At 42.5% G+C, this 288,358-nt stretch overlaps 4 protein-coding genes and 1 long non-coding RNA gene across 27 annotated transcripts in view; 1 reads left to right on the plus strand and 4 right to left on the minus strand.

Annotated features, from left to right (window-relative positions):
• Nucleotides 1-14,876: 14,876 nt before the first annotated feature.
• On the minus strand, nt 14,877-139,490 carry RAPGEF6 (Rap guanine nucleotide exchange factor 6). Of its 12 annotated transcripts, XM_059860362.1 has the most exons (32): nt 139,348-139,490; nt 138,141-138,282; nt 111,627-111,697; nt 110,969-111,025; nt 109,992-110,075; nt 98,132-98,201; nt 92,486-92,629; nt 62,223-62,354; nt 55,959-56,142; nt 54,995-55,131; nt 54,339-54,497; nt 53,972-54,124; nt 53,287-53,451; nt 52,323-52,430; nt 51,795-51,998; nt 51,000-51,108; nt 49,031-49,274; nt 48,280-48,437; nt 47,136-47,150; nt 44,248-44,488; nt 42,882-43,265; nt 40,487-40,698; nt 39,503-39,626; nt 37,139-37,162; nt 34,251-34,471; nt 32,042-32,233; nt 30,638-30,772; nt 29,194-29,307; nt 26,986-27,211; nt 24,691-25,199; nt 21,478-21,774; nt 14,877-19,730 (listed from the first exon to the last, which is right to left on the minus strand). In XM_059860362.1, exons 1-32 carry the CDS (start codon nt 139,473-139,475, stop codon nt 19,705-19,707), a joined length of 5,169 nt encoding a protein of 1,722 aa, XP_059716345.1. In that variant the 5' UTR covers nt 139,476-139,490; the 3' UTR covers nt 14,877-19,704. The 12 variants fall into 12 exon arrangements, with proteins under 12 accessions (XP_059716345.1, XP_059716346.1, XP_059716348.1 ...); XM_059860363.1 differs by lacking the exon at nt 47,136-47,150; XM_059860365.1 differs by lacking the exon at nt 37,139-37,162.
• LOC132334378 (uncharacterized) lies at nt 135,595-136,831 on the plus strand. Its single transcript, XR_009488380.1, has 2 exons — nt 135,595-136,180; nt 136,578-136,831. It is a non-coding gene; the product is annotated as an uncharacterized LOC132334378 (long non-coding RNA).
• Nucleotides 139,491-152,442: 12,952 nt separating the features above from the next.
• Nucleotides 152,443-217,159, minus strand: FNIP1 (folliculin interacting protein 1). 4 transcript variants are annotated; one of them, XM_059860375.1, is made up of 18 exons: nt 216,945-217,159; nt 189,687-189,813; nt 181,109-181,252; nt 176,789-176,889; nt 176,463-176,537; nt 175,861-175,952; nt 173,349-173,432; nt 172,298-172,369; nt 171,321-171,456; nt 170,593-170,794; nt 170,129-170,214; nt 163,931-164,077; nt 161,834-162,003; nt 159,113-160,535; nt 158,586-158,754; nt 156,912-157,109; nt 156,458-156,573; nt 152,443-155,669 (listed from the first exon to the last, which is right to left on the minus strand). In XM_059860375.1, the coding sequence occupies exons 1-18, from the start codon at nt 217,031-217,033 to the stop codon at nt 155,591-155,593; spliced, it is 3,510 nt and encodes a 1,169-aa protein (XP_059716358.1). In that variant the 5' UTR covers nt 217,034-217,159; the 3' UTR covers nt 152,443-155,590. The 4 variants fall into 4 exon arrangements, with proteins under 4 accessions (XP_059716358.1, XP_059716359.1, XP_059716361.1 ...); XM_059860376.1 differs by lacking the exon at nt 216,945-217,159 and adding an exon at nt 196,408-196,952; XM_059860378.1 differs by lacking the exon at nt 156,912-157,109.
• Nucleotides 217,160-217,864: 705 nt separating this feature from the next.
• MEIKIN (meiotic kinetochore factor) lies at nt 217,865-231,364 on the minus strand. Of its 6 annotated transcripts, XM_059860379.1 has the most exons (15): nt 231,126-231,364; nt 230,888-230,923; nt 229,569-229,656; nt 229,276-229,351; nt 228,230-228,290; nt 227,476-227,622; nt 226,918-227,037; nt 226,623-226,662; nt 225,359-225,420; nt 224,477-224,571; nt 223,957-224,130; nt 223,537-223,617; nt 222,880-223,035; nt 222,469-222,592; nt 217,865-221,138 (listed from the first exon to the last, which is right to left on the minus strand). In XM_059860379.1, exons 1-15 carry the CDS (start codon nt 231,298-231,300, stop codon nt 221,092-221,094), a joined length of 1,482 nt encoding a protein of 493 aa, XP_059716362.1. In that variant the 5' UTR covers nt 231,301-231,364; the 3' UTR covers nt 217,865-221,091. The 6 variants fall into 6 exon arrangements, with proteins under 6 accessions (XP_059716362.1, XP_059716363.1, XP_059716364.1 ...); XM_059860380.1 differs by lacking the exon at nt 230,888-230,923; XM_059860381.1 differs by lacking the exon at nt 223,537-223,617.
• Nucleotides 231,365-231,838: 474 nt separating this feature from the next.
• Nucleotides 231,839-288,358, minus strand: part of ACSL6 (acyl-CoA synthetase long chain family member 6) — a 62,794-nt gene continuing 6,274 nt past the window's right edge. Inside the window, exons 1-21 of one of the 4 annotated variants that reach the window (XM_059859906.1) lie at nt 275,885-276,060; nt 262,470-262,690; nt 260,786-260,900; nt 259,940-260,004; nt 259,433-259,534; nt 259,212-259,311; nt 258,379-258,557; nt 257,503-257,535; nt 256,488-256,539; nt 251,521-251,594; nt 248,569-248,646; nt 245,863-245,997; nt 244,634-244,768; nt 242,801-242,896; nt 241,928-242,000; nt 241,437-241,525; nt 240,764-240,880; nt 240,382-240,525; nt 239,564-239,665; nt 238,507-238,578; nt 231,839-236,475 (exon numbers count right to left, since the gene is read on the minus strand). In XM_059859906.1, coding sequence (XP_059715889.1) covers nt 236,335-236,475; nt 238,507-238,578; nt 239,564-239,665; nt 240,382-240,525; nt 240,764-240,880; nt 241,437-241,525; nt 241,928-242,000; nt 242,801-242,896; nt 244,634-244,768; nt 245,863-245,997; nt 248,569-248,646; nt 251,521-251,594; nt 256,488-256,539; nt 257,503-257,535; nt 258,379-258,557; nt 259,212-259,311; nt 259,433-259,534; nt 259,940-260,004; nt 260,786-260,900; nt 262,470-262,664 — 2,097 coding nt within the window. In that variant the 5' untranslated portion in view covers nt 262,665-262,690; nt 275,885-276,060 and the 3' untranslated portion in view covers nt 231,839-236,334. Of the gene's footprint in view, nt 236,476-238,506; nt 238,579-239,563; nt 239,666-240,381; nt 240,526-240,763; nt 240,881-241,436; nt 241,526-241,927; nt 242,001-242,800; nt 242,897-244,633; nt 244,769-245,862; nt 245,998-248,433; nt 248,647-251,520; nt 251,595-256,487; nt 256,540-257,502; nt 257,536-258,378; nt 258,558-259,211; nt 259,312-259,432; nt 259,535-259,939; nt 260,005-260,785; nt 260,901-262,469; nt 262,691-275,884; nt 276,061-288,358 lie in introns of those variants that run through there. The other 3 variants (XM_059859905.1, XM_059859907.1, XM_059859908.1) reach the window with 3 other exon arrangements.

The raw sequence follows: 288,358 nt of genomic DNA on the forward strand, positions 1-288,358 counted from the left end.
TAGCTTAGACAGAATCTCATGTGTGTATCTGGGAGAATAAAATTAGATGCACTTTACATACTTTCTAAATTATCAAGGAGATCTTCCTCCGTAAATAAATATGAGCCAAAACCTGATCTTATGCTCAATACAAGGCAGTATTTAGGGGTTTTTTCATGAAACACCACAAGTAACAAAAATCTGTACCTGTTTTTGTACATCCACAGACATTTACAACAGAGTACTTTCTGTCAATCTTTGTAAAATCCCATTATCACACAGTGATGTGTCCCTAGTACCCTTTATGGATTATTTTTCTGCTTTCCCAATTCTGTTAAATAATTAGTGGTAATTGCCCTAAGCAAATGGTTACCCAGCAATCCAATATTGTCAGTAAGCAATTTGTGCTTTTGAGATGTCCTTGTCTTCACATGTTTGTGTCAGTGGTGCCCAGAAGAGGACACCCAAGATGAATATAAGGGCTCCTGAGATCGGGCTTGGAGCCACCTGGGCTAGGGGAGGGTGTCCCTGACCATGGCAGGGGCTGGAATGAGAGTCTCTTTAAGGTTCCTTCCACACCAAACCATTCTATGATTCCATGATTCTATAAAACTGTTGTTTTCAAGCCTGTGCCTTGGAGAAAAAACAAAAAAGTAATGTTTAGGGCTATCAAGTCTTTTTGCCATTCTGAAAAAAAAAAAAAAAAAAAAAAAAAATTGCAGGCTTACCTGTAACAGCTCTTGTCTGGGATTATTATTTTTATTATGGACAGGGATCTTCAAGATCAGTCTCAGGAGTCAGAAGGTGCGACTGGCAAGTACAGCCTGTTTCAGTCCAGACAAAAAGCAATTTGCATCTTTTACACAGTGGTTTGCAGAATAATGATCCTGTTTGCAACATTCAGTACCTTTCATAGGAAGTTCTTTGCAGGGAAAAAGAAAAAAAAAGGAACAACATTTTAAGTGCTTTGCAAATAATAACTATTAAAATGTGTGGGACATTTTACCTTCCGGGGGTAAAAAGCTGGTTTGACTCCTTCAGACAAAACTGCAAAAAGTGGTGATGCCTCTGCTTTTATGACAAGTTTTGAGGCCATATTGTGACTCATGCTCCCAGGTTGATTTTTAAAAGAATTTATATGCTGTTATTTATTAATTAATATTTATTAATTCTTCCATACTATCAGTTACTTTGTGATCTCTTTTTCCAGGGCTACAGACTCTCCACTCCACATGACACTGTTTAAGGGTTTACTAAAACATAATTATTAGTACTTTTATAACCTAGATGTTCAGCACTGCCATGTGCTACTCTGATTTATGTTTTGACCCTTCGGGTATTCAGAGATGAAAATCAAAACCTTCCAAATCACCTGCATAAATTACTCTCTTTGTAATAAAAATGTGACTAATAAATTTCTAGTCAATTCTGAATTTTCTGAAGAATTGCTCGAGGTACCGCTTCTGGATAAAAATAAATATTCAAACAATTTCATACTTGAGCATAGGGATATCTCTGTGATGCATCATTCTGGTTCCACATAATGGTGAAGTAAAACTAAATTGTATTTTAAAAGACCTTTTTCTTATTTCTCATGTATGTAAAAGTCTCATCACTCATGCATGCACAATCCCTAATTGCAGAATTGGCATTGTAGCATTGCTGCTTTGACAGGAGATTCTAAGCAACTTTTCATGCTTTGATTTTTTTTGGGGGGTGGAGGGGGTTGCATGGGGAGGCTAAAAACTTAGTAACACATTTTACATTGCTTCCAACAACATTCAAAGTACTCAGAAACAAGAAAAGGGCAGAGCTCTCTCAGCACTGCTGTTTCATTCACCAAAGTGGAGCTGCCAAGGTGGGAATAAGCTGGGCTAAGGACAACCAGCTCTGCAGCCCAACAGACATGCTCAGACCTCTGAGCAAAGCCACTGCAATGCTGATCAGGACAAGAAAAAATCAGCCTCCCCTTTCAGCCCCCAGAATAAGGAAGTAGCAAGGCCCTGAACAGCTGCCCTTGCACCAACTCCAGCATCCTCACAACCCCAGGGCCAGCATAGAAGAGAATCAGGATTTGGGTATGGTGCCACTTGGATACAGTGATCCCTCTAGCCAAGCCACCCATCTGGATTGGAATTACCAGCAGCAGCCCATCAGGCACAGAGAGTGGGCATTACTTCTTGGTGACAAGTATTTTACAGCTGTTTGTCCAATCTCTCTGCTGGATTTCTGTAATATCTTATCAAAACAAATAAGAAATGTCTGTGCAGGATCATATAAACACTCCCCACTCTGTCTTTGTCTTCCTGAGAAGCTGGCAGGCTTTATTTGCCTCTCAGTTACCTAGATAAACAGATTGCTAACATAACCAATGGATATGATAATATTCCAAAAGCAATGTTTAACAAAAGGGTGAAATTATTTGACCCAAACAATCCCCAATGTGATACTGCTGATAGAAATATCTTCTGCCTCTTGCCATAGCATAAATGAAAAAACAACTGCAACAAAAGCCCTTAAAAATACATTTTAAAATAAAATATCTCCAGAAATTACTTTCTCACTAGCATGAGCAATTTTGACCTCAGCATATGTTTGAGAAGTTCTGCTTCTCATTTTAGGAACTGCTCAGATCTAGGAGCTCCTGTTTTAGCTGAAGTTTGATGTGCCAGATCAGTCCCCAGCTCACGCAGCATTAAGCGGGAGATTTGCAGAAGTATTTAGGTGCCTAAAAATGAAGACAGGCACCTCATGGGATTTGAAATGAATGCAAATGAGGCTATTTTTGTCAACCTCTGTAAGAATTCATTTGGGCTTTGTAACAGCCACTGGCACAAGTGACATCTCTGTCACATTCCAGCCCCTACCCTTGGCTGTGTGCTTGTGTCTGTGTGTCCAGATGGTCCTCTGACCACATGGCTTGGGGACAAAGAGGGAAAACATGAGTATGGCCCATGTCCAGCAGAGTCATCCAGCTATACCATCTCTACAGGAGGTGACCAGAGAGGCCACTACCCCTGTAAAATAGAAACACTTGTAGATGCACATTGCACACACAGATCATCACCTACACAAGGTACTTCACTCACAGAATCACAGAATCATTTTAGTTGGAAGGGGCCTTAAGACCACCTCAATCCAACCCTCCTTCCATGGGCACTCCACTTCCCCCTAGACCAGGTTGCTCAGGTGCTCTGTGGTTTAATGACACATTAATCTCTTGGCCAAATACTGGGATTCCTTTCACTTCATCCACAGCCATGCAGACAGTTCTTAGGCAGTCCAGATGGAGCAGAACATTGGCTTCCTTTTCCATCATCCTTGACCCGCTACTTCACACTCCTGCCAGCCAGCAGAGACTCCACTCGAACTGAGCCATACAGAAGGTGACTCCAGTGGGGCACAAGGCCTGAAAATTCCACTGCAGCTTCATGTGTGAGTCAGCTCTAAGGAAAGCCTGTCCCAGTCTTCAGCAAAAATTACATCCTTGTGTGGCAAACAACAACTATCACTACTTACTCCCAGTCCCTTTATCAGTTGTGTAGCAACAAACCATAAACCCTCCACTGCCTTTCCACTCCAGCACATCAGCAGGCATTGTCAATCAGAATCAGCTAAAATGAATGAGATTTCACATGTATTAATGAGGTGTATTTCACATGTATTCATCTCATTTATTTCACACCAGATTTGTTCCCTGCCCTCTGTGCCCAGCCTCACAATACCTGGTTTGTGCTTAGGAAATGTCTGTGTCTGCAGCTCAAAGCCCTTCTCCCTTTTCTAATTGCTGACAGTGGGTCTGTGCCCAGCCCAGATCTGTGCCAAACAGCTCTGAGTTTGCATTGCAATCAGCTGGTCAAGGGATCTTTATTTCTGTTTTATCCTCCTCACAATGTGTGCCACAGTCTAGAGACAGAAGATGGGCAAAAGAAGCTCTGCATCCCAATCAGGGCTGACACACAGAGCCTGTGTGCAGGGAATCCTGAGCATGGGCAGCAGGAAATGCTAAGTGTCATTAACCTTCCCTTTCCCTGCCCCACAGCTTCCACAGAGGCAGCTTTGTACATTCTTAATTTTAATTAATAAAATCAATATGCATGCACTCACACATGTACCAGTGCAAATTAGCTTTCAAGGAAAAAAAAAAAGGAAAAGAAAAATCTGTGACACTCTTCCCCACAAATGGACTCTTGGAAAATATTTTCACTGGCTCGTGTTTCTCTGAACTTAAGACACCTCCCAAGATACTTGGCAGAAATGTTCAGCATGGACAGTTCAGTTCCAGATTTATGTTTAGTAAATGTTCTAATGTTTTAAAAGCTCAAACCGAGAGATCTCAGGATTATATTTCAGGGCAGCATTTAAGTGAAAACACAGTTTTTCTTAGATTTTTTTTCCTTTTTTTTCCTTTTTTTTTTTTTTTTTTTTTTTGCCATTGCTGTGAGCATTCTGCGGGAAGGCTTTTTGTCCTTGGCATAATAATATTTAATAAACCATAATGTCACGAATTTGCTTAGGCTTTTAATGAGGCTGGTCTGAAAAGCTCTATTCCTTTATTCCTGCATTTTCTTAATGAAATGAACTTTGTTCTCATCCCTTTGTCTTTGCTGGGGTTTGCTGTTCTGCTATTCTTGAGCTTTTCAGCCTATTTGATAAGCTGCAATATAGACACTGCCAGATGAAATGTATGCTGCATTATCACCTCCAATTAAGCAGCTGGGCTAAGTGACCTCACCAGGGAACAGGAGTCTCTTCTGATCACTCAACCTGGTGTTACTACTCCCTTCAGCTTTAAATTTACATTTCTTGGGCTGTATCAGGCAGTTATAGGGACATTATATGAGACAAAAATGCTGCCATTGGTTATCCCAGCCACGCTGAGGAAAGCCATGCCATGTCACAGCTGCTTCTCCAGGGAATGCAGGCAACCAGAACACCCCAGTGCCCCCCAGACACTCAGAGGACCCTGCTCCATGACACCATGTCGTGTGCTTTCCCTGGGAAGAGGAAGGGCAGCCAAAGTGCAGCATCAATGACAAGTAACACACCATGACCAAGTGTCCAAATCCTGTGCTGACCCTAATTAATTCATCCAGCTGGGTAGCCAGAGGTGAGGTGCTCTGGGACCCGAGCCCAGCTGTGGTGCACACTCCTGCCTTTTGCTGAAAGGAGGGAACCTTTTATTATGATCTGAGGATTGGGAGCCTTCACCTGCAGCAAGACCTAGAGTGTATCTTAGCTCGTACCTGAATTGATTTAAGCTAAGGACTCTCAGGGCTGTCCTGGGTATGCTCCCATCTCGGGGAGCCCTGAATGCACCCTGAGCTTTGCTCTCTTGTCCTCAGGGATGGCAGCACTGCCATCTGATCCCACGTCTGATCCCTCTCCCACAGCCTGAAGCTTCCATTCTTTAATATCAACAGGGAGCTTAAATATTCCAGAGATCTTTTTACTTTTGTAAAATTTATAAAATGCCTGTTGAAGGACCATTCATGTTGAAAAGCCTCTCTCTATCAAGACCTCTTGGACTAAACACAACAGTAAAACAAACATTGGCCCAAAAAAGTTCTCCCCTGTGTTATCGTTCATCAGGATGAGGTGTTATTAGTTTATAGATATATATTTTTTAGCTGAAGATTTTTTTGGCAGCAATTTGGCCTTCAAAATAATGGACTTTGCTGTATGAAAAGCCTCAGAAAAATAGTGGTTTTGAGAGAGGTTCAACAGTGAATGAATCTGATTTAGAGAGGAATTTCCTTTGCAATGAAATAGAAAAATAGTGCCATCTTTTGGTCTGAGCAGCATTGCCAGCATCATGGCTGAGGGTCAAGAGCCCAGAACCACTGGCCACATCAACAGCTGGATTTAGCTCTGGCTATTACTGTCTCTGAAATTCTTATTTTTTCTTAAAACCACAATAAATTCTGGATTTAGTACATATGCAAAGGAAAGAATGTTTACCCTGGAGGTCAGGGCTCCTATTTGTTGTCCCTGCTATGCCCAGCTGCATCCATACTTACACCTTAGGCTCACAGTTTTGCCCTGGGGTCTCACTCACCTGAGATTCCAGCTGTAAACCAAAAGGACAGATGCCATCAGCACTCCTGCTCCTCCTTCCTCCATGCAAGGAAACAGCTTTGGGGGACTTAAAACTGCTGATTTCCAGCCCTGGTTTGACAAATTGCCAATATTTAATTCTAGTGCAGGGCTCTGAAAATCAAGGGAGAGAATTTGAGCCTCAGCTAGTTTTACATTCAATTGTAGACTGATTAAGGATAGTATTAGCTCAATAATCAGCTACATAAAAGGGTTACACTCCCCCACAGAACATGCCACACCAGCATATTTTGCATTCCTCTCAAAAGGATGAATGTAGCTTTTAATCAGTATTTTTGTCTACACATCACCTTTTCCTTTCTGATCTCACAAATGGGAATTCTCTAATGCTTTTCCTTTTATTCTACAAAACTGACTTACTGGAACAATTTGGTAAATGTTTTATTGTGCTGCAAAAATGACCCACCTTGCAGCTCTTTCTCCAGAAAAAAATGAACATTACTCTATAAGACTGGCTCTCAAAATGTTATTTTTCTTTCCTAGGGCCATAGAGAAAACAATACTCTAGTTTTGTTCCAAATATCTGAAGTTATTTGACACAGAAAATATCATCCATGAGCCAGGACCCAGACATGTCCTGCAATTAAGATCTCGAGTTATTGACTTTCCCTTGACATCAGGAAGTCTATTAAATGCTGCTGTGGGCAATCTGTATTTGACATTGTCCAGGTACACAACACACTGGCAAAGCATCCAAAGGAATGACAAAAACCCACAGAGCTGCACAAACCCCCTCAGGCTACCAGAGCAGGACAAAGCTACATCTTGATTAGTCAGCAAAGGCTGCTGATGGTAGGGATGGGGAAAACCTTTGTTCACAGGCAAATGACATCTATTGAAATGCTGCAACGTGTCAAATAAATACATATGTATTGAATTATAGAGGCATACATTTAGATAGAGCTTGAAGACAAAACAACAAGGACACAAGTCAACATGTAGAGTAAAGTCAACAACAGAGTAATTTCAACTGCTGAGCTGGCTAGAGATGCTCACATTCCATGGGGAAAACAGACATTCCATCACTATTTCACTACCCAAACTTCCCTTTTTATGCAGGCTTTTATTATGCTGTTTCTTCAGGCATCAGGGTTAGTTTGGGTTTTTGGTTGAGTGTTTTCTATTTCCTTTTACACGGATAAGCCCATACAGGGAGTTTCCTCTGACCTTGGAGACATTACGAGTCGCTTAGCAATCATCTTGGATTTTATTCAGGCTTTAAAAGTGAGCAGAAGTGTTTGCACAGACTTCACTGGGATTCAGAGTCAGCTTCTGAAATGTTTTTCCTATAAAGACTCTAATGACGTTGTGCTGGTTTTACTACTGCTACACTAAACCTTCTCACAAGTGACACCAGACTTTTCTGTCTGTAATGACTGTCATCTGCCAGCTCTACTCAATGCCTGCCTATCTTGCTTAACTTTCACTTCCCAGCAATTAGCAAAAGCAATATTAAAATTCCTCCCTAGGCATCTGCTTCCCATAGCTGAAAATCTGATGCTTTAAAACCCCTGGTAGTTTTTAGTAGAACACAAACAGAGTAACTAAAATGCAAAAGGAGGGAGAGGAACCCTAGGTTGGAACAATAATTTAACCATTCCAGGTACAGCAATTTTATTTGTTTTTTGAAGAGAATATGTTCCAAATTTACACTTCTTTAAATATCTTTCAGATGAGGCAGCACTTAAGAACCAGCTATACTGGATTAAATGCAAGACCTGGAATAAAATCATTAAGAACACCCCTGTAGGCTCTACGTCAGCTTTGTGCCACAGGATCTTTGTGCTTGACTTACTACACATATGGATTTCAGGAACATGAACAAAAAAGGTGTTTCTTCTGGGGGAGGAAAAAAATCCCAGCTAGAGATTAAACAGTATTCTGTTGCATAGCAAATATCATCAGCCTAAGTGGAAAAGGAGTTTCCTGTGGATCCTGGCCACAAGGGAAGCAAATTGCTCGCTGCTCACAACAGATTCTGCAATGGACAAGGATTGCGTCCTCTGCCCAGGGCTTCTTCCTCTGGGAGTTTAGGAACCTCAATTCCTATTGGACTGAAAGTGTCCCTGCCCATGGGAGGCTGTTGGAACTTGGTGTAAGGTCCCTTCCAACCCAAACATTCTATAATCCTGTCCTTCCTCCAGCTGTTGGCGGGGCAAAGTGACCAGATATGGCACTTTGGTGGAAATTGGTCCTAGCTCCCATGTCCATTCCCCAGCAGCTGGCAAGTCCAAATGTTAACATTTCCTTTTCACCTTTCAAAGAGGCCACACATTCTTCCACAGCACTTTATATTCACACTTACAGCCCTGACACAGTGATGGAGCTCTGCAATTCAGGCCCTGGTGTTCTTCGATCCCTTGCAATACACAAAACAGCAGTGTCGGGCTTAATGCTATTTCCAAGAGCTCAAGCTGCCTGTCACTGGGTTATTGATCTGAAGAATTCAAGCTGGCCACACATCATTTGCCCAGTGAAAAGCCTGGCTGGCTATTGACACTCCCCACACGCAGTCGCAGCAGCCAGCAGTGACAGAGTGGGAACCCCTGCCCAGCACACAGCTGCTCACAGGGCAGAACCAACCCAAAACCAAAATCAGTGCCAGCACCACAGGCAGATCTGGGTTAACAGGCACCGTGGGGTGTCCCCTGCAGTCACTTTGCTTGTTTGACAGGATTAGATGGAACATATAATGACACCTCCAAGTCATTCGTGTGTGCATTACTTGTGCAAACACCTGGTGCCAAACCACTGGCACACAAACCACAGCACTGAACTTCTTCACCTGCCAGTTCAGCCATCTGTGAAATAATAATTTAGATTAAAAACAATTAACCCAGCACATTTCCAGTCCTCCCCACCTTTGCTGGTCAGCAGTGGGTTATCCAGCAGCATCACTGCCCCTTGTGGATCGGCATGGTGCCACACAGCATTCCCTTCCCATAGAGTAATAAATCCTGCAAATAAAACACACCCTGCAGGGATTGACACACACAGACTCTGCTTATGTCAGCAGAGCAAAGCCAGGTCATTACACCAGTTTACCAGTATTTATAGGTCACTATGTTTGTACAAAAATTTTCCACTCAGATCCATTTGTCCTAGTCCCCTTTAGAAACACAATCTTCTTGATAATCCCTTTTACACTAGCAATGTCCTTGTTAAACTCTTTCCCCAGCAATGTCCTTGTTATCTCTTCTCTCATCAGAGCAGTCAGCTTCACCAGACATGATGTCTTCCCTTCTGCTCTTGCCTTGAGTTTATCTCTCCCTCAGTTTTCACTGCACCAGGGCCAAAATGTTGGCAGCACTGCCCAGCTCAGTGTCTGCAGCTGTCTGATCTCCCACAGCTCCAGGGCTGTTTAACACCCCGTGAGGGCCCAGCTCACACCTTCCAAGGTGACACTCACACATTCAAACAACGCAAGGCACCCAAGAGCAGGTGCCAATGCTGCCATCCCTCTTCCCAGGGCTCCCATCAGCACAGGACAACTCCCTCTGGCCACAGGTGACATTTCCATGTGGCAGGAAAGGGCATATATAACAGAAGCATCAGCTACCGAATCTCTTGGTTCATATTTTCCCTAGGCTGGAGGAGAAGAGCCATGACAAAATTGAGTCTTTTTAATTGGTAATTTTCATCTGACCACGTTTCTGCACTTCTGAAAACCCCACCAAAGGCCTGGTTTTTAAACTGTATAATTTCCTGACAATTAAGTTATTTTTAATAACTGCTTTAGTCAGGAAGGTCTCTACAGCATAGCAAAGGTTTTACAGCAAAGTCAGGAGATGAAGCACCATCCTCCTGTGATGAGATCTGCAATGGAACAGCCTCCTCCAGAGACAAGGCAGCAGGAATCCAACAGCTTCCCTACCTTCTGCAGCTGCTTTCATTTTTAAAACCTTCCTTTGCTGATGAAATGAGGTGCTTGAACACTCCACAGATTTCTCCTACCCATTAGTAGCAGCATTGTTCAATTAAGCCAGGGCAGAGGTATGTCCCTGGTAATGGACACTGCCAAGGGAGCCCAGGTAAGGTCACAGGTTCATATCACACACCACATTTGCATGTCCTTGGTTACTTTTTTTTTTTTTTTTTGATATGAAACAGTGAAAATAACCATACAGCCTTGTTTAGAACTCACACCTCAATTACATTTAATTAATATTGCTGTAAAATGGATGGTGACTTCTACTAAATTTAATTACTTCCCCTGCAGACAGTGAAGGCCAATGACAAAGGTATTTGCCTGGCTGGTTGATAAGTCAGGGCAGCCACATGATGACACAGGTGAGGGAAAGGAGCCCATAGGAGATGACAACCTGTGCAGGGAGCACGAAGCCTGACCAGGCACCATAGCACAAATCTGCAGAGGCAAGAAGAGTTTTCAACATCCCACCATGAGACAGCTGGGAAGCCAACAGCAAATCCACCTGAACAGCACCCATGAGGAGCTGGGCGCGCTGCTGCTCCCCAAACCCTCTGAAACCTTTTTTGCCTGCAGGAGCAGCCTAGGAAACCCACACTGGATGGCATCTGCACAGCACCTCCCATAAAAGCTCATAAATTCATCTTACTCTACCCCTCACCATGGGCAGGGGCAGCTTCCACTATCCCAGGTTGTTCCAAGCCCTGTCCAGCCTGGCTTTGGACACTACCAGAGATGGGGCAGCCACAGCTTCTCTGGGCAGCCTGTGTCCCACCACCCTCGCAGGCAAGAATTTCTTCCTAATTCCAGGTCCTTCATCACTCCTTTGGTCCTCCAAGCAGAAGCCTACCCCAAGACCTTCCCCTCCATCAGCTTCACTTCCAGCACTGTAAATAAAATGAGAGAAAGGAGAGGCGCCATCACATTGCAGCCAAGCATTAGTGATGTATTTACCCAAAAATACAATAACCTGAGGTGAAGACAAGGTGTGCTCACAGTCCTGGGCAATCAGGTCGTGAAAGTCTCCATCAACCCCTGACATGCTGGAAGAGTTTTTCCTAAGTAAAACACTGTCACCTTCCTGCAAGGACCCTCTCCCTCTGGAGCCGTGAGTTTTGCCATGTAGTAGCACCCTGCTGAACAGCCCACTGGAGTTCTGCTCCAACCACACTGTCCCCAGGATCATCACTCTGTGGATCTTTTCAACCCAAGTTCATGTTTTCATAAATGAATTTGAATTTATATAAACTTGATGGTGCCTAACTGATAGATATAAAAATGAGCTAGTTATGTAGCACTCTGCTCTGATCCTAAAACAGATGTTTGAGGATATAAAATTATGTTGTGAGCTTTGAAATTGCACATACAATTACAACCTTCATCTTTATTGCTCCTCCTAAGTGTTAAATGCAGCTACATCTACATTGGAACTTCACTTATTGCCATACTTCTCCCTCTCTCCCAAACCAAGACTGACTTGCAGCACTGTGACACCAGTAATTATTCTCCTCCTCTGACAAATTTAGGGGAATGAACAGAAATCTTTGTAGAGCCCATTTAACATTCATCTTGTACAAACAACTTGGTTCTTCCTTCCTATCCGGGAGTGTTGGCTCTCTCAGACAAGTGAAAGTCTTCAGGGCAGTACCTTGGGGAAAGACATTGTGCTTTTCTGTTGATGGGCTGAGGGAATTCAGCATCAGGAGCCTGCAGCTCAGTGCTGATGAGAGCCAGGGACAGGTTAAATCAATATGGGTCTTCATTTCCTTCACTTTTCTTTTTTTTTAAAGAGTTCTTTTTATAGTTTGTGTTTTCAAGGCTTTTGTAGCAACGAGAGCTGCTCTACATACCCCCCCAACCCTAAAATGTCATCAGTTCATGGCATCACGTGCCTCCAGGACCTGGATCTTCAGGAAAGATAAAAATACTGCAAATTCTGGGTCAAGCCACAAGAGCTGATGCCACAGCCTGAAAGCACATGGCACAAACACCACAGACTTGAAGTGCTCCTCCTGAATTGAGGTTGGATGAGGAGAAATGCATTTACTCCATCCTCAAAAGTGCAGGAATTCAACCCAGAGGGAAGCAAGGTGCAGGGACAGGTTTTAGTCCTCATGATGCTCAAACATAGTCTGTCCAGAATATTCTACCCTCTTAATAAATGAGTGGCTGAAAGCACTGACTGACCCTGCCTGCAGAGCCCTCCTGGCAAGTCCCCAGGTGGTGGGGACACCTCAGGCTGTGACCCTGCTGCTGCCAGTGCAGTTCTTGCCTTCTTCCTTATGGCAAAAAGAAAGCATGATTCCAGCAGGCAGCACCTGCTGGTCAAGAAACCTTCTGTGGAGGGAGAGAGAATTCATCTCTCTTTTAATATTTACTTTGGAGGGACAGTTCCCAACCGCTCCATGAGCAAATAACACACAGCACTACTGCAGTCTAACAAGCAATTGTTAACTCTTAACAATAAAATCAGATTGATACTGACTCTCCAGCAGAAAATCAGAAAAAGCCTTGGCTGAGTGCTTCCAGGGAATACACTCAAGTTTAGGTTAGCAGTTATTTGATACACTGAGTTCAGCTTTAGAAGCCCTCAAAGCTCTGTCAAAGCAAAAAGCTTCCATCACTCCAGCAGTGCCAGGTCTAACCCAAATGTTTGGACATGGAATGTGAGGATGGGAAGTGATGCTGCACATCGTGTGCTGGGTTTCCACCACCTGGAAAGAGAAGGTGAAAAAGAAGCCCAAAATCCAAGTAACTCATCAAGTGGATTGCTCACTAATGGCACAGCTTCTTCTCCATTTAATTTTACACAAGGAGTTGCTGGCTGCAGTCAGGCCATCCTGGCACTGCACCTCCCAACACAATCTGAGAGCTACTTGCTGCCTTCCCATACTGTCCCACCAGCTGCTCATGCTTCTGCCACAGGAAGAAGTGCTTCACAGCCTCCCTCCAGCACAGTGGATGGAGAGCAGTGGAGAAAAGGGCACGGCTTCTCCAAGGCAGGATAACTACCATGGGTGAAAAGGGATCATCCAGGCACGTGGAGAATTCAGGACCAGGTACCAGACAGCTTTGGAAAGTCCTAAATGCAAAGACCTGCTAAGATCCACATCCTCCTGCACGCCACGGCTCCACATTGTCCCTGCAGACATTGCCACGGGACCCAGGGCAGCCCAGGCTAGAGAGCATCAAGTGGAGCCCAGAATGTCCCCGGTGCCACCTGTGCCACCTGCCAGGGTGCTGGGTACTGGCTGAGCATGACAGCGACAGCATGCCCAGCCCCGGCAAAGCCTGCACAAAACCAGAGGCAATGCTGGCCTCTTGTGGCAGCTCTGGTCCTTTTCCCTTCTTTAAAAATAACTGAGGTTTTCAGAAGTTTAAAAAAAAAAAAAAAAAAAAAAAAAAAAAAAAAAGAAAATTAAAAATCTTACCATCTCCTAGAAACTGCTGGAATTCAAAGATTCCCGGGAACAAAACCAGGCTGATTTTGAACAAGGTTCTGAGAACAAGGTGGGGCTGGGCAGGGCTGTGATCAGCCTGGCTGGTGGAAGGCATCCTCACACATGGCAGAGGGGTGGAACTGGGTGAGGATTAAGGTACCTTCTGACCCAAGTGATTCTATGATTCCATGATCCTGTGATTCTAAAACTGAAAATTCCCACTGGAGTGTGTAAAACAGTGAAGACAAAACTCAACTCTTTCCTGAGCAGCAGAGGGGCAGCCACATCCCCATGCACAGCACAGAGAAAGGGGCTGCACAGGGAGGGAGGGAGGGAGGACAATGCCCCGTGCACTGGGGGAGCAGAGGACAAGAAGCTGCAGACTCTGCTTGCCAGCAAAGAACCCATTACACAAAAGCCCTGCACAAAAGCTCTGCCCCGGAAAAAAAAAAGTCCTTTCCCATAAAGTTATGGGAATACAAAAGCAGCCCTAGCTTAGCCTTTTCATTATCAGTACAGCAATGGAAAATGCAGTCAGAAGTGGCCCTGCCAGCCAGGGCAGGGGGCCCAGCACAGCTCCTGCTCCCCTTGCCCATCCTACCCTCAGCACCACACTGGGTGCCTGGAGGCCACAGATCCCCTGCAAAAGTAAGGGCAGGGAAAAGAAGTGGTTTAGTATTTTCAAGGGAGTGGTTCCTCACTCAGTGCCAGCCCACAGCTCCATCTGAACACAGGGTGCTGCTCTGGGAGGCACCACAGGCCTGCCGGGGCCTCAGGCCCTCTCTGGTCCCTACCCTGAGGCAGCAGCCACAGGACCCAGGGAAAGGGAAAAGATCATAGAACTACAGAATGGTTTGGGTGAGAAGGGACCTTTCAAGGTCATCTAGTCCAGCCACTCCTGCCATGGGCAGGGACACCTTCCACTATCCCAGGTTGCTCCATGGCCCATCCAGCCTGGCCTTGAACACTTCCAGGGATGGGGCAGCCACAGCTTCTCTGGGCACCCTGTGCCAGGGCCTCACTACCCTCACAGTAACAATTACTTCCTGAAATCGAAACCAATCCTGCCCTCCTTCAGATTAAAGCCATTCCCCCTTGTCCAGAGTCCCCCTCCGGCTCTCTTGAAGTCCTTTCAAACACTGAAAGGGGCTCTAAGGTTTCCACAGATCCTTCTCTTCTTCCGTCTGAGTAACTCCACCTGCCTGAGCCCATTTTCACAGAAAAGCTGCTCTAGCCCTCTGAACATCACAGGTCTGTATTGTCCTCACTGTGAAGATACAACAAAATCACTCGGTGGTGGCTCCTCTTTGATCCCAGGGTAAGCATCACTCCCACCAGGCTCTTCCCAGCTCTGTACCACCTCAGCTCCATCCTCCACTGGCTGCCAGAAAACAGCTGCTGAAAACAATTAATACATGTTGATTGTTTATTGATTCCAACATATTAATAGATTGGATAATAAACAGTACTTTTAAACATTCTCTTAACCAAAAATATAACAAATATTTACAATCACTCAGTAAAAATACAAAAAGCATACAGAGGCACTGTCTTTCTAAAAGACATAAGTGTAAGAGGTATCAAAAAATAGGAGACAAACATTGCTTGTTACAGAATACTTTACAATCACTGACTTGTGCAGTACAATTGCTATTGGAATATCATTACATCTGTGCAGTTTTGCCAATATGCTCACGTATTTAGAATTTAATTAATACCAAGCTAAACTGCATTCCAGGTATATCAGAAATAAAGATAAAACAATAAAAAGCACAACAGAAGCAAAAGCTGGGTTGGGAATTCAAGATAGATTACCCTCTATACAAGCGTTCTAAAATATAATGTGTAAAGCTTTTCTAAAGAGAGAGTATCCCTTTTTTCTTTTCTTTTTGCAAAGGCAGTGGCAAGTTTATCCTTCAAAAATTCTGATGTTTTATAAAAACTTAAATGACAGGGTTGTATTTTCACTGTTGCCTGCAGTAAAATTATTCAGGACATGATGAAAGAAGTTTTGGAACACCCCTGATGCCCCACGGGCCCCTCTGCAAGTGGCATCACTGGTACATTCAGCCCCTGGGGACATCCTCTGCCTCTGAGAGGTGCAGACAGCCCCCAGCACAGCCCATCCCAAGCAATGGGCTCTGACCCCCTTCCAGTGAAGCATCACTCACCTGGCATCACAGGATCTGCTGAGCTGGAAGGGACCCATCAGGATTGTCAAGTCTGGCTCCTGGCACCACCCCCAACAATCCCACCCTGTGGCTGAGAGCCTTATCCAAATACTTCTTGAGCTCTGCCAGGCTGGTGCTGTGACCACTTCCCTGGGGAGCTGTTCTGGGTGAAATGCTTTTTCTAATACCCAACCTAAACCTCCCCTGACAGAGCTTCAGGCCATTCCCTCATGACCTGTCACTGCTCATGAGAGTGGAGAGATCAGTTCTGCCCCTCAGGAGGATGTTGTAGATTGCAATGAGATCTCTCTCCCCTCAGTCTCCTTTCCTCCAGGCTGAACAGACCAAGTGCCCCCAGCCACTGCTCATAAGGCCTCACCCCCTCCAGACCCTTCCCCATCCTCCTGGCCTCCTTTGGATGCTCTCTAATAGCTTCATGTCTTTCATATCATGGTGCCCAAAAATCACACACAGGACTCAAGGTGAGGCCAACCTACAAACTTATCTGAGTAAAGGCAAAAGGAAGGAGCCAGGAAAGTCCCACACTGCCCATTGCTGGCAAATACTCAAAATTTGTCCATATTGCAAAAACATGAACTGCAAACATTCACAGCCATTGTATTTCCATTCTTTTGGGCACTTGGGAGATGAACCTGATGCTCAGAGGCTCAGTGATCTCATTTTCCCCTTTCTGCAACTGGAGAGGCCAATTCAATTTTAGAAAACTACACTGCTTTCTCAGGAATTATTTGGAAGTTTAAGATTTATAACAAAACACTGTGTGCTTACATCACAGAAATCTGAAATGCATCTTTCACCAACAAGACAGAAGCAAAGAATGAGCAGGAAGTGAGCAAACCCAGGTATGGCAGTGGAAGAACATGACGTGAGGCACCTTAACTGTTCATCAGCATCAGAGCCCAAGCTAGAAGAACCCAGCAGAGGTACTGAGTCAGGAATCTGTGGTCCAGAAGACATCACTTCAACAAAGCAGTGTACAACAGGAACTAACCACCATATTGCTTCTGTCTGAATTAGCAAAAAAAGGGATAATGTCTCTTCAAACCCACACCAGACACTCCACTTGGCTATTGGCCCCAATCAACGTGATCGGCTGAGTTAAAAACAAACAAACAAACAGAAAGCCCAGCAAGAAGCAGCAGAGAAGCCACACTGTGTGAGGCAGGAGGAGCAGGAGTAGCTCATCTGTCCATCATTTATGCATGATTTATGTACACCAGCTGTGTTGGCTATTAGGAAAATATTATTAGTAAGACTTCCACTCATTCCAGAACTTTTAGTGTCTGCCGAGCCCCGTGGAACAGATGGATGCTGTTGGTGTGCAAACACCATCAAACACCATCTTTGGATGGGTGATTAATTCAGCTGCTCTTGCTGACTGCCAGGAGACCCCGACCCTGCTCCTCACAGGGGCTTCCCTGCGTCCTCCAAGGCAGCACTACTGGGTTTTGGGGTAAAAGGAAGCCACTTCAGTGACCCCCATCCCCTATATTTTGTTCAACAGGCTGGAATAAGCTGCAGCTCCCCCCCAGGGCCAAGGCTTCATTCACCTGGCACAACACAGATGATTTCTGATGGAACACAAAGCCTGTTACAACACAGATGATTTCTGATGGAACACAAAGCCTGTTGTTTCCATGCAGAAGTTAACAAGCAACTAACTACAGCTGACAATAGGATGGCAGGACCTGGATTTACATCCCACAGGAATATCAGTTCAAGAGTTCTATTACCAATATTGCATGAGCTGAAAACACTCACTCTGTCCTGCACTGCTTTGACACATTAATCTTTAGTCACTAAGGCCTGTGCAGGTTCATTATAAGCATTAAGGCCTTGAGAAAGCAAAATGCATGTATTATGCCATACCTCAAGTTGATTTTAATGTATTTTTTCAACCATTTCCTTCTCTGATACTTGTGCCAAAAATTTATACAGCCAACCAGTGAGTTATAAATTAGGCATCCTCTTCCTCAGCATCACTGTTCATTTACACCTTCCCAATTCCAATGGTGAGAGGTACATTCCAGGCAATGCTGAACCTGGAACTGCTCTGAAGGCAGACACAGGCTGGGTCTTTCTCATCCACCTGGCTGCATCAGCCCCTAGCTACTATGGAGAAAGCACATCAAAGGCTTTGGGTTGTTTTTGGTACTTGTGGAATTTTCCAAAAATGTTGCATTCACCTTGCACCTCTGCACACATATAGGTAAAAAAAAAAACCAAAAAAACAAAACCTTAAAGCTCTCCACAACTATGGATATAGAAATCAGTTTTGAGGCACTGTAAAAATGACAAACATCATCTTTCTAGCTTAGGCTGTAAACATCACAACAAAGATTTACAATTAAATGTTTAAATACATATTCACACATTCATGTCTGATTTTAACACTTGAATGGGGTGTCGAAGGAAGGAAGGAAGGAAGGAAGGGAGGGAGGAAGGGAGGAAGGGAGGAAGGGAGGAAGGGAGGAAGGGAGGAAGGAAGGGAGGAAGGAAGGGAGGAAGGAAGGGAGGAAGGAAGGGAGGAAGGAAGGGAGGAAGGAAGGGAGGAAGGAAGGGAGGAAGGAAGGGAGGAAGGAAGGGAGGAAGGAAGGGAGGAAGGAAGGGAGGAAGGAAGGGAGGAAGGAAGGGAGGGAAGAAGGAGAAAGAAAACCTGCAGGCATTTCCAGTTCTACCCCTCTGCACTCTGGCTGGCTAAAAGTAAAATCAAAGAAGCAATTCTTTTGACCATAATCAAACTAGAGGATCATGGGTTAATACTGCCTGGCTGTAAGTCAAAACTCTCATTGACATAAAAAACACCAGGATTTTTAATTAGGATTTTTAAAAAAAATAGTTTGAGATTATCTCTATTTTCCAGATAAAAGCAAGAGGGTTTTTAACCCATCATTAAATGCATTATGCTCTTCTATAAGCACTGTGTCATTTATTATTCAGTTTCACAAATTTTATTGTGAAATGTAGGTGATTTCTAATTTTTTTTTTTTTTCAAAGATAACCTTTGCACCTAAAACCCTGTGCAACTCTGGGAAAAGGCCAGGACATGTGAGATGATCTTAAAAACCACAACACACAGCTGGAGTTTTGAGTTTTAGAACATGCTTTGCATGTTGAACTCTGCAAGGCAAAACCTGGTTAAAACTCTTTTGGGAAAACTTCAGATCTCCCCAGATGCTCCCCCCTTAAGCTACAGCTTCACATTTCAAACATTCCTTAACAGGGGAGGAGAGCACCAACTGTTGCCTTAGTTGGCTGGCAGCTAAAACAATTTCTAAAATCCTTGGACAGGTTTCTGCTGTGTCCATGTGGGAGGGGAGCAGCAGGAGTGCTGCCTTGACAGACATTGCTCTGCAGGGCATTGGACTCTATTCATATTAAATCTAAACCCACTCTAAAATCTATAAATTTCTGCACCTGTTTCTACTTTTCTGTGTTTATTTTGAGAGCACAACAGTTGATGTGTAGCTAATTTACTGTCACATTGACTAAACATTTATATTAGCCAACCAGAGCACTCCCAACGCACGAAAAGGAAATTCCCATTTAAAAATATTAAATTAATAAATTATTTTCAGATATTTCAGCAACATCATTTGCTTTTGCTGACATTTTGATATAATTTTTGAAGTTCATAAAATAACACTCTCAGACTTCTAACTGTCATGTAGAAAATAACAACAATGGAAACTACCAAAGGATTATATGGTATCATACAGAAAAATGCTCCCAAGTTTCAAGTGGTGATGACAACTGGTCCTCCCCAATGCACGAAGCTAGGTCCATCTCTGGGTACCCAGGTTGGTACCCAGGCAGTCAGCACATTCCTTGAACAGGGTTTTCTATTTCATGTGTAGAAATAGCTTCTTAGGTGGTGGTGGCAGAGTGAAGGAAGGTGTGAAGAGGTGATCCAACCCGTTCCATTTTGTCTGGGACAAAGGCAAGGTCTGAGGTCAGTAGCAGCAAGTTGTCAGCAGTCCTAACAGAACCATGAGACCTTTTCCCACATCCTTTGTGTTGTGAGTGGTTCATATAAATAGCCCAAGGGTTAAACTGCTGATACTTGTTCATCTTCTGCAAAACAAGACAAAGAAATAAGCAGTTATTCCACCAGTCCCCACCTCGGGCACACAGGGCACAGACCAGCACCCAGAGAGGTGATAACAGTGAGACAGCTTCAGCCCTTCAGCAGCAGCATGTTTTCACTGTCTTTATCATTGATCACTACATACTCCATATCACCATTTATCAGATCCTCAGGCACTCACAGAATGGTTTGGGTTGGAAGAGACCTTATAAAGCATCTCATTCCAACTCCATGCCATAGGCAGGGACACCATCCAGGTTGCTCTAAGCCCCATCCAGCCTGGACTTGTGCACTTCCAGGGATGGGGCAGCCACAGCTTCTGCACTCTGAGGTATGATGGTCATACGATAAAGACATATTGCTAAACAGAAAATCCTAGATCCTCCAGAAACTATCAGCATGCAGCTCCCAGTATGCCAAAAGCTATGGATTTGGGAAAAAAGCCAGCAAATTTCCATGCAGTGAGCATTTTATCCCAAATAAAATTAACCAAGCACTTCAAAAATAGTAAAATAGGTGCCTCTAAAAGTGTACAGTTAAATTTAACTTAGAAAAATTTGATTAAAAATGTTTGAAGCAATGTCTTCCATATTTTTACATGAAAAGCACAAGAGAATTAATGCCAGGCAATTTCATGTTTACTGTAAGTTTGAACTGCAGTACTAATACATATGTTAACTATTGCTTACACATTTTAAAGGGCCAAGATATAATAATTTTGCATCAGAAATTGTTTTAATCTAAATACAGGCTCATTTTAAATCAGACTGGAATGGAAGGAAATGTTCACAACCTTCTAATAAAAAAAAGAGTTCACCAGCAAAGGTACAGAAGATCACATCAGTGCACAGAAATTAAAAGCAAATCAGCAGATAAACAATTAAGTAGAAATTCTCCTGACCTGAAGTTAGCTTTGACACAATATAAGAGCAGTCTTTACTGGAAAATCCTCTCACATTTTGGTCACCCTACAAATGCCATGCTTGGCAGCACTGGCGGTTGCTTCAAACAAGATCATGAAAGATGAACTGGAAGAGACACTGTCAGGCCAAGTTAGGCAGAGAATACAGGTTTCATCAAACGTACTCTCCAGAAGAACAGAAGTTCAATATTATTTTGTTCAATATTTTGAAACTCAATCTCTAAAAATATCTGCTGAGGCATAAGGCAGCTCGATGCCAGCACACCTGAATACAAATGAAATAAGTTCACTCCATCAAATCTAAATCACTGATTTTAGACCATCACCCTGGTGCTAGCCAAACCACTGGGACACCAGTTAATCTGCCCAGGGAGGCAGGAGTTTTTCCATATGTAGCCTGTCAGTGTCCCATCAGTGTTTAAGAGGGGACCAATTTTAAAGAAAAAAAAAAACCAAAAACAAACAAACAAACAAAAAATCTACATGCTCTTAAGTGTCTCAGCTGCACTTTAGGAGATCTTACATTCACATTTTTGTATATTAATTTATTTACATATACTTTGAGTTTGTTTGGTGCCAACATGCTTTTTCTAAGGGGAAGGCACTCTTCTTTGCTTTAACCATGTATGTACATGCACACAGCTATGCATGACACGCACAGCCACGCCATGTGCACACAGCCACACGAACACAACTGTGTATTCAGAGATTAATCCGCTTTTAATCTCCAGGAGTGAGGCAAGAGAAAGCCCAGACCACTGCTGTGAGGTGCACCCTGCAGAGCCCCGCTCCCCAGCCAGCTGTTCACCTACCATCCTCTTCACTATCTGCGTCAGGCAGCTCTGCTACCCTGGGGCTGGATGGCTGCCGGCCGTGCCACTGAGGCATCCTCGAGGAGACACAGGCCACCGCGTCGGGTGGCAGTCTAGAGAGGTCACTGTGCAGCATCTTTGACCTCTGCACTGCCACACTATAGTCTGGAGGTTTGAGGTGTGGGTGGTGGGGCGATCCTTCTTTAATGTCCGCTAAAGAAATCCCCATATATCCCGGAGGGGTGGGCGGTGGCTCCCTATACCTATCGTCCTTCTTAGGTGAGGTGACACAGTACACTGGGCACAAGAAATAAGCAATGGAAATGTTAAAGAAGAAAAAGAAAGGAAACAAAACGTTAAAAAATCATGAAATGTTACAATGACAAAACAGAAACTGATAACAAAATGCAACTGCAGAAACACTGGTTATAACGAGAGCAGCAGGTATTTATGCCTTCATTTCTATTTTCTATTTATTTTAAGAAGTCAGAGTAACAAGAGAATCCATGAACTCCTTAGGTGAGATGTCAATTGAGTGGAAAGAGGACTCTAAGCTAGTATGCATTCAGACTGCAATTAACACCTTTTATTACAGTCCCTGCTCCTGTGGCCCTGCTGCACTAGGGGATGCTCTGGAGCTCTCCAGCAGGATGGAGAGGCAGCACAGCCAAGTCTGCTGCTACTGTTACAGGCTGGGAAACTGAAACAGAAGGAATTAGGCAACCAGCCCAGAGGAACTTCATACAGCAGGCTGGTGTTTGACAGCAAGAACTGCTGGTTGACTTCCAACACCCATTTCATCGCCCCAAAGAGGTCAGTTGCTTAACACAAATTCATTATAACAAAACATCACCATTATCAACTGATGTGTATAAAGACATGAAACCATCCAGCTATGCAACAGGAAGAAAAAAAATAGCATCACTTAAAGTTGATCCTATGAGGCAGACTGTGTATTGAGCCTGCATTAATTATTTTATGTATTCACAGAGATAATAACAGCTTATCACATCCATACTTTTGATTTCTTACTTTTTTCCCTTGGTTTTTGCATTGTTTTCTTTTTTACCCTTATCTTAGACTATGTTCTCTGTTTACAAGTGAGAAAAAAACAGAAACAGTTTTTGGAACTGCCTTTGGAAGGGCTGCATTACACCTTGTGCAGCCATGAAAAGACTACAGTCAGCTTTATACATTTGCAATGTCCATGCCTCATAATTCATCTTCTCCCTTCCTGCCCTGGTCACCAGTAGTTCAAGTCACAGAGGCTCTCTCAACCCAAAATATAATTCTTTTAGGCAGCCTCCCCTCCCTCCCACCCCAGGTCTGGGGCTTATGTGCATGTTAAATTGGGCTTTTTTCCATGGACATGTTGCAACAGGAGAATTTCAAAGCCAGGGTAACTTTTTTAATCTCATACTTAAGTGAATTTGCATTCTTCCTGTGGATCCATTTTAAACAGTGCATGTTCATTAGTTTCATTTATTCCAGCAAATATAATAGTTTCTTATCTTAGAAGAATGTGAAGGGATGAAAAATAAGAGAGTATTTCTTATTGTGTTGTAGACTTGTGAGATTCCAGGTTTTGGTATCAGGAACACAAACTGGTTCATACTTGATGGCCTCAGCTCATGCCTGGGCTGACAGTAAAACAACCAAAATCAAATTCAGTGAATCTGGGGTTCAGCAGATACATGTGGGTACAGGCAGAGATTGATACTATTTCATTACAGGATTTATCTTCATTTAACTAGCACTGAATGAGGTCTCTGTGAAAAAGCAGGGGAAGTGAAGAGGATCTGCTCTTCCCTAGAGGGATGGGGAAGGGCTGGGCCCTCACCTCACCTTCAGTCTTGGTTGGATTTGCAGGAGGAATGACAAGGGTGGGTATGTTCTCCTTCAAAGGAGAAAGCTTCAGGCTCCCTGGAGCTAACCTTTAGTCTACTGAAGTAATGCAAAAATAACGTGCCCGTTTGTTACGTTCCAATTCACAGTATTTTACAAACAGTGAAATTAAGTGAAGATAACTGGCACACTTTGGGATGGTGAGCAGCTAATGGATTTGTGTTTGCAAACCTGTAATTACATCCACCCATATTAGACCTTTCCCTGAGCAGACATACTCATGTCCAGAGCTCTGTGAGTGCTCCTCACAGCTACACGGTGCAGAACAGAAAGAGAATTAAAAGGAAGGGCAAGTGCTATCAGCAAAGACAGCATGTACTGAACAGTGAACCTGCCACCTCCTCATACAGCCCAGACAGTCAAGAACAGCTCTGAAAGGCTGCAAGGGCAGAGCAGAGGCACAGCAATGAGCTGGGAGCAAATTTTCTGCAAGGGTCCACCATGATTTCTTTTTCAAAGCCAAGAAAGAGGAACACAATCCAAGACCTCTGCCCTACGCGCAATGTTTATTCAGGCAATTACCTTTGATAACAAACCCCTCCAGCAATCCACTCAGTAATTAAACTACATTTCAGCTGCACCCTTGCCTCACAGTCTTAGAAAGCTTTGCATTCCATGTTTTATCTTGCTACTAACCCAGTTCCTTTAATTTTGGCTGCTGAATTCACTAGGATGGGGGAAGAACTTCTTGCTTGACAGAACTATGCATATTTCAAAGAACCTTTAAAGTTTTTTTTCTCCTTTCATAAGAAGCCAACTGCAGCTGTATAACCAAATGAATGGCATCTTAAAATAGCAAAGACAGGAAAGGAATCTGCTTTGCCCTTGAGCTTTCAGAGCCCAAAGCCCTGTGGATGAAAGGTGCCTCAGCTCCAGAGAGGCAGGTGAGCTCTACACTGCTCTGCAGTCATGCTCTTCCCTCTGGGCTCCTGGGAAGTCTGTCTTATAAGGAGTATGGGATCATTGACTCTTGTCAGAAGAACATCTACAGTGATGAGTATACCTCCAAAATCATTTAAAAAAGCAAAATAGCATACTACAGAAAAGAACTGCCTGACATTTTCCTGAATAGAGTTTTCCTGCAGACCCATGAAGTGATGGGGAAGTGCACTTATTTATTATCTTGATACTCCTAATGCAAAAGAAGGTGGCTTGAAAACACACTATGTAGTGCTCTGATTACAGCCACGTGTGAAGCTGAATTCAACATGCCAGGCAGCCCCAGACCTGCTGACGTCATCTCTTAACAACTTAGTACAAAATGAAAAACAGATGTAGCAGCTTCCACGAGCTGTTGGCTTGGCTTACCTATCAGGCCTTTTTCTGTACTCGAAGTAACAGTTTTGTAAGTTGTATCAGTGCCTGCTTTAGAGTCCAAAGCCTCCATCTGCTCCGCCGAGTTCTCCAGCCCCCTCCGCTTAATTGTCCCATAGTTTGTCTCGTAAGTGTCTGACAGGGAGCTGGAGGATGCCCAGCTCTGCCGAGACTGATCCAGCTCCATGCTGGCTTTCGACTGCCTGTTGGCTTTGGAAAAGGCTTCGGAATACAAATAACCCTCCTCAGAGTAACAGTTTGTGGGATCCACTTCAGCTATAGGTCCGTCCAGCTGGGTGTGACGGTAAGAACTGAGGAGATCCCAGCTCTTCTGGTTTGGAATATTCTGGAAATTGTCATGAGAACTACTTGAGCATGAAGTCCAGCTGCCCCGGCCGCTGTCTGCTGCCTCTACCGTGATGTGCTCATGGGAGATCTCCTCGCTGCTCATGGAAGATGTGAATGCCATCCCTCTGATCAGAGCAGGCCTAGTGATGGACCAGCTACATTGAAAACAACAGAAATTGGGAAAAAAACACTTGTAAGCTTTTACAACAAGAGCAACGTACTCAGAGCCAACTCTGGGTTTGCACCAGGTGAGCAGCAAGCTCACGGCACAAGGGAGCACTGACAAGAGACACTGTTACTCCCAAATCATTATTGCACCCAGCAGCAAGGAACTTATTCCCAACGGAATAACAAGTTCACAACATGCATTTCCAGGCTGCACCCCAGATCCCTAAGTCTGGCCCACAGAAGTTCTTCTCACCAATTACAGAAACAGCACCTGACAGAAAGCAGAGGAGCAAGTTACCTCTTCCATTTAGTCGGCTACCACCTTTTTTTGTACATTCATAAACTAAAATAAAAATAAATATATAGAATAAAATCCAACCCCTTCACCGGCAGCAACATCAAGTTGTTCAGACAGAGTGGAAGCAGTTGTATTTCAAGAACATCTGGAAATACTGGGCATAAGTAACATTTGTGGGAACAATATGGAGGGACAGATTCTGAAAAGCAAAGTCCAACATTTCTTTTCTAAAGAAATGTCTGCTGAAAGCTCTAGCTGCTCTAAATGCACAATTAGGGGTGAAAATAAAGCCAGTTTTGTATGAATTTAGAATACATGAAGATAGGATTGCTAGACATTATTCAAGTCTCCCAACTATTTCTGGTTGTGTTAACAAATGCATGGGCAGCACAACATTAAAATTCAACACCCTCCCTCAGCAGTTTACTGACATGTTGTGAAATCAAGGAACATTTTATAGGTATGTGAAAGCAAGGGGTTTTATTTCCTTCCTTTTCTATTTAAGTCCTAGGATAAAATCCACTTTCTTCCCACACAACTTATTGAAACTAAGGAATAAAGGAACAACCACAAAACATGAACTCAGTGTATATTATGTCTTCTGGAAAGGGAATTACTTTCTTAGATGAAGCACATCTTTAAATTCCCAATTTAATCCTATGAAATAAACCGAATTACTCATTTCTTTCCATCCTTGGAAGTGTTCAAGGCCAGGCTGGATGGGGTTGGAAGCACCCTGATCCCTGCCCAGAGAAGGGGGGGGAGGATGAAGATGATCTTTAAGGTCCATTGCAACCCAAAGCATTCTATGACTCCATGTGCTGGAAAAATTAGAAATGTAAGGAGCATCTCTCACTTAGCTGAATCCATGACAGCTGAGGACAGACAATGCTATCCCAAAATATATTAGGAGATATTACATACTATGGATCAAGGTGCTACATCTAGCAAAAAAAATCCAAAACCTTCCAGTTCAAAGCATCATTTCAGCACAAATTCTCACTGCACTGAAGTAACAAGACCTCTTGTGTGGAAACTGTCAGAAAGACATTGGCAGAAAGCTGCCAGTCTGCCTAAGCAACAAATGGTAATTAGAAAAATCCTTACAAATCACATTAGAGCACATTAAGTGACTGTCACTTAATGACAGTCACTGCTGACTCAGAGAGAATTGATCATATCCTGCTGTTCTTTTGCTGTCTCTCACCACGGCATTAATTTGCTAAGCATCATCCTGGCTTTTAACAAGCTTCCAGTCTCCTGAGAGAAATATCCAGTTAAACCCCACCAATGGGAACAAGCTGTTGTCTCCCCAAGTAATACTGTAAGCTTCTTATGGCTCCCACACAGCAGCCAGTGCTCCAGCCTCCAGCAGAAGCTGGATAACCACAGCAGAGTGCACAACTGTGTCCTGGCCAAAGCCTCCTTATCCCTTCTGACAGCAGAACACCCCAGCAGAAGCAGCTGCACCTTACCCTGGGCAGGGCTGGCCGTAATCTGTCAGTGCCTGAGGATGCTCCCTCCTCTCTGCCCCGCCTGAATCCACCACGAGGAGGGACTGGGACAAAGCCCTCTCGTCCTGCAGCGCTGCTGACATGGAGTCCACAGAGCAGTTGCTCACGATGCTGGAGCGGGATGAAATCTCACTGTGACTGGAGTCTGAGAAGTTGTCGGATTTAGTGGAAGGTATGAGGGCATAGCCTAAGTACAGGAGAGGAGAGGAGAATGTCTCAACAAACATACAACAATGAAGAATTGACTCACACATTACAGCAAGGATATTTAGGAGAAAACCAACCAAACCCTGTCTGCATACAATCAGTCCACTGAGGATTTTAGGGTACTAAAGCTTTTAGCATCTATCATCATCTAGCACTGATTTACTAATGCAAGTCCAGGAACACCAATAACCCACCTGCAACTCCACTACTCTCCAGAACAGCAGCTTTAACCTACACAACCAGAATCAGCAGCCTACAGCATCTCTACTGGGCAGGCAAATCAGGTCTTTCCAATTCTGCAAGTGCTGACTCCTTCAGTAAAAATGCAGCATACTTCCCACTATCCCTCTGCCATACTGCCAGGCAAGAATCAAAAAAAGATTCTGGCAGTGGAGGAGGAGATGCTGACTAAGGTGAAAGACAGCTGTGAGCACTCAGGGATTAGCCACATGATCCATTTCAGTTTTATTATCTGCTCCAAAATAGGAAGTACAGCCTTGGCAAGAGCTGGACTAGACTCCAGTGTTGTTCCCACAGAAGGGGAGCAACTGAAGACCCACCAGACTCAGAGCAAAATGCAGAATGCTTTTTCGTCTCTGCTCAGCTTACCCTCAAGTAACTTCTTTCAGACAAAAATAAGGTATACACCCCTATAAATCTAACACCTCAGACAACCTCTTTTTTTTCTGCACTTGTGCCTTTTAGTGGGACTGACACAGATTTACACTGATTAGGTGAAGAAGTGAAATGACAAGGCAGTGTAAAAGCCAGTGATACACACAACCTAACACAGAAGATGGATGTCCTTAAATGCATAAACAATGCAGAGATGATACAGTATGGCATGTGGAGACACTGACATACAGCCACTAAGCATAATGTTCATAATCTGAGATTTCACAGCTTAACTTTGATTATTGCTGTAAGATTTTAAGAGCAAATATGAGCAGTAAATATCACTATTATCAGGTTATATAACTGAACCTTAAAATGTACATAAGAGCAGCGTTTTTAAGATTAAATTTCAGTTTCCTTTCATTTGGCAAACACTAATATTTCATATTCTTTACAATTTTTTGGGACTCTTTAAATTGACACAACTACATTGCAGTAAGAAATGTCCTCACAGTGTTCCAACTATCTGGAGAACAAAGGGGCTCCTCTTCATTTAAGAAATTAACACTATCTGAAAGCTGAGCCATAAAATAATAGCACATGCGTATAATAGACTAAATGTAAGTATTTGCTGGGCTGAAAAGGACAGCAGGAGATGTGAGCAATGGAATGCACACCAATACTGGCAGTGAGCATTCCACTGACACTGTATCAGGGACTGTTTAATCAACAAATGTTGCAGAACTTACTGTTTCACTGGCATTTCTAACACACTAAGTAACTGAACTGACACTGTACCTGTTCCTTGATTCGCTAAACTTCACATTATTGTCTTCACTGCACTGTAAGGGTGATTAGCTATAAAGAACTGACACAAACATCTGGAAGGGAAGCACATTAAACATCTTAAACATGTAAATGGATAACGCTGAAATAACTCAGATAAACTCAGGATATTGGACACAACATGGACATCAGTCTTCCTTCTAAAAATACATCATGAAGTCTTCCTCCTTCTTCTAGGCCTTGTGCATAGGCAGTAGGATATGTACACACTGCTGTTGGTACAGATACTTGCTGTACTCGGAGTATCAAAGTTCTTGTCCTTTTGGTTTCCACTTTCTAAGGCTTCAGTGGGCTTTGCTTCCCTTTTTGCAGTAACAGCTGTTCTTTCCCTGGAGAAGCTTCTTTCCCTAAGTCTTCTAAACAGGGATCCCTTTATTTTTGTGGGTTCATGCTCAGCTTCTGCCTTTCTACTCTCTTTCTCTCTGTCCACCTTTGCACTTCTCTCAGAACTCTCTCCAGCATGGCAAATCTTCTGAATTTGCTTTTGTAAATAAGTCCCACCTATTCCATAGCTGCGCTGTCCACTGTTCTTGTTGCTGGTTTCACTGGCCAGTGATGAGGAAGAGCCAGAGAGATTAATCTGACTGCAGTTATCCGACCTTTGGATGTTGCCAACTACAATGAAGTAGACACAGACAGATGTTGATAGATGATAACAACAAAAATAACATCCTAATTGAAAATCCTTTTTTCTTCAATCCTATTTGTGTATCACTTGGGTATAGCTCAAAAGAAAATGAAATCTAAGATCAAGTGGAATGTGTTCATGCCTAAAATTATGTCTTTCAGCTGTCTGTGAAGCACCTAATTTTAGATCAATGAGCTGTTAGCACAATACATACAACAAAGTACAGATCACCTCAATCAAATGAGATCAGTGCTGAAAGCAAGCTGAATTAATGAAACAATCCCCAAGAAACAAAACATTATTTTCAAAGAACCAGGTAAGACTTAACAAAAATAGCACACTTATAAGCAATGCTCAGTGGAGCAAGATTTGGCAACCCAAGTATTTAAGCTTTTTATACATATGCTGTGTTTAAGGAAAATAAGTGGCATTCTCCTAAAGGAAACAGGATCTTGTGAAGGCAGAAGTGGACAGACCAGGCTGATCTCCCACTGAGAGGGGTGAGAAGATGCAGCAGGTCACTGTGCCATGCCATGCCAGGGCGGTGGCTCTGGGCTGCCAGTGAGTCAAAGGAGCAGAAGGGAGGGAGAGAGGCCTTACGCCATCCAACACCAACCACCCGCGCTGGCTACTGAGTGCTGCTAAGAGATTTCAAATCAATTCCCATCCAAGGTTGACTAATGATGAAGTGATGCAGGTCTTTTAAGATGAAGACATCAAAAATAAAGGGATTCTCAGGGCATCATGAGAGACAGGGATGTATACAAAGCCCTATGCACAAGAACAAAAAATATGAACAGCGACTTGAGGATTTAGATGGATGCACTACTTCTGCAGCAACTAAACCACCTGTCCTGGAGAACTATGACACCATTCCACCTCCAGCTCTATCTAATCACCTGGTATTCCAACTACATTGGGCAAGACCAGAAGTTGTCTCAATAGGTGCAGTTTCTGTCCAACACTGTCATCTTCAAGAAATCCCCAGGTTTGCAAATCCCATTTATTTAAGTGGCCAAAAATCTGAACTGGCATGATGGCAGGTGTCAGCACTTCAGTTCTGTTGGGAACTCTGCCAAAAGCTCTTAGGCAGTATTTTAAGTATTTCCCCTTTTTTTAAATACTAAGTGACTTAAACATACAAAATATACAAATACATTGGAAAATCATATCTGTTCATAGAAAGATGTGATTCTATTCTTGACATGAATTTTCTAAATTACTATTTCTCTTACATGTCATTACCAATAAATATTCCTGCCACTACCACCCTGGTTTAGACTCCAGTTCCTGGGACTGAAGCTGCCACACACTTACCTTTGCGTGGGGAGCCCTGAGGAGAAGCAGGTGGGCTGGAGTGCAAAGAAGATGCCATGGACATAGTGTCATCTGTTTGTTTCTTACTACTTACTTCCTCAGACAAACTTAATGACTTCTGTGGAGAGCCTGTACCTACGAAAACAATGGGATCAGTCACTGCATATTCTTCTTCTTTTGAATTACTGATTTCTGTTTAAACTACAAATAAGCACCATGCTCAACAATCAGAATATTCAGCAAAGAAAGGAGCAGATGCTCGGAGAATTCTGCATGTAGAGGCAGTCTCCATTTAAATTTAGATCAGATCAGCTGTGGCCACTGCTACTGCTGGCTGCTCATCTAAACTGTGTTGAAACATCCATATCCCAACAGGAACCACTGCAATGGATACCTTCATTTGGCTTTGGCAGTGGACTATGTAAAAAAAAAGCAGTATAAACCTTGGAGGAAATCCTTGCCCATGACATTGTTGGGACTGTGTTAAAAACCATGTGTGTCAGAGCTACCAGGTCATTTCAAGATCTTCACAAGCAGGAGTTCTCAAATCAACACTCATGGCCACTATCCACAGCTTGGCCAGTTTAGCAAAACCAGTGTCCCACATACAGTTTGGTGTTTCTTACTCACTATTAGACCATCCTGCAGAGGACTCAGTGCTGAGGAGTTATTTCAAGTTCTGAATAACTTCTAGATCAGCATGGACCACCACACACAAAAGAAGAAAAACCTCTGAGAAAAATTTCTGGAACTTATCAAACTGCACAGGCTTTTCAGAGGAGAACTGAAGTAAGTTCTAACTGGAAACAGTATTTTATATGCCGAAATATATTGTTTTCTGAAGCGATTTTAAATTATGTTGATGCTCAATATAAAATAATTTCATATCAGTTATTGACTGCAGCTAACTTCATTTAATAATCCACAACTGCAGCTTTCACATGATACAAGTTATGTAAATAGGACAAAAGCTTTTTAATAAAGAATATACTGCTTTGCAACTAGCAAATTTAGAGACCAAAAAAATATGTTCACTAGGAGCAACTAATAATATATGTTGCTCCATCTGACCATAATGTTGCTAAAATTGTGTCCCAGAAGTTAAAATATTAAATGTCTGTGATTTGTTTCAATGATTTCACCCAAATATATTAGACCTCATAAAGCAAGAGCATATTTGGAGACAGCACCTCACCATTAACTGTTTTAAAGTTATAAAAGACTGTGCAAATGACTAAGCATGCTCTCTTAAAGAACAGCAATATGTATCAGCTGTTTTAAAATTAATTAATTTAATAAAGTTTACAACAGTATCTCACATAAACCACTCAGCTACAAAAGAGCTCCTCCCTCCTGTTTTTAAATCTTCAAACCTCCCCAGGCAGGTGAACTGAAGATACTCACTGAATGTGACATGATCCTTTGTCAGCCCCTTTTTCCTGCTGGGGTACAAATTCACAGTTGGCACCTGAAGAACTTGACTCATTCGGTTTTGTTGATGCTGATGGGTTTTTGTGCTTTGGCCAATGGATCTCATGGGCACCGGAGACATTTCAGAGGATTTCCCTCCTCTTCTCTCACTTAAATTTTTTGTCACTGTTAGGGAAAAACTGCACATAAATATCTAGCACTTTCAATTGCAGGATTATTGCAGTACAACCATTCAGACAAAGGAACCACTGTATAAAGAAGATAAATTGTGTTCTAAACCATTTCTAGCCCAAACAGGACGATCCCATCACACTGAAGATGATGTGTGAAGAGCTTTAAAAATAGTCCTAAATTCTTGAAAGTGCCATCGAGGTACTTTATCAAAAGATCAAAAGATGTTGTTTATTTCTACCACAAGCCTGTATTTAAAATGTTTGCATGCAAGGTGCAATTGCATAACAGCAACTCTTTCAAAATGAGATGGTTTTGCAACTGGCATCAAATGTTTCACTAGGTGGCACAAGTGATTTACAGCACAGGGCACTGCTTCAGCTTCTGCTTTAATCACACAGCAATTCACAGACTGCTACTCATCTGATTTCTCCTTAAATTCTCTTCAAAAACTCTGGATTGCAGTGTCACTGCTGCTCATTCCCACCACAAGCAAGGGCAGAAGCTTATTACTGAGGTAAGAAACAGGGGAGCTGAACCCCTGAGTGTGGGTAATCCAACCAAGCACGTAGAGACATCCCTGGATATGTCAGGGCTCTCACTGCACCAGATTTAAACCCACGAGGGGCTGGCAGCTCCCTCATGCCACACATCACTGCTCTACTCTTTCTCCCAGCTCTGTAACGAGGATAATCTCAACTGGATCTACTACCTGTGGGTTTTGGGGCTTAGGGCTTCTTCCCCAGTTTTTTAAAATGTTACTTTCAATAATCTGCCAATCTACTACATATTTATTTGTATATCCACTTAAACTTCATTTTCCCTTCCAATGTTTAAGAAAATATGGACTTGATTTGCCTAACTATATGAAGTAGAACAGTTGGTATATATTCCCTATTTTTACTTTCAAATATCTATGGCTAGCACACTGCATACAAGATTTTAATTTTATTTTTAAACAAATAATAAACAATCTAATAACATGTATGTTCTTCTCTTGGACCTGGTACCTATGATTGCACACAGATCATCTAGAAGGAGTTCAAACATGAAGGATTTAACGTTTTTTTAAAAGGGAATTAAATGTGGCCATTTCCAGGTTTCCTGCTTCAGTGCTACTTAGAAGTAAATGCTAGAAGAAAATTTGCATAAGACAGCATCTTAGGGAATAACAAGGATTTGCATTCTTAATACTGGGTAAGGCAAGGACTTAAAATTTTATCTTCAAGATGCCATCTCCTAGTCATGCTTTGAACTTACTTCATCAGAGATAAAACAGTATTTGAAGCCAAAAAAGCCTTAAAATGCTATATTTGGACAAAGGCAAGCAGGAAGCATAATTCTGTTTAGCATGGTTGTTCCTCATCTATTTTGAAACAAATCTGTCTTTCAAGAAAGTGAAAACTGTAGAATACATAAATAACACACAATCATAACTTCTCATTTCTAAATAAGAATTTACTGAACTGTGTAAGACAGCAGGTCAGACAACAGTTTGTTTGACAAGAGCTCAAAGTATGAGAGCTATCCTGCTGTAGTGCTTAATTTGTGACTGTCAAGCCATGTCAAACTCATCAGTCAATATTGACCTAACTTCTCCTTCTCAACAATCTTCATTTATTCTAAGGTGTAATCCATTGCAGTTTCTATATTGATTTTGTCTCTTTTCATTTCTTGCTGTTCACATGGTAAAGACTACTTTTATCTTTCCTAGTTCTGTGCAAGGACAGCAGGGTTGATGTGCTATTGGATTTCTTGCCAGACTGATGGAAAGACACACAGCTTTAAGAACTAAAGGTCAAAATAAAAAACATCACAGAAATTTTCTGAGCTCAACCAAAACACGAACACACATGCTGTCTTGCTGAAGCTCTGAGTACATGAACTGACATAACAACCCTTCCTACAGTATTTTCTCTTTGGAAGAAAAGTTTAAGAGTATTTTTAGGGAAGAACAACCTTTTTTATAAATGCTATCGATCACGCTGCTGTTCTAGCTCACTGTACTTACAAGTGCTGTATGCAGGCTCACACTGAAGTGACATTATCTGGATCTTTTCTTCATCTGTCTCCACACTGAGGTTGGACAGGTACTGCTTCACCTTCCTGGCCATCTGGGCATCCTCATAGAGCTTCTTGGCATTCAGGAGTGAGCTGCGGCGGGCGCGCTTCTTGTGAGCCCCTCCCTGCACGTCCAGCATGTTCGAGTTCATGCTGCCCTGGCTCAGAGACCTACGAGAGAAAAGATCAAAGCACTCAAGGTTCACTTCTCAACAGCAACAAAGACCTACAGCAGCATAGGCCAAAGCAGATTAATACCAATAATCTTCAGTTAGGGCTAGTGCATGCTGATGCAAATGAGTTAAAAAAGATGAACAGCATTAAAACAACACTTGTCTTAAAATATCTGGGTAAATTGAGAGCAGGGATTTGAGCCTAGAACAGGGCTGCCTATGGAAATGTGGAGCTGGTAAGAACAAGGGGCAGTGTTGTGTGTGGAACTCATTCAGCTCCACTAACGAGCCCCAGGCTTGTGCTGCAAGACCCGCAGCTGACAAGAAGAAATGGCCTCAAGTTGTGCCAGGAGAGTTTAAACTGGTCATTAGGAAAAACTTCTTCATGGAAAGGTTGTCAAAACCTGGAACAGCCTGCACAGGGCAGTGGTGGGGTCAGCATCCCTAGAAGTGTTCAAAAAATATATGTTTTAAGGTACTTGAGGACATGGTTTAATGGTCAACATGGTGGTGGTGTTGGGTTGATGGTTGGATTTCATGATCTCAGAGGTCTTTTCAACCTTAACAGCTCTATGAATTCAACTGTAGATTCTAAAGGTAGAAAACCTTGGTAACTTTGCTGGTTTGAGGAACTGGGTACCCACTGTGTGCACCAGGCTTACACAGAAACTTCCAACAATTAGATGAACACAGAGGTGAGTGACCACTGCAATCCTCTTAGAAAACTGAGCTTCTCATAATGGTTAAACAATGGGCAAATTATGTTAAATGTACAAAGTGCATTTGATTACACACTTAACTTCTATCTTCAATTAACTAAAAACATTCACAGAAGAGCAGCTCATTAAAAAATGAATCCCAAGAAAGGTGAGGAAGGCAGTGATGATAAACGTACACCCAGACTTGTACAGGCTTGCATCTATGAAGGAGGATGCTCCTCAATACTCCTAATTTTGAGCTCTCAAATCTATCAGTTAGTGAAGCAAAAACAAGTAATACTGTAACTGATAAAGAACATGAGTTACTCTCCCTGACAGTCACTCCTATTCACACTGGAAGAGTGACCAAACAACTGATCTGGGTATAGTTTAAACACAGTCACTTCTGTTTCAACTGCCAAAAGTCCTACAGCCACACCAGTTCTGATGCATTTTTAAATAAACAGAGATCACAGAATAAGTCACATGTAAATTCTAATGGAAAATGTCAATGTTGTTCAAAGCTGGGTTTGTGTGGGGAATTTTAAATGTTCAGATGAAAATTTTTAAAGCAACACGAAGACATTTATCAAGATCTTGTGTGTTTACAGAATCACAAGTGGCAGAATAAACAACATCAGGCACATCAGAAGAGCCATAATGGCCAAAGGAGTTGGAATGAAACATGTTGTTAGAGAAAATACAAGGAATCAAGTAAACTGAGCTTAGAAAATAAATGTTGGAAAACAGCTGACTGCAATATTTTCAGACATGTAAATAAATCATTCTGAGGGAAAACAGAAGCTTAAAAGCTCTCAGCAATTTACAGCTTAATTAAATAAAAAAGTAATGTTATTGGAGACAAGGAGCAGCAAAAGGCATGACAGAGTGTTCACAGCTATTCAAAGCAAGGGGACACTCCTGGCTCTTGATGGATAAGGACAAAGCTATTCTACAATGATCAGGAAATTATGTTTATTTTAAATTATAGAAACATTTTGTTGTTTATGTACACACTGATTTTTTTTTTTTTTTCAAAGTTTGGATTTGACTTTTCAAGGCAATTTAATTCCATTTCTTTTAACAATTATTCTTCCTTGTTCCCTTGTGTTCACAGTAATTCCAAGGGTTAGAAATTACAGTGGCTCCATGGGTCCTGGCTATTTCTCCCCATGAGCTGCCTTGTGAGCAGATGATTACTGAACACCAAATGCTGCCAGCCAAGGGCATCCACACCAGCATCAGGGAGCAGTCTCCAAAGCTGCTAAGCCCAGTATGAGCAGCCCAGGTCCTGGCACTGTCCCCATCACTGCTATGCAAAGGCACACAGGTAACACACAACACAAAATATGGCTACAATGGCAGTCTTAAAATCACTGCCCTGGGCCAGGCAGGAATTTCCCTGGCCAACATCAGAACTCTCATCTTTAGTCATTCCATGATCCAGACCTCACACAACCAACACTCCCAGGAGGATCAATGAGGATTTTGGTGCAGGAAATGTGAGATACATTTTAAACATATGCTAAAAATAAATACTTTGAAGGTTGTCTGAAGACAAACCTCAGGGAGGAAATTACTACATCATTACCACAATTCAAAGTGTCTTTATAGTTGAAAATTCAGAATGGCTTCAACTTTCCAGTAACATGTTAAAAGGCAAGTCACTTATTTCATTTACTTCCCACAATAGTTTGCCTTCCAATATAACTACACAGCAAGGTTTTTTTTTAATGCACAAAGCCAAAACTCAAACAACTTATCTACTACACAAAAGCAACTCAGAATTCTTATAGCTGCAGAAAAATGTTGGCTGTAACCCCTTACTCCTGTTTTCAAAAAAACATGTATTGCAGGGTTAATAAAATGCATGCTGTATTTCAGATGCATGCACTAGGAGGAGGATGCAGTATGTTAAGAGTTGCATAATCTTTATTTATCTTAGTTGCATTCAGCTCTACACTTACCCCAAACTTCTCCACCTCTTCTTCCTGTAAGCAAGAGCCATATACATTGAAGCATGTATTTGAACAGAAAAGCACAGGAAAAAAATAAAACAGTTGAGAGTCAGGAAGAAAGATGTAGACAGGAAAGAACAGAAAAGAAAAATCTCTATACAGCCAAATTCTTCTCAAACAATAACACAATGTTTTCATGAAATGCAGGGGCAAGACTTGACAAATACTTTGATATCTATCAGTTTTTTGTTTAACCTATGAATTCAAAAATTCAAACTTGCATTAATTTATTTTCTGTAAGTCAAATTAAAATTTGATGGAGTGCAACTCATTCATATTGCAGAAAATGGGATTAAATTAATTTATTCTTTGCCTGTTGAAAGTGTATGAGAAATCATCACTATCAATATTCAAGTTTATGATATTGTTTTCTCTTGACTGCTGGCTGGAAAACAAGCCAGTTGCCAAATACACCTTGAAAGCCTAGATGCTCTCAGTAATTGGTAATGAATTTGTGAGCAAGTCTCCTGTTACCACTAATACAGACTTTTCTTGTTGATTTTTCATCTTCAAAAGCATTTATTTGATGCTTCATAACACAAACTGAGAGATCAAACATGAGAGACAATGAAAATTAATATAAATTACATGAAAACATGGAATTATTTTCTTTTCATCTTTGGCACTATCTCCAATATTGGATGCCTGAGCAGTTTATGGCAGTGTGCGTGATTTAATTACAGTCATTAAAATGTGCTCTGTAATTCTGAAAAACATACTAAAGGTAACTATTTGCTATCAAATTTATTTAATGATTAGACTTCATGATGTCTTAGGAAGCGCATGGGCCATCAGGGAAATTTATTTATAGACTAATTTCAGCTGTGAATGCCGAAGTGTCTGAAAAAGCAATCACAACTTCTCAGTAACTGACTTTATAATTTTATACTAAAAATGAAATCTTGCTAATTTCTAGCCAACTGTATAAAAGTGAATCTCCACTGGGAAACAAAGTAACATTAACAAGGGCTGTTTTTAGAGTCACAGAATCCCAGAACAGTTTGTGTTAGAAGGGACCCCAAAGTTCATCCCCTTACACCCCCCTATACACCTTCCACTAGACCAGGCTGCTCAGAGCCCAATCCAGGCTGCCTTTAAATGCCTGTACTCGAAAAAAAGAAAAATATCTTTCCTGATATTGCAAACAAAAACCAGATAGAACTGATGATCCTCTGTGAATCCTGACCACTGGAATACCACAGGGAGCCACCAAATCTCTATGGCCCTATAAAGGCTCCCTACCCTTGCATGCCCTGTTTCCTTCCACTGCACAGATGTAACTGAATTCACACATCAGAGAGAATCACAGCTGCACAGGAGACTGGAATTTTGGGTGGATGAAGCACACTTCACCCAAAAACTGTCCCTACTTGTGTCTCCAACTTGCACTGCTCCCTGCAGGGTGCTCACAGAACTCCTCTGCTGGGGTGCACACAGCTATGGGCAGCTCAGGAGAGAATTTTGCCATTTTCTGAAGTCAGAGCCATGTGGCTACTCAGCCATGGCCCAACTCCTTGAGGGGTCTTGTCTGGCCCATCAGTTTGGGGCAGACAGTGCAAGGAGTGAGGCCACCACCCATCCCACAGACACCTGCAGGGTCAGGACCTGACACAACAGAGCCACTGATGCTTTCAGTTCAGCCAGTGGGGAGAAAACAGATGCAGGAAATAATTCATTTCCACTAAATAAAATCTGGAGCTAATCAGCAGCAGATTAGGAGTTATGTTGCTTTTATTCTGCACTTTGTTAACACCAAGCCTAGTGATATTCAGCATCACGATAAAAAGAAAAAAATAAGAAAAATAAGCCAAGAAAACACCCTCCACCTGCTGAAGCCTGAACATATCAAACATTATGTGGGTGGAACAAGCTGTGCTTAGAACAAATAAAAAATATTTAGTTTGAATTTAATATGTTATCACGGGGATTTTGTTTTGAAACAGCATTTCAGATCTATACATCAGTGATTTAGGTGTTTTTTATCCCTCTCTCATATCTAAATACTGTACCCTGTAATATTATACCTCTCTCAAAACTCTACTGACACTAACATTTTATTTGGCAGAAATATGTATCATTAACATTAGAACTTATTCTTCTGTGCTTTTTAAAGGCAATAAATTGGTTTATTAGATATTCAAAGCAGGTCTGGGAAGCATCAACTGTTTTGCCATAATTTGATAAAGGCTGTGGTTTGATGGTAGATGTCAATGACGAGGTACACAATGAAATACCAACGTGCTGATGCACACAGAGAACCAGATCCCCCCACAGTGAGACCCCTTCAGTGCTGCTGCCCCTCCCATTGCACACCTTTGTCTGAACATCACAGCTGGATCCATGTTTGCAGAGGTCATTCGGACAACTTGGCGGATTTCCTTGGCAATCATCCGGAGCTTCTCAAAATTTACCAGGCCATCCACTTTAGAATCATTGCCTGCATCAATGAAACACACACGTAAGGGAAAAAAAAAAAGGAGTAATAAATATTTCTGAACAACCACCGTGCTTCTAGTTCTTGCCTTGTTACCCTTCTCCAATTTTTTTAATCAAAGTAGCAAGAAAACAGGATGTTCTCTCAAAACACTGATGGAATCAAACCCACTTGGACTACCCTGTATTCTTTTGTTAACTGATTTCTAAAGTAACAAGTATTAGCAGGAGTAAAAGGAATAAGTGAACTATGCCCAAATTCACTTGCATAATTTTAAAATATAAATACAGAATTGACATAAACAACATTCACAATAGGAAAGAAGTTAAAGTAGTTCTGAACCATCACAACCAAGAATTAAGCATATTTGGAAATGGTTCACTTCAACCAGTTGTAAACAGGATTTTGTATAAAGGGAATAAGATGGAAACATTTAAACAAAATCCCTTGAAAATGTTGAAAGCAAGAGTAGGAGGTGTAGCACTGTGTGCATGCCACAACATGGAATGAAAGCCTGGAAACATTACAGCAACAAGTTTTTTCTAAGAGAAAATATTTGAAGTAGTGTAGCTACCAGACAGCACACTCACCTATGCTTCCACCCTAAACCTCAGGACAGCTGAGGAGGATTACAGCATTGCTTTCAAAATATGAAAAATATGCATTTTATTTTTGATTTTTGTCTAGGACCAGTCTCTTCCATTAGGCATTCCCAGTTCTGTTTTATTTTACTCCTACAAAGGATCCCTCAAAAGCATCCAACTGGTGGCAGCTTCATTAGACACACGAGGACACACAGAGCACTGAAGAAAGGGCTGAAGTACATTCAATGCTTCATTTATTTTCTCCCTGTTTGACATTACCTTCATGCAGAAAAGTGATATCTTTCTTGACAACAGGGAAAAGTGGGATAATTGGAGGCTGCATGCTCTGGCTGCTGAGGATGTTGCGATATTTTGCCATGTTTCGAGATGGATCAAAAAGATCTTGAAGGTCTCTGAGGTGCTTTTCATATTTGCTGGGTAACTTTTCCCAAGTGCCTCTGAGACGAGCTACTGGTGCAAGATTTAACCCACTGCAAGGCAGAAATGTTTCATTATTAGCTGTGAGTGGAATTGTTACCTTTCAGAAGGAAGTGAAGGGTTGGGGGGTTGTTTTAAGGATTAAAAATCGCTTTCCCAAGGTTAACTGTGGAGCTGGGTGAATAGCAGGCTACCAGTTCATCACAATAACCCTCTGCTCTTTAAAAAGGAGTGGTAAGAACCATGACTGCTCAAGGTACAAATTTCAAATTACTGCCAAAATAGTATCTCTGTAATACAGATTGACATCTATTTAAGAATCCTGTAAAAATGTATGCCACGGTAAGAACAAAAATGGTAAAAAATGCATGAGGTGAACCAATGACTGCACAGAAAAGGAGAACAGTGCAGAGCTCATCCCAAGCAGAAGTGGCAAGACTTTAGAAAGAAATTCTTCCTTCTGAGGGTGGTGAGACCCCAGCACAAGTTGCCCAGAGAGGCTGTAGATGCTCCATCCTAAAGTGCTCAAGGACAGGCTGGATGAGGCTTGGTGCAACCTGGTGTAGAGGAAGGTGTCCCAGCCCATAGCAGGGGGTTGGAATGAGATTATCGTTAAGGTCTCTTCCAACCCAAACCATTCTGTGATTCTCTGACTTCAGAGCTTCAAACAAGAGCATTTGTAAATGAGCAAGTGACTGAGAATTGGAAGCAGCAGATATGCTAAAACTTGTCACTGTACCCTCAGCCCCACAAAGTAAACATATATCCAGAATTATTTGGATGCAAAAACACCCCATTAAATAAAAACATTCAATAAATTAAATCCACTCCCCCTATCATAATTTGTCACCACCCATGCTCAAGGAATTCTGCAGTAATTGCAAAGCCCTCACCCTTGCAGAACTGGAAAGGGATGTGCTGCAGCATTGCTTAGCAAATCCAGAGCCACACTATCACTGAATTTGCTATTCTCAGATTATTTTTTTTCAAAAACTTATTTGTACTTGGTTTATTTTTCAGACAAATTTCTCTCCATGCTATGCCAAACAAAGCCTTCTCTGACATGAAAAAATCAAACATATGCCAGCCCACAGCTCCTCTTTTCCACACTACATTAAGATGGTTATCTTCCTATTTCATGAGACATATGGCACCAAACTGCTGTGCAGGACAAGGCAAGAAAGAAAACCCCTGTGCCATATGCTAACAAAAAGAATACTCTTCCGGAAATAAAACAAAAAACTAACTTATTTGCCTTTTTTTTTTTCCCCAGACGAAAGACCACTTTAGTCATGGCCTGACTGGACTTAAATGAGAAGCAGAAAGAGTAATTTCCTTACCTAGAATATAAAAATTAGAATCAGTATCCATGTGTGTATTCCCACATAATGAGCAGCCACAGTCTCAATGACTGTCCAGTACCCTTCACAGAAACTCATTATTCTTTAATGACTAACCACAAGCTAATACATTTGATGAACTGGTTAGACACGGAAGAAAATATTTTAAAATGGTGTTTTCTATAATGCTGCTGGGATAAAGCACAAATCCAGATCTTTGTCTGATGAATCATAGTGTCTTTTTTTTCCTACAGTAAAGGCTGGGTGTAAGATAATTGCAAATACAGGAAATTATGAACTCATGCTGTTAAAGCAGCAGCATTCAGTATAAATCAGATGAGAAAGCTTAAATGTGCAACTGAAGAGGGAAAAAATAAAACAGAGAAGCAAGCAAATGACAGGAAAGAATGAGAAGGAAAATGAAACCAAAACAAGACTGATTTGAGGAAGTCCTTACGAGTCCTTACAATTTCTTCCTTACAATGCAAGGAAGAAATAAAGTAAAGTAATCTCATCATCACATATACGACTCAGTGCACCCTGGAAAAGTAACAGTCACTGACAAAAAGAAGGGAAAGTCACAGAAAATGACACAGCGCTCATTCAGGTTTCTGCAGTTCATCAATCACACGGTGCTTTGTGCCCATCTTCTCTTTTCCTGTAAGGTACCAGTGAAAAAGACACTGTCACACCTAGCACCGCAACAGGACTGAAGAGCTCAGGTGACAGTGCAGAGGCTCCAGTGACAATCCACCTCTGACCAGCCTGGCTTTGGGAAAGCCCCTCAGCCCCAGCGGTAGTCTGCTCAGGATATTTCCATTTCTTTCCTTTAATTTGGATTACCACAATTGCCTGTGACAGCACCAATCAGATCTGAGAAATGGGAAGTATTTTACCTTATCACCGCAAACATAGAATTGAAGTTCTTGCATTCTCTACAGTGAAGAGCAATTTTAATGAAATGCTTAATAATCTTCATTCTTTTGAGTTGGTTGGGTTCTGCTAAAATTTCCATGGCAACCCAGAAGGTCTCTTGATTTATGACATCCTCAAACTGTTTCAGGTGAGCATTCCCTGTTTTGGAGTCCAGCTTGTAAAGGTCATCGATGTACTCCGTGGGCTCGATGTTGCGGAACAATTCAAAGTCCCGCATGGACAGCTGAGTGGCCACCTCAATGGTGCTCAGCTGCAGGAGGGAAATTTGGCTCTCTCGGAGTAGCTCTTGAGCATCCTCATCTGAGCACAAGGTTTCTGTTTCCATATTGTTTTTCAGATAATACCTGAAGAATTATTGGGGAACAACAACACATTAGAGATGCTCTTCAGAGGGTTTGTGAACACAAAGACATTGAACTATACCAATCACTGTGAGCATTACAGAGACAAGAAGGGACAACATAACCTTGTACTTCAGTTAATGTAAAATAGCACCATTACTTAAGTAAACAAACGTTTCAAAAGCTCTTTCTTAGTATTTTTACACTGTACTCTGTAATATGCTGTAGTGCTCACCTTTTCCATTGGCAAATGCAGCAGCGAAAATAGCATTTCAAAAACACACTAGCCCTGAGAAATCTCCTGTTAATGTATTTCTACATTTCTTACACAAATTTATGGTTTTTTTCCCATAAATTTACTGTGGCATACTAATATTTGCATGAGGCACAGAGTATTCAGGAAATGAAAACATATCTGGAAAATTCATTCCACGGTCCCAGGTAAATCACTTTCAGATACACAAAAGTTTATTACACACAAATTCCCTCTGTTGCCTAGCAAAGACAACTACAGAGTATTTTACTTTAATAAACTTTCATCTGGTATGGATCAGGTCATCAGATAAAACCAAAGCACTTAACATTTCAGAAACATTCAGAACAGTTTACTTAAAAATGGAAGAATTTATCTCAGGTTAGTATCAGTTCATTGCAGCATGACACTGAGAAAGAAATCAATTGTGTTCTTTAATCCTCAAGTACATGTGAGAAGTGTCAAAACAAATAGAACCTTTTTCTCTAAGTGTAAAACTCTATATACATTATCTTGATCTGCTAAATTTAGCTGCCATCAAGCAAGCTTGCAGTGGATTTAGGGAGGGATTTTTGGGTGTGGAAGAGGAACACACACCCAACAGACACCCATCTGTTTTAATTAAAACACCTTTCCCTGATGTTGAGCTTAATTATCATGGAGGTCTTTTCCAACGTGCAACGTTTCAATCCTGAAAGCCAAAAAAAGGCAAGCAGAACAAGGAATATTCACCGTCCATTGAGCTGGATCCTGTCAGCCAGCTTGGAGAACTGGTCCGGGAGGCGCCGCTGCTTGATGACCCCCTCGGGACTGACGGACACCTCACACAGGGAATAGGTCTCAGGGGCTCCTGTCAGGTTGAACTCATGGACAGCATGACTCACCACCTCCTTTGCTGTAGTGTCTTTGCTGATGATGATGTAACAGCTCTGCTGATCTGCTTTGAAAACTCGGATCACTTGATCTGGAATATCTAAAAAAAGAGTGTAACACCTTTAATGTGTGAAGTACTTTTCCCTTGAAAAGACACAAGGTCACTTGGAAAGATATTTTACAAGGGCATGTGATAGAACAAGGGGGAACTGGCTTGAGCTTAAGGAGGGCATGTTCAATTGGATATTAGGGAAAAATTCTTCCCTGTGAGGGGGGTGAGGCCCTGGCACAGGTTGTCCAAAGAGGTTGTGGATTCTCCATCCCTGGAGGTGTTCAACACCAAGCTGGATGGGGCTTGGAGCACTTGGTCTAGTGGAAGGTCTGGGGTGGAACTGGATGATCTTATTGCAAGCCAAACCATTCTGTGACTCTATGATTTACTGTCCCGTTTGATCATCAGGAAACAAAAACAACCGGCTTCTGGGGAAAAAAAACATGCTAAACTTAAAAAACATTTAAAATACTCTGGGTTTTTCTTTATCTTTGTAAGGAAAAAAGAAGACTCTTCTCCTCTCTGCTCTTCTACCATCCCATGACCCCAATCAAAGCACAAGACATTCAGGTCTGTAACTAGACTGTGCACCATTCCTTCACAGTGTGTCTTAAAAACTCTGGCAGCATCATTCCTGCTTTGGCTCTCTTGTGTCTGTCAGAGCCAGGTCCACACACGTGCCAGGGAACTCTTCCCAGGGATGGGAAAGCCACAGAGTATGGATGGGTGGGCTTGGGGTGGGAGGATATGAGGAGGAAAAGAGATTTGGTTGCTCCCAGAACTAGCTGCGAGCTTTTACCCCCACTCTCCCCTGAAGGAACTAAGCTGCTGCCAAGAGTTAATTCTTTGGCTGGTGTACTTATTTATAGCACATTTTATGTATTATAAATGCATTAGAGAACAGCTTTATCTCAGGCAGCCTACAGCAGGAAATAAATATCTACAGAAATGTGTTTAATTCACAGCTTGATGATTGCAAATAATTTGCTCTATTAGTTATTACAGAAAGTTTGATTTTCAAAATAAAACTGATTTTTAAAAAAATGTCAGGAGTCAAAACGCACAGTAATTCAAGCACAGGGAAGCCCAGTTTTCCCTTCCCTGAAGACTAAAATATCACAACTTTTCTGCAGACTTGAGAAGGTGGGAAGATATTGCTGAGCCCTCAGCCAAGGCTTCAGAGTCTGAAGCTCTCCAAAACCACACCAGAGGCAGATGTGCCATAACTGCTGCATCAGAGATCCCCAGTGAGGAAGGGAAGGGCTGCAATTGAAGCAACAGCCTCCCAAACAGCCCTCCCCTCCTCTTCTCTCACTGCTATTTGTCCAGCCCTTGAGTGCCAAATCTGTGGATTGAGACGTGAGCTGCCCTGGAGCCCCAGTGATGATCAGGTGTCCCTCTGCCCAAGGGGAACCCGCCCAGGAATCATCCTACTGGGCAGAGCACCCAGGTCCTGCAGGCACTCCCAGCAGCACTTCTCTGAGCACAGTTTCAGATGCTGCTCACCCCACTGACTATACATTCATTTTCCTCCATCTAAATCAACTGCTTAAGGAGGCAAGCAAGATCTTTGGGGGCAGTGCCCTTGGGGTTACTTTTTCTTGCACCAGGATTTGTATGTGTTATGGGCACAAGTAGAAGGAATTTCAAGGTAAAAAGTAAGCAGGTAGTCTATGATCCAGCACCAAAGGTCCCACCCATTGGAAAAAAGAAAGGCTCAACATCAGTTGTAAATAAATTTTAAGATGGAAGAAAACATGGGCTAAAAAAATTCCAATTGAAAGGTAATTCCTTTAACAGTTTCATGATTATGATTAAAACATTATCAGAACATTCTCATCAGAAGCTGGGCTGTAGCTGAATATGAGAAGTTCAATATATATGTGAATAGGGACAATATAAGGCAGAAGTATTTTGTACTTGATTTCAAAGTGAAAGGGGTGGAAATGACATACTGAATAATTAGAGAAGTGCCTGTCATAAAAGTGATAATAAAGAAACAGAAGAGGAAAACATCTATACTTCAGTATCAACACACCTAAAAACAAGAACACACTCAAGGTGTAAAACTGAAATTTAATTGGGGAGAAAAAAGTAAAAAAAAACACAAAAACCAAAAAACCAACAAACAAACAAAAAACCACAAACCCATGCAACCAAAACAATGTAACTTGTGACAGATAAGGGAAAAATTACAGGCACATTTCTGTCTTCACAGTCTTTGCTTTTAAGCAAGCAAACATAAATTATTAAATTAAATTTTTTATGCATTATTCAGCTCATTTTGACAATACAAAGCACATTTCAAGTTGGCATGCACAGAATTTTAGTTATGAAGTACAACAGAAGAACAAACTAAATCTCAAAACTGTTATCCTCTGAAACTTCAGTTCTATGAAAGAGATATAAGCGACTTCATCCCTCTAAAGCAAGGCCACAGAGAAGGAGAGGAACCTGCAAGAAGTCATTCAGTGTGCTGGGGGCAGAAATGGGAATAAAATGCAAGTCTCAGCCTCAGCACAGCACTGTGCCTGTATAGGAACCTATGGATTGGTTTTAACGAAAATCCCAGAGCACAGGGCTATCCAATGCCCCACAGTAATAACTATGTCAGTGCAGTGTCTGATAGTGCTAAATTTACAGGCAAGCCATGCAATATTAAGGTCTGCAGGATGCTTTACATGAGGATACTTACAGTAAAAGCCAACAGCTGCAGACAGGAGAAAAAGGAAAAAATTGTATCAACACAAAATCAAGACTGAGATTCTTACAAAACTTATCAAGTGTACACTGTCAGAAATAATTTGGTTTTCTCTGACATTTAAACTGGCAGCATATTTGTTATAGCAAGCTTAAAGTAAAGCTAAGTGAGCCAGCTGAAGATGTCCCTGCCCATGGCAGGGGGCTTGGAATATTTGACCATTAAAGGTCCTTTCCAACCCAAATCAATCTGTGATTTTATCCAAGATGAACCAGGTACCACCATTTCAGTAACTTAAATACTATTAAATGGAGATTTTTAGAAAAACATGTAGCTCTCATGCAGGCAGCAAGGATCTGGAATTGCAGCAAAAAGGGAACTTTTTTGCTCTGGGTATTTATGCACCTGATGGGATATATCTGTGCACCTCCCTTTTAAGGGGGAAATCTGCAAGTTTATGTAAACATAAGTCACAGACACAAAACACTTCACAGAATACGTCATTATGCACAGAGCTTACACTTCAAATAGGGGGAAAAATATTCTGACTAGACATGTTTACAGGCAGCTGCCTATTGCAACAATTGCCTCCTGCAGCCACTCCATAAACTGGATTCCTACAGCAACAGCAATGAAAGCCCAGACCACATATCTCAAAACATTTTTTAGGATTTTAGACATACTGTTGAGTATATATAATGTTTGTAAAACATGAAAGTCACTGTGCTGGTACCATGGCATTCCTATTCTATCCACAGTACTGCCTGAAATATATACTGGCAGATAGAAGGATGGACAAATCAAAACACTGAGGAGAGATGGCAAAGGACAAAGGGGCTAACAAAGATAATCTCCATCCACCAGAGCCAAGTAAATTAAAGGCTCTCAGAGGTGGCAAAACATTTTTCTCTCAAAAAAAAAAAAAATAGGTCTCATATTACCTAAAAAAAGTAGGCAAGAGAGGCTCAGGCAGTGTGGATTTTCAGTACATTTCAGTTTCATCCCTGTCAGGCCCACAGGATGCCTAACAATGCCAGGCAACTGCACTCAGCACCAGTGATGCTATCACAGCTGCAGTATTCCCCCGACCCTGCTGCCTTGCTAACCATCCTGAAATCAATCTCAAGCTGCCATTTACCTGAAGGGTTAGAGAAATCCAGAATGCTGGTTGTGGGCTGCAGCAGGTCAGGGCTGCTAGATGAAAGGGTGCCTGGGATGGGCATGATGGCCAGGCTGTGCCGGCACTGCCGCGTCCCCACGATGCTGTCGTCCTGGGACTGGCTCACGCTGCCATCACTGCAAAACAGATCTGGTTAATATCTGCATTAAACTCCTCCTTTTCACCTTGGCATGAATGAAACTAAGAAAAATAATGGTGTTCAGCTGTTTTAACTACAGCTGTAGACAGGCTTTCAAAACAAGATGGGGATAAAGATTTGAAAGAGTTCACAGGGAGAGAAAAGATATTTTGGTCTTGTTCTGCATTCAATGGGGCAGGTGCCATGATTTCTTAAAAAACATAAGCAACATGGACATAATGACTAGAAATACTAAGCAACTGGTATCTCTTAATGGCCTGAGCCTAAAGAGGGTAGGTTTTAGGTAGAGGTTAGGGAGAAATTCCTCCCTGTGAGGGTGATGAGGCTCTGGCACAGGCTGCCCAGAGCAGCTGTGGCTGCCCCATCCCTGGAAGTGTTCAAGGCCAGGCTGGATGGGCCTTGGAACAACCTGGTCTAGTGGAAGGTGTCCCTTCCCCTGGGAGGGGCTGGAATGGGATAGTCTTTAAGGTATTTAAGTTCCTTCTCAAGTCAATCCCTTTCCAAGTATTCTATTAAAGTATCACAACCTAACCAGGAACCATTACTTTTTGGCAAATGAGTCTGACAAACCTGAACAGTTTTGGAGGCAAGATGCTGAAACGGGTCTTGTCTAAAATTTTCTTGATTCTATTTCTTCCACCAGATACAGTGTTTGCTTTCATTTTCTTGTTTCCTTTTTCACGGGGAAACATCTGTTCCACATCTCCAGGCATATCTGGGATAGAGTAACGGTTGTTCTTCTTTTCTGCAATTTTTGGAATATGTGGAATTCCATTCTTCTCCTGTCCTATCCTGCACAGCAGCTCCTTAAACACTGTAAGAGAAGATACAGTTGTTGTAACATTTGCACACTCAGAACTTAACAATGAAATATTCTTTTCCCCTCAAACCTTTTGCTTCTCACATCCCAGAGAGAGAATAAGGAAACACTGCATTCAGGGCAATAAACACTATGCATTTATTGGCTTCTTTGTTTGCATCTTTTAGATAATGGAGTGCACATGCCTTTTCAAGAGTAACTGCAACACAGACTGGTATTTTCCCAACTGCCTCTACTAACACTACAGAATAGAAGCTGCATCAGATTTCCTATTGCATGTATGAAACTAAGCTAGTCTATAACCCACACTGACATTCTCAAAGCTAGGATTCCTTGGAAATTATAGAGGTTTCCTTCTGTTTCTTTCCATATATATAAGGTGAAAAAGAAGTCCAAATTGTCTTGTCAACATCAATTACTTCTTTAAAGATCCTTTAAAAATCTTTTGAAAACCTTTCAAGTCAGAAATTCAGGATTTTCTATTGAAAATACAGTGATATTGGAAAAATGCAGAACTGAAAACAATGCAAATTATTTAGATTGTCCCTTTGAGGAAGGCAACCAAAACTTTCTGCACAGACAGTCCAAATAAATGGCACATTTCTGTTGTAAAATAAAAGCTAAGGCTACAAGCTTTCCCAGTACAGACTGGAACAGTACAACAGAAATTGCTCTTAGTCAGTACCAGATTCTTAACACTCAATTAAAAAGTCAACATAGTAAGTATCACTGTTGAAAAAAACTTCAAGATATTAATTCATTAAAATTTATCAAAGAAATCACCTTGAAATTGTATCAGCTAGCAGGAGGAGATTAGAGCTCACTTGTAAGTGCATGTTGCCCACATTTATGATACAAATGAACAACCCATGCCTGTCTCATTTACAGTGATGCTTCATTTCATGTCATTTCACACGAGTCTGGACCACTGGTGACTCTGGTTGTTTCAAGCTTTTTTTGCATTATGCTAATAAGCAACTGCTGAGGGCTTGAACCTTTTTAGCTGCACAGTGATGAACATAGTATAATAATGAAAAGAAAATCAATAAGGGCAGGTAACAAGGAGGAAGGAAACAGGAGAAGAAAACCGTCAGAAGACATGGATACAACAATGGAGGAAGGAGCTATCCTGTGCACACAGCCTCCTTCTTTCTGTAGCTCTGGTCATTCTGTTGCCTGAACAAGACCATGGAAAAAGAACACATGGTTTGACTGAGATTTTAAAGAGGTATTTAGGTGTTTATATTCATGATGACAATTAAAAGCCAACATTTATATGCCATACCACTTTTTATAACCCCTTTTCAATTATAAAGGTAATTTATCCTCTCATTCTTACAGCCATTAAAGAAAGTTTCACAAAATCCCAGTCTTACATTTTTTGCTGTTTGTTGGCAAAAATATTTTGGTCCAGATCCCTGGCTTTGTTTCAGCCCCACTGCATGGAGGGACACTAAATCAGCTTAAACAGTCATCTGAGGATTTCTCAGGGAGTTGAAGAGCTGCCTGTGCTGACTCTGTGCCACTCAACATGCAGCCCTTGTCACATGAGAACTTATCCAAGCAAACAGAGGCACAATGAGGGGACTTCTGCACAACTTCTCACCTCAAGAGCAACTTGGAATAAAAAAGGTGGAACCCTGTTGCACTCATAAAGCCAGAAGGAGTGCAGTTTTTTCCTTCACACATAAAAATATATAATATATAAAGTCTACTCACCAAAAATGTTTGTTTTCACAGTAATGGAGAGATGTGTGTTATTCTTTAAGATTTCCAGAGCTTTTACAAAGGTAATGTTCTCAAAATTCTGTCCATTTACTTCCATTATCTTTAAGAAATAAAAATTGGGACTATTAGGAGAACACAGATATCTGACAGAGTTACAAATACAAAGGTGATAAAACAGGCACAGTAAGAACCTCCCAGGAATTACCATATAATCTTTACAGCAGATACAGAATGAAAACATTCCATGGAAAATAACTATTTTCACCATGTCAGAGAAGTTATATCCTGTAAATAAGTAGGACTTCCATTTTTACTTGAAAAATTATTTAAATAAATTTATTTTTTATGATAACATGACATTCTTGCAATTAATCAGAAATGGTGGCTCATGAGCCACAGATATCACTTCAAGGGCTGGATTTTCACTGAGTGTGACCTGTCACTGTCCCACCTGCCTCAGTGAGCTGGGATCAAACACATCAGGTGAGAATCCATCCCACAAAACAGTCTGATGGTTTCAGGGTAACCGTACCTCCAATCAGAAAGTTTCAGAAAATAACCATAACTTGGTTTCTTTTCTCACTCTGTTTTTGGAATATTTAAATATTTTATATATTTTGAAAACTATTTAATAGAAACCCACTTAACAGATAGAAATGGAAGCTGAGCTGTGGCATTCCCACACTTGCCAGTGGTTTGTTTTTAATACACAGCATAACATTTCTGTTGAGAACAACCAAGAGGTGAGTGAGGCACAATATTTTAAATTAACTTAATTGTTTTTACCTGATCACCACGCTTAAGTCCAGCTTCTGCTGCTTTGCTGCCTATCTCCACAGTCTCTACAAAAATACCAAACCCTTTGTCACTGCCTCCAAGAAGGCTGAAAAACAGGGGAGAATCTCTTGAAGGTTTTTGCAGGGTGATTTGTCTCCATTTTGCTTTGGCAGCACAGGCAATATTCAGCAATCTGAGATGGCCTTTCATTTTCTGTAACACAGAAGACACAAAATGCAGTGCAATGTTTCTTTTATCAGAAATGGAAAAACAGTTATGAAAAATACCCCTAGTGCCAGAAAAGAGATTTTTTGATACCAGATTTTCAGATCTTACTAAATAAACCTTATCAGTGCCACAGGTACTACTTTATAAGGCCTTTATATGTAATTTATACTTAAGAACAAATATGTCCCATGTTAAAAGCCACCTGTTAACTGTTACACTTAGAGACTACAGCTGTTAGGCACTGGTAATGTTTAAAAATTGAAATATGTAGTACTAGAAAATGTGACACTCATTCTTTTTTGCTCCTACCGTATCTTCCAAGTTCTTTTCAAATTCTTCCAGGAATCGAGTCATGGCAGGATCTCCTTCAAAGTCATTAAAGTGATTGTTCACCCACAGTAACACTACTCTGGTAACCTGTCAAAACAAAATAAATTATGCATATAAATATACCTATAAAGGTACCTATGATTCTTCTCCTGTAATCTGTAAACACAGAGGAATACTTGGACATGGCAGAAGAACATAAAACAGATTACTCTATCTGATAGGAAAAAGACATTTACACTTGAAATCATCTTTTTTTTTCCCTTTATTTGTGGAAGCAAATGAAAAATTTAAAAACCCAAGTGTTTTTATACCTAAAAAAATACTGGCTACATCACCCAGTACCTACTGGTGCATAAACCCATCTTCAGCTAAGCCTTCTTGTTAAGGAAAATTACCTTTTAAAGCATCCTAATGATTTCTTTAAAGGAAGTTCTAGTTGTGATAATAAAAAGCTTTCTTCAAAGAAATTTTAGTTAAGTCTTCAGATTGCTTCTGTAGGTGCTGCAGAGTCACTACCATTCATTATAAAAGCAGTCTGAGTCTATAGCAGTTTCTCTTCTAAAATGATTCCATTTCTACTTTTGTTTGATGACACACTTCTCTTTATCTTTCCTTTTATTAAAAACCAGTAGTTAGCAAAATGAAAAGCATGGAAAGAGGTAAGAGGAGAAGCAGTAACCACAGCAGACCCTGCACAACTTCCTATACAAAACATCTAGTGTTTTGACAGTACATTGGACTTCCTCAGCTCAAGGCTAGAACACATAAAAACATTGGCTAAGAATCAACAAATTGGCATAAGTTCCAGACTATCAAGGTTTTTCATCAATGTGCACACAGAGTGGAACCTAGTTTTATTTATCCTAGCTTATCAGCAATACAAAAAGGGACCAATTTAAATGTATTTTCACCAGAAATATAAGTCTCTTAGACTGCAACCAACCTTATCCCTGAGGCTGTCCACTGTGAACCATTCCAAGAGTTTATTTCCAACTTCCAAGGGACTTGTTAGAAATGTTCTGTATGTTAGAAGAAAATCTTCGATGTAGGTTGGATCCACAATAGAATGTTCCTCTATTAAGTGCATGATGAGTCTCTCGGGTGTTGCCTTAAAAAAGCAAATCAAAAAATAACTGATATCTCTCATCACTACCTCTCCCTAAAGAGTAATTCAACATAAACCCATGTGACCAGTATAATCCCTTTAGAAAGTTCAGTTATGGCCAACTCAGGAGAAAAAGCACCAACATGTTTAAATCAAATCCTCCTGCTTCTCTCAGCCCTCACATTTTGCAAAGGTAATACCTGGCTAAAACAATTAGTAACTTCCCTTAATTTTAATTTTTAGTAAGCAGTTTAAGTTCCTCTTTCAGATTACAAAAAAAAGGTCATAAATACCCCAAAGGGTGCTCCCAGTACATAACTCAGTGTATGTGCTGAACAGGTTACAATGTATGTAACTTTATTTAAAGGGGAAATGGAAGTAAAGTTGAACTATAATACACATTCCTTCCAATCAAGCTTTTTGAGCTGACACAGACAAAACTGAACATGTATACTACATTCAAATTTACTTACTAATAAATAAAAGATTAATAGATTAATGGAAAGCATAAAAAGAAATGTACCTTGATAACTATGTGTCCTTTTCTGGTTCCACTGCGATCCAGCTCCCTGTGCTCCTTCACCATCACAATTTCTCCTTCTTCCTCCACTTTGTGAGTGTTTTTTTCCACATGGTTCAGAATCCTCCAGTAGTCTTGCTGGGCTATACACACAAACTGTCCCCAAGGAGAACAAGTCATTAAAGTATCTAAAATATGAATGTATCCCCATGTCCAGGCTGAAGAACCCCAAACCTCCCGGTGTCTCTGCACAGTAGAGGGGCTCCAGCTCTCAGAGCACCTTTGTAGGTTTCTCTGTACCTGTTCCAATCTGTTCTCTTTTATTAGATGCTTAAAAATAAGAGGTAGTTATATAGAATTGTAACCTTACCTGACAATCATCTACTTTGGTTCTGACCACTCCATTCATGTACTGCTTGTCCAGTGAGGGAGTAATCCCAAAACTATTTCCCATACAGAGACTCTCACTCTTCCCATCAGGATAGCTGATTTCTACTGTGCCATTTAAAATAACATACCAAGAATCAAGCTAGAGAAAGAAAGAAAAAAAAATTAAAAAGTGAAGAGCTAATTCAACAACTTTTGTAAGCTCTTATCTCAGAAAGGCTCATTCTTGTAGCCTCCAGTTTGTTATCACCACATCTCTGCAACATTTAATTCACCAACCCTGCACTGTAAGGCAGTGAGATGTAAGAGATGGAGACTGAAACAGGAATTCTTTTCTTCATTCACTTCAGAACTGATTCTGGAGGGAGAAATACTGATGAATAGACTGCTTTCTTAATAAGTAGGCTAAGTGCTATGATATATTTGTACCATTTAGTGAGAATGAACATTCTTTCCCTGGGTACCCATTTAGTCACTACCAGAGATGAGTCTACCTCACCCCTTCTTGGAGGGATGAACAGCAAATGCCATTCCAGGTGTCTTGATCCAAGTAAAAGAGAGATTTCAGGATAATGACTGGGCACCTATGCTGGGAGCCTGACTACTGATTCCACACCTCTTCTGGAAGCAGGGACTTACTTCCTGGCCGTCTTCAAGTATGATGGCTCCTGCTTGCTCCACAACTTCAAATATCATCACTGAGCACAGTTCTCTCCTCACAGACATGGTCATGTTTGCAAAGGCGGGGAGTTGATGCATGAATTCCAACAATTGCTCTGTTGGACAAAGGAAACATGGGTATGATGACTGCAAGGCCCAGGGTTTCCTTAGATTCCTTACTCTCCACAAAGGTATTAAACTTCAGTTGAATTCATTTGAAAATTGTTCAGTGGTGTTGCACTTCCCATTAGTGCCTGTGGCTACAAAGAGCCCAGTGTGCACTTTGTCATCAACAGCCAGAACAGAGCTCCACAGCCTTGCTGGTGTTCTGATTGACTCTCAGGACAGCAGTCTAGCTAACAGTAAAAGCACTTCAGCTTCAAACATTTAGAAAAATTAAAAATACCCCTAGGTACAGTAATTATAAGCTAGACAGGAGCATGAAATGATTTTCCAGTGTTCAGCGACGCAATCTGAAGTACAGCAGAAAGCAAATTTTGCTATTGAAATTCATGCCAATTTCTAGTTAAACACTGCAGTAAATTAACTTCATTTTAACTGTTTTGCAGCTTACAGTTAAGTATAACTATACTCAGTAATAGTATGTTCTCTTTGCTATTTAATGACTACTTCCACACTTTCAGGCAGTCAGAATTACCTTGCTACATTTCCCATTACATCAATGCATACAATGACTGTAAAACATCACATCTTGAGTATCACAAAGGCTGTTGTTCAAAATACTTGGATTCTCAGAACAAATACTCAGATAGCACAAGAAGACATCAATTAAGAGTATCAACAGAGCAAAGTGAGACATCATTCAATTATTAAGATACACATTGAACATTAACTCATTAAACAGTTTTCGTTTATGCTTCTCTTACAGATGTTATATGAAGGAGCCCTATGTAAATTTTAGTACTGTATTTTTCCTCCTCACCAATGTCATCATCAGTTTTATCTGCAGGCTCTTTCTCAAGGCACTCTCGGACAACATCTCGCCCTAGAAGTGGATCAGAAGTTCTGTCAATATCTTCATCCTCCTCCTCTTCTTCATCTTCAGAATCTACAGGTGCTTCCGGAAGACCCGTCAAATCAACATCTCCCATCTCACTCTCTGTAGCCTACAAAGAAAATGTCAATCAGACAGAGAGTTCAATGGCCTGAGTTCAATGATTTCTGGTCTGAGGTAGCTAATTTAAAAAAATTAAATTCTGTGACCAACAAGTCTGACTAGAATCTCTACCAGCTCCCTTTCTGAACACTGAGGAAAACATGCTGTGCTGAAACTGACTAGATTTTCATTTTACAGCACTTATTCTCTTTCTTGTGACTTTTTTTTCCCCATTTGAGTCTATAGTATTGACAAAATAACAACACAGTTTAGCAATATCATTGGTTACCCAATGCCTGTGGACACATTTCTATAGTCAGCGATAGATGACAACATAGACATCACCCTGAGCAGACAAACAAGACAACGGTCAAAGAGAACAAAATACCAGCAAAAAAAAGCAGAATCACATAGAAATCATTTGCACTAATTCATTATGTACAGTTTAGATGATGTAATGGCATGAAAATAAATTTCCAAACAGATGGAAGGGGAAAAAAAAAGTAGTTTCAAATTCTCAGTTTCTACAGAGTAGTTGCTCAATCACTTTTTTTAAAGCTTAAGCCAGAATGCAAATCATTTTTCTGTTTAAATTCAGAAATTTGAACAAGATGTGTCACTGAAAAGTATAAGGCAATTATATAGAAACTTGCAGAAAATGGAGTTTGTTTTTAAATGAGCAGATTTACAACACTCACTTTCACTTTGAAGAAATCCTTGAGATTTTACAAAAACACTGAACTAAGGCATCAAGTACCCTGCATGTTCACAAAACATCCAAAATAAAGGATGAATTTGAACACTGTAATGGAGCAGAGCACAGCTTCTCTGGACAACATGTACCAGTGTCTCAAAACCCTCACAGGCAAGATCTTCTCCTCTATATCAAAGTTACATCTACCTCTTGTCCTTGTAACTACAGCACATGGTAAAAAGTCTTTCTAATAAATCTGCTTTAACTATTGACAGGATGCAATAAGGAATCCCTGAGGGTTTAATCCCTTTTCTCTCCAGTCTCTGGGGGCTTCACATGACTGCCAAAACTGCCAGATGGAGAGTGCATGCACAGTTCCATCAGCCAAGTCCCTCAGGACCCTGCCATGCACTGCCTGGGGGTCCCTGGACTTGTCCAGATCCTCAGGTGCTCTCAAACACAACCTTCTCTTCCCCTGGGAAGGACTTTGATCCCCCAGTCTTTGCCTTGATGTCCAGGGCATGGAGATACGTGGGAAGAACAACCTGTGAAAACTGAGACAAAAATTGCTGAGTGCCTCAGCCTTCTCCACATCATCAGTTCTCCTGCCTTATTTACTGGGGGAGTGAAGCACAATTTCTATCTGGCTTTTTGGAGGTTTGGTGTTTTTGACTCATGTACCTGTAGAAGCCCTTCTGGTTTTTGACACACCCCTTGCTAAATCCCCCTCCAACTGAGCCTTACCCTTCCTGATCCCAACCCTACACAGTGTTCCTATATTCCTCCCAGGACACACGTCCCTGATTCCACTATGCATTTTCTTCTTGTGCTTCATTTTCACCAGAAGGTTCTTACTTGGTCATTGCTCTCCTATTCTTATGGCTTCACATAAAACAATATTCATTGTAAGTGATTTAATCACACCAGACTGCACTGTCTCCATCTCCCTACACACTCCATGCTGATGTGAGCCCCAATACCTGCACAGAGGAACAGCTCTGTCATCCTACACCAGAAAAAAAACCCTGGGGTTTAGATATAACCTTAGAGCTTGTCCACATTCTGGTAATCAGCCAGTAAACCTAATAAATAAAGCTAAAACGATTATAAAATATGTTTTTCTTTCAGAGGAGGGTAACAATATAGAGAGGGTTAAATCTGTTTTACATTACATCACTTTATTGGCTTCTGTAGTTCACATTAAAAGTTTTGGAATAAAGCCCAAGTGCAAATTGTACTTGGGAGAGTCTCAGCAGCACATGATCAGTACAGCATTTTATTCTAGGACTTTTCTAGCATTTCTTCATCTAAATAGCCACAATTTATACCAACTTCTCCATGCTATGACAAACAGCAGCACCAATCCTCACTTTGATACCCCCATGCTAAACCAGAAAAACTGAGGCCACAGGTTCTCCCAAATTTTTTATATTCTACATAGGAAAATAGGCAAATCAGCTCCTTTCTTCATAAATAAGTTATGTTTTGATCAAACTATGAAATAGGAGCAGGTCCTCCAAGTGTGTTTCCAAGATTCTGTGCAGATGGGTGACAGAATGCTGGCAGGGCAGTGCTGGAAGAACAGGAAGGATTTCACTCATAAAGCCATCTGCAAAAGTAGCTGCTCTTCCCAACCACAATGCTCCAGATGTTTCCAATATCAAATATAAAAATCAATCCTAACACAAACATTTATGAACTACTGATGTACAAAATGAAACCTGAAACTGCAATCTTCAAATCTCACACAAATATGGATTTCCAGGATCGGGTCTGTGACACAAGGGTATCTACTGAAATATACAGCCTTGATAAATATTTTATAGGTAATCTATTTCAATACTGAAGCCTTAACCACAATTGGAATTACTGCTGGACAATGATGTTGCTGCCCACAAAGAGTACATACTCCCAAAGTGATAAATGAAGGATTTTGAAAGAAGTAAAAGGGGAGAGAACTGACAGAAATAAACAGCTAGGAAAAAACTGATGCAAACTGGCTGGTCACTAAGAGAAGATGATTGCCAGGTATTGATACAAGAAACTTACTTCTCAGAGTAGAGGTGAGACCCTCTCCAGCCACATCTGGAGAGACAACCTGGATTCCTTGTGTGACTCTGGCTGGCCACCTTAGACCCTGTCCCATAAAAGGGCAAAGAAAGATGTTTTCCCTGTGTCATAAAATGTTGAATTCTTTTTTTCCTGAGGACCCCTGTAACAGGTCAAAGCAGCTGTACCAGCCTGCATTTCAAGTGCTGTATGCACAACCAAACAGCCTCCCCTAGTTCCAGCTGAAGACCATAGTTCTGAAATTAAATGTACTTTCAGAAAGGGATTAAAAAAAAAGAATAAAAATTTTAAAATCCCCTTTAAGCAAGAAGTCACTTGAAAAATTGTAGGGAACAACTTACTTTTTTTATCTCTGCAGTATTCCAAGCAAGCTGGAATTTACAACACACACATTTGGAGATTTTGGTGTCCATGTTTCAGAGACCAAAACACTGAAATCTCCAAGAGGGAATAGCAACAGTACAGGACAAGAAAGAAAACCATAAATTTTCACCATTTTTTGCAATTAACTCAGGATTTAACACAATGTCTCCACAGCAGAGCTTACAGGCACGAATCTTCTGCTGATCTCAGCTTAAGCCTTTCGTTCATCATTTCCTGTTTAACTGGAAATGGGCTTTACTCTGGACTGAGAGGCAGCAGGAACAAGTGAAATCTCATTTCAACACTATTGATGAATGCACTGTACACAGATGAAGAGAAAATCTTTATATATCTTAATAAAACATTGTTTCATTCTTTGGTTCTACCATTCTCATAATGTTTTCCAATTCTAGAATGAAGTTTGTAGTACTTACTGTAAACATTAATGTTAAGATACCATTAATTCAAAAGGTCATTTCAAGGCTATATTAATCAAAATTATTCAGAATATTAGTGACACTAATGATATTTCTAAAGAGTCTAGCATGTGAAGCTTGGCAAGATACACATGAAGCTGACTGCGAAAGTAAAGCATCATTTTCCAAACACTTTATGAAAAGCTTATTTTGCTGTACCAAAAATGTTTTCAATCATTGAGTCAACACATCACACTCAAAATGTAGGTTTATTACGTATCAAAGATATTCTCTACCTTCATAATATGATGAATATCTGGGGCAAACCACTTTTCTTTTTTGTGATTTCAAAATCTGTCTATATTGATGTGTTGCTGCAATATAATGCTATGTTAAATATTGTGCAATGGCATTATTACACAACATTTATCTATTACTAAGTAATATCTAGAGATCATTTATAGATTTGTGACAAATAATAAGAGAATTCTCCAACAGTAACTGTTACAGCTACTGCAATAAAACCCATAAAATATATTAATGCACATAAAATACATCTTTTATCTGGTTAGTATTTGCACATTACGCATATGAGAACGAGATACTAAAAATTCACTAAAAAAATTAAGGGGGAGAAAATCACTGTGGGTTGTTGAGGATTTTCCCCCCTCATGCCATGTCTGTAGCATGTCTTCTCTTCACCCACAGCTTATCAAATGCTTGATTCTCTAATGCAATCTTTCACAGTTAATGTTACTGTAGCTCTGATCATACATGGCTGTAGAATTATCTTGCAAGATCTCACTCATCAGTGATGAACAGCGGTGACCTGCCTCAGCATCAACCTGGCCAGCCAGGAATTCTCAAACAGATGTCCTCACTTCCTTCAGGATGCAAAACCAGACAGGTGAATGTCACTGAAAAGGAAATTCTTACCTGTAAAGTCCTAACTCCTAAAAATGAATATAAAATCTGCAGTCATTTTCACATTAATTATTCCTTAGTGTACAAAACACCTAGCACCATGGTTTATTTGCTACAGTGCATAGAAATATGTGACTCCATAATTTCTTTTATTTATATATTTTTTGTTTAGCAATTATGCTCTTTTGTCATTTATGGATGAGTAGATATAAGGCAATTACCCACACATGATAAAAGATTATTCACTTATTACAAGATACCATTGCTAGAGTGGTACCTTTGTAATCAATAATATATTTTAAGTGCTTTTCACTTACAGCAACCTCTCCAAACTACTCAGGCAGGCAACTCAAGCACCCTGCTGTTATGGCCTTGCAGTGCCTTTTCAAGTGCCAGTGTCTGTGCAGCTGTGGGATCTGTGACACTCTCAGCTCTAACTCCAGGCCAGATGGCAGCTTGTCCCCATCACCATGGCTGGTCCAGGTCAGCAAGATGCAGCAGCAGCAATGTTGTTACCCTGCCATGATCTCCCAGGCAGGCTTTTTCCAGCCCTAGTGGAGCTGTAAGCTCTTGGACTCTCTCCATCCTAACCCTAACCCAACATCAATTCCAATGTAGTTTTGAAAAAGATTAAAAATAATCAAGATACCAAACACCATCTTCCAGCACAGCCTCTCAGAAATAAGAGAATTCATGAAGCATCTCAGAGATTCTCAGGCATGCCAGCTACTCCTGATCTAGCTGGCAGCAAGCAAATCTAAAGTAGTAGATTAAATAGGACAAAAATGCATGGACACTTCCAGTGTTCTAAAGTAATTTTTGCTTTAATGTCTTATTTTCCAAGTTCCCTAAGCAATATATTGCTGTAAATAGGTATCATTAATCTGTTTCCAGCATAGAAATAATATCCAGGCAGCACCTAATGAAAAGGAACAGGTGTCTAAAATCAAGTTACACCTACACCACGCTCAACAACTGCTGTATACTCTGTATTGTGGTCAGACTGCAACTTGGAAGTGGAAAAGCTGTGAAACTACTGATCAATACAAATCCAAGCTGAATCCCCTCATCAACCAGAGCATAAATACTCATGAAATGAGCTCTGTGATTTGACACAAGACAGGTAACTTATTAAGTGTATTATCAGTAAACAAATGAAGCTATCTCTGGCTTTCAGCCAACTTCTGCTCTCAGGAAGCCACACTAGAATTTCCACAGTCAATTAGTGCAAAGTGGGTTTATTAGCACACTTTTGTTTGCAGAACTGAACATCTGCTATTAGCAATAAATATAAATAATCAAGGACAGTATTGGAAACACCAGGCTGGTTTTGAGAGATTTGCTCCATTTCAGAAAGGAAAACGATCCCATGAATCAACAAATGTTACTTTTAAAAGCCACAGCATACTTGGTGGTACAGAAAGATGTGAAAAGCAACAAAAGGAGCTTCACAAGCAGCAGCTTGTTGCATGTCTGTGGGAGTGATGAGCCCTATAGGCAGCACAGGGATAGGTGGAAGCATCAAGAGGGTTTTACCCAGTTTTGGATAAAGGGTCACTCTTCCTGTTTACGGAATAGTTTTAACATCAAGGAGGGAAAGCTATGAAACCAAAGCAGTCTTACCTGATAAATATCAGACAGGCTGCTGCTCCCAGAGTCACTGGCAATGCTGCACCCTGACTGGCTGGAGGGGACGTGCGTCACCTGGGGATGAGGGTTGTCCGTGAGATGCATCTTGGTAAGGTCAGCTGGAAGCTGGAAATAACATTAATTTGGGGAAAGGCAGGAAAAATAAAGGAAAACAAGATGTGTAAGTTTGATTTGAAGACAAATTTTTTCAAAAAAGTTTGGTGACACATTTAAATTTGTATTTGAATTGCTGAATTATTGAATCAAAATCAAACAGAATTTGAACCTGTAACTTGACATACATTTTGAGAAAAAGCTAGTTTAGACTAAGATGACCCAATCACACTTCACATTTCATAAAACTGATGGAAAACAATGCACTCTTCTATTAAAAATAGGTCTTGGATATTTACAGCTAAGTGACATACCCCAAGATGACAAATATATGATGCTGGCCAAACAGCACACAGTATTTAACCTTAGCTGACATTACAATCTATTATGAAGAAGCAGAATTCCTCCTTATAAGTTCAATTTATGCACCTTAGTTCAGGAATAACCTTTAGAAAATATCAATGTAGAACAAAAAGTAATGTAATCCAAATAAAACATCTGGTCTGTAAAGGGCTTTAAATTTTCTTTAAAGAAATGAGTACACAGAAAGAATATTATGCATTTTGGTTACAGCCATGTACAACAGCACTCCTATTTTATCCATCTATCTGTAAATGAACACACAGATTTCTAAATTTGAGTACATTATTCAAGTTCACAAACATATTCTTTCTACTGAAAAAAACCACCAGTTTTTGAAGACTGTAAGGGATATTGTCAAATAAACAGTCCTTTAATTCAGCTGCTTGTTTACTTTTTGTCACATGTACTTATTTTTAAAATATAAAAATTTAAAATTTAATATTTAAAATTTTAAAAAATTATACTCAACTATATGAAAAGTACATTGTATCAAGGAATCATAAATTCTCTATGTGCTTTTATCATTTTTAAATTTTTCAAGTTATATACTATTTCTTTTAAAAAAAAATTCTGATGCAAAAAAAGTCCAAAACTACTCAAACATCAACTGTTGTCATAAAAATTTTAAGATTTCTTCTGTAAAACAAACCAAATTTCACACAATCATGTCAGCTACTAGATACTCAGTCCTACAAATTAAAGAGCAATAATGGAAAATATTCTTGAGCTGGTGTCAGCTTTATAAATACTGACTAAACTTCAGAGAACTGATAAACAGGTTTTGATTTACCATCAAAATTCCATGTCAATTATCTGAAGAACAAAAAAGAGAAGTACTTCACCAAACACCAGTTCACATATTTTCTGAAAACACAGATGGCACCAGAGGTCTTGCCAAACCTTCCCCACACCCAGGGAAAAAATTGTTGAGACCCTCTGACAAATGCAACATCATTTTACTACCAAAACTGTGATAAGGAACATGAGGGATCTTGCATCCCTTGCAACTCCCAGTGACATCCTCACTGGCAATCATTGCTCAAACACAACCACCCATATGGGCTATGAAAGAAAACATTATTCTTCCTCATTATGCTAATTTTTACCTCATTCTAGCCTTGTTTTTTCCTAACAAAAGAAAGTATAAAATACCCAACCTGTAAATTCATATCTATGGTCACATGAAAAGGAGAAAAGTCTGAAAAGCAAAAGGTTGCTAAAATCCCACAAAAAAAAACCCATTCAAGCAGTAGGGGGAAGAAAGGAGGTTGGCAAGATGAGGGTTAGGAAACTTAAGTTGTAGTGAGCTTGATCTAAATAGAAAGGAAACAACACTTTAAAGCCTATGTTTAGCCCCATGAAAAAGTTTTACAGGCTGAAAATACCTATTTTCAGGATTTGAGAACAGCAAAAAGGTCAAAGCACTCAGATAACAAAATTCAATCCAGTGGCCAGCAGCACATGGGAAGAGCTGTCAGCACTGGGGAAGAGCTGACGTAACATCCAGGAGTTTTAGGAAATTACAGAACAAATCAGCACACACAGATTCACTGGCTCTAGCTCAAAGACCACAGGTTTGCTGCAAACTCTTCAGGCTGTCCCCACCTTTATAACCTCCCTATTCCAACAAACAGCCCCGACTTCAGCTTCAATCTTTTTGTCCATGATCAAATCCAATGCTGACTGTGGTAACACAGACATAAGGACATCTAATTTAAGCTCCCTTCTATCCAGATTCTCAAACTTTCAAAACAGCTCCAGTACAACAGTGAGCAGCACCAAGAGTCGAACCAATTCTGCAGGATTTCCCAGGAGAACAATGGCAGGTGCTGCTCTTAACCACAACTGGTGCTGTTAAAGCCTGTTCTGGCTCAAAGACATCCCAGCATCCACACAAATGTACTGCCACATACTGTCTGTCTTTTCTAATTTATTTGAGATTTTAAGATTGTTGTGATGAACGCTGTCTTCTACACCTAGACTGAGGAGAGGGGCTCCACCTGGTCTAGTGGAAGGTGTCCCTGCCCACGGCAGGGGCTTGGGACAAGATGAGCTTTTAGGTCCCTCCCAACACAAACCATTCTGTGATTCTGTAATTCTAAGTACTGATGCAACAAGACAGGATCTCCAAATAAACAGGTTGTGCATATATTTTGTGTGTCGTTTTCACAAAAACCCAGTGATGATCAAAGCACTGCCAGCCTTCCCAAAGGAGTATTTCTAAACAACTAATTAATCAAACCTGCTCTTCAATCCCCCTGCCAGCACTCCCCTTCACTTCCATCACCTATAAAGCATATGGGTATGTATGATGCAAAGTCCTGCTGGACTTTGCAATATATTCTTGCAAAAGACATTTAATGCAAGTTAGATGCAAGGAAACACCACAATATCTCTTTAAATTTGAGAGCGAGATAAGGTTTATTTGAGACAAGTGACCTTTAAAGTACTGCTTGCCACTGTACTCGATCTCCCAAAATAAATCACAGCTTCTGTCTTTTGTATGTCATTTTTATTACCCAAAGTGATTGTTCTTTCTTGCAGAGCACACCAGGCAGCAAGATACAGGGAGGAAGTTTCTGTACCAACATGACAGCGGACACGGGAAGCTCTTGCTGGTTGTGGCTGGGAAGTTGCTGCAAGTGACATAAAATTGTCTTAAGTATTGGTGACGGTGACTTTTCTTCTGAGACTTAGAAACTCTTGTTACAAGAGCATCTGTATCCTGAAAAATCCTGTGTTGGGAAACAAGGTCCACATGGCAACGTCCAACTATATCCACATTAGATGCTTTTGGATGCAGATGTTTAGATCTGCAGTATCTTCTGGCTAACTGTATGCCCCAGCACCCCCAGACAGGAAAACCACAAACATCCACAACATTCTGATAAACACTCCAACAGACTACATAGTTGCTACTTTAAACCACAACAATTTCATTTTTTCACAAGAAGGGATAATTTGGAATTGTAATATGAGTGCATCTGACATGCTGGCACAGCCTGTCCCTGCATCAGTGCCAGCACATCCTTGTGACTGACCTTTCCCAACAAAGGGATATTTAGGAACACACCCCCCGTTGAAATGCCACACTGCAATTCAGAACTGTACCAGAAAGAAAGTGAAGAAAATAGAAGTTATTATCAGCACAGCCACCTTCAGCTCTGCACCCCCTCTGAGTCAGGAAAACACAGTTGGTGATTACACCAAAAAATCCTGGATCAACTAGGAATTTTTAAAGCAATATTGCAAACTGCAAGAGGAAAAAGGAGAGAAAAAAAGACTAAATCCTTCAGAATGCTCATCCTATTAGTAGCATCAGCCTGCCATGCCACACAAACCCTGAAGCACCAGCAGCCTGGACTTGTTTTTGTTAAAGGAATTTGAAGTTTTGGAAGAGGGTTCACAGGCTGATCCCATCTCATTTGTCAGGACACAGCCACGGCCAGTCACCTCAGCCAGGAAAGGGAGGAGGTGACAGGAGAGGACATGGGAGTATAAAAGCCAGCACTCAGTAACATTTAATAAAAAATGAGATGCACAAAATACCAAACTCTCCCCAAGCAGACTTGAAAGCCTGAGGTGAAGACTCCAAAGGTTCACCAGGAGTTTGGCTTTTTCCATCAATTTCATGGCTGCAGCCACCTAGCACCAATGCAAGGGGAAGCAGCACTCCTGCTGCCAAACCAGAGAAACTCGAAAAACTCTGCAAGCCCCAAACCTGTCCTTTCTCCTATTACATAATACAAAGTTTACTTAAAATGAGTATTTTATTTGATTATTTTTGTTTGGTTTTTTAACAGACATCAGGACATCTTGGTTTTATACAGAATTACTGACTTTCTAAAAGTAGTTTGGTTACAAGAGCAGAATAATGATGTGATGTTTTCTCCCTGAGACAGCTGAGGTTCTGTTCTCCAGCAAGAACAATATAGAGTTTAACAAAGGTGAGTACAAGGTTTTGTATCTACACCAAGTCTTGTGTCTGTAATTTTGAAATTAATTGGAGAGTTAGCTCTGATCCATGGCACAACTCACAGGCCAGCAGACAAGGACAGTGTGTCTGCAGTGACATTTACTTCCCACGTAAACACCATTTACTCTCAGCAGTGAAGTCACACAGAATACTTGGGAATTAAATTAAAACCTAATTTTGCTATAACAGACTTTTAAGATTGCACATGCTCTGTCCAACAGAGCAAATGACGTGACCTTTGACGAGATGACCGCCCATCAACTTGTCTGAAAAGGACACAAAGTGATGGTCAGCCTGAGGACAACCTCCCTTCCATGTTCTCCCAACAGAGGGTTTGCTAAAAATAAAGGCTATAGAAAGCCACTGCAGTGTTTAAATAGAGAGAAAGGGAACCACAGAATTCAGAAGTTAAGTTTTGTCACAGACTGGCCAAACTGAGACATTTTTCTTTTCTATTTCCCATTTTTTTTCATGGAAAGGAATCAGTAGAACCTCTTTTGGCAGAGACCATGCTCTTCATCCTTTATTTCTATAGAGATTTACTTTAGGATTTGCTGGGATCTTTGCCCTAAGGAAAAACCACGGTCAGTGCCTTTGTGCTACAAGTTTTGAAAGTAAGTATCAGTATTTACTGTTACACTTTGGATAACCAAAAACCACATGCTGAAAAGGCCTAGGCAATATGAATTTGAGAAATAGTCTTGACAGAGGGACACAAGACCTATGAATTATCTTTTCCTGCATGTAAGAGCTTCACCACTATGTTTTAACCTGCAGTAAATTGTATGTTTATCTAACATTTCCAAAAAGATCCCACAATAAGGACAGTGGCCAAAGGACTCATCATGAGGATAAAAACTAATAAAGGAAGCACAACCCACTTAACTCTTCTGCTCCATTCCAAATTCAAATTAATGGAAAGAAAAAGGGCAATAAAGAACCAAAAGGTTTGCCCCCTTCTTTAACACTCCTTGATAGCAAAGTTTTTTATCAGTTTTTCTAGGAGCCCATATGGATGTTTACAACCAATCGATGCAGTCTGGACACAGCGCAGAAGCATCAGCCTCTGAGAGAACAGTCTGTCCTTTTCCAGGCTGTATAAGCAAATTTTCTGTCCTTGGTTTTACAGACTGTCAGTAACCTTCTACCTTATTTGCTTTTCTGAAGTCCCCTGAAATGCTGCCAGCAAGACTAATATTCAGAAACAAGACGGGAGTTATTTTCCATAGAACACCCGAGGACAAGCGCAGTGCAGCTCTGTGGTGTCAGGGCACACATACAGCTGCTGGGCCACTGAAAAACCCCCAACTCAGCCACCTGACTGTGAAAACCAGCTCTACAAGACAAACAGTCCCAATTTTAAGGCACTTTTTTTTGAGCATTTTGTTTATTGAGGTTTTCCATTAAAGGTTTTCACTGTTGTAAGCTGGAACCTATTAACCCACGCTCGGAGCATTAACTGCAATGACACTGGGTAACCTCTGAGCCTTAGGAAACACTCCTGCTCAGCCTCCACCATACCCAAGTGGTTCAAGGACAGCAATTTTCCTTTCTCAGATGACACAGAAAGCCTGGACTGTCACAAGAAGCCAGTTTAAAAAAAAAAACAAATATGTTTGCCTTAAGTCTTAAAAATTAAACCAAACTGCTGAACTAAAAAGACCACATAATCCAAGAGCTGAACAGGACCCCAGTCCGCTGAAACAGGACTTCTCTAGCTCCCACCTCCACTTCTCCTCCCTCCCTTTCAATGACCATGTCCTTCCAGTCCCTTCAAACACCATTTTCTCTTTGATACCCTTGATTTCCCTTTGATACCCTTTTAATACCTTTGATACCTTTCAAAGCTTTAATATTGGACTAATTCTTCAGCAAATTCTACATTCCACCATCTTATTGGCAAGTTGCTTTGATGGTCTACCTACATGCTTGTGTCTCCACCATCAGCTTGTTCATTTACACAAGATAACTAATATATTTAATTCATCTACATTTTCTTTCTACAACCTACTGAAAAAGGAGCAGCACTGCTCACTCCACTGACTGCAGTCTCTCAACTGCAATCCTTTCTGTGTCCCACTTTCTGCTCTCCTCCATCCCATTCATTCCATCTAAGAAATGAAAAAGGAACAAACCTCTTGGATGTTTTTTCTTGGCATCAGTAAATTATTTTTATCATCTCATATATCCTGTCAGTAAATCAACAAGAAACCACTAAAACCCACGACTTCTCTGAAGTTATTCTGTAGAATTTTCAGTAATCTTTTTCACAAGGACTTGTATAAATTAACTCTGCTTTATATTAACCTTTTACATACAAGCCACAATTTTCCTCCAGTTCAAAATACACTTAGAGCTGTGTTAATGGGAGAGGAGAAAGTTGCTTCTCTGAGATACAAAGGGAGGCCACTTAGGTGTCCACAGAGAGAATACGATGAGCCCAGCTGAATTACTCATGCTGACATCAGTCCACAGACTTAATGCAAACAAAACCATTTCCTCCTTAAAGACCACAGATGGTTCACCAGCGGCACAGCAACAGACTTCTTCAGCTTTTTAAAAAGCACCAATGATGTCTGGGGGGTGAGGTTTTTGTTGTTTTTAAAGAGATGGCTCAAGCTTTTTACCCAACAGGTCCAGATAAAATCCTGTGCCCTTCAATACCGTGATGCAAAAAACCTCAGTGCCTATCCAACTACACAAACTTCATGATAATATTTTTTTCAATATTTCAATTCACTATCTACAGTATCTACTCCTGGTTTATATCTATACTACACACATGAATCTCAAAGAAATAAGGACCAAGTTGACATCATTCATGGCAGCCTTGCAGTGCCTCAAAAACTATTCCTGAAGCCTTCCTAAAATATCTCCAGGCTTACAATAAGGTAAAAAAAGCACACATAACACACAAAAACCATCTGGAAGAATTAATAATCTCTAGAGGCTGTTTATTGCCTCTGGTAGCCAAGAGCATTTTGGTCTTTGTGGCTCCTATAGCACACAGAAATTAAAATTCTCTCAAGTATTACATTTCCTTAGTTACAATAAGGTGATATGAGGACAGAATTTCAAACCATATTCTGGTGTTGCCTTAAAGCACACATGTAATGCAATTTTAATTTGGTTTTCATATGTTTAAATTATAGATTACTACTATGCCTTAACCCACGATAATGCTAAGTGTCTGACACGCAAACATCTCAGCTTTGGAGAAGAAGTGGGTCTGAAAATTCACCCACAAAAAACTGTACCAGTATTGATGGGAGCTCCATTATAAAGGGAACATCCAGCAAGTAAACATAATTGATGGTTTCAAAAAATGAAGATCATTTCTTCTCTGGCCCATTCACAAAGTAACATATTTTAAAATGTCAAGACTTGTGGTTTTGTTATTTTGAATATGGAACAGGAATGTTCAAAAAGACTTTTTTACTCCAAATTTTACTCTTTGTTCTCACCACTGAAAATTAATACAACAGTAAGAAGTGTCTTGTGTAAATAATTACAGAAGAAAAAGTGTGACAGGGACTAGTGATGCTCCGTTCTACAAGGAGCCCAGGAACTCCAGCAGCCACCAGCAGCCTGACATTTGGGAACTCTCATCCTAAGCCAGTACAGCAGGGCACAGAAAATTCCACACCTACATCGACCTTCATCTACTAAATAATTTATCAACTGCTAGCTGCACAGATTGGTAAAATACAGCAGGGTGACAATCCCCCTTTACACATCCTCAGGCTGCCACAGCCCCACGTCACAGAAGTGACATGCAGGTGACAATCAGCTCTGGGATGCACCGAGCAGGACTCCAAGGACACGGGAGCACAGAGAGCACACTGCCTCTGTCAGCACTACCTCTGAGCCAGGAGCTGTGTAAGGAGGCCCTCGGATACTGTACATGCAAAAAACCAAAGGAGCACCAGCATTCCACTGGTGCTTCCATGTTTTCTTTCTGTATTCATCAAGAAAGCATTCATGGAAGCGAGAGGGGCAAAAGAGAGTGGTCCCAACCTAGGCTGTAGCTGAAAGGAGAATTCTAACAAAGCAGGTTTAAACCAAAATCTAGAAGAAAATAAATGAACAGACAGGTGTTTATTTGTATATTAAGAACCAATTTCCCATAAAAACAATACTTAAGGAAAAGGCTTTTTCTATTGAAAAGTAGCACAATGTGTACTTGCACTTAATTTGAACATATTATACACCGGAGTATAAGAAAATCCAAGTTTTCTGGAGTGAATGGCCACATAGCTCACACTAAACCATTTTTATCTTAAATGCATTTTTTTGCCGGATAGTTTGAGAAGTTTCACAAAAAAGTATCCTGCAAGTGGTTACAGAAAACAGAGTTAAAACTTGTATCAAAAGAAAAACTGTCATTTGTCAGTCCAAGCCCTCACTCTCCAAGTGCTCTGGGATCATAGTACAGAGGAACCAAGAGGCTCTGCTCCCACAAAAAACATGGAGAATCAAAGCAATCCTTCTGAGCAGTGGATGAAGGGGAAAAGGATCAGAAAATATAGGGTACGAAAGACCATGAATACTCTGAGGAGCTGACTGAAACTCCAAAATTTCCAAAGAGGGCTAAACCATGCAATGCAAAGTTCCCAGGAGGGAAGGGAACCATGAGGAGCCAGGAGAGGAGCTCAGAGAGCAACCACACCAAGGGATGACAGGGCTGGTTCTGCGAATGCTGGAAGTTGGGCTGGAGCTACAGGCACAGACAGACACTGGTGGGAAAGGCAGGACCAAGGGAAAGAGAAAGACCTTATCAAAACTGACTGAAAAAATAAAGCAAAGGATCAGTTACTCTATTTGCTCTGAAAACATTTAAAATCTGGGGCTACTTTCCATGTAAGCACGTCAGCAAAGATAAGGATAACATCGAATCAAATCAAGGACACACTATCAAAGCTCTGTTCTTCTTCTGAGGAACTGAAATTAAATCTTTAATTGCATTAAGGTTCCAACTCAAGATCCTGGAGATCAAACTGATGCCCTTTGGAATCAGAAGATGAGGCTACACTGATTTTAGTTATGAATAACCAAAAATTGTACCACATCCCTTTGAGAGGACACCAGAAATAGGAATGGGACTAAAAAATAACTCCAAGTCTTCTGCTCTAGCCCAAACACAAATTTTTACAGAGCAAATGTATCATTATCATGCTTCACATTATTAGATTTATATACAAACAGCAGAAAGAGAAAGGCACAGAAGCCTAGAGAAAATAAATTACCATCTACTGCCATAAGATAAGTTTCACATGCACCTGGGATCTTGAATTAAACTATTTTGCTTCAGGAAAAAAAAAATTAAAAGCTTAAATGTTAATTCAAAAACTCTTCTTTTCTATAAAAAGTACATTATCTCAAAAAGCACCCATTTTAAATATCCTCTATAGAAACATTATCCAATCACTCCAGACTCCCCCCATCAGACCTTCATGCTTCACACAGTAACTGTGGGTACATTCCAGGCTTGGAAAATTCTTAACATGTGCATAAAATTCCTATTACAGAAGAACTCTCTACATCTAAATGGTTCAGTTTAGAGCTCTCCTTCATAATGACTTCATAGCACAGTTACAGTTAAGAATCCAATACCACAAAGTGCATCACAGACAACTGAACAGAGAAAGTTACAATCAGAATTACAAAGACAACCAAAACCTTGCTGAGATTGTGAATTATTACTTGTGAAATATTTTCTTCTTTAAAACACTGCACTGGCATCACAGGAGTTTTGTTTAATGCAAGCTGAATGACTCTTGTCCTTGCCAACAGAATCAGATCTCCACCAATGTGATGCAAAGTCCTCTATCTTCCTCATCCTCTTCCAGAGCCACAGTGGCTTGATAGCTGGCACAGCTTTGATCACCGCTCACCACACTCCTCACTGCTTATCATCCTCCCCACGTTTCCTCACAAATGCCTGCATCTATTTATCTCATCTTCCACAGTCTATCATTCCTGCAGGGGCACGGTGCCCAGGGTAGAGACCATCCCTCACAAGGGGCAGTTCTGCCCCGCTGCTGGCTCCTCCAGAAGCAAACGGCCATCACCTCCCCCTGCCAAGGAGAGGGTGATCTCTCTCAGACACGTTTCCAGTTCTCAGCAGTCCTCAGAAACACGCTGACCTCCCCAAGAACCTGCCTGAAAGGGCACTGCAGAGACACGTTCGCTGCTCTCTCCCTCTGCTCATCCTCCTTTTACAGCTCTTGATGCAGGGAAATGGAATAAAGCATTGATTGCTATACACAAGGCTACTCTGCACCCTTACTTTTGGAAGCCAAAAGCCATGGAGTCTCTGGGGATTGAGGGTGAGAGCAGCACTAACAGAGTGTGCTATGGAAACTGCTGTGGACACCAGTACCCAGAGACACTGGTACTGGAGAACGTCTTCAAGTGTCCACAAAGCTCCTAAGGCTGGCTTCTGCCCCTGCACAGCCACAGCAATTAACCTCCCTAGGCTAAGGTTAACCTTCAGAAGTGTTCTACCTTCACAAAAGCCTTCCTTTATGATTAGTCATAAGAAATACGACTTCATCTTGCTCTGATTCAATCCATGGATCATCACACTGTCACATCCAGAACAGCTGTAATTACAACTGAGTCAACAACCCCATTTTCAGACTACTGTCCTACACCAGTTTAAAAGCAGCTGATTAAAACAATTCTGGCACAGATCTACATAAATCTAAGTTCTAGTTTCAAAACACAAAATACTTGACATTTTCAAGTTAAACTCGAAACTTACATATTTAACTTACATATTTAAAATTCTGACATGACTTATTTTGCTTTACTATGGATTATTATAAAACACTTGTCATAGAAACAGATTTTTAATACAAAGCTCAGCTAAAACCAAAATGGCACAAACTCAGACCTGATTCAGCACATCAGTTTGTTTAATCCTATGCACACTTCTCTTCAGAGTTATCAAACAACATGAACAGATCCCTTCAAAATTTTGGCAGGGGGGGCTTGTGGGTTTTTCCAGAAAGGAATAAAAGTGCATTATCTTTGTGGCTTTAAAAGTAAAGAACTGTTAGCTATGGACTGGAATGCAAAATCAGTTAATGGGTTCTCATAAGCCATTAGAAAAAAAATAATAAAAAAAAGAAAAAACAAACTTTCCCCTTCCTAACATTTTATACCATTTCATTTATCAATAGTAACTTAGTGAATAAATGGTTTGGCTGGCAGAGCAGCAATTCACTGGATATCGTCCACAGAGCTGACACAGGGGTCAAAAAACTTTTTTTTAATACTATTTTACCCTTATGAAGCCCTTATTTGAGCACAGGCTTTTTTGTGGTTTCTCACTTCAGCCCAAGCTCTGTGGAGAGTGCAATCCCAGCTGAAGTACCAAGGTGACTAAAGCATTCCCAATTTTTAAGCAGTATTACAACATTCAAACCTTCTTAATAAGGGCAGTGCAGGTAAGTCAAGCTTAATAAACTCAGCCTTTCATAATTAATGTCTGCAGAGTAGGAAGGGAAAAAAGACTCTACATGTACACTGGGGCACGGACCATAACCCAAACAGGCCAGGATTTGCCAGCAGGAACTCCAAGGTGAGGAGCCAGAATTACCTGTGTGAGCACACAGTGCCCAGCCACTCTCCAAGACCACAAGTACCTGCAGCTCCACTTCCCTGCTGATGGGGTGGACTCAGCACATGTGAGACACCAAAACGCAGCCACACACCCACCCATGCATCTCCACGCTGGTTTTGGCGCCCACGCAGGGAAACCCCACAGCCCAGAGCTTGCACCCCCCCTATTTACCACGAGCTTCCCTTTACATCACACCAGACATAAAATCCAAACAGGGAAAATCAGCCTGGACAGGGAGTCCACACCCCCAGCCAGCTTCTCGCTGTGCCTTTACACACCATCATGTCATTGAGACTCTGAACTTCCCGGGACCAAAGTCAAGAGCCATCTCCTGCTCTAAAGTCAGTGCTGTATCTCACACTGCCATAAGCACAAGGCTTTTGCCCACTGCCTCCAAATGCCAGAAAGTTGCACAGCCTTCCTGCTACCCAGTAAATACAAAATTATAATAAAGAAATAATAATTAGTATCTGCCCGGCCCTAGATTTATAAGGCAATTCCTGCGTCTTAGGTGACTACTTCTTGGTAGTAGCCTTAATAAAATACCAGAAAGTCAGCTAATTTTCTGACTGAGCATACCAAACAGTAACAGTCTCATAAATATTGTATTTTTAATTTCTTTAAAGGCTTTTAGCTCAAGGTGGGTTCGCTAGAACGTTCTAGCTTTCATTATGCCATTTAAAAGAAACACCCTTCCCTCCCCAGTTTCACAGAAATACTGCATTCTCTGACACAAAAAATAATTGGAGTCCTTTAAAGCTAATTGTAATTACATAGTTCAGTTAAATAATTAACCAATTCCATGCTGCTGCACAAAGGAAACAACCAGTACAGCTCCACACAGCTTGAAAATTAAAACATCACTGGGTTTGGATACTAGAAATCTCAAGTTAGCAAAATATGCCAGCAGCTACAAAAATGTTACACTGCAATAATACTTATAGGCTTCATATACACTTCATATTTATAGGCTAAAAACCATGCCTAACACATTTCATTTGGAAATGGCATTATTTTTATACTTGCTGGTAATTTTTAAGCTATTGGTATATAAAACAAATCCATGATTTCTAGGTCCCCCCTTCCTGTTAAGAAATGATTCTACAAAAATAGTTCATGCACAGCCAGGATTCCAGTACCTTCAACCCAGCATGCTGCTGGGATGAGAAGGGAACATTCAGCTAGCATCAGGGCTGTCAATACATGTCACAGAAATGCAGCACAGACAAAATCTTACTTACTTTGGAGGCCCAGGGCTGCAGGCAGTTGGCATAACATCGAACAAGAAAAGCCATTTCTTAGGCTGGGGGAAAAAAGTTTCCTTTCTCAAATAGAAGCCACAGGGGAAAAAAATGAGAAAAATCCCTTCTGCTTTCTCTTTAAAAATCATAAAGCAGCAATGTACATATATGCAACTTCTCAGGCTTGGATTTCACACTGAATTCGATTACAGCTTCCACTAGATCTGAGGAGTTTTCAGTATTGCAGGGAGTTAGCAGCAGCAGCAGCAATTCCAATAAACATGTTCCAGTTTTAACAAGCACATAAATTCAAATCAAAATGTTTCCTAGCTTCTCAAATACAAATACAAAAACTCCAGGCAAGAGGCATGCACCCAAAAAGTGCTGCTTAAATTGAATTAATTCAGAAATGGATTAGAACTGCAGGTTAAAGCAACAATACATTAAAAAGCAAGGTATGAATTCTTCAAATTCCTTTTCTCTCTTCTAAAAAGCTGCTTGTAAATGCATATCTTCACGTCCACTTTTCAGAAACTTCATCCTAATACTGTAGATGAAATTTTGCAAAGGTTCTTCAGCATCTTAGGCGATCCAGGAATCCCACACCCTGGGATATTAAAGTTTCTTCTTTATACTCATGTCCATCATAAATGCAGGAATTGAATTCGCATCCGTACTGTAGCTCCAGGATATATGCTCTAACAGGTTTGCACTGTGGAATGTATTAAAAGCCTCTGCAATACAAACCCTTTTCTCTTTTGCCCCCCCTCCTTTTTTTTTTAATGCCGTTTACAACTCTGCAGTGTCGCTTAGTATTCTAATGCATCAGTCAGATAGCACGGCTAATCCACGCCTAGCTTTTCCAATTAGAACATTTCTGTAATGCCAAACAAAACAGGACATCCATAGCTACAGCAAGGCTGACTGCTGGAGTCCTAATTCCTACTATCTTTGCTTGCTTCTCAGCAGCTCCCTCAGGAGAAGCTCCCATCGATTGGATGCTCCGCAGCAAGATGAAATATCTAATAAGGAGGAAAGAGAGTGGGAGGGGAACGGAGCTAAAAGGATGACATCACCTGTACAGAAAGCCTTTAGAAACTGCATTAGATCAATTGGCTACTGGATCTGCAGATGCAGCCAACAGAGCATCTTTATTGACCTAATATAAACACACATATCAGTACAACTGCTCAGCAAACACCCTGCTGCACATCAGCTTTTATATCATTTTATATCTATTCAGGGATGTGCTGGAACTCTGATTATTCTCCTTTTTCTAAATATTTTTTTTTAAATTAACCACATGTATCTACTAACACTTTCAGCAGCATTTAGGTGGATTATTTTTCATCTCTGCATTCAAATTTTTAAAAAAGTAAAATAAATATCTGCAGCCATTCACATGCACACAGACACATGCATCATCGGCTCACAATAAAAAAATTTTGCTTTTATATATGTGTCACTCTAGAGACTCTCCAACACTTTTACCTCATCCTACACAATACAGAGATTTTGTCCAGAATGAGAAGTAAATTTCTTATCAAAAAGTGAGGTTTATAATTCTCATAGTTTTCATGGTTTAAGAGCACTTTTTAAAAGTTTTGGAGGGTGGGGTTTTTTTCCCTGCTCAATCAAGACCAGTTCTGTTTCCAATCCAACTTGCCATAATTCTGCAGTGGTCCATTTAGTTTGATAATCTCTTTTTTGCAACTAAAAACTGATATATTTGAAAGGAGCTTAAAGTCCTGGATGGCAGCCCAGCATGCTGGAGAGATGCTCCAAGGAAGGATCTCAGAGATACCACACCTTTGAGCCCGGTCTGCCGTGATGCTTTCGGTTCCTAGAAGGCAAATGACTTCTGCTACTGCGCAAGGGAGGGAAGGAGGGAGGAGACAGGCAAGGGGACAGAGGGTGCAGGTTCTGTTAAAGCCATTATTTTGGTCTCTGGATGATTTTCCTCATCTGCAAGAAGGGGCACTCACTGTTACTGCTTTCCTCTTTCTGGAAAGAATTTTTGTCGCCACATCAGACTTGAGGGTAATTCTCCAAATCAAAACTGGCCCATGATGGCTGGACCTCCTGTGCACAAATGGAGCTGCCAAGGGGGGCCTGCTGGTAGTGAGGGCCAAAAATGCCTTTTTTGTCTTGTCTGCTTGCTTATTTTTGAATATTGAATCAGGCAGTTTGAGCAATCCCCAGAAAGCTCTTTTTTATCTAATGTGCCAAGGGACATGTAGAAGGAGAGTCTCACTCACATCTCTGAAGCCAAGCTGTATCAACAGGGCACCACTCTCCATCTCAAACCAATAGTTTCTAAGCAGTCATCCAGGAACTGAATTCTTCTCGGTATATAACCCAAATTATCACAGAAACACAGAATATCTGGAGTCAAAAGAGACATACAAGGATCACCAAGTCCAACGCTTAGGATAGGAGCTGCACCTTACCCAAGAAAGACCTTCCCCTGGTGCCTTCCAAAACTATCCTAAAAGGAAAAAATTGGCATCAATGTCTGAATTTACTCAACCTTTTCTCAAACAATAAAAATAATAAATGCAACCAGGGTCTATAAATATTACTGGGTTTAATTTGTATTTAAACATAAAGGACAATCTGAACTTCCATCCTGCGCTTGCAAAATTAGCAAACACGAAGTCTATTTGATTTCTAAAAGCTGAAAGCGTTCTAACTACTTTAGATTTTTACAAAGCACTACACAGCTACACAAATAGCTGTTCCTTTTACTGCTTTTTCAATACTAAACAATAGACTGGATATGTGAGCTTCATCTTACACACTACTGTACTGCCTCTTTTCTAATAATTCATAAAACTGTATTTAGAAACATCTTAAATGTCTGTAATGCTACAGTAATAAATCCTCAGCAGCAATGAACACCCAAACACTTCCATGTGGTGTTACCTGCATTATGGCTAGCACAATCACAATTTATATCAAGGAGAAAAGAACCCATGCAGCTGAAAGAACCCTCTCCCTGCCTGCTTGCCCCTGATAGCTCTCCGGGCAGATCTCCACCTCCCAGATTCATCCTGCTGCATTGTGCGGCAAACCCGATCCAGCGCAGATTTTGGCGCAGATGCCATATTTTACAACTACTGTAAACACCAGCTCAATAATGGGAACGAAATTCTATTTCCTCCTGGTTTTGCCTTTAAGTGCAGATGACATCATCCCTGTGGCCGTGCCGCCAATGAGCACGGCAGCAGCAGAGGTCCCGGGGGGCTGCAGCCCACGCTGCGCAGCCCTGCCCACCCAGCCCCGGGTGGGGGGAAAACCTGACCTACTTCCACACCCCAGCTTTTGGGGCATCCCCCCACTCCCTTCTGCTTTCATTTATTTATTTATTTATTTTAACACATGCCTCTCTCTGCAGCCCCAGCTCCCTGCAGCACAGGGATGTAAGTTTTTTATAAATAATCTGTTTTAATGATAAATCTCAAAACTAGAGCAACTCTGAGATGAAAAAATATCTGATACAAAAGCTTGGTAGTGATCACAACTGAAATACTTGAGAAGAGCTGCAGCATTGAGCAGAATCACAAACAGAAAATCACCAGTCACATTTTAAGCCAGAATCCAAGTTTTAAGAAGATCTTAAGGAAAAAACAGTATACAATCTCTGTAGTAAAGGGAGCCTTTGTTCCTTAACACTGATTTATTTCCATGCTGAAATACCACTCCATAGATTTCTCTGCATCATTCTCTTTATCCTCCCATAATGCTACCTGAATCCTCCAGACTGTTAACCAAATCTGCACGTTCTAATTGTCTAACAAGAGTAAGTCACTGAAAAATGAGATGTTTTTAAAAGGATAGTAAAGCCTTTCATAATTTAAATGTACATTCAGCTAGGCAGGATTAGAGTCTTCCCTTATTTAAGGACACCACAAATGCAAGCCCTGCACAGGCAGGAAGCACCAGCAGCTGCTGGCAGAGGTACCCCCACAAGCAGCAGGACTTTTTCCTGATCAATCAGAGGAAGAAAAGCCCATTGTGCAATTCCAGCGGGGAGGACGGGGACGTCATGGCCCTGGCTGAGAAGGCAGGAGCTGCCAGCCGAGGGGCCTGGGGCTCTGAGCTGGGCTTAAGGACTTCTGTCCTTTTGTCCTCAGAGGCAGGCGGCTGCTAGCACACTGTCGCTGCCACACAGCTTCCTGCAGTGCTCAGACATGAGCAGGCACTTTCACTGGCCCCCCCATTTCCAGAGCAGCAGCTCCAGTCTCATCCTGACCCCAAGCCCATGGTGGGGGCTGGGAGAGGCAACCGCTGCTCAGAAGGCAATCTGTCATTGCACACACTCAGGCAAAGATGTTTCAGGCTAAAATAATTCATTTTAATAGAGTTTTCCGAGTGGAAATTGCCAAACATAGCAGCATAATGCAAAAATATTTTATCATTAAGGGCACCTGCATCAAGAGGTTATTTCCATAGATTTGAGTACTTTACATCTTTCTGGACAGACAGGCAATGGGGAGTGAGGGTGCAGAAGGCAGAGCCTGCTGCAGACCCTGCCATGCTGGCACAGCTCACTGGATTCAGTGTCACTGCCATGCTGCTCAGAGGTTCTCCCCACCTCTGAACCTAAACACCAAAAACAACTCATGGTCAGCCCCTCATGAGGACTTCTCAGGGAAGAAGGAAAAAACATACAACCTCCACCCTGCTCCTGACTCTTTAGGAAGGGGAGGCAGGGAAAGCAGCACCACAAGCTCCTGTTCCCCTTCAGGGCGACATTCTGTGGTGCCATCGCATCCTTACACATGTCGATTTCCACGGGAGCACTCGCTGAAAGGCTGTAGAAAAATCCTACCCCAAGATCTGAAGGACTCATAAGTAGTATGAAAACATGATCCATCCTAAGGGAAGGAGCGAGGGAGAGCAGGGGGAGAGCGGGAGGGGGAGGGCAGAGACTGTCATCATTCCTTAAGTGATGTAAGCTTCTAAATATAGCACCAGCAACACAGGAGGAACAATAAAAAGGCACCATGGATTGAATTTCTCCACTGCTTTCACACTACCCCGACTCTTTTTTTCAGCTGCTGCGTTAAGCAGGGAAAGGTCATCTTCTATTTAAAATGATTCAGATTTATATGGTTTATAATAGGTTTATAAATTACAGCTCTCTCCTGCAGCTCTGTCTCGCTCACACACTCTGCAGAGCCGGGCAGAGCATGATACGCATCACAAGCAGGGCTGACGGCGCTGCTGGGGAAGGGGGAAGCCCCCTTTGCTATAGACTCACACAAACAAAGTTCCTTTCAACGGTTTGAACTGAGATGATTCATACCATGCTCCTCCCTTCCTTCCTGACATCTCATTTTGGCAAGGGGTGGGGAAGTCTGGGAAGGTCTGCAACCCAAAAATCCCTGGTGGTGAAAAGGTGCAGATACCAACCCCAAAAAGGTCAGTCTGGGGGACTGAATCCCCTCAAAGACACAGAAAGGACAAAATACCTAACAATCCACAGCAAAATTTCCCAAACACATTTAGGATTTTGCTCACTAAACATAACCTCAATCTAGTCTCAAACCTGGATTCTTGGGAGACAACACCTCCCAAACCTAACATGGACCTGGCTGTGATTTCCTCAGCTGACACTGACCTGGGAAGCCAGGTGGGGTCTCCCATTTGAAAAGCCCATAAAGGTGCATATGTATTTTTCTCATTCTGCAAAAGTTGATACAAAAACCCATACAAAATACTACTTTTTATTCCCTCAGTTATTCAAAACAGCATCTCAGGTTAAAACAAGCAGATCAAGCCTATTTAAACATAAGGTACTACCCCACTTTTCACAAGAAAAAGGCTTCTGATTAAATGACCTTGAGAATAATGCATTAAGTCCACAGATGAGGTTAAAAAAAAATCATGAAAATGCCACTTTCAGTATTTCTTTTGTCTTTTTGCTTGAGGCTTAACACTAAAGTGGAAGCCTGCAAGTGGGAAGAGGGGAGGGATTTGACTCCTCCTACCAAAATTTCTCTCCTAAGCAAGGGTAACTTTGAACAGTCCACTCCCATTTATTAGTGGTCAGCACATCCAGTTTGAAGAGTGGAGGAATCCCACCCTAACAGACCTGCCTGTGCTCAGGCACAACTTTATGCAAACAGCTCAGCCAGCCTCAGACCCAGGCTGGGACCAGGCTCAGCTCTGTCTGAGTTCTGTAACAGAGTGAATAGGGAATAACAGGGAGGGTACCAGGCACTCAGGGTCTGCAGATCCTGAGATCTGGATCCCCAGACCAGCCTTGCTGGGGAAACACAGCACAGACCCTACAGCAGCTCTGCAAAGCTACTGTCATCAGATGGAGCACCACAGTACAGCAATTTCTAAACTTTCTTATTTTCTAGTAAAATCCAGCCTTTATTACCTTTAAAAATGCAAAGCTGAGTATGCTCAGAGAAAGTTTTCCCCAGAGTCATTTGGGTCCCTCCACTGAGGGCAAAACAGCAGGAAAACCCCAGCTATTCTCACCCAATCTGAGAAACTGATCTGACAGATAAAGCAAGGGGCAAGCCAGATGCCATACCTGCACTCCAAGTCAACAAACCGCAACTGCTAACCAAACTTTAAAGGAAACAAAATCAAAATCATAAAGACAACAGAAGTATTGTAGCTATTTTACCTTTAACTAGAAACTTCATCATGTAAGAGCAAAACTCATTAATACTCAGCGACAAAAAGCAAGCCTGACTTCCAAGAACAAGGTAAGGAACAATGACAAGACACAGTGGTGGTCCCATTTAGTCTAGTATTTTATCTGTCAGACATATCACTATTTAGAGAGATGCCACATATCAAATAAAAAACTACAAATGCTGTTAAATGTCATTAGATAGTAATCAGTTCTATGCCAAAACCAAAGATACTTATGTAGCTATTCTCCCCTACATGCAGTGGTCTTCATGCCAAGTTTCTCCAAGGAAAACAGAGCATCCAAATGCTTATAATTATGCACTGACATTTCCCAATGGTGATTTTTATTGAAAATTGCTCAGGATATTCTCTATCTCTAAACTGGTCCATGAGGCTTATAAAGAACATGACTGAGTTGATGTGAATTTCCATATTCTAAATGAGAAATCCATTTTACATTTAACACAAAGTTGAAGACAACACCATCACAGCCCTTTAAAGAAATCCTTCAGTGCTATGTGACATTCAACCCAACAACTCCAACTTACAAATTTACAAAATAACCCTTCACAGGACTACTTTTCTCTAAGGCAGGAGAAACCTAAACCTAAGTGAAAGGCTGAGTTGGCTACAAGTGAGACTACAACCAGGCTGTTACATTTGAGTAGAGCATATTGGACAGAAGCAGCCCAGATGGAAGACACAAAATAAAAAAACAGATCCATGGATGCTACCATCTCCCAGCACGCAGGGAGACCAGCATGCTGGCTACTACCCTGTCAGATTTCCCTACAAGAAGCCACCCAATATGTCTTTTCAAGAGACTGAAACAATAATGTTAAAAAAAAGGATCAGGAAAGGAACTGCAACTCATACACAAAAGATTTTTAAGTCTCCAAAAGAAACAAAACATCTCTCTGGTGCAGAGCATCTTTTATCATCAACCCCCAAATGACACAACGCAGTTATGAGCAGTGGGCACAACCCTCACACATCATTCTCCATCTAGCTTGCATAAGAGCTTGCTTATAAAGAATTAATGAGTTTGGAACTGCCACCCAAGCCCTTAGGGTCCATCAAAACAGAGATTAATTCCCTGAACATGCTACATAAAATATTTTCTCAGGCATTTTCCAAGGAAAATGAGTTAATTTCTACCATGAGTGTAAATCTGTCTATGTGGTAAAAGGAGAAAGAAACAAATAACTGGTTATTGTGTGGAGAGCTGTCTTAGGTTGCAATGCAAGATGTAACCAACAGTATTTATTCTATTACTATTTGTGGCAGCCAGGTGGGGCAGTGTTCTTTATCTCTTCCACAACCAATCCTCCCTCTGGGGAGGTATCTTCTGTTAATGGGCCAGTAAGTGTCACTGCATGGCTGATAAAATTCCATCATCCCACTGGGAGATGCTCCACCCAGGGGGAGGAGCCGAGCATTCCTATGTGGATACAATCTGAGATTTGGAACACCACAGGCAGCCTTTGCCCACTGCATTCCCAGAGGAAGACCAGACCCATCTACACCACCACTGGACCTTCAGAGGAAAACTCCACCCTTCTACAGGATCACTGCTCCACCAGAATCACATTTGTCACTGCAGGAGGGCTGCAGCCACCATTTAATGGGGGTGCTACAACAGGGTGTCAGGTTGTATTCTGACTCTGTCAAGTGTTTTTATATTACTTCATTTTATTTTAATTTTCCTATTAAATTGTAGTTCTGACTTGGAATCTCCCACTGCTTTGCTTTCAAACCAGCTCTGTGACTGAATTTTTCAGTAACTGAATTTTTACTTCTTGTGGTGGCAATTTGCAAAATATTTACAAGTTTTGAAAGGTTCTTCTGCCACAAAGGTACATCCCTCCCACAGTACTGTCAGACCAGCTGAGGTCAAGGTTTGAGCAACTCTCCAGATTGATCCCAGTCAAGAGAGCAGGATGGTTTCCCCACAAAGAACAGGCTGTGCTCTTGATCTGCTTCCAAAAAGTTCCAGGCTTCCTGGTGAAAGTGATCACCAGGTAAAAAGACTGATGTGTTTGGACAGCAAGTAGGAAATTAGTGTTGAAATATCCACAAATTTTTCTTGAATTATCACAAGCAAGTGCAGTTCTGCTGCTCTGCTGAGCAAGGAGAGGGCAACACACAAACCTGCTGTGGGTTCAGGGGCCCATCATCAACCCAACACCAGGAAGGGAGCAGATGTGCAGCTGACTGCTAAACTTACTCGAGATGGAGAAAGGTTTAAAAACAGGTCTTTCAGGCAAGAATCATAGAACAGGTTGTGAGGGACATTAGAGCTCATCTCGTTCCAACCCTTCTGCCATGGGCACAGACACCTTCCACTAGACCAGGCTGCTCCCCAAGTCTTGTTCAACCTGGCCGTGAAGAGCAGAGAAGATGGGTTCTATTACCAGTCTCAGAGCGTAGCCCTCCCCAGCAGCAGGAAGACGCCACATCCCAGCACTGTGGCATCACCCCCCACCACAGGCTCTCCCCAGGGCTATGAGAAGGGCTGTAAACTATTGCCAGCGGCCAGACTTCAATAAGTACAGGTGCTTGCCTAAAATAAACCCTCCCAAGTTTCAGTCTGATGCAGTTTCATTTGTGCATCACTCTTAAGTGCTGTTACACAGCTGCACATGTCACCTCCAAACTGAGGTGATTCCTGTAAATCAGTTTACATATAACCTGCTTGTCCGTCCATAAAATCTTTAGGGAAACTCCTGAATATAAGGTCTGAAAAACAATCAGTTTCATTATGGATAAATTGGGGTTGACATGTTGCATTACATAGTTAGTTTAAAAAAAAATGAATGAGAAAAACACAGATTTTAACCAAAGGGCAGTATTTTCATTAAGTATTTTCATACTTTCTCTGCAGCCTATTCAAGTCATTACTCACTTGAAACTGCAAGTGCTCATTAATTGGATTGGGAAACACCAGTGGTCTATGGAAATTCCTAGGAAGATTTCTAATGCACAGCACACTTTGAGGATTGGTGTTTTGCTAATGACCACCATAACCAGCGGCAGACTTTCAAGGAGCCCTTGAAAGTAACACTGCTGACAAAATGAGCAGACAAAATCAATATGTAAAATGAAGTATGAGAGAACATGCATTTGGCAATTTTCCCCTTGCTTACAAAAGCAGAGGGAAGTGCCTGAGGACACCTTGGCAGACCAGGGCGAGTTCAAGATGACGAGCACACGTTCTCATGCTGCATGCCAGTGGGACCCTGCCAGAGGCTGTTTCCAGCTCCACCAGTGAACCAGTAACATCATACAATCACAGTATTGTTAAGGCTGGAGAACACCTCCAAGATCAGGAAGTTCAACCATCAATCCAGCACCACCAGCATGTTCGCCACTAAACCATGCCCTCACTGCCATACCCACATATTTTTTTAACACTTACAGAGATGGTGATTCCACCACTGCCCTGGGCAGCCTGTTTCAACCCCTTCTATGAAGAATTTTTTCCTAATATCCAACCTAAACATTCTCTGTCTCAACCTAATGTTGCTGTTGCTCATCCCATCACTTGTTACCTGGGAGAACAGATCAATCCTCACGTGGTTCCAGCCTCCTGTCAGGGAGTTAGTTGTAGAGGGTGGTAAGGTCCTTTCTGAACTTCCTTTGCTCCAGGCTGAGCCCTGCCAGCTCCCTCGGCTGCTCCTCATCAAGACTCCCACTGCAGACCCCTCCCCATATGTCTGCCCTGGGAAGCAGACACCTCTACACCATTCATTAACAGAGCTGTTTAACCACCACCTGATTCACAGCCTCCTTCCCCACCCCAAGCCCAGCCTAACAGAAATTTTCCTCTGCAGAAAGCGGGGCGCTCCATCCGTGTACACCTCCTCCACCAGACAGTGCCAGCTCCACACCCACGTGTCCTTTGTGTGCAACCCACAACAAACCAAACCCACAGGGGCCCCCACACAGGAAGTGAACACGCTGCAGATGCTTCTTTTGACCACAGAAGTGAGAAACATGTGAAACTGCAGGAGTTTAGAAGAGCTGCAAACAGGGACAGCATACGTAGACTTTTCCAGGGTCCTGTCCAGTATGGGGTGCCTGGCTAACAGAGGCTCTGGCACATGCTCTGGAACCTGAGCACATGCCTGCTCCTGAGCACCTGAGAGCTGGGATCCCACCTGGGCCATGCAAAATTAAAGATGGAGAACAGAGAAAAAACAGCATCAGGAAGAAGCAACCTGCAGTATCTCTTTGTATCAGACAACATCTCTAGAGAGATAACAACAACATTAATTTCTGTATCCTTTAAGTGCACTGCAAGACCCATGGATTTCAGCAAGACCAGAATTTTCTCTTGATTCATAGAATCACAGAATGGTTTGGGTTGGAAGGGACCTTAGAAAATAACCAGTCCCAAGCCCCTGCCATGGGCAGGGACACCTTCCATTATCCTAGGTTGCTCCAAGCCTCATCAAAGAAGGCCTTGAATCCTTCCACAAATGGGGCAGACACAACTTCTATGGGCAACCTGTGCCAGGGCCTCACCAACCTCATAATAAAGGATTTCTTCCTATTACCAATCTAAACCAACTCTTCCTATCAGCCTGAAGCCATCTTCCCTTGTCCTATCACCCCAAGCCCTTGTCCAAAGTTCCTCTCCAGCTCTCTTGGAGCCCCTTTAGGCAGTGGAAGGTGCTCTATGGTCTCCCCAGAGCCTTCTCTTCTCCAGGCTGAATAGCCCCAACTGTCTCAGCCTGTAATTACTTAATAAAGTTAAAATTCTGTCAAGTATTTTTTAAAAGTGTCAAAAAGAGGAAGTGTGGACATGAACACAATAAAAAGCAATGAGCTGCAAAGAGACCCTTCCTCCAGCTCATTTCAGCCACTCACAAGATCAGTCACTGCCTCATCACAATTAACTGATATTCCAAATAAACAGAAGTCAGTGATACTGTGTCCAGATTTAACAACAGGCAGCTGGAGACACAGCTCTAAGTCAGTCTTACTTGGTTTATATCAATAAAAGGTACCATATCAGCAAATTTACCTGGTAGTTAAAAGTAGATGATAAAAGACCCAGTGTTTTATAGCATTTAAAAAGAAAAGGATTTGTGATGCTAAAGCACCTAATGGGTTTGACCCAGTATATTGAAATGTGACTTAATTCCCTCCAATTATGAGATCCCCCATTCTACCTCCAGCCTCTGACAGGATTACATTAAGTAATGATCAAAGAACAAGAAACTTGCCACTCAAGCAGTCTGCAGCGACAGACTTCTCTGAAGATAAATGCTTCTACAAGGCTCCAGGACAAATTTTACTTAATGCAAATATTAAGATACTATCCATAAAATGCAGTATTATAATAAATCTTTTAAACCTCATCATCTTCTTACAGTAGTTTAAAAAAATTGCATCTCTGAGGAAGTGGATTACTACTGAAGTTTGGTACTAATTTCTTTATTCTCCTCTACAATAAACTCAACAGCTAAAAAAATTCAGTATGTTGTCACAACTCCACAGAAATAGGCATTGGATCCTACATGCACTATTTTTAGAGCTACAAATATTCTTCATTTGAAAAAAAAAATCACAGAGACGTGTAAAAAATGTATGTGGGTAATAAATGCACAGAATCACAGAATGTTTTGGGTTAAAAGGGATTTCAAGGATCATCTTGTTCCAACTCCCCAGGGCAGGGACACCTTCCACTGGACCAGGCTGCTCCAAGCCCCATCCAACCAGGCCTTGAACACTTTCAGGGATGGGGAGTCCACAGCCTCAAATTACTGACTATAAACATGAATTAGAAAAATTTTACTGAAATGAAAAAAAGATTTGAGTTTACAGGTTTGAGTCACATGGAAATTTGTACAGAATTGTTAAACCCTGTTTGGAATTGAACACTGCAAGAAATATAAATGCATAACTTACAATCTCAGGTTTTATTTTTTAACTGTGAAGATAAATAACTGAACTGTTTACTTTCCTATTACTTGATCCAAGATAAAAACAGCAATTTAATTTTTATAAAGCACCAGAATTATAATTTTTTTTTTTAAAGCATTATCATTAAAAAGTCACTTGCTGTTATTCTGGCTGCAGTTTTGCAAGCTCCTACTGCATGAGCACAGAAGTTTGGGATACAGTTAAACAGAGATGATCATAATTGTAAGTAAATAATTTGTAAGCAAAAAACATGGCTGTATTATTACTTTCTTCTTTTGTAATCATAAAACACGGTTGCATTATTGATTGGGTTGAGAAGCAGACTAAGAATAGAAATGACTCACTCGTCTCCATTGTGACGCTGCCCTGCTGCAATGACCCCAGCTCCTGGCTGGATGCTTATCACCACCAAGGCATATAAGCATGCTAACAAATCAGATCTGAAGCAAGAGCTGGCATAATTAACACCAATGGCACATTTCTTCCTAACCCATTCATTCTGAGCAAGAGCTTTTGCCAAATGTGTCCAGCCTCACTTTCCCCCCCACAGTCAGGGCGTTACTGTGGGGGCGATGTGCAAGATGCAGAATTAGTAAGTGACAAAAATGGAAAAGGCCAGAAATGCCCAGGGATGAAGAGATCTGATGTAATTATGGGATGCTCAGACCTGCCCCAGGCAGACTGACAGCCACACATTCTCAGGCTGCCACGGTGGCCATGGCCTCACACATGACCCACGGTGACACAGCCACATCCTCCAGCCCTTCACAGGCAGCAGGGCTATGGTGTACCCTAAAAAACACTGCTAAGTGTTTGCCAAACACACAATTGTCCTTGGGATCTGGCTGGCCTGCTGTGCTGTAGAAGGGAAAATCCCCAGTGCCAGCAGAACCTCAACACAACTAGGGTGCACTCTGGATCTGGAGGAGAGCCCAGCCTGCTCACCAACCCCCAGAGCAGTGCTGGCATCCCCTGCACAGGGGCTGCAAGAGCAAAGTCACACACTGGGCACTTTGAAGATAGACCAGGTTTCTGTTTCTGTCTCTTTCTGAGCAAAAAGAAAGAACACTGCCAGCATGTGCTCACTGCATTTACCTGGAAGGAAAAAAAAACAACAACAACAAACAACTACAAATAGTTAATTCTGCAGACAACCAGAGCTCTTGTGAAATAACACTGTTCTATACAGCTCAAAAACACAGCAAAGGAATCTAAATGGTAACACCTTCACCAAAGAAACCAACCAGATGATTCATTCTTAACACTAGCTAATTTGAGGGAAGGCAGGGAGTCAAGAAATTTAAGATACCCACAATAATTTGAATGTCAGCTATCCTGAAGATACCCAGTTAAATCAAGAACTAGAACTCTTTTACTTAATTAAGAGGCGTAAGAGAAAAGAAGAGCTTCAAGGATAGTAGCAATCATTTAAAATATCTGCATATAAATCTTGGATTTGTGTCAAATCAGGTATTTCTACAGAACAAGTTCCAGCACTAACAAGAAGTACTCCTTGTGAGAAGTAGATGTTAGCTCATGTCACAGCCCTATAGGTAATGTTTTACAAAACACAGATTAACCTTAATCATAATCACAGTATATTTAATGTGCAGAGATTTACATTCTAAGGAGTTAATGGAGATTGCATAGATAATTCCCCTTAAAAGCAAACCCAATAAACCTTATGTTTAAGGAAATATTCCTAGCTGGGTTAAAAAAATACTGGATTTCAGTACCTAAAGGATCTGAGTTTTATTTAGGAAGCAGAAAACTACTTGCACGTGAGGGATTAGGCATGTAAAAACTTAAATGGTGTCATACTGAATATTCTAACATCAACCACAGGAGACAGACTGGAGTCCATGTGGAGGCTGGAAAGCTCCAAGCCCTCCCCAGGCACACAGGACTCACAAAAGCTCCATGAGGTTGCATTCAGCATCTGTCACAAAGCACTCAGCTACAGGATGGAGAGTGAAATACAACTCTATGTGCTCATTCATTAGCATTATACCAGACAGGAAATCTGCTGGAGAGTTTGTAAACATTTTTCCCTCTCTGGCAGAAACCTTATTGCAAATTCCTGTAAAATGCAAGTTTGACTTACCCTCCCTCCTTACCCTGATTCCCTGCCTACAGAAGGGGGCTGGAACTAGATGATCTTTAAGGTCTCATCCAATTCAAACCATTCTATGATCCTACCCTTCTCCCATGGGCTACATAAGGGTTACACCATTAAATCAGTTTTTCAAGATCAATGGGAACCAATGTTTGAGCACATTCATATAGGCATGGAACTAACCATACCTAAAATAAATTTATTACTTTACTAGTTTATAATGGAATATGGGAAAATACAGACACCAAACTTTTTCTTGTCACACAGGCAGCTTATTACCCTGTTTTGATTCCTTAGTCATCTACTGAGTTACAAATTATTTTTTGCTACCTTATGTACTCCAGTATGACACTTTCCAATTAGAAGCTCACAGTCTACAAAGCAAGGATTGGTATTTCAATTCAGACTGCTGAAAACCCAAAATCTTGGAGATTTGGTAGCAGAGAGGCAGTTGTTTAGTCCTTGCCACTTAGCAATCACTCATTCAGGAAAACAGTGTTACAGGACTCTTCTTATATATTCCTAATTAACAGACATAAAAGCAGATTTAGGAATGTGCTTCTGATTTGGGACGTTTATATCAATTTCCATCAAACACCTCATACATACATATATATATATATGTGTGTGTGTGTGTGTATGTGTGTGTGTGTATTTCCTCCCCCACTCCAACAAATCTGAGGAAGCCACCAGGTTTGCAACAGCAGCTACAGGCACAGGTGCTCTCTATTGTTGGTAACAGTGAAATAAATCAACACAAAGAAAAATAAACCAACTTGAAGAAAAATCTTAATGAGGACGTGATGTGCTGACTAACCACAGTCCTGTGAGTGTAGCAAACTGACTCCTTGCAGCAGTAACTGACAGCCTCTGAAATCATTCAGGAAGCCGTGAAACTTGGTGTTTCTCAGAACAAAGATGCCAAGTCCCTTCTCACGCATCCCTCCAGGCAAGCTGCATAGGTAGCACCAGCATCAGCTGCTCCTGGGATTCTCCTACTCTTAGCAATGAAACCTGAGAATTATTAGCTGTGTGCTTATTCACTGTCACAAACACCAAAGAGACAGAGGTAGGTTCTGTCCTACACAGATTGGAATTTAATTCCTAATAAAGCTTTATGCACACTCGTCCAGACTGTGAGAGTCTAACATCTCATTTCTTCAATAACTAATTTAATGTCTTCCTAATGATAAAATCCAACATATGTGACAGTTCTAGAAATGAGATGGCAGAGGATGTTAAACTTCAAGCAGCATATTCTCTTCCTGTCACAGACACAGTAATGCTGTGCAAGGCCTAAAATCACCACCTGCAACCCAACTGCTACCAACATACAGAAAAAACATCAGTTCCTTTAAGTTATAAGCTCATATCTGACTGCACACATCAGATATTTTGAAGTGTATCAACTGAGAGTCTATCTCTTTTGGGGAGATGAAAAGGAAGATGGGGAAAATGGAGAGAAGTTGTTTTTTTCTCTTCTTAGCATGAATACTATTCCAGGCCTGTACTTCAACATTAGTACTGGTTTTAAACTTTGATTTTCAAAGCAGATCAAATTATCCAGAACAATTATTTTCAATTAAATTATTTGTCTAGATGACATATATCGTGCTACCAAGCAGGAAGTTTGAAAAATAATGGTGAAGAAAAACCTTCACATACGCTTTGCAGCCCTGAAACCACACAGTGCAGAGTTTATAGTCTCTGCTTCTCTTTAACACTAGATCAGTTGTTACTCTTTTTGATGTTTGAACTAGCACTACACTATTTTTAAGCCAGTAAACACAACCAAGTACAAAAGCGTTAATGCTGCATTGATCTGCATTTGCAATTAACGCAGCTCTAAGCCACAGTCCAAATATATTTAAGGAAAAAAAAAACCAAACCTACCAATTTCTACATCTTACCAAAAGAACACCAGGAAAAACCAACAAAAAATGAAGAAAGACCATTTCTCTGTCCAGTGAGCATGTTAAGATTTATTTATAGTGCTCAGCTGAAGATCCTCAAACCAAAACCCCCATCTTTTTTAATTACTACCTTCACTTCCACCTATAGTGTTCCGATCCAAACCACCTCACTGCCCCTCAACACTAAAGAAGTGTTCTCAAAAACAGCAAGCACGGACTATTTCACTTGACCAGTTTTGTCACCAAAAGACAGCTCCAGGCAGCCCTGCAGACAGCACAGAGCCCAGGGTGGGCCAGGGCAGGGCGGACTCACCGACAGGTAGCTGCTGGAATCCACGTTGTCCGTGATGGTCTGGCGCTCGCCCCGCTGGTTGATCCTCCGGTACCTCCGGCGGGACTGCCGCAGCGGCACTTCTCTCTGCAAGATGTTCTCCTCATTGTCTTTAGAGTTCTCCACCTGAAACACATGTTCAGGCTCCTGGTTAAACATCCAGTTCTTCCATAGCACTGAGAGCCGATGGAGCCGTATGAAGCTCATGGGGAAGGAACAAACATAAGTTGAGGGCAGCTAAACCCCCCTGGAGTAAAGGACTGTGGTTGTTTCAGAGAACCACGGCTGCAGATCTCAGAAGGGCCTTGTTACAATGAGCTGAGGCCACAGTTTCCTTCCGGGAAACAATGTCTTTTAAAAAAAAGAAAAAAAGAAAAAAAAAAGTAAAAAAGGCACCCATATCCTCTAAACAGTGTCAGTCATCAGCAGAAACTCTTCTACACCCACATGTATCCTGAAGGAGTTACAGACACTGCTCATTTCAAGCTTACCTTCAACACAGAAGTTACCACTTTTTGTGTATTTATGATCTGGTGAAAATATTGCATTATACCCTATTTTTAGTAGTGTATTTTCAAAAGCATAATTTATTTCTAGTACCATTCATAGCTAAACAACTGCAAATATTGCAGGTTTTTATAAATAGCTACTTCACCTATGTCATATTGCCTCCTAATCGCTTTCAGTGGATTATGAAGAAATGGCTGGAACTTATTCATAACTTATGTTAAATATTATCTCTGACTAAACATTAAAAATTAGGTAAATTTATCTGCTTAGTAAAAGCCAACATGAAACCTTTTATCTCAATAGCTACAATACTTGTTTTCTATAAAAAGCAGTCTCATCCTTTCCCATTTCCTTTTGATGTTTTGGAAAAATATCTCCCAGCAGGAAGCAGGACAGACATGCAAACAGGCTGAAGAGCAGGCAAGAAGCTTCTCTACAATGTATTTACTTTGTACAAGTTTCTACTGTCTCCAATGCCTTATTTTTAATTTTTTTTCTCCAAATTTCATTGGAAAAGCCTAAACATATGACTGGAACAGGAGAAAAACCTCTGTATGGTCTTACACAGCTCTCACTTCACATATTAAAAAAATTAAAATCCAAAAGACACAAAGAAATGAAACACAGAAGGACTTAACAGACAGAAACAAGAGACCAAACTAACACCATCACAAAAGCAAGATCATATCTGTCTTCCACATCACTTTTCTCCAACACCTTTGGTCTGTCTGAGGTCAAAGGAAGGTGCAAACAGCTGAGCTTGTCTTGTGGGTTATTTCTGATTCCATAGAGAAATCATACATTAATAACATGGGTTAAAGATACAACAGTTAGAAAAGCTAGGAAAGAAGAGTAAAGCTCACACAATAATACTGTCAAAAAAAGAAATCAGAGAAGCTGAGCTGAAAAAGGGATAACCACACTTTTCACTATAATTTTACTACCTCTCTGCAAAGGAATAAGACAACAAGCAAAGGTATCTATTTGCAGCACTGCAGTAAGCACTGTGGTGTAAGAGTGTGAAGAACACAGCGGATGCAAGTAGAAACACACAAAAAAAAAAATCTTTTTTAACAGGCCATCCAGCATCATCAAAAAATGCACTGAGATGATTGATATAGAAGCCTTTCTTCATGTAGCATAAATATGGATTTCTAGCTAGAAACAACATTGCTCTCAAATTGTATAGAAATCCTCCAGAAATAAGGAATTTTGGACTTTTACAGTTATTAATTAAATAACTAGAATTATCCTGATTTAATTTTAAATTTTTGTATGTGAGCTCCTTCAATAAATGCATTATCTTTTTTTTCCTGCCTTCAGTCTTACAAGATCATAGAAACCAAAATGAGCAGTGAACTTCTCTAACAGAACAGGTTAACCTGGACCTCAGAAACTGCTGGGGTGGACAAAGACTCTTTCAATACAGATAACACTTATTATCAAGAAACCCCAAACTGAACAAGTATTTTTAGGGCTAAATTAAAACAAACACTCAGTGATAGAAGAAATTATTTTTTCTTTCACAATTCTAACTGAAAACTAAGATGTAAGCATTAATAAATTATTTGCTGGCACTAAGTCGGAACAAACAAGTGGCAGAAAATGAGACCAGCTGCTTCCTTTGGTTAGTGAACTGCTGTTGACAAAAGCAACATAGAAATCAGAAACCAGGAAAAACCTCCACACCACAGAGCTTCCAACTCAGGACCACCAGCACGAGCAGTATTCTGAGTCCAGCTGACCACCAGGTTGTCAACACTTATGATTCACAAAGAACTGCTTTTGATGTTCTGTGCATCAACAGGATAGGCACTTCTGGGCACCTCACTCAGCCCTGCTTTCACCTGGTTAAAACTAAAAATTCCTGTTGGCAGAGAAGTGTCACCTTCATCACAGCCTGTGGAGGAATTCAGCTTCTCTGTGAGTGCTCTGAGCCAGGTCCTGGCAGGAGAGCAAAGGGAGGACAGATTCCCTGGGCCAGGCCAGAGCCAGGAGAACCAGGCTGCCTTCAACTCAAATGGAGACACTGTCCCACAGACTGCTTCCCATCATTTCCTTTGCAATACACTATCACAGAATTGTTAAGGCTGGAAAAGGACTCAGAGATCATCACATCCAACCATGCCCCTAGCCCTGCCAGGCCCACCACTAAACCCTGTCCCCAAGTGCTGCATCTACACATCCATTAAATCCTTCCAGGGATGGTGACTCCACCCCTGCCCTGGGCAGCCTGTGCCAGGCCTTGACCCTTCCCATGAAGAAAACTTCCCCAATATCCAACCTAAACCACAGGATTGTCGTGTTTCACTCTGCAGTCCAAAGCAGCAATGAAATATTTTCCACCTGCAAGTATCACACTGCTCTTCTGAAATCTTACACTTAGATCTGAAGAAGAAAATGAAAGCACCAAGGAACAACAGTAATGACACTTCAACATACCAAAATATGCTGCAATTCTGGGCCATCTTCCTGAAGGATAAATGGGGCTATTATTAATTCAATAGATTGCTCAGCCTCCAAAAATATGAGTTACAATGCCCATTCACACACTATCTGTTATCCTCATTAACTTGACCACATTTTATGGCCTTTAAAATGGGTCCATTCCCTGAGGATTCCCACTACAAAACTGATTTACATTCTAAAGTGATAGAAGAAAAAAAAAAAATTAAAATCAGTCACCAGCAGGAAACTATAGTGTTCTTTAACTCCATTAAAGCAGCTAACTAATTATTTTGCTTGAAGATAAATATTCATTATGTATTAAACTTCATTAGTATGTTGCAAATTAAAAACTATAGAAAATAAAAGAATTAAGAGAAATTAATAAGAGTTAATCAGAGAACTAAAACTCAAGTACACCTTGTTCCAGTGAAGATCATTAGCAAGGTGCACACCACCACATTAATGCTTTTTTCTCACACTATTTTAAGTGCTTCCTAGAAAATACAGCCAAGAGCATCTTTAGCTACATTTACCAGTAAAATATGACCATAAATATAATGAGGAAAGAACTCTGCACTTTTAATTCTCTGATTTTCCTACTGGAAAATTATACTGAAGTTCCAGAGAGGGATATAAGATACGTTCAAGTGCCTCTATACTCTCACTGGCATTTAATCACAATTACAGACAATTCAGGAGATTTAAAACAGCAAACAGCTGTCTGGGCTGTGCCTTTGTCTCCAGGAACACCCAGCAGTGTGTGAAGGTGCTGACATGGCCAATGATGGCTTCCCCAGCTACTGTGATACTGTGCTCCTCTGAAAACACCCATGGCAGTTGTGCCTACTCCAGTTACACACACAAAACTAATTTCTTCCATAAATATTTCAAGAGGGTCAGCTTCTCTCTTGAAGCACACACTGCACAGAAGCTTCTCTTTTATTTCCATCTTCTTTTTTTTTTTTTATTATTTATTTTTATTTCTTTATTGCAATGGCGATGTGACCAAAGATGCAGGTATTTCTTAAGATTTCCTTTGCCCATGAAATATTTTTCACGTAAACTTACAAATGTACTTGCAGTGAGTCAAGTCACCAGCCAGACCAGGCTGGTCTAGTCTTCCCCCTAGGTTGCTCCAAGGGAACACTTCCAGGGATGGGGCAGCCACAGCTTCCCTGGGCAACTTGTGCCAGGGTCTCAGCACCCTCACAGGGAAGAACTTCTCCCTAATACCTGATAATAGATATGACTGGCTAAGTGAGTGTTTCTCACTCTGCTAGAGGAGCACTGAGGAACAAGACTCAGCTCAGCCCAGGCACAGCTCTCAGGCACACTGAGTTTACCACATGCTCAGTTTAGCCACCAGACCCTTGGCAGCTGCAATTAAAAAGTAAAAATGCAAAGCAGCAAATGCAAACCAGCAGGCCTGGGGCACTCCCCTGTCATGGCTGCACACACTGCCACCCAGCAGTCCTGTGGCATCCCTCCAGGCATAAATCTCCCCCCCAGAATTCCAGCTTTGAGAAGAGACTGGACAATTTGGAATAAAACAAATTAACTGTTTCACTCCAGAGACGAAGACGGGCTTCTTGCACTCTTAACCTGCACTTCAAGGCAGACTGTAGCTTAAAATACATGCTGCAGCCCAGAGCATATTACTGATGCTATCAGAGCCCATGAGCAGAGGCAGACTGACATTGCACAGAGCAAACTGCACAAAGAACAGCAAGTGGACTTGGTACAGGACACTGCTGACATCCCTGCTGGTAATGCACTGTGAGAAACAGATATTTTATGGAAGCTGAGTATTTACATGCTCAGTAAGAGACACTGTCAAGTATTAGTTTTAATGTTACCATATCTAGATCTAGGGCAGCTAAATCAACAGCAGTCTGGAGATGGGAGTCTGATTAACAGACATGTGGGTTCTGAGCACAACAAACAGCTTTGTTCCAGCTCCATTAAAAACATCTAAGGTGAAAGTTGGAAGAGATCTGCCCGTGTCCCCAGGCACACTGCTGGGATACAATGCTGGTCTTCACTATGGAAAATCAATCCTAATATTGCAACTGCATGTGGACAACAATCTGGGAGGGACTAAGCTACACTCTCTAAGCACGTATATGTGCATCTATACATGCACTTGGCAGCAGCAAAAAGTGTTCTAAGAAGCAGAGGATTCCTGGACATTAAGGATGGTGACAAACCCTATCCTTCAAGCTTGGCTAAGCACTCTCGTGTTTCTTCTTCTACCTACAAGCCTCCACACTATGTGGCACTGCAAAGGCTTGGACAAAGAACACTGTTCCACCCAGATATGCCCAATAAAAGCCATGAAATGGGGAATGGGGGTGTAAATAAAATACTCAAGATAGAAGACTGCCATAGCCTGACTCAGGAATGCTCAGCTCAGCCGTGACTGTTAGGCTTTTGAAACTCAAGTAAGCATAATTTTAGAAAGAATGACCTAATCATCATCATCATTTACCCATCTAGATTAAATTTACATAGCTACTGCTGTTATGAGAACAGCCATAGGTATAATTGAAATCAAGGCAATTTTACTGCAATTTCATAGAATACTTTACAATAAGCCTTCTGCTGTAAAAGAGAAAGAATTTGCTGAAACCAGCAATAGATTTAAGTACATATGAAAAAAATCTGCCTTACCACAATCATTTCTGAAGGTTCCAATATGATACATTCGCATCCTCGCTTTCCTCCAGACTGCTTGCCAAAACTAGAGTGGGATGGAAAAAAGGCAAACAAAAAGGAATGAGATGAACAGCCTATTTTACCTTTTCAATAACAAAAATAATTGGCAATGGTCCATGTTGTTAAAAAACAAAAAAAGAACAAAGAAAAATTGATGAAAACTATTTTATGAAATATGTTAATTAGACAGTATCATTACCATAATATTTTAATTTATTCAGCATCCCTCATCACAGCCTGCTATGTAAAGTCCAAATATAGAGAATGTTCTTTTGTAAAATCATTACTATTTGCAGATACTCACAACCACTCATAATACATTTCAATTCTGACAAGAAAACCTTAGTACATTTTAATTAAACATTAAACGGGCCTTGTAAAAACAAATATAGATAAATTCCAAAGATTCCAAACTACTACTCAGCACAGAGCATCTTTAATGAGAGCTCCCTCAACTCTACATCACCCCTTCATCCTCCCAGCAAAGGAGGGGGGACAGAGAACCTCTTTTCTCACACTGAGCCTTGTGACCTGTCTTTATATTGCTACTTGTACCACCACAAGGACTGGGCCAGGGTGATGGGTTCTGTTTAAGAACACAAATGTAACAAAGCATGATGGGCAGTGTAAGATAGCGGCTGAGGAAAGCAGCTAAAAACAACCTGATGTACTTCAGCTCATCAACTCTAACGAGACTTCCTTCAGGACACTGAACAACAGAGGTGACTTTAGAGGGATCACCTCTGGAGAAGGCACCATGCAAACAAATCTGAGTGTGCTGGAGCTAACAGCAAAACAGGATTGAGCTAGACACTGCTGGGGGATGTGTGGGATGTGTTACAGACCAACAACCTCTCAAATCAATCCATCTGTCCCTGTAGTGGTACCCAGAATTGGACAGATCTGACTTCACACATTAAGTAAGCTTGTCTCCACTCCTCACCCATCAGCCTGAGGTGGGAATGCTTGACCTGCTCACTCCCTGGGCACGAGGGAAAGTGATTCCACAAGCCCAGCACATAAAACAAACTCCTTGATGAGCAGCAGGCTGGATTAGCAGTTCAGTGGCTGCAGCTGCCATGTTACAAACCCAGACTATCAACATCAATCATGTTTTAGCAACTACAAGCAGGTGAGATAACTGAAGAACTGGTTCATGCAAAGCAGGGATTAACGTGAGAATTAGAAGGAAGACAAGAGTGGAGACAAACTAGTAAAAAATGGGTCAGCTCCTACTGTTTTCACTGAGATTATGTTTAAAAAGTACATCTGAAACTCCAGCCATGCAAGATTTGAGTTACAAGCATGGTCATCTCCATGGCAAAGATCCATTGAAATCACCACTACTTCACAGAGAACGCTTAAAAAGACTCATGTTTACAAGTAACACTCCAAAACTTCTGTGGGATATATGCAACTATGGGAAAAGAATTTAAGGAACTGAACTGAGGCTAAAAAACTAAACTAAGCTGAAGAAGGAGAGGTTTTAATTCAATATTAGGAGGAAACCCTCCCTGTGAGGGTGGGGAGGCCCTGGCACAGGTTGCCCAGAGCAGCTGTGGCTGCCCCATCCCTGGAAGTGTTCAAGGCCAGGCTGGAAGGGGCTTGGAGCAACCTGGGATAGTGGAAGGTGCCCCTGGCCATGGCAGGGGATTGGAACCAGGTGAGCATAAATATCCTTTCCATCACAAACCATTCTGTGATTCTCCTGAAACTGGGAAGTAACTCAAGTGAAGCCTCAGATGATTGCAACAGAGAAATTGGCAGTGTAATCCAGTTAGGATAAAGAATTACAATTAATAAGAGCATGGCAGCTTCCACTGACAAGTTTTGATTTTGCTAAAAGTCTACTGAAGGAAAAGAAAAAAAATATTTAAATTACATGACTGCAATACAGCCATAAACAACATGACAACTAAAACTTTCTCACTCAGACCAGACAAGCACAAGTTTCACATAGAAAACTGCCATTTTCACACATCTATAGTAAGAAACTCAGAGTTCAAATTTTCATTACTTCTTTCATGCTTTTTCCACACAGCATGTGATTCAGGTATGAGAGTCTTGTGTTTCTGCAACACATAAAAAGAATGCTAAAATACTCTTACAACTGTTAATTCAGTTCAGAAAATACAGAACTATCATTTTTAATATCAGCTCCAACACTGAGGTGCACTGAAATCCATGTTAGGATTTCTCTACAAACTAAAACACAAACTGAGATCAACTTTGCCATAGGATCATTTTAAATTTAAAGAAAAAAAAAAAGTAAAATAACTTATAATTCTATTCCTTATAGTAGAAAATGAAAGACAATAGATTTTTTTTTTCAAAACATCAAAATTATAAAGGAATTATGTGCAACTGGAAGTTTCAGGTTTTGAACCTTTTTAAAACCAGAAATAATCATTATCAGTTTTATGCCAAAACAGATTACTACTATTGCTACATCCCCTATAGTTAGGAAAAAGCACCAATTTCCTGTTGTAGGTTGTTCAAGCAAAGTATTTCTGTTGTGTAACAAGATTTTATCAAACTCCTGGAGGTCAAGGAGGAGTTGTTTTCTTTATTGTTTTGTTTTACATAAACACATTCCTCAAATTCAGCCACTGTCCAGCCTCCCTCTGCTGATGTTGCAGCATTTGCTAATTAAGTAATGGCAGTAAACACTAATGATGACAAGAATGGTGCTTGGAACAAAGGTCACAGTCTTGGCCCTGTCATTTCTGCTCCATCAGGCACTTTACAACAACCAAATACTTGGAAAAGGATCAGGTTCCAAAGACAAAACCCACCCAGCTAGTCCTAAAGAATAAACTACTCATATTAACAAGTCAATAGGTCAAGTTTTATTATTTCCTGGTACACCCCATCATGGATGGTTTATTGATAATTCCATAGCAGAGCTACTTCCAAAGGAGGAGGTCACATGAGGTTTTTCCCCAGCCATAACTACCACTATGTCTTGGAAGTACCAACTTTTAACATTCTTAATTAACATACACAACATGTTTTAGAAACATGGGGTTTTAAATTTCTTAATGACTTATTACATATTTTTCCTCTAGAATACAAATATTTAGCTTCTCTATCAGTTAAGAGGTTTGCTGACAGCAATACACTTCCCTAATCTGCCAATTATAATCAAGGCTTCAGAACAACATTCATTCCTAAATATTTGTAAATGGAAAAGGTTCAGTTGAACAAAGCTTTGAAAATGGAGGAGAGAAACCCACTTGGGAAAAAAGAGGAACACAGAACATTCTTACAAAGAACATTACTGTGACAGCAAATTGCTTGGAGAAGTCTTTAGCTGGTGATCAAAGACCCACCCAAACCTGAACCATGCTGTTTCTCACAAGAGAGAGCTCTGGAAAGTACATCTAACTCTGGAAGAGATGGGGCAATCTTATCTTTTGGTACTAAAAGAGAACTTTGCTGTGGCATCAAGAACACACAGTGCTGTTTGCAGGAGCTGTTATTACTCAGTATTTTGGTTACCCAAGCTGGCATCACAGACATCCTTTGCCAGGGTCAGGTTTGCTTCCTGGAAATGTCCAATCCAAGAAGCCCATTTCAGTGCTTCTGCTTACCAACCATCACAGCAGCTTCTCCAACCAAAAGCATATCTCAAAAACACTACATCCTCCTGATGTCACATGTGGCAAGATATGTATGAAAACTGGGAAAGACTCTCTAAGGTACAGCACATTACACACGCTTTAGTGCTTTAAGCAGAGTGGGGAAAATAATCCAATTAAAAATTTAAATTAACACTGAAAATATAAGAAAACATGAAACTAATGTAAATTAAGCTCTATTTCCAATGAAAAAATTGTCAAAGGACATACTACCACTGGTACAAACCATTGAAGTTTTAAATGACTGAACAACTTAATTGGCATTGTTAACACATGTGTGATTTAAATATGTCTTAATGTCATTCTATAGCTTACCACTGCTGAAAACCTAGAAAAAAAATCAGTACTATAAAACTGCACTACAATTTTTTTTATTTATTATTTTATTGTATGCTCCCGTCACTTAATATTCATATATTTCATCTGCATCATTAATTTTCACACACTCATTCAATGGTCTGCAATGCTCTTATGGGAAAAAAAAATGTCTTCCATATACCAAAGGCAGCTTTGTTTATCCTTGATTTATGGATGCCTCATTTGCAAGAAATTGTGTTTTCCTTCTAATTCACTGCTACTCATAATTAAAAATGCTTAAGCAGTTGTATGATCTGAGAAAAGAATGTAAGTTAAACTGGCATGATATCCCACATCAACAACTAATTGTTCAGGCCATGGGATCAGACTGGAGCTACCAAAATGTAAAAGCCCGGGACTGCAGGGAACAGCTCTCAGCCAGGCTGGACAGAGCCTGGAGAATCTTGGTCTAGGGAAATGTCCCTGCCCATGGCAGTGGGCTGGAACTGGATGAGCTTTAAGGTCCCTTCCAACTCAAACCAGTCTGTGATTCTGTGACATTCATTGGTTCATCTGTCCCTTTTCCACTGTGGGATTTGCTCACCTCTCTGCAACTGCAGAGCACCTTAGAAGTGCAAGCACCTGTATGTGCCTGACTGCAGTGACACAGGGAATAGAACAAAATTAATCACTGCAGGGAGCCTTCTGTATCTGAGAATACTCCCATTTCATTCTCATGCTCACTCCCCAGGACAGGAGGGTGTTAAAACTTCTTTAAGGCACTGGACCTTTTATAACAAACCTTACTTTTATAAAGTAAACTATTTAGAAATTCCTCCAATGTGACATATTTTGAATGTAGCCCTTGAAACAGGATGAGCACCAACACAGCTTTCTGAACACAAATGTTTTGAAAATTCTCATATCCAGCTGTTGCACAACCTGAGTATTTGGTGATGAAGTACATGTGGAATGGCAAAACTGATCACTTTAAACAACAGCCATCACATTTTACTCAGACATTTCCTGATATCAATATGCTCAAGTTTTTCAATACTGATAGCTTCTCATTCTTCACTACTCAGAATATCATACATACATTAAAGGTAAAAACACAGCCTATCCTCAAGAGCTTTCAGCCTACAAACAGATGGAGACTGAGACTGTCTTATTTGTTTCAACACTAATCAACAAGCATCTTCAAATTTACAATATTCTACTACATCCTGAAACAATATTTTCAGATATTTCAGACATCAAAGCCATCAATGGCAGGATATCAGGCACTTCATGTTCTGTATTTTCCAGGAACTGTAAAATCATAACATTATTCTGTCTGTGTAAATTGGTGTCAATAATACACAGTTATCTGTGACTGTCAATAAAGCTACCTGCAGGAGTTTTACTGCAGTAATACTCAGTACTGTATTACATGTAGAATGGGGCCAGGGCCCTGATATACCAGTTTATCAAGATAACAAGCAAAGAGTTTGCAGGTATTTTGTTTTTATGAATATACTTGTCTCTCAAACTTCCTGTCTGCGTGTCAGGCTGCTTTTAGGTATTGAGGAAGATAAATTGTACTCGCCACTGCAAAGTGAATCCCATGACCCCATTTATCCATTAACCTGGATGCATTTCTTCCATGCAAAAAGATTTTGTACAGAAGGGCACAACTGGGCCTGGAAGAGACAAGATGCATAAGGAATAAAGATGTGGTTTGGGCGTTTTTTAAACAGATGAAAATGTGACTTTGTGCAGGTATAGGGGGCTACAAGGGCATATAGTGCCAGGACAAGGGAGAATGGTTCTAAGCTGAACCTAAGTAGGTTTAGATGAGATATTAGGAAGAAATTCTTTACTAAAGGGTGGGGAGATCCTGGCACAGGTTGCCAGAGGAGCTGTGGCTGCCCCATCCCAGGAAGTGTTCAAGGCCAGGTTTGAGTGGGGCTTGGAGCAACCTGGGATTCTGGAAGGTGTTCCTGCTCATGGCAGAGGGTTGGAATGAGATAAGCTTTAAGGTCCCTTCCAACCAAAACCACTCTGTAATGCTATGAAAAGCATTTTTTTTCCTCTCCTTGCAGACTATCTCTTGTGCAGAACAGTTGCTCCAGCAAACCCCTGGATATCTACTGCAAAGTTGCTGTTGGTCAGATCCAAGATAAAATGCATTCTCTTACCAATGAATGTACCACACAAGTATACTAATGGCTGGAATAACCATTAGTATTATTAAATACCAATCTAATTACTCTAAAAATGTAATTTAATACCTACATTTATTTGTCATTGTTTGGGAAATAACACTGGGGGAAAACCCATGAAGTTGCACAACAGGCATTAACAGCCACAGTGACTGTGGATAGAAAAGTCAGGATCTGCCCTTCCTGCACTGCAATCATGACACAGGAGTTTACAAAACATCAAAATCCTCACAGGAATAATTTGTTTTTCTTGGCATCTCCATGGAGGTCTCAATTTCACTAGATTTGTCTCAGCCCACCCATGATCTGAAGAATGGGGCTGGTTGGTAGGGAGTTGCCTAAGGCTCACAGGTGCATCAGGAGCCTCACAGCAGCTGCTGAACAGCCTCAAATGTCCCTATTTGTGAAACAGAACAAGGAGATGGGAAAAAAGGTCCATCAGCACAGACCAAAAGTTTCAGCAAATGCAAGTGGCAGAGTTTATGAGACATCATATGCTGTGCAAGTCCTGAGCTCTTCAAAGTAACTTCATTAGAAAAATATTATAATACTTAACTCCGTCAGGAAATGGTTTAAAGGAAACCAGACACCACAAGATACATGGCTGAATGCAAAATACCTATTTCAATTAATACTCAGTCATCAAAACCCATTTCTGCATTAGCTCTCAATAACAACATTTAGCAGGTTTATCTCTTAAGCCTGCTGAAGTTCTAATTGGAAATTATTTTGGAGGCTGTATAACATGCTACTCAATTTGCAGGCTGCAAGCTCAAGATCTCTGTATTAATTACTTTATACACCAAACATGACAACCCTTTGGGGAAGCCTGTGTCTCACCTACCACTTTCTGTGCAGCTTTCCAGCTATTTCAGATCATGGAATTGCAAAGTCTTAGTAAAACTGTATTTTAGTTATAAACAAACCATACATGACCCCTTCCTTCTAATTTCCTTTCTCCTGCACTTAAGTTTAGGCAACAAAAAACTCTGTGGCACAATCAGCATCCCTTGCAGTCCACAAAATTTCTAAAGGGTAGATGCTGTAAGGAACCATGAATAGACCACAAGGAAATTATTGGTGCACGGGAAATACAGACGAGTTTATTCAGCCATATAATTGAAACAGGTCTGAACACAGTATTTCTTCATTTTTTGACATTCTTAGAAGATTAGTCTACATCAAACAAGATGCATTATGTACTCTTAGTCTGCAGCACCTTCCCAGCCCTTACTCAACATCAGCAAGCCCAATACACTTAGGGAGACCAGGACACAGCTTCTCTCTGGTGAGCTGCCTCTTCTCCTCATCCACATTCCCTTTTCCCTCAGAGTATTTTCATGCCAGCACTAGCTCTGCCAGAAGAATTTAAATCTGAACAACTCTATCTGAATTAATTAGTTTTATAAATACATTTATTGGTAGCATTCCCAAGTTGTTGCTTCACTTACTGGCAGTCAGGCAATGCTACAAAAGTTACAGCCACCACTTAACAGAAACATCCAAGGAAAACGTCACCTCATCCAGAGCCACAAATGCACTGAATAACCACTGCTTTTATCCTGTGCTGCGTACTAAATCTCTCGGACCTGATAAGCACAGGGATGTAGGCCTGAAGCTCCCTTTAAGAGAGCAGAGAACATCACCCACAACAGTTAGCTGGGAAGAGCTTTCCAGTGTGAAGCAAACATACACTCAGAGTATTGTATTGTGACTGCAATATTTAGAGTCACACAGCAAGAAACTTAAATCCCAATTATGCCAACAATTATCACAATTCAGAACCTTACTGGAAACTGCCAGTTTGTCAGAAATTAGGTTTACTGCATGGCAGCAGGGGACTGGCACACATGGATCCAGATCATGGCAGTTGAGGGAGGAAAAACACTATTCACAGTCCGAGCATTGGGACTGGGATGGAGATGAGGAAGAGCAGAGTTTGAGGAGCACTGGGACAGAGCCTGGATACAGCAGCTGCAGTCTAAGCAGTATTCAAGTTAAACCTGAAAAGGAAGGAACAGAGGACAAAAAGACCAGCCTACCTTGCACTGCCGGAAGCTGGGAGTACAGGAGCTCTGAGCCACTGGTTTACTTCTGTACCAAATGGTACAAATTCACAAATATTTGCAGAAAGCTGCCCTACAGATTTCAGAAGCAAAACTGATCTGACTTTACATAGTGCATTTGAGGTATAAATATGTTTGAGAACAAAGTTACATACATCAACATTTAAATTATGGCATTTTGTTAATCTTTAAATTCTTTAAATTGCAGATCTCTAATCTTACTGTCTTCCTTTCCATCACTGACAGTCCCGTAGAAGCACAGTATTTTTCTGTGCTTCTGGCACTTTACACACAATAGATGTAAACACTATTAACAGTCACTATTAAGTCACAGTCAGTTGCAAAATAAAAATATTGTTACTCACAAATACTAATACAAAACAAGCTAGAATAATTTAAACCCAAGCTGTTGTTCATGATGCAAAACTGGAGTTCCTCTTTCATTGTGACCATTTTCTTGATCTAAGCATTTGGGTCTTCTCCTTTTAGTAAAGAAAAGAGAAATGGCTAATTGAGTCATTGATGCATCTACAACTCTCATGAAAAGACACCACACAACCACAAGGCCATTTTAAGTACAGCAATTGTTTTTAGCCAAGAAATGCACTACATGAGTAGAACAATGATTCCAATTTTCTCCACTTGAGAGATTTGGGAAGGACAGGGAAAAGAGAAGTGTTTGTTTTAGTATGACTACATCTTGAATGTTTCAAGAGTTTGTATTTTTCCCTTGGAGGTTCAATTCTCACAGCTGTAGGAGGCTGTCAGCCACATAATTGGCTTCAAAAGTTCCTCCAGGTCCTTGATATATCTCCTATGGCTAATCTTGCTGTGAGTAATCTCCTTCAAATATCCTGTTCACATGAATTATCTTCATTAACAAGCAAGGTTAACAGAAAACCTCTTTAACTTGCTGACATGATTTTCCTTCCACAACTCCGTCAATCCTGTTCTTTTATTCCGGCCACCACTTTCATGTTAGAAGCAAATTCTTCTCCTCCTATGCCAAATCTATTAACAAATCCATTCTCCAGGCAATAGGGTAATCAAGATTATGCCATCCTTATACCTGGTATTACTGACTGATCTGCATCTTACCTTAAAAATCTTGCAGGGCTTCTCTCATCACAAGCATCAGTGTCACAATATGGAATAGATTTATTATGCCTGGTTGCAAGTTTTAGTCCTCCAATTTTTAAACCAATTTCTGAATGACAACTTGACTAGAAGTTCATCAAGTCAATGAAAAAGACCTTTTCAAGCACAGTGAGCACCAGTTTTCATTCCTTGCTCATTCAAATACTTAGACAAAGTAAATAAAGCAGTAACTGCCCACCTCCTTATGTTTTCAGGGGCTAAGCATCTTTCAGGTTGGATTCCACAGAATATTTTATTTCAAAGAGTTCTGCAGAAAAAAAGTAAAGTTTCCCAAAGCTCTGACAGACAGTGGATGAAAGGGGGCAGGCAAAAAGCAGGACAGCATCTTCTCCAGATTAAGTTCACAGTTGTTTACTACAGTCTCCTCCTATCCATCAAGGTAATCACAGGGCAGATGACAGAAAAAGGACAAGTACTGTGAGGATATACCAGCAAACAGTTATTAAACCATACCCACCTTCCAGTGGCTACAATTATTTATGGAGACTGCAAGGATCTCACTAACAATCAACTGTAGCAGCAGTTTCCTATATAATTGTTATTATATAATTAATGCTGGGCATTAATTGATTAAAGTGAATTTTGAAAAATGATTGCACAGATAAAGCAGTATCCCACACAGCATACTCTCCCGTAAAGTTTATTTGACAAACATTACAGGTCTAGGATCATATGCACATCAGGCAAAGAGAACATGGTAGCAAGTTATCTTTGCTTCCTGTGATACAGAATAGCTCTGTGATACCTGAGGCAATGAGAATAAAGACAATACTCTGCTTTCCTACACATGTGTAGTTGAGCCTCCATTCAGAATGACTGACACAATCAGGAACTTGGTTGGGGACAAAGAATAAAGAGTGACATTAAGTATTACTTCAAATGTAATTAAAATGCTGCTAATTACAATTTTGAAAGAATACTACTAACTTATCCAAGGCAGTCTTTCATATGAAATTAGCCTGTGTCTGATGACTGCAGTTCCCTCAACTAGCAACGTGACAGATAAGGTATTCCAAACAGGGAAAGTAACTGAAGTTTATCCCACTCTACTGAAGAAAAAACCCATTCTATTTAATGCACAAACATGACTGTATTTCAGACAAAAAGGAAGTGAGGTGAACGCCCTAGACACCTATCACGAGTCCATTCTCTTCCTTGCCACACGATCTCACCATCTAAGGAGAGAACATCCCAGGAACCATCCTTTATAAGCTGTAACCTGCCAGCAGCTCCATCTAACAGATGACCCTTTCACCACCCTCATTATCCATAATAAATGTAGCTGTGAATTAATCTTGTGAATTAACTGTAAATGGTCTACTTTGCTTTTCTCTTTTTTAAGGCACAAGAAACCTTACAAGCAATGGTGCTTTTAAGTGACTTACTCCAGGTTTTGCAAAACAATGATTTTAGAGAGTTTTTATGCAAATTCCAGCACGCCATGTCCTCACTTCTGGTACTCCTGAACTTATAACTGACAAATCATAGTATGATTTTTGTTGAAAGGGACTTTAAAGCACATCTTATTCCACTCCCCTGCCATAGGCAACGACACTTTCTATTAGACATGATTGCTCCAAGACCCATCCAAATTGGCTTTGAACACCTCCAGGGATGGGGCAGCCACAGCTCCTCTGGACAATTTCACTCAAGGACCTTCAGTCACTCAAGGAGCACTAAGTGTTTGATATCCAGCCTACAACTGACTGAGTTGAAAAATTCAGTCCTGTATGTTTTCACTAGTGCATACTATGAAATTCAAGTACACAGAAATGAATGTAAGCTGGAGTTAGCCTTAAGTCTGTGCACTCATGGTCAGCTCATACTGAGTCAAGTGAAACACAGTGAAATAAAAATAAGTGATGTGCAAGGTCAAGCAGAGTATCACTGTGGGTACTCAGGGCATTACTTGCCAAGTTCAGCTCAAGTCTAATAATGTGCTTCAGTGAAAGCATGTCAGTGCTCACTGTGTCTCAATCCCAGGACACAGATAGGCTCCTGGCACAAGCTCTCCACAGCTGATGCTGCTGGCCCCTTCTTGCTTCACATAAAAATCATATGTGCCATTAAATACAGCTCTGACCAAACGGCATCAGCTATGTGATCTGCAGTCATATTTTTGTGACAAGGAACTCTATCCAGAACAGTCACACAAATTATTCAAAGAGACCCCAGGTAATAGGCTGACTACAAATTCTCTTAAAAAGTTAAAAAGCCAAACTAGATTGAGCCCAGTATTACACAAAGAAATTTCAACATGCAGAAGAAGTCTGAGAAAATTTAAATTGAATTGGCTGAACATTTATTTCACTATCAAACTTTAGAAAAAAAATTATGAAATTATTTTTAAATTCTTTAAAAATTACAGTAACACAAATACATAGGAAGCATTTATTAAAAAAAAAAAACTTGCCTTAAATAACAACAATAACTCAATTATTTTACCTACCTGCAAGGTGGCAAAAACATTGAATCCTTCATGAGCACAGACCCAGAAAGCAGGATATACCAGCATCTTGCAATAGTTTCTGAGCTGTAAGAAAAGAAATCACTGATTTGTACTTCTCCTTACAGCACCTTAGAATTACATTATCCAAAATATTACTGTAGTAAAATAATGATTAATTGTTCTACCAGTTTAATATAAGAACCTGGGAACTCCAACCAGAGCAGGACTTTTTTTTTAAAACATTCACATAACAGATATTTCTTATACTTAACATTTTGACATTTAACTCAGCTTAAAAATTTACTTTATTAAAATGAAATTTTAAGTAAAAACCTTTTATTCCAGTGAAAGTACACAAAGGCTATAAATACAGGACAGCACACACCCCCCACACACAGATATTGACCAGCTCCTGGAGCAGGTGTGTGTAACACACATCCACCATACCAACGAGCAGGTGGCATCTCATTTAGACTCAGGTGTGCTGAAAGCTGTGCCTTATACAGAAAGCTAGGATTAACTGTCAGCAATGCTAAAATATGAGGGAAATAAAAGTATATTTTCCTCCCAGGAAGAACCTAGAGAGCTGTAAGCTAAAATACCAATTTTTGCAATGTAAAGCGATGGGGTTTGAGCTCCAGCCCTCTCCAGCACAGGCTGCTCGGTGCAGGCAGTGCCAGCTCCAGGGATACAGTGCCACCTACTGAGTTGAGTGTCACCAGACTGCAGAGGGGGCACTGCCTGCCTCGTCACCAGGTGTCACTGACACACACACCCCTGCTGTCCCTGGGAGCCGGGCTGGAAGGTCACGGGCACCTCTCAAACACCAACACTGTACCCCTGCCACAACCACCTCTGCCAAAGCTTTTAACCAATTATTGACAAGGGCTGAAAAGCAAATGACATATAACAACATGCAAAACATTGGGTTTGCCCACATTTCTGCTGAAGAACTCCAGCAAGTGCTGTGTACTCACCAAAAGAGAACTTGGTTGCCCTTGTACCTCTCATAGCGGGCACTCGATGACATTATTCTGAGGGAAGAGGAAGAGAAGTTTAAATTCAATTTTAATCCCCAAAGATCATAAGACATTAATCACTGCATTTCAGTAGAATCACTTTCAGGCTCTAAGACCTCAAATTCAACTATTTCTTTTGTTCTAAACAAAGGATGTGCTTGACTGGAAAATTCAAATTATTACGGTGCTCTTCATTATCCAGATAGATAATATAGAGCATGTTGTCCACGTGTTTAAATCACTCCCACACACTGGAATTACCCATAGCAACAGAACTGAAGGAACTAAAATACTTCCAAAGCACTTTTTGTGCTTTGTTGGCCTTCCATTTTATGGATTCTGAGACCATTAGAACGTCTGAAGTATTAAAAAGCTTTTGTAATCTGGAGTTAAGACAGAGCACTGTCTACACAGTAGACAAATCGGAGGCAAATGGGAGTAAGCTCAGCCTTCCTTCTTAGAAGAGCTAATTAGTTTAAATTCTGTGCCACATTATGGCAGTGACTTAACTCAGCAATGGATTTGGCCAATGGTCTGCCACCTCAAACTGCAGGCAGACAAAAGCTCTGCTTATCTTCACAAAAAAGTAATAGATGTGTGTTAAAAAACACTTCACCTTAGCTGATGTTCCCTGAAGTGTGATAGTATGTCCAGCCCATGAAGGAAAGAATAGATAGTATTCAAGTCCTAAAAAAAAAAACAAAACAAACCACATAAGCAATCTCATGCACATCTAATCACTCAGTGTTACTTTTCAGATTCTGCACTAAGTTACACAGAATTATACAAAGCCCAGATAAATAGATAGGTCAGGACACACACAGACTTGAAGAACCCTGTCTACACTTGAGCTGTGGCAGTGAAGTGAAGTGAAGTGCAACTGATGCATAAACACTGACCTAAAAAAAAAAATTATTAAAAATATCTCTGGAAATATTATTGATGTGAATGGACACAGCAGCAAGCAACACATGGAATAAGACAAATAGAGCAATCCAGTTCACCCAAAGTCAAAAATTGTTGAAACTTTCTAAGATCTCTTTAAAGAAGGAATTTTTCAAAACCAGTGAAAAACCTAAGCCACTATATAGGGCGCAGAGAACCACCAGAGTACCTTTTCATAGCAATGGGGTTATATTTAGAGGGGAAAACTCTTTCATGTCCACCTCAGACCTAGCTGCCATGCCCACTACAAACTAAACCATCCTACTGCCTGTCTTGCTCAGCCCAGTCCATGTCTGGAGGAAACATCAATAAGTACTCCAAAATACTCTTTGGCAAAGATGAAAACAATAAAGCTTTAGAGGTCTCTCACTCCTACTGCCATTGGTCGGTATCACATCAGTGTCATCCACTAGCAACCACAGAAACAAAACTATTACAACATGAAGATTATTTTGCTTTATAAACTGAACTTTACATAGAAGCTGTAATTAGGAGTTACAGCTGTTTAAAACCTCTCACCAGACAGAATCCTCTTCAGTCACAAAAATATCTGTGCTGATGGTGCAGACCACATGGCAGGGAACAGCTCACTAGGACTATTCAGCACTTCATTTACTGTCCTGAACAGGTGGGTTGTTAGAGCCAAACACACACAACAAAATCATTATACACCACAGAGCAGTCTCTCCTCTTGGCCTTGGAAGGTATGTTCTGAATTTTCAAGTGCTGCATTTATCCAGTGTTTACATAAGATAAATCAATATGAATGCTGGCCTCAGAATTTACAATGGATTTACTTCAGAAAAGTTCTTTGGCTTCATAGTCCATGTTCAGCAGTATAACTGATATGAACTGTTGTATCAAATGAAAGGTCAGATGTAATTGCAGACCATGTAATACCAATAAAACTCTGATTATTTTTTTTAAATGTCATTGCCAAATGCCATTAAAATTAAACAGAAGGCCTGAATTTGTAACACATTTACAAAGCACTCATTTCAAACAGTCCAATCTCATTTTAATCATCCAAGCTGCCACAAACATGTTTTTGTTAGTGAAACCATCCAGGAGCAATAGCTATGGATAGACTCCAAACACACCACAGCCTATCAGAGGTGGGCACCTGCCAGCCAAAGGGTCATTTCAGATAACCAGCAGCTCCACTACTGAGCTTTTCCTGTTTCTGAGCAGGAACTACCTCAGCTTCTCCACCTGAAAGCATCAGGCACAGAAATGTAGCAACTATATACTCAGACCATACATTTCTTAGTAGTTAATAATATCTGATTCTCCCAGGCCAAAAGAAGGATACTCACAACTCCTGTGAGAGTTGGGTAGCCAGAAGAGAATCAGTATTTGGTATTAAAGCTGAATTTTTTAAGTCTTCATAACTCATTTTGTTTATATAGGTTTTCCTACATTTTCCAGTACTTTTTTACATAACTGGGACTAAGATAGAACATCTTGACAACGTTTTAGATAAGCAGTTCTGTAGTTATGAGTTACAGAAAACTGTAAGCAGAACAAGAGCCTATGTTCCCCTTTTAATCACAAAGTTTTTAACTTCTGCATATGAAAAATGACCACATCCTGACTTGTAAATTATTCTCTCCAACTCACCAGAATGCAGCCCCTTTGCATGTTCACTGAGCCTGGAGTGACTCCTGCACTCCCCCTGCAGCACTCAGACTGCAGTACTGATCCACTGAAGAGCCTGATGATCAAACAGTTGGCAAATTTAAGAGATAAACATTTGCTTAAAGGGATACATGTCTGGAAAGCATTCCCCAACTCCAACTTCATCTGTTGAGATGAGCAGCAGCAGAGGGAACAGCTGAGCAGAGCACAGCACAGGGAAGGCAAAGGTTTCTATTCCCTCACCCAGCACAAGGCATTCAACTTACACTGCCCACTACTACTGCTCTAATGCAGAAAAATAACAAATGTTACATGATAATTGTAACTCACTACCCAGCCAGGTGATGCATCAACAAGCTAAACACACTGGCTACTCACCCAGCAGTTTCTACAGGTGGCTTTAAATCGGGATCTGTAATGCTTTCCCTAAAAATCCCTGACTTTTAAAGCAAGCCCCTCTCCCCAGCCTTGCAGAAAAGGTGATTCTGGGTGCCACTGAGCAAAAGAACAACTCAGCAATCTCCTGGGAAGGGCTGTGAGGTGCCTCTTTCTGCTTGGCAGAAAGCCTTTTTTGCTTGTTTAAATAGATACAACCAGGTAGAATTGCTCCTCTCCCTCAGGTGCCACTTCAGATTCTAACACAGGAGGGTATAGTACATGTGGTGCATATATCCCAGGTTTTCCCAATAAAATGAAAATTACATTACCTAGGAAAATCAGTCCTAGTTTGTGAAGTTTTCTCTATACTTCCAACTCATTTCAGACTAAGTGCTTAAAACAGCACTGAAATCACATTTCACATACTATATTTAGAGTCTCATTCTGTATTTTTGCCCACAAGGAACATCAATTAACCCGAGGGTGGCCAGACATGGGCAGGACTGTGGCCACCTCGTGGACAGAGGCTGAAGTCCAGCTGCCCCACACTCCCAAAAAATCCTCCTACAACAGAGCTGAAAGCACTTTTTTCTCCAACTAAGAGTTTACAATAGCCTCTAATATGATTTTCAGTTTTATTTTTAAAAACAGACTTATTTCACTGCAGCAGTTATAAACAGTGGACAAGCACATAATCTCAGTACAAAGGGCAGAGATTGTTTTCACAGATACTTTCTGATACTCACTACGAAAACTGATGCCAAAGGGCAACATTCACCATCATATCAGCTGAATACAAAACATTTGCTGGAATTTTAAATCCCCTTTCCATATCCTTCCTTATAATCTTTACTTACTTTTTTCTGTCAAAATCCAACTGAGACACAATTATTGATGAAAGACAATTTCTTCACATGCTCTAAGCTAAAGAACAAGGTCAGTATGAATTTGTTTTACAATTTTTTCTTCAGAGCTTTTCATCAGCTGAAATAACAGCTGAAACTGAAGCACAGGATCTACCTGCAAACGCTATGCCCACAAGAGATTCTTAAATCTTTGACACAAAACAACCTTGACTAAGGTTATTTACAGAAAAAGTAACTCACATTATCTATTCAACTAGCTACAACTGCAGCTCCAGCAACTCAAGGGAATGTGGGAAACTGAGCAAAGAGTAATCAGGCAGCTGTTAATCCTGTGAGAAAGGAGATTTTCTATACCATAGAGAGGAAACATGAACACCACGACCACAATGATCCTGCACCAAGCTGCCCAGGACAGATCATTCCTTGACTCCAGTTCTCACAGCAGATGTGTCTAAAAAAAGCAGAGGACATCTGTGTCTTCAAATGATTCCCACGACAGAATACAGTGTATGAAACAGCGTGGGCTTCAGCAGCAGTGCAGAAAGCAGGGGATGGCTCTGAGGATGGCGCTGCTATCACAAAAGTGTGGTCAGCAGCAGCCTCAGCTGCTTCCAGCACCAGCTTTTATCAGCTCCAGCATACACAGCCTTCAGCAAAAAGCTTAACCAGCTGCTCAACCAAAGGTGGTATAAAAACACAGAGATTTTAGTAACAATACCATGTTATATAAATATATATTCTCTTATGGTAACATCCTCATCCCAATATAGCTAGAAGTGAGCCACCTGAATACCCAGACCACTTTTCATTTTCCCTGCCAGATGCTAACTCTCAGAGATACCATAAGAGGGGAAAATAAAAGAAGCATCAACTAAAAATTCACTACATGAAAGTAAAGCCACCAGCTAGCCACAACCATCATCCACTTATTCCAACACATTTCTTTGAAAATAACCCACTCCTATCTTTTTTTTTTTTTTTGCAAGGATGGTGAAATGCTAGTTTCTTAATTGTTAAGATGCAACTTTTTAAAATAAAGAAGTAAGTACAGTCAGCCAGAAAAATCATCAGAAGAATACAATCCAAACTCAAAGTTGCTGAGGAAGTGGTGGTCACCCCTAAGTTTCATTACTGGCATCTTTTTAAAATATGACCAAGACCTGGATGTTTCTGAACAAGCACCAACAGTGCAGCAACACCAATGATGAGCAAAATTTGCAAGTAGGTATCATTTGCTTTTGCTTCACTCTGTTCTCACACAATCTCTGGCTTTTAATCCAAGAAGCATCTTTACAAACTTGGAACTAAGGCTCCAGTGGAACAACAGTGGTCTCGAACATGGAGTTCTAACCACAAAGTTTCCCAACCAACAACAACTCCAGCCAGCACAACTGTAATTCACATGACCTGCATCCAGATGCTTTAAGTCCACAATAAGGTCTAAGTCAAATCTTCCTGCAGTGTTAAAAGCAGGAGGTAAAAGGGGGTAAAAGCAGTGGGGGAAAAAACCCAAAAAGCAAAAAACAAAACAACAACAACAACAAAAAATATCCCAACCCCCGCAAAACAAAACAAAATAAACCGACCAAACAAAAAACCCCAAACAAAACAAACAAAAAAAAGCAGCTCTGAAACAAGGATGGATTGACTGCATCAAAAGCAACTTTGCCCCTCAAAAACACAAAACAAAAAACTAACGCTTCACTTTATGTGACTCCAGCCAGGTGTTCCAGTAACATATTATTATTACTATTATTATTAAACACTAAACAGGAAATCTGGTCTATTTCTAAGGGAAATAAATTGTTCTGAAATGACCTCATAGTTGTAAATTCTGATTAATCTCACATAGAAACAACTTCAGTAATTGCAATCAGGTACTGGGGATGCTGAGGAAGCGATCAATCCCCCCAGACTCCTCTGAGCACTGCCTGTCATGTCGTGTCCTTCATGGCAGCAGCAGAGTCAGCCCAGATCCAGAGCAGCTGCATCAGCCCCTGGCCAAGGGACAGCTGCTCACTGCAGCACCTGGGGATGCTCCCAAATCCCAACAAGCCTGGGCCTCACAGATACCCCAGATCCACCCTGAACCTGAAACAAGGGCTCCCAAAGAAAGCAGACTGGCAACTGTTATTCAGTCAGTCTGGAGTTTTGCTCAGGGAATGAGAAAAGAGCAGGAGCCTGCACCAGAGCACCAGCACTTCAAAGCTGCACGTAAAACCAGCTGTGTCAGCAAGTTCCAGACAGATTGCTCTCACATGCAAACTTGTCCCAAAGAGCTGCACAAAACCTGTCTCTCAATCCACCCCAAACACATTAAATTCCTCTTGCAAGAACATATGTTTGGCTCACTCGAGGATCCCCACAGCCAGCCACGCAGGCTGCCGAGCCACCCAGGATTCCCTGGGTCACACACAAGAACCTGCTTCTACAAAAGCACAAAGGATGACTGATGGGATTTCACATCCTTTCCTTTTCCAAGCTAGGGCAGTTGGCAGGATGCATATTTCATATGTTTCAGAGCAAACAAAGTATTAGTATTTTCTCAAGATATGTTAGAGATCTAGTCATGTGACTGAGAAAATGCTTTAAAATAAATAGACACACATTTCTGCCTTTGAACCAGCAGTTAAACCATATGGCAACAGCTGCCCAAATTCCAATGGCATTCAGAAAGACCATCAGGTACAAAATCCTCCAGGGAAGGAAGCTGTATGGTTGAAAGGTACTTTCCTGTTTGCGTGCTGCTTAGTTTCTTCTCCCTTTTCAGCACTCTGAGCAGAAACAAGGCTGGAAACAAACTCCAGCAGAATCAAGCACTCATTTGGTTTTAGGACAAGGATTTTAATTGCCTCTTGGACAGTGTCTGAATTTCTCTGTAATAAAGTTGTTATTTAAAGTGCCTAGATTTCAGTAAAACAAACAGAAGTGATTCTTGGAGCACAGAGCACAGGCTGTGTAAGCTCTAAGTGGGAGGTTCCCTCCAGCCCAGTGCCATTACTTGCTTCTCAGTGATTCAGCAGGCTCCTTATACAGATTGAATGCAGCTTTTATTAGGAATCCTGTCAGGCTCAATAAAGACTTTGTCACCCTTGGGGGGTGGGGGGGGGGGTGTAGCAGAAGAGAGGAAATGTTACTCAGCACAGTTTATGGTTTTCATTGCTTCCCTTCCTGTTGCTTCATTGAAGGCTGGAATCTGCGCTGTTTCCTTTAGTTTCTGTTTAGGGCCAAATTAAAAATAGTACTCCCAAATTCTTTCCTGATACTGTAATACCAGAAATAAAAACACAGAAACATGCTGTAGTTCTCTGATCCATATTTTACACATTCAGATATCTACAGAATAAATTCACCAACTTTAGGGATGTTGGTTCAAGGAGGCCACCCTACACACTGTCAGCTACCCCCAAAACTTGTGGGAGGAGGAGAAAAAAATCCACTTAAACGTGTCACAGAGTATACAGCTCCTAAACTAAAAAGAAGATGATGAGATGAACTGGAAAGCAACCCTTCCACCTTAACTTATTTACTCTCCTTGTTCAGTGGCATAGACATTGGACTTCAATAAAAATACAAGTGATGCAATAGAATGTCAGCTCAGGGCTCTTCACTTAGAGTAACAATTCCCCTTAGAGTAGCCTCCTATTTAGCTGGAGGCCACTTAAAAACAAAAATAAAAACTAAATACAAGCATTGAGACACTATTAGGGAAGAGAAAGGACAGATTAGTCAGTCAGACAAATGAAAATTTTATGAATGAAGGACATTAAAGTACATTGCAGAGAACGGCAGAGTTTAAGCAGCACGCTTAAGGAATGAAGCTGCATCATTCCATGTAGGAAACACCACTAATTCAAAAAGCCGAATTAAAGAACATTTCATAGAACATAACAGCAAACTCCTGCATGATCTTATGTCACTGCCTGAGACTGTACACAGTAACATTAGTATACAACAAACTGGTTCAGCTACTTCAGAGCTATATTCCATTAATCAGAAAACATGGCATATATTTCATAAAGAAGTTGAACAGTTTAAAATTACCAAGAACTTGAACTCTTTGATTTATGGACTTTCAGATGTCCCCAGACTCCGGGAGCCTATGTCCATGAGACAACTATGGATCACATCCTGACTATGATAGAGCACTCCTCCCTAAACTCTTCACTTCCCATTTTCCTAGACAAATGACAGATACTGGTCTTTCCAAATAAGGAAATGTCAGTCTAGTTATTATAGTATCTTTATACTATATACTGTATGTATCTACGTACAGGAAAAAAGAGATTAAGAGAAACTGCATTTCACTCTTGTAAACCCAGGGAGCAATTCCCATTTACAGCATTCGTTAATAACAGTATAGCCACCAACAGAAAACTAAAATCTGACTCTTATTTGTGCAGATAGTAAGAAGTATCAATTGCACATATGGATTTTTATCTTATTTTTTTGTGATAAAGTAGCAAGTCCCTCAATGGGGCAAATAGTTTCCTTACATATTATTTTGTAGTATGTCATTATGACATGCACATGGCTACAGGCACGGACTTGCACTCCTAAGAATCAAACTATCCTTAAGAAAATTTGGAAAAGCCAGACCTTTAAATACAGAGACTTGAGAGCCACTATTACAGCTTTTTGATGGACTGAAAATATCTCAATTTAATGGCATACTTCCAAAAGCAAAATAAAAGAACTGAAGTCTTTCCACACAAAAATAAAACAAAAAGTTTCTCTACTCACCAATCACTCCCCACACCCAATCCAGATAAACACCTTCCACCTCAGAACCCTGGATTATGATGATATAGGACTTTGGTAGAAAGAAAAACATCTAAAGGAATGAGGGAGGGGAAATTTTGTATTATTTTTACTGCTGTTTCATCACAGAGTCAGCATTTTTGGAACCCTGACTTTGCCAGAGAAAAAAACTTCCTTAGGAAAAGCTGATTTTGCAGAGTGAAATTGCAAGGGCCCTGAACTAGAGAGACAGAACAACAAATGCCACTGCTTGAAAGCAAGAACCTCATGGAGAGTTCTGAGTATCTGAAGCACCATTCAGCCCTTTTCACAGCTAAGAATAAAAGTACACCTATGAAAAAGTGCCTTCAACTAAAACACTACCACAAAGTTCCCAAAGACACATTACTTAATTTTAAAATATCTTTCAGACTTAAATGCTGATAATAGAAAAGCAAGTTGCCTCAAAAACCCTTTTTTGAGTTGTAAAACTTGCGTTTTCTAAAACTTGAGTTTTCAAGTTCCTGAAGTTCAACAGGATGGGAAGCACAAAAAATACAAAATTATCCCCTATCTAAGAGCAAGACTTTATACCAAACATTTTTAAATAGTACAAAATTGTAAAGTCAGCCTCCTAACCCAAGCTCTTGTAAAATCACCTAAAATCCATCAAAAAAATGGGTGGCTTCCAGTTCCATCAACACTTTGTTAGTCAAGCAGCTGACCACTTGTCAGAATTACCTACCTCCCTTCCAGAGTACAAGCATCCACCAAATAGCAATATTTCAGTGAAAACCTTTTGGTTATAACTCCAAAAACATCAGCTCCTCTGATTCACAAAGGAACTCTCTGCTCTTTTCAGAGGAAAAGTGTCAACATCCGAAATTTCTTTTTAAGAAAAGAAGGAACTGTGGTAGGAAAGGTCAGAATACTGAAACATTTAGGAAAAAAAAAATAAAAAAAGGTACATTCTTATTAAATAAGAAATTTGGTACAGAAACCTGGGCATGAGGAGAGAGGAGGTGGAGGATGAAATCCAAAGGTCAGTTCTGTGCTTATCCATCATGACAGCCTGGGAGTGAGGCTGAGTGCAGCTCAGAAACTTTCAACATCTGAGCTGTTACTTACACATGACTTTGCTCTTACTGCACAAAATGCTCTACTTCTTGTTCTCCTTCCTCCCTCTTGGACTAGCAACTGCTGGTTCACATTTAACATAGAAACACTCCACTGTCAATGTTTTCATCGTGTTCTGCCCAATGTATCTTTGCAGCAAGTGAATAACTGAGCTCCCATTCTGCAGCTCAACAGGTATCTCACACAGAGAAGGACTGACAGACACCATAATTTCATCTTACTATAGCTTTTTTCCATCATAATGATTGGCAGAATTTCATACAAATGGATAAGAATATTGTCATTTTTCTAATAGCACATTTACAATTTTTTTGTGTGTAATTTCTTACTTCTTTGTGAATTCAAGCAAGCAAAGATCATGTCTGTCCGGAAATTAAGTCCTGCTAAATAAATAATAGTGAAGACAAAATGAGATCTTTATCAATATTGCAATTTAAATCACCCACTCGGTATCTAGGTAAGGGAGAGGAATAAAGCTGTATTAACTGCCTAAAAATGTTTTGGTGCATCAGTAAAACAGGAAGAGAATTGAGATTACAACTGAAAATAAAACAAGACACAACTGTAATGCTCTCCTACAGTTTTTTTCAATAAAGCCACTGAAGGAAAAATGAAAAAGCAACCTCCAGCTACTTAATTCCCATAATAATGTCATTATGGACTATGAAGGAATTCCTGTAGTGGACAGTAGTAATATGTTCACCAGTAACTCCTTCTGCAATGCTGATATTAGGATACCCAAGCACTAGCAAATAGATCAATCCAAGAAAGTTACTGCAATGTATAGGAAGCAATGTTTCTTAAAGAGTCTAAATTATCTGAATATAGATTCCCACAAACTTTACTAATACTTCAACTACTACAATATCCTCTCACATGTTGAGAAAGGTTACCATGCCTGTGTTCATTGTGTCCAAACAGTGGCAAACATACTTATATCCCCTGTCAAAGAAAAAAGGATTAATCAGTAGCTCTTCACAGCTTTGCTCACAGCAAAGAATCAGCCAGATTTACCTCATTGCAACATTTGAATGTAAACCTCCACAGCAGAACTCTAGGAACTGATGCTCTGCCACTTTAACATCCACTTTTGTATTTCTCAGCAACACCTGTGCCATAAACCACAAAGAGGAGTTACATATATATGCATATTCATCTAGCTAGGCTAACAGGTTTCAAGTTTGAAATCAAATCAAATAAATGTCAGAGGCACAGATACTTGAGCACTTCCCTAGTCATTACATTGATCACTGACGCATAATGTTACAAAGGGAATAATTGTAATTAAGAAAATTAACAACTTAAACATTAGGAGGAACAACAAACAAGCATACTATTAAGAGACTGAATCAACCATAAGATAATACTGTCAGTCAGGAATTTCTAGCTCCAAATCCTGCAGCCTACCCACCAGGTACCCAGCTTCACAAAGTGCAACAAACTCTGACTAACATCCACAGAACTACAGACAAGGTGCCAAGGAAGTGTCTCCTCCACCTCCACACTAAATCAAACAGGTACTAATTGATAACACGTGAGACATTGGCTCCTTCAGCCGGGTTGTAGAATGGGAGATGATATGGAAACCTCTCCTCCAATGAACCATTCAATCCTCAGGCAGACCAAAAACTCCAGGTTACAATCAGCCTCGACTAAAAAACCAAAACAAGCCAATTCCACCACCTTCCTCATTCCTAGAAAACCATGATCAACACAATTTGTATTGTACCACACCAGAGATTCCTCCAGCCTCTTGCTCCTCCAGAGTTAGCCAATGGAGCTATGGAGGTACATAGCCTCTATGGAGGTACAACAAACCCACTTTTAAACAAATAAGGGTCCCACCTAAAAAGAAGACTTCTGTTTTAAGACAGCAGAATTACCATTATTTACTGAAGATGGAAAAAAAAGCCCCACCCAACTAATACAAAACTTAATCTGAGCAAAGTTGGATTTATAAGCAGCAATGCAATGCCTTCCTTTAATATTCCAACTTTTGACTCATCAGCTCACATTAAAAGAGAGGATCCACACAGGGTAATGAAAGGCAATGTCTGTACACAGAATTTTACACCATCACAGCCTCTGGAGAGCCATGCCTGTGCCTGCAGTCATGGAGGACACACACTAGATCACTGTCCCCCCAAGTGCAGGAGAAACAGAAGGATCTGGTATTGCAGCTCAGACATTTTACATAATTACACTGAAAAATAAGACATCTCTGTTGTGTGTTTTCATGAAAAGCTGGGCATTTAGTGTCTCAGCCTCTCACTGGGGCAGCTGGTCCACTGCAGTACTTAGCAAGTACACCCAGTCCAAGTGTTGGAAGGAAAGGAAGACCTGTTATCTAAGGCTTCTCACTTTATTACATCAGCATTCACAACCATGACAGCTATGTAATTATATTTCATACAAAAATACATTTTTAAAAAACCTTCTACTAGAGCTTGGGGAAAAATCAAAGCAATATTACTATTCACCAAACTAAACACTGAAGTCCATGGCTCCAGATTTTAACAGAGCCAGATTTGCTGCATTTGAGAGACCCAAACTAAGCACAAGGGAAACTCTCAGTTTTTCTTAAAAACAAGGCTGTACTCAGCTCTAACAGGTTATGAAGCACCTGTTAACTACAGGTCTGCTATACTCCATAATTGCCTTCTACCTAAACTGAACAGAGGAGAAACACAATAAAAAGAAGTTCCTCTCTTGAGCTGTGGATTTCACCAGGAAAGTATCCCAGTGGCTGAGGAACTGGGCTGAAATGGTGGGTCAGATATGCATGATACCACACCTTTTCTAATGATCACACCTGGATAATACCCTTTAATCCTTGTATGAACTGCATGTCAGTTTGGAAGAACCAGAACAAGCAGACTTTGACAAGCATCTTGGAAGTGACCTGTAATGGCATCTACAGAGGAGTTTGCTGAAGGAAGCCTTCCCATCCGACAGAAGGGAAGCAGTAAACATGTTTGACAGAAGGTCAGCAGTCTGACATCAGACTGCCAGCTTCCTTCCTACTTCAAATGGGAAACAGGAACAGAAACTTCTTCTGCAACAGCTGGAAAGAACAGTTTTACAGCCAAATCAACACAGCCTACTGGAGGCTGGACACCTTACAAAGGGCCCTGAAAATGTTGGATAAAGTAAATCAGATTTAAGTAGAATAACCTCCCCACAGTATCTGGTGGCCATGGAAATGCACAACCCCTTGTGACAAGAGTATCATAAAAATCCCAAAATTGAAGTGCAACAAAATCAGTATCATCACTTTTCAACACTAAACCCATGACATGGTTTACAATGACAGACCTCACTCCTCAGCTTCTTCAAATACAAACTGCCAAAGTGAAAAACATTACCACAGCTCTGGAACTCTCTCTTCATAGGAATTCATGTTTGGCCAAAAGGAACTGTATGTCCCTGCAATGCAACACACCACCACAAAAATTCCTTCCCTTCAGACCATCATTCAAGGCTCATTAATGATCAGACTTTGAAGGATGGACTGCTTAAACGTCAATGCTAAAGAGGCACAAAAAGATTACAGAGAATCCCTTAAGGCAGTTCTTTTTGTTCTTTTCATCAAGAATTTGCTACACTCTTGACATGCTAAAAGCTAACCAATAATTAGCAGAGCTAAGGAACCTCAAGAAACCAGATGCAGAATGCTCACTAATTTGTGCATGCTTCCCTCAACTCAGGGTATTTCCAAAATACTGCATTGAAATGCTCAAAAGAGGAAGGGTGTATCACAGTATCATCAAACAAAGGAAAATCCTCTGTATTTTAAGCCTGAAGCCATTGAAACAAGAAGACCTCCAAGTTTTAAAAACAGCTTGTCTGGCAAGACTAACATGAGCAGAGTTCTTTTACAGCAATATCAGGTCTCTTACAAGGAGGGCATCAGAGCTCTGAACAGATTTTATCAAGGTAATCTCAATATACTTCTCAAGGAAAACTCATTTTTGCACATGTCTGGCAAAGTGTTTTGCACTTCCCCACAAACTGGTAGCTCACTTGCAATGGACCTGATAAGTGTGCAGCTTCTTTGCCAGTGACAAGACCACCACAAGCCACCTGTTAATGCCAACAGGACTCGTTTCCATCTGAAGACTGCCAGCTTTTTACACTCCTGGGATGGGAGCATCAACCACTGCACACAGCGTTATTACAAAGCCATGGAGCACATAGCAGCAGAGTGTGATCAGTGCACTCAGCAGCACAGCACAGATGTCAGACAGCTGCTACAGGGGTTCGGCTTCCTCCCCTGGGCTCCTCAGAAGTGGGGCTGTCCACAAGTGGACAAAACCTGGGCACAGGCACCTCAGTTTCCTCTCACAGCAGACATTCACACAAATTCTGTAAGGCTACTACTCTCCAGCTCTCCTTGCACAAGAAACAGTTTTGTTAAAATAAACATTACAGAAAAACTCCTCTCTGAAGCTTACACAAAGTAAGTTTGAGTATCCTACCTGAAGAGATTTTCTTTTGAAAATCATTATTTGTTTTATAGTTACCTTTTTATTCACTACAATATTCTGCAGCTTTAATACTGCTTCTATGAGGAATTTAACACCTACACATCTTGAATGCTTATCCTCCACCCTTTGCATTTCTGGAGAACAAAAACAGAAAAGAAATGTGTTTTTCTTCCATTTGGCAACTTTTCTGAATGCCAAGTATACTTGCAGTTCTCTCCCACCTCCTTCCACACCCTTTTCTGGCCCTTTCTCACTATTCTAGTATCTCCAAGAAGTTCCTACTGCAAGGTCAGTAACAAGGCAGTAGGCTCATACTCTAGGTCAGACTAAGCATAAAACACATTTTTACTACCTAACCAGTCCCTGAAATAAGTTTTTTTAATTCAGATAGTACAATAAGAAATAGGTTGGTAGAAAAATATTACATTACATATTTAAACTTTAATTCATAAGTGAAAACTGTTAGTTAAATTATCACTCCACAGACAAAACTAAGAGCATGACCCCACTTCATGGGGAAAAGTATATACTAAAGGAAGTAAGTTCCAATAAAAAAATTCCAAGACTTCACCATAATTTCTGGTTTTACTCTCAGGGTTGTCACAGCTGTCACTAAAACGAAAAAACAGTTTTTCAGGAGTAGAAGTAGTAGAAGCAAGTACAGGAAAAGTAATCTTGGAACAATAACATTTCACATGGTCTTTGGAAGATGACTGGGAACAGCTACCCTAATACACATTAGCTCCACTTGCTCCTTTAACAGGATTTATATGAAGCAGGAGTCACATTACCTTCTGGAAAGAACCAAACCAACCCTATCTGGGAAAGTTCCAGGTATGAGATTACCTGTCCCCAGCTTCCCCTGTTTGAAAGGGGGGGAGCACAGAGGAAACTGCAGGCACCACCTGCCCGCTGCCACCAGCTGCAGCTTGAAGGGTCCCCACAGCTGCTCCGGAGCACTGAGTGTCTTCTGTGACAGCAATGGACAGAAATTTGAGTCATTTTTCTGCCCCCTACAAGCTACATTTACTGCCACCCTACCATCACAGTTTAGAGAATTAGGTCTTGAAATATCTGATCAATACTAACATATGACCTAATCTGTACAATCACATCTGCTGAGCCCTAAATCCTGCATTTAGTATGAAGATTATAATGAAACAATCTGCTGTGATCTCTAGTTTTTAGTTACAGTTACTTTGGCCAATAGCTTGAAAAATATCTCTAAATACTAGATGTGAAAGTTTCTAGCTCCTAGTTTTATAAGTTTCTAGTATGCCCTGAACCACAGAGTGAAAACAATGAGTTTGTTTTACAATCATCTCTCCAACACAAAAGTCTTGTTGACAAATTTATCATCAGTCCAGAAAAACCCAGAACCTGAGGGAACCTTCTAAAGACTTCCTTGGAACAAAACATAAATAAAAAGAACAGAAAGGATGTGCAGCCCTCTCAGGGCATCCTAACATTCCCCTGAAAGCTTGAACAGAGACAGGGGCTGCACACCAAACACCCCAAGGCAGTTGCATGTCAGCATCAGTATCAGATACCAAACTTTCTGAACAAGATGAAGGAAGAGGGATGGAGATTTGAAGAAGACTTTGTGCTTTGAGAATAACTTCACAGGCAGATTAGGAACTTGATGTATTCTATAAACGTTTGGTTAAATATTCTGACCTACACTCACACCAGATTCTCAAATTCCTTCAACCAACAGGCACAATGCTAATGAAATCTGTGCTTGAAAATCACTCTGTGTTCAGATTGTAACAGCAGGAGAAGCTTCAAAAAAGAAAAAAAGCAATAAGAAAAGATCAAGGCACACCTGGACAACAGTGTTTTCAGACAAACTGTTCCTTTACATACCAGACTCTGGACTGATTAAAGAATGACACAAAGTTCTTCTCCTAGGTAACAAGTGGTAGGACAAGAGAAAATTACCTGAAACATTATGTACTAGAGGACATTTAGCTTGGATATTAGGAAAACTTTTTTCATGGAAAGGGCTGTCAAACATTGGAACAGACTGCTCAGGGTGGTGGGAGAGTCACCATCCCTGGAAGCATTCAAAAAAACCATGTGGATAAGGCACTCAAGGACATGGATTAATGGTGAACCTGTGGTGGTGCTGGGTTGACAGCTGGACTTGATCCTGGAGATCTTTTCAAACCTTAATGATTCTGTGATTCTGTAAAAGTACTCAAGAGCATTTCCTCTAGGCCGAGGACTGCTCTCCCAGAGGGAAACAACTGATGTCTGCCATCACTGACTGGGAAAGTTCGTCCCCCAGGTCTGAGAGCAGAATTCCTGAAAGCACCCTCTGACCTATCTCACTCTGCAGAACCACCAACACACACAGATCATGACCATCTTCTTTCCTCTCATACAAGAGTCATACACCTAAGAGTGCCTTAGAATATAATTTCCTTTAAAATCATTACTGTACATGTATCTTGGAGAAAAAGATATCTAAAAATTATATACACAAAGTGTGCAGGCACACATACGAGTCATAGAAAGCAAGAGACACTAACACACAAATTACAAAGCCAAAATGTTTTGTTACCACTTTTGGTGTGGCCCTACTTCCTTCAGATGAACCCCAACCTGCAGAGGCAAGTTAGATTACGCAACAGCCTCTGACTTTTTTGTGTAACTACACACAATAGATACTGCATAACCATTAGGCTTAAGTAGGACGCTCAGACTGAACAATTTCACCAAGACTTAGACACAAGAAATACTGGAAGCCACCAGCTGTGTTCATCAGTCCCACTCACTCTTGGGATGGTACTGTGCAGAGACAGGAATTGGGTTCAATGATCCTTGTGGATCCCTTTCAACTCAGGATGTTTTTTGATTCTAATACAATTCCTCAAGCTCCCCAAGGTTAACTTGTAGTTCTATCTCATCTAGACCCAACTGCACTCACATTTCTTCTTGTAAACTGGACTAGCATTGGGAATAGGTGGACCTCATGTTTGAAAAGCTGAGCCAGTGCTTTAAGATATCCACTCACTTGTATCCCATAACAGAACCACATTCCTGCTCACCACTTCATTTCAATGAATCAGAATTGGAAATTACATGCAGGAGACAAACAAGGATGGTGGAACAGCTTTTTACCTTGTCATGTGTAACTCAGTGACTCACTACACACAAACCCTCAACTTTCTGCAAACAATACCAATATACATAAGGCACTGTCCACAGGGTTATTAGTGCACTGTAATTTCATCTTCTCTTTAATACATCCATGTTCTGGCGAGCAGACTTTACACTGGATGGAGGAATTTTCATTAGTCATGGCCCAACAGCAGAGTGAAACATGTAGGAATAAAGGGCCAGCACAGATAACTTAAAATAACCCTTCCAGTTCTGTGCAGAGATCCAAACAGCATCACCTGTCACAGACACAAAACATCTGTACACTTCTGCTCTTACAAGGTGAGGCACTGGAACATGGATGCCCCATCTCTAGAAGTGTTAAATGCCAGGTTAAACAGGGCTTGGACCAACCTAGTCTAGTGGAAGGCGTCCCAGCCATGGCAGGGGGCTAGAAGAGGATGGTTTTTAAGACCCCTTCCAGTCCAAACCATTCTGTGATGAAGAGGTGAGAGACTCCACTACACAAGGTATCAGTATCAGCACAAGGAAAGGCTAAAGCCTGCCAACATTCTTCCCAGAGGGTGGAAAAATGCTGGCCCACAGACACAGCTCCAAGTGACCCCTACAAACAAAAACCCCAGGGTCTGCCCACACCAGGGAAAGCAGCAGCAACACAGTCCCAAGGACCCTTCCTAGAGCCATATTTAAAGAAGAATTTCAGAAACCAACATGACCCCAACCAGATTTCACAACACTGCTCCAAGCCAATTACAGGGACACTTACAGGAGCAATGCCCATGACTTTACACTGCAATGATGGAAGCACCAAATACTCATTGAACCAATGAAGAAGACCTGATCATCCCTCAGGTGCCAGGGAGCTCAGATACCACAAAGTCACAGCTATTAGATGGAACAACTGTATGCATGTTCCACTTACACCAAGTGACAAGCAGTGAGTGTTCAGTCTAATTTACTTCTCTGAGTTTTTATTAAAAGTTTACATTATCTGGCATTTTGCTTTTTGTGGGTTTGGTTTTGACCTCCCTTTTTTTTTAAACAATGTGGTTCACAATAATCTTCCAAAAAGGCAACTTAAACATCATAAGGTTTCCCTATCTCCATCACAATTTGCGTTAATCCTTTCACTCCTGCCCAGATTTTCCTTTCCAGAACAATGCTCAACATCCTTACCCACAAAACAAGTTAATATGGGCACAGACTCTAAAAATCAAAAAACTCACCCATCCCAAAACATTCGTGCTGATTTTCTCTACTTGTTTAATATTGCTTTTTTTTCAAACAAGGAAACTTAGTTAGACAGACCTTATGAAAAATCTATTTGTCAATAGTCCCTTCAGTAAAACCAGTAAATGCAGTCAAAGCTAAAACAGTGCCCTGAAACTCGATTTATTTCATTGGAACCACAAATCTCTATTTGACTGAAGTCAAAAGGCTTCACTGTTAACAAAGCTGGAAAAAATATTTATTTCTGAAAACTACAGGCAAAGTTTCCTTGCAGGTATTCCAGCCAGATAATACCTGCAGAACAGCCAAACCAGATCCCTCCTCTGTGAACAAGGTACCTTGTCCATGGCTTAGCACTCTTATTTGCGTCTCTAAGACATAAATAATCCAAAAACTAATATGAGCAACACCTTCGGGCCTGCTGATGAAAGCACAACAAACTTAAAAGAAATGTTAATAAAAAAGAGGTAAACAACATTCCTAAGACATACACTGAAGTCCATATAGCTGTATATTTACACAGATTAACATTTGTTAAAACTGGTAAATGTTCCAATATCGTATTTTCGTTCATTTGAAACAACCGATGAATTTTATTTTTTATGTTCAACTAATTTAGGGCTGATTTCAGCTTCAGAAAGTGTGTTGTACTTAAGGTTCCAGGTAATAATAATCTGAATTATTTGGCTACTGATATAAGCCAGGTTGTTGAGTAACTCTGGCCAAGAATTCAACTGTATGCCACAAGCACGGAACTGTGTCCACATGGCAATGAAAATATAAAATAACCAAGCACAACTGCTTTTTAAGTAAGACTATGTGAATTCCAAATCAATCCTGTGATCATACACAGATTAAAGATGCTAATTGAGGTTAGTTTCAATTATTCAGAGAAGATATTTGACTCTGCCCAGTCTTGGGGAATGGGACACCACATTTTACCTGCACTGGTTTCCCAGGGATGCTTAGGAAGGCTGAACAGCTACTGCCAACGTGCACCCATGAGTATTTATCTGAACTTTTGGAATAAAAGATTAAATATATCTGGCAAAGAACATCACTCATGATCACCTCAGAAAACAAGGTACATACACAAAGTTAATGAAAATGAATGATCAAGCAGCACTTACTGAGGTAATATAAGAGTTTGCATGCTTGGCTTTTTTATTACAGGAAAACCACAGGTCTAATTGAGATGAAGACTCATGATACTTCACTGTGTTAAGAAACAAAATAAGAGAAAACTACCCACCTAAAGCACAAGACAAAATAGAGGAAAATCTAGGCACTAAAAACTTCCTAACTCATCAAGCTGGCAGTTGAAGAGATGCTGTTTTCCCAAAGCTTTGAGGCTTGTTGGACAATCCTCCAGGATTTTCACTGTTGTATTTACCATGAACTTAAATACATTAATTTAATGAGGAGCTGGGAAAAAAAATGTGGTTTTGTTTTACCTTCAACTGAAAGCTATGTGGCAGGGAAGCACAGGAAGAAAAGAGAAGGTTCATGACTGTTTCATTGAAAGTAATAAGAATTTCAACTTCATTAACACAGAAACTATAGTCTGCTTGTGAGTAAGACTGAATCTTAAGAACTGTCAGCCAGCACTATGATACTCAATGTGCCACTCCTCATGTACCTCTGTTGTGAACTTTGGTTTTAGTAGGTGGCTATAAAAAAGCTTTACAACACACTTTTTTTAAAGAGACTAATCTAATTTTTAAGAAAACATCACAAGTCTAGCTCTTTCCCAGTCCTAGCAAGATGCTGATGGGATATAGTATCAATGGCATGCATGTAAGTCTTTCTCTCAAGTTGCAGTTACTCAACATTTTTGTCCATGAAACGGTTGTTGTGCACTTGATTTTTCAACCATACTGAATGTAAGTAAAACCCTAATTGTTGCCTTCACAGAACTACTTATAAATTATTCATATTACAAGGTTTTACATTTTTCAAACTGTAAAAGATAGCTGTTGCCCTATGAGTGCAGAAAGGCAATCTGCACAGGGTACACAAGGGCCCAGGAAGGAATTCATTAGCAGTAAATTGCAGGCACGTCAGTACGTGTTCTATCACTTTGGTTATCACCAGTGATAACTAATTTTTCCACTTTAAAGGTCTTTTCCAGCTTCCCAGCACAGCCTCTTCCCAAGATCAGCCTAAGTCTCTGCATGGTGAGGGATCAAAGTCATGTAGCACTGGTCAGTGCATCTTTGATCAAGGTTTCAGAAGTTCTCTGGCAAAGACACCAAAGCACAAAAACACACAACAATCTCAAGGATTTTACAACAGTTGGCTGCTGCTCATCTTCAGTTTGAGCTCCAGAACTGATGCTCAAAAAGTCTTACATAGTGTCACCTATAAAAAACAGATCACAAAAAAATTGGGAATGAGAGTAAGCAGAGGTTAGGTAGTACAAAATTATGGCAGAAGTTAAGTGTCCATCACTCCTCTGTCCCTGTTTTAGAGGCCCACATACTAACAGTAAGGTGCTTTCAATAAACAGAAGCCAGCATCTGCAACTTCATTTAACACAAATTTATTTTGGCTTTACAATAACTGCAAGCATCCCCATTTTTGTGGTGACTTTACAGTTCTAATAACTTTCAATGGCTATCCAAAGGCAACACCTTGACACAGTTACATTCCTAAAAGCTCACCTCAGATTCTAGAAACAACAGATTTCTACAATGGTTAATCCCGTTTCACCAACTGAGAAAATTATTAAAAGGATGAAAAAACTCACTTCAAAATACCAGTTATTTCTGGAAACAAGAAGCAGATGTTCTCCTCTGTTTGGCTCAGCTGTGGTACAGTACAAGAGTGCCTTTGTTACGCTGTCAACAATAATTTATTTTATTTATTACAGCTATTTCATAATGCCTATCAATGTGCCATTTGTCCATGATTTACATTCACACAGATCTATTTCTCTACATCTAAGCCATCAAGAAGCATCACATACACGCTCCAAACAGCAGACACTGTCATGACACAATTCTGCAAATTAGGTTTTTTCCTCTTTCCACTGTATTAATAAAAAGGGAACAGGAAGAGAAGAAAGAATTAGTATTGCCAAATGAAGTAGAATTAACATTAATCAAGAATTACTGCAAAAATATGAAGTTAGGAAAATACAAGAGCTCAGAGAATAAAAATAAACTCTACTTCTTTGATGTCAAATAAAAGCAAAGCTTTCTGAGCCATGAAAGTAAACACTGTCTAGAACAAAGTCATGAAGAACTAAAAAGATACTATATTGGGAAGAAGTTCCATTAAAAATGGAAGAGAGCCTGCTCACGGGAGGGGAGGAGAAGGAAAGACAAAGAAAAAGGAGCACAATCATTTGCTGTTTGGCCCTATCAACCACTGAGTCCTTATCTGTGGCAGCATGAACAACTCCCCTAAAGACCAACATCACAGCCTTTGTATGGATCTGATAAGGAATTCTGGGCCTCAAAAAAAATTAAATATTTAATGAGAGCACACACATGGTGGCATAAGTATTCATCCTTCCTTTCTACTGCTTTGAACTAAAGATTTTCTCCTATTAAAATCTTCCCAAATTACCAATTTAATATCCCCACCTGTGACAAGAAACACTGAACAATAAATCCCATATTCCCAAGCAAAACCTGGAGGATCTGCATGCATAAACACTCACAGATTTACCACCACACAGGCATCTACATAACCTTGGGAGGAAAATGCATATATTAAAATAGTAAATGAGTATAAAAAGTCCTATTACTAAACTATAGGTATGATGATTTTTTTTTTTAAGTATCCAACTACTGCCAGAGTTTCCTTCCTCTGACAAGACAGAAGGGATGATTTGTTAGGATAATCTAAACTAATATCTGAGAGATTACTCACAAATTCTGCACTTTCAGGCCATACCTGAGAGACAGGTACGCAGATTTATTTCCAGTGTCAGCACAGGGGCACAGGCCATCAGGGAACCAGCAAGGAAAACATCTGACTAAATGGGACTCACTCAAATCCCAGAGCAGCACCTGCTACACACACAGGCATCAGTCCACGAGGAAACATTCACTCTGTTCACATGAGAACTCACTTCCATCACATATAAACAATATGCACCTCCAGTGATGCAGCAAAAACAGAGGAAAGGGAGCAAAATATTTGCCAGCTGTTCATAGTTCCAAAAAAAATTCTAAACAGAGTAACACAACACTGTGTTACTTAAAAAACATCCACAAAATATGTATGTATACATAAAATTACATAAAAATGTATGCATCATTAAATTTTTGCTACAGTCCCTACAAATTCATCAAAATAATCCCCCCTGGCAAAATAAATTGAAGATTACATGTACATCTTCATGAAGATACATGAAGTATCTGAGCAACAACTAAAAAAAAAAAATCAAGTGTGTACATGCCTAATATGCATAACTTATACACTTTAACAATTAGCAAACATTGGAATGTTACCACAACACTGAAAACTTGCCCTAACACAGATTTTTCCAAACAAAAATATTTGTAGTATCAGGAACTAAAAACATTTACTTGAGCAAGACAGTGAGGTAAATTTCAAAATAAGCAAATTATAGCAATTTTTTAGTATCTCCCTGCTTAGTTTTGTAATTCTTAGAAATTAAAACATTTTGTCAAGGAAAAAACCTACAATCAAAATCAGATGGATAATTGTACTACTTGTAAGGAAAATCTGGCATGTGGAGTGTTTATCTGTATTTCTCCAGAGGCTGCACAGATGACAGGAATGAAGCACCAGACCATGCTACTGATCAGCACAGCCCCAACCCTGTAATTTGTAATAAATACCCAGGTAAATTGCTCATATAAACTGCAGGATCAGAAACAGAGATGGAGGCAGAAAGGGGCTGAAAGCAATTAAAACTCTTGTGGTTGAGCAGCTTTGGCTTATCACCAAGTACCGATGGTGGCTCGGGGAATTTGAGGGGGTTCCTGCACAAAAACGCAGTCAAAGGGCACGAGCGGCCCCATGCAGCTGATTTTGTGTGGGAGGAACTGATGATACCTTCCCACCCGAGTAGGAGGGGAAAAATGAAGCCACACACATGTTAGTCTATGCACAACTGGATACTTCAAGGCAGGAGTCACCAGATTGTTCATCCTGTGCAGGGACACCCGAAATTTGGGTCTGATCCTAATGGCTGCGCTAAACAGGTTTCAGCTTCCCTGCCCCAAGTCTTGCAGCCTAAGAGGAAAGAGGACAAGTCAGGATGTTGAGATAAATAAATAAATGAATAAACAACATTGCAATTGTTTTTTCCAGTTCACTCACCACCCTATCCATGTGTCCTCACGTCCCAGAGTAGATGCTGGGAAAATCTGTCAGTGTGACTGTGACAGGGGATTCCATGCTTTGTACCTGAGCAGGTAACACAGATCCTGACTGGGAACCCCCAGGTACACCCTGCTATCAAATCAGGGAAAAGCTTCTCTTTCTAATTGTAGGTAAACAAAAGCATCCTAAGGAAAAAAAAAGTGTTTTAACTGTAATTATCTACTCAGTAACAGGGAGCAAGAACCGAGGACCCAATCCTGCCAAGCTTTAAGTACATGTTTAACTTTAATCACATGTAGTCCCACTGTCCTGTGTCTCTAAAATTAGCCTGCCAAAACAGGGTCAAATTAACAAGGGAATTTAGATTTTTTTTAATCATTTTAGAAGTATTATTACTTAGACAGCAAATAGATTTTTTTTTCCCACAATTAAGATACCTTGGCAAATTCAAACCTGCACACCATGCTCATGTCACTCTCAAATGGAAATTTACACAAATGCACACAAACCCACAAGCAGTCAGTCATTGTGATATCTGACAGCTTAACACTACAAGGTTAAGCAAAATAATTATATTTAGGTCGTTTTAGCCAAAACAAGGTGACAACCACAAGGAATTCCATGACAGCTGCTGGGGGGAAAACTGGGGATGCCAAAAGCCAAAAAAAAAAAAAAAAAAAAGAACAAAAAGCCCTACACAGCCACAAAGGTTGGTACAGCAAGCAGGAGCAGTGGTGAGCAGAGGTTCTGGGCCAAGGCAGATTACCTGTTCCCCACAGTCCAAGCCATGACGAGCCAGCACGGAATGCCAACTCCTGAATGACACTTCTGTGATGAACCCACTTGCCCAACACTGCAAGCCACACTAGCAAAGGAATTTTACTAACTGAAGACTCCAGCTGTAAAGAAAGAAAAAGCTCTGAAGCAAGAGGGGAGTGCTAAAAGTAAGGAAAAAAGAATGGACACTGAGACTGCCTCATCATTAATTTAGAGACACAAGGAGGAATGTGCCGGATACCCCAAAGCAAGTAACCATTGGGAATGAACATCTGTATTTCACTCACTCGTCTGACTTGAAAGGGAAGGAGGGACTCTGTCCTGCTAGGATGAACCCCGGAGCAGCCCTCTAAGTAGCCCTTCCGTAATTAACTTATAAGGAAGACCAGGCAGGACATTCTGCTCTCCATGAAGTACCAAGGGAGAACAGATGTTTCCCAGTCTCCAAGGGAAAAACTCAAGAGTGTATCACTTCATAGCACTAATTCTTGAACACATAAGAAAAAAAAAATCACAGCAAGAGAAACGAAGGAAGGCAAAGGGTAAGTAAGCAAACAAACTCCAATCAGACCTCCAACAAACGCAAATGAGATCAACCTTATTTCATTATTAAGTTAGTGCCCCATGACAGTTCCAGTCCCAAAAATACAAGGCTGATTACAGAGTAGCTTGTGGGGAAGGAGCAGAGAAGGTAGTTAATTGGAAAATGCGTTTTATTGTAGCTTACTAGCCTCACACATTTCTACACTCCCACTCACTGCAGAAACATCTTTATGAAGTCTGGGAAGAATAATTAGTTTGGTTTTGTTTAAATCTGCATCACTGTACAGGTAAGCAAAGCCTTTCAGCTTCCTAACTTTTCCCATAAGCTTTGCATCACTGAAATATGCATCATTTTCCTTTTCGGTGATCAACTTCTTGTTGTTCTTCTTCCTACAGCTGTCCCGAAGCACTTCATGAAGCGCCTTGTGCCTGTACCCAGCGTGTTTCTGGGCGTTTAAAGCTCTGCTGGTCCCGAGAGGGCCGACTTCGGACAGAAATAAATAAATAACCGAGCTCCAGACAGAAGTTTGTGCGCCAGCCCGGTCTGTGTGAGCACCGCGGATCCCGCGCTGCCGGAACACGGATTTACGCAAAGGAAAACTGAGAAAGTTAATAAAAGGACCCGCTGGGAAGGAGCCGGAGCCGCCTTACCTCCGGAGTACGCTCGGCGGGCTTCTTCCGCAGCGCCTGTTTGATCCTGGGCTCCACCGGGGCGCTCATCCTCCAGCCCGGCGCCCCCCGCCCCGCGGCGCCTCGGGAGCGGCTGGCGGGGCGCTGCCGCGGGGCGCGCTGCGATCACACCGGCGCGGCCCGCCGGGGCTCCTGCCCGGGCTCCACCGCCCTCCGGGCCCGCGGGGGACGCACCCCGAAACGTTCCCCGCGCCGGGGCCCGGCCGGGGAGCGGACCGGGGGAGGCCGGGGCGGGAGCGGGGCCGGGCGCGGTGCCCGCCGCCGGGCTGGCTGCTCACCAGGCGGGCGGCGCTCGGGGCGCCTCTGGCTCAGCGGCGGCGGCGGCGCTCGGGGCGGGCGGCGGCGGCTCCCGGCGCGCTCCCGGGGCGGCCGGCGCCGCTCCCCATCGCGGCGCGAGTGCTCCGTGCGCGAAGTTACCGGCCCGGCCCGAGCGGGACTCCCCGCGCGCTCGGCCCCCGCGGCTCCGCCCTCCGCGCCCGCACAAAACGATGCGGTCGGGCGAGTTGTTCCGCGGCGCGGCGCCAAAAGGTCCGGAGAGAAACCCCGCGGTCGGGTACGAGCCCGCGTCTCCCCTGAACACGCCGAGAGTCGCCGCCCCCGCCCGAACCCCCCGCCCCGGTCACCCGCCGCGCATCCCCCGGTATAGAAAAGCGCGAGAGCGGGCGCTTTAACCCAGAAAATCAGCAAGAAGAGAGAGGGGCGGGGCGGATAGGGTGTGGGCGGAGCTGTGGCAGGCTCCGCCCCCAAGCGCCGCGGCGTCCGCAGGGGGCGGGGCTGGCGGGCGGCGCGCGGCGAAGGCTCGCGAGGGTTGGGAGGGGCCGGGCGCGTGCGCGGTGTGGCCGTGCCAGGCCCTCAGGAGGCCGCGAGTCTCTTGTGAAAGTTGCTTTGTGCTGTCCGGGCACCCGACACGAGGCGTGTTCTTTAGCAATTACAGCCGAAAGCAACCGCTTTCTGCATCACTTGGGAGCAGAGTGCCCGTGAGCAAGCATCACGCCAGGCATGGTGTCGTGGCACCGCTCCCCCGGAGTTTGCGTGCGTTCCCCCTTTCCCTCACGCTGCGGTTCATCGAATGCTGATTCTCCTCCGTGACTCCTGAGCCGCTCTGAGCCTTTGCCTTAGGTCGCCTCTGCAGGACCGGCCCCATCCTGGCGGTGCCCAGTGAGGACTGCAGATCCCGGCCGGGTTCGGTCCCGCTGCCCCGCCCGGCCTCGCCGGAGACAGCTCGGCATTAAATACAAATGAGGAATACGTTAGTAAGGAAAGAGTTACCTCAGCTCGGGAGTCCTGTGGGGATTTACAAACTCCTTCGAAGCCCTGCATTGCCTGTCCTGACGGCCGCTCGGGGACAACAGGAAGCAGCCACATAACAAACACGCATCGCAAGATTTTCCTTCCTATTACAAGTCCGATTCTGTAAATTAATGAGATCAAAGCTTTGCAGACATACAACTTGTGTTTACCCTTTTGCTTTTTCTTCTTTCCTTCCTAATAACCAAGAGTGTTTTTGTTCCTGCCCTTTCTCCAGCTGCCCCTTCCCATCCTCTTTACCACTTGCCCTTTATGGCACAATTACCTTTGTTGTGCTCAAGGACTTGATTGTCCCTTCCACGTTGTTTTATAATATTTCTACTGTTTTCTTCCAAACAAAAATATCTCAGGAAATACAACGTTTCCTCCAGTGTAGACTGTTCTGATACTGTGCCTGGTATCACTGCAGACACAACAACCATGGGAGGGACAGCCAGGATCTAAAGAAAAGCTACCCTTAACATCCCAGTCGTTACACCTCACGCACAACAGAGAGAATATGAGATGATCCCAAAACTGACAGGAAAGACACAGGTTTCAGTCTCATGAAGTCTATCAAAACTCATTTTCTTTGGGTTTTTTTTTTTTTTTTTTGGTTCTCTTTGAACTTCTGTTGTAAATGTAAGATTTCCAAATATCAGGTCTATTATTCTTCCAAAGGTCAGAAGTTTGTACTAGTTATTTGGCAGAACATGTTATCCTCTTTAAACTTTAGTACATCAAATACTGTTTCCAGTGGTGTGGGAATCTTCAGAGATTCCCTGCCAGGAACCAAATGAAAAAGATAGAGAGAAAAAGTCCTCCTGAGTAACTAAGGAGAAGAAAAGAAGACAATAACTGAAACATTAATCCTTTTCTGTTAGGAGATTTTTTTTTTTTTTTTTAATCAGAGATGTAATAGCAAATCAAGAGCTTTACCAGCTCAGTTCATTTTTAAAGATCATATAAAAAATTAGTCAATATTCTCCAGGTGCAGGTGGCTGGAAAAAAAAAACTAATTAACAACTAGCAATAAAACCCCAGATTTTAGTGAGATCTATGCAGTCACAGTTTTCATGGATCTGAAATAATTTAAGCCCTATTAGTTTTTAGAAGAGAACTCATTTTATCACCTATTCCAGCTGTTCAGCATTCCTGCAACAAACATAACACAGAAGTGGACACTCACCGTGGGAATAAAGTTAGTAGCCTAAAAATTCCTTTTTCTTTGGCACACAAATTCCCATCCTGAACACCAGCCTCGGCACAGGAGCAGTGAGGGAGCCAGCAGTATTCCATGGGAACCAAAGCTGCCATTCCAATTTAATTGCTTGGCTCACCTGACCTTCCTTCACTCCAAAAGCACCTGAATTTGGGTAGGTAATGGCTCTAATAGCTGCAGTTATTTTGGGAGTTATTTCAACCCATACAGTTTATTTTCCCAGCTATCTGGAGAACAATGGAAACCAGTGTCATGATCCTCACTGCTTAGTGGTGTTGCAGCCAATGTCTCCACGTGGTAAAGCTGACATGGTTAAACATAATTAAAAGACTTTCACAAGTGAGTAATTTCAGGGCTGGGATTAAGGGAAGTGGCCAAGCAGGACACCTATTGCCCATGCAGAGGGGAAAATTTGCTTCCCCTTTATCTGGATTGTATCCCTGCACAAGTAAAGCATCATCACTTACTGCAAAGTTTTAAATTGAAAACTAACAGTATCTGTATCATGTAAGAATCAGAGGTGCTTAGCTATTAATACAGATGAGTTGCAGTCTCAGGAGATTAAATATTTCTGCTTCAAGCATCTGTGAATTTGGGAAGAGCAGCTGAGTTACAGAGTACATTCTCCTCCTCCCAGTATGTTCCCTCAATTGTTCTGCTTTGCTGACACTCCCAAAGATGCCTTTTAATGTAATGCCTTTTACCACTGTGTGCACATCCCAGATTCCTCAGGGTAAAACTCAACTTCCTCACCTCTCCCACTGGGAGAGATTCATAATCATCATGCCCTGAAATATTTTTAACTTTTATTTCTATGTATTTCGTGTCCTGTGAGTTCTATTACAGCCTGGCAATTTCCTTCCTCTCATTCTCCAATCCAGTTGTTAGGCTATTGGTTTTAATTTCTTAGCTTTGGGAAAAAAAGTCCCTTTGGACATTCATGCACATCTTTGGCAACAACTACTAGCTAAGTACGTGGTTAACATACCACAAGGAGGATACACAAATTAATTAATTCTCTGCCTAACTAGAGGAAAACAAAATATTCTGGGATGCCCAATGGGAAGAACCTCTTCAGACAGAGGTACCATATATATTTATTCTGATGATAAATTTCGTGAAAAACTGGGGAGGCAAAGGGATCATTAGGAATTTTGTAAGAGCTCACCTTTTGCAGGAAAGTTACATTTTTGAAAATGATACAACACTGCTCAGGTAGCTACATAAAAATGTTGATCTCTTGGCTGTGACAGTATTTTGTAGCTCAAAATTTCCATTTCTGAAATTAAAAGTGAAATACCAAATAATTTTTGAAAAATCAAGAGCAAGAATGAAATGATCCAAATACTGGAGCTACTTTTCCCCTCTGTGCATATTTCCAGAGCTTCAGTTCAAAGGATAAAGGTAAAAGTACAAAAGAAGAAAGAGAACTGTGAGATCATTATCTTTCTGCTGTGTTATTGTAATATTAGTTTAATATTTAGTTTTTTAAAACTAAACACTCATCTTTCTTCTCTTTAACTCAAGACTAACATGACTTTCCTTCTAAAAAAATATCTAGTACAGATTTTTCCTGAAGGGCTTTCGTTCCATATACAGATTTTTTTCCTGTAGAAGCCATGTACACATAAGCAATTGCAGATCTCCTTGTCACAAACACTTATTTTTCAGCCATCAACAATACAGAAACAAATGGGGAGCCTGACACCTTTTAAACGTGGGGATGGAACACCTCCCTTACTTATATTTTACCTTCAGTGGCAATTTTCCTTGCTTTTCATGTTCACTGTCACATATTTGTGATGGTCTCTAATGTGCTGAGTGCTGGCGTGAATGGACTGGAAATTCAGGGAGCCTTAAGATTGAAAGATTTTATTAACATGCAAAGAGAGGCAATGACAAGCCCCAGCTGCTCCCAAGAGCAGCCTGAGCCACAGCTCAGATGGAGGCAGTAACAATTTGCTAAGTCTTAGTCCCAATTGAAGGACACATCTCTCAGCTGAGGGCAATTTGTGGGGTGTCCACAGGAAAGGCTTCATGGATGACAGGTGGAAATTCTGAATTAACAAATATTTGATGCTTGAGGATGCACAGTGTGTTGGGAACATGTCACCCTGACCTTTGTGTCACGTAATCCTTGCCCAGGGCGTATGGAGTTCTGGTTCCCAAGTCAGGAACAATCTGAAAAGGAAACAGTGAATTGGGTTATTTGCTATTCATTTACTAAGGTTTCTGTGAACACAAAGACAGGCATTGATGCACTCTCTGAAGGTTGTCAGTGAGGACAGTGAAAGCTGTTTGTGTTAAAAGAACACTGGCTGTCCCGTGACACTGACATGTATGTTCTCATCTTTCTCATTTCCCTTCCTTGTCTCTCTGGGAAACAGCAGGTATGAAGGAGGGCATTCCTCTCCCGTGCCACTGCTGAGTGACTTGAAAGGGTCCCTCCAGGGCCTGCCACCACCCTGATGGAGTTACCAAGCCCTGATGAATGTGAGTGAGTGGGATGAGGAAAAAAAGGACTCCTGCCAAATCACTGGAGCATCTAAACTGCCTCAGGCATGGCGTAGTGTACAACATTATCAACAGCAAATAAGAACTGGAAAAAAACCATTCAAAATAGTTACAAAATAACATCTAAACCCCAGCTGCTTTGTTGCAAGCCACAAGTTGGTGGCTTGCTACACACCACACAGTGGAACAACTCTGTCTGAAACAGGCCCTTGTATCAATTTTTTGTGTGTTTTCTGCCACTTTATTTTTACTACACACAACCTACAGATATGTGATTCCAGTCCCAGCACTTTGTTGACAAAACCCAAAAGAGCATATGGACCTGTCTAGATATTGGAGGTATCCAGAAACAGTATACAGATGTCCATGCTCAAGCCTGAAAAAATTAAAGATGGGGGGTGGCGGGGGAAAACCTGCCCTGACAGCAGGCAATCTGGAGTCTGGTGACTGCTTCGTTTGCATGTTCTTTGTTGCTAAAATCAGGTTACAGCTTCAACTGAAAGATTTTCTTCATTTGTCGTCAGAAACATCATGCCAAAAACCATTACAAAGTGGAAGGTGGGTAAAAGAATGGGCAGGGCACAGATAAAGATGAAGACTTAAGTAACAAAAAGAAAGACCAATCTTGGCATGGGAAACTCTCCACCAGTAATTTGGTGTCAGTTGCCAATTTAGCATATCTTATTCCCATTAATTTTTTAGGGATGTAAAAAGTTGTACAACTATAAGCTGCAAGAAGATTTCACAAACAGTGAGGATTTTGTGTCTGTGACCTGTTATAACCCAGAGAGAACATGCAGTGGGATTGTATTTTTCTACTGAGTAGCTATTTTCAGAGGCAAAAAGCCAAGCACTTGCATAACTCAATGTGACCATTCTGTGTATCTGTGGCATTTGTTACTGGACAACACTTTGACCAACAATGTTGAGCTGGTAAAAGAATGGGGCATGCCTACAGAGAGCAGCCAGTTTAAATATGATAAAAATTAGAGTAAATAGGATCTCAGTCCTTCCCCGTTATTAAGTAAATTGAGTAATTCTCCGAGCATGTGAAAAAATAATAAAAAACTTCTCTTCTGCCAAAGAACAAGCCAACGGTCTAGACTTTCTCTTAACTGGAAATCATCTGGATTAAGAAACTCTGAATAAACGCCTGATAGGCAATTTCACTGCTTTATGCAATCAAATACACTCTACTTATTTGTGAAATCCTACGAGAAACATTACAGCATTTGAGTCAAGACCAAGGCTGGGGAAGACTTTCATTTCTTACCGTTCTCTTGCTGCTGGTGTTAAGGTTCTTTGCAACCACAAGCTTTGCTATTGTAGCCTAGACCACACTGATGATTCAGCCAGCATCAGATCAGCTTTCCATTGTTTGCAGACATTTGGTGCATTTGTGGGAAGATACAGGTCTCTGTGTTTGTGTTTTTGTGCCTGTGTATAAACTATAATTTGATTATGAAGAAATGTTGCAGTTTAGTAGACTCAGTCCAGGCCTGGGAGCCAGGAATGCTTGGTGAAGTCATTGCAAAGCTATGAAGGCCAAAATTCCCTATATCATCCTCTGGTTTTAGTCACATTTTAATGCTGTCAGTCTGATTTTTTTGATGAAGAGGAGATAAACAGCTCCTGCTGACATGAGTTAGCAAGAGCTCAGTTCCTCCATGCTCTTAAACTGGGCTCTCTCGCCCTGAAGTGCTCGCTGTCAGGGGCAGTTGCTTTTATCATGTCTTTGCAGGATGTCATGCATCCTTATGATTCCTTATGATCTCTTCTTCGACTTTTAGTGACCCTACAGAGCTAATGACATGTTTAGTTCCCCATCCAAGCACAACCATATGGATGAGATGATATCAGGAAACTCACTGAAACCATTACATCTCAGGCATGTGGAATTTCCAGAAAGTTCCTGTTTTCAGCATTCAGTTTTAGTCTTCAAATGCAGAAGCATACAGCCTGCTCCCATGATAACAGCAGCATAACAGGACAAACTGTCTTCTGCAGACAAAATCCTCACTATTTTTAACTTTAGAAAGATCTGCAGATGACTTCTTCCACTCAATGTGGTTTTCCTCCCTTCCTTCTAGAGACCCTGCCCTTGGTAACATACAGTAATTCTGTGTCCAAGGATATTGATTCCTAACAGTGTCCCAAGCCTGTGATGGCCTCTTCTAACCACCCAGAAGCTCTCCTGCATCAGACAGCTGAGATGCTCCTGCTCAGAGACCACCAGACTCTCTTTTACCTTCATACTTCAGAAAGTTGGGACATCCAGGGAGATGGATGTCATTCCTCAGCTGCAAGGGAGACACACAAGTGTGTACCCAGAGGAACAGCCTCAGCAGGGCAGAGCAGGAGCTGAAGGTACAGCACCAGACAGAGCCAGAAGAGTTAGACTCCTCCTGGAAGACCTGCCTGCTTGTCCATACACCAAACTGGGAGGAACCCTCACAGCAAACCCCATCATCCCCCCTGAGGGGCTGCAGCATCTTCCAGCTGGGATTTCACCAGGCTGTGTCCAAAGTACAGCAACTTCTAGAGTGTGTGTAGTCTGCAGGGGGGTAAATGTGAGGGGAGAGGGACATGATACTTCATCCTGTGCTTTTTCAGTAGATGGCTGTACTGGTTGTCTTTTTAAATGCTAAAAGCACAACCAAACCTTGAATGAAAGGACGCATTGAGTATGGAGCACAGGAAGAATTTCCTTTACCGTAACTCATAGGGAGAAAAGGAAATAAAAGCAAAGCAGCAGCTAGATGAAGGTCAGATGATTGTATGAATCAGAGGGTGATGCAAGTTATCAAGTGCACAGCTGAGTGCTCCTCCCAATAAAACAGATGTCACCCAAGTACACAAATACCACTTACCTATCACTGCTTACCCCTGTGGAAGTATTCTTCTTCATCAGAGAGAGAGGACTGAGGATTTTTAGGAAAATATTTATTAGGTAGGATAGCACTGATGACATTAAGGCAGATGCAATTTCTTAAGAGTTTTAGGCATTTCACTCCATGTAGCTGAAAGCTGAGACACAAGCACTGCCCAGTCTAAAATACTGAAGAGGTGGTAGAGGCTGCTGTTGGGGTATTTCCAGAGCTGTACCTGGAAATGTATTTGCAATTTCGTTTGAAAAGGGAAACACAATTAAATTCCTGCAGTGACCTGCTTGGCCCATAGGCAGCACACTGACTTCCAGAAAAACCCTGACACCAAAAACAATCTTGTCAAGGAAATATAATTTTCAATAGCTGCATTTGAAGTGACTGCACAAGTGGAACCAGGAACCTTTGACTTTTCTAGAAAGCTGAGTGGAGTTGCCCTCCAAGTGCCCTTACCTCCCTCTGTGTGTCAGGGATACTCTCAGTGCCATACCAGCACACTAAAAGCCATAGATAGTACCAGCAGATAACTCACTACTTTTTTGATTAAAAAGTTACTTACTTTTTTTTCCAGAGCTTTTGCAACTGACAAACATTTTCCACGGCAGTCCATTGCATTGGAACAGTTGGATTTCATTGCTGTCTTTATCCAAGGCAAAATTGTCTTTGCAGTAGAAGTGTTTTCTTTTATATAAACTATTGCTGTAGTAGTTGCTATTTTGTGAACCATCATTTGGTCGCATGCTAGGAGAGTATTACAAAAGTGCTGCACTTTTGAAGAAGGTACCAAGAGAAATGGAAATAGTTTGTGGGTTTGCAGTTAAGGAGACCCTGAGTGGGAACCAACCCAGAGAGTTGTGGTCTCAAGAAGGATGTGCACACATATGGTAAGGAATCTGCAATCAAAATTGGCAAGAAGAGTATTGCAGTAAGAAATTAAGAGAGCAGAGCTCTGCAGCTCCTGGCTTGGGCCAGGGTGGGAATCATCAGTAAAGCCATGTCCTGGGGTATAGCAAGATTGTGAGTGGAGACAGGTGTCAGGGACACCCCAAACCTGGAGGTGCAGTGATGGTGGTTCAGCAGATTAAGCTGTCAGTAACTTATGCAATAACAAAATCACAGAATGGTTTACATTAGAAGGAACCCTGAGAGGTCATCTTCTTTCAGCCCCCTGCCATGAGCAGGGACACCTTTCACTAGACCAGGTTGCTCAAAGCCCCATCCAACCTCACCTTGAACACTTCCAGGGATGGGACAGACACAGCTTTTCTGGGCATCCTGTGCCAGGGCCTCACCACCTTCACTGCAGAAAACTTCTTCATTGTATCTAACATAAATTGACCCTCTTTTCATTTAAAACCACTTAGTTTAAACACCATGGGCAAGGAGGGCGTGAGGGTTCTGTTGCAGTGTTTCCCTTGCTGAAATAATGAGACCACCACATGCTCCAGCAATGCTGCTCTGCTGCCTCTTGAGCTGACAGCCTGAACAGGAAACAGCCAAATCACACCTAATGAGCTTTCATGCTTTGACTGTAAGTGATGAAGGCAGAGGATAGAACTTTTGATGGAAGACATTTCCTCCAAACCTGCCTCTGTTGTTCACATCCTGAAAAAGTGGGAATTCACCCCATATTTCTGAGACTAATCACTTGCACTGGACAAGTCCTGCGTGGGCTCCAGCAGAGCCTGTGATTCCTTCACTGCAAGGATGAGCTGCTGTAGGAGCTTGTAATCCAGTGGGGTCAGCATCTTCCCAGCCAGCCAACTTGGGAAAAAAAACAGACAAGGAGGCGAAGGTCAACCTCAAAATATCTGAAAAGTTGTATTTAGGTTAAGGATTATTTTCCTCTGAAAAATGTGTGACTGGATTCACAGCTGTGAAGAGCTGCAGTTGCCATGAGCAATGGGGATTCTTACCAGCCCAAGACAGAGCCCTTGATTTTAATACTAAATCAGTTCAAGTCTACAGTTCTTAAAAACTCTGTTTTCATGGGAAGGGCCTGCTTTTCACTAACCTATAATTTAAGAAATAGTTTGGAGAGTTAAGCTGTATTTTGAAAAATAAATTCTCCTTCAGGCTGATGGCTTTTACAGCCTCAGAACAATGTCATGTGAAATGACAGAGATCAAGACCTTTAGTTAAACTGTACAAGAAAAACAGCTTTGGAGAATAAAGTGCATGATCATTAATTATTGCAGCACAAGGAACACAGCTGTAATTTTTTTGTTTGCCCAGAATATCTCCCACAAATTTTATCAGACTTATTGTTAATACATGAAAACAGGAGTCCTTATTTTTTCATGTCTTTTGGTAGTGATCAAAATTAAACAAGATTTCTAGTTACAGCTGCTGTTAATAAATCTATTCCTTGAAAATGTGGTAGTTAATGTCTTAGGATTCAGTGCACTCAATAAGCTATTGAAAACTATAATTGCTCATGGCTGTAATTTTGAAGTAATTCTAGAAATAGCTATAGAAGAAATGCTGAACGTAGTCTTTTTAACACACTGAAGTTGTCCAAAGTGAATAGCATCCCTGGGAGGAAAATCAAGCACATAAACCCACTGGTACCCTCTGCCCTAAAGTCACTGTTTATGGACACCTTTGTAGCATAAGGACTTCTTGACATTGCCACTCCAAAGGCCCCAAATGAGGGTGTTTGCTCAGGAGACATCCCACCAGTGGCCTTGTGTCAGAACTGGGAGATGGCCAAGGGACTTGCTGGGGTCACCCCTGCACAGACTTGGTCTTTGCCTCCAGGCGCCCTCACCACTGCACTCTCTGCCGGCTCCAGGCTGTTTATAAACCACTTTTGGTGACATTACTGAAAATATTCTAGAAATTCATTTGATTAGTCAAGAAAACTAAATTAATGAGCCTTTGGGAAGTAAGATGCTCATTTCTCAAGGAAATGTTCTCACCCTTCTTCCTCAGTCCAGCTACGTGCACTTCCCTAAGAAATACTGCCTTCATTTTCAATGCCACTTAAGGAAAACGTTTGTTTTCCATTAAGAACCTAGGACAAACTCCACCTTCAGCTCTCCCACCTGGCCCCAGCACTGCCACCAGTGACACACTCATGTGTCCCAGAGCGGCAACTTCAGCCCATCCTGCTCATGCAGAAAATAACGATGAGAGCAGCATTGATTGTGATTGCTCCAGCACAGCAGAGCCGCACGTGATCTGCACGACCCCCATTCCTCCTTAGTGCTCTCCCATAAGGAAAAAGCAGGGCCTGTCCAACCAGTGGAATCAAAGCTCATCTTAGGGAGTTAATGGAGAAGGAAAAGCAAGTTCCAGATTAAACAGACATTCTGGTTAGTGCTAGAAACTGAACAATGGAAGCAGGCAAAGGCACGGTCAGACAGAGTTCCACTCCCTCAACATTTCAGAAAGCACAGGAAATCCTTGGTTTGAAATCTTCAAACCAAAAGATACCAGCAATTAAACAATGTCTTTATGGGCTAAAAGGCAGAGTCATGGCCCTGGGATGGCCCTGACTTCTGGCATTGTGGCACTGCCAGGCTCTCCCAGCCCGTGCTCCCCTGTGATCTGCTCCAGAGGAAGGGGCTCCCTCCCACTCATAAGGTTCTGGCTTTTTAAAGTGAAAAAAGCTGAGCCAGAGTAGGACACTTCCATCCTGCCGCCCCTGGCTCGTTCTTCCTTAAGATTTTTCTTGGTCTATAATTTCATTTCTGAGAAGCTTTATCTAAAGAAAAACTGTTACCAAAGGGGCTGGGTTGTAGGTCCTTAAGGAAGTCAACACCAAACTGAAAGCACGAAGGTGCAGTGAGAGGTGAATCGCAGAAGTCCCCACCAGCACTCGGACTGGATGCTCCTCTCGCAGCCGGGGGCCTGGCCAAAGCTGGGGCATAGGAGAGCAGCTGTGTCATAAAAAAAAGGCATCTGCTTATCGCCTGGGCTGCTTTGGAAATCTGGGACGCGCCTGCGGCCCAAATACTTCCTTTAGGATGTTGCAATAAGGGCTGCTGGCCGGGCCGGAATGGCTCCTCCGTGCGGCCCGGCAGCACAGCTCTGCCCCGCAGTCACGGCCACTCGCCCTCGCTGGTGTCTGGGCACCCAGACAGCTGCCTGGTTGTACTGCAGGGCACCGAGATGGAGCTCTGGGGAAACCTGGCCTTGAAACAAAGCGAATTCTACGCCCGAGTCAGTCCCTGCAGGAAGCAGCCCCGCGGCCGGGCTCGCCCCGCGAACCACCTGGGCCGGTTGTTCCGGCCGCAGCGCATCGCGGCACTCCCTGGCTGCCGATGGGATGCGGGGCACAAACTGCCCTGCCCACACAGCCAGGGCCAGCGCGGGCATTGCCCAACCCACGGGGCTTTGAGCAACAGCAGCGGGCAGGGGCAGCGCCCAGCGCTGGCGTGCAGCTGACGTGCGCTGAGGGGAAGGGCTCGTGTCACCGCCGTGGCCTCTGAGGTCATGCCGGACGTAGGAGGTGCTGCCTCAACACGAATCACTCCCGAGTGCTTCAGGTAGCCTTTCCTTATCACCGACATCCCAAACCGCCGGACCAGCTACTTGCTGCCACCTGCCTTTACTCCTGCACCTTCTCGTACCGTAACCACCAGCGACCGGCGTGAAGGGCTCTCTGGGCCCTGCTGCAGCTCAGGCAGCTCTCAGGAGCTCAGGCACTGATCCCCACCCTCCGAGCAGATGTCTTAAGCTCTAGCTGGGAACAAACAGCTGGAACACACAGAGGTTTGGAGATCAAATTCTGCTGCTGTACAAATATTTTTTGTAATGAAAATAAACAAATACATGGGAGTAACATGCTGCTTCCTGCTACTATGCTACTTCGAAGAGGAGACAAGCTGCCAGAGAGCCTGAGCAAGACCCGAGTGGGCGACATGTAGGTGATGGCTCACATGAAGCTGTTCCTTTCCAGAGGCTACACAACTGTCCAGCCTTGCAGGCCAGCAGGTATTGCTGTGGCAGAAAATGCTGCCCAGCAGCAGTTCCTCAGTGGAAGGAGAATCACAGTACCTCTCCAACACAAAACCCCTCATTCCAGCTCTTCCACCAGGTTCCTGTGGGGACCCCAGCCCCATGGGATGCTCCGTGTTGGCACTTTCCGTGCCAGTCAGGGCAGGAGCTCTCACTCTGTTCCTCGGTGCTGAGCTGTCCTGTAATGTCTGTTCCTTCCCACTGACCACAGCAACGGGAAAATTAACCACCCCTTTGGGAGAGCTACCAGGCCCATTGGGCACAGATGAGTTACCTTCCAGTTCCTCTGCCAGAGGACTCTCAAAGCAAAGCCACTGCTGCTAGGGAATCAGATTCTGCTCCAAAAGCCTGGACAGATCCCACAGGATTTGAACTTGTGGTTCTTTGGCAGTCAAAACAGAAAAGTGCTGCTTCCAGTAAAGAAGCATCTCCAGCCAGCACCAGCAACACTTTCTAAAACCCTAAGCACTGGTGTATTTAGATCTGCCTGTAGCAACAGCAAAGATGATCTTGTACAGAGGGATGACAAGAAGGCTGCAGGGGTGGTGTGCAAAGCCTGTAACTGCTCCTGTACCAGAAAATAAATGAGGGGATGGCTGGAACAGAATGTGCATGCTGCAGCACATAAACAGAAATGTTCCTTGCAGCACAGAGATTCAGAAGTCACGTGTATCTCCAGGCACTCCGCTTACTTTTACCTCCAACTACAAGGCCACTATTTTTTAATAAATGTTTAAGAGAGAAGAAAGCAACAGCAGCTCAGCAAAGAGCTGTTAAGAGCTCTGTGCTTTTGTGCAGCCAAGACATCAAGCTGCTTCCCACCCCTGGATCCAGAAATTATCCTGTGGTTACTCTGCTCTAAGCCACGCAGAAAATAATCATATCCTCTTCTGCAGACCCCTGGGAATAATGTGGGAGATGAGAGACGCCATGGTACTCGGGTGCCTGTGGCTTCCTTCCTGTCTTTGCTTCAGCTAAGTGAATTAGCTTTTGTTTTTGTTTCAGGAAAATTAAGGGAATTACAGAAAAGGAGCAACAATACATTAAAAATACTGCCTAGCAAGTACTATGTCCCAGTCTAGCTGGAAAGTTAAAAAGGAAATCAATTCTGTGCATTAACATCAGCATTTTCTGGATGCTGAAGTGATTACGCTGCTGAATTTACTGCTCACATCATTGCTGCCAAACACCCACAGAGACACATGACTCCAGCTACTCTTTGCCATCCCCATCAGGAGGACACCTCATGACCATCTACTCTGGTAACACAAAATTCTCTGCCCTCTGTCAGGTGCACTCAGCCCAAGAAGCTCTGCAGGAGGTCTGACAGTGCACATCTCAGTGTTCCATGGCAGAACTCCCAGCTAAAACCAAGCATCTCCTGCTGCAGACTCTGCTGGAGCTGCCTGCTTGACACCTTTAGTGCTGCTGCGGGACTGCAGGCTCTGCCTTGTGAATCCATCATGGAACAGTACACCAGGCCAGCAAAAACCCCGTGTTATCAGTTTTAAAAAGCAAGGGATCCCGTGTTAATTGCTTTTGTTGACTCACCCACACGGAGCACTGAGCCACTGACACAGTGTTACTTGGGATGCCAGCAGAGAAGGCAGGCAGAGCAATTCATCCCTGCGCACAGGGAAACCTCACGGTGGTGTCACAGGACCAGTTTAAGTACCCAAGAGTCAGTTGTTGTGGCCTTCATTCCTCTGAGAGAGGACAAATTCCATTCTTCCAAATACTCCCATGATGGGCATCCTTTTAAATGACTTGGCAGGTGCAAGTCGAAATCCTAGAAGGCTCCGGTGCTGTCTGGCTGTGCTGAATGTGGGACCCACAGTGTTCCCTGCCCCGCAGCTGATCACTGCAAGACAGGGCTTGGGGACACCAACCTCAGCTCATGAGTCCCCCGGCTCATCCTGCACCTTGCATGTGGCAAGGGCACCTGGGGCAGGTATGTACCAGGGCAGGAAAGCATGTAGCATTTATCAAAAATAGAAGATGCAGCTGCTTCGGGCAAAGGCTTTCATCTTCTGCTTGTCCTTTTTCCATTCTTTGGGAACACAGGACCTTATTTAACCCAGATGCTTTAAAGCCTCATTTATACACTCTGTTACATCTTCCTAATTGTTTTTCCTGTTGTATGATTATTACTTCACTTTTCTTGGCAGCACTGCTATCACAAATTGAAGTTGGATTTAAAACCTTACGATGACTCCTCAATAACCTTCATTCCTGTGCAGCAGCCCAGAGAGAGAAGGGATTGTACTCAGGCAGATGGGCACAAATGCAGTGACAAGCACAATGGCAAACACCTCTGTGACAGACTTCCTTGCAGGTCACTTCAGGAATGAATGTGTGAACCAGTGGAAGACAATGGCTTTCTGGCTTATGTTTGTTCACCTCACACAAAGTCAAGCATCGGTACAGAGCATCAGGACCTCCCTCCCATCTCACTGTTGCCTTCTGGGGGCCAACAACATTCACAGCTGAAGGGACAGCAAGTTCAATCACAAATTCCTATTTGAAACACTTAATTCCTTACGAGATCCCAAATCAAAATGGCTGCAGCACTGCCAAGTGCCAAAATCAATGCCCCCAAAAGGGGAGCTGAAAGGAGACGGGTGTCAAATGTAAGATGGTTCACTCACCCACGGACTCATAGCACATGTCAAAAAAGGGACACATAAGGTATCAGAACTAAACTGACATACTGTATTTATTGCACAAATTTCCCCTAAAATTGGGAATGGTTATTATAATACAAGTGCACATCTTGGGAAATAGATACAAAAACAGAAGAGATAACAAGTATGTACATTTTACCCAGCATTTTACAAGTACCACCATCTAAATAATTTAGAGAAAGCAAAAAATTGTCATAAAACATTTCTAAGAACTAATAGGGAAAACATATGCAAGGTGTAAAATCTGTTCTTTTAAACAGTTTTTTGTTCTTAGCAGCCCAGTGTTTGCCAATTGCAACAAAATCAAATTTGCTAATTTGTGTGCCTAGTATAATTAGGTTTCAGCCAGAAAATTAAGACATGTTAATAATGGAGATTGGGAGTAGTGGAAAAAAGAAATCAAACATTAGTTTTCTATTCACATAAAAGAATAGTGATATATTTTAAAAAGTCAGTTCTATATCCTGTAAAAATCCCTTTTTGTATTTAACAAACAGACATATGTACCACATTGTTCACGTACCCAAAATGTTCACTCACAGGAAAACTTCCCATCACACAAGGGTTTTGGTTGTGTTCTGCCCACAACACTGCTGAGAGGTGGAGAGTCTGCTGCCATGCCAGGAGGGACTGGCACTGTGGGAGGATGATGAGGAAGCTGCATCCGTGGCTGCTCCCTCTGGGACTGACTGAGCACACCCTAAATGCCATTACTGGCTGGTGCTGGGCAGAGGGCAGCAGAGAAGGTGCCACTCAACAGCCACCTCCTTCTCCTCTCACATCAGTAATCACTGCAGGCCATGCAAGGGCCTTTCTGGAGAGTCAAACCCATTTCAAAGTGGCCCAAATGATTTGCACAATAAAGGCTCAAATGAGGACCAGTATTCTCCTGTAAGGATCACTGTGAGCACAGTCCTGGGGGACGCCAGGGTGAGGGTGCAGCTGCCCAGCTCTCTGGGCACTTGCTGTGGATGAACTTACCCACAGAACCTCCCAAGGCACAGGAAGGAACCCTCCTCTGCCAGCCCCAGCAGCACAGACACTGCCAGGTCACCACTGCCAGTCTGTGCACAACATGGTATCCAACTATTGCCCATGCCAGATATCCTAGCAAAGAGTTAAACATCCACGTTCTGAGTGCAATCCTATATTTCATTAGAAATGTGTTTACACAACTGGGCCCCTGTTTTGTGCTCATTCCAAAAGCCAGATGTAATATAATTGTGTGGCAAGAAAGGAAAAATGGGAGAAACAAATCCTTGGATCACAGATTAAACACAATGTTTTCCCCTGCAGCAGTCAGCATTAGATTTTATACACACTGAGTTTCCAATGACACTGCCTGTATGAATGTTGGGGTCACTTCCTGATGTAGACTCAGTCCTACATGGAAGGGAGGGGTGGGTTTGCCACGCAGGTCTCCCTGGAACATTTAGGTGACAGATTTTAGGTAGTACTGAAAAACTACTCCAGGTGAATCCTGGCCCAAGAGAAGGAAGGGAGGAGAGTTCTGTCACTGACAGAGGTGGGGCAGGGATCTCTCCTATTGTTTTCAAGTTTATCAAATGGTTAAAATAGATTTGTACTTAAAGTAACCCTGCAAACAACAATAGTAGGCGTGCAGTACTATTGAAACAATGATTACAGAATGATGTATTTATAGAAATTTTACAGAGTTTAGCGACCAAGTGAATACATGTCTCCTACTTGTGTGGATAATCCATGAATTTCAATATGCTAAACCTAACCGATGAAAACAGAAGGTAAAAATCAGCAACATTAATTGGCTGCTAGGACAAATATGGAAAGCAAAGCCTAGAATGAAGTGTCCAGTTAAACTGAGGTAGTAGAGCCTTCGAAAAACATAATCCACCTCCCACTGTCTATTTACATTACTTACACCAGGTTGGGTCCATCAGCTACTCATACAGCTATTGTATATACAATGACAAACCAGTGATGGCTGAGTAAAAGAGAAATGCTGAGAATAAAATAAACAACATTTCCTGCTGGTAATTACACAAGTGAGTAGAAAAGGGATTAGAGTCATCTGCAGCAAGGGTATATTTGTCAAAAAATAATTTGGATATTACTACACTATGGTGTAATCAATGTTCATTTTTTGTTTTTGTAGAACGGTTTTAAAAAATGTATCAATTTGTTACCTGAGCAATTAAGGGTAATAGTCTACTCGTTCTGTCCCCAATGCTTTGGTACAATTATTTCTAGTTCATTATTTCAATAGCTGACTGCTGTAAAAAGAATATGATGGTCCAAGATTTTATATATCATAAAAAAGTTAGAGGTAATTGTCATGTCATTCTGGGGAACCCATGGGGAAATTTCAGCCAACGTTCTCTTTAGATTATTTTTGTTTTTAACATTTTGATTATGTTGATGAAGAAAAGCATCATTTAGTATAAAGCAACATTTAAACATTATAAACATTTAATACTGGTTACAGCATCCAGCCAAGAACCTCCATCGCTAGTTTGTCTGTTGGCCTCTTCCTCCGTTCTCCCTGTTGCCCTCTGTCCCCCACTATTTCCTCTTCCCAGGAGAAAGATCATATATAAATTCTGTAGCTGACTGTCATTAATAAGCTTCTTAGAGAAAAAAAAACAGGCCTCTGCCCCGTTCTTCCTCTGGGAAGTATTCAGAATTGGACTATGATGTGAAAAAGTAGAAGTTGTTTACAAATCATTGCAGCTTGAGAATTACAGATACTAATGTGATCCTCATCAGCTGCAGCCTGGCTGAAGGCAGCTTGCTCTCTTGTTCAGTTTATAAGGGGTGATGGCATCACGTACTTCTCAGAGCAGTTCTTCCTCCATTCCCCAGTATAAGTCACAGTCAGCTATTGTGGCAGAAACTGCTAAAAAAATGCATCTCTTCAGCTTTGCCAAAATCTCCACTTTTCTGTGGTGGAAATCTTGGGCTTACTCAGTTTTGCTTTCTCCTTTCTTTATCCTTTTTTATAAATCGCTAAGTGGGAGAGGAGAAGTCTCCAACTGTTTGCACACCATGCAGTCATATATGGAGGTGCTGCAAGCTCAACAAGCAGTTTGTTTTACTTGCTGCAAAGAGAAAGGAGCCAGAACAAGTTGTCTTCCACTTTGTTTCCAGAGAAGCAAAAAGTCAAAGTCTGTGGCCTCTGGCATTTTAAAGTAGGATCTGGGCAACGTACGGAGAGTGAGTGCTCGCTACAGCTGCCAGCAAGGGGAGGTCGCTGGATTCAATCCTGAAAGGAAGCAGAAGAGTCATGTTTAATCCAGCCTGAAATGTCACTGGGCTGAACACGTGTCAGAACCCACACCGCCTGCTCGAGCCCCAGCACTTGCACTTGGGCAATGGGCTACGCACTGCAGCTGCCAGATTGCTCCTCCCACCCCTCCAGATGTGCCTGCTCCCACAGTGTCAGCACTGTCTGAGCTCCCACCTGTCTGGTGGGTTTTTAACAGGGCCAACAAACTGGTGAGGAAGCAGATGGGGGAAGGAAAATTTCTGCCTAACTTCAGAGTAAAGGGAGCGGAGGACCAGCTGAAGCTGCCATGTCCAGCCCCACACATGCTCTGTGTGCCTTCCTGCTCATGCTGCACTCCTCTGCAGGAAAACATACTCAGAGCCTTCCTATAAACAACCCTTAAATAGCTCCTCTGCTCATGCCCCACACCCATAGAGACGTATTATGTGCCTTACATGACACAGAGAGTGTTTCCTGCCATGTAGGGAAAGTCAACCTGGAGGAATCAGGTGCCCCATGCTGTTCAGTGACGACTGACCAACTAAGAAGGGAGTTTGATAAGCTCCGGAGTGCTGAGCCCATCTTCCTGCCCGCAGGGAAGACAGAAAGTCTGGGGGATCCTTGTGATTGAGCAATGCCTAAGGAGAAGCCTGAAGCCATGGGTAACTTAGGAGTTCCGGTCCCATTTAGGAATCCATTTCACTGTGCTTAGGAACAAGCCCAGGCGGAGGGTGTGGCACCAGGACACCCAGGATAGCACTGCTGGGAGAAGTTTGTGACCATACCCCAGCACCACGCCCAGCTCCTTGACATGGACTCTCATCTGGCCCTTGAGATACTCGGACAGCATCTTGCTTTTGAAGTAGAGCTCCTGCAGCCGATCTTCCAGGTGCATCACACACTAAAAAAAGCAAAAGGACTTGTGTCAGGGAGAAGACAGAACCAGACCAGAAAGCACAGATCCCATACCCCTGTTGACTGTTCTGTGGCCGTGTCTAGGTGAGATACTCACTGGCACAACTTTCATTTTTGAGCAGAAGCCTTTGATTACATGTTAAATCAAAATTAATGAGGCGCTGTTTTGATTAGAGTGGCATTTCAATAGGCATCACAAACAGCTACACCAGAAGTTGCACGGGCTAGGAATAGAAACACTAGGGAGAGCCTTACATATCTCTAACCTGAGAAGTTAAAAGGTGCTTCAAAACCATTGCCCTCATGATTTCCATTTAGACTTACAAAGTTTGGAGATAAATTATGCTTGTAAAGCTGAAGAGTGGAATGAAGCAGGTTGGAGACGAGACTGGAGACTAACACTTCTTTTCCTAGTTTATTCTCAATCATTCGCCTCTGGCTACTGGCCACTTGCACCGTCCATTTGTCCGTGTCTGCAATAATGCAGACAGCTTCTGCAATGGGCTCGTCCAGAACAGGGTGCTAGGAACAAAAATTGAAGAGCAGAACCCCAAGAATGACAAATGACAGCAGTCTTTTCACAAAACTTTTCACAGAAATATCCATCCTGGATATTAGGAGAGCATTGCTGGATAGGAGGATAGCATCCCAGACACTGTTTCACCTAAAATACATCTGCCCACATTGCATGCCATCCATTAAAACCAGCAGGGTTTTGTGAGCAAGGCACAGTGTTAGAAGGATAGTGGCTATTTTATCTTTTCTTACAGGCGTAAAAGCATGTCACTGGCTGACAGTTACATCTTTAGATATGTTAGATTTCTTTATATCAAATACCAAAGTTTATTTTAAACTCCTAAAACCGAAAGCACCAGAAATCCAACTTGCTGTTTAGTGTGTTAATGAGGTCAGATTATTCCCAGCTGTCACAGGTTTTCCTTCACGGGAGGCCAGCAGAGGGAGTTACGAACCAAGCCTGTACCTTGCCATTCCCCCCTGCTGGTGTTCCACATCTCCAAAGCCATGAAAAAGGGTTCAAAAGGGGAGTATCTGGAAAACCACTGTCCTTCCCTAATAAATTTTCTGGGCTGAACTGTTAGCAATTATCTGCTTCCAAGGAGCCAGCAAGGGCATGCAGAGAAGGGCTGCAGGTCTAATGCACACTGTTGATATGAGAAGTAGGGAAAAGGGGATTTTTTGGAAGGTCTCAGGAAAGTGGCCGCTCAGCAGTCTGTTTTTCCTTATTCTCTGGGGAGTAAACTAGATGGGAGCAGATGTCACACTTTCAGTGACAGCCTGCTCTCTATTTCTTTCCTGGTAAAAGAAGGAGGAAATACCACACTTCCTAGTCATGCCCCAGTTCATCTAGGGAAAAACTGCTGTGGAGGAGAGATGATCTCCAACACGTCAGAAACACGAGTTCCCTTCAGACATTGGTTTCTCCTTTTCCAATGAGGACAGTGCTATTGAACACATGGACTACCATCCTAAAGTATGTCTCCAAAATACTGAGCATTTGTGATGGAGAACACATTCGGCTGCACAAGCAGCAGCACATTGGTCAGACGAGCAGGGACAGAGGAGGGAGCAATGAGAGCTTCTGCACCATTGCAGAAGGACTCTGTGCCCAGGGAGAGAGGCACAGCCTCAGAATATGGGCTTTTTTAACATCATTCCATCCTGTGGGGACACAACCATCAGCTGCCAAGCTACAGGAGACAGTGATACAGCTTAGCACTGAGATCCATCTTCCCAGGGCACAAGCCTCCCAGCTGGTTTCAGCAGGAATCTCATCTTTCATGCTCCAGAACTGCAGTGAAATATCCATGTTTTACAGATACATTAATTGAGAGAGGAGAAAAATTGGTGACCTGGGACTAGAGAAATCTGACAGGAGCTGTGACAGGAAATATTTCCATTTCCAGCAGGTTTGTACCTTCACAAACATTTATCTTTCCCTACTGTGAGAAATACATTTACCAAATATAGCTTAATTACCTGCACAGCATGAGACAAATCAGACACCAAACAGTGCCTCAGCTTTTCATCACTTCCTATTCCGTGCAAAACAAAGTCAGGGACGTAAGAGGAACAGTAGCCTCCTAGTAAGGATCTTCCAAAATTGGCAATACTGGGCTGGACAGAGTTGACTTCAACTAATTTTGACCTGCAAGAAAGGCATATCAAAGAGATGTACAATAGTAGACAACAAATTCACCTTACATAGGGTGCATTTATACTTTTTTCATATATCTTCTAACTTGAAGTCAAGCACTTTTAAAAAAGTTTACAGTCAGCTTTTGCAGTCATGCTTATCATGGAAGCAGAGAATACAAGCCAAGATCACAATACACCATTAGTATTTTTTTCCAGACAACTGATCTCTCAATATTCCTCAACAACCAGCAAGCTCAAGAGACACTTTTCCAACCCCTGATGCCAAGTTAGGCTACAGTCCTCCAAATACGTGACAAGAGAAGAGGCTCCATCTTTTTCAGGCTCTGTTATTGCTGAACAGTACTTACCCAGGGAAGGGAATCTCATATTCCTCTGCCCAGTCTTCTTGCTCTCGTCCATAATAGTTACTGCCCAGTCTAGTTAGATCATGGCCTGTATCCTCACTCTCGCTGTCACCCAGGGCACTGTCTGAACTCTCATTTCTTGGAATGTCCCAATCAATTCCCGGGGCCACTTTTTTCTCTATGTTTTCCCTGTCCCCATGGGGGACGCGAATAGAGATTTTCTCTCTTTGGTCCTGCTCATTAAAGCAGTTTTTGTAGGTCTCTTGTCGAACAGAGTCCATAAATTTACAATATTCACTAGGTGGTTTGCAAGCCTTTGTACAGAGCTTTTTAGAAAATTCTAAACTACTGTTGTGAGCAAGAAGGTTCGCAGCTGCTTGCCCTGGAATATCATCAGTAGTCTGGGTTTCAACTGAACTGTCATCAGTGAAATATTCATCAAATAGACTCATGCTCTCAGCACTGTATGGGTTTGAGTTCCAGCTCTGATGCTCACTAGCAACTTGAGGAAAGGGTTCAGCTGTCCCACAGTCTCTATTTTGGTCCTCAACAGTTTGTTTAGCTTCACAGTTCTGATCAGCAGACACTCCTGCCTCCGCTGCTGGCGGGCTGTGATGCCTGGTAATTTGTTCCACTACTGCCTGACTTCTCAGTTCAATGTCTGAGTCAGGTGACATGGAATCTCCGATGAGGAAAGTCACCTTTGTCTGAGCCTCGGCAGCGCTGCATGGGAACGTGTCCCTGAAGAGCTTATCAGGAGGCTTCTTCTCCACAGCAATGCCGGGTGTCCTTGTGCCCCCTCCCGCCTGGCTGCCCGCCTCCAGCGCATCCTCGCTCCTCCACGTGCTGCCTCCTGGCTCCAAACAAGATTCTGTCCCTACGCATTTCTCGGGTGAAGCTGACCCTGTGCACACCACAGTCTCTAGTTTGGTATCCAGGCAGGGCCTATGTTGTGTCACATCCACGGCATCTTCCTGGCCATCCTCAGGAATGATGGTTCTGTTCTCATCTGAAGAAGATTCCAGTTCTACCTTAGGAGTGCTTTGCATGTCTTCTCTCTCTTGCTGTGCAACACCTTCTATGTTCTGTGCAAGGGAAATGGGACATTTGCAGTATTTACAGCTGCAGTTGGGAGCTCTCATCTCTTCCGACTCAGGGAGCAAGTTGCCCCTGTTCTTGTGCATCGTGACAAGCACGTACTCAGACTCTTCCACTTCTCCTTTCTCCAGCGTGGTAGTGATAACAGTGCCAGGCATGACGATGGCCTCATCTTCCCCGTTTTCCAGAAGGTGTGTCTCTTGAAGTTCAGAGCATCTGATGAAGTAAGTGAGGAAATAAAGCAACCTCTGCACCAGGTCATGTCTTTTGCCAACCACGACTGTTTTCGCTAGTCTCACAGGTGATCCTATGGCCCCATACAGGTCACCTAGGACAGGAAATTTAACACACAATTATTTGGCATCTTTGCAGTAATTTATTCTTCTAACAGCCAGCTGTTGGGCTGGTTTTCAAAGAGCAGGTCTATAAGAGAGAAATACTAAAGCAGTAGAGTTAAAACAGCTATGCTATATTTTGTTTTCAGTAAGAGAATCCCAAAGATGCTGTTGGTATGATCTGTAAGATGAGCCACTGGTCAGGGGGACATCTGATCTCACACATTAGGGAGCATTCACTCCTCCTCAGTCGAGCTTTGGAGGCTCATCTCCTGGGATCCTTATACAGCCATGGGAGAGAGGAGGCATCTGTGCCAAATTACCTTGGAGAGTCTGGAAAGTGGGCTGGACTTTTACCCACAAAAGAAAGCTGTAAAAGAAAGAAACCTATGCCGGGAATGAGCACAAAAAGTGACCATGACAGGTGCATGGCTGAAGCCAACCTCCTCTTTCCCTCCTTGAGTTCTGCTGTGGTTGGATGGGGTGTTCTGGCTGTACTCGAGTCACCAGGGCAAGTGTGCTCAGGAGGCATGAGGGCACTGCATGACTGCAGGGCTGAGGGGACAAGGTCCCTTGAAGGCCACCCTCACCACAGTGGGTCCCTCAAGCCACATGAGGCCTGAAATCAAGTTTTCTTGCCAATGTGCTGGCCATTCCTACCTGGACAATAATAGGACAACCTCATAAAACCTTCCTTACCTTCCCTAATCAAATTCTATGACTGAGTTTGTGTGCAGAGCAGGACAATCTGACCTGCCCTGCTCTTCTCTACTGGGCAATTATCAGACAGTATGACCAGCTACACCACTGACTGGGCTCTGAGACCCTCCCTGGGGGTTGCCAAGTTTTGACTTCCTGTTCTGCTTCACTCTGTTGTATTAAAAGTATGTTCATTTCTGATCAAAAGATGAGATTTCTTGATTTTCCCATTCCAGAATGAGGTTTAGTGAGAGTGGCATCCCAAAACATAGGAAAGAAAAGCAGAGTTTCCTTACAGGAGGACCAGAGGAGGCCTGGAATCCTCCACCAGCACCAGAGCAGGGGACCTTAAGGGACCAAACACAGAGGACTAAAGAGGACTTTACTTTTTGGCAAACACTTTTTATTGGATATTGCCTTAAAAAGAGCATAAAAAACTACAGTGACCACCTCTAAGCTTGAAACATATTTTTGTCTCATTTTGTATTGAAAATAAATAACCTGGGAGGGGAGTAAGCAGCATCATAAACCCCACCTCGTGCACACCCATTTCTGTAAAGCTGCTGGGGGTTCAGAGGTATTTGCCACCTACCAAGCTGAGCCCACAGTGGGTTGTAGGGATGAGTTTTGGCCAGCATGTCCACACTCTGGGAAGAATGCTTCTCCAGGAAGATTCTTATTGGTGGCTGGCCATTGGGCATGACAGTGGGGACCCAGGCCAGGTGGTTAGTCAGCACTGCAGTCAGCAAAGCTGGTAAAAACCTGAAAGCAAAATGTTCAACATGTTTTTTCTTTTTCCAGATACACACTCAAGATGTTAAACTGACAGCAGGTCTAGTCACTATGGATCAAGGAGTAAAGAAACAGCCTGACAAAATCAGCAGAGATCATCCCTTCAGTCTTGGTTCCTTGGGGAGAGAAAGGGTGGCTGGACCCTCCCTCCCAGCCTGACAAAGCTCTTTTTTAGAACACACATTTAAAGTAAAATGAAATATTTTAACTTTGTGGCATCTCACTTACTCTGTTTGGCAATAATTGTAAGACTTCCTATTGTGCAAGTTTTATGTTTTACAACATCTCAAAACCAATTTATTTCACTCACTGTAAGAAAGCAGTGGCACTGTGTGGCCCCTGTACTCCAAGAAGATCCCAAACCCCTAAGCCTTGTGGCTGTGGATGAGAAGGAAGACTATTGCCACCAAACCTGTAAAATAGCTGGGTGCTGCGTTCTTTCATCTAACTACTGTGCAATTTCAGCCCATATGGCTGCTCCTTTTCAAAAATAACCCCCACAAAGTTCAGCCAGAGAAGCTGCGTTCTTATGCTGGCAAAAGTTTTCACTGGCTAAGCAATTAAGGTGAAAAAACATCCTGAAAAACATGAAAAATCTGATTTACTGCAATGGCAGGGCATGGTTTCTGCTCTGTGGAGTTTTCCCAGTTGGTTTTCCTGGCAGGAGCTTGGTCCAGGAGGCTTCACACACCAACACATGGTGCTGTTGGCTACAGTGGCTCATGTGTGGGGAGGAAAAGAGCCAAATGTCTCAAAATAGTGTTATTTGAATAATTTACAAACATCAGGAACCCTACAGCTTCCATACAGCCATGCTAGAGAGCCAGAGGAGGAGAGATTTAAAACTAGACTGGGAAGGATAAAGGGCCTAATTTTTCTCTGGTTTCCCTCACTTAAAATCTTATTATATTTAAAATAAAGAAAACAAACCCAAATAAATGACTACTTAAATGTAACCAACATGTACAGGACTCAGAATGGCAGGGTTCAAAGGAGACAATCCCAGCAAAGAGCCTCCACTGAAGCAGGAACTGATCTTAAGAAAATACATCTGCACCCCTCACAACTCCCTGTGGTTTCTCCCATTGCCCTGGGGCAGGAGCAGGCAGACCACAGTGACCACTGTCACAGTGACCACTGTCACCTTCCCCTCAGGGAGAGAAGAGATGACAAGGTGGTGGCAGAGCTGGAGGATGGAAGCAGCAGCCCCTTCCCACCCTGCAGGAAGCAGTGCCCCTGAGCAAACATCTGATCTGCTAGTGCCATCCCCACCCAAACTAGGTTTGTGCTCTTTTTAGGACTTTAATGGAGATAAACCCTTTAAAAATTTCCCCTGCTCACACCCTGGGGAAAGAGGATAAAGTACTGACAAAAGAGCACATTTATCAGATTTTCCCCAATTTATCAGGAACTTTCTTTCTTTCTTTCTCAGTATTCAGCATCTGCTCACAGCTGGGGCCTGAGGCCAGAGAGGTGAGTGAGCACTAAAGAGCACAGCAGTTCTTTAGTGGCATTTAAAAATGATATTTAAGGTTTGTGGTCTGACAGTATTACAGACACAGCTCTTCCTGAATGTATAATCCCTCATCATATGATAACTGATTCTGAAAGATAACTTAATGCATTTTGTAAGGCATCTTCACCCCTTTCCAGACATCCACACACATCACACACTTCCTATGGACATGTTTCAGATGTTCAGCCTCTATCAAGATTTAGAGGACTGTGAGGAAGCAGGAATTTGATGAGATAATTTCTTATTTGTTTCAAAAAGAAGGTATTTATGGATGGCCTTTTGATTCTTTGATTATCAGGATTTTAACAACTGATTTAAAAATTGGTTTGAAGTAAAAAGGCACAATCACATATGTAATTTAGAAACTAAAATCCACCATACTGATTTTTAGAAGCATTTTCCATCAAGAAAGTGAACTCCTTCATGAAGCGATGGCACAGCTGGTTCTTCTCTGGTGTCCCTGACATCATGGTGAGCCAGACAGGCTCCCCAATCCGTGGCATTGTGTAGAGATTGCAAATAGTTGTTCTAGAAAACAAAACCAAAAATCCAGGAGGTTGAAGAACAAAAAAAAACCAAACAAAAAACCCAAACGAAAAACCCAACAGCCCCCCAAAAACTAAACCAAACAAAAAACCCCAAACAACAATGAAAAGTAGAAATCCCAGCTTAAAATAATTCTGTGCAACATTTAGATCCAGCTCTCATTTCTATCAGAAACAAAATTTCTCTCAGCAACCATTACCCAAACCATGTTGTTCATTAAATAGCACAAATTCACCCTTTAACTCAGAGAGCTGAACCTCACAGGTTCCTCCTGCATCCACCTGACCTGATCCCAAACACAGCAACATTCCCTGGCACAAGTCAAGAGCTGCCCTGCTCTGAATGAAGAAGGAATGGATCATTTCTTCTTATCTCCCTGCTTGTTCTTCATTTCATTTAAAACAAACTTCTGCTTTATTTAGGACAAGATTGTATGTATCTGACTTATAAAAACACCTTAACTTCCTCCCTGTTTCAAAAACCTGGTGAATCTCCAGGCCAAACCTATGAAGTGTGGGTGTGTAGAGCAGGGAACCAGTTCACATCTTTAGCTTTAAATAGAGAGTATGACAGTAGAGGCACCCTGTGGCTGTACCTATTACACACTCACCACATCCTTTTCGACTCTACAGAGGACAGTAAGATTAAAATTTTGCTCTGCAGTAAAATACCAGATTAAAATCCCTCAGATTACTGTTAAACTTCTCTAAAATATAAACAAGTTATAGTTTAAAGTACAAGGCCTAAATTATGACACTATGGGAAGCTGTATTTTTAACACAGTAAAAATGTGTGTAAAACCCAAAAGGACATAGGAAATGACTGATCAATTCAGGTTTCTCTCTGCCTAATGCACTACTTTTTCTAGGCAAAGTATTTTTGTTTTTAAAGGCAAAGATATACATTACCCCATTATCCCTAGCACCACCCCTGATTTATAAAGACCTTATATCTTCTTTTTTATAGACATAAAAACTCCTGAACTCCTATATCTTATATATCTTCTCTGGATAACATGGTCTCAGAATTTACAGACACTTTCAGGAGCAAAGCTGTGCACAGCAGGCAGGCAAACACACTGGGAGCAGCAGCTGCCAAATCTTCCATGGTTCAGTGTTTAAAGCAAAACTCCCAGGAAGTGAGAGCTGCACGTCAGCAGCAGCAGCTCAGCACATCCCACCCTGGGGAGGAGGGAGGCACCCCCAGTTCCTGGGCACAGAAGCAGCTGGGTGGTGACCCCAGAGCTGCTCCCCAAAGGGCAGCAAAGGTGACTGAGATCACCAGGGCTGCTCCTGAATAAAGAAGGTGAGGGGGAAGTGGCTTTCTCTGCTTTACTTTTCCTAACAATTTTCATCAAATACAAAATCCATTCTCTGTGTTCACAACAGCCAAAATCAACTCTGTCTTCTTCAAAGGTTACACCTTCAAATCCTCCACTGCATGATGAGAGCACCACAAAAGAGTCAGTGTGCTGGAGAGGGGACAGCTGAGTTACCTCTGCACTCCCCAGCCCCCAGAGGCTTTGCTGTCTGCTGGGTCACTTTGGAGCAGCCTCACCAGCTGCTCCATGTTACCCTCCGCTGCTGGTCCCGTCCTGGGAGGGAAGCCCAGCCTGGTGACAGACCTGAGCACAAGTCCTGCTGCCTAGACAGGAGTGGGGCACGCAGCCAGGGTCAGCAGCACTGCCTCTGGGGCACCAGAGGGTCTCCAGCAGCACAAGCAGTCTTGGGATACTTGGAGTTCATTCCTCTGCAGGGGCAAGCTGGGACTGGGGGGGCTTTATTGGGGGAAAGCTTTCTGTTCACAGCCCATTAACTGGAGCAGATGTTAAAGATGCCAAAAAACAAAAAAGAAACCTTAAGTCCAAAGATCTCAAACTCAAGGAGTTTCAAAGCTCAAAAGAAGTACGAAAACTTGCACCCCCCAGACACAGCTGACCTGAGAAGCTGAAGATAAACAGCACGACTTAACGTAAAACACAGCTTATTTCTCCATCCTATGCAAACTAACCCAAGCCAAGCCTCTTGCAGCTTGGCTGTTTTGAAAAAAGAAACTACTTCTATACTAAAACCAACATATTAAAACACTTGTTTTCGTTGAAAAGATAGCCCGAGTCTTGTGACTCGTTATTTACTATTCTGGTAACCCTGGCTGCATCTGCAGCTGATAGTGTTTCCTCCGAGCCAGATCAGATTGCCCTGGCCCCTGGCCAGCAGGCATGTGACTGCAGTACAGGGAACCCTTCATGCCAGCCAAGGCAGCAATGGCACAGAGACCAAGGGCAAGGATTAACTGCTTCCCAGCTCTTCAAACACCCAGGGAAGCTCTCCTGCCAGACAGCAAAGGGCAAAAATGAAAACAAAACAAAAAAAGATGACACAAAGAAATCCTCCTCAAACACTACAGGGAAGTTAACTGGATTTTAAAAATAACAATCATTAAAAACTCACTTGGCCATTTTCCTCTTGGCCATCTGCAGCAGCACCCCCTCCCCTTCCTCCCCATACACACACCAGCATGTGAGGGAAAGCTCAGTTAATGAGAGACTCTGCTCTTTTGAGGGTTCCAGTACATTTAAATTGGTTTATATTTGGAAATGCCTCTGGGAGGCTGAACTCCAGCCTGGAGCTTCCAGGCACCTTGGCCCCAGCAGCGGAGCATCGAGCACAGGGGCCAGAGGAGCCCCTCAGGAAACACCTTCATATCTCACAGGGTTTAAGAGCCAGTGAAGCCCAGCCTGGCCAAGCCCAGCCCAATTCCTCTGGGGTCTGCCTGCCCTGCAGGCACAGGTGGCACCAAGGTGAGCAGCCGTGTTCCCACAGACACCACAGCACAGCTGCTCCCTGCTCCACCCTCATACACCCCCAACCACCCTCGGTTTCAGTACCAATTTTCAGTACCAGAGACATCTTTGCCTGGTGCTGTACAAACCAAACAAGCCAGACAGCTCCACATGATAAAAGCATCCTGCTGCAGCCCCCTTCCTCCCCAAGGAAAACACACTGACCCTCAGCACTGTGCCCCCAGAGCAGCTCTGCTATTTAGGAGCCACAACATAATGGCAAAGAAAGAAAATAATCAGTGGTTTATAAAGCTCAATTCACATACATTTGTTTCCTATCCTCATTCCATCCTTCCAAAGGTGACTTTTCCTTAAAAAGGAGCAGCAAAACAAAGGCAATCCCCACTGCAGGGAATGCAGGAGCGGGGCTCCCCCACAATCAGTGCCCGTGCTGGCACCACTGAGCACACTCAGTTCACAGCAGCATAAGCTGCTTAAAAATTACTGGCAGAAAATGGGATCAAATCTGTCTGCCAGAGAGCAGAGAGGTGTTTCCCCAGGCCCTGCAATCAGGGTTTCCTTGCCAGCCAGCATTTGTGCCACACAGGTATTAGTCACATGCATAATCTGTGTTATCAATGTGCTGTGCTGGCCTCAGGGATCGGGGGAGCCAAAATGTTTATGCAAGTACAGTAGCTTATTTCCTAAGTCATGTGTCTGCACAGCTGACATCCACAGAGAGTTCTAAGCCTCTAAGTCAAGTGTTAATAGCTAAACCCATCAGTGCTTTAGAAAATTAAAAATTGCTGTAAAGTGACTAATGATGCAAAGGTAGGCCTGGAGCTGGGCACCAAACTGATGTCAAATTTATCAACAGAGAGAAGGCAGTTTTGTTTTCCAGCTTTGACCCAGCTCCCTTTCTGCAGACAGTGGAGTGACCTACAGCCACAGCCCCTTCCCTGCAGAGGGGACTCTGGGGTGACATGCTACCTTCCCTGATCAGCAGGGCAGCACATTCCCCGTGCCCACTGATCTGAGGTTATTCTGATCACCAGATGAGTGCACATCAGCTACTCTTGAGCACCTCTGTAAATCTGGGGAGTTTAAAGAAAAAAAAAAGGAAAAAACAAAAGAAAATTCTCCTTAAAACAACTAGAATACAATGAGTTAAACCAGCAACAGGATTACATTTTAGAATCACCAGCCCACTGAAGTCAGCACCCTTCTCCCCTCCAGCACAATTTGCTAAGAGGACAGGAATCAACACAAGTCTCAGGTTCACCAAAGGACTCGTCTCCTGACTTCCCCGTGACTTCAGTGGGAAAGCAGACACCTAAAGAGATAATAGTGTCCTAAATGGGTTTGCTGAACCTGTGCCAAAGCATCTTTGCATCCAGCCTTTGGTATTTAAATATACCTCTCTCTTCTTACCAGACACATCCTGCATTGCTTTGAAAAGCAAGGGGGTCTTGCATGTCACAGAAATGAGGATGACAGGCATGTCACAGGGGCAGAAGGACCCTGCCTAGACAGGGAACACCAGCTGCTGCCCACCTCTGAATGCAATCCCTTAAAAAACCCCAGCAAAACCCAAAATTGCCAAAGGCGGCTGCCCCAGGAAATTCATTTCTATGAAATTAAACTGGATTTAATTAACTTCATTACACTATTAGAGAGCAATATTTATATCACCATGGAAACCTCTGCACAAAACTGGGGGTTCAGCTCCAAGTGCTGGTTATGCAATGGCTATGTCATGGGAATTATCCCAGCTCCTGGTGTGCAGTGAGTGCCAATCTGCCTGTGCCCGCTGGGACAGTGCTTTCTTCCTCAGCCTGACCACAGCAGCCTTCCGCACCCCATCCCAGCTCAGCACTGCTGAGCTCCCTCTGGGAGGAAAACCCAGCACAGGGGATTTGGTCTGTGTTTTCAGGGTTTTCTTCCTGCTTTTGACTTGGGATAGGTGCCCCTCCCCAGCCCTCTGGAACTGTTTAACTTGGAAGGACAAAGGAGAACGGGCAAAGTCCACCGAGTATATCTTGAGGGGGAATGTTTTGGGGGAAAGGTTTGGAAAACAGCTGGGGAGCTGGTGGTAACAGAGGGTGGGAAGGCACAGAAATGGCTCAGGGAGAGACCTGCGAGGAGAGACAGGGCAGAGCTGTGGGAGTGGAGGAATCACTGTGGCTGCTCTGAGTTGCTGAACTTGTCTCAGGCCCCTGGGCTGTATCAGTGGCTCCCAGCAGTCATGAGTTCCCTCTGCTCCCTCTCTTGGCACAGCTTATCCTATCCACAGGCCCACGTGCTCCCTCTGTTCTGCCTTCTGTCCCTACAGGACATATCCTCTGCCCTTCCTCGTGACTGCCTGGAGGTGAGCTTCTAAAAAAATTTAAAATACAGTGTGTCTTCGTCCTGCAGCACCACCTAATCCATGGCATTCCAGTAAGAAGTGGAATTGTGGAAAAGTAAGTGAGTCCTCAGGATCCTTCTCTGTTCAGTAAAATACATCCTGATGTCAGAAATTTCTTTTTATAACATCAGAGAGCTGTCTTCAATAATGTCTCTAAAAAGTAGCTCTACAGTGGTTGTAAAAGGAAGCACCCTGCCACTCCCATCTGAGAGGAGATGAATCACTCCAAACAGATGGATTTCATCTTAACTCCCTCCCCATGACTTCAACTATGGAAAGAAAATACAGCTAAATGCCAGGGATGTGCTTATCCGTGTTACTTTGTATAATAACTGTGGAACAGAGAGGCTCTGCAGGTACCAATAGCCAGAGATTACAGCACTGCATTTGACTGTGGGAAAAGACAGCTCTCCCTCTTCCTAGCTGTTTTTCTGAAACACCTTTGGAGCCCAGCTTAGAGAGGGGTGAGCTTTGCTCACACGTCACGACAATACACACTAGAGGAGGATTTCCCTAACAGGGCTTTGCAGTACTTTTCCCCCCTCTCAAAAGGCCACAAAAGACCATTTAAGAGGTCACTGGGAGCTTCCTTATCACCTAAAGCACAGAAAACCCTGAACATCTGTGAATTGTTCACACAGGACTAATGGACACACACACTTGGAAAAATCCAAAACCTCAGAGACATTAGGATGGCTTGGTATCACCAGTTCTTTGCTGTACTGACTTTTGCAGAAGACTTTAGACATTTTAAGTTACTTATCCTGCACTGAGAAGATCCTTCTAAAACAGGCTCAAGTGCTTTTGAAGAAAGAGCCAGAAAAGACAGAGACATGTGGCTCACCTGAACTCATTTAGGGCATCCACAATTCTGTTATATGCCAAACTCCGCTGGCTGGCATCAGCTGATCTCCGACTCATTTTCATGGCCTTGAAAACAATCATTAAACAGATAAGTAACACACAGCTACAGGAGCACAGAAAATGGAAAACCAAGTCATGTGTTTGACTTTATCTTTTGTTCAACTGGTCATGCAAATAATTTTTTTAAGTGATAAAGTGACGGTCCAAGTGCCAACTTTCCCATCTGAGGGAAGACAGGTGAGGCATGTTTGCAGCTTTTGCCTCTTTTGTGCTTTTCACTATTCAAGGCATAAAAGGGGTCAAAGTTTTAACTACAGTGATGCAATTCCCACACCCAACATCAAGTTGATCCCACTTTTGTAACTAGCAACAGGAGTTAGAAATTAATCTGAATGGGCTGGGAGAACTCACAAAAGTGCAAGAAGCCAAAAGACCTCTGTTTACCTGTTCTATTGCACTCTTCAGTTTGTTCATGTGACTCTCAAAAAGAGGGAAGTGTGAAAAAAAGAACTCGTTAAATTTGTTGTTTTCATCTTCATCTCTTGAGAGTGAAAAAATAACCCCAATTGCTATCTTTTTCTTCCTAACAATTCCTGGGTTTGGACCAGAGCTGTCATCTGACAAGTTGAAGCTTTCATCCATGGACCTTGGAGCAGGAACAAAAGGGAAAGTTAATGTAATCCACTGCTTAAAGTTGTACCTTGGTTTCCTGTGTGATTCAGTTCTTGAACATTTAACTTCAACAAATACCTTTTGCTTGAATGTGTTGTCAAATCATTATCTTTGATAACAACCCCTTTGTGATTTTTTACAAACAACTATTAATTGATTCTGCAATCACAAAACTCTGGAACCAAAGTGTTCATAGGATCAGAATATTGGTATTCCAGTTCTCTCCCTTCTTGCCAAGAACTGGTGTTTTGAGTACGATTTTAGAGCTTCTCATCCTCAAAACTACAGCCTACAGATGTACATGTTGCTGAAGGCTTTCCAGTCAGTGAAAAAACAATGAACTCCATGAGGAGCACAGAGAGTAAAAAACTTCAGCCTGACTTGCACCTCTGTAAATACCCCACTGAAAGCACCAGCAAGAGCAGATGCACATATGCAAGAGCAGAATCAGGCTGACAATGGGGCATGGGCAGCAGGCAGCCCTCCCGTGCCCAGCTCACCATCGAGGGAAGACGCCGTTCTCCAGGCTGGTGGTCTGGCTGCGCCGCCAGCGCCGCTGGTAGCTGCTGGCACAGCTCTTGTTGAACGAGGAGCCCGGAGATGGAAACGGGGTGATGAGCAGACTGCTGAGAGATGCTGCAAGAACAAGAGGAATAAAAACCTCTCCAGAAAAAAGAGAATTCGGAATATAACACCAGGAACTAAACCAAGTCTCTCAATAGATACTGATGTTGCTTCTCAAGTGCCTTCTCTTTTGCTTATCCATGTTTCTAATATAAAAACAACCAGTTTATAATGACATTAACAAGCCATGCAAGCATGACAAGGGTGGGACAGTCCTGCTGATTTACATAAGAGGTAATGCACAGGATGCATCTTGCTCAGCAACCTGAGTATCAGGAAATAAATTCCTTGTGGAAAGGAGTAATGTTGATCACATCCTTTAACAGCCTTTACAATCCTAGCCCAAGTGTCCAACATCCTGAATTTGGAGGGAGGAAAGGGGTGCTGTTGAGGCCAATTCATGTTCTAACATTACCATCCTAGGAACACAGAATCACAGAATGATTTGGGTTGGAAGGGATCTGAAGGTTCATCTCATTCCATCCCCTGCCATGGGCAGGGACACCTTTCACTAGACCAGGTTGCTCCAAGCCCCATCCAACCTGGCCTCCTGGATTTGGAAAGGAGATGACAGCAAGTATTGTTTAGAAGTGCTGCAAGCTCATTTCAATATTAAGTCTGCCTTGCTTGTTTGCAGCTTGTTTAATAAAAGACACTGCTGTCAGGTTACTGTGAGGTGCCCAACACACACCCTCAACACCTGCACCACCTGGACCTGTACAGTGAGGTGCCAATAATGTCACAGAGCAAACCAGAACAATCCCATTTCAGCATTACTTCATGATGTGCAGAGATCCCAAGACAAATGAATACTTTTGGAGTTTACAGGGTTAACACATGGAACTGCCATTACCAGATCTCGCTATACCGCTGTCTCTGTCCTCATTCTGCTCCCTCCCAGGCATATCCATAGGGTTGCTGTGAACTGTAAAACAAGGAATACCAATTAGCAGGGGAATGTACAGTTTCTTTCTTGTTTGCAGATCTCCATGTAATTAATGAAACAAAAACATGCTCATTAATTCAGATCAACAGCACTGCACAAGGCCATCACCAAGAAAGGCTGCTTAGCTGAACAAACCAAAACACTTACCTGAGAAGCATGTGTGTGTTTTTCTCAAGTCCATACACCTATTTTAGCGCAAACTAAAACCAGGACTTTGTTTCTGTCCACAGATAATTTTCCATAAAATTTTATTGCACCAAGAGGATGTTGGTCACATTTGTAGTACCCAATGTATAGGCAAAACCCAACCAACACTCAAAATTAACACAACTTCATTCTTATACCAGCTTTCTCAGGTATTAGATATGTATTTTTAAAGGAATTTTGAATGCTGTATTTAAGAAATTGAAACTTTTAAATTGTGAACAGTGCATTGGTTGTTCAACTAAGCTGTAAGCTGTCCAGATTCACAGTCTGCATATAGACAAGATCAAAGGTGTGTCAGGCTCAACAGCCTTTAAATGTGATATATTTTACAAATATTGTGTGAAATAAAGCTACTCAGCCATGGAAATAAGATCCACTAAAAGCAAGAAATGTCCATTTTGAATTAATCTAATTTAGCTCTAATTTTTACAGTTTGGCTGAAACCAATCCAGATCAAAATAGCTTGACATCATTGTGAAATACTATCCCCATAAATATTAATTCCATATTTAAATATTTAAGTTTCCAAAACAGAACAAGACAGACAATCCCAAAGCAGACTATTAAATGCCTGCTGTCCTTTGGGGATTGAAGGAATGCGTCCAAAAAGGTAAGGGAGCAAACACCACTGTCCATTTTTTTTCTTTTTTTTTTTTTTTTAATATGAGATCTTATTTGCAGGGCTAAACTACAAATCCACAGAGTTTGTTACCCCAGCTAGACTAGCCCCACAGCACAGCACACAGCAAACCTGCAAAGAAAGAGGCGCTCCGGATGAGGCGGAGCGGACCTTGCTCTGAGAATGCCCGCCTGGGGCTGCAAAGCTGGGAAAGACCTACATGGCAAAACGTAAAATACACATCAGAGAATGAGGTTAGTAAAGCAGAATAGTCCATAGGGAGGGGGCCAGGGCAGGGAGAGTTTTGAGCCAACATAAACGCAGAGTAACGCAGGCAGGAGAACAGCTCTGAGGCTTTACCAGAACGCTGATGCGAGTATGAGTCTCACAGCTGGGCTATACAGTATTTATAGATTACAATAATAGACCCAACTTTCCACTGTCTCCCATACAAGGATGGGGTTTTTCAAAAGAACTTTTTTTTTTTTTTAAATTTTAAGGTTGAAAAATGATTAATTTATGCAGGCTCAAAGTCTAACTTGACCACAAACAGGAGATTCATCACAGAGTATAATGTTTGTTTTAACATCCACACTGGTGGGGTGCCTGGGAACACTGCTTCTGAAGACAAGGAGGAAGGAGGAGAGAGAAGGCAGGAATTCATCTTGGTAGAACCCAACAGAAAATTATAGGCTGAAGTAGTTCTGAGAATAGTCAGTACATAAGTTGAGTGAAATGATCACATACAAAATAAATGTTAGCAGTCTCAGTAGTTAATTTTAAAAGTAATACTGGATTATGGATATACCAGGGAAACAGCGTATACAGAGCCAGAAAAACCACAACTTTTTTCAAAGAGTTAATTGCCAGTCCCCCTCCTATATTTGAAGCCAATGCTCAAAGTTTTCTGATTATACAAAACAAAAAGGCTGCACCTCAAAGCTCCCCTCCATTCTCTTAGGCCTCCAGTCATTAAAGGGAACACATGACCAGGGCTGCTTTGGTTTTTTTTAACCAGCACATGTGAAAAAAGCACATTGTAAATAGTTCCCAGTCAAAACACACAAACCCTCCTCCTGTCACAGGTGAGTCAGGAGCAGTCTCTGCTGCTGAGCACAGTTGTTAGAAATGCTGCAGTTACAGATTAACTCCTCTCCCTGCTTTACCTAGGGTTCCCTCTGTGCTCAAACGGGAACTGTAAGCAAACACTGTTGAAAACTTGTGCAGCTCAATCACAAAGAAAACTTCAGCATCCTCTTCTTACTGGCACCCTTGTGCCTCTTGCCACACACCCTTGCCCCAAGGTGCCCATACCTCCTGCTCAGTTCTTGGGGCAGTCACCAGAGTCACCTCACAGCTGGTCACAGGGGAACAGGTGGCACTGGCTACACCTGAATCACTCCATGCCTAAGAGCTGCCTTATCTGAACTGGAACTTGCAGTTTAGATCACTCTAATGCTACAGAAAGCTTCTGCCAGGCACAAGCCACAGCAAAGCCTAACAGTAGATAAAGGTGATCTGTCTCTCAGATCAGGCACCACATTCAATGCAAAAATCACAACTGAAGCCTGAAAGGACTGTGGGAAATGAATTTGTAGGTTGTAAAGCTCTTACAACCTTAACTGCTTTCCCTTACAAATGGACTACTGCAAATTATTTTAATGAGGTATACAGCTCTTGAGCTTGAGAAGCACTTAAGCCCATGCTTGGGCTCAGCCTTAGCAAAGTCCATGTGAAGGATAGCAGTAAACACCCCTAAAATCTGGAACCACATCAAAGTCATAAACCCATTTAAGAGTAACACAGTCATCAAAATACTCCTTACTTACAACCCTATAAAAGCACATTTTACAAACAGCAATATCCTGGAAAGCAATTGTGAAAATAACCCCCTTACTCCACTTACAACAGACATTTGTTTGGAAAATCGACAGTCAAAATGAACAGAAAGGGGAGAGAGAGCCATGGATCAGGCTGCTACACTGGACAATCAAGCACTGAAGCCCAGTCCTATCAGCTCAACTGTTCCCAAGAGGAAAAGCCAAGACCTTTGTTATCTAATGTTCATGGAGCCTCCACCCACAGCTCCTCCAGGGAAGCTGAGAACTGAGGACACCAGATGGTTTCTCAAGACTGCTTGGCTGCCATGGTCAGCCAGAGGAGAGAACACAAAGATTCTGTCTAATCTGATCCAAAGCTCCAGCACAGCTGTGCAAGGTTAACTGAGACTCATACAGGACACACAGCTACAAATGCTCAGGTGGGCAGAGTACAGAGCAGAACAGAAATTATTAATGACAATAAAACCAGGGAACTGAGCCAGGCAGAATCAGTCCTGCCTGATCAGAGATATGCTGTTCAGGAATTTCTACAGAATTATTTTTCAACATTTTCTGTATTTGAACTTAAGTATATATAAATATTTCTATTATGTACTTTGTATACACATTTGCAGCTGTGTATACTGAAAGACTGCTAATTCCCTGAACAGTCCAAGTTATTCTCCTCCAAGCCCCATCAGCATTAATTTTCTGTTACATCTTTAGCTTTTTAAAAATTTGATTCAATTTAAAGTATTTGCATATTCTAGAATCTATGATTACTCAATTAAAGATATCAGCAAATAATATCTGTTTGCAATTACCTATATTCCCAAGAAGTCCATTCATAATTGTACTGTGGTCAGGCTTTAATGTATTGCTGTCTTGATTAATGAACTCAAGACTGTCCTGCAACCTATAACAAACATAGAACATATTAAAAAACCAGTGATTTGCATTTCAGTAGCATAGAGAGAAGTTCATTATAGCCAAAATGGAGCAGACAAGATAAGAACACAGGCTTCTACCAGAAAAACCTTTCATAGCCTAAGCCACATCTTCAGGTGGGTCACTTAATAACAGAAAACAGATATTTTTGTAATATATTTTTATAATGTTTTTGTATTTTGATATTTTTGTAGTTTTCGTCATCTTGGACTGAACCCCCAAGGTTGCAGGTAGGTACTTTTGTACCTTACAACATCAAGCTTCACCCTATCAGCATGGAAGTTATGGTTCACTCATTCCCTTAGAGCCAGCTGAGGTGGGAAGACAACTGTGAGGGAAAGATGAGGACACCACTGACAGGATGTAGCAAGGAGTTATTTTTTCAGAGAAAGAATCTGGAGGGTCCAGAGAAAGTCCTGTGTGTCCTCACATTCACCTGCTTCTGTGCAATAGCTACAAATTTGGGCAGGGCACTCACGTGTTCAGGCTGCCGTAGATGCTGCTTCCCGTGCGAGCTGTGAACACCTTGCTGAGCATGAGCTGGGGAGGGGAGCTGGGGAAGAGGAGGGAAGATGTCAGTCACAAACAGGGCCAAGACAGGCTTTGCCTTCCATTTCACAGCCCTACAGATTTTATTGACCTTAACACGACACAACAGCCTTTTATTTCATAAATGACATCAGACTGACTTTAAAGCGAACACAGAGATCCATTTTACTCTGCACTTGTGCCATTCAAGTCACTGGTTATCAGCACTAAGGAGTGAGTTTTCTGAAAACACCTGCAGCAAAATGTTATTCTTACCGGATCTGATGAATTTTCAATGTGGAGCCCTTGTAGCTCATGGCCACAGAGCCAAACATCATCTCTCCAAGCATGTTGGCATCTGAGGAGCACCGAGAACCCTGCAAAAAATCAAACCCACCAACGTTTGGCTTTAAGCATTTTATAGGCACATTTCTACTAAAGCAACACACAAGAGAAAAAAATATTCCTTATTTAAAAGATAAATATGCAAAATATCTTGCTGGAAGACTGCTGAACATGCAAAGTTGAACAGTTTAATCATGATAATGCTAATAGAGAAAGTGATCTTCACACTGGCTATGAGCTCAACCACTAAAACCACACAACAAACCAAACCCACCTAGGTGAGAGGAAGCAGATTCCAACAGCACTGAGCCAGGGGACTGAACTTTTAAGAATGTGTTAACACACCTCACTGAATTAAGCCTAAACCTTGTTCCTGCCTGACAAGAAGAATCAGCAGTTCACTGGAGATGTTAAACTGTGGAACAGAGCCAAAGTGACCAATGTTTACTTGACAAAGACTGATTCATAACTTATCCATGGACGATATTTTATATGGGATTAATCTCTCCCTGGTGCATCTGTGATGGCACCAGGAAAGAGCTGCAGCATCATGACGCCAGGCTAAAGTGGTGCAATTCCTGCTTCTCTGGTGGCAGGGGCTTGCTGTAAAAGGCACACAGGCTAAATACCAAGGAGCAAAGTCATTTTGCTGCATCACTGGCTAGGGCAAATTCTGCAAACAAAACCCTAAAATTAAAAAATTACTCAGGGCAATCAACTGGAGACAACTGCTCTGCAGACAGACTTCTTATTTGTGTGTTTTCAATGACTGTGATTACTGTCCCTTTGTCCAGGGCTGTTTCACCTCCAGGCCAGCAGAGTGTAAGTGCTGGGTCTCCACTTGTGCCTTGCCCTGAATAATTTAGAATGTGGTGATCACTCACTAACAGAGCTCAGCCAGCTCTCAGGTGAGGAGGTTTGGCACTGGGCAAAAGAGCAACACGTTTCCTTCAAAGTGTGTGATAGCATGTAATTACTCCATTCCCTGGAAAAATCCTTCCAAAAGATCCCTTAAACCACTCACAGAAACAACTCTGCTGGAAGATACTCAGTGCATCTCCATATTCCTCATGCAAGCTCTGAACAACCAGAATCCTGCATAGCCATGTATTCTACACAGGTCTGAAATACATAATGGCAGAATGGTTTGGGCTGGAAGAGACCTTGAAGCTCTCTAGTCCCAGCCCCTGCCATAGGCAGGGACACCTCCCACTAGCCCAGGTTGCTCCAAGCCCAGTCCAGCCTGGCCTTGAACATTTCTAGGGGTAGGACAGCCACAGCTTCTCTAGGCAACCTGTGCCAGTGTCAGACAGTGAGCCTGGAGCACAACCAAGGACAGGGTGTCCCCACCACAGACCCCTACAGGCAGCAAGAATAGCTGTGAACATCCCACTCAGTGTTCCTGCTCACACCATCCCACAGAACAAGAGCAGGAACAAGGAAATGCTCATCAGCCAAAAGGCAGCACACTTAAAACATTTCTCAATTTTTAGTTCTTTTCAAGCACTCTCAATTAAACTGATGATACTTTTAACAGCCATACTTTTAACCTCTGAAATCTATCCATGTAAGGAGAGGGGATGACTGAAAGCAGAAACCACAACTGTAAAAATGAGGGTACAACTCCAGGGTTTGTAAGTGTTCAGTGTCAGGAAAAAAAGCTGATCATTAGCTGGGCCTCAATGAAATTTGCATCTCTGCCTCCCAGGACATCCCACTGCTCAGGTGCACTGTAGGCAGTACTGGAAAAACTAGAATTGAAAACCAGTCAGTATGAACCAGCAGCTCCAAGGAAATCTCAGCATAGATGTTAATGACTCCAGGAAATAACAGGTTTGCCAGCATCACAAAACCCTGTCTTAAGAACACTGCAAATTACTACAGCCTCACACTATGATTGTTGTTTTTAAATCTGTTGCAGAGCTCCAAATGAAGGACACAATTCTGATTAAATGTCAAGCCCTTGATGGTGGGTTTTGATTTCAACTTTCTGTTGTTGCAAAAATATCATTCTAAAGCTCAGTAAAAATACTTGATCTTAAAGTATTGATTTTCTTTGTCATTTAGCCAAATTAAAGTGAAAATCAGCTGCTTTCAAATTTAATTATAGGGGTTTCCCTTTCCTCTGAAAGACAGACAAGCCCTGCTGAAGGCAAAGAGTGTGATAAGATGAGCCCATGGCCTGTTCAGTCTGGCATTTCCTCTACAATTAATAACAGTAATTTTACCATGCATAACCAAAGACACATATTTCATGCATTTAGTATGGAAACATTGTTACAGCTCAACTCTTTGGGCCTCTAATGCTGCAAAATACAGGTCACTCAAGACCAAAGCAGAGTACAACCAACTGGGGAAAGGGGTTAAATATTAAAAACTCAAACAAAAAGTAGCCAAGGAGCATCTGGCAAAAAGGGCACAGCCTGGGGCACTGACAGCCTGGACACAAACCAACTCCTCAGGTCACAGTTTAGAGCTTCCATAGAAACTGATCATAAAATACCCACAAGTGTTTGTGATTGCACATTAGAGGTAGTGACATTTGCATAAATTGGAAATTACTTTTCTAAACATATTTACAGCTTTTAATACTCCCTTTACAGTACATATTGTCCTGTCAATAACTAAGTATATCTGTAAAATAAAAAGGCAATAAGGAAATAAGTGTTAAATGTGGGACATAATTACAAATATGGAACCCTGGAACAAATCCTATTTCACCTTGCAATTAAAGTTGCTCATATATAATCAAAGTATATTTAAACAAGAAAACATAAAGCAGTATTTTAAAAATCCCACAGTATTACATTATTTGAACTTCCATTTTATAGCCTTACAAAAAACAAACAAGAGAATTTATAAATACTGCAAATCCAATAAGTAACCTCTGAGGCTACAGACACAGCAGTTAGAACATAGGAAATGCCAGGCTGAGTGAAGTCTGGACAAACTTACTCTGGCCCTTCTGCATACCCAATACTAAATTGTACTGCACATTAAAGAATTCTTGTACTTTGGTCCCTCTGCTCACTTGCTGGGAAAGCCTGGAAGGAGTGTGATGAATGCAGTAGATAGTTCACAATAAATATGCTGTGGAAGACCAACTTCAGCTGAAAGTGTGTGGCACAGTCACACAGCCACTGAGATTCAGTTCAACTCAGAAACATTTTGAGTGAGTGATACACATGAGGAAATGGGAACTTCAAAAGGAAAACTTTCCACAGCTTTAAAATACACCCTCATGCCAAACACTAAAATTAATTTTCTTTAGTAACATTAAGCATTGTTTGCAGAGAGCCTGCTCTGGAGCAGAGTCAGGTTCTGGGTAGTGGGGGGCATCGTTTTTCTTGGGCAGACAGTGCACAAAGGAGGTTGCTTTGTGCTGGAAGGGAGCTGCTGACAGAAACGTCTCTTCCTTTCATAACCACAGTAAATGCCCTGCCAGGAAGGGAGGAATGGAAAACAGATCTTCAGCCACCTTACCCAAGCTGTGGAAAAGAGTGTGATGAGACAGAGAAAACAAGAATACACAGCTTGCCAAATATAGCAGGAGTTAACGTGACAGTAGGAAAGTCAGCGCTGGAATCTTCTTCATTTCTATCTACAGGAGATTAAGACATCAGTAGTATTGTACTCCAGAGCAGGTTGTGGAGACAGCAGCTTCCCTCAAACACACAATTACTTCATTACAAAGAGTGAAAAGGGCTTAGCTCTATTTTAGGGTGGCTTAATATAAAACACTTGTGATCTGTGGAAGGAGAGATGACAAAAATATATCCGTGTCAGATGACTCTAGCTACTCTCATGGCCAAAATCTCTTATATAAAATGGAACTCAAGTGCACCAAATCCCTTAAAAAACTGTTACACAGACCATCCCTACAGACAATGTGCGTCTCCCTTATTTCCCTGGCATTTGGCAATGAAATAGACTACTTAATCTACACCAAGATATTTGTGCCTAGCCTGTTCACACCAAATGAGTGTTGTCACCTGGGTCACAAAATGGAACAAATGCCCTGGAGAAGTTGCTGCCATTCAAGACATCCCAAGAGAACCAGCTGGTTGGTTTCAGACGTCATAATAACCAAAGCTGCAGTGCTAAACATCCCTGAGTCATAACCAAGGTCTTGGTTCTGACTGAAATCTGCTCTCCACTGCCAGCCTCTCATTTCAAGTACTTTAAAACAGTTGTGCCTCACCTGCTGTTAGCATTTGACATATGTTATGGAGGAGGAAAAAAGTGACTCACCTGGTATTTTGGGCATTGCTCTTTTGGATCAGAGAACGAGGAGGATGAATTGATCGAACTATCCAAGGAAGAAGAGCTGTCTCCTCCAGGCTTTAGCTGGCAACATTTCCCAAAAACTCTCACCTGAGCATCACTGCAGAGTTTCTGAAATAAAGACAACACATGTGACACACTAAGCCCCACGACCTGAAATCACTGTTAGTATCATTGCACTTACCTGTTTAAGTAAGATATTTAGCAGCTGAAAGGCTCATGCCCCAGGAAACAAGTAATGGAACATATAACCGTATCTCCTGCAGCCTGGCTGTCCAAAGCTCTCTTACTGCCAATTAGCCAGAAGCCAATAGGTCACTACAACTCCATCTTCCTAAGTAGACTTTTTTAGACCCAGGATTAGGAGAGAGGATGGTACCAAAGCATTTAAAGGAAGGATGGCAATGTCCACTTTACTCCCTGTGCCTGTCAGAGTGGAGATGACACAGGAGTGTAAGCAGCAGCTCACCATTAATTATCAAGCAAGAATAAAACAGAATTCAGGAGATTCATGTTACAAAGGCATATGGAGAGAAAAAATCCTGTTTTTCAGAGATCTCTTCCTAGCTGTGTCTAAGCCCCCTAGTCTTTCTCAAGAGTGGCACAGAGGTGACAATTCCTTAAGTTTTCTGTCAGAGGGAATTGTGAGGCTGAAAATCGACAATGCTGAAAAACACAGTGCTACAGAGAAGGCAGAAAAGATTTGCAAAATTATGCAGAATCAATCCAAAAGGTAAATTCTGATAGAGATTCAGACAGAAAGCAGAGCAGAGAGTTTAGAGGGCCCAGATGGAGCTGGAACTGATGTACAGGATGGGCAGGATCTGTGTTCACTCTACACACAGAGAATTATCAATCACTGGCATGGGAGATGCTTCACTATGTTTCATTCACTATTTAAAAGCATTTGTGATTTCCCTGGAGAATCCCAGCATCCCAAGCACAATCAGCATCCACCAAGTTAATGCAGTTTACACAGCACTGGCATTGTCAACCCTCTTCACCTAAAGATCTCAATGTATTTTTCACACACTCGTTACACTTCAGCACACCCCCGTAAGGTTGGCATTATTTACATCTGCTGGTAGGCAGCACTAGGAGACAGAAATAGTCTACACTGCTCAAAATTCCACACTAACTCTGCCCTAAGACTTCCTTAGTTACCATTTCCTACACAATCACCAAACCAGTAAGAGCAAGCTGGAAGCAAACCCTGCTGAAAGCAAGGTTTAAGGACAGATGGGAACACAGAAGTGCTGTTATGTGTCACAGCTTCATCTCTGGACTCACAGCTCCCTGCCACAAGCTTCCTCTTCATGCAAAAACATGGCCATGTCTCAACTTCTAAGGAAAAGGCATAAAGAAAAGTGTGAAATAGCCAAGGCACACATTATTTACTCCATGACTGCTCAATAATCAGCAATAGCTGCTTGAAAAGATGACTGGCCTTACTGCTGTGCAGAGATGGGAGTCCCATGCCTCTGTCCTAGGTTGTCCAGGTTATTTTTTTAGGTGACTTAAATTTGGCCCTAACTGTGGGTGAGGTTCAGCAAAGCAGCAGAAAATGGCCAGGATTATAAAACCCCACGTGGCAGCCTTCACTGCTGCTCCCTTAAGAGAGCTGCTGCCACAAAAAGCCTCAAGGAAAAATGTGCAGAGGAGTTAGTAATTCTGTGGCAGAGAAGAGGGAAGTGTTCACTTTCCCCCAGCCCTGTCAGCTTTCCTGACACACAGCAGTGTCCTCTCCTTTCCACACAGTGGAGAGCTGGTTGAAATCCTGCAATATGTAGATTTGCTAATGGCTACTGAGGATCTGTGGCTTGAGCACAGTGCACAATGGCTGGAACATGTGAACGATCATCATATGACTTCAGTAGGAGCTCGTGAACTAGAATTGCATTTTATCTCTGACACAAACAACAATGTCCTAGGCTAGGCAAGCATCATGTGATAAAACCACATACAATCCACAGGGTTACAGCAGCTTTTGCAGGCAAACCACATTTCAGCTTCCATTTTCCATCAGATGTTGAAAGTTCCTTCTAAAATGTTACAATTATAACTAAGCTTCCTTGAGACTGTAGAAATGCATTTACTGACTTTACAAAAGAAAATAAAATTCTGTGCACTAAAAAGAACAGGCTGAGTTTGCAAATCAATTACTTTTACAGAATTTCTTCTCATTGTCACTGCATTTTTCTGCACAGCAGCTTTTCCCAGATCCACTGGGCGGTCAGGTAACTTGCAGTAATAGTTGCCTAATTTAAATAGCAAACCAGGAAAATGGCTGTTCGGTCTTTGCAGCGGAATTTAATGAACCAAAACTCCTGCAAGGAGTCTTTAAATGAGGTCAGAATCTTTCAGCTCCCACTTTTCAGAACCTTGTGAACAGTAAACCCCTCCCAAAATGCAGATCACTGATGAATTTCAGTGTTTGCTCTTTCATAAACGTAGCATGCATTTAAGATGAACTCCTTGCACAATGAAATCAAGTACTTGCAGTGACCCTCTCCTCTGCAATTTCTGACTTCAAATGTCAATGAAATTTTAGATGCTACAAATCTCAAGATATTATCCATCAAAGGAGTAGGATTACTTGCATTCTCACATAATATTCCAAAGATATTCAAGCCAGGCTTCCAAAAATAAAAAAATAACCTCAATAACTGTACAAGGGAATGTTTCAAAGCTGTGAATTTTCTTCCCAATTAGAGCGAGTTGCATCAAATCTGATCCCTGGGCAGGGTGGTGCTGGAGTGCTCTGAAATGCCCATTTTTGCTGGAGAGCAGAACATCTGCTGGAAGGATGCCTCTGCTCCTGGCTGCCACCCTGCTCTCCCTGCTGGGGTCACACTCTGTTCTCTCCCTGCCAGCTCACTGCAGATACCACCCAGCTCCAAAGACTTCTGGCAGTCTCAGTTCTGACATTAGAGGTCATCGTTTGCTGAAAGTCTTGGAGACCTATCAGGTAGATCTGAAGAAAACTTAAAGTAAAATGTCTTTATAGGGTACAGGGTACAAAGTAATTTTCTTCCTCAGTTCCTCTTCTGGAGTCTCTTTTCTCCACATCTGTCAGCAAAGCCTTTAACTCTTTGACACAGACTCTCTATTCTCCTCAGCAAGTGGGAAAAACATACCCAGTGCTGTGAATAGGAAGAGGAATTTCTGCTGGGCAGGTTTTGGTTTGGGGATAACAAGAAAGTTGAAAGGAGCCTGGTGTGTTGAACTAAATCAGAGTTTGTGTAGGTGTGTTAGGGCTGTGACTGAGTGACAGAAGGGAAAGGAAATGTCATCATATGCTTTACTCTTTTTTACCTCTCTGCAACAGCAGGTGCTCAAATACCACAGTGATGGCAGTGATAGAGAAATCTCTATTACCAAGCAAAGTTGCTACTCTTCAAGAGCTCTGTTCCTCATTTTCAAAACAGGCTTTCCAGAATAAAAAATATTTCAAAACAGATAAATTAACTCTTTTGCTATTAATATGAGTTGGTCTGTATGTGCAATGAAATGTATGTAGCCACCTAACACATGGGAGTAACCTGAACAGGCACTCATTCCTCCCCTTCAAGTGCTCATGTAAAAATCCAGGTATCTTTCTTAAAATGCAGCTGCCAAGTGCTGCAATTTTCCTTTATTTCTAGAGTTGTTGAGTTCCTCTGTTACTCAGAGGTTAGTGAAAGAAGTCAAGACAACCCTGTGCTCCCTTACTCCACTAGTATTTTTCCTCGTCTGTTTAGAGAGAATAAGCTGAGCTAAGAAGGTGGGACTTGATCTCTGTGCTTACAGCTTTATTCATCTGCTCCACTCTGCTCAGAGAGAGTCCAGAGTCTCCATTTCACACAACTCACCTAAAAGCAAAAGGCTTACTATCCAATTACTAATCCCTCAAAGCAATTTGCTGTTCAACATTTATCCAGTGCTGAAGTCTATCAGAGCACGTGGCTAATCCTGGCTTGTTTCAAGCAGCGTGCCATTTCTCTACTTTGGGAGAAATATGACATTCGGAGTAAAAGAAATTGACACTGAAAGAGATCAAGTATCATATGACCTTTTAGTGAAATTATTCAAAGATAAAGACAACTAGTGGAAGAGGTGAACTTTCCATTCTCCAAATTGAACTTCACTAAGGCACCTCTACATCTCAAATTCTGTACCCCAGGTTTCTCATTTCTTCAGAAAACCAAAACAAATGCTATTTCTGAAAATCTTCTGCCTCTGGGTCCTGGCAACAAGTCACTGTCCTTCTCTGATTCCTTGTCTTTCCCCCTTTCCTACCACATGCCCAAAACTCTAGATCTCTGCTCAGCACAGTGCAGTTTGGGTCCTTCCTTTTTTTCCTCCCTTCTCTTCTTCCTCATGGTCCCTTGACAATCCCCCTTCCTCCCTGTACTTCAAACCTTCCTCTAGGCTGATCTTCAAACTTAGGAGATCTTTTAACTCTTACATATCCCATCAGCACCTCTCTCCAGCCAGATCCCCAATGTTAACCCCTCTATTGTCATAAATCCCCATCTGACAAAACAGAAAGGAAAATGAGCATTAGAATGAGACGGTTCATCCCAGTCTCATTTTGCCTGCTCCAAGGGAAGCTATGATCCAAGGTTCCCCTTTTCAGCCTCTTCTTTACTTCACTCCCCACCCCTCCCTCCTGGCACCATTCCTGTGGCATCCTTATCCCAATCAATTACCAGCCCTTGGAGGCAAACTCCTCATACTTCAGCTGGCCTTTGCACACTGGCACTTATGGGCCATAATTCCTGCACCACACAGTAAAATATGAGCCAGCCTTAGCAGGAGCTGAGTATGGGTGCAGTGTCAAGGTTGGGAAGCCAACCAAGCACAGGGAAAGGCAGAGCTGAGGCTGACAGCCCAGCACTGCCTGGGCCACCTGGCTGCTGCACCTTAAGCAGGAGAAGGAGCTGCTTGTTGTGCTTATTTGAAATTCAAAGGAGGCCTGGTGCCACAGTTTTTTGAGGAGCACACCTGTGTTCACACACAGCTCCTGGCTCAGGAACTCAGTACATCCCAGGGCACAGGGAGGAGAGCAGGGCTGATGGCACCTGGGAGCAGAGAGCAGGAGAGGAGGTGTCAGAGCAAGAGGAGCAGATGAGCACAGAACAGAGTCTAACAGCAGAAACCAGTCATAGGTTGTAACATTATCACCTGCACATCAAGTGACACAGTCTCATTAGAAATGAGATACTTACTGCTATGAGGAACAAAAAAAAAAAAAAAAAAAAAAAAACACTCTTTAGAAGAGACAGTGGCTCAAACCCACAAGCTTGCCCATAGAAGTTCTCTAATGCCCAAAAATCCAAGGGATGTGGATGCTTGGGTGGGGACAGAGGCTGTTCAGTAAAGCCATCAGTAATGAGTCTTCCTCATACCACAGGCTGCCCTGGTACAGTCAGTGTGCAAATGGCTGTTCTGATGCATTTACTCATGACCTAGTGCCACAGGGTTGGAAGGGGCAGCCACTCTCTGTCTGGGATACCCTGGCAGAACTCACACACTCAATTTTCTGATGCTCAGGAGACAGCAGTCTTTCCCCTTTGCTTCCAGAGCCCAGCTGATCAATAGCCCATCCCCTGGAAAGCTGGGGAAGGACGTCTCCTGCTTAGCACCAAAAAAGGTATAGGACTCACAAAGGGGATCTCTCTGCCTCCCACTTGCAAAGTGCCCACAGCTGCCTGAGGCAGATCTGCGCCTGGCACAGCCTTGGGCCAACATTCCCGGTGTGGGGAATGGCCTCCAGCCCTCCTCCCTCACCAGGCTGCTGCTCAGCCTCCCTGGCACGTTTAACTCTAGCAAGGCTGGGGGAATCACCACTTCTCCTGAGCAATCAGAATATTGTAATGGCCAGTGCAAACTCCTGACTGCCTTCAGTGTCCTGCTGTGCAAAACCTTCCCCAAATTCTTGTCTACTTAATATTTACCTTTACTGAAGACATGAAGAGGCTGAATTAATATCCAGTGAAAACAAGAGGTCCTTCTTTGTGTTATAGCCACATTTCCCTCACAGGTAAGATGAACCTAGTAATGCTTTACTAAGGAGAGCCCAGCTTGGTATGAGCACGAACTCAGCAGTTTTCACTGATCAAAAATCCAGAGCTTACTGTTTCATTTCTTGAAACATCTGTGTCTGCAAAGATTTTCTCTGATGCTCCTTAAATTTTATGACCACACCCTCCCTTACAGAATTAAAACGACTGAGCCACGTTCAGCCTTGGCCCACCACACACAACTTTTAACATAAGTAGGGATTATACATATAAACCAGACCAAAATACATCTCACCTTGCAGGCATACAACTCTTAAATTATAATTGCTCTCATGTCTGATAAACAACAGAAAATGGGAACTGAAGAGCGCAGCACCATAAAGCAAAGTGAAACCCTCTTGATTTTCTGTGCTAGACTGCTTTGACTTGAACCAGAACACTCTGGCCACTGCCAGGCACTCCTCCAAATGTCTCCCCCGTGTTATTTGTAGATCTAGAGGTATAAGTCACATTAGAAAATGGGTGGTGAGGGGGAAGAGATGCAGAAAGCCTTGCACAAAAAGTGGGGTGCTGAACAGATACCCTTTTCAGAACAAAGAGTGCCCAGCCCACACATGGCTGGCTGCAAAAGGGCAAGAGTGCCTTGCAATGTGCTTAGAGCCAAGATCTGGCTTTGTATAGGCAGGGTGTGTCTTTGCTAGTGAAAATCATGATAAAGAGCAGAGAAAGAAACAATGCCATTCCTTGAAAATGGCCAGTACATCCTGCTTACTGAACATACCCACACTAAGCTCACATCAAACCCAGCTGAAGACTCTCCTGCATGTTTTCACCTGCAAACTTTTGTTTTATGAGAAAAGTTTTGCCTGAGATGACATTATCTGAATGCTGGAGAAGGCAGATACATGTCAAGCAAATGATTCAATATATCCACTTTCAAAGAATCCTAATACTATGAAAGACAAATGTATAAAGTTCCTAGAGATGACTTCTGGGTATTTCAAATGCCCTGGAAAGAGTTTTCCTCCACTAGTCTCCTGTGGAGATGGTGACTACAGCTGTTTCCCTCCCCCTTAGCAAAGAAAAAAGGAACATTAATATGGAACTTTATCAGCTCCATTATCAGGCATTTATCCTGTGGCTGTTGAGATGCCACAGTCAATGAGCTTTCTGAAGTAACCCTAAGTGAAGTTTGCAAGTTCAGTAGGCAAGTACACATCTATCTTCAAGAGGTTTTAGATTTTCAAGAAATTAAATCTAAATCTGGCAAGAGGACTTATACTGTAAGTTACTTTTATTAATGAAGTAATAGTGGCAAGTACAGCCAGCAATTCATACCAATAAACCACTTCTAAAGATCTCCTGTCTTTAAAAACCTGTTTTCTTCACAAGAACATCAGGAAGAACAGGAACTAGTAGAACCATTCTTACAAGTTTAAATAAAAAAGAAAGATTTTTTTTTTTAACATTTTATGAAACTTGATTTATTTCACAAATTCTCTATAATATAAAACTAGGAAACTGGGATCTTGATTCATGGCTATAAAAGCACTGGAGCAAGCAATGGAGAAGCCTGGAAGTTTTGCCTGGTAAGACACAGATTCCAGAGGTTTGGATATTGGACACAACATTTGAGTCCAGGGTTAAGAGCATCAGGCTGGCAACAGGCTGGAAGAGTTTGGAAAGCTGAATGAAAAATCTTCTTGCTCTTGAGCCCTCCCACACCCAGCAGGAAAACCAGGGCCTGGGGGTAATGTGTTATTTTGTGTACTCCTGCTTACAGAAGAACCTCTGTAAGTCCTATAGGTAAAAGTAGCTGGAATCATTAATTTCAATTCACACCATGCTTACTGATTGCAGAGCTTGAAATGATTTGGGAATGTTTTTAGAAATGGGGAAAAGGAAGTTCAAAGCAGCAAAATAAGTTGTCCCGCCTCATACCACCACTTTCAGCAGCACTGTGGCCAGAAATTAATCTTCTGTCCAGAGCCCTTAGAAGGAAGTATCCTCATCTAACCACATCCATTTCAGTTTCAATTAATAGATTACCATGCAAATCACGGAAAAGGAAAAACAGAGTTTTCAAGTAACTTTGTGTGAAAAAACTGTCAGCAAAGCATACAAACAACAATTGATAGAAGTTAACCAAACAGCACACAAGAGGACACAGGGCTGGGGAGACCTTCTGATTAAGAATGCAGACCCCACCACCATGGCACAAAACTAGATCAATAAATCCCAGTTCAGGCCCTGTCTCAACCCCCAGCACTGCTTACTGCAGCCCCAGGAAGAAATCCTTCTCACTGAAAGAGCAGAAAGTACATAAATCCCAGAATAAAGAAATCCCTATAGTATTTAAAGCTGGTAAGAGTGAAACCACTGAAGCCTGAATAATTTGCAACTTAACAGGCATTTAAATATAGCCCTGCATATAACCAACATTCAAATGTCAATGTGAATAAAGCAGAACGTATGCAATATATCAATTTGGCCATTTGAAAAAACACAACTATAAACATGTAAATTAGCAAAATACTCACCGACACTGAAACATCCTCTATTCTTCTTTTAGCACTGGAATCAAATAAAACATTCCGTCCTCTTCTTTCACAGTCCTGATACACGATCAGTCGGATCTGACTTGGGTCAAACTCCGGCAAAGGCCAGCTTTAATTGAAAAAGAAAAGAGCAGAAGGATCAATTACCACAACTCTTTATTACACTGCTCTTTATACATTATCTGTATATACAACTTGATTAAAACACAGTCCAGAAAAGTCAATGCAATTTCATCAAACCCTTTGATCCTGTAGCCAGAACTATGGCCTTTGTTTTCTTTTCTTTCCTCTACATGTGCCAAATTACACTGTCATAAACTGCACCAATCCTCTACAACTGCACAAAATGATGTGTGCAGCATTAATAGATCTTGTGTTCTGTCTTGTGATGTTTTCTTCAAGTTCCAGCTATCTAGAATCAACGTCATAGAACTTAGCTCTTGTTTTTAAAGACACAAAAAACCCCAACATGAATAATCACAGGGTGGTTTCAGAGAACCACTTGGCTCTCTTCACATAAGCCACTGTGACTCAAGGGCATGGTCAGCAAACCACACAAAGTAGTCCTAACACAACTATTCCCAAACTGGTTTCCAAGAGAAGGAGCTTTCCTGGTTCCTGGTTTCCTCAGAACCTTCCCTACTGCCACTACTCCAGAGGAGGTCTTAAAGGGAGAACGTGCAGGGATCAGGCTTGGAAACCATTCTATAATCTTCTCTTTAATGGTGCTTTGTAGTCACCACCTTAAATTTTCATTTTAAAAAGCCAGCCATCACTTTAAAGCCCAGCAAGCATTGTCATCCATTGGCTTGGGAATCCATTTTCACTGACATCATCTCAATTCTTGGAAGGTCAGAAACAAGATACCTGCTGTATCCATGAAACCACCAGGGATCATCTTTCAGCTAGTTTACAAGCCATTTCCTAGATCAAGTGAAATTCTGTCTTCCTTATTCTTGGCTTTTAGACAAGCAGTGTTAGCATGAACTTCAAGAAGCCAGAAACAAGGCACTGGAACTTTCCAGCCATTAATGAAGGATACAGATTCCCAATATGCATGAAGCTGAACCTGTATTTCTGCAAAAAGACACCCATAACATGGGTTAAACCTGGCATGTTAGACTCCAAGACAGCAGTAAAACTTCCTCTAACTCAGCACCCAAAGGATTTCCTGCTCTGCACCCATGCTTTATGTGACCAACAAGTTCTGTAACAGCAGAAAACCCATTTGATCACCAAAGCCATTACCACCTATTAGAAGCTTTTAAGGATGCTCCAGTATAGGTACACAAGTTTTACAGCTAGTGTAGTCTCAATGAGGTGAAACAGCATCAAGACATACAGTTAGACACTCTCCTGAGATGGAATCTATTTCCTAATCTGCCCATCCCCACCATTTAGCAACAAGAGAGAAAAACAGAAGCGGCAGAGAAGATGGTGTGCAACAAATGTCCAAATCAACTTATTACAAGAAAGAAAACCTTGAGCAACTTGAGCTGAAATAACTTCATGTTCACATTTGGGGGCAAAGAGCCATGCACCCTCTCATCTGGGCACCTAAAGCCAAGTGTTACCCATAGCATGAAATGCCCACATGAAGTGCAGACTGAGCAAACTGTACCAAAACGCAAGCACAGTGACAAACTCAGAGCCAAGCTTACACTTACTGGATGCTCTCCTAATTAACCCCATCTTGCATTTCAGAAAATGTAAGAAAACAAAGCCCCTAGTTTGACGCATGCCTGGGGTGCTACCAACTGAGAGGCACAAAAGGCACTAGAACTGGGGATGATAACTGCTAAGAGCATGACTTTGGCTAGAAGGGAGGAGGACCACTGGATAAACTGGCTTCCTGGAAGAACAACTCCATATATTAAAGTGGCATCAGTGGAAGTCCAGAAACAAACACTTCTTCCAGATAGGCCTCTGTGGTTCCTATAAAGAAACTGTGTGGCAACAACAATGAATTGCTTGCCAAAATGGTGCTATTACTTGCTCCACCCTTGAAACACGTTTGAATTTCCTTCACAGTCAGACAAAAGCATGTCTTCCATTACCTAGTACTTTTGATATTTGACTTTGAAATTACTGGCAAAGAAGGCAGTAGCTGTTCCAGATCTTAGGAAAGTCTACTTATAAAAAGCTCTAAGAGCAGATTACACACTAAGAGGAGAGAAAGCTAAATATAAAACTCTTGCTGTATTCAGAAACATATTTGATGAAAGTAACAAGAGCTTGTTTACTTCTCAGCTTCTTCACATGACATTTTAACTTTCTCTAGACAAGCTTTTAGTAGCTATTATCCATCATAATTTGTGATAATTCCAAAGAAGCACTCTCTCTCTTACATAATAGCATCCTTAAGCACATTTCAGCCTTGCAAAAACATTCCCTGGCAATAGCAGGCCACTTCCCAAACCAGAAGAGCCTTTCAGAGAGCTGGGGGAAAGTTCATTCAGACAGACAGTAAACAGAAGGCAGCCTGGCACCTCCAACTCACCCCCACCAGTGAGGGGGAAGCAGGACACAGAGCTTTGCTTTTGTTGTTAGCAGATTTAAAATACCATTAAGCTTGATATCTGAATAGATTATCCCCAGAAACATAAAATTCCTGCATGCAAGAGGCATTCTCAAAACAAACATAACAGGGCAGCACTCCAGCACTCCTCTTCAGCAGATGAAAACTGACCTAGATCTTCTGAATATAATTAGTTCTGTTTATAAATGGAAACTAACTTTGACATTTAACTGATATTTTCTTGAGATTCCTACAGGAAAACCAGGAGATGTAGAATGAAATGTTCTAGCAATGATAACGAAAGGTGAGCCTCCATTTCCCACACTGCTCTGGAAATGACAGTTTCTTAACAAGGACTTTTTCCTGCATGAACTATCTGCCACTCTTTGATCTTTCCTTGAAACTTAGTAGATCTAAAGAAAAAGAGCTAAATTAACCAGGGGAAAAAAAAACCATAAGAACCACTATGAAGAAAACCCCAAATACCTTCCACCAGTAGAAGTGTTTGCGACTTCGCCACACAGTGCTGTGACTTCACGCATGGAGCAAGAGAAAAAATTGGTGACAAACAAATTCCTTCTGAGCAGGACACTGCTCCTGGGGAGATCTCCACTGCACAAGTGGGGATTCCTCTAGAATGAGATGTCCAAAAATACCTATATGGAGTGGAAATCCGTTGATGTATAAATGCTGTATGGGATGTTTTAGAAACATAACCCAGCTCTCACACCATGACAGACTGGTTGAGGTTGGAAGGGTCTTCTGGAGGGCATCTGATCAAATGCCCCTGCACAGACACTCGTGCAAGTACAGAGTGCAAAAGAAAAGGAATTATTTGGGAAAGAATGGGAAAATCCCACATGATTAATGATGGAATTATCAGAAGCTAGCAACATTGAGACCAAGATCTGAAAAATGGTATTTTAATGCATATTCACACTTAAGCCCGACTGCTGTTCAGATCTTCCCTTTTCTCATCCTTTTTGGTTTTCTGCCTTTTTTACCTTCAATCACAAGGAATATCATCTGTAGCTTACACTTACAAATCCATTTCATGCTTCCTGACACCTCTACTATAGAGATTCAGAGCAATCCAGAATTCCAACTGCTCTCTAAGATAAATTTTCTTGTGTTCCTGGAGTTTATTACCACCATCAGCGTTTCTCAGCAAGAACTGAATGGCTGTAAATTGGTATTATTTCACTCTGTGCAAGTTTTAATAGATGACACAACAGACACAGAAATCCTTCGTTACCACTCCAACAACTAAAATACAGGAATTTCCCCTGTAATTGAATCCCAATACATTCCTTCCTCCTCATTCTCACCTAGAACATGAACACCCCTTCTTCATTACATTAAAGGTTTAGCTCAGTATTAATTTCCCTCATGGCTGAGACTACTTTTAAAACTGTTTATATTAACATGGCTTAGATTGTATCTGGTTACTTTTTCATAAAAACAGGTACTTTAGAAATCTTAAAGTAAAGCAACTGAAGCAAAATGATCAAGATATTAAGCAGGCAGGAACTGAAAAAGAGTTTTCTAAAAAGTAAGGTGGCTCAAAACCAGAATAGGACTAAACATGTAAAAAGTAAATTGCAACTATCAGTCAAACTATTGTTTTCCTACATCATGTTACCCATAGTTATAAAAATTGTCTGGTGATGAATCACTTGGAACTATTTTTAAATGCATCTACGCAAATGATATTTATAGTTTATGCCAGCTTATCTGTTCTGCATGGTTTACATGTTAGCACCTTTTTAAAGGGTGACAGGAACAGCCCAGCAGAGCAGACAGGCCCACCTTGTCCCGTGCTCCCCTCACAGGCTCTGGCAGAAGGAAACATCTTCCTTCACTCCTGCTAGGTGAGCATCAGAACAGAGGCACAGGGATTCCAGAGCTTATCTCCAGCACCTGCAGATGATTCTCCAGGTATTATCCTTTTTGCAGTGGTGCTTAGACCAAGCCAACTTCTACTACACAAGCCTCTGACAGAAGCTGAATCTGTCATGAAGAGTTAACATTGTAAATATGAGACTGTTCCACTGAGTGCACTGGGATTTCAGATTATATCCACATTCAATGGAGATGTACATCCACATCAAAGCACACTCACCTGTACCTATACAGCCCAGTATATAGGATCCTGCAGTTACTTTGCTACAGAGAAGAGTGATCAAGTCCAGAAGGAAAGATCCTTGCCTAGTCCAACCATCCTATCATACTCTTTCAGCCCTGAGATGTCTTTTCCAACCAGGAATTGCCTTCTCCTGCCCACACACCTCTGCAGATTTCTATTATCTGTTATTAGATTTTTTTTTTTTTTGGCTTTTAGAAGATACAACAAAAGTTCACTATATAGGATTAATGGGAAAGGTCTTCTAAATACTTTAATACATTCTTACTGTATCTCAGTAATACACTCGTTATTTGACCATTACTGCACAAAACAGCTGCACAGACCATTCTGAAAGATCACAACTAATTTGGAAACAACGAAAATAGAACTGTAATGTGTATTAATGATGCTTGCAGCTTTGGAAGACCATCTCCTCTTAGAGGCTCCTCTTAGAGGCATGGGCAGGTTATTTATTTCTTTACAACAGCACCTGAAACATAAATGAACTTTCTCAGGATTCAGAAGACAAGGATGATCCAGGCTGCTTGGCTGATTTGCAAAGCTGGCATTTCAAGAGAGAGATTCCGTTTAAGTGCTGGTGACATAACACAACCATAAGGCTGCAAGGAGGAAGAAAGTTCCCTAAAGTAGAGAAACTATGCGGCCTATACTTAGAAAAAATCTTGCAAGACATTTGTCTTTACAAGAGCTGAGGTCATGTCAGGGCTGTGTGACTGTGGTGGAGAGCACTTGCTGATTCTGCCCAGAAAAGCAGCATTGGTGCCTTGGCCAGGGCAGGCAGGGAGCCCTGGAGGATGGATTGCGAAGGAGCTCACCCGCTCTGGGTGACACTGCCCTCTGCCACAGTGACCTCAGCTGAGCTTTTACAGAAGTCACAGGACCTGGGTTCCGGGTAGCATGGAAGCATAGACAGATGGTGGATCATGTCAGGAACAAGCACCCTTGACTGCTTGCAGTGGTGACATGGGTTTATCCCATGGAAATAATGTTTCTTTAAAATACAAAAAAAGAAATCCAAGGCCCCTGCTTTTAATCTCTTGAAAAAGGGTGACATGTCCACAGGCACTGCAGCACTGTGGAGGTCAGCTCCCTGCTCCATCTCTAAGTCAGTCTCATTATTTACCAGCTTAGCAATCCTCACCTGGAATAGATGCACTTCTTGAGCTCCAGGAAACTTGTCCTGCTTATACTAAGTACATATTATACACCAGGAACAAAGTACATCACCCAGGTATTTCAGAGGTACAACAAACTTGGACCTGAACTTCAACTGCCTGCCAAGCTATTTGGCTCTGTCCAATTCTTTATCTGTATATGAAGCTGACTTTAGTTTGTTTTCATTTTTTTCTCCCTTCTAATGAGAATCACTTGACTCTCATTAAGATACCTAATTTATACTCTAAAGTCTAATACATGAGCCAGATGCTTTTTCCACAAGCAAAAAGACGTAACATTGACAGGTTAGGGGCAGCCTAGTCAACACAGTAATCATAATCTGGAGTGTTATACTGAAAATAACTTGGTGGGAAGATTTTGCTAAAGCTGTGTAGTATGATGAATAATCTAGCAATTCACATACCTTGCAAAATTTACAGTCACTCTTAATAATTTCATAAAATATTTTTGGGACTACTTCACTTATGGCATTTCAAAAAGTACCTGTTCAGGTTTCAGCTGATTTAGGTACATGTATGCATGCAAAATATATGCACATACACACATGAGTTTCATGCTCTCTTGAAATATGTTTTAATTAAAACCACACACAAATGAGACACAGCTCCTTTCAGTTAAATTCGCTAGCACTGAACAAAATTACATTATTCAAGCAGACTGCACTTCCATTTGCAAAGTTACAAGATAAAATCAATTCAGGCAAAAAAAAAATCATGTTCTTTAGCATAAAATTATAGTAAGAATCATAAAAAAATAAGTCTCTAGAAGATTCATATATGTGGAAAACAAGTATTTTAATCACAGGGAAAATAATAAGCTTTCAAATAATTAAAATCATCTCAAGAACTGTGCAGTGACCATACCTGGGAAGCATCTTTGTCCCCCGAGCAGCTCCACTTTTGAAAATCCCTATAAACTCCTGTTGTGCCTGGCTGCCAACTCAGGTTAATAATAGCAATGAGCCATATTCATCCAAAACCACAAGACTGTCAGGTGACATATCAAGAGGTCTGAATTTAACTCAAACAAAAGACTCTCCATGCTGCAACGCAAAGCCTTAATCCTAGCAACAGGAGCACAGAAACCACCTTAAGGACAGCAGCGTAGGGGTTTGCACCCGCCTGCGTTTGCGCTGCCCCGCAGTTTCATAACCCAAATCCTGCCCCACAATTCTGCACAGCCTGAGATTTCTCCTCGAGGAAAGAGCGCCCGTCTTCTCCGCTCCTCCGTCTCTTCCAGGGCTTGCTGCAGAGAAGATCAGCGTAATTCAGAGGGAAGCCAAGCCCGGACCTGTCAGTGCCATCCATCCGCCCACCGTCCGCCGCCGCGCTCCCCGCTCCGTCTCATGACCGAGTCCCGGGCACCGCCGGGCACTCAGCTCTCTCGGCCAGGAACGGGGGGGCGCGGCACGGCGGCCTCCTGGCAGGAGGCACCCCCGGCCCGCACATTCCCGGCAGCGGCGGGATGCTCCCGGCGCAGGCCGGCCGCGCGGGTGGCCGAGCCCGCGCTGACAGCCATCATGTGACACGGCTGTCACCGCGGGCCACCTGCGGCCGCCAGCCCTCCCTGCACGGCGGCTTTGGAGCGCTGCTCCAGGCAGGGGCTCGGCGGGGAAGGGGAACGAGGAGTCCCCGGCCGCCCCCGCTCGCTGCTGCCTCTGCGGCGCGACTCCCGCATCCCGCCCGGTGCCGCTCCCCCTCCCCGCTCCAAAGAAAGAGCGCTCTGTGTGCTCAGTGAGGGCTCATTAATATTACACGGGGAGAAACGGACATATGCAAGACAATTGGATGGCCATAGACAGGAAAAAATTAAATACGCAAAATAATGCGCTGAAAGAAAACCCGACCAAGCCGGGTGGCTGTAAACAAGGTTTCCCGATTGTGCTCCGGGTCGTGCGAGGAAGGGTACCCAGACATCTCAACTGCAAAGCGCGTTCTAACAAACATTAAATAGCAAAGAACTATTTACCAAACTTTAACTCTAAACTGTGGGGGAGGAACGAGACAGATAGACGGGGAAGTGAAGAAGGAATTGGGCGTTCAAAAATGCAATGCACATACATTAAAAGCCATCTAGTCTTGTGATAGGCGGGGCTAATCACTCATACTATTAATTCTTCATGATCTTTGGATAACACTCAAGTAATACATGAAGGCAGGAGGCTACAGCATCATAGTTCCTACTTTATTTTTTCCCCCCAGTGTCTGAAAACCTACAGGTTTTGCCAATATTTTAAATACATAAGCAGCAAAAATAGATTTATCATCAGGATCTCCTGCCACTGCATCCCACAAGCCAATGCTGTTGATGGTTCCCCTGCATCACAGAGTGGGTGAACTGGTGCACCTGTTCATGGACTTTGGTTCCAAGACCATAAAATCCCAAGAGGTCAGATGTTGCTTGTCCTCTGAAATGGATTCCAAAGCAGAACACACAGCTTCCTGCTCTGCTACACATCTCATGGGTTAAATTCAGGGAGAAATCCTTAATCTCTTGCCACTGCAATGGTTTTGTTGCTGTTTTATAGGATGGTAATATTTTTATATTTGATGCTGGACAAGTGTTTTGACACAAAAGCAGCAAAACTAAAGAGAGATAAAACCATCATCTTTTGTTACCATGCTTCACAGGAAGTTTCTCATTTAGAAATGAAGAATTGAGGTCCTGATGCCACAAACACATACATTACAGACTTGGCTTTTCATATGACTAGTGCCAGGGAATTCAATGGAATTACTCACATAAGCAAAACTGGGCATGTGCTGGTTATATAGGACCCATGCCTTAAGCCCAAATCTTGCCTTTAAAGCTTAAAATGCCAAACTTAGGAGACAAAAGCAGTAACATCTGAGCACTCCTAGCTACCTTCTTGACCTAGTGAAGGAATGCGCAGTGCACAGTAACTTCCTTTACCTGTGTCGCAAAGGCATCGCTCTCGAAAGGTTACTGATGTCAAAAGTGACCTTTTTTCTTAGACATGCAATGCTGAGAAGTGCCCTGTATTATGTAAACATTTATTTACAGGAGTAACATCTAAGGTTTCCATTTTACCTCAGGGTAACCTGATGCGTATCAAAAGAAGTGCTTTGAAAGCTGACCCAGCCTCCATCCAACAACTGACCAGGAAAAATACTGGAAGGAATTTCTCTGCAAATAGACAGACTCAAATTGTTACAGAGTAAACAGTGCTTTAGCCAGATCAGTGAATATTTATTGCTTGAGGAAGGAATTCAGATATTCAATGTTTGTTTATACACACTGTCACCACTCCCATATCCAAGAAAACACTGGAGCATCTTTAACATGAGATATGCACCATCCTCTTCTCTAGGTGTATATCCAGGCCCATCTTTGAAAGGGTGAAGGCTTTCCTTTTTTTGTGTCTAAAATCTGAGCTTGAAAAACAAAGCTGGTAATACTACCCTGCTTCAGAAAAACACTCAAGTTCAAAAAAATTAAGCTATCAAAATCTCCTGTGATAGCCCATCACCTGCCAGGAAGATATTTCAGTATCCATGCACACCCAGCCAGCTGCAGATGGGAAAGATGTGGGTGATGGTGTTCAACCACATCCAGCAGCCCAGAGCCCAATGGGCCCTCTGCAGATCCCCACGCCCAACTGGGGCTGGGGCCTGTTCTGAAACAGACAGAACCCAAAACAAGCCTCAAAACCAAACAGCACCAAAAATAACCACTTTCTTCACTCTAGCCAAACGCATTTCTGAAAACACTTAAAACTAATGCAAAGGCTCATCTGCACCTTTTGGGTATAAATCCTCTGATTTTAAACCAAGCAGACAACAGAGTTTGCTCCAACCACAGGCTAAAGAGTAATAAAATAATTTTTGGTCTTCACTGCCTTAACAAGTTTTTTCAGTCTTCCTTCTAAAGGAAGGCTTCCCTCACACATGTTGTAAACGCACACAACAAAGAGCCAGCGAGTGAGCCAAGAAATATTTATTGCTTAGTAATGCACAAAGGTAGAAGCTGGAAGCCACACTAGACGAAAAGAGAGAAAACCAATTAGGATTTTATTTGAAATCTGCCTAGAAATACTTGGATACTATTTCTCTACAAAACACTTGCCTCACTAGGATTACCACTGAGTTAGACTTCTAAACAAATGTGCTTTCTGTGCATTTTTGTATCCCCCCCAAAAAAAAATTTCTCACTGCTGGAGAGGAAGAGTGGAGATTTTAAAGTATGACTCTTCCATATATACTTGGAGCATACTCAAACCTGCACACAAAAACACAAGCCCAGCCAAAGGTCAGCAAGATCCCAAACAATAAGATCACTGCAAACAGCCCCAGGAGTTTCAAAACTTGGGCCCTCAATTCATTAAAGGAAAACAGATTGTTAAATTCTGAAAAGAGTGCTTTTGATATGAGATTTAAAAAAAAAACAAAACAAAAAAACAAGTTCATAAACTCTCCATATACAGGATTCTCACTAGCAGCACAAGGTCTCATGACTGGAATAAACTGTCTCTACCAGCATTGTAAAGGAGCATCAGCAACTACAAATCTGCCTATGAGCATTCTTGGAGGGTAGAACATGAAACAATTATCTCTCTTTTAAGAACATGGAGACCTCAGCAGATTGACTATCCACTGCTGTAATTTTTCATGTCATGATAAAATTCTGAAAATAAAAATAACTATCAAAGTAAAAATTTGATGCATGGTTAGGCTACTGAAACACTGGTGTTCATTTTGTATCACATTTCCAGTTGCAATCTACTATAAGACACCAAACAAACCTCCATAATACCAACTGGTACTGCAAGACAACAGGGCATTTTCCCCCTGCCAAACAGTTATTTAATTGTGCACACTCGGGTGTGCAGAGCAAACTCTTCTGCTGCATCTAGTAAAAATGAAGTGTAAATAGCTCAGTGTTGTGTGCATTTAATGAAAAGTTGGGGAGAAAAAAGTTCCAATACAAATTGCTTTTGATGAACATAGCTGGAAATAGCATAGTTGTTGGAAATAAAGACTCTCCTAAATCACCCAGAATTATGTAATGCAGCAGAGAAGGGTTCTGGGGGGCAGTCTGTGCTCCCTCCTTTGTGCTGTGCAGTTCTGGAGATGTCATGAGAGGTTCAACAATCCTTAAATCCACACACACAAAACTAACTTGACAAAGCAAAATCAAGCTCGGATTTATCAACTGCAAAGTTTGCTTACGGAACTTAATGGTGAATTGCTGCTTTTTATTTTGGAAACTGTGAATATTAATAGATGAGACAATGAAGAGAAAAGACAAATGAGAGTCGAGGTTTACTGCAAGACCTCTCCTGTCATGAAAATGAAGACATCTCAGAGGAATCACTAAGGCTCCACTATTGTTATCAACACCAATATTAATAATAATAATAAACCCTTGAAAGATTCCTGATGGAATAAGGGAACTTTGGCTCAATACTCCTAACATTTTCAAATTTTAAATAGACAAATATTGAATTCCCTGTATTTATCTTCAGCTTAGAGTGTCTTTAAGGCTTTTATTTTCAAATACTTCTCAGAAACCGTAAGGACTATGGCAGTTTTATTCTTTTTGCACTGCTGAAAACTAAGATTTTTAATATATTACTTCAGGAGACATTAAAAGAAAAGTTGCAAGGTGCATAACCAAACTGCCAGTGTGCTCTAGCTATGCCTGACATGTCAGCTGATTCTTGCAACAAGCAAACACATCTAAATAAGCTTTTTTTTTTTTTAACCAGACAGATACATCTAAAAAAAATACATTTTTAAAGGCTAAAAGACTAGAATGTAAACAGCTGCAATTTTTTTATGTCATGCTTTTTAACCTGTGAGCTGTACCAGGGTGGGTGATCCTGTGCCAAGAGTGCCAGGATATAGTGGGTCCCTGCCAGGTCTTCTACCCAGAGCCTCCTTTTCCACCTTGAAACCCCCTGGCCTGGCTGCAGGCAGCCAGGATACCTCCAGCCTGGAGATTCCACTCCATGGAGTGCCCAAACCACTGTTATCTCCAGTGCCAGCACATGACAGCCACCAAACCTCTGGCTGCAGCCACTGCACCTGCTGCACAGCCCTGCAGCGACCCATGAGCCTCTGCTGTGTCAGGGTGCAGGGAGACATCTCCTTCTGCTGATTAAAACATTCTGCAATACTTGTTTTGTGAGTTTTATAAGGGGGAAAAAATATGGCCTTGCTGGTGAAAGTCATCCAGCACAGGCAAGGCAGCATGGGGCTTGGAGCATTCCTTGGCTGTAAGCCACGGTCCTGTAATTGATTAAGGTGGCTGCGCTTGTGACTGAGTGATAATTGAGAGCCTAATAAATCTCCACACAAGTATTTGTCACTCAGGGATGGAAAGCAATTGTTATGGACCTTTGTAACGAGCCACAAGTGGTAAAATTCCAGCTAATATTAAAAATACCAAGAAAGCCCACAGACCACTCCCAACTTCCTTGCCCAATGTTCACATTCTGTTAAATTTCCTGGAGTGTCAAATGCACAAGAACTATACTTTCAGGCTTTCAGCTAAATCATCCCCAGCACAAACTCAAATCATTCAAATTCCTCAAGATTATGTTGAGAACTCCCTGGTCTTCCTTCCCCCTACCCCAGATCTCATTTATCTGCATAGGCAGCATTGCTTTAGCCGAGGTCTACGTGCTATTCTTCTCTCTGGGCAAAAAAGAAAAAAGACAGAGCCACAGCTGTTCAGGGTTGCTTGGAAAAGGAGGAAGACAGAGGTAAGTAGTTATTCTCCAAAGATTCACAGGGATCAGTGCCTGCACAGCATTTTACTCTGTCCCTCATGTGACTTTAATTAGGTGTTGATTCACTCAGTCATGAGACACAAGGAAACAGGGCTGCAAGCCCCAACGTCAAAGTAATGCCTGTTCTGCCAGTTTCTGTATTAGCAAAGCACAAAGGGGACATCCAGTTCTGAGAAGCAAAACTTGTGTTTTCTTGCCCATAAACCAATCCATCACATCATTTCAACCTTTCCATATTGAAAAAAAAAAAGTAAAAAGGACATATGAATTATTTCAGAGAAAGATGCTTGTAGATTCCCTGATTATTCTTGCCTGTAAGAGCCAGGAGCAGTGCAAGTGTCCACAGGGTGAGCTCCCTGGCCAGGCTCTGAAGCCCTGAGAGCAGAGTGTCCCCTTCCATCTGGTAATCCAGGTCCAAGCTGCTTCAGGATATCAGGATTTCTTCTGAGGTTTGTTTGTTTGCTTTTGGAAAAAGAATACAAGCTATTTTTCTGTGGCTTTATTCCTGTTGTTAAGTGAATTTCTTGGCTTCCTTAGCACCAAAAAGCTTTTCTGTTATGGGGTCTGGTTCCCATAGCAACAGGCTTTAAAAATATCAAAGAAATTTTCAGGACATGGTAAACCAATTTCACAAACTGTGTATATGTTTGTAATAGGAAAAGCTGGCGGACAATTATTTATATGTACTCAGTTCAAACAAGGTTTGATGTAGGAATAATCCCAAGATGCTGCTCTCAGCCCAAAGCCTGGGGTTGTAGAGGACTACAGTGAACTTTAGCTTGCAATGTTACCAGGTCATTTATCAAGACAGTCACATAAAAGTAATAGATGACAGTCATTTTTCTGATGCAGGTGACATTTAAGCTCAGTATGTCACTGAAAAGTATTAAATGCCAAAAGCTTTTTTCCTGAAGAATACAATCCCCTAAAACTTTGATTTTAAACATTGTGTGTTTGTAGTCTCACCCTCCTCATTTGTGTAATTTTACAACTTTTTTAAAACACATGCCTAGTGCTAAGCACATCAGTGGATTCACTGGGAGCAGTCAAACTACTTCCAGACTTAGAGCACATGCCTAAGCACAGTGCTGACTCAGCATTATTGCCCCCACCAGCTTTCACCAAAACCCCATCTCAGTTACACAGGAACAACTGCAAACTAAAGACAGAGGATGATTATACAAGCAAGTAAAAGAAATTCGTATCTATGGAATGAAATCCCAGGCTGCCCTATTTGTATGTGATGCTCATTAATATCAACACCCCCCAAGTCCTAATTATAGATACTCCCCAGGAATCAACAACTGCCTGACATGAGTGTTGGTCACTGGCCATCTAAGCATCCTGCAACACCTTCAAATGTCTGATGTGGCCCAGTTCTGCAATCATTCTGCACACAAAGTGATTACCTGCTGCCAGAAGACTTTAACCCATCCTTTTAGTTAACCCTCAAAACCCCTAAACGTCAAGTACATTGCATTTCAAAACTACTGCCAGGCTCTGAACCAGAAACAATTAGGAATGATTTCATAGATCTGTCAAATAACACTACTGAATATTTAGGTGGACTGATCTATACTACAGCTGCTTTTCAGGAGGGAAGACTTTTCTAACTTGGCTCCAACCCGTGCACTGAACATCCCTCCCTTACTGGCTCTACAAGTCAAACAGGCCCCTGCTTAACTTGCAGAAGGGATGAGATCTTGATTTGTGCAGATATTGCAAGAGCCCCAAGACTACTGTGAGGAGCCCAGACTGCTTAATTCTCTAAGGCAAGAGTCATGCTGCTCAACTGTTTTCCAAATTAAGCATGTAAAGGTGACCTGAAACTATTTCAGGTAGGTTTATATAGAGCAGACAGTAAAGACATTGGTTGACTTCACTTTTATGTAACTCATAAGGACATGAGGACAAATAAAAATCAGATGCTTGAACAAGCCACAACTTCATTCATATTAGAAAAAAAATAGAGACTATCAGAATATTGGAGCAGCCTGGCACCTTCAAACAAATGCACCTTAAGTGTGAGGTCCTAAATGCTTTGGTTCCCCAAAGCAGAAGAACATGTAAAAATGCACATGTAAAAAGGCCCATTCAACCTTTAAACCAAGCTTAACAAAGTGCTCTACTGGGTTTGCTCCATTGTGCTTTGCTCACTGCTGCAAGGAGCTCTGCACCCTCAGACTTTCTGCCATCTCCTTCAGTGTTCTAAGTCTCACTACATGCTCACGGTTTTGGGTTTCCAAGAATGGTAGGAATGGAAAATACAGGGTAGCACTGGCCATTGCCCAAGCTCTCCAATACAACTATCCATCTAGAGGGATTTTCCACAGCAGAAAGACTGAGCTGGTCAAGTATTACTGAGAACCCCACATGACAGATACATGGCAGCTTCAAGCACCAGCTGAACATAGCCCTTACATGCCCCAGAGCTTTTCTTACTGCTAAAATCTGTCTGTGATAAAGAAAACTGCAGGTTCAGCTCAACATGCCCTCCCTGGGTATCAGCACTGAAACTCACTCCAAACACACACCTTCCTTATCACAGAACTGAGCTGGAACACACAGTCCAAACCAGCTCTCCCTGACAGAATCAACAGAATCACTTGATAAAACCTACGTTATTCTACTGGGAGAGGCTGTACTTAATCAAGATAGATATGTATATTTAGTGTATGTTCAATAAACCCCTCTCTGCTAGTAGTAACCAAATTGATGCAAACATAATTCCAAACACTCCCAGCCACAACAGCTTGCCAGCAGATTTCAGTCTGCCCACGTGAGCATCCTTAAAATGTGGAACCCGAAGAAGCCTAGTGCTGCAGGAAACGTGCTGTGAACCAGCCACAGCAACACACAAAGCTATTTATTCCACTGCATCAAGAGAAAAGAAAGGTTCTCAAGCTGGACAGCAATAGCTGTCAATGCCACTAGGACATTTTGGACTGGGTTGTTTTATCATGGTCTTTCTAAAGGAGCTGTTGGCAAAGTAATTGCTCCCTTTGCTTTTTGTTTCTCTTTCCCCTTTTCCTGCTCACGCACATCACTTGATGTGACACAACAGTAACCTGAAACAGGATGCACGCCACTGCTTGTGGCAGAGGAGGAAGGGGCAGCACAGCACCCAGGGGAACACTTCAGAGAGGAGAGGCAGCACTGCAGGCCTCAGAAGACACCAAGAAGAGAGCAGAAGAATAGAAGGGAAAGCAAGATGGGATTTAATTCTCTTCTTCTGTGTATGAGTTCATGTGAGTAAATACAAGTTCCCAAAGCAGAGCAGCAAACAGGGACAGTGAAAATGAGGGAGAACACTAGAAGGAACAAAAAACCCTAAGCAAAATGAATCACAGTATCACTAAAACTGGAAAAGTCCTCCAAGATCATCAAGTCCAAACTTTGGCCAAATACCACCATGCCGACAAAACCACTATATGCTGTAAATGGTATGTACGTAATCACAGCAGCATCACACAACTGCTTCCAACTGCACTTGCATGTGTACCTTTATAACCTCCTGAACACAGGGCAACTCCAAAATGCTTATATTTATACAGCATCTATCAGCCCCCAAAAACAAAAAAATCTTAGCATTGTGGTTCTGATCGTGCAAAGGAGTCTGTCTGCCCAGTGTTACATTACGGCAATTTAGGCTTGTCTACACAGTGCACACAGGGAATGAATTTACCTGTCTCACTGCTGGGGGAAACACCAAAGTCCTTCTCTCAGAGGCAGCAGCTGAGCAAGGCAGGCAGGTTCCTGCTCTGTGGTATCCTGATTACTGTGAGCTGAAACAGGTGCTTGCACACTCAGAGCCATGATACCAAATGAAGACACCTGGGTGTATTTTCAAATACACAGATATGTGTGTTCTGTCTGACACAGACAAATATATACGTACATGACACAGATCTAACAGTGAGGTCTTTCCTGCTCTTCTGATCTCTCTTCTCTCACCATGAATATCCTTCAGCAAAGCTCATGGCTTTGGCACTGAAAGCCTTCAAACCCCAGTGAGGATGCTGAGGACTTCACAGAACTGGGCCATTTGGTATTTGCTTTATTGTTTAAGTTTCTCTTTATTTTAATTTTTATATAAAAAACAATTTCTTGTCAAATTTCCCACTCCCTCTATATTTTCTTTTCCTCCATCTTCTCTATCTATAGAGATGAGAACAATTGCCATTATTGAATCTTACATTATCTTGCATGGGTTTTTTTCTCCAGCATGGGCATAGACTATGTCACCTCCTGAGTGCAATTCAGATGATTTGTCCTGCTAGCTACTAATAGAAAAGACCAGTATTTACATGAGCATATACTAAACCTAGGTGGGGAAAACCCAACAAAATCCCAAACAAACAAACAAACACACACACACACACACAAACCCACAATACCTGGTGTCTTATCTTCTGATCCTAATGTGAGAAAAAGCCTTACAAACACACAAACATAAGCTACCTAGCAGTTTCTGAGCATGCTTCAATTGAAAAAGAAAATCTGATGACACATTTTAAAGTAGCTACATATTCAGGCTAACCAAAATTATTCACTTGCTGATAACTGCAGAAAAGATACTATGGGAAAAAAAAAAACCTACTAAATTTAAAGGAAGTGAAATAAATTAGTCTTATTATAAAGTGATATTTTTGCTTATCTGAAAAAAGTTTGATAAATATTTATTTATACAAAGATAAAATTCTGTTATAGTCTCAAAAGAAGTTAAAGTTTCTTTAATTTTTTTTTAATTTTTTTTTTACTTCTACACTTTTTTATTATGTCTGTTTTGGGGGGAAAAAAAAAATATGTCAGCAGTTCATGATTAGCATCTCTTGTATGACCAGTAATATACCCAGTTAAGAACCATCATGCTCCTTTTCAGAGTTTCTTAGTAATCCATGCTGTCTGTAGGACAATTTCCTTTTCTACTGAGCAAGTAGAGTAATTTCCAGTAACTCACAGCAGCTGAAATACATTTAAGTACTGAAAAAACCAACCACTTTTTTCTGTCTGACTATTTAAGTTCTATGGCAGTTTGGGCTGCCTTTAAATAGAAACACAGTACTGTAAGCCAATTCACTGTAATGACATTTGAGGCATTTCTTTAACTCTGTCTTAAGGGGTAATACTGTTATTTTTCCTGTAGGAACAAGAAAATTCTGGCAGACTTCTTCCCTAGCAGCTTCTCAGATGTTCAGATAATGTCATTCAACTAGAACAAGCTTCTAAGAAAGAGCACATGCTCCCCCCAAGTTCCACAGCCTGTTCCCTGCACAGCCAACCACATAGCTTATAATCTGCACCCATTCTTCATTAACACCTGAACTAACACAGTTTTTCACTACAAATTTCTGGTATCAAGTTTCATAAAAAGGAGTAAACAAAGCATTCGGCCAACTCTCCAAATGGCAAGAACATTTTCTAGGTAAGGCTTCACGGGGGCAGAGCAGAGTGCGCAAAAATACTCAACAAGAATCTCATTCATTTCCCACTGAACTGCTCACACATGATGTGCTTCCTTCTGCCCAACTGGAGTCTTCCACAATTACCCACAAACATGACAAACTAAGTGCTGAGTACACAGGCTTGGGAAGCCTGATTTTAACCTTGGACATGCATGAGACAAGAGAAACCTGGGTATGTAGCAGGCAGTGTCAATACTCATCAGAAAACAAAATAATTTAGCTAACAGACGTTTTGATATTCTGGTATCCACAGTAGTCCAGGGCTGGCCTTTCTTGAGGTCACACTACAGCTGTTCCCTGCAAACTATGCAGGGCAAACTATGAAAGCACATGACTCCTGTCTTCCTCCAACATGCCCATACTCTGGCTGTCCCCAGGACACAGTCATTGGAAACTGGAATGGACAAAGTGCAGCCAGCTCAGAGCTGCGCAGGTCCTCACGGGCAGGAGACACCCAACAGCACCCACAGCATTTTCACTGAAGTTAGAGAAACTCAGCTCACTCAAACTGCTGTTCTCACATTCTCCACCAGACATGACAGAAATCAATCAAAAGGTTTAGAAATTACTGAGGGGAGTGCAAGGCCAAGCACTGCAATGTGTGAACCACCATCTCCACAGCTCCTGAGGCTAAAATAAAACAAAATAAGAAGGCATATAGCAAAGTAACAGTTCCTTTGGGCAATGCTCAGACAATTTACCTTCTCTCTCTTTGAGTGGGAAATGACACAAGAACTGTGGTGAAGATACTGCTCTGGCTTAAACAGGCACAAGGCCAGGATCTAAAGTCAGTGCTGAACTGCATTCAAAGTTTCTTCATTTATCAACTAAAACAGATGGAAGAAAACTGTAATTTGGCTCCTGTTTCTTCCCAGCTCTATATCACACAAACCAAAAGAGTAGAAGGTTTCTGGTACTATTACAAATTTTATGTTTTGCTGTTATTTTAGCTGGAGCAAGGAGAAAAAAAACATTTGAAGGTGCTGAGAGTGAGGCACACAAAGATCTGGAGGGGCATGAAACACCATGAATGTGCAGGGCATGATCAATGCCCAGAGTAAAGGAAATGTGACTGTTCTGTGATGCATTTTACTCATTTTACACAAAAATAACTAGGGATGTTGTGGAACTATCCTGGAGAAATAGAGCAGGATCAGTGCTGTGCGATGGATCACTCCCATGCCAGTAGCTCACTGCTGTCAGCAGGGGCTGTTGCAGGTCCACACTTGGGTAGAGCCAACCACAGGGCACTGTTGGGCTGTTGATGTGGGCAGGAGTACTTACAGCCAGGATTGCTGCTACTGACACTGGCATCAATGCAGAATCCTCCACCTGTATAACATGGGTTCCTTCAAGGCCAAAGTTCCAAAGACAGATAATATACAAGAGCTGGAAGATACCCTGATTATCAATACAAAACCATCAGACAAGACTGTTAAATATAAAAAGTTTTTACATACAGTCAAACTGTGTAAGTCCAAAGGCCTAACTGCTTGGTAAGAGCTATGAAATTAGAAAAGACAAAAAACTTTATTACAAGCACATTTTACTTGCAGATGCATCTCCCATACATGCACTGTTAATACTCTATATGTAGTTCATGGAGTATCTAATGCTGCAGTTCACATGTTTGAACAAGTTTCTCTGCAATGCATTGTGTTCTGAATAATAGCATCTCCAGAAGCTATCAGTTTCAGAGAAGAAAAAGACTGTTTACACAAATGTGCAGAATCAACAAGTAAAAGCTTCAGTTGAGCACTAAGCAACATTGTTAACCATGCATTGTTGTCAAAATAAATAAATCCTTTTCAATACAAAGACTACATAATAATCACTCACATGTCTGTGAAGCAGAACATAATTGTATTGTGTGTATTGGGCAGGTATTGTTAGAAATTAATGATTGAACATAGTGCTTATGGTCACATTCCTTAGGCACAAAAGAATCACATGAATTTTGTGCAAATATATTTCCCATATATGAATTCTGCTACTACTCACTGTAAGGTGGAGCAGCCAGTGCATTAGCTAACTGATTACTGATTAATAAAATTATTTCCTTTTTTTAATGGGCATAACTTTTATTCTCCAGCAGATATTTTACAGATTAAGGTTCTCTATCTAACACCACAAATTTAAAATGTTTCAAGCACTCAGACACAAATTCTGCTCTTGGCTGATTCTGGAAGCACAGCACAACCACACTGTGGATTCACTGCTGCAACTGAGCTTTGCATTTTTCCTAACATTACTCACAAACATGTGATCCTGCAGACATCCAGTTCCAGATGTAGCACTGGGAGGGAACACAACCACTGAGCATGAAACCACTGCATGCATTAGCTTCCCCTTGTAAAACACACTGCTGAAGTGGTCATCTCGAGCATTCAGCCAAAATTACAAAACAAGTTGCAGGCTCCAAGTCACACTGGTCCAGTTTATTCCAGAACAGAAGCTTGGATTCATCCAAGCTGTCACCATGAGCATACGCTAACTCAAAGCATAACAGAGCATACACAGAGCAAAGGATAAAGCCCTTTGAAAATACAAGGACAATCTATCAATCAGCCAGATGAGCTGATCATCCCAAGTCCGCAAGGTTTGGAACATGAGACACGTAAACACACCCTCAGTCACCTGAAAACAAATGGTGGAATTGTTTCAGAAAAGGAGAAGACATCACAGTGCGCAAGCAGGTATATATACCCCATGCTCTTGGTACATCCTCATGCCTCGTGACCTCACCTGGAGTAGGAGAGTGAAGAAACAGAACCCAAGGGTTTGTAGAAACACCTTCTTACAACACTTGCCAGTGTAACCCAAGTGTGAGGCACTTCCACTCAAGTATATCTATATGTACATGATTCACCCACCCCAACCTCTCCTGAGAGATTTCTAATTTAGAGGAAGGAGTTGAAATGCAGGAAGGGGAACCAAGAAAGTGACTGTTCCAAGGGCTGCTCAGGGAGGCAGGAGACTGCAGCTATCCCCAGACAAGGCAGGCCATCCCACAGGGAGGAAGCGATGCCGCAGGCTGGGAGGAAGCCGAGTGCGCGCTGACGGTGCTGACCTCGTGATGGCCAGGACGGGCAGGGCGGCCTCGTGATGCCAAATTCTCAAGACACCACGAGTTCCCAGCCACCACAGCATATGCCAGGAGGAAAGGCAATAAGGGTGACCCTTCACCTGTTAGCTACTTTTGTAATGTGCTTTACCTCCTTCTAACAAATGAGAGAAAAAACGAGCAGAGGCTTTTTCACTCCACCATTCCTGTTCCCCATTCCACTGGTGATGGGATGAAGCCAAGGTGAAGCAAGGGCTAGGCAGAGGTCCCACCAGGGCAGGGAAAAACTTTCCAAGGCACGAAGCCTGGCAGACACAGGCACCCCAACAGTTTTCAAATTATTTCATTTTTCTCTGCGCTCACATGCACCTAGCATGCTGGGAACATCAATCCAAGTTAATTCCGTTCAGATCTGATGATGATATAAGTAAATAATCACTGGATGGACTGCCAACCCTCTGATTATCAGCTCCTTCAGTCACTGTACAGACCAAGCTTGCAGCATTGCTTTATTCAAAGCCAGCACCTAATTTTCAAGGATATGCTGGGTGTTTTACAGGCATCATATTCCCACCTGGAGAAGCACTGGGAGACCTAGAGAATGGTGGCAAGGAAGGCTTGGAGAGTGGCTCTTTCAGAAGAAATTAACAAAACTATCTCCAAGCTCCAGAGGTGCTCAGTGGAATCTTGTCATTTGTATGTCTCTGTTTCCAAGATGAAAATTGACTTTAAGCACTGGAAGGTACATAAAAACTTACATGACAGGAAATGCAAAACAGATTTTGGCAAAAAGAAGTACTTTAGAAAACAGCAATATATTTCAAAACACAAGCCAAAGTCATAATCATAGCAGAGAGAAAACTGTGCATAAATCAAAGTGAAGTATTTATTAAAACTTGGTGCACTCAAGCTAATGAATGCAACCAAAAAGCCAAAACCATACTCTTACAGAGATTACAGAAGAGATGGATTTCGATAAAAAAGCAAAACCTAAAAGGACGTTAAAGGGCAGAATTAGCTCAATAAAAGTACAGTAACATTTGAGATGGTTAAGAATTCGAGTAGTTAAAAATTATGGCAGGAAAGCTTTTTAAATTCATTGGATAACTGGAAAAGATAAAAAGCTGGACCTATTACAAAATGAGGTCCAGCTAATGCTCTTTTGGAACAAAGACTCTGAGGTGGTGAAATTCCAGGAGTTTTACAAATATTGACAAAAAGCCTCACAGAATGCCAGAAATGAACAAACATCAAAACATGCTGCTTCATTAACGACAGGTTTTGGTCAGGCTGGCCTGATGCACTGCTGAGGAACAACTTTAAAAAGCCTTGTGCAGAACTACTTGGATCAGGAATTTGCTGGTTGTGTTGCTCCCAAGAACTGACACAATTTGGCAAGAGATCTGCTTTCCTGGGCTCAGCCAAGCTGCACACAAAGCTACCTGCTCCTGAGAAAAAAGTTCTCTGGGTAAAACTTTTGACTGGAAATACCAATATAAAGACAACTTTCATGTTCCTCCTTCACTGTACTCCAGCCTCCACTTTAAAAAGCTGCAGTAGTGTGGCTACACATTAATAAAAGTCTCTGAGTCTCTTTGCACTTTTTTTCAAGAAATTAGCCCCTGGTTCAAGAAGCAATTATGCTTTTGAAAGAAAGCACATACAGTTTTACTGTGCAAGAACAATAGCTCTGCAGAAGAACTGGCTCATGAAGCATCTCTGTATCAAGCTACCCATTTACAACTCTGGGTTTATTGTAATTCCCTTGATGAATGCCACTGCCAAAAATTATGTGAAAGGAAACAAATCTCTGCCACAGAGAACAGAAAGAGTCTGGGCTGATGGGGAATACTTGCCTAGACAGATTTCAGGAAATACTACTTTGCAGTCAGCCTGAGGCCAGTCCTATCTCAGGAACCTGGCAAACTATTCTCTCAATAAAGGAGCAGCACATATTACTAGAAGACCCCAAGAAAGCACATATCCAGGACAACCAAAAATGGCTTTCTCTATCATAAAGAACTTTTAAAATTATTTATTCCTCTATCTCCCAGCTTGAAAAACAGCACTCGTTCTCAAAAATACCTAGATAACCAAAGCAAAGCCCTGAAGGAAGAATGTGCCCAAAGACACCCCACACCATTGGTAAGACCTGAAACTGGAATGGGTTCTGTCAAGCTTGAACAATCACCACACAGCTGTACCTCTACAACAGGTGCTTTAACAAGAGCAAAACAGAGTTTGTAAACATCAGTGGAATGCCCCTCAGGGTGAGATGGATCTTTAGAGTTCCCTAGATTAAAATAAAAAAAGAGACACTGAAGCTTTTATTGAGTCGCAGTGTAAAAAGAACTCCTGATTAATAATCCCTCTATCCTTGAGCTAGGCAGGCTGGATGTCTAGAGACAGAAGGGAACAAGTATTTGAACTTTACACATGAGGTGGAAAAAATCCCCACTGAGTTCCCTCCTACATGGAGCCCCAACAAGGCCCACACAGCTCAATGTTACAAGCCAATCCCTCCCTCTCTGCCACATGCTAACAATGCCCCAAGTCCAATCAGGATCCCAACACACTCTCCTGCAGAAACCCAGCTGCAGTCCTTGCAGCTGTATTTACCATTGGAAATACTGCCCACACATCCTGACAAGGATATAAAGCCCCAGCCCTCTTGGTAATTTACTAAGCTTTGGGCTCAATCTACTGAGCCCATCTTGAAGAACAAAAAGCTGGTTGAGTTTTCAGTGACTTACCTAGAGGGCTGAAGTGGATCCCTGGAAAGCCAGGAAAGACATAGCAACTGAAAATCACTGTCTGTAGCAGTCAGTAATGTAAATGTGCAGTGGAATGTTTTGTGTGCCCATATAATACACAGCAGAAAAACATGGCTGCTTCTGCTTAATTTAAGGAAGTTTTTCTAAGATTATTTCCATCTTACTGGAGCAGGGTTCATTTATTTACTATTTTAAGGCGTATCTCCATTTTAGACACATACAGCTTACAGCTCATGTGAACACCTTTATGTATTTTTACAACAGGAATGCTTTGATCACAAAATTCTAGAAAACTGATTACCTGAAATTTTATTCTCCTAATAACTGTAACAGCCCGAGCCTGGGCTGAGCTCTCCTGTCACCAGCAGCAGTCTGTGCCAGATGCTACAATATGGCCAAGAGATCCTATTTATAGTAAGAATTACCCTCAGGGAAAATCCACTCACGTGAGTATTATTTGCAGTAGACAGCAGGTACTCTACATCTTGGAATATAAGGGCTTAATTTTTTCCTCCTGGAATACTTGCAGGTGTTTCTGTGTTTCTTGTAAACAGATTTTACCACTAAAATTTGAATATTCTTGCTCACCATCTGAATGTCAAGCTGTAGCAAGAGATTTCAGTCTAAGGGCCAGATTGCCCTGAATTAAATGGAAGAGCTAAAAAACTAACAAGCAGTGGATCTACCGTGACTTCCTAGTTTCTTCTGTAAAATAAACTGCATATATATATTAAAAAATTATATACATGGCAAACTGGCACCTCAGCAGATATTTTACAGTTGCTAACTTACTGTTCCCATTACTAAACCTCTTAACTTCTCCAGCACCTCGTCCCAAAGGGTTTTACAGAGTCTGGCTAGACTAAGGCTCACAAAATTTCACACACCCACAGCACAGAGAGAGATTCTAGGCAGGAAATTTTTAAAAAACTTTTTAAGAAAAGGAAAAAAAAAATTAAAGCCCACCACAAACAAATCAACAACTAAACCAAATGTTTCCCCTGAAAAGTATTATTTTGTAAACAGTGTAAGATCAGATAAATAGAACTGGTGAATTTTCACAATAACCCTGATGTAAATGTAAAATATATTGATAGTAAAAAAAAAAAAAGAGTGACAAAATCATCCTTAAATGTTCAGCTATAGTAATGTCATTGCCAGAGTAATTGGGCTCTTCTCTCCAACTACATATTATTCACAAAATATAGTAAGAGAATTTATGCATTTTGATGGTTGTTCTACACAGTCTTCTCAAAAAGATACCTGTGTTTTCAAAGTGAAGACAGAAATAATAGTGCTCAGAATATCTGGGAAATGCTCTGTTATTTAGACTGTAAACAGATATAATGTATCAATCCATAAAACATCAGCTTGTCCCAATGGAATTGATGAGGCTGTTGCATTCAGGTTCACTGGAACCAGCAGCAGTCTGAAGTGCTTATTTCCAGTCTCCAAAGACTCAGCTGTCATAAATATCAGTCCTTATTTTGTGTATTATCTGAAAGTTTCACCAAGAATTGATTATCCTGACAAGTTGTGATCTTAGCTATAAACTTAGCCTCACTTGGAAAATGAATGCAGCCATCAGGTAATGTGCCTAGAGAGCATCTGTATTAATTTTCAAAAATACTACCTGGCTCTCCTAAGTCAGAGCTGGATCTCCCACCCTCCCCAGAGCCTCATCAGCCTTTCCCTGCAAATATTACCTGTGGGTCCACCAAAAAAAAAACCAACTGCAAATTCACCAGTTACCAGTTGACAATTCTTATCACAAAGTGAAACAGCACTATCAGTTTCAGACCCAGTTTGGCACAGAATGATACAGGTGACGAGGAAAGCACAGACCTTGCCAAGTACTCACTCTCCTCCTTTCAACACGGGTGTGATTCCCACATTTCTGCCCCAGGTCTGCACTGCAGCTGTTGTCTGAACCACCAGTCTCTAGACAAACCCATCATTAAGGCAGGGCAAAAGGCATGACAACAATACAGAGCAGTCCTAGTACCCCTTCCCTTCCCCACCAAGGGCTCTGGTCCAGTATTAAGATGATTTGGAAAATAAGATGACATTGACATCATTAAAACATTTTGTTTCTTCGAAAAAATCATTTAAAAAAAGGATTCACTCCACAGTGAATATCAGAGAGGTGTGAAAGCAGTTACAGATCAGTGTCTTCAAAAGTTTTGTGAGCTCCAGATAATGTCCAGGAGCATGTCTTGACTCCCTGAGGACTCATACAGTCCAATCAATATATTTGGAAAAACCTTGTGCTTAGATAACTGCAGATACACTGTTATCCGCGTAAACTGCTAAATACTGCAGCTAAAACTGGTATCCCACCACAGAAAATTAAGCCCATCAGTCAGAGATGTCCCTTTACAGAGGAACCCAAGGGCCGATCATTTGTAGGCAGTAAATTTCAAGGCAGCGAGTGGGAGAGAGCTTCACCACACTGTTAGAAGTCCTTTAAGAAGCCCGTAACTCTTACTAGTGAAGCAGATTTTATTTCCAACCAGGTGGCAAACCGCACTTTAAAACGATGGCGAAGGTTCTCTCCTTGCCCGGACGCAGACACGGCATCGCTTTCGAGCCTGACCATTATTCGCGCGTGGAACAGCACAAAAGCTACCTGTTTCCAAGCAAACCAGCCCGCGGAAGCCCCGGGCGAGCCCCAGGCCCCGCAGAGCCCCCGAACGCAGCCTCTGCCCGGCCCGGCTCGGCCCGTGCGAGTCCCCCCGGCCCCTCGGGCTACCCTGGGGCCCCTGCCCTGCTCCCCGCGCTGAGCTTGGCCCCGCTCGGCCGCTCCAGTGCTGCTGCTGCTGCGGTCAGAGCATGACGAATTTCGCTACAAGCCCCACTCCTCTCTTCGCCAAAACTTCACGTTTTCTCCCCGTTCCTGGGGCTGCTCTCTGGGGACCTGCCCGCATGTCGTCCTCCCCCGGCCCGCAGCATCCCGGGAGGGGCCCGCGGGTAGCGGGGCCTCATACACGCCGGGGAAGGGGAGGCAGCCGCGGATCGGGGGCGAGGCACGGCCCGGCGCTGGGAGCGGCGGCCCCGGTAGGGAGGCAGCCGAGCGGAGGCACCGCAGCGGCCCCGACGGGGCGGTCCCGGGGGGCTCCCGCCCCACGCCCGCCGGAGGGGCCCGGCCGGCGCGGCCCCGGGGCTCCCGCGGAGGACGGGGACGGATCCCCCGGGGCTGGAGGGAGCGGGACACGTTGCCGAGAAGCTGCCGATGGGGCAGGGAAGGGTCTGCCAGCCCCCGCGTCCTCCGGGCGGCGGAGGGAGCGAGGAACTCGGAGCAGAAGTTTGGGGCATGGGAGGAGCGCGACCCCGTCCCGGTTACCTGAAGACACAGTCGTCGCGGGCGTCCCTGGCCGGGGAGATCAGGCCGTGCTTCTTGTTGAAGAGCTTCTGGAAGAGGGTGGGCGGCATTTTGGGGCGCTGCCGCTGCCCCCGCCGCCGAGGCGCTGGGCTCCGCGCAGCGCCGTCCCTTCGCCGCGGCTAGTTCCGCCCGCCCCGCTCCATTCGGTGTCACAGTCATATGACAGAAATTAGTCACCCGGCGCTGCCAGGAGGGGAGGAGGGAGCGAGGGGAGGGACGCAGGGAGTGGGGGCCGGCCGGCAGGCGGGGCGGGCCCCGTGGGGCGGCCCCAAGTGAACAGCGGAGCCCCGCAGAGCCCGCGGGAAGAGCCGAGTCTAGGAGGAATTCGGAGTTCCTCCCTTTCACCCGCCTCGGCCTTTCACGCTCCTCCGGCCGCAGCGTGTGTGTGTGCCCTCAGCCGGGGGCAGGGCCGAGGAATGCCCCGGGGGCGGCGATAACGCGCCGCTGTTGTTTTCCTTCTTCGGACGGAAGTTAAAGGCAGGAGGCCCAGGAAGGCGAGAAGAGGTCACGATTGAGGCATCAGATCCTTCTCGTGGCTGTACCCAGGGCCTTCGGGACTCAGCAGGGGTGCACCAGACAAAGGTGACGTCTTTTACCCCAAACCTCGAAAACCCAGCTTCTTCCCGCTCTCCTTCCAGGTACAAGAAGCAATTCTCCCACAGCTGTAGCAGAACAGCTCAGCTCAGATGCACCGGAGGCAAAACCTACAGGGAAGGTAGAACACGTGTAGTTGATGGCAGAGGAAGCCATCATTACAGGTAAAAAAAAAATCCATCCACAAAAGAGTATTTAGGACATAAAGCCCTGCAACTGACTCCAAAATAAATTCAAAATAAAAAAAAAACCCATGTGATAGTTTTTTTCAAAATCAAAAAGATCCATACCTTTTTACAAAACTCTTTATTAGTAATACTTAAGTGAAATAGAAACACTGGTAACAGCAGTCTCCTTCAGTGTCTCACTGTTCAGATACAACCCTGCTAGGAAGTTTAGTTAAGGACTGACAAAACTGACTGACTCATCTGCTTTCCCTGGAAAATAGAATTAAACTAAAACAACGTATGATGTAAGATTAAATTAAGCATTATTGTTTTTAAGGCATAATTTAGCACATGTGTAATGTATCTACAGAATGATTCTTCACAATCACCCATCTGTAGGAACTTCGCCAGCCAGAGGCTGTAGGCAATTCTAACACAAAACAGGAATTTATGTTTAGATGCATAATTTCCCCCTTGTTCTGTACAGAAGACACACGTGGCTGCCACACATCTACATATGACCAATCTTTACATCCTTTTACCATGTGGAAGCCTCCTGGCTTCAAGGGGAGCACATAAATGCAGTCTCAAAGATAAAATGTCCTCAGGGAACAAAACAAAATGATAGAATTTTGGCCAGGCTGTGTAACTCAGCTTTCAGTAGTGTCACAACTTAGAGCAATGAAGATTTAGCTAAGTTCAAGTGCATTGCAAGTCAAGCTGATGGAGTCCCTTTAAATATAAGTGAACTTACATGTACATTCAGCATATTTTGATCTGGGCCCCAGACATCTCTTCTGTGTCTAAAGTTTATGAACCAAACCAGAACCATTTTCATGTAGAGCTTTACCCTCCACTGAGCTGTACATGTACCCTTGTAGTGCTCCTGTACAAGACACATCTCCCACCATCTCTGAGTACTTGGAGTCAAAGTCTCCTAAAAGTGCACTTCAGATAACAAAGAATAACTGAACAGTGTTAATGAAAAACCTCTTACAGATTTATGTACAATACATTTACTCAACATGCATCTGCCATGCACAATTCCTGCTGATAAAGGATTATCAGGGTTCTTGCATGGACTGACTCGCTGGAAGCAATTCCATTCAAGCCATTAAGACTTCATCATGTCTGGGATGTGACAGAGCAGCCCTGGTGACACTGAACAGATTCTTCTCCTGAATCACTGCACAAATAACCTCCTCAGTCCTACCCATTAACTGGCCCTGACCCATAACCTTTATCTACCAATATGGAAGAGCCAGTTTCCACTCTGAATGAAATTATATGTAGTAATTTTTCAGCTGAAAACCAAACTATGAGAAAATGCCTTTCCTTTGAGAACAGCAGAACAGGAGTAGGGATTGTTGCAGCCTGAAAATTAATTTCCTTCCCTGGGGCAAAGAGCTAGCCTGGTAATTAATTACACTTTCTCTAACAGTCAGACAAAAGATGATAAGAAGCAGTGCTTTCATAACTGAAGGGAAGGACAAGAGATTGTGGTTCATGATATTTGTCCTCCTATACAGCCTCATCACATCAAGAAAAACAAAGACAAACCCCAGCAATATTCAGGCTGCTACAGCCAATTCCACAGTTACAGACCATGTTTTCCTCTCTTGTACTTTCCAATTAGTTTGCCAATATAAGTCTCCTTGTGTAACACTAACAAATGGCCTGGGGCAAAATAAGTGTTTTTTCCTATGACTTCCAGAATACCTTTACAATAAACATATCTTTATTGTGGACCATCCTTTACTTGCATCATAAGCATTATGATGATCATTCAAGTAAACTTACTAAATATGTAATTTTCAATTTTGCTTAAAGCTCCATCAAGGAGCTCACCTCTGTCTCCTAGGGGCTCTAGATTCTTGCATAATTACTAGTGACTTAGTGTTTGCAAGAACAAGGATATTGATAATTAAAAGCATACCCGACAGGACTCCAAGGATTTATTGGCAGAACTTGTTCTATTAATGCTTAAAAGAAAAATAGCTTAATGGCATAATTTTTAACCTTGAGCCATTCAGAATGTTTATATAATACTTGTTCACAGACTAATGCAGCAGCAATTATTTGCACTTCCTTCTACCCCAGAGCAATGGGGAAAAGATCAGGGTTTGAACTTTTACAGGTATTTTTAAATGCAGTCAAACTACAGTTGTGGATTTTGTATGTCTTCTTTTAATGCTCTTTTAGGAAATACAGAACTATTTTCCAGGGTGATAACACTGGGAAACAAACTCGGACTTTTGAAAGCCATACTAGCATTTTTCAAACATTGAAAAACTTCCTTTTTGTCCAAATAAAGTCTGAGTAAAGGATATTGTAGTGAGAACACTCTAGGGGTCAAAATTACTTTAATGCAATGAATTCAAGTGGAAAAAATTTGTTCTTGACAGTGTTTTCTGAGACATTCAGCACATTAAGAACAACATTTATTAATTAACAATCCACAACCTGAACTGGAAGCACTGGGAATTTGACTTATGTGGATACAGTGAGCAGTAACCTGAAAATCCAGAATGTCAATATGCATCTCTTCAAACAGTTTAGATATAAAAGGGTTTTTCCGACCATTGTGTTCATGTAAGGCATTTACTTTCTCTAAGTCTGAAGCCACTAGAAGAAACAATGACTGAGAGATGTGATATTACAAAATACCTGAGATGAAGCAGGAAGGACTTTGAGATGGCAGTGGCTGGGCAGTGGATGTGCCCAGAATGGGGACAGTGCTGATCATTAAGAGCCAATTCTCAGTGATGATGGGTGAAGATGACCTGTAGTCATGTTCAGAAATCAAATTACAGCAGAACTCACAGTCCTGTACCTCCAAAGTTCTGCAGACCTAAGCATTCAAGGAGTTTAATGGTGGCATACTATTGACCTTTGGGTCTCCAAGAGTACATGAATGCTTTCATGGCCACTCCCAGGACATGCAGTTACCTTCACAGTCAATGTTAACATGTAAACAGAGGTCCCATCTTCAGATGCTAATGCGGCTAGAAAAAACTACAAATCTTGGCAGAGAGAGAGAGCCAAAAGTAATTCTATTAAAGGAATTTGGTCTGCTGTTCTTCAGTCAAACTTTTTAAAAATCTAAACAAACTGAAGAATCATCTTTATGGAATCCTTACAGAATAATGCCCAGAACAGGATCTAGCTGCTGTACAAAATAATTTAATATAAAGTATTTGAGAATTTACTAGCTTACTGAAAAATGTAATATTAAATTTCAAACAGCATACAACCATTATTTACTACTTAGGAGTTCTGTTTTACCACCCTGTCACAGCAGCAAGACGGTCATTTCTTCTGTTAACTCCTCTTGAGAGCCAAAAATCTCATCTCTGTTTACAGTAGACCCAAATTTTGGTACTTGTTATAGTATCTGGGAGAAAAAAAAAGTGATGAATAATTATCAATAAAGTGGTATATTCTCACATGTAAAAGAAAGCTCAATGATCTGACCAGCTGTTCAGATGTTCACTAGATATATCCAATGCTAGCATTTGTCTGGAAAAATCTGGATCTTGCAGGTCTCATTTACCAGTGAGAACAATGATTTTGACTATATATACATTCCTAATGGATACCAGCATCATCTGAAAGACTCCTTGAGCAGAGAATAAAACATCCATCAGAAAACCCCCACCACAGTGGGGTCTAATTCCTGATACCCTCTAGAAAAGGAGTAAGAAAACTAAACTTTTGTTCTGACAGCACTACTTACTGATTTCTGATTCACCTGCCCACCAAGTACAACCTGTGTTCTGTATTACCACAACTTGTCTGGGCACATGAGCTAGCACAGTCCCAGTTCTTTGAGCTGCACAGAAGCGTCAGATGAGTGTCATTAATTAATACATAATTAATACATACACACACACTTACAAGCACTTCCCTGCATTCTAGGTGCTGCATATAACTGGTAATAAAGTAGGAAGACATTTAAACCTAAGAGAGTGTAAATGAAAATTTTTGTGTATTCAGTATTTTTGAAAGCTGCCGCATTAAGCAGTATAAAGTGTGGCAGTATTGAATTAGAACAGAATAAATTACGCACAACTTGCAAGAAACTTGGAGAAGAATTACTTTAAAGACACGTGCCATCCAGTGGCACACCAAGAAACTTCATGAGAGATGGGAAAGGGAGAGGCTTTTAGTTCTGTGTTAAGTGATGAGACAGTTTTGTTCACAGTTCTCATTTTTGTTCAACAAAAACCAAGGAAGTGAATAAAGGAGCTTTCCCTATGTTAAGGGTTACAGGAAAAAAAGAACAGAAACCTTATGAGAAACTGTATATTTTTGAAGAAAAATATTACTGGTAACTTGAACTACTTTGGTGGAGGGGTGGTGGTGAATACCAAAGTTCAACTCAGGCTTACTCTACCTAGAAATAAAGCACAGAATAATAGTAAGGCCCTTATTCTGAAGTAGCCCATGACTGTATCAATTCCTATGTTAAAGATCCTTAGAGGTGAAAACATTAATGCAATTTTAATAAAGTACTGTTGCACAAGAACAGTATTAAACCAGAGAGCTGAAGTTTTCTGCATCTTTCCCTCTTTTTAGCCTTGTGATTTTTCCAAATATTCAGACTTACAGTAAAAGCCCAACAACCCTTAAACACTCAACTAACCAGGTAGCACCTGCACAGTATATATATACAATATGTACTACATATACAGGAGAATAAAACCAAGTCTATACCACTTCACCTTCAGGCAGTCTTTTGGGAAGGCAGAACTTTTTGGAGTTAACTGGAACTTGCTGCAGCTGGGAAGGCCTCGGCTCTGGTGACATTCTAATGATGGAGCAGATCTCTCGTCTGTCACACAGAGGCTGAAAAGATTAATGACATTTCACTCACACAACTATTCCCACTGAAGAAATGTTCTTTTAGCTTTCTTCTAGGGAAATTAGAGATTACATGCAGATTTCAAGGCATGTCACTAGGAAACATTTAAGACTACTTGTGTACACTCAACATGCTATTGGAAAGGGTGACAGAAAGCTTCAAAGCTTTAAATATTCTCTTTAGCAGTTTTGATATTGTAAGGATTAAATATACAGTACAGTAGAAATTAGCATGACAAAACTGGATTTAAGAAGTGGAATAAAATCAGAACCTTTAAAATATTCTTTTCTTCTGGACTTTGAGGAATCATTTCTTTTTCTGAGCTCAGAGATGCAGGAACAATTTCTTCTGAGTTAACAAATGGACCTGTGGTATTCTGGAACAGGTCTTCCCCTGGTGAGGCTTTACACACCGGCAACAGGCTAAGCTACAGTTCCATCAAAATACAAAATATGCAGGAATAACTGCCCAGTTAAATAACAGACAACAATTCAGATTGGCTAATGCCTGTTGGCTCATGCAGAAGATATTCTATTGCTTAAATAAAAATTTTTTAGGGATTCACCAAGACCCTGATGTTTCCTATTTATTAATCTAGTATGCACTAGCTCAAGTGTGGAGAGACAAGTGGTAGTACTGTACTACCTGTATAGCCAAAGAATTGAAACTGGCATTTAAATAGCAATTTTGAATCAAAGAGTATATGCAAATAAGGATACCAGCGCTGGTTTTACATTGCTTTTGTAAAAATACAAAAAAAAAAATCCTAGCTTGGGTTGTTTGGGTTTTTAAGTGTCCAGAATTATCACTTTGTTGTGCAATTTGCACTATAACATAAATATAGGGAAAAGTGGAATGTGCCACAAGGAATGATTTCTTTGGTTTTAATCATTAAAAAAAAAAAAAAAAAAATCAGATATGCACTCACTTCTAGCTCTAGAGGCTGATCATTACCAGGATTTTTTAGGACTTTATTTTCCTCCATGATTAGCATGGTGGAAGTAATTTGCTAAACAAAAACAGAGAAGAGCTTAGTATCAGCTTCGAAGTCTTTGCTGTTTATTATTATTCTTACAGTATTCTCCTAGTACACAATACTTTAAGAACTCCATTTAGAATTACTACTAGTTCTTCAGTTTTAAGTACTGAATTCCTGTCATTCAGGGTTATTTTTTGGTGTTATGCTCTCCAAAATTAAGACAAAAAATTAGTTTACTGCAACTCAGACATTTCAGATGTGGCACTTCCTGCCACTTCTCCTATTTAATTGTAACTTCAGTCAAGATTCACAACTCCCATTTCTATTCCATGCCAGTGTAAATCAGTGGGGCACAATGGGAACACTTACCACCACAGCATCTGTGGGTTTGGTTGGCAGAACTTCTGCTGGCAACCCCTTTGATTGGGCTGACATGTTTTCTGGGGCATCAAGCTGCCTAAACGATGATGAACCTTCTTCAAAGGGATTAAAACTGCTTTCTTTTTTCTTCAGCCTTTTGGCTTTAGCTGTTTGATTATCATACTAAATAGTAAAACAATTACATTTTGTGTTACAAAGTGAATCTCTATAGCCTGATAAAAAAGCCTGGTATAGCACTAAAAAAAGAGTCCCCCTGTCATAGCCAAGCTCTACACAACCCATTTCAGTACCAGTGACACAGCCAGTCTGAAAAACAGTGAGCGTGGGGACATCATGATTACTGCTCTCTCTCGAGGGAGAGGCAAGCTACATCTTCACTGTGCCCTGGCTGCAAATACCACTTTACAAGTGTAGCAGGAACTACTATTCCTCTAGGTGGAGTTTTCCATCCATACATGGAGGAAGTCATCTGTGCTACAACCTTGCTGATTTATTAAGAATCTTTCACCTTGCTTTCCGGTCCTAATGGTGAAGAACAGCGCATACCACTTTTTAGGTCTGGAGTTCTCTCTCTTGCAGCTGTTATTTTACAGAGTTTTTTTCCTGTGACAGATTTCCAACACATTAATTAACTTTGAGACAAAGACTACTACAGCTACTCTCCACCCCATGTCTTACAGGATGGTTTTTAAAGAGGAGTAATTCCGAAGCCACTCCTGTAAACACAATTCTTCCCTCCAATAAAATCCTTGTCTCCTTCTCCCCACCATCAGGACTGCTTTACTCCTCTCCCATTCCATACACAAGGATGCTTATTAAAATGTTCACCTGGCTATTTACAGCTGGGTAAATACTGTGGGACCAGAGACCCACATAATCACAGCAGTCTTTACCAGTGGCAACTTCTGATGCTATTACCCTCCAAATTAAGCAGGGGAAAATTATGTGGTACCTGGGCTGCAGACAGAATTGTATGGGTCACAGATCAAAACTGCAGTTACATCAGGGACTCAATGTATTTGTGAAGCTGACATGAAATAAGCTCAAATAAAGAGCATGACACAAACAGTTGTGCTCCTGGGTAAGGTAAATAAGAAATGTCAATTTTCACTGAGCATCATGGATGATTAAATGGAAAAATGCAGGGTCTGAGACTTTAGTTGGTTGGTTGTTTTTGTTTTCTTCTCCTAACACATTAATTACAACAAAGTCTTATTTGCTGGGACAATTTTTCAATTTACACTTTCCCTTCTAGACACAACTGAGTTTAGTCTGTGCTGGAAGAGAAATGACATAGTAGAAACCTGGTTTACATACTGTGCAACCATTTAAGTTTGGGTAGAATATTCTGTTCTCACAGCTAGTACAACTGCTTCAGGTCATGTTTTACCTGCCAGCGTAGCTGAAATGCTTAATGCTGAAGAACTGTTATAGCAACTTGATGGTCTCTTTCTAGAAGAGGAGAAAAAGAAAAGAACTACTATTTTGAATGAACATTAACATTAAAAAAACCTATTAATAAAAAAATCCTAGGAAAATATAGGTTGAGTGAAATGGGATAAATCTTATTGTAAAAATATTGTTAAGGAGTTGCTTGATCACCCTTTAGTTATTTGATAGTTTATCAAGTCACACACCTATCCTGAGGACTGCTGCAATTCAAGACCCACAGAATATTCACTAAATACTCAGCACTTCAGCATTCTAGGACAGAACACAATTAAGGAGGATGCAGGGGAAGTTAGGTTTGCAAGAAAATTCATAATCAATTGTGTAGAGATCTGTAACAGTAAGATTGATATGTGTTCTGAAGGAAAATGTCAGCATATAAGACTGGAAGGAGAAGCACAAGGGTTAAAAGAAATTATGCTGTTCCCAGAAAAACACTCATGTTCCTCAGGGTTTTATGTCAGGACCTGAAGGCAGCTCTGTGACAAAGCCAAGCATAGTCTTAAGACCCTTCCCTGTGATAAAACCTCACCACAGACAACTTGTCAGAGGAAACCCAGCACCCAACACCCAGCACCCAACAACAGAGTGCCAGCACAGCACACGCACACACACATTCTGAGTAAGGAAACACTATAAACAGGCAGCAACCTGGCCAAAGATTATAGTATAAAGTCAGCAGGATTCCAAAGCAAAGGCTGCTCCCCTTGATTCCTAAAGAACATAAAAGACCTGCCCAAAAACTGATTTTTCTCTGGGCAAGCACAGAATGTCAGACTTAATGAAGACTTGACAACAGGTACCCTTCACACTCTACTGCACAGACAAGCCTGGCCAGACCACCTGAGCACACCCCTCTTGCTGTGACTGAATGACATCTGACAGAATTAGTGCAATTGCATAAAAGCAACTTATTTAGGGATTTTGTAAATAAATGCATCTCCTTCCACAAAATCCTTCACAGAGTTCTCTTACACTGACTTCCCTATAGCTGCAAGGCCAAACTAGAAATCTATAAGGCAAACTCTTCCCTGACCAGTTTCAAATTCCACCAATATCAAAGTTAGTGAGGACACAGGTAGCTGAAACTCCACAGAAGTGTCTGCATGAGCAGAGGCTTATTTGTACTGGCCTGTCTTTTAAATACCTCTCAAAAGAGAAAAGTCTGAACATTTAGGTGCATCAGAATCTGCTGTAGCCATTACCTTTTAGTGCATCGGTCTGGAAAATCCTGTGGTACAGGTTCTAAAAAAAACCCAAAACATGAAAACTAAACTTTAAATGAAAAAGCTATGCCAGCTTAGACCAGACAATATTTTAGTGCAAACTAACTTATACAACACAATATTAGAAGCAAACACAGACCACTAGCAGGGAGCTGCTCTCTATTATGCTAACAGACCTTACAGAAGATGATCATTACATATTTTATACAGGTTCCTCACACCAGAGTGAAATTTTTTTATGTTTATATCCTGAAGTATTGTAGAAAAGAATTACCTAATACTGCTGAAAGATTTGACATCTGTGGTATCTTATCAATGGTCACTGCTTTGCTGGAGTCCAGGAGAGTAGAGTTCTTGTACTTGCCAAGGTCCACAGAGTAAAAATTGCATCCTTCTGGAAATAAAAAATATAAGTGCAGATTTCTTATGCTGAAATTCATTGAGTTATTAAATTTGTGACCAAATTGAAAGCAATCACAATTGCAGGACAGGAACTAAAAAAGCAAAATTAAAGACCTGTCTTGGCTCAAACAGCTACAGAAAAGTTTGGAAGGAATTTGACTGAACACACATTTGTGGGTGTTTCATTCCCAATAAACAGCTTGTGTCAACAGTGAATACTTTAGGTTTAAGGTAGGATTCAAATTACATAAGGACCTGATTCACACCAGATTAGAGGACAGATACACTGATTCCATGTTAAGCACAGGTTTATAGCAAAGATGTGACTTGGTGAGTTACACCAAGGGAGGCCCCTAGTCTTTCTGTTGTAGAAAGTCTCCCCACATTTTCTACATTAAGTAAAACTGAAAAAAGTCACCAGAAGTCTCACCCAAATCATCATCATCATCTCTGAATGTTTCAGGGGATGAGTAAGTTATCAGGCTGTCGCTAGCAGTGCTAAAATCTGCAGCTGAATCTTCATCTAAACATTCTATGAGAAAGGTGGAAACACCTGTGGGAAGAGTAATTTCTGTACCTAGAGAAAGAGACAAAAAATGTGGCTGAAAAATCTATCATCTTGTATAAACCATCAGGATTTCCTTATCTGAGTTTCATTCCTGTAATGAGCTAAATATTGTCATTCATCATATAATAAGTCATAATACAGTCAAAGAGCATCCTTTGTTTATTTCCATACATTACCATAAGCCAAGAGAAGATACCTTCTTTGCCCAAGGCTCACAGCCTCTAGTAAGGCAAACCTTAAATACATCACAAGCTTTTAGAAATGCAGGTTTGAGTAAACTGAAGAACTCACACCAACACTAGTTGTGTCATTGATAAAACCAAGATCATGTGGTTTGTAGCAGGCTGGGCTCAAGACTGTCTCAGGTGCTGTGGGTTTGTCTGTGCTGCCTACAACCAATTCATGTGAGTCCAACCACAGGCTGCAGTAAGAGGCAGAAGTCCAGCCAGTATCAGAACCTGCACTTTCTAATATCACACAGTCAGAACCTGTACAACAACAGCACAGTACATGACCAGTACTGTGCAAGAAATAAAATTATATCAGGAATTTTACATTTAGTTTATTATCAGTATTAAATATATTTAATTATATAATGTATAGCCATTATACTCACTTGAAGTCACTTCAGCATTTTTCAAACTTCCTTTATTTTCAAAGTTGATTTTTTTGGAATCCTAAAATTAAAAGACCAATACAAACAACCTAAGAAAACTGAAGGCATTTAAATATCATCCTACATTAGCAGATGCTGAGAAAACTCACTGTCTGGTACTTCAACACTTAAGCCTGCTATTCACAGTGTAATTTGTAGCAGGATTTTTCATGTACATTAAAAAAATCTGCACACTTACAGCTCTAAAATTCATGACAAATATCCCACCACTTGATCCTGCAATCTGTGCTGGATGAGACTGCCACTGAAGGCACACTGACATGAATTGAACTTAGGCACAACAGAGGCAGAGTAATGAATTTCACCGTCTTTTGATTTTATTTTTTTTCAGACACCTCACTTTCAGAATCCTACACCTTTTCTGTAAATACAAACATCTACAATGTGTAGGCAGTAGGTTCTACAAAACTAGGCATTTTGTAGAAAATGTAAATAATTGGTAAACTCTACAGAAGAGCTAACATTTTAAAGAAAAATAGTTTTACACCAGTATCACCTGTGCTCTTTGCTGCAGCAGATTTCAGTTCAAACACACCTGGTTCACTATTCTCTTGCCATTGCAGTATTAACTGTCCTGTAACACTTCTGCACCATCACCTCCAATCATTTTGTTCCAGTTTTAATAACACAAGAAAAAGCATCAGTGATGTGTCAAAGGTCTGTGCCTGACCTAGAAGTGAGCAATTCTCTGGAATGACAAGCTACTGAGATCTCTTCCACACAACACAATCCTAAAGCCTTGCCACATCCAAGATAATTAGTATTGATGTTTTCTCATGCTACCAGTAGCTCCAGCAGCTTTTATTCTGGCCAAAGACACATAAAATGTAATCCAAAATACAGGACCAAGTTCAGCCTGAAAAATGTCAGGGCTCACACAGACATAACTCATAGGAAATTTTACCTGAAGAGAAGAATTTAATGTGTCACATTTCTCTGATTAATCCTCCATCACTAGTAGATGAAAAGCAAGACAGCATTCTCACCTTCAGTGGTACACTGCTTTCTTCTGATTCCTCTTCTTTCATCTTGAAGTCTGTTTCGCCTCCAGTCACTTGATTGCTGCAGTTGAAGAACAGAACCAAGTTCAATCAAAGAGCTACACTGCTTTATACAAAAGCAACAACTCTGAAATGCCTTTATGGGTTGTCAATAAATAATTTGACAAACATCAGTGCACTGAAAATTCAGACTGCATTGCTCCAATTGCCATCTCACAAGACAATATAATTTCCTAGCAAGTCTTAACAATGGTGTGTTTGAATGAGTTCTAGCTGACCTTTGGTTGCATGAGGAGCTCTCTTCAGTATATTCAACATTTTCTTTGATCTTTGCTAAGTTTTTCCCACTGAACTTTTTCTTCAGGCCTAGAGAATAAATATTTAGTTCAGTAATAATAATTTCAACATTAGAATTTAGATCATAATTTCTAATTTAACTGTTCCCACCTTCTACACTCAAAACACTTTTTGACCCTATTATCACAAACTATGTAAAATCTGAATTTGCTTTCTTTAGCAGTATATCAAGAAAAACAAAAAGCAGACTTAAAGAAATACTTCTCATGTTTTAGAAACCTGCTGATTAAAAGGAAAAAAACCCACCACCTTGGAAGCAACCTTTACCTTGATTCAAAGTAGTTTGAGTACAAATCAGTTTTAAATGGTGTTCCTTAGGAGTATCAAGGATTTCTACATTAACTGATTCTCACTGTATATAATCCCAAATGGCATTAACAACACAATCAGTAACCAGCAAACTTCAGAGACATATTTTGTTATCCTAAAACTAATTTTATGAGTAATTTAGCTTTGTGCTTTGCTTTCATTCTCTAAGAGCTAGAGACAGTCAAACTTTCTAGAGTTACACTTCTATGACTGCAAAGAGTGTCCATCCCCACACTAAAACTTGGGTCTGAGTCACTGCATTTCCCCAGGGCCACACAGAGCTCTTAGGCTGAAGCTTCCTGGGAATTCAGGACAGGATGATATATGGACAGGACTCATCCTTTTCATTCTTTTTTTTCAAGCATATGCAAAACCTCCTGGCAGCTGGTTGCACCCAGTTCTGTGCACAGGAGCACTAAATACAAACAAGAGCAGGAGCCAGCAGAGCAGGAACAAGGCAATAACAAATGTTTGCTGTACTCTTCCTCTCACCTCTCACAGCAAAGCTTAATTTTTAAATTACCAAGATTAGCCCACGGTCAAGCCCTCCCACGCTGGTGGTTCCCCACAGTCTGTCAGGCTTCACTTGATTTCCATCCCTTTCCTTGAACTGAATTTTTTTCTTAACAGGTCTCAAATGCTTAGCTTGTTATCTGCTGCACTGCGTTCAACAACGAGGCAGCTCCCTTCGAGTAACGACTTCAAGCAATTCTTAAGGAAACCAGCAAATTCTCTCCAAGGTAAGTAAGGCTTTTGTCTTGCCATTTCTCAATGCTCCCTTCCAACTCGATTAAATGGAGGGGAGGCACTTCACAGAAGGAAAAATCCTTCCTATCGCTAACTGGCGGCTAATATAGAAGCAACACTCCTGTTTCCAGAAGAGCAGTCTGCTTTCTCCAAGCGGTGACGGACATGGATAAGAAGAAATCACCTCCCAGCCTCACACAGGAACCGCTGCCCTGGGTACCTGTACGAAGAACAAACCTTTGGGGGCCACCGAGGACGCTTCGGGTAAACATCTTGGCCTCGCGACCCTGCCCAGCATCTTTTCCCATGAGAACACACGGCGCAAAGCACAGCGCAGGTCCTTTTCCCCCCACCCTTTCCCGCCAGTACGGGCCCAGCCTCCTGCACGCCAAGCACCGCCGCCGCCCCGGAAAGGCGCTTACAGGCGGGCTCGGGCCCGCGAGGCCCCGCGCTCCCGAACAGGCGCCGCCGGCACATCTGGAAGCCGCCGGCCCGGCTGCCCGGGAGAGCGACCGCCCCCGGTAGAGGGGACGAGCGGCGCTTCTTCCTCGGCGCCTTCCCGGCGCAGGGAGCGCGGAGCCGACGCTCCCGCTCCATGGCAACCCGGGCCGCTGCAGCCTCCGCCACCCGCGGCCTCTCCGGCGGCCCCGCGGCCCCAGCCCGCATGCGCGGGGCGGCCACGCGCGCCCCGTTTGAGGGACCGGCCCGCGTGAGGGAGCTGCTGTGGGCAGGGACGCGGGACGTCGGACACTTTCAGCGGGTCCGGTGGCTCCAGGCCCTGTCCGACCGTATGCCAGCGCCTCGCCGCCCTCGCAGGGAAAAACTCCCGCATGAAAATGGAGTAAATAAATCGTGTGTGTGTGATAATCCCTGTACTGCTCCGATCCCGCCTTTCAGCTTCAGGCTGTAGGGAGGAGGAATCTCGTTGCATCGTTACCTGAAAAAATAGAGCGTATAGAATCAGAATGGTTCGGGTTAAAGGGACCCCAGATAAAATCCTGTTCCCCCTGCCATGGGCAGGGACGCTTTCTGCCACACCAGGATGTTCCAAGCCCCATCCTACCTGGCTCTGGGCAGTCCAGGCGTTTCTGGATTTCCAAGTGAAAGGAGATAAAAGTGCACACAAAAAGCGGAATAGAGCCCATATGCTTTGAAACTTTATTGGTTTAGACACAATCTGAAAAAATACTATGCATTCCCAATTGCAATTCATATTAAACAAGCATATACATGTAGTTACATTATTATTGATTTAAAATTAAAATGGAAACCATTACAGAAAGACTGCTGCATCTTCAGAGAACTTTGCAACAATTAGTTTTCATAGGAGATTGCTAAAATCAATCTCATGTCCCAGTATGCTTTTGGTCATTATTTTATTTTACATAATTTCTTATTTTTAGAACATGTTTAGTTTAGCCACACATTCTGAATGACTTCATACCAATGGTGAGGACAAAGTGCTGGAGGAGCAATGTATTTTATAAAAGAGCTTTTATTGTATGTCAGCCCACGAGAAAAACTTATGAGCAGTTTTGAGAAAGGTGAAAGTTTAGTTCTTTACAAAAGTTTCCATAGATGATTCTTTGATATACATGCTATACCAAAACTGAAAGATTTTTAATAACAGGATTTTTTTTTACACAAATGTATATGTTAAATTTTACCCCCTTCACTTTCAGTTGAAAATACAATAGGCAACACTTACCAAAATGCCTCATTTGTTGGCTGCTTTTACTTTGCTAAAGTACATAACAAAAAGCTGAAGTGAAGGGCTTAAAGGGACTCCAGATGCCTCAGAAAACAGTTTTCTTTGGAAGAATTCAAGAGATCTAAAAATTTTTCACTTCTGGGCTACAGGCATCCAGATTTCTTCTCTGAAAAGCTTCATTGTTTCAAAGGTGCAAAGGTGGTGTAGAATCCACCAAATGTGTAAAACACTGAAGAACATCAGTTCCAAGAAGAAACAATGATTGATTCTGATTTCCTCCCCCCCCCAGAGAATACCAAAGTGAACTAAAGATACAAAAGGCAAGCCAATAGAATTGCCTCTAAATAAAATTATTTTTCAATTTTTTTCTAAGGCATCAAGAGGTCTTTAAGTCACCTATTACCATGCAAAAATAGTATATTCTTTCCCATTTTACATTCATCTTGTAGCATTTATTTACATATAAATCAGCAGTTTGTGCTTTCAACACATGTAAAACTAAAAAAAAAAAAAAAAAAAAAAAAAAAAAAAAAAATCTAAATTAATTTTTTTTCATTCCAGAGGTTAAGGTCAAATTATTTTATTACATATGATAATTTTATATTCATGGTAACAATGAGACTGGACTTTACTGTTGCTGACAGATACTAACAGATTGCAAAATGGTATTTTATAATTAAAAACTCCCGTCTCTGTCTCACCTGACGTGCATCAAGCATTTTACCTTGCAAATGTGCCTTTCAGAACAGAATTATTCCATGTATTCCCTGCCCACATGGGGTTAAAGACTCTGGTCTGGTTTCTGCTCACACTTTGTGCATTTTGGCAGAACAGATTTTTTTCTCTGTGCAATATATCAAGCAAAGAATATACAAAATATATAACTAAGCAAGAGCCTCTTCCTGAAAAATGTATTTTATTATGTTTTTTTATATATAAGACATTCTTCCGGTGATTCCATAGGTATAGTACCAGGCCCAGAAAGAAGCAAGAATGCAGTGCTGCAACTGTAAAACTGACTGCAAAGAGTTGCCACCTTTTAAGATGAATGGAAACTAATTTTGTAATAGTTATCTTAAGGTAAAAATAAAAAGCCCAAAACCAAAACCAAACTGGTTATTGGACAGCCCTGGGGATTTTTCCTTGGTGGTCACAAGAAGTGTTTCAGTTAAAGACAGCTCAATATAAAATAAATATGCCTGGAATTTGAACAGATTGAGCCTAGCTCATACCTTATGCATGTTTCTTTTTCAGGTGTTAACCTCTTACATCCTTATGATTGTGGCTAGAGAGTGACCTGCAGAGGAAAATCGGATTATACAAGTATAAAAGAGAGCTTTTAGTTTATTTATATAATTTTTCACAAGTTCTGAGAGGATTCCCACTTTTGGTGTGACAAAAACCAACTCAGATTTTACATCATCCAAGTGTGGCCAAGTCTGCATTTTTTCTTTCTTATTCTTTTGGTGTTCATATATTTGGCTCTAGTGCATCTGACAATTTGCATCAAATACCAAAGAAGAATATAGATATATTATTCAGGGTCATATATGTAAAAATAACAGCCATCTAACTGTAAATGGACTCATATTGGAATCTTCTGTACTTATTCAGAGTTTAGTTGTCTCAAAAAGCCTGAAATCACCTTAAGAGAAAAGTAAATAAAATTCAAATGGCAAAAAAAAAAAAAAATCAATGAAAAATAGCTTTTCTCTACTTTCTTCAATGACTAGGTTTTGGGGGTTTTTATTTTAAAACTGTTGCATTAAAACCGACAGGAAATTATACTGAATTTAATTCTCCATTGCTTTGAAGGTTGTGTATGTAATGACTGTCTTTTGGCTGATACAAAAAGGATACAAACTCAACTTCACTAAGATAAAAATCCTTTATGACTTGACCTAAAGAGCCAGATTTTATGCAATAATCCCTATCCCTCCATTGACGTGGCAAATTCCCCAGGGATGCTATTGCTGCATACATCATTGAAAAATGATGATCCCATTAGATCTCAGATATTTCTTTACTTGTTTTGGACTGATATGAGTCACTGCACTGAAATCAAATGAGGAATGAGATGCATAAAGGGATTCAGACAAATGCACATTTGATAAATCAAACTGCCACATTCTTTGAGTCATGATGTTACTGATACACTTTCCTATGTATCATTTTATTCTGAAATCACTACAATAAATCAGTCTTTGTAAAACACTAACTTATTAATTCAATTTATTTTATTTGGAAGCATGCAACAGAAGTTCGGAGAGAAAATAAGATACTGTTTAGATTAAAAATTTAAACTTTGAGCTTCAGACATCTACAGTGGATTCCACTATAAGAGAGAAAATAAGTGTGCTTCCACTGTCCTAGCAAAGATCTAGCAGGCACAGCTCCACGCTAGCATGTACTGGTGCAACAAACATCAGCTAGTAAAAGACACAGATCTTTAGGACCCCGTTTAGCAGAAAGAAGCTATCAACAGTCCAAGTATTCAAGCAACTTGACATGACAGTTTACTCTCTGCCTTGTACCGTGCTTTGTACCAAGAGAGAGCTCTAGAGTCTGTTCCTACTCCTTGTGAGACTTACACCCTTTCTGATGACCACAGAAATGTAAGGTTTTATCCAGACAACTTGCTGGTTATCCCAGAGAGGCCATTGGAGGTGATGCCAATGGGATTTGATGCTTCCAGATGTCTGACCATAAAGACGTTCCCGTAACAGGCCATTCTGCCACCACATCCACTGTTCTGCCATACGGTGACACTTTGCACAGCAATGGCCAACACAGCCTTTAGCCCATCCCCATGAGTCTTTTGGGGCAGTATTCCTTCCCCTTCCATGGCCAGATAAAGGATGCCCTCCACTGCTGCATCTCAGGCTGGCCTTTTCCCAAACCTTTTCATTTTGCTAAGCCCCATCCAGAATCACAGCTTTTTCCTTGTGCTCCATTTCCTTAGCGCTGTTTCTGAAGGGAGTTAGTCCAGCTGGACTACGCAGTATTAGCAGCATGTGAAGTAATAAATTAGGGACTGGGAGCATATGGATTGTCATGAACTCCCACCTAAAGCCACCACAGAGCCAGCGATGCTTTTGCAACCTTCTCCGTTTGAGCAGTTCAGATGTCCGTGAGTGCACTGGACTGAAGGAGCCCTAATGCAGAATCTACATACCATGGATAAACTGTTTGGATGAAAAGAAAATAGAGGGAATTCTGTGCTATTGCTTCCTACACTGTTCTTGTCATTTCCAGGTAACATGAATCCATTAGATGTAATATACTAATAGGTCTATTAAGTACAAATAGTGGGAAATTCCTTGCTATTTCTGTTCTGGTTGTTAAGTCATTGATGATTAAATCAAATCAAATCAATGTCATTTATGTCCTGAAAATATAAAAACTATCACTTACTATATAAACCAATATCCAGCTTGAAGTTCCACATCAGAGAAAATAGACTTTTACTTTCACCATCAGTCACTGATTATTTGAGGTAGACCACATTATTGAATTACTTATTATTTTAGTTTCTAATATATTAGGTTGTATACAATCAAATATCAACAGACATACCTGAAATTTTCCCTATTTTAACTAGAAATTTTTGTAGTTATTTAAAAGATATGCTTCCATAATTTACTTGGTCATAGATTGAAATTTTTGCATATTTTGTGGCAATTTAGCATAACTTTTAGTAGTGCCTTACTGTATACCTAGAGTAAAAAGAAATTGTATCACACCTGATGGCAAAAAGAAGGGAAAATATGGTTAGTGATGAAATCCTAGAAAAATGAAAGGCTCAAATGTAAGATTCAGATGCTTATCCATTTCAGCAGTGTCGTTCTGGCTCTGTAGTTTTTGAGTATTATTCTAATATTGCTATGAAGTCCATTACTCAGAAGATTCTTCCTGTGATTTCAGATGGAGATGCTTGAATATAGCTCTTCTATTTGTTTTTTGAAGTAATCTCTCAGTTCTGGTCTCTTAGCCTTTAATGTTGGTGTCAACAAACCATTTTGCACCGAGAACATATCAGAGTGAATATAAATGGCTTTGACCTAAATTAAAAGAGGAATATATTTATAGCAAAGGTTACAGGCATCACACTGAATAAACATTAACATTTTTTGCTGTGCTTCCCTCTGGTGGTGCCTCAAATCCCAGAGCACTCTTCTGCTAAGTCCCCAGGATTTCCATCCCCTGCCCACAGAAGGGAGCTCTTCAAGAGAATGAGCACATAAATTGCTTTTCTGTATGAAAGCAAGGCCAGAGCACAGCGAGGCAGCGCACAAAGGACAGTGTGAGATCATTACTGCAGTTTCACACAGCTGAAAGGCAGTGGGGGAGAGGGCAAGGACACGGAGTTGTGCTAGGAAACTTTAATTTAACCCCACTGTAAAAGCAATCAAAACTGATATTGCAGAATTATCATGAAGCTTTTCAGGCACAAAGCATGTACATGATGATCATCTTTAGCTAATTAAAGTGATACAAATTTTTTAGCCCATGCAAATGGCATTTCACAAGGCTGCCCTTATTGCAGGCAGTGGCTGTGAGCACAGTGGGGAGCCTGGCAGCACAGATGGGAGTGAGCTTTTCCTTCCCGTGCTGGTGTGGGAGAAAGCAGAAAACTGCTGCGTGACTGGTCAGAGCCCACTGATTTAAGACAAAATTCCCCAGCCATCTGCTGCTTTTGTGATTCCTCAATCCAGACTGCTTTGCAGTTTGTTTGACTGGGAGCTGCAGTGATAAAGGCTGCAAATCCATTTTCTATTCCTTAGCTATGTGATTCATCTTTCCCTGCAAGCATTGTGGTCCAGGCCCTGCCCCCATGCAATCCTTCATAAATCAGTATTCACACTATTAATGCTCCCCCATTTGCTGCACTAGCTTTCAGATCCTGGAAGCTGATGGTTATAGAAGTCACACCTGGCACTCCCAAGACAGAAATCCAAGCTGCAGACAAGGATGGGGATGATAAAGAGGATTCCCATAAACAGGGCATCCTATTCCATGTGAATATTAGCCACAGTATCTGGCTCAGCATTTGGTTTTAAGATTACATATTGCAACAAAGATGAAGTTTTGAAGCCCTTTAATTTTGAAAATGGTATCATTTTTTATTCTATTCTCTTATTATTTTATTCCAATTTTTAGAAAGATGACAAGGCTTTCTTCACTACTTTATACTTTATTAATTGTAAACTGCTGGTGGAATCAATTACTTGAGGATATTTCATACTGTGAAGACCATGGCAGAGGCAAACAAGACTTATTGGCACAGACAATTATGTGCATTAAAAGTTATGCTTTATACTGAATTATTTTTAAATAAATTTCTTTTTGCTGCCATTTCATTTGCATAGGTAACTGAGAAATTAAGAATAGGGTTATGTTTAATGATGTTTCTGCTCCACTCCAATGTGGTGAATTACTCATTAGAATTATCACCCAGAAACAGCCTAAACAAAAGCAAAAAAGCCCTTGCTAATTATGTGTAATGATTAAGATGTCTGGTTTTTTCAACAGAAATAAGCATTTGACATTTTAAAATGGGGTGGATAATTTTTCTATGTTTTTAATGCTATGTAGACCATGGTTGATTTCAGATCTCCCCTTCTGAAGTGTTTGCAGCTCTATTGCAGAAATATTTACACAAGCAGGAAAGAACTAGTGCCTGGACTAAAGATAAAGAAACCAGCAGCATTTCAAGGTCAGGTATAAGAGTAGTAATTAGTGACCCAATTTCTAACAGAGCTTTCAGTGGCAGAAGAGTCAGACTCCTACAGATGTTTATCTTGACCCCTGGTTGTCAGTCTGGAGATTATCCATGTCCCTGATTAAGATTTTGACCTCTGCACCCAAAACTTTCACTAAATTTAATTCAAATTTCAAACATGGGTGGGAAGCAGAATCACAGCAAATACATTTTTCCAGAGGAATAAATACACCTTGCCAGGAATAAAGCTCTTTCCAAAAACATCACATACAGCTGCAACAAAGATTTGTAGTAACATGATAAATGCTGACAAATCCCTCTTCTATACAGACAAATGGCCTGTCTGAGCACACTGAATGATGTATTTTACCTGCTCAAAGGAGTGAAGCCCACTCTCCTTCCCTAACCGTACCATGTCTTCCATTATCGCTTGCTGCAGTTCCTGCGTCAGAACACAGAAATTCCTCATGAGCTACCACAGACAACCTTACCTGCAATAAATGCTCACTGTTCACCAAAAAAAGTGTTTCTGAGCAAAGTTCAAGTGCCTTATTAACAGTTAGTATGTAACGAGCAAAATTCTGTTGTAATGTATAAGCATTACACTTAAGTGTGGTGATGTTAAGTGTGTCCTTGGTATCAAAAGTAAGGTTCTATTTTCAAACCTGCCATGTGACATAGCTGTTAAATTTACAGTCCTTCAGCCATCTGCCAGACTTCAATGCAGAATCACTGCCCACAGACAGCAGTGGAATGGTTCAGTGGCATCAATATTTAGTGATGTGATCCAATGCAGTTCCTCAGTATTAGAGAGCATGCGTTTAAGACTGAGGTCCTTTTTATAGAATCATAGAATGCTGTGAGCTGGAAGGGACCCACAAGGACCATGGAATCCAACTCCCAGCCTTGCACAGAGCAGCCCCAAGAGGCATACCATGGGCCTGAGAGTGTTATCCAATTGCTCTTAAGCTCTGTCAAAATTGATGGTGTGACCAGTCCCCTTGGAAGCCTGTTCCAGCCCCCAGCCACCCTCTCTGGGAAAATCCTTTTCCTAATATCCAACCTAAACTTCCTCTGGCACAACTTCAGGCCCTTCTCTCTGGTCCTGTTGCTGGTCACCACAGAGATGACCAGTGATAAGTCTTGTTTAGTTGTCTTATTTAGGAAATCTAAGCAAACACAACCTCTCCTCCTGCTGTACTGTTGTTCTCTGCAAGAGAAACTCTTGCCCTACCCTACCAGTGCTGGCAGAGGTTGGTACCACCAGTCAACACATATCACTGGATCCAGGTCAACCCTGCTGAATATTCAGTGAGGACATAATTCTTGTCACTGAAACTGTCATTCCTAGACACAATATAGTGCACACATAATACTACAGAAAAAAAAAAAGAAGTCTGTACTAAGTCTGTACTGCAGATACAAACCTTATTTTTACAGAGTTCTGCGTATGTTCCTTCAAACCCTCTTTTCTTTGCCCATCCTGGCATGACTTCGGAATCGGGCACCACAATTCCCACCAGGAAGGCCTGTTGGTAAAGGAGAAGGAGAGTTGCAGGTGAAACCTGAACCACATTCTAGGCTCTACATTCAAGTGAAGTCACAAGTCAGCTGAATTTCTGCATGTTTACTACTTCTTGTTTAATTATGTCAATAATTTGCTAACATATCATCATGAAGTACATTCTGATGTCTGTGCCTTTTTCTCAAATAAAAGGTTGTCTGTGACTGCATTTACCAGCAGTTTTAATACCCTCAGTTGGGTTTGTTCTCCTCCTGGACATTAATAACTCACATGGCCCTGCAAATCCCAGGCAAACTCTGATGCCAAGGGAAGGCTCATGCTTGTGAGCCTTGTATGCAGAGGATGAATTGCCATGGCTTCAAAAGCTGTAGGTGCGTGTATAAATGCGCAAATTAACAGAACAGGATTGGTCAGAATGGGCAGGCAGCGTCGGGGGGAGCAGTGGCTTTGCCTTTTCCTGGCTTACCACAGGCTTGGTGGCAAAGGACAGCATTGGAGACCCAAAGAGTGACACCAAAGCCAACTTAAAAGCTTGATCTTTGGTCACAGCACTCTCTAAGCTGCTCAGAGTCACACCAGCAGTTCAGTTCCTGCCTGGCTGTCCAAAGCAGGAGGGAGACAGTGTGGCATGATCCACTCCCATTTTCCCTTCCTTCAAGCCCAGCTCTGTCTTCTAACTACTAAGAGTAAAGTAAGATTTTCTGAAAGCTTGGTTTGTACCTGCAGGCTGTCTCCATGGACATAGATCTGAGCAACAGGGTCACTGCGGATGTAGATATTCTCTATCTTCTCCGGTGCAATGTATTCTCCCTGAGCAAGTTTAAATATATGCTTTTTCCGGTCAATAATTTTAAGGGTCCCATTCTGTTAGGAGAAAGAAATGAGAATCCCCAGAGAAGTTATTTAACCACAGAAACTCAGCAAGCAGTCTGCCTTTAACAGAGCTTTCAATTGCCTGTTGTGCTTTCAAATGCTTATTCTGCCAAATACAAACTCAATCCTTTGTAAAGACAGAGCTGCTTGGAGACCTAAGTTCAGTCCTTGAACATTTACTTGGGATAATACAATTGCCATAAGAACTCTGAGTGTGTCCAGTACGCACAGGTAACCATTTTCCAATGTCTCCTGTGTGAAGCCAGCCCTCCTGGTCCAGTGCCTCAGCTGTCCTCTCTTCATCTTTCAAGTAACCTTTAAACACATTGGGTCCTTTCACACAGATCTGCAAAACAGCCATGGGTGTTGACGAATTATTTTCTTATTCTACTATAAATACAAGTTAAGTAGTAACTCACTAAATTAGAAATATTTTAATGACTGTGCTTCATGAAACTAAAATAGATTGGGTTATTAAACTAACTATGGATTTTTTTCCAGCTAATGGAAATATGACGCAGGGTTTGCAAAACTGATTTGTTTGAAGTTGATTTGCATTTCATTTGCAGTTAAAAATAAAGTTATTTCAATAAGTTTAATATTTGCCTAGTATAGAAATCAGCAATGTAGAGATTATAGCAATGTAGAAATCATAGCAATTCAGCTCTAAGCTGAACTAATTAATTCAGTCTTAGCAGTTCAAGGAATCAGGCTAGAAATACTGCCACAGCTCCTTTTTCATTAATTCTTTGCTGCTCTATTGTTAAACTTCCATTTTCCTTTCCTGATTGCACGATGTAACACATCAGCAACCATGAACACTACAAAGGTAAAATGCTTCTATAAACTACTTCATACAGTGTTAACTAGTGAGAATTTGATATAAAAATGTGATTTGCTACCTCTCCTTCTCCTTTGGAAGCAAAATAATTCAGTTCTTCCACATCCTTCAATCTGATTAAGTTACAGGGCAAAGGGGCTCCTACATGACCTGGAAATCAAAGTTATCAAGTCACTTGTCATCTCTCCTATAAAAAATAATTAGCATTTTATCATTAGTTACTTGCATAGTTAGAGATACACTGGATTTTCTTCAGGAGCTGTGTCTGTGTGCAGAAATAATTCCCTTAATTAAGATTTTGCACTATTAAAACGAAATACCGACACCTCCTTTTTGGATATAAAACCTATTCTGAAATAGCATAGAGTGGTTTAGGTTGGAAGGGACCTTAAAACTCATCTCATTCCAACCCCCTTCTGTGGGCAGGAACACCTTCCACTAGATCAGGTTTCTCCAAGCCCCGTCCAAACTGGCTTTGATGTTACAGTCCGTAATCTCCTAAAGGAATGTGCATTTCTTTTATTTCTTCAAATGGTGGAAGAAAATAATTACCTGATGTCCAGTCACCTGGAGTTGTAAAGGTGCATCCAGCTGTGCATTCTGTTTGGCCATAGCCTTCATAAACCTGACAAAGAGACAGGTATTTTTAAAGGATCCTTAAAGATTTTGCTATTACAAACTGAAATCCCAAGCATTGCCCTGTTGCGCAGTCCTGTGAGCTGAGGCTGCAGCTGCAGTGTGTGGGTGCCTATTTGCCATGGGGACACTGTTCCTGGCTTCTGCAGTGTACAAATTCCATTTACATGGCTCTATATCACTGAAAATAGGGAGATGATGAGTTGAGCACTTAGCCTTTGATTCAGGACATATGCTACACTATGAAAGGAACTTATTAGTTGGAAAAAGGTATTTTTGTGGGACATTTTGAAAATCCACCCTTTTTTTTTTCTGGACTAATTTTAGGCTCTCAGATGAGACCTTTCAGTTCCCTGGGCATCCTCTCACAGAGAAATAATGCAGGGACATCTCAGGTGGGTTAGGCTGATGTCTGAGGATTAGCTCTCTCCATTTATATGTAGAATAAAACTCATGTAATGAAGTTCCCAGCACTTGGATGAGTACATTTAATTGCACATACTCAATTTGGCTCTGAAAGGTGGGTAGGATGAGCCTGTGGGGTTTTTCTGGGAGATGCCCAAACTGAAAACATTTCTTGCCTGTTACTGCCATCCCAGAGCTGTTCCCACCCCACTGAGCCCCAGGTGTACCAGGACTTTGTGGCTGCCTGAAGCCCTGCTGTTCAATCCATCCTGGTACAGCTGTCCTAAATGCAGTTCTGAGGGTCTAACCCATCTCCTTTCTTAAACACCATGTGTTCTCTTGCTGGCAGTGGATGAACATCCCTGAGCAGGCACACAAACCCACCTGGCATCCAAGGGCAGCGCGGAGGAAGCCCAGGACAGTCGGGGACGCGGGGGCAGCGCCTGTCACTATCATACGGACACAACCCCCAAGACTTGCCTGGTTGGTAGGAGGAGGAAAACAAAAGAAAGCATCAGAAGCTACTGCAGATGGCAAAACCATGAGCTTGCACAGAATGCTCTCTCTAGGATAGATATGCAGGATTTCCTGCCCATGGCATGGGGTCAGAATTAGATGAACTTCAAGGAGTCTTCCAACCCAGCCATTCTGTGGTTCTGTGGTGTGGCCACGTATGGAAATATGAACTAGCTCTGAAGCGTTCCTGAGGGATAAAACCCCATTCAGTGTACCGAGACAGGAGTGCTCATGTCCCTGGCAGGACAAGCTGCTCAGCCTGGGCTCCTGCAACTGCTGTGCCTGGGCAGGCTGCAGACCTGGCTCTGGGAACTGCTGGGAAAAACAGACTCTTCCCCATACAGTCTTCTTTGCTTATTTACACCTCACTGGTTTTAATGAATTGCCTCCCAAGCCCTCTAAAATAACGTTGTCCCTTTTTTAAGGCAGATGACCTTCAAATATTTCTGGAGGGTATTACATCAATTCCTGTGTCCTATTTCACTTCTCTCTCCTTCCCCTTCATTTCCTTTTCTTTATTCTAGAAGTAAAAAAGAAAACCCAGCACAAAAGAAAACAACTGCTGACTGAGTCTGCCCGTCTCGCCAGCCCTTGCATCAATATGCAGCTTGGCTCGCTCCCGCCTGGGTGAACTCTGCTATCTTTGCACACTGAGGACAACTAATCCACAGACCACAAGTACAGTCAGTTTCTTTAGTTAAAAATAAAGTGGTATGTCTCCAGATAAGTCATCCGATTAAAAAAATGAAGTAATTAGAGCATCCTGGAGTAGTACAGAGCCCAAAAAAACCTGGTTTAAAGCCAGTTTATTCTCTTTTTTTACTGAGATGTGTGGGAAGCAGAAGGGCATTCTGATTTCTTTCTTCATGGTTGCTAAACCATGATTCATGTGTGCATTTTTCTTTACAACCTTATTCTTTTCCTAGGAGGAAAAGCAGGTTTGAATATGCCCAATTGAAACCCAACCCTAAATCCAATCCTATTTGTTGAGATTTTGCAGAAAGCTTTGGAGCAGCATCTCTTTGATCAGTGACTCCTTTCCATTACCACCTTTCTGAATTTCATCCCTAGATACCTTTCCTCCTCTCTGTCCCTTCTGAGAGCTGCAGAAAATTTTTGGCACTATTCCATAGATTAGTGATTTCTTGGTGCTGCTGAAGAGGGATGTGGCAAATGTCAGCTTGCCTTGTGTTTCTCCATTTCCCTCTGGAAAGTTATCCCTGAGAGAATTGAAATTTTGACATTATGCATGGTGTTTAAAAACTAAAACAAACAAACAAAAAAGGCAAAACTTCATGGAGCAACAAACTGTGCTCAGTTTCCTTCTTCTATTACATTTTCCAGTCTGTTGTTCCCTAGTGAGTAGTGACTGCCCACAGTTCATCTTCAGGCCAGCGGACTACACTGGCTTTAAGGAATCATAGAATCATTGAATTGTTAAGGCTGAAAAAGACCTCTAAGATCATCAATTCCCACCATCAACACGGCACCATCTTCACAACTAAACCATGTCCTCAAGTGCCACATCCGCACCCATTTTTAACACTTCCATCACTCCCCTGGGCAGCCGTTTCCAATAATTGACAACCCTATCCATGAAGAAATTTTTCCTACTGTCTGAAACTGCCTTGTCAGAAAACCAGTCATTGCTAGAAGAAACAAGAGTTCTTTGACTTCAGACTCACTTCTTGAATCACTTACCTGTATTTTATTAAAGAAAAGTTTATCCCACAAACTGTCGTTTCTAATGATGCCGTTTCGAACTTCGGCCTTTTTCCGTCTGGCCGCAAATTCCAGGATCCAGCGCTTGAGGGATGTGTCAGCCTGGCTGAAGATCTGCAGGAGCATGGGATGGCAGATGAGGTGTCACAGAGGAGAGAGAGCACATCAACACCTGTTCTCCCCATGACACCCACACAGCCAGGTGGGCACAGTTTCATTTGCAGCACAGGTAAACAAGGCTACACTGGGGTTTGTTAGTGGGGAAAAAGGAATGATGTGTTTCGCTCTATTCCCTATTGCACACATGGTTCTTTTGGGGGGAAAAGACAGGATGGTGGTGCAGGCTTTGACTGGATTGACAGGGCTGCTCTTAATATATCATTCCTGTGATAGGGTTCTGTGAAGTTCATGCAACCTGAGCAACAGGGAATGGGCATCATGAACAGGTATCAGTGGTGGCTGATTTGGTGATGGGGGCTGCATTTACCTGAGCTTAATCAGGCACCAGCACAAATTCCACCTCAACAAATGAGAAACCCCCAGTGCCTGTCCCTTAATAAAGCACAGAAGCCCTCACCTTTGGGAAAAACTACATCAGTAGCTTGTGCTTAAGCTTGTCTTTAGCAGATAAGTCTTCTGAGGAATAAATATTCCCAGCTAGTCAAACAGATTTAACATGATGACCAGACGTGCCTGTCTTAAATACCCTGCAATACCTTTACCTTAGTTTTAAAGATTTCTAAATCCAAAAACCACTGTCACATTTACACTGCCTAAATCATCAAAAACTTTTTGAAATTTCTGATTTCCAGCTGTTGTTGCCACCAGAACAAGAGATTTGAGTTTCAAATCTGGTTGAAGGGCACAAAAAGTCCTTGTTCAGCCAGGTTTGACTGATTTTCTGTGATGAAAAAAATCCTGTATCTCCAGAAATGTCTCTGGTAATCTTAGAATAGGGTAGGAGGCTAGTACAGAGGGATTTCATATTCATATGTGGTAGCTGTGTCTGGAGTCTGTGTAAGTCATAATACAGACTTCACACTGAAGGAGCTGTATCCATTACACAGGGTGAGAATATGTCTGCAGCAAGGCAGAAATAGTTTAATCTGCTTGAGAAATCTCCATGACTAAGGGAATTTTTCCACATGAGTATTAAAGGGACATAAACTCCATTGTTCCAAAAAGAGTGAAATCCAAATCCAGCTCACCTTGTCATACATTCTGTTCAGCAGCCGTGGCACGACAGGGAAGATGGTTGGCCGCAGTGCCTTCATATCGTCAGACAGGAGGCGAATGTCGCCTTGGAAGAAGCCAATTCGCCCTCCATGGCAGTACACTACAGACTGATGGGGAGAAAGAGGAACACATGTAACCCCTTGGCTTTCAATTCCCAAAGCAAAGCATTCCTCCCAAGCGTAGAAGCTCCTTTTCTGAATTTCTGCTCTGCGATATGGCAAAAATGGGATTTTGGAAATACAATAAAGTAACAATAAATTTTGTGCTGAATATAAATATCCAAACAGTTCTGGGCATTTTTCAGTACAAGCAATTCAGCAAATTTACCACTTGTTCTGGAAGAACAAGGAATCAAAATTTTCAGAAGGGATTTCCCTTCATCCCCTGCATATGGGGATGGAGAAGTCCCAGTTAGGGTCAGAGTCTGGATCAGAACTTTCCTAAAGCCCAGCCCTCCCATAGCAGCTCACAGCATGAGGACCTATCATCAATACAGAAATGCAAAGTAAGAAACATCATAAAACACAGAGCAGCAGCCAATTTTTAGATGTTAATACTTTAGTTTTGTTTAAATACAACAATATAAACTACGTTAGCAATACAGTGCCTGATCCTGTATCCCAGAAATAGAAGCCCACTTCATGAAAGGTGCTTGACTTGTATGGAAACTACAAATCCAGAAGCCTTGTACTTGAAAACAAAGCAGGGTGTTTTCTTCATCAGCAGAATGGAGCTCAATATGTGAGATGGGGCAGAGGGGCTGCTGGCCATGAGCCAGCTGGTAGCTGGTTACTGGTAACCAGTACCCCTGCCAAGGAGCCATCACAGACTGGGTCAATCTGGCATTTTGTCACTGAAGAACATTTGGAGACCAGCACTTCTCCCATGGTTTTACAGTGCATGGAGGAGAAAGTAACGTCAGCAAGTACCTGTGATGCCAGAGGTGAGCCCAGCCTTCCTGAATAGACTGAAAACTTCAGCTCCCTTTTGTGGGTTTGTCTTCCCCAAACAAGTTGAAAATTCCTCAAGAGACGTCTACATCTTTTGTGCAGCTCCTAAAAATCTGCAGTACTAACCAAATTGCTCTCACTGCTCTGTCAGGAATTTAGAGACTGTCTCCATCAGCTGAAACCACAGGAATTTTACACATGTGATGTGGGTTTAATGAAAATCACACTGCTGAATCTGTGCTTTGCACTGCACATGAATTTAAAAAAAAAGTAACCAGTGCGCTCATTGGGAATTGAAAATAACTGTAAGTTTTTAGCTTTAAAGAATGTATCTATATGATTTTAATTGTAAATTACAAGAATGAATAATATTGGCTAAAACTAGGGACACTGATGCAGTGCTTGCTGTTCAAAATGCTTTTGAAAATTACTTTTTAGCCCCTTTGAAAAAATCTTTATATTAAGCTGTTTCAGATGGGAGGATAAACCTGGACATCATTTGGAGGCTGTCCCTTTCAGAGTACAGCAACATCCTGTGAAATGAAAGCATTTTCATTGTTTCTAATTTCTTTCTGCCACCCATCAGATGAATTTAGAATAATTATTTGTTTGCCTGAACAGTGCTGGCACACTGACCAACTTGCCTTGCAGGTGGAGAAAGGCTGGGCTGTAATTCTCTAAATCTTTCATGGTTTTTACTTCCAATTTGTGAGAGTTTTAACAGGGAAAAATACATTATTTCTGGCACAGATGTTACTAAGAAGTGGGAGGTTTATATTCAAATGCTTGTCTGACTCAGAAAGTGTGCTTTCAGCCTGATACAGGCCTCCCTGAGAAAGTACAGAGCTGCAACTGGATCCAGATCCAACCTTCACATACTGGATCTATTTTAAGTTTGCAGCTTCTCAGGCCAGGAGACCTGATGTGGCTGTCTCACCTCACTTGCCTAACTCACCAATTGCAGCACAAGTCAACATCCTTTTTTTCCCTGCCAAAGAGACATGGAGTCAGTTCTGTGGGCTGGCAAGAGCTTGAATCTGCCATAATTCCCAGGGGACACAGGCTCCAGTGAATGACCACCACGTGCTGCCCTACCAGGAGGATCATGTGTCTCACCATGATCTCAGTTTCTTCTTTTTCAGTGTCTGCCAGGTTGGTTTTTTGATTTTTTGCAGATCATGTTATTTATGCAAAAAAATCATTTTAGCTGATGTAGAAAATGGCATGAAATTATCTTGACTCACACAACACCTCATCCTAGAGTGCTTTGAAAATCTGTCCCACAAATTGCTCAGGCAGCAGTAGCCATGAGCTGAATGAGCCATGAGTTTGGCTCATTACTGAAGGGCTATTTTTCAATCCCTGAGCCAGGTGTAAGCTGGAGAACTTGGGAAACTCTCCTGGCCTTGCTCAGGACTCACAGCCATGTCACTGAGACCACAGCTCTGGTGTTATGCACATGGCACTTCTGGAGTACAAGCCTTTTTAGTGCTACAAGATATTGCTGGTTATTTAGTATTTTATTCATTTTATTTAATTTTTTTTGTTGTTGGCGTGGAAAAAAGACGATTTCCACTGACACCATGACCTTACCTGTACCATTCTCTCAAACATGTGTGCTAAAGGCAAATAGGAAATGTGTACATCCTCACAAGTAGGAGACCACTGACTCTGGAAGAAAACACAAGGAGCCCCACGAGGCCTCGTCAGTTCAGGCAGGTTTCTTACCTGTATAACTCTTTCAAACATGTGAGCCAGAGGCAGGAAGGAGATGAGCACATCGTCCTGTCTCGGAAAGATCACTTTCTGCAGGTGGAGGGCATGGGAGACAGAAAGGAAAGAAACACTGACAGGAAGACAACAAGAAAGTCATAAAATAATAAAAAGAAAAATGGCACCAGAGGAGCAAAAGGGTAAAGATTGTCAAGAGAGGAGGGAGCGGCGGACACAGGGAAGCGTTAAAGCCACAGCATCATGGAGCTCTGTTAGCAGGAGGAGTAAAGAGCACGGAGATGTACACACAGGGCAATGCAGAGGGCTCTCCTTGGCAGAAGGCAGATTGTACCCACGCAGCTCTCGCTGGGAATGGAGGCTCACCCTGATGGAGAATCCCATTTTTATTCACTGCTTTCTACCAGGAGGTGCCGAGACCCTGATCTGTGCTCTCAGCTGTGCACAGGCAGCAGGATCCTGGTGCAAACCTGGAGGAGCCCCCAGGATCCCGGTGCCAACCTGCAGGACCCTCTGGATGCCAGCAGGGCTCTGCAGGAGCAGCACTTTCCCACATTGCATACAGCCCATTCAAAAATCACAGCGTTACTAGAGTCAAAATTAGCCTTTTTTTTTTCTTTTCCTGGGTTAATCATTGGTTTGAATCAATGTGTTGTAAAACTAATGATTTAATCTTAGGCTTCAAAAACTAATTACTTCTGTTAGTGTTTCTCATCATTTTAAGTGATTAAAATATGATTTTAAGGGCATTATGACTGCCCCACAGACAGGGGAAAGAAGGGAAGAAAAGTCGCCAAAGTCTTGATTTTGCTGAGCTTTTAACTCTCTCTTGAAGGCTGGAATAAACAAAGGGCCCAGGAGCCTTACCTAACCCATTCCCCAAAAGAAAATAACCTTTCTACATGCATTTCCTTGGGTACAGCTAGCTGTAATACTATGGATTAGATAAACTGAAAGTTTGCCTACCCAATAATTTGCATCAAGGCCAGTGGTTAGTGGAAAATGGGTATAAAAATCTATCAGTTCACAGTACTAACAGCTTATACCCACTTGCATCTCCACTGCTCAGAAGGAATCAATAGCTCATGACCTGGGATACAGTGGAGGCAGACACAGGAGTTCATCCCTCAGGGGATATTTTATTGAAGTTAAATCTTGGCTGGTCAGATTTGGGTATGGCCTCCCAGCCATCACCTACCAAAGTCAAACATCATTGACCATGGGGGTGTTCTCAGCATCCCATTTCATATTATTGTGTCTGTCAGTCTGAATGAAGCCATTAGGGCCTGCAGATCTATTTATACATTATTGCAATTTGGCTTCATTTTCTGCAAGCACAGTAATGCAAAACCTTTAATATTAACCTTTTTTTTTTTTATTACTGCTGTAAGAGCCCAGACAAAATAATCTGATTTTAAATCAGACCAAGATTATGCCATTGAATCGCATTTCACAGTTGGCACAGTTGTCCAGTTAAATGTAAAAATGCAAACAGCTTCTTGGTATTTGAGAACAACCATATAATAAAGCTCTGGACTTGCTTAAAAATACGTTTGGTTTGTAAAAATCACTGAACTAAGCAAAACTGCCACAAGAACTTGTAAACAACAAACCCACAGAGCTTCTCATTTTGCTTCTTTCATTTATACTACTTTCAAATGTTTCACACTTTACTCTGTTTCATTACTATGGTCAGACATTACCCAAATCTTGTGGATCAGCTACAGGCACTTACCCTCTGCTAGCATTGCTCTGGTGGCTGGAGCTAAATTTACAATCACACCAGACTTTGGTCTCAATCTGATACCTTTAAGATTAACCAGGGTCCCACTCCATCAGCAAACACTAAATCCATTTTAGTGGATCAGTTCTGGAAAATGCCAAGTTCCCTCAGCTCTAAATTAGTGCTCTTTCAAAATAAATGCCTGCCCTTAGAAGCTCAGGCCTCTCCACACCTCGGCTTTCATTTGTGCCTCTTGCTGCCACTGAAGCTCCATGCTGAGGAGCCCTCACTGGCATTTTGTCCTGCACACTGTGGAGGCACAGTCCTGCAAACACTGGAACATGGGAGTTCAGTGAGATTTCTTACATCACATGGCTGAGTTTCTTTCCACCAGTGGTCCGGAAATCTCAGAAAATTCCAGTATTAAAGTAAAAAACTTCAGTAATTTCAACATCAACAATAAGACCAGTAAGGGGTATGAGGTAACCAATTGTCCATCCTATGTGCATGTAAGTACTTTATAGAATTCCTGTTCACTACCAGAAATTAGATTATTTAGATTTGTTTTATCTAAGATGTCTAAAATCCTTACTATGTCATGGTCAACTGATTTTGCTTCCTATATTGTTTCTAAACATGAGTTTACAGTTGTGTGAAACAGATTATAAAGGCACTTGGCCAGCACTCTGCTATGCTCTATTAGAAATATGTATAACAAAAACTGAAATATACTGGAATATCAATGAAATTAACCATTCTGGTAAAAAAATCACGTATGTTCTTGTATATCTATATACACACACACTTTGTATGCAGAGAGGTTTCAAATAAATGGTGACATTTTTGGACACAATTAGACACACAGAGCACAAGAGGAGCTTGAACTCCTCTTCAAGCACCAGTTGCAACTGTATAGGGCTTGTGTGCTCTCCTAATTCTTCAAAAAGAGTTAATGAACTGATTAATGAAAGAGTTAATGAACAGAAGTCAGCATTGTTTCTCAGAAGCCCTTAGTGCCCTACAGAGTCTGGGAGCCAGAGCTGCAAAGAGGATTTAATGCCCTCCAGTACTGTAGATTCAGCCTTGCTCCATTCCCATGGATTTGGCCCTCTGAGCAGGAAAAATGTCATCTTTTATCTCCAAGAGCATCCTTCCAGCCCATGCAGGGCCACAGCTTAACCCACACCCCCTGCACATGGCAATGTTTTCTAGCTCAGGGTAATCACCTCCGTCACTTTCAAAAAGCCTGAAAAATCCGCCACCACGTTTCCATGGGTCAGCATAGCCCCTTTGGGATTTCCTGAAAGGAAACAGAGAGGGAGTTTAAAAGATAATCCAGAAGGTAACTTTCAAAAACTAAACAAAAAACCCAAAACAATAAATGGTTAAAATATTATGTTCGCTTCTTCAATTTTAAAACAGTAATTTTCACCATCATTTCTGTGCACTAATATGCACCAAAAACACTTCAATACTCAAAACTTCATAAAGTGATACTGCAAACAGAAATATTTCTCTTGGAGACTCTGGAAAACAGGTTCCAGCAGAAATAGCCCAACTGCAATTTCTGAGAGTGCTCAGATGGAGCCACTCAATGAGCACAGCCATCAGACTTGGCTGGCTGTTCCAGCCTCTCTTGGGAGGATTTATTTCATCTAGATTTTGACTAAGAATGATCTTGAACACCAAGAAACACTGTTTAAAAGGCTGTTATACTCTTACTTAACCAATACTCTGGATAACATGAGAAATGCAGAGAGCAGTGCAGGTAAAAATTAGGCTACAAGAAGACCCTTTGAGACTACAATTAAGGGAAGTAATGTATAGTATCAGCAGCAGAGGTGTCTTGAAGACAGCCCTAAACCCATTAGGGAGCCAGCAGAGCCCCTGTGCTGTGTTCCAGAGCTGGGCACTGCCCCTGCAGTATTTTATCCATCACCAGCAAGCACCTCAGCACCACCAATATTTGCCTTTTTACACTCCTTTTACACCATGATCAGCTGACCATGGTACACCTCTTGCACTTCATATCTTTTGGACACCAAAACAGAGTGTTTGTTAAGCAAATACACAGGCTGAAACCTCCATGTTCACAAAAAAGTGGCATGGAGGGCTCTGCACGCCCTCTTGTCACAGCACTGTCCCTTTTCATCACCCTCCAAGGCTTTACTTGTGAAAATAAGGTGCAGCTCAGCTCAAATAAAGATTATGGGGCCAGCCTCTTTCTCTCCAACATGTTTTTAAGCAGATTGTTTTAATTCCATCACACCACTGCCACGTAGTTCCTGCTGCTCTGTGTGAAGGCAGATCAGGGGAGCTTTACCTGCAGGTGCCCAGTGTGTCCCCAGAACAGTGAGCATGAGCAGCCTGGCAAAGCTCCTTCAGTTAATGTAACAAAATGGTACATAAGCCAGAATTCCTTTCTGCCTTCCTCAGATTAGGAAGAGACTGTGCTGCTTTTTGAATATGTTTCAGCACAGGAAAGTATGTTTAATCCTCTCATTTCAGAACAGTTTGAGGACTGTGTTGCTAGCAGCCCTCCAGTGTGGGCGTGGGCACAGACATGGGCACAGACTCAGCACTGAGCCCTTTGCCCTGCCAGCATCACCACCATCACTTTTACTCAGCCTCCCAGGTAATTAAAGGCAGGCACAAACAGCAGTAGCAATTGTTGCATACATTTATTGCAATAGAGCAGGATATTTTTAACACAATATATTGTACTGAAAATCCCTATTTGCAGCTCCAAGTGCCTTGAGTAATTCAGTTCCAAACACTTGCAGACGAAGTTGGTGCACAGGAGCCTGGTTTGGTCTCATCTGAAGCTCAGGGGTGAAGCTGACAGCTTTGCCAGCCATGGCCGCTCCCATGCTAACGTGTTGTACCAGCAGGCTCACACACAGGTGCCAAACCAGCCTGACAGGTTATTTTCACAGCTGGGTGCACACATGGGATCCAGGCTCCATGAAGCATCCATGAGCAGGTGTCAGTTATGCACACACGACTCCAAAATCACTTGTGTTACTGAGCTGTGTCCAGCCAAACACTGGTGCTCAGCTCCTGCAGTTCTAGAAGCAGCTGTGCTCCTGCAGTGTCACAGTGGAGAGGATGTGCTCAGTACTGGTTTGGAAACTCAAAGCTCTGCCCTCTGGCACACATCTGGTCCCTGCACCTTGACAAAATTCTTCAGATGTTTTTTTAGAGGATTTCAAGTGTTCAGTGCCAGACTGGGTGGGGCTTAGAGCAAACAGGTCTAGGTGAAAGTGTCCCTTGCTGTGGCTGGGAATTGGAACTAGACATGCTTTGAAGGTCTCTTCCAAGCCAAACTATTCCATGATTCTATGAGATTTCTCAGATGTTTGATTCATTTACTCACTCCACCTCTGACCTGAATGCAGATTCAGCATCTCTGCCATGCCTGGAAGCAGTGTTAACATCCTGACTCCTTCTTCTGCATTCCTCTTCTCACACAGGCTCAACACCCCGGACAGGCTGCAGTGATGATGGGGTCCAAGCAGAGCAGCAGCGTTGGAGCCAGGAGAGCCTCCATCAGGAGAAATCCAGAACAAACCATGCTGTTATGGCACAGCTGCAGCTTTTTGGGTTGGGGGACTCCTGCAAGCTTTAACCTTCCTTAGTAGTTCTAAGAGTTAACCTAGCAAAAATAGGTGCCCTTTTTTATGAGCCCTTTCCCAGAATTACCACTCTGAGAGAAGAGGGTTGGCAGGGATGCTGCTTTTCTATTTAAAAAAATCAATGCAATTTCTGTAACACTGTTCTTGTTTGAATTTCCTCACAAAGACAGGCCCAGTGGATGTCCTGTTACAGAATGCATACCTTGCAATCCATTAATAACCCAGGAATGTCAAGTCCTCCTTATCTTGGTGCCAGGCTTGTTTGATAGTTCTTATAAGCAGTAGTAGAACCTTTAAAAGAATAGAAGAACCTTTTCCACATTGCCAAAAGGATCTTTCAAGTGCTCCAGCACAAATTTGATGGTGTGATCCATCAGTATTCTGGGATGTCAGCACTTTCCTCCACTGGGGAGCTCTGGCAAAAAGGAACATGCACTGCCAGGCTGGGAGAAAACACTGGGAAGCAATTTTTATCCCCCTGGATCAGTGGATCCTTGAGGGAATGACAGTTGATTGATTTCTCTGGAGTAGCCAACATGAAAAATTGTATCCTGACAGTTTGAGGATATCTATGTATCTTTGGCCCATTTCCAAGTGCTGATGGCTTCTTGGCACAACCATGGAAGTTGCTCTTGTCATCCAAGATCAGCAACCTCAGCCTCTCTTCTCTCCCTGAGGAGGCATTGGGGCATCTGGTTCTGTCAAAGAAAAGCAAGTGTTAAAGTCTGCTCCTGGGGAATTCTTTGCAATTCTACAGTTTTCAGGTGACAAATTCTAAAGCAGAGATTTTTTTCACACCATACAAAAATATTTAAAGCCCTTTGGAATTGGAAAAGCCCTAGAAAACATATCCTTTGAAGAAAATTCTAAATTTAGTCACTAAAAATTACATGGGCTATATAAAACTCTTACATCAAAGCACAATGTAGAAAACAGACCAGAGTGTTGATGCAACCTCTGGAAAAGGCAGAGAGTGATGTGCAAAGTCCTGCAGCAGCAGAGGATGGGCTCATGCATCACAAATCATTGTTATGAGAGGGTTCAGTTTGAGATGATTTGCAAAATTGGAAATCTCTGATTTGGATGGGAGAAGGGAAATGAACTTCCTGGTTATCCTATTTCTGTAACTGGGCATGTTTCTAAGAAAAGCACAAAATTGGAAACTGGTCCATGATTGCATCTGCAAATAAAAAAGAAAATCAAAAGAAACCTTCTCTATGCAGAATTTCTTATTTAGAAATAAAAATATCAACAATAACGTGACTTGAAAAATAATTGCTCTGCACTTGAACATGCACAGAAACACACTGTGCCCTGCTGTATCCACAGCATGGCTCCTTCCATTTCCACTGCTCCCATTTGTGCCCAGCCACTTTGCACTCACTCTGCACATGGCTGTGATGTTCGTGTCCAGCACTGAGTTCAGTTTTTCCCATTTAGGAATTCCCAGTGCTGGAACAGAGCAGAGTCACAGGCTCCTTTCCCTCAGTGCTCTGCCCTGGGCAGTCTGAAGTGCAGATATCAAGACTAAGGACCACACACAAAGGTAAAACACCCAAACCCTTTTAATACATCTTGAGCTTGTACTTGGAGCTGATAAAGCAGTTGCCTACCTGGTCTGAAGCACAGGTCTCTTCTGGGAGATGGAGGATGAAGGTGTTCCCTTGTGCTCAGCCTGACCCGCCATCTGAGGAGTACCAGCAGCTCCCAGCAGCTTCTGCTGAGACCAAACTGAGGATGCTTTGGCATAGGACCAAGCATTAGGCAATCCCAAAAACACAGGTGGATCTGGAAGAGCTGCTCCAGCAGTGCCTGGAGCACAGACCTTCTCTGCAGGCAAGTGTAAAAGCAGTGTCCCAAGCAGTGATGCCTTGTGCATCTGCCCATACAGCTTTCAGGGAGATGTTACAGAGGCTGAGCTCCCAAGAGTAGGAAATTCCTGCAAGCTGATGAAGACCAGGGTCTGAAGAGAGGAGAAAGAACTGCCTCTGCTAAGAACAGGCAGGAAAATGATGCTGCCCCTCTCTCCAAGAAAAAGAGGCCAGCAGCACACGAGTACCAGCACCATGGGCTGCCCAGGCTCATCCCAAACCTTTCCAGCACTTGGTGTCATGAGCAACACACAAGAAGAGGAGGTGACAAGGACCTTGGTGAGGCTGGAGACATCAATGTGCTTAGGATACAGAGAATGGAAAGCTCTGGAACCACATTTTTTGTTTTTGTTTTTTTTTTAAACATTTGCAAAAGATAAATACCAATCAATCAAGTGCTTCACAACTACACAACAAAATGGGAAGCAGACACATGGGTGGATTTTCACACAACTGGAAAATCATACTGGCAAAGTGTATGTCAGAGAATTCAACTGACAAATAAATATATTATTTTTAATTTGCAATCTACAGAAGTATATAAACCTATATAGTCTTAAATATTAAAAATGCCTAGAGATATCATTACCATATCAGTATAACAGCAAGTTTGTATATATAGAGATTGGATTAATAATTAATTTCATAAGATATTCTAACATTTCTAGATTAAAATGCCTCTTTTACCTGTAGTGCCACTAGTAAAACAGACAATTGACAGATCTTCTGGTCGAGGAGGCTAGAAATACAAAAGGAGATTAAGAAAATCACATCAGTCAAATACAGATGTGTCAGTGGTAGAGACTGTTGACATTGTAGAAAGCTAAAGATCAAACCAATTATGTTTTTGCTCTGACATAAAAAGCTATAATTCCCCTCAGCATATATAACCAGGTTTCTTCAGCTGATGCAGGCTCTATTCCTCCCTTTATGCTGTGCTCCAGCTGCACTAAGGGCATGCTTAAGTGTTTGTCTCACAGTTAGTATTTTCCAAGCCACCACCTATATCTTTAGACATGTGGGACAACTTGAGATAATTCATCAATTTCCAGGTCAATTCTGGAAAGAACTCCACAACAGGGGACAAGATTCCAAAGCTGCTGACTGTTCCCGTTTCCAGCAGCATCTCTGTATTCTCAGCACCACCCCATATGTGCACTATTTTGGGTCATGAATGATTAAATAAACAGCCTGAATATCAGAAGCTGCTTTTGAGAGTTTTGTATGAATATGAGCAGCCAGTGAAAAATATCAAAGCAATTTTCCCAAAATATCCAAAATAAATACTGCCAAGTAGTGTTTCTGAATTATAAGAACGCCAGCAGAAAGGGTAAAGAGACATTCCCCTAGTGCCACCAGGGTAAGGTAGTGGAATTAGGGTAGCTTAACAATGGCATTTAATTACTGTCCAATTAACACATTCATAGCATGATGAGCTATCTCAATTAAGTGTTCCAGGTAGAGGGAATAAAGCAAATACTGCACATTGTTCCCTATGGGGCTGGGGAAGCCCTAGTACAGGTTGCCCAGGGAAGCTGTGGCTGTCCCATTCCTGAAAATGTTCAAGGCCAGATTGGACAGGACTTGGAGCAACCAAGCACCCATGGAAGGTGTCCCTGCCCATGGCAGGGGATTGGAACAAGAGCTTTAAGGTCCCTTCTGCTGCAGTTATAAGTGAGAAAAGCAACAAGCCAACACTCACCACAGGCACATGTCGACACTCACGGCCACAGTCCTGGAAGAGATGAAAGTAACGAAAGTGATTTCCACCTTAATTCCTGCAGTGTAACCCATTTGCTAATAATCTGCCATCCACTGAGAGAGAGTGTGAGCTAAAGCAGACAAATCCCTAGCTGGCACTGAGGACATCTTCATTATCCTTAGTTTCTTTCCTTAACTGCAGTGCCTTCCTTGAATTTCAAGTAGTGTTTGGGTTGGTTGAGCTGCATCCAGGATGTTTCAAACAAGTGTGAGGCAGTAGGCTTACATGTAGTGTGGGTGAGGGTCCATAGCAAAGCAGAGTCCCCAGGCAGGTGCAAAGGAGAGCTGCTTTATTGCAAAAAAAACAGGCCTTTTCAAAGCAGTTAGCCCATTATCAGTTACATAGTTTAAAGCATGACAAACATAATTCAACCAACCACCATACACCACAATGTGAACACACAATGGTTTATAACTTGTTTTCATACCCCTAATTCAGCTGAGTCTCTTTCCCACAGTCCTTTTCTGCTTAGCCAAAGTAAATGAGCCATGATTTTACAAGGTCTTCCTTTTGTAAAGTTTTACTTATTGGTACATTGTATGAGGACAATGTCTCAAATAACAACCCCCTTCCCATGCTTAAATAGCAGCTGATAGCATATTTGAGGATAAAGAATTGAAATGTTGGCTCTGCTACCAAGAAGGAATAACATCAAGAGGCAAGTGCACCAAGCATCAGCATTATCAGCCACAAGCTGCTCTTTTGTGCTCTCCAGACACTGAACCTGGCACAAAATTCACAAGTTCCTGTGCACTGCACTGTCTTTTTACAGATATTACAAAAAATAGTAAAAGGGGAGAGAGAGAGCAAACTCACCTCCACCTCCTGCATGGTCTGGATGCGAACCCCACAGCTCCTCCCTCTCTCTGTCAGCTCCTTCTCAAATGGGTCCATCAGGATGATAGACCTCAGGCCTGGTGTTTCTTTCCTCTCCACATGGTCAAGGAGTATCCTGGCTTTTTCAGGCTTGTCACAAATGACTGTGGAAATGTCAGCTGCAAGAAAAACAGTCAAACAAGCTGTTTGCAGTAAATCTTCTTTAATGCAAGACTAGCTCATAGCTAACCCTATATCAGTTCTGATAGTCACTCCAGGCTACACCAGAAATCCCAGAATACAACACATGCTTCTCTTGAAAAATGAGGAAAAAATGCAGCCTTAGCTAACCTAAGTCAATGTCAAAGCTGTAGCTGACATTTACGATTATTCTGGAAGTCAGTTCAAAATATTAAAATTGGTCCCCACATGCATTAAAAAATCTAGAAGGCAAAATATCAAGCAACACAGGAGTGGGTGGGCGTGGAGGAATTCCCACATCCAGAGCAGCCCTTATCCATGGCTGTGTTCCACTGGGCATGTGGAAAATGCAACAGAGGCAGCACAGGGACACATGGCTTCTCAGGAACCTCTCTAAGTGAATTCAAGACACTCAACAAGTATAATCACAATGCCCCCTGGAAGTGTTCATGGCCAGGCTGGATGAGGCTTGAAGAAACCTGGTCTAGTGTAATGTGTCCCTGCAACCAGATGAGCTTCAAGGTCCCTTCCAACCCAAACCATTCTCAGATTCTATGATCATCTGTCTTTTAGAAGCAGAAAATGAACCATTCTGAGCAACAGAATTGAGATCACATCAGTTTTGATTTTACCTGTGTTGACAATGTACCGAATGGCTCCAGGGCCTAAGGTGTCATACAGGGGAACCACCACCATGGAATAGGTGTAGCAAGCCAGCTCAGAGATGATCCACTGAAGGAGAACATGGAAGCACGAAGGTGAGAAGAGGCCACGAGAGCAGATATAAATTGAGAACAAGCTGACAGGTCAGGAACATTATTAATACAATATCAAGTTGGACATAAAATCTCACCTCTGGGCGGTTTTGAGCAAAGACACCAATGAACTGCTTTGTGGATGGCTTGCAGCCCTGCTGCAAAAGGCCTGAACCCAGAGCTTCTGCTCTTTCAGCCACCTGGAATTTGGAGAGAAAAAAACACATTAAAAAAAAAGTAATATAAACAATAACAAATTAAGCAAAGATTTACAGGGAGGCTCTCAAATTATTGTATTTCCTATCTAAAAGTCCAATCTTTATGTTATCATGAACCATCATTAGCTGACTAGCAGTTGATGAGGTCAGCAGTGCCCCATGGCTCCAGAGTGCCTCAGTGCTGCTTTCAGGAGTGGGCTCATGGCATGGAGCCAGCCCCTGAAAGCTGACACACCCATGTAACACCTGGATGTGCCAGGGTGGGGACAGCAGAAAGCATCACACAGTGCATGAGCAACCCCCTGGTCTAACATGCAGGCACCCCAACACCCCTTTTTGTGTTGGGCAGGGGAAGAGGATGCACAGTGGGTCTCACATCCAGCTCACCTCCTTGTAGGACAGCCACTGGTAGGGCTGCTTGGGCTTCCTGAAGCCCAGGCAGGGGCCATTCTCTGAAAGACACAAGCAGAGATGATGAGTTATAGGGAGGCAGTGCCAGGAGTTAACATATGGGGCCACAATGTGGGGGAGCCCTCCAGGAGTAAATCCATAGTTAATTAATGGGCAATCTCCAGCAAATTACACACACAAGTGCATCTGATGGGAGACGAGCTGCTGGGATCCCCCAAAAAGGCCTCAGTCCTCCCCACTGACAGCAGCAGTTTGCCCCAAACAGCCTCATTAAATGACACTTCTCCAAAGGTCACATGAGCATTAGTGTCTGATAAGGGCACTCATCCCACTATTTGTGCTGCCTTTTGATTAAAAAAGGTGAAAACTACTATATTTAGCCCAGCCTACTCCGGAGGAAGGTAAAACAACACACAGCAGTGTATGACCAGATGAAAATTTGAAAAGTTTTAATAATTTGCTAATAGCATCTACTTGCAGAAATCCATTCCTCCATAGGCCTACCAAGTCCTTTATCTACCCCTGTCTTGTGGGGCAGAATATATGCAAATCTTCTGGGGTTTTTTATGGTACCAAAAATACTAATCTGACCATGACATTGTTGCATCCAATGAGGTAGGACACCATAAACAGCAGACATGGAAATAGTTATGGTAGAGCAGGGAAGAGTCATCATGGCTCTCTGGAGTGGGAAGTGATGTCTCTCAAGAGTGTGAGAGCTCTGTGACAATACCACTGACCATGGGGTAAGAACATCTGCATGATCTGGTCCCCACCTCTCCCACCTTCTGCTCCTAGACCTCCTCACCACTGTGCTCTCACCAGAGATGCTGAATCCCCTCCTGAAGACCTCGTACATGGTCCTGGCATCATCGTAGTAGTGCGTCAGCAGCTGCGGGCTGTCCCCAATCACCGAGCGGCGCGCCCCGGCCAGGCCCTGCGTGAGATGAGGTGACATGAGATGACACAGCCAGCAGCACTGCCCAAGAGGTGGGAGATGGGGAAGCCCCCACCATAAAGCAGCACACTTCCCAAATGCCAGCAAGACTTGTGTGACCACCACCTGACCCAAGATCCAAAGGGATGTGAGAGGGGGACATTGACCTCAGCACCTCAGGGATAGGGAGAGTCCTCTGGTCACAGAGGAACACTTGACCCAGCTCATTGTCACTGAGATCATTGATATTTCCCTAGGGAATTTAATAAGGAATTATGGATCTGGAAGTAATGGAGTGGGGATGTGCTGGGGGAAGCAGCTGCTCTGGGCTCCACAGGTCTCCAGGACTAGCACCATGAGCACTTCCACAAGGACATCCATGCCAACATGAAGGACAGATCAAGGCAGAGGCCAGCCCCCAGTGCCATGAGCTCAGCTGAGGTGTTTTAAGAGTGGGAACCCAGGGTGAGAATGACGAAACCAGGACTGCACTGGGAGCCAAAAAAACCCCAACAACTAAAGACCTAATCACAGGGAAAAACTATCCTGAAAAATGCAAATTCCTCCCACCCTTTTAAAAAGCTGCTGGAATTAAAGACAATGATATCTTAGAGGGAACATCACAAAAGGCTTTAAAAATTCTCGTCCCACTTTCAGATATTAAAATAAGCGGAGACAATATTCAGAAACAATTCTATTTAAAACAGAGCCACATCATTAAAGCCTTTTGCAAGGATAACAATTAGTAACTCCTCAGCCTCTAAGCATGGATTCAGGTTTAATTTTTCTTACTATTACCTAGTTTGCAGCACCAAACTCAGCAGTGGGCACACATGAAGAGTGCCAGGTGATCTCATTTCATCAGCTATTGCCTTTCAGTTGTTTCTCCCATGCAATGGCAGTGCCTCTAATTTTTGGCCATGGATGGTTGAGCAAAGCTAAGATCAAAATTTGACTGAAAATCTAAGAGAATAACATGTATTCTGTATTCTAGTTTTTAGTTTACAGAAAAAGGTGAATTAAGGGGTGAAGTGATCCCTGGCACATGGCTGATTTCAGGATGAGGTTGGGGAACTACCAAAACAACAACAAAAAAGCCTTTCTGGCATGCCCTGTGGACATAGATCTGTAGGAACAAGTTCAGAGGAGCCATGAAGGTGATTAGAGGGATAGGACACCTACCCCATGAGGAAATGCTGAGAGTTGGGGTTGTTCAGCCTGAAGAAGAGAAGGCTCCAGGGAGACTTAATGAAAGGGGCCTACAAGAGAGCTGGAAAGGGACTTTTTGCAAGGGCACATAGTGACAGATCAAGAGGTAGTGGCTTCACACTGAAATAAAGTGGGTTTAAATTAGATGTTGGAAATAAATTCTCTCCTGTGAGGGTGGTGGGGCCCTGGCACAGGTTGCAAGTGTTAAAGGCCAGGCTGGATGGGGCTTGAAACAGCCTGGTCTAGTGCCCATGGCAGGAGGTTGGAATGAGATCATCTTTAAGGTCCCTTGCAACCCAATCCGTCCTATGACTTCCAGGCATGCAGATCTTGGGGAAAGCCAGCCGGGGTTGCCCTTACCTCGACTTCTTCCGACTGCATGCGCAGGTCGCAGGGCGGCTTCACGGCCCGGGGCCGGCTGGCGAACCAGTAGGCGACGACGGCCGCGAAGGCACCGATGCCCACCAGCGCCGTGGCTGGCAGGTTGCGGAAGAACTGGCTGAGGTCATCGAACTCGGGGAGCCGCAGGCTCCGCAGGATCTCTTGAGCCTGCATCTTCTCCACCAGCGAAACTGCGAACTCTGCAAGAGCCAGAAGGATGGGTCAGGTCGGGTGAGGTCAGGCTGCAGAGGGGCAGAGGCAGCACGGGGCTCTGGGAAGAGGAGAACATGCTTTGCCTCATCAGCCATCACAGACACCCTGCTCTGCTGAGCCAGGGGCTGCCTGCCAGTGGCCACCCTAACGGAGAAAAACTGCATCTATGGAAGAGACAGAAGAAAGGAGGAAGCATCCGTAGCGTTGTGAGCTGGGACAGCTCACTCCCTAAGGACAGCTGAGCACCAATGTACAAGAAGTGATGCAGCTGCAGTTATCTGGAGTGAGAGGTGCTGGGACAGGCTCTAGGATCCAGCTAGGACCCCTCAGGGCTGCCAGGAGCTTTCTCTGCCTTCCCTGAGCAGGACTGCACCGACAGGTGTGCTGGGCTCACAGAGTGGGAGCTGCTCCTGGGAAAGGCAAGGTCACGCTGTGGGCATTGATCTAGACTCTGACACAGCAGGATGCCTTGCTTTTCCCTTTTGCACAAACAGAAACAGCCACCAGAGAGAAGGAGCCAAGCAGGTGGCCCACTGCTCCAGGGACTCATGTTTGGGTGTTGAGTGCACAAGGAACATTTTAAATAACTCCTGTTTACAGTGACAGCCCTCAGCTCCTCACTGAGGAGTCCCCAGTATCAGCCAGCCCTCTGAGGAATGAGCCAAGCAAGTGCTGCCCAGGGAGAATCCAAACAGTTCAGGTTTCCCACAGCTCTGTTTATGACTTTACAAGAGTCAAGGTCTTAAAAAAGTTTTTCAGCCACATGAGCCCAGGCAGCCCTTTCCCTCTTGCCCTCTGGCCTTGCTCCAGCTTGTGGAGTTCCATGGCTTCACTTCTATGAGGAGGCCAGGACTTCCCACACAACAGCACCACTAACACAAACCTGCTTTTTCCCTCCTGGGAGCAGTGTCTGGGCTGCACTACCCTGAAAGTCCTGAGGATCAGGACTATCCTCTAGTAGCCTTCTCCTGTCTTTATACCAAGTGAGCATTGGGGCTCGCACAGGCCAGGTGGTGAAGACAGGGGCACTCTTTGCACAAGGCTCTGGAGAAGGTTGGTAAGTTTGCAGAAGAGAAAAACCAACATAACAAACAATTAAACTCACTCACTTTAGGGCTGTGAAATGGTGAGGGCAGCAGCAAGGGGACAGCAACAGACAGCCCATATTCAGGGTCACCCATCCGCCCATGAGAGCTCTGGCCCAAATGTCCCTCTGGCTCCATGCTGCTCCCTGATGCTGGCCAACATCCCACAGCCACCTCTGCTCCCAGAGAACTCCTGACTCTACAAACCCTCTGGGACCACAACCAGACTCTTCAAGAATGGTTAAACCCCTCCAATAATCACACCCAGATGATGTTACTGGGAGATACCCACCATTCTCCTGAGATTTGAGGACCTTTTCAGAAATGTCCATATGTGATAAAATTCTGACTACGCAACTGCAATAATGTTAGAATGAACTGTGAGGGTGGGGAGGCCCCGGCACAGCTTGCCCAGAGAAGCTGTGGATGCCCCATCCCTGGAAGTGTTCAAGGACAGGCTGGATGGAGCTTGGAGGAACCTGGTATAATGTAAGGAGTCCGTGGTCATTACAGAGCAGTTGGAACTGGATGAGCTTTAGGGTCCCTTTCAATCCAAACCATTCTGGGATAGAATGATTCTATGAACTGAGACAGAGTACTGATTTCTCCCCTCAATATTTCTCAACACCAGACAATGAAAAGTAGCCTGACAAACACACTTTTACTACAAAAACTAGGAGAGCTTAGCAAGGGAGCTATTAATTTACTGATGAATTGCCTATTTGTGCAAAGCATTTCAGCAAGTCCCAATTAAGACTGTCTGCCCCCAGAAACAGCCTGTCCCACCAAAAGCAGCCACCCAGCTTGCTGGTTACACTGAAATCCTGGGAATTACTCCCTCAACTGCATCCTGTAAATGCTGTTTTGTATCCATCTATGCAGTTAAGTTGAAAATGGAAAGCTGGGAAGGTGCCTGTGGGAACAGCACTGCCATGGGGGGGGTGCTTGGCTACAGCCATATATTTCTGTCCTGCTCAGCTGCAGGGATTGCCTGGGTGGAAGCAGGACCAGGCCTTCACACCCATCTGGGTTGAAGGCATCCATGGACATCTAGAGCTCATAGCATCAACAAGGGTCATGAGAATCAGGGCTGCAACTTCTGTTCACATTCAATTTTGGCACTGCAGAGTTCACACAAGTTGCCTTTCACAAGAGTTAATCCTGTGTTTTGCATCCCCAAGTGATTAATGATAAGTCCATACTTGATCTGCTCAGAGCAGCCAACCTGCCCTGGGGTGGTGGCCAGGAAAGGGGCCCAAGTGTGTTTTGGATGATCAGAGGGAACTGCCTTACCTCCTCCCTACAGAAAGAGGGGTCGGGGTGCCTGGATCACAGCCTCCTCTGACGAGTCATGACAAGCAGGTGAGCACCTCATGGTTCACATGCTCTGGGAATACATTTCTCATGTGATCAGGAAAATAAATCATAGTAATTGAAACCCAGCACAGTTGGGCTGGGTTACCCATCATCAAGGCAGTTTTGCACTCCAGACTGCACAACAAGCAGCTGCTGCTGTCAGCTCAGGCTCAGGATCAGCAGCAGGATGCTCTCCACACCCCTACTCTACATTTCTGTTACCTTTGTGCCCCATTTTTGCTACCTCTGGCCCCATTTCTGTTGCCAGAAGTGGATCTACCAGCCTGCTGCAATTCATGTTCTCACAAGCAAGCAGCCCTGGGTGCCAGCAAGCAGAGCATGGCACCCATGCATGTGGCACATGGAAACACTGACATTTCCATTTATTCCAAATGGCACTTCACATCACTGGATTTCTAAAATATTCCCATGGCAAAGAAAAGAGAAACAAATACGCAAGGAAGGACAGAAAAAAGGGGTAGGTAGGTAGGTAGGTAGGAAGGAAGTGGCAGAAGGAAGTGGTGGAAGGAGTGCTGGAGAAGTGCCAAGAGAGCACAGCCATGGGTAAGAGTTGGGGGTGCCTGGCACAGGGGAACTTCCCAGTCTGGGTCTGGGCTGAGCAGGGCTCCTGCAGCCTTGGGGCAGTCAGCAGTGACATTGGGCTCCAGGTCACCCACCAGCCTGTGTTCACAGCAGTCACCCCCAGAACGGGGCTTATTTATTTATTTTGACAACAAAAGGCTCTCTTGTACAAATTAGTTTTCATCTTTTTCTCCTGGAAGTTATTCTGTAACTCCAGCTGATGGAGTTCAGTGACATAAGCCAGTGTGGGAACAGCCTCAGACTACTGGTGTATGCCTAATGCAATTAAAATTTTACTAGTCCTGTGTAATCACATCCTCTCTACTATTCCATCAGTGCCTGCTTGGGAAGAACAACTCCTATAGGGGCATCCATATCCTTACGCCCCCCTGCACTCACAGTGGGGTGAAGAAGAGGCAGGTGGTCCATTTTATCCTGGAAAAGGGGCTAAGTGTCCCCCAAAAAAGGCTATTTACATTAGACTTCATAGCACAAAACCAAACCCAAATAAGCAGCTTTTCAATATGTCTGAGAGAATTAACAGTTTGCAGTGGGGAGCTACAGTGCCATGCAGTGGCTCAGAGCACAGAGACCCTCTGCTTCTCCCACAGCAAGCTGGATACCCTGTCAGCCAGCAGTCACCATGGATCCATGTCCTTGGCTACGGCACTGGCTGCTCACTCATTTCACTGAGGAAACAGAATTTCCAGGATCTAAAACATCTCAATCTAGACAGGCTGATTCAGAGGGATTTCACGCCAGTGAAACACTACAAGCTTTTTGAACTCTTTTCTCATGTTCAGCTCTGCAGAGCCCAGACCTGAGATTTATAGTTGTTTTACTGAAATGGGGTCAGTTACAGAAGATTTGCACAAAGAAGCATCCAGCAAACTTGAACCACTCTCCTTCACCTTCCTGTGCAGAACAAAAAACATGCCTGTGTTCTGTACAGAGGGCTTGGGGGACTTTGCAATAGGGATTCAAATCACGAATGGCACTCAAATTATGACTATGTCACGACAAGAGAGTTTCCATTTGCCAAGGGGAGAGGGAAAATCAGCATTCCCTGGGACACATAAAGCTATTAGTCAGACTGCATCACTGGAAACCATTTGTTTATTTAAATGGAAGCTGTTGTAATAATTAACGTCTTCATGAAAACATGCACAGAGGCTGTCACAGCCATGCAGGCAGAGGCATTTGGGGATGTTGTGTATTGCTTGTAGAGTATAATCATCCTTATTTTTCCTTTTTCTTTTAACTCCATGTAGGCTCCTGGGAGAAGCCCCTGCCATTAAATGCAGCTCAATACCTCTGACCTTCTCCAGCTTGGCCAGGGAGCTCCTAGGACACCACAGGCTGTGAATTCCTAATCACTGCTGTAATTAAAACCAGAGAGGTGATGCCAACTCAGCCTCTGCTCTGCAGCTCCACAAGTTTTCCCTGTGTGGGCACAGAGGATGAGAAGCTGGATAAGCCTTCAGTCCTCATCCTGAAACCAGTGTGGGTTGGGGCTGGGCTCAGGTGAGGAAGGGGGACACCAACCACTCTGCAGCAGGAGGCTGGGCTCACATTTCTCTAGATTTTATGGGAATAACTGACCTAATGAGATCTCCTACTACAGGCTGTGCTGTGCCTCAGCCACAAACAAAACACACAGTTTAATCCAAACCTGCAGATTTTTTCTCATTTGTTTTACTTAAACATGAAAATTGGGAAAACTCATGGCATTTGGCTACCTTTCTATTTTCAACTGGAGAACAGGTCAATTTATTCTGCTTTAATGATTTTACACTATAATGTTTATGGAAATGGTCATACCACGCTTTACAGCAGAACAAAACCAGTGTTAATTACAGAGAGAAAATGCCATTATGGATTTGTTGGGCATTACAGAGAGCTACTGAAAACCTTACAGAACAATTCCCTGCTGTGAGACAGGAAGCCAGGCAGTCCACAAGCTTGCAAACTGCTTGAGAAAGAGTAAAGGGTGTGATAAATGTAAAGGGGAAAATAAAAACCAGAAGTGGGCAAAATAGGAACACCAGAAGTATCTGAAACTATGAAAGAATCGCTATGTGGAAATCCAGTAAGCAGCCCCAAAATGAAGCAGGAGACAAGCAATACTTGGCCCACATAGTTTTGCAGGACATCGAACAGCTTCTGTCCCACGTGCAATTGTGCTATAAACACATGACAACAGTGACCCAAAATACTTCACTGCTTGTCCTACATCCCTCCAGAGCAGCCTGGGCAGGGCTGACCCCACAGTCCTGACCCACCACACGTACTTGGATGCATGTACAGGGACCCTCCCTACTCTGCAAGGGTTAATCAGCCACACATGCAATTCAGCAATTACTAGGATTATTGGTCCAACCAAGGCTAATACTACCTAAAACTTTCTGAACCTGCTTTTGCTCCTCTAAAGTGGCCTATCTCACTATAGCCCTTTTCTCCATTTAATGTCTCTCACCTTCAGACACATCACCTTAAGCCAGATCTCTCACAGCCTCCACATGATGTATCACTGCTTTGATTTTTGGGACAGCACATTTTCATAAAAATTGTGCTTTCCATTAAAAAAATGCCCCCTACCTAACCAAAACTAGACCAAACTGAGCTCTTACAGGTGCTTAATTTTACCCACTGAGCAAAATACTTGCCTCTCCAGTGAACAACCACAATTACTGTGTTTTACTTAGATCATGCAATTCTTTGCAGGGTCAAATAATAATAGAGGACTCAAAGCCAAGGCATTTGGCCTCATTGACTGTGGTTCCACTACAACTCAATGAGTTATAATTGGGAAGGGAAAAAAAAAAGAGGGGAAAGAAAAGGAACTGGTTTTGAGATAAAATTTCTTTTTTTGGATTATTATGCAGGTGCTCAGGCAACATAAGAGAGGGTGAGAAGCAAGGGATAGCAAACAAGGGAGGACAGGCCCACAGTGCCTGTGAGTCTGTGGGACTTCTTTGGGGAGCAGATGCTAGAGAAGCACCCCATGATCAAGAAATGTTATAAAAGCAGTTTATAACTTTTATATTCTATTTTTACTAACAAAGAATATCCTTCTCCTTTTCCTTTGAGAATCAGACCCATCCAATCTGTGAAACTGGCCTTTTGCCAGCATGACTATTAAAGAGCTGGGTTTCAATAGTACCCAAGCCTCTTTAGCTCTAATTGCTTTTGTGCTGGCAGAGCTGCATGGGGGCTCAGTGCCCCCCAAACTCAGGGTCTGGGGCATGGTAGCACACATGGGGCTGCAGCAACACCACCAGGGACTGTCCCCATGCCCCTGCCTCCCACTCACCCTCTCCCAGTGCCCTCCCTCCCACTCAGCAAGGCAGAGTTATCCACAATGGAAAAAGGCTTTGCATCCAGGTCAAGCCTGGGATCTGCAGGAGAATAAGGCAAATAAATTTTATGGCAAGGAGGCCAGCAGTGCTTTCCTGTGTCCTCTGGTGAGTGAGTGAGGAGAGCTCAGGGATGGATCAAAGAGACCAGTTCACCATCAGCATGTAGTTGGGGCTGTGGTATGAACTTGGCCCAATGGTGCATTGTTTTTTTTTTTGGAGAGACAGGCAGTTTCACTCAGAACAGAAGGAATGTCTCAGAGAAAAGGCTGCTGAAGTACTGGGTCCCATTTCTACACAGTATTTACACACATTATATATCTGCCTGTGTGGATGTAAATGCTTGTGTGTGCATGTGCATATATATAAAACATATCTAAAAAGTAGAATTTCCCCCTACTCTGTGTGACTGATGATTAACAGCACTAATTGCATAATACCATGTGCCCCTAGCATTACTGTAGAAACATCTCACTCCTTAAAAAACTCTAAGTTTAAAGTAGCAGGTGCATTAACAGCCTGGGTGTGACCATGGCACCACATTTCCCCGTGGTTCCTGGGGACAGAGCTAATGGCAGACCACAGCACTGGGCTCAGGGGCTTTGCTGACCCTTCAGCTTCTACCCACCTTCCTGACATCCCCAACCCCAAAGGTAGGGGCCAGACAAAGGATGGGAATCTCCAAGCAACCAGAGGAGCAGCACTGGCCTCTGCTCCCTCCTGCTCTGCACTGCTGGGAAATGTATTTGCAAAACAGATCTTTGCAAGCATCCACTAAAAAGGGAAAAATGCTAACAAGGAGCTCAATGTCCTGAAAGAGACCAGTAATTACACATAAATAGAAGTATTTAAAGTATCTGAAATATCTACAGCGCCTTGGTCCCTTGCCTAGAGAAATTATTCAATAAATAATTCAGTGCTATGCAGAGATCTTACTTTAGACATTTGAGATCTTTCAGAGAGAAAAATCCAGCCCCCAGCTGTCTGGAAATGCTCCTTGCTCAGAGCCATGCATGGACCACCAACTCATCCTCATCTCTCTGCACTGTATCCCTCTTCATCCACTGATACCAAATCCTCATGGAAAGCTCTGTCCTCCATCCCACACCTTCTCACCCACTCAGCACAGCTCAAACGTGTGGACCAACATAAAAATACCTTTTCCACCCTGAGTAGAGTGGTGTAGTAGCCCTCAGAAGCCACTATGACTCACACATGTTGAAAATCCATGACTGGGAATCTGGTCCAAATCTGCCACTCCTCTGGATAACAAAGTATCATGAAGCCAGTGCAAGCATTTTAAGTTTCATTCCAAAAGGGAAAAGCTCAACAACTCTGCTGTCTCTGAAGTCTATCAGTTGCCTAAGGCACAGTAACAAAAAAGCTCCTCAAACTGCTGAAACATCCTGAAAAGGTTACCCAGCACCAGCACGAGCCAGAGTCATGAGGTTTCATTGACCAGGCTAAAACCTTCAGCCTGTGGATGCAGAGGATGGAGTTCAGATGGGAAAATCTAAATGGGGTATTTTTGTGCCCAATATCCTCCCCATCATATTCCTCTTGTTCCCCTCATGCCAGTGTAGCTGCTGTGTGCTCACCTCAAGTGAGCTCAGGCCATTCCTCCAAGCTAAAGCATAACCCAGCCAGAAGGAAAAGCAAACCACCAAAGTTGTGGGGTTTTCTGGCTGTCTTCAGCTCTCTGGAGCCTGCTCTCACAACTGTGCCAAAATCAGCACAGGGGCTGCAAAGTTCCATCTGGGGAAACCAGAGCCTGATCCCTCCCTGTTGGCTTCCCTGGCTCACAGGCAGCATAGTCCACAGGAGCACCCCACTGAGGTGACTAAAGCAGGAGAGAATTTGCCTTATGGCAAAGCTTGCGGGTGGCAGTGAACCCTGCAAATGTTTTCTGGGCTCGTGCTGAAGTGCTATGTGCTGCTGGAATTGTCACACAGGGCTGGATCCTGACAGTGCATTGTGGGGCTGCTTTTGGTAGGGCGGGGGCTTCGTTCTGTACACTGCTCACAGAACATCTGCAAAGCTCCCCCCTTCCCAGAAGTACACATAAGTAATTGTCAACTTCAGTTCTTGTGGAGAATGAGGTTTGTTGGGTTGGGGTTTTGCTTTTTTAAATTTTTTACTGACACTGATGGTTGTCTGTCCCATATACTATATGATTCCTGAATACTCTATGTCAGGCAGCAAACAAACAACTTAAAGAATGGCATAAAAATAGTTATCTGGGGCAGAGTACAAAGAGAAGCACTGAATGGAAAGGGAGAAGGGAGCTGTACTCCTGACAGCAGGCTTGGCAGAGCAGAGATGTGAAGGTGCTTTGCAAAGAGCTGGATGGCTGTTGCCAGGGAAAGTTTTGATGTTTGCCTTTCAATACTGAATTCAAATAAACCTTAATATTGTCCGTAGGGGCCCTGGTCCAGCTAAGAGCCCCGGTCACCTGAAGGCTCTGCAGCAGTGTCAGTGCTGGGCAGTGCAGAGGTGCAGGGACCACAAGGAGCCTCACCCTTCCATGCACACAGGAGGGATGTACTCCCCTCCTCAGCTCACTGCCTGGCTCATTTTCTCCACATGAATATGCCATAGCCAGGCCCTCTGTGGCCATCTCACTCTACAAAGCCCCTAGTCCATGGCTGGGTGGAGACATTTGGGCACAATGCCAGGCAGGGAAGAAGCTGATACCACAAGCATGCATTGCCCTGGCTGTTGAGGGCTGGCTCTGCTGTGCCCACAGCAGGTCACTGCCAGACAAGGACACACATGCAGGCAAATTCCTGCACTGCCAGCTCCCAGTGCTCCATGACCATTCACACTCTGCCCTTGGCTGCACCTGGAGGGTCACTGAGTGACACTCGTGACAGTGATAAAGGGACTGTTGAAGGGAGAGCCCTGGCTGCTCTCCTGCTGCACTCACAAATTGCCGAGGTCTAATTCCTGCTGGCTTCTGGCAGGGTAGGATGGATGACCCCACCTCACACCACTGCTGGACTGGGCCGTGAAAGGCCCCTCACCTTATGCCCACGCTGGCGCACATGGCTGTTGGAACAGAAATAACTGTCCTGCTATAGTGTCAGAAAAAGTGGTTAGCTTACAAGCAAATCCCCACCTGGCACAGTCAGATGGCATCCTGGCGCCAGGGTGGGGTCCTGTGCTCCCTGCATGGCTCCCTGACCCACCACACACCCACCTCCAGCCCTGCCTGGAGCACACTTGGTGGAGCTCACACAGGCTGGGATGCCCCACCATATTCCAGGCCTGCTAGAGCAAGGAGTCCTCCTGACCATCTTCCCCTTCCATCACTGCCACACCCACCCTGCCTTTCCCAGGCACCAGCACAAATATTTGTGCACCAGTCCAGGGGTACTGATCCAGCTGCAAACCTTTCTGGATTCATTGCTGTTTCTTTTGGCAGCAGTACCAGAATAATAAATGGTTTCTGAATAACACTCTGAGGATCCTGCCAGCCAGCATTCAGGCAAGCACAGGAATCCTTCATTTAAAGTGGCACAGAAAACTGAACAAGCTCATAACAGAAAATCTTCCATAATGCTTAGGACATGATACAGTGGCACGCAGAATGAATCCTGAAGAAGATAGGGAAGAACAGTAATGTTTTGAATACCACTTCCAAGCCAGGTGCTAACCTACCTTGTCTCTCTGACAGCTCAGACTGGACCAGAATACATATTTGGTCAAACCTCAATTTTGAGTTGCCTTCTGCAATATCAACAATTATGTAGCAAGTGCTCACCGCAGGGTTAAGCAGGCCAGACTGCAGCTGGCATTGCCTCCAGCCATGAAGATCCTGGAAATTTGGCCTGTTGCTGTCTGCAGGGGTTGCTTGTGCATTATCGCACTACAGATTTTCATCTTCTGGTGCAGATGTGAAGAGAGGCCTCACAGTTTGGGCCATATCACAGCTAAACACTGACTTTATTTTTAGAAGGAGCAATTCTCTTTATGCCAATCCTACAGCTTGAAGAGCTCCAATACCTACTGACCTGCCACTGCAGTTAAAGCAAAGCCATATGAAAAAGGAGAGGACTGAAAGGCTCTGCCAGCTCTGTGTCAAACACATGCCCATGGAGACAGTATTACAACTGTCACACTGGAAAGTGAAACGATAAAATGACATCAAAATGGGAGCTCACACAAAAGTAACAGTAGTGTCACTAACTATAACAAATACAGTTGTATCCTTCTCTTAGAGTAAGTTGACTGTAATTAGACCTGGTTAGTTAACAGCAAAGTGCCCTGCAAGTTCATGGGATCATAAATGGGTTGGAAGAGACATTGAAGATCACTCAGCCATCCCCCACACAATGGGCAGAGATGCCCTTCACTAGGGCACATTGCTCAGGGCTCCATCCAGCCCGGCCCTGTAGCTGAAGTGCTTTTCTAAAGGACCCTGTCTGCACAGATGGGATGGAGTGAGGGGGTACCAAAGGTTAAGTACACATGGAGAAAGCAGAGTTTTATCCAGATCCTGTGCACACAGAACTGTGACTGCCTGAATCTGCTCCAAGTTTTATCCCAAACAAACCAGAAACTGAAGGCAGCTTTGAAAGCTGTTCAAGGCTTATTTGGCAACCTTGCAGTGCAGTAAGGGGCAAGAAAATAAAAGAGGCAGGCCGTGTGCCAAAAACCCAAAGGAAGGCAACTGCCCCCTCCCCCTGCAGGTGGGGGACAGCAGCAGGGACAGCAGGCAGGGCAGGAGCAGCGCGCTGCAGCAGCCTTGCCCTGCACAGACCTGCCGGCTCCTGCCGTGCTCTCTGCCTGCCTGGGCCCTGTGCCAGTAGCCTCCAGTCAGAACTCAAACACACTGCCTGCAAGAGCCAGAGCTTCTCAAAATAATCTCTTCTGTGCTCAGGAGTATCACCATGCTTTTAAAGGAACACAACTTCTCTCTTGCATGGTATCAGTAAAAGCAGAGTGATTACTGCAGAAAGGGTCCTGGCGTTAGGGACACTCACTGCCCAGGTGCAGAAGATTTTTCCAGGAGGCCCCACAGTGCACACAGCCCCCCCTGCAGCTGTACCCGGGGCCATGCCTGACCCACCACACGGTACAGCTCCAGGAGCAGGCAGGGACCCTCCACCTTCCAGGAGGCTCTCTGAAACTGCTGAAAGCATCTGAAACTGCTGAAAGCATCTTCCTCCCATTCTCTTCACATCCCCAACCTGCTCTGTCCCAAGCATGCCAAAGGATGGGATGCACCAGCAACAGGTATGTACTCAACACAGCAAGCCAGAAACCACACTATGTCCAGATAAGGCATTTCATGGCTAGAGATAAGATTTTCATGTTCTGTCCCAGACACCAAGGTGCAACTCCATGAGCTCTCACAGCCCACACAGCAGCAGGTTCTTCCCATGTGGATGGACCGTGCTCATGGTTCTATGCTTGAGGAAAGTGGGAATGCACAGCATGGAATCAGAACATCACACAGTACACTGAATGCTTGCAAACTACCACTGCTGCATAGCTTTGGCAAAGGTGAGTTTTGTCACCAGCTCCGGGAGATACCTCAGGCAGAGACCAGACTGCACTGAAGTCTGGGTGGCTGAAAGTTGAGACAGAGAAAGCGTAGAAACCAGCAGGATGTCACAGAATTCCAGAGTCATTTAGGTAGGAAAAGCCCTCAAAGATTATCGAGTCTAACCATTCCCCAGCACTGCCAGGCTTGCCACTAAACTGTGTCCCAAAGTGCCATATCTACACGTTTTGTTAAATCCCTCCACGGATGGCAACTCCACCATTCTCCTGGACAGCCTCTTCCAGAGCTGAAAAATTCTTCTAGTGAAGAAATTGTTCTTAATATCCAACCTAAATTCCTCTAGCACACCTTGAGGTCACTTATCTTGTTCCTCCATTTGCTACTTGGGCGGAGATGAACCTCCCCACCAGCTTCAACCTCCTTTGTAGAGTGATAAGGTCCCTTCTGAACCTCCTTTTCTTCAGGCTGAGCTCCCCCAGCTGCTCCTTATCCAGCTTGTGCTCCACACCCTTCCTCAGCTCTGCTGCCCTTCTCTAAACACACTCCAGCACCTCAATGTCTTTCTTGGAGTGAGGGGCCCGTAACTCAACACAGGATTTGAGGTCAACCACAACTAAACAGGTGTGCCGTGCTACACAGAGCTCCCGCTGTGGGAAACAAGCCCCGATACGTAGGGTCAAGGGTTTGGGGCAATAAACTAAGAGGGGCTGAGTCCTCCAGAAAAGCCCCAGTCGCCAGGCTTCGTCTCTGCATCCCAGTGAAACTGCCCCCACGCAGGTAGAGCCGCCCTCACCGCTGATCCCAGGGCTGCCGAGGAGGTCTCCAGCCCCCAGGGCTGTGACCCCGCAGCCCACGCGGGACCTACGGGGCAGTTGCCTCCAGCGCTGGGAGCTCCAGCCAGAGCCGGGCAGGAGCTTTCCCCCGCCAAGGCTGCTGGAAACATGCGAACAACGGGAAACTGCCAAAGCCGTGTGCCAGTGCGCCCCAGGAGCAGTTCCGCATCGCCCCCGTGGAACGAGCCCACCCACCCAGAGGCACCGGGTCCCTCTGCACCGCAGCTCTCCCGCCGCTCTGCTTTTTGCGCCTTGGCTTTGCTCGGCATCCCGGAGCGCGGCTCCGGTGGAGCCTGCGGGGCCCCGGGAGGCCCCTGCGAGGGGGTCCCGTCTGGAGCCCCCCGGACCCTCCCAAACCCACCCAAGCCTTGCCCAGACGCAGCTCCCGGATCCCGCTCGGATGCCCCCGGCTCCTCGGAGGCGCTGCGATAACAACAATGAAACCCCCGCCGGGACTCACCATCCGCCGGTGCCCCGGTCCCTCTGCTGCCCGGTCAGCTCATGGCCGGGGCTCTGCCCACCCGATCCCCGCACAGAACTGCTGACTCCAGGGCGTCCCTCCCCCTCCCATCCGCAAACGGCTGAAAGAAGTTAAGCTTGGCTAATATCGGCTTAGGCAGTATTAGCGCAGCAGCAGCAGCGATGCCCGCTGTAACCCTAGAGCTTCCACGCCCGGCGATGGGAGCCGCCTCCCAGAGGAAAAACGCACCCTCTCCGCTCCTGAATATTGCAGTATTTTCGCACATCTCTGTCATACTGGAGCATTTACAGGTTCGAAGCAACGCTTTTGGGTGTAAAACTGTAAAACCTTTCTGCAACTGCGCAGTTTAAAATTAGAAACGGCTTTTTTTTGTTTGTTTGTTTCTTTAGGAAAAGTCATCATAAAAGAAAGTTTCTGACACTGAGAAAGTCTGTGCCACCAGTTCAGGTCTGCTGAACTAGAAACTTCATGGGTCGGATATCGGCAGATATTAAATGGGCAGATGGTGACAGGACAAAGGATAATGGCTTCACACTGACAGAGAGCGGGCTTAGATGAGCTATTGGGAAGAAATTCTTCCCTGTAGGGTGGTGAGACACTGGAGCAAGCTGTCCTGAGAAGCTGGGGATGTCCCACCCCTAGATGTCCAAGGCCAGATTGGACAGGACTTGGAGCAACCTGGTCAAGTGAAAGGTGTCCCTGCCCATGCAGAGAGATTGGAACTGGATGACCCAAAACATTCTGTGATGATCGAGTAGAATAAATACAAATCCCCTGAATCAATAAAATACTAAGAGAGTAACTATTGCCAACATCTGCCTTATACCGCTATAAATATTAAAAGAAAAAACCCAACACCCCTGGTATTCCAGCCCAAACCAGGCTTTGTTAATTTACACTCAACATAACAAGACCAGAACTTTGAAATTCATTTGTCATGGTAAATTACTGACATTTACAATAGAGAGATCTGGCTGAGATAGTCTCAACTACAAGAACATTCCTTTCAACTGGAAACCAACAGACCAACAGCATCTGATAGCTTCCAGCTGCCCCCTCCTGAGCAAAGATAACATGGGTGTGCCACCCCTGGGCCCCGGGAGCCCTTGCTCCATATCATCACGTTATTTACTGCTCATTTTTTACTGTTCCATTTCTGCTTAGGACTCTGGCTGTTAGGAAGGCATTTGAGGGGTCCTCCCTTCTAGAAGCTGAATATCTGGCATTATTAACACTGAAATTATTGTTTTCCTCAACTCCTTTTTTTCCTGGCTGGCTCTCCACAACTGCTTGGCAGAAAAGTGGGGAGCAGAGGGTGAGAAGCTGTGTGAAGACTTACTATTACCATAGTTAATAACGTTTCTGTCTGACCTGTCCTAAATTTTACTTGTGATATTGGAGTTTGTAATGGAGAATTCTCAAAGAACACTTAATACCCATGAATGAAGAGACTATTTAATGAGATTTCAGGCAAGCTTGTAAAATATCGCTCCTTTGGGTCACATGGGGAGTGTTCTGCAATCAGGCTTAATTCATCAAAGTGCCAGAGTAGGGCAGGGAGTACTAGACTGAATGGTCTGCAGGTGCAGATCAGCATCACAGTGCTGGCTTAATGGGACCTCAACAATATTCACCAGCTCAGATTCCTGCCCCTTTGTTCTTTTTGAGCCACAGCTTGGCAGAATCTCTGTAGTCAGGAAAATATTTCAGGTGTGTGAACAGCCCTGGGCAGCCTGGATGCTTCAGTGCCAGTAGCCCACAGACTCAGCACATCTGTGTTCATGCTGAAATGCCCTAAAGGGGAGGTGGGAATCCTGATTTCAAATGAATATTGGATTAAAAAACCAACATACTGTGCTATAGAGCTCTTCTTTCAAGCTCCTGCTGGTAAGGGCTGGTCTTGCCTACCAAGATGAAGCTCACCATGGGCAATATGCCCTGAGTATAAGTGGTGAGATTGAGTAAAATACATGTTTCCGGGTAGAGTCTGATCCTTTTACCCCCTCTGTAAATACCCTGAGCAGTAATTCTCTTTCTCTGGTTTTGCTTTCATTGCGGTACATACGCATATGGACTCACTCTCTGAAACAACCATTGGAGATATCTGAGGGAGAACAAAGAGAGGAAGCTGTATGTGGGCTGCCTACCTTAAGGGAAAAGCGATGCAAGCATACTCTAAGTAATAAACTGAATAAAAGCTTTCACTCTGCCCCCGAATTTTCTGTCAGGTAATTTGCAGGGCAGAGTGATGGGGACAGGGCTTTACGGGAAGACAACCTAATTTTTTGGACTCACAGCCAAGAGAAAGCATTGAGTAGCCAGGGTGTTTATACTAGTACAAAGGAAATTAGACTTCACCTTTTGTGCTCAGTCTAAAGCCCAGTAAGACTCACCTACCAGCAAAATCAGTGGAAAGACTTCAAAGAACTTCTCTGGGATTTGGCTGAGACCTGACCCATCCAGGAAAAAAACCCCAAAAAGATGTATCAGTAAATCAGACCGCATTTAATGCTCCCAGCCAAAGTTAAAGGGTCCTGTAAAAGAGAGGTAACCTATGGAATCTCTCCATGCTTTTCTACTTTATCAAAATAAATGAGAAACGCAGACTAAGATTGAATTTTAAACATTGCTGCTTTTAGCCAGGAAAATACAGGACAGAACATGGTATAATGGTTTTAAACTAAAAGATGGCCAATTCAGACTAGATATAAGGAATGATTTTTTTACAGGGAAGGTGGTGACACACTGGCACAGGTTGCCCAGAGCAGCTATGGATGCCTCAGCCCTGAAAATAGTCAAGGTGAGGTTGGACAGGGCTTGGTACAACCTGGTCTAGTTGAAGATGTCCGCTCATTGCGGGGGGGGGGGGGGGGGGGGGTAAACTAGATGAACTTTGAAGGTCCTTTCCAACACAACCTATTCTATGACTTTACACAGAGTCATCAGAGCAGCTAAATGAGGCTGTACCACCAGGAAACCACACAGAGCTGAGATAGCCTGGGAGCTTCCATTGCTCTGTAGAAGAGTTCCACTTCAAAATTCTGAGCATAACTCAAAAAACCCCAGTGGCTGCTATGGTTTTCAGTACATTCCCATAAACCAGAGTGATAGCTTCAGTTACAGAACAGAAATCAGCCAACAGTATCTCTACATTCCTGAAGGCCCATCCATGGAAAATCGTGCCTCAAGTAGAAATAAGAAAACCGCCACTAATTCAAATAATGTGTAAGAAAGGGAGACTTCACTGCTTTGTGTGTCTTTTTAGTGGTCTCCTTTTCTTTTCTATACCCTCTGGTCAGATATTATGCTTTTATGTTTATACAGCCTATATTTTTGACCACTTCCAAAGAGCAGCAGGAAGGAAGCATACAGCACAAACAGAGGATTAATTGAATAATTAGGACCATTAATATTATGTTACTGGGCAAGTGTTCCTGCCTTCTCTCCCTCTAGCCCTCCATTTCCTTATACCAAAGGGATGCCAACTGATGGCAAGGTAATAAAAATAAACCCAGGATGATGAATTTATTGCTTATGCATCTCTTCCCTGCTGTCATCCTCAGAAAACTTTACAGGCACCCAGAAGCACAGACTGCACATTGCAGCTGAGCGTGGTAGGTGCAGCACACAGTGAGGTGCAGGGGCCATGTCCTGGCCCAGTCCAAGGGGGTCTCTCCTGCACCCTGGCATGTCAGCAGGGCTGGCATCCACCACCCAGGGACCCCAGCCACATCCCACACCCATCTTCTGTTCCCTTGGCAGCAATGGCCTGGCACTGTGCTGGAGAATGAGGGAAAAGGGGGGATTTGGCATCATCTCATTGAGGGTTTTTGAGAAATCTCTGGTTGGGCTGTAATTTGAGATGTCCTTAAATAGTCCAAATTAAATACTGAAGTATTTTTTTTCTTCTGACACTAATAACAAGTAGTTACATTGTTTGAATGATTTTTAAACACATGGTTTATGTTTCAGGATCTTTGTTGTCGCTTTAGAGTTTTTTATTTATTTTGTTAACTAAAGCAGCAATTAGGTTATTTCTATTTTTGTTTCTAGAAAGTTCCCTTTGCTGCTGCCACATCCTGAAGCACCCTACACCTTTCTGTCCCTGACACTGCTGTAACTTGCTTTTGCTCTCGTTTTCACAAGTACTTTCAAGTCACCCTGAAGACATTTCTGTCCGTGCTAAATTTTGCAAACTCTCTGCAGGTCAGTCTGTGGCTGTATTCACAGAAGTGAATTTTCAGTTCAAATGTATATGGCACATTTTTGCTGACTTCTGTCAGGGCTTTCCCTGTCTCCAGCCTCCTCCTCATACCTGCTGCAAAAACAACCTTAAAATCTATTTTTCTGAATATTTTAAACCTCCAATATGCTGGAACATGGTTCTAAAGGGTAAAGATGGAGGAGGCCCCCAGACGGCTCATTCTGTGGTCTCAATGACACAGAGCTTTTGCCTTTTCAAATATAGTTAACCAAATAAAGTGAATAGAGGATATGCAAATGCCTTTCCCGAAAGGAAACACAGCCCTGAATTGTTGTTGGCAGGTCAGAGCATCACACCACCCTCAGCAGCCTCTCAGCTGCGGGAGATTCGGGCTGGAGGAGGTGGCGGCACAAAAAGACCCTTTTCAGGCAGAAAAAAAAGCAGGACTCGGTTATTCCAAGGAGACAGAGGGAGGAGGTCACGGGGGATGGCTCCCCCGGCATCTCAAAACCCTGGTTCCCTGTGTGAAGCAGCAAGCTGTCGGGGGGAAGCTTGTCCTCCCCCTTTCGCCCGGCAAGCAACCAGCACATTGCTTGCAGCAGAAGCACTCTCGGGTCTCACCCGAGACAGCGCCTAGGGATACAGCCCCACGCTATTGTGAAGGCAGCTCCCTGCATCGGACGGGGCTCGCAGCAACAGCCAACAGAAAGAAAGAGAGCTGACTCCAGCCGAGGGTATAACCAGGCTTTTATAGCTCTAATAAATTTTCCCGGTTGGAGCCCCGACCCCAGAAATGCAGCAGCTTTTAAGGGGGCAGGGGAAACAGCGGAAGAAACTACCTCTGGACGAATGGGAAACCAGAGAGGAGTGGGATGCAGGGATTGACATTAGGGACAGACCAACGGGAATACATCGAGGGAGGGGTCCTGGTTCTTAATCCAATCACTCGACGCTCCAGCTAGAAGTTTCTAGAGGGAAGGGAGGGAGTGCCAAGTGACAGACAGGGCACCAGGGCGGGATCAAAGGAAAGATTCATAAGGCTGGGGGGGGAGCAGGGATGACAGGCAGTGGGGAGGAGGGCAGAATGAACCAGGCTTGAACCATTGCAACTAAGGGGGGGAAACAGGACAATCCAACATGCAAACTGAGAGGGGAACAGAACAACCCAACACAGCACAACACCTGTGAGAGTGGTAAGGCCCTGGCACAGGTTGCCCAGAGAAGCAGGGGCTGTCCCATCCCTGGAAGTGTTCAGGACCAGGTGGGACGGGGCTTGGAGCAGCCTGGTTTACTGGCAGGTGTCCCTGCCCTGTAGCAACACGAGCGGGTGTGCAAGGGAGACCCACAGTGAACAAAGGTTTAGGGGATGTCAGGACACTGTCACAACTTGGGTGACCTTTTACAAGCTGGTGCTCACAGGTTAGCTGCTCTCAGCTCCAAGGAGGTATTTGAACATTGGACTGAAGAAAAGATAATTCTGAATGAGATTGCCTGGAGTTATGGAGAAGGGTTTTACCTAAAACTGAGCTGTATTGGTATCTTGGTTTGAAAGACAGGTGTCTGCCAAGGGAGGCAGGAACCTCCCTTGAAATGGAAAATGTGACTCCCTTCCCTCCAAATTATTATAACATCTGGAAATTACAGGGCTTTCAAGCAAATACAGCAATAACAGTTCTTTGCTAGTGTGTGTGTGTGTGTGTGTGTGTAAGAAGGCAAACCAAGGGCAGCTGCAGCAGCCCCAGCCAAGAGCAGGAGCCCGAGCGTGGCCTCCACTGGGCCCAGGGCTGTCCCTGCGCTGCAGTTCCAGGCAGGGCCAGCAGGGGCGCTGCTGGCTCCTGGCCGGGCAGGGTGGCTGCAGTGACTCCCCCGAGGCTGCAGGGGACGCTGTGGCTTGGGTTCGGCCCCGCTCTCCAAGGCAGGTGATGGTGGAGAGAGGGAAAAGGGGCTTCCTTGGCAACCGCCCAGGGGCAGCCGGGCCCGGTGCCCTCCTGATGGCGAAATGTCACTGGTTTTTTTTTGAAAAATCCCTTCGCCAGGATTTTTTCTCCTGGGAAGCTGGGAAGCTTCAGCTTCTCCCTGTTTTGCTGCTTTGGAATGTGATTTGGAGAATTGTTTATCCCAGCATATGAATTGTCTTTACTTAATGACCAATCCCAGTCCAGCTGTGTTGGGCTCTCTGGTCAGTCACGGGTTTTTATTATTCATTCTTGTCTAGCCTTTGGATGTATCCTTTCTTCTATTCTTTAGTATAGTTTTAGTATATAATTTCATTTAATATAATATCATATCATAAAATAATAAAGCAGCCATCTGAGAACTTGGAGTCAAATTCTCATCTCTCACCTGGTCCTGGGGACCCTCACAACACCACAAGAGAGGAACCCCGGAGCGGCGCTGGAAAGGCAGAGCCCAGCACACGTACACTGGCAAACAAAGTGCAGCACTAAGCCCTAAGCGGTGGCAGAAGCAGAACAGCAGGGGGTCCTGGCAGGCACTGGGTATCCAGCTAAAGTGTGGCAAAAAACCTGAAATAATGGCAAAAAAAAGGCTGGGGCTGTGCAGGAGCAGCTAGGCTCCCGCAAGCAGCCGGGAGAGGCTCCCTCAGGGGGCTCATGGCCCTGGGTTCTCTATCACCAGTGGATGGTGAGGGCCCTTCTCCAGTGGGGTCAGGGGTTGGTGAGGTCCAACAGCTGCTCTTACAAGCAAAGGCTCACCCATGGTAGGAGAAGCAGTAAAAGACTGAACTGCTGGAAACAATATAACTTTTAAATTTTTATTTTTTCTCTCTAGTTGCGCTTGACTTGACTTTGCCTCCCAGAAAGAAAATTTTCTTTAGGTTTTTTTAGGAGATGTAACATCATTCGAAGGATATGGGCTTAACATACTAACAGACTGGGAGGGCCCAAAGATTCCCAGAAAGATAAAAGGCCATCAACAGAACATCAGCGGCCACCTAAGAACGTCTACCTCACAGGAACATCTACCACCCTCACAGGCCGCCTCTGCTCCGGAAAGGACTGATAAGAAAATCGAAGAATTGAGATTTAATTAATATCAGAGGCAAAGAAATTTAGATCCAATGGAAAACTGAACACTAGGGGTTGCTCAACTCTAGACCAATGTACTTTGAAGCAGTGCATCTCTATGGGTTTTGACTGCATAAAGTTTGGGGGGAAATCCTGTGAAAACATGTGTCATGGAGTGATTCTCTCTGCACACCCGGGCTATGTGTGGATGAGATTATTTCTGTGGTACATCCTGGCCAGATCAACATCCTGGCTGGAATAAATTCCCTCCTCCTCCTCTCATCCATATATTTTGTTCTCTTAAGTACCAGTCGTTATCATCTCTTGGGCAGCCAATGGAAAAAATTCTCTGAGAGAAAGAAAAAAAAAAGGAAAAAATCCAAATCTCCAGCAATTGGAGATACTAAATAAAGTATATTTAACATTTCAAAAGGGGTTCTAATATATTTGTCTTTTTTTGTCCATCATTGCGAAGAATCTTACAACAAACTAAATAATATCCTCTCCACTTCTTATAACTAAGTACTGTTTTCTGCAGAAAAGACATTAAGTCTGCATCATTCCTGCCTTCTGTAACTTGACTGCTTAGATCACCTCCAACTCACTTCAATCAACAGCAGAATGATTGACTGTTTCCTAGATAATTTTTCAAAGAGAAAAAAAAAAAGTTAAATCAGTTTAGCAATCTGCGTGTTGGTTCCTGTGCCGAACAGCTCATACTTGCCCTTGGAGATGGGGGAAAAAATAAAAAGAATGCCAACTTAGCAAATGTCTCAGTGCTTTGCCTGCTGTAGCTTTTGGCTGGGGCCATCTAGCAGCGAGTGGGACACCCCAGTGGTCACAGCAATGTCAGTATGGCTCCTGAAGCTGATTTTAGGGATTTCAAAGCCCTTGGAAAGGAGTTGCTTGTTGCTCTGGAGGCAAAGAGGAGCGGGGCTCTGACCCTTACAATGTGCAAGCCCTTCCCTGAGGAGGCTGTTCCTGAGCCCTGTCCCTCCCTGGGCACCGTCATTGGCCCATGTAGGTGGGCACAGCCCAGGGGCTGCTCTGCCTTGTGCGTGGGGGCAGCTCAGCCCCAATTTCCTAAGGGCTGGTGGGAGAAGGAAAGGTAATTTCAGCCAGCCCCTGTGATTCTCAGCCATGAACAAGCACAGTGGCTTGCCCAGGAAAGGCAGTGAAGGCTGTGCAATTTCCCATCCAACAGCAGGTCAAGCAGCAGCCCAAAGTGAGCCGTGGTGCCTTCTGCACCCATCCATGCACTGCCCGTGCTCTCAGCAGCAGGGAAAACCCATCCCTTCCAGAGGCAAAAGATGCCAGGCTGAAGAGGGGGCACAGCCCCAGGAGCAGAACAGGACAGGGCAGAGATCTGCCCCATGGGCAACTGTCCCAGAGAGGAGGCTGTGCCATTGTCTGGGGTGAAAACAGGGGAAAAACAAATAGCATGGCTGAGACATCATGTTGGCATCCAAATAAGCAGGATCTGGATTAGTCATAAGCAAATATGAGAGGAAACTTGGAAGATTTTCTAGTAGTTTCTAGAACTTTCCCAAATGAATGTATGTTCACAGCAGGGACAGTCACACTTGTGTGGAAGGATCAGCTTACATGGCACCACACACCAAGTCCCTGCCACCTCAGCACTTCTGCTTCTTGACCCAAAGTTGTACCTTAATAATTATAGAATCATTATGGTTGGAAAAGCCCTCAAAGGTCATTGAGTCCAATGGCCAATCCAGTACTGCCAAACCCACCACTAAATTAAATCCCCTAGCACCACATCTATATTTTTGAACACTTTCAGGGATGACAACTCCAGTATGTCCCTGGGCAACCTGTTCCAATGTCTGACCACCCCTTCCATGAAGAAATTTTTCCTAATATCTAACTTAAACCTCCTTTGGCAGAGCAAAAAGTCCCATTGCAGTGACAGATCTGGCTGACAGCTTTGGCGTGGCTGTCGTTCCTCTGTGGTCAAAACACAAACTCAGGTGGCCAGGTGGAGCATCCAAGTGTCTGTTCCCAGGTGTGGGACTGATGCTCCCCTCCTTACCATCATCAAAGCCCTCACCAGTGAAAGCAGTGAGAGGTCTCCTAGAATCTGGCCACTAAAAGATGGATTTACACAGGTAACCCTCCACCTCTGCCACAGGCAACAGTGGGCAAAAGACCCTCTGCTGAGGTTGTTTTTTCAAGTAACCCAGCATTTTGAATTTCTGCTCCTGGACCAAGCAACACACTTGGCCTCAGTGGGAAAAGTCACCTAAAAACCCCCAGACCCTTTGGAGCTGTTACTCTCAAAGAGGTCAACTCATCCAGCATGGATTTTGCAGCATGACTGCACAGTGCTTAGTGGAAACTGCTCACTGCTGTTCACATGCGGCGTCTCTGAGATTTTATCTACACAACCAAAGCCACTTTGTTGAGCAAATGGAAATGTGAGCTGCAGTCTTGCAAAACCATGGCACACAGGTCTGAATAAAAAGACTTTTCTTCCCTGACTGGGGCTTTCCTAGAGAAACCATGATTTCCATTGAATGACACACTTTTTTTTGACAAGTGACATTTTCTTCCTGTGGTGTGGAAGAAAATGATCTGGACAAGTTGGTTGGATTTAGCTTCTTTCCATGTTCGTGGGATTGGAATATCCCACACAACACAGAAGACAGAAAAACCCCCTGTGTGGCTGACTAATCCGGGAGCTGTGGGGGAATAACCATGGGGTCTTGCCAAAACCTTGCTGTGGACTCAGCCCAGGACAAGAAGGGGCTTGCAAAAGCCCCAGCAGTGAGTAAAGGATGCTGAAGCATGGCTGCAGCAAGGAGCTGGGGACCAGCTCGCAGGTGCTGAACTACCCCTGTGGCTTTGACACTCTTTCCTGACTTAAAATCCCCACTCATCCCAGTGTATTACTTTCTCACCACCAGCTACCATGTTATCCATAGTGCAGTCTCCAGTAGGATGGTAAAATATTTATAATTCTACTTATGTACTGAGCATAAGAAGAAGCAAAATGAAGCAAAGCCCCTGATCTGCTTCCTCACCCACCTTCCCACCAACCTCAGGTCACCTTGGAGGCTCTGTGACAATGTTTATGGTGCAAGGAGGCTTTGACACAGCAAATGACTTGTCATCAGTAAATCCTGGTGGCACTCTACAATAAATTCAAGCCCAGCAGAACATTTCCCTGTATCATGCTGTACAGAATCATCGCTCAGTTCCTTGAAGTCTCCAAAAAGGATTTGCAAAGACTCTGAATCAGCATATCTGGGAAGAAAAGCTCCTGGAAAGCCAATGATGGCTCACAGCAAAATGGAGGAGAGTGTGGAAAGGAGTGTGAGGGTCCCTGCTGGGGATTCAAGGATTTTACATGTATATTTCAAGCATATTTATATATATTTTTATGGCCACATGCTCTCTGATACACCTTTCTCCACTCTATTTGAGTGGTTTCACAGGATAAGAGGGTATCTGGGTTCCCAAGCTCTGTAAACCCTCCTGCACAGTGGGAGAAGAGGTGAGAGGATGGAGCAGTTTGGACCAGCAGTACCTTCCCCAGACGGGACAAGACCAATGAGCTGCAGGAGCAGAGGTCTGCACTGTCCCTCTGAGCTGTCCCTGCTCCTGGCACCCACAGCCCTGCAGGGACAGATGGGTCCCCAGTGCCAAGGACCTGCAGGGCTTTGGCTTCACACAGTATCACAGGAGATAGAAATAGCAGTGAAGGAAAAAACCTCATTATTTGTATTGGCCTACCCCCAAAGAATGTATGCAGAGCACTTAAAAGTATAAATTAACAGATGTTTTTCTTTCGTGTTGATTTCTTATCAGAAAGAGGGTGAGTAAGTTATTTTATTTGAGTCTATATGAAGAAATAATGTAGCAAATTTAAGAACAAATCCATGGGAAAAGAGTTATCCTGAATGCCTGTGAACCCACCAAAGGATGACTGCCTGCATCACATTACCCACCATCTCTTTCCATCTCATCCAGACTTGCCTCCAGTTACCTTTAAGATGTCCAGGTGCTGACAGCAACTGTGCACTGATGAAGGAAGAACAAGATATTTATCTCAAAGTTCTCTCAGAAATGTACTCACAATGAAACATTTAAACCCTCTGGTGCTCTGCAGTGTTTGGTGACATCAAAAGGGCAATTATACCCTTACTGATGTAATGTTGTATTTCTTTGTTTCTGGCTCACTTCCAAGTTAGCTTTCCTATTTCTGAGGGTACCCAGTTAATTCCATTTACCATCTGTCTTCAAAGCTTCTCCCCTATTTTTATTACTTGAATGTAATTGTAATATCCATAGTTCTATTGTGGAGGCAAGAATCAAATAAATGTCCAGATTAGTCAGGAGCAGCAGAGAAAAATTGCTATGTCCTATCTTTTTCTGTGAGGGCGCAGAGAAATCCAAATGTATCTAATCTTTCCTTTTGGTAGTATCTAGCAAATGTTCAAATGGAGCAGTAATAGAGGGATGGAGAATAAAAGCAACTAAATATACCTCAGCCAACACCATAAGCTTTGCCTCCAGTGCAGCACCTGGCGCTCCACAGGATGGGCTGAGCAGCCTTGGGCATCTCCTCTGTACACAAAGCATCACCAAGGAGTCCCGTGTGACTGCACAAGAGCCAGGATCAGGAGTGGGATTGTACAAGTCTACTGTAACCTCAGATGAATCTCCCAGCCCTTTGCAAACATGCACTGAGCAATGTTTGGAGATGCATTGGTGCTGGTGGGAAGGGACACTGTAATGGCAGATTTCCCTTATTGTGCCTCCACACATGAATGCAGCTGCCTGCCTGGCCTCCAGCTGCTGCCAGGAGGCAAGAGAACAAAGACTTCCTTTCTGTAAGGCAGGGCTGATAGGGCAGGCAAGAGGTTCATGGGTGCAGCCACATGAAAGAGAAGAGCAGAGGAGTAAAAGTAGGAAATCCCAGAGGTTCAAGGTGTAAGGTGAATTCTTGGAAAATTTCAACCAAACCGGCAATGTTCAAATCCCTAGGGGAATTTGCCATTAGGTTTGTGTTTTGTTTACTATACCACTCTCTGCATCCATCAGACCATCCAAGACTGCTCAGTAGGAGATAGTTAGCTTTGTCTTTCACTGACTTCTACCATTATTTCATTGAGATGAACAATATAGACCTGTTCTCAACTTGTTAAAACTTTCCTAATGGCGCCAGAAATGAATTTGAATTAAAGAAGCATGCTTCACTGG

This window comes from Haemorhous mexicanus, chromosome 15 (genome assembly GCF_027477595.1).
Source record: "Haemorhous mexicanus isolate bHaeMex1 chromosome 15, bHaeMex1.pri, whole genome shotgun sequence".
Taxonomy (NCBI): Eukaryota; Metazoa; Chordata; class Aves; order Passeriformes; family Fringillidae; genus Haemorhous; species Haemorhous mexicanus.

What these genes read in the sequence shown, in the direction of transcription:
- MEIKIN (XM_059860379.1), bottom strand. Translation starts at nt 231,300, where the DNA reads ATGGAGCGGGAGCGTCGGCTCCGCGCTCCCTGCGCCGGGAAGGCGCCG. An exon ending in AAAGCAGTGTACCACTGAAG is followed by an intron (nt 228,291 to 229,275) that starts GTGAGAATGCTG and finishes TTTTAATTTTAG; the next exon opens with GATTCCAAAAAAATCAACTT. An exon ending in CCAGACCGATGCACTAAAAG is followed by an intron (nt 225,421 to 226,622) that starts GTAATGGCTACA and finishes CTCCTCTTCTAG; the next exon opens with AAAGAGACCATCAAGTTGCT.
- FNIP1 (XM_059860375.1), bottom strand. Translation starts at nt 217,033, where the DNA reads ATGCCGCCCACCCTCTTCCAGAAGCTCTTCAACAAGAAGCACGGCCTG. An exon ending in AACGGCGTCTTCCCTCGATG is followed by an intron (nt 170,795 to 171,320) that starts GTGAGCTGGGCA and finishes TCCTGCTCCAAG; the next exon opens with GTCCATGGATGAAAGCTTCA. An exon ending in GATGCCCTAAATGAGTTCAG is followed by an intron (nt 164,078 to 170,128) that starts GTGAGCCACATG and finishes TTTGTTTTCTAG; the next exon opens with AACAACTATTTGCAATCTCT.
- RAPGEF6 (XM_059860362.1), bottom strand. Translation starts at nt 139,475, where the DNA reads ATGGCAGCTTTGGTTCCCATGGAATACTGCTGGCTCCCTCACTGCTCC. An exon ending in TAAAACTGATGATGACATTG is followed by an intron (nt 55,132 to 55,958) that starts GTGAGGAGGAAA and finishes TTTGTCCAACAG; the next exon opens with AGCAATTGTTGGAATTCATG. An exon ending in AAAGGATCATGTCACATTCA is followed by an intron (nt 30,773 to 32,041) that starts GTGAGTATCTTC and finishes TTGTTTTCGTAG; the next exon opens with GTACAGGCTCTCCACAGAAG.